The sequence below is a fragment of the Mauremys mutica genome, chromosome 6, assembly GCF_020497125.1.
Source record: "Mauremys mutica isolate MM-2020 ecotype Southern chromosome 6, ASM2049712v1, whole genome shotgun sequence".
Lineage (NCBI taxonomy): Eukaryota > Metazoa > Chordata > Testudines > Geoemydidae > Mauremys > Mauremys mutica.
The window spans coordinates 115,243,775-115,495,779 of NC_059077.1; the positions used below are offsets into that span (position 1 = coordinate 115,243,775).

The 252,005-nt window shown below is 41.9% G+C and overlaps 2 protein-coding genes across 5 annotated transcripts; both read right to left on the bottom strand.

Annotated features, from left to right (window-relative positions):
- Positions 1-15,949: 15,949 nt before the first annotated feature.
- SUSD1 (sushi domain containing 1) lies at positions 15,950-101,256 on the bottom strand. Of its 3 annotated transcripts, none has more exons than XM_045022053.1 (22): positions 101,131-101,256; positions 92,293-92,424; positions 90,489-90,644; positions 89,578-89,730; positions 87,100-87,273; positions 83,950-84,129; positions 77,732-77,911; positions 76,092-76,271; positions 71,583-71,762; positions 61,597-61,691; positions 59,783-59,969; positions 58,650-58,744; positions 58,255-58,441; positions 56,458-56,552; positions 54,404-54,593; positions 50,880-50,974; positions 47,079-47,253; positions 30,705-30,798; positions 29,262-29,517; positions 24,850-24,889; positions 20,493-20,586; positions 15,950-17,398 (listed from the first exon to the last, which is right to left on the bottom strand). In XM_045022053.1, the coding sequence occupies exons 1-22, from the start codon at positions 101,237-101,239 to the stop codon at positions 17,263-17,265; spliced, it is 3,183 nt and encodes a 1,060-aa protein (XP_044877988.1). In that variant the 5' UTR covers positions 101,240-101,256; the 3' UTR covers positions 15,950-17,262. The 3 variants fall into 3 exon arrangements, 2 of the variants coding, with proteins under 2 accessions (XP_044877988.1, XP_044877987.1); XM_045022052.1 differs by having other exon boundaries at positions 15,951-17,398; positions 47,079-47,265; XR_006580607.1 differs by lacking the exon at positions 15,950-17,398 and adding an exon at positions 28,956-29,079 and having other exon boundaries at positions 20,496-20,586; positions 47,079-47,265.
- A 14,912-nt stretch (positions 101,257-116,168) lies between these two features.
- PTBP3 (polypyrimidine tract binding protein 3) lies at positions 116,169-223,119 on the bottom strand. Of its 2 annotated transcripts, XM_045020780.1 has the most exons (15): positions 222,990-223,066; positions 214,090-214,123; positions 173,749-173,824; positions 166,532-166,701; positions 164,796-164,942; positions 150,915-151,079; positions 148,079-148,189; positions 139,109-139,283; positions 132,642-132,719; positions 130,502-130,641; positions 126,209-126,242; positions 125,360-125,452; positions 124,216-124,432; positions 122,869-122,946; positions 116,169-122,031 (listed from the first exon to the last, which is right to left on the bottom strand). In XM_045020780.1, exons 1-15 carry the CDS (start codon positions 222,995-222,997, stop codon positions 121,899-121,901), a joined length of 1,659 nt encoding a protein of 552 aa, XP_044876715.1. In that variant the 5' UTR covers positions 222,998-223,066; the 3' UTR covers positions 116,169-121,898. The 2 variants fall into 2 exon arrangements, with proteins under 2 accessions (XP_044876715.1, XP_044876716.1); XM_045020781.1 differs by lacking the exon at positions 214,090-214,123 and having other exon boundaries at positions 222,990-223,119.
- Between the last annotated feature and the right edge of the window lie 28,886 nt (positions 223,120-252,005).

Here is a 252,005-nt window from a genome sequence, read left to right on the forward strand (position 1 = left end):
ACTGTTGCCTTCAATTGAATCTGACACCCGGGCTTTACCATCTTTTTAAAGCCCACTCATGTGATTCCTTCAGATAATAGGGAGTCTTTGTTCCTCTCTGTGGCGGATGAATGTCACACAATCCTGACCACCCCTGGAGGGGATGGTTTCATGATGAAAGCGCTGGTCAGAAGAGAATGGGAACCATTACACTGAATGATGCCTCAAGATAAGGCCAGTTCCACTTGCACCAGAATATAATGCCTCATACTGACATCACTCCCCTCCACAGGAAAAACAACTCTGGGCCCAAGGCTGAAAGGAAATCATTTTTAAAAAAGCTCCTTCTCTTGGACAACAGCATCTCCCCCAGGCCAGGACATGCTTGGGTGTGATCTTTGAAGTGACAGCGTTGTGGGAGTCCCACTGGAGGAAGCTGAATGCCAGGGGGGAGGAAGCATGTTTGAGGGCACTGGAGTGAGTGAACAGCATGCTGAGTGGTTCTGTCTAAGGTAGTGAGACACCCCACCCACATTCCTGTAGCGTCTGAGCATCTCAATCTTAAATGTATTTAGTTGCACAGCACCTTCTGAGGGCAGGTCTACACTAAGGGCGGGGGTTGAACTAGGGTACGCAAACTCAGCTACGTGAATAGCGTAGCTGAATTCGAAGTACCCTAGTTCGAACTACTCACCCGTCCAGACGCCGCGGAATCGAAGTCCAAGTTCTCCAAGGTCGACTCCGCCACCGCCGTTTGCAGTGGTGGGGTACCGGAGTCGACCGGAGCGTGCGGGGAGTTCGAACTATCGCGTCTAGATTAGACGCGATAGTTCGAACTTCGAGAAGTCGAACTCACCGCGTCGACCCGGCAGGTAAGTGTAGACTAGCCCTGAGACTAAGTACCATTATCCCCATTTCACAGTAATATAACCGAGGGGCTGAGAGACTTGTCCCAGGTCTCACAAGATGTCCCTTTTCTGAAATAGTCAAACATCTCCGAAAATAGATCGGACACAACTTTTCTAATGAGCAGTGGCAACTGGTGGTGTGGGATTCTATTTTGGGTAGATATCACGCCTCTTGACAGACAGACAACTAAGGTCTGTGTCCCCTGGTCTCTCCAGATGAGCTTTCGCAGGCGCAGCCCACTCAGAACAACCTCAGGGACCAAAAGAGCTTTCTTTGCTACAACAGGATGCAGTGTGGTTACAAGTGTTTTAATTCACATCTTTATGTGGGGGCTTCTTGAGTTCCCCGTGATGCCTCTGTGGCACTCAGGAACAAACAGCATAACATCTATTTATCGACTGCCCCATCATCTCAATGGTGGATAGGCATGCTTGACGGCTGCAGATCATAGAATATCAGGGTTGGAAGGGACCTCAGGAGGTATCTAGTCCAACCCGCTGCTCAAAGCAGGACCAATCAACAGGTTTTTTGCCCCAGTTCCCCAAATGGCCCCCTCAAGGACTAAGCTCACAACCCTGGGTTTAGCAGGCCAATGCTCAAACCACTGAGCTATCCCTCCCCACAATGCTGCTGCTGTGATGGAGTGGTGACATCACTTACCTAACAGCTAATTCATCATTTGTGCGTCAGAATCCACACACCAAACGACACAAAAGGTCTGTGCCCTAGCTCCTTGAGCCACCTTCCCCCAGAGTGGGCTTGAAGGGGAAGTGAGCCAGGCACCTGCTTAGGAATGTGCCCTGCGAAAAGTTCGCCCTGATTCAGCGGCTGTACTGAGCTAATATTTATTGATATTACAGCATCATCCAAAGGCTCAGTGGCGACTTGGGACCATTGTGCTATGCAAACACAGTGAGAGACACTCCCTGCCCCATATAATCCCATTTGCTTGTGCTCCTAAATTGTTCAGGCACTTTTGAAAACCCCACAGGAAATAGTCAGTTCAGACAAAGGAAACAGGCACAGAGAGGTGAATTGAATTGCCCAAGGACACACAGCAGGCCAATGGCACAGCTGGGAATACACCTCTACCTCAATATAACGCTGTCCTTGGGAGCCAAAAAATCTTACCGTGTTAGCGGTGACACCGTGTTATATTGAACTTGCTTTGATCCACCAGAGTGCACAGCCCCGCCCCCTCAGAGCACTGCTTTACTGCGTTATATCCAAATTCGTGTTCTATCGGGTGGCGTTACATCAAGGTAGTGGTGTACTTGTCCACTGCACAGCACTGCAGTTGTGGGTTATAAACTAGAGGCATTAAAAAAACAACTTTCTGTTAAATTGAACAATAAATATAATGGAAACATTTCCAATGGTTGTAGGTTTGCATCAGCTTTCTTTTTTTTTTAACAGAACATTAATTTAGGCCTAAACGTGACTTGACAGGCTGTCTAATTGCTTCTCTTTGGAGTGTGTTAAATAACATTTATAGTTCCTAAGAACAGGGAGGATTTTTTAATATGCTCTGTTCAATTGACACTCTTTGGGTCCAATTTTCAAAAATTGATAGTCATAGTCATTGATGAGATAGTCATATTTGCCACATGTGCATTCATGAGCCCAGACCTGATGGAAAATGGTATTTCTGTGGGCAAATAACCAGCTGTGTGTGCAAACATGTTTTGTATGTACAATTGTCCCCACACGTCTTGTAGGCAAACATGAGATCCTAATTTTTGAAAATATGGCTTTTTGGTCTGTTCCTGTTTTTCTCTTCTAAGCTCTTTTCCCTGCTAATTTTTGTTTTTAAGGTCAGTGGGGTAAACTCTTGTCAGTCACTGTGAAGTTACACTACCCTTCAATATCAGCGTGACTTTCCAAACTTCTATAACATTAAAGCCTAGAAAATGGGTCACAGTATGAATTGGCAGTCGGAGAAATCATCCACTGCAATGAATTACAGTTGACAGACATTGCACCACTTGAAAAGTGACACACAAAACAAGCGCGAGGGCTTTTATTTCTTAAGGAATCCCTTCAGGAACTTTGATGAGACAAACCTAAGGGGGGCAGATGAAAGAATATTAAAGAACTTTCCCCAGCAGGAAAGATGTATAATCATGGGATGGAAAGACATTCAATTGGCTCCCTTCAAAATAACTTGAAAAAACAGCAGAGCGCAGACCTGGTCAGGTTAGTATTTCACATCAGCTGTATTGGGGAATGTTTGTGGCTGGCTCAAGAGCATCCCTCTTGTGCCTCAGGGCGCCAATCATTATCTTTTTGGGGCCACGATGCTGCGATTTGCCTACCCCCTCCAGGCTGTTAGGTTGCAGACTCCTGCAACTCATTCAGAATGGAGAGAGGTAAATAGGGGTGTTGCCCAGGGATCTGTACTGGGACCTGTGCTGTTCAGCATATTCATAAATAATCTGGAGAAAGAGGGGAAGAGACAGGTGGCAAAATTTTCAGATTATACAAAATGACTCAAGATAGTCAAGGGCAAAGCAGACTGAAGAAAGATCTCACAAAACTGGGTGACTGAGCAACAAAATGGCAGATGAAAGTCAATATTGATAAATGCAAAGAAATGCACATTGGAAAACGTAATCCCAACAAAATCCGAGGGTCTCAGTTAGCTGTTATAAATCAAGAAAGAGATCTTGGAGTCACTCAGGGCCTGGGATTCAGGGGGCCTGGGGTCCTCAGGATTCAGGGGGCCTGGGGTCCTCAGCAGCGGGGGGCCCCCGCTTCGGTGGTAATTTGGCGGCGGGGGGTCCTTCCGCTCCAGGACCCACCGCCGAAGTGCCCCGAAAACCCACGGCGGGGGCCCCCCATGGCCAAATTACCACTGAAGACCCGGCACTTCGGCGGCGGGTCCCGGAGCGTAAGGACCCCCTGCCGCCAAATTACTGCTAAAGACCCGGAGCGGAAGAAGCTCCGGGGGCCCGGGCCCCGCAAGAGTTTTTGGGGGCCCCAGAGCAAGTGAAAGACCCCGCTCCAGGGGCCCTGAAAAACTCTCGTGGGGGCCCCTGCGGGGCCAGGGGCAAATTGCCCCACTTGCCCCACCCCGTCCCCCCGGGCAGCCCTGGAGTCACTGTGGATAGTTCCCCGAAACACCCATTGAATATGCACCGTGGATCAAAAAAGCTAACAATGTTAGGAACCATTAGGAAAGGGACAGAGGCCCTAGCCTCTGACTGCCAGGTGCTGGGAATGGGACGGGGATGAATCACTTGATAATTGCCCTGTTCTGTTCCTTTCCTTTGAAGCATCTGGCATTGGCCACTGTTAGAAGAGAGGCTACTGGACTATTGTTCTGACTCAATATGGCCAGTCTTCTCTTTAGCATCAGTCCTGTTCTCCCAGGGGCAATGACAGGTTTAACCAGTGACCTGCCAACCCCCATCAAGCAAAGTATTCTTTATTCAGAACAAAAGCATTTCAGATAAAACATATCTTAAAACAATAAACAGCTTATACCAGAGGTGGGCAAATCTGGCCCGCATGACCGTCCTGCCTGGCCCCTGAGCTCCCAGCCGAGGAAGCTAGCCCCAGCCACTCCCCTGCTGTCCTCCCTAACCCGCAGCCTCACCTCGCTGCACTGCCAGCGCTCTGGTCCACCGCTCCTGCCGGGCAGCGTGGATAAGTGGTTGGATAAGGGGCAATTGAGGGTCTTCTCCAAGCCTGCGGTTTCCACCTTGGCCCATATGTGGCCCTAGTCTCTGTTTGCCAGAAGCTGGGAATGACTCTCCCTGTCCAGGAGCTCAGGGGCCGGGCAGGACGGTCCCGCAGGCTGGATGTGGCCCGCGGGTCATAGTTTGCCCACCTCTGAGTTAAAGCAACAAGAGACAATTAATATGACACTCAGAAGGAGACAGTAATGGTCTAATAATCAGTTCTTAAACCAGAGAACTGGGAGTTAAATGATTGGCATTCTACTCTCAGCTCTTTCACATTGAGTATGTTGACACTGCAGCTGGGAGCTTCCCAGCCCAGCTAGACAGACGCAAGCTAGCGGGACTCGAGCTAGCATGCTAAAAATAGCTCTGTGGATGTTGAGTCTCTGCCCAAGCCGCAGCATCCACACGGCTATTTTTAGCATGCTAGGGGTGAGCCTCGCAAGTCCAAGTCTGTCTGTCTACCTAGGGTGGCCCAGTGTAGACATACCCTCTGTGACCTCTGGCAAGTCCCTTCACCTCCTTATGCCTCCGTTTCACCACCTGTTAAATCACGATAGCAACACTTACTCCCCTTTAGTAAAGTGTTTAGAGATCCGCAGCTGAAGGGCACAACGTGAGTGTCAAGTATTTGACCTGGTCTACATTGGGGGGGAGGAGAGAATCGATCTAAGATACGCAACTTCAGCGACGAGAATAGCGTAGCTGAAGTCGACGTATCTTAGATCGACTTAGATTGACTTACTTCACATCCTCGCGGCACGGGATCGACAGCCACCGCTCCCCTGTCGACTCTGCTTCCACCTCTCGCCCTGGTGGAGTCCCGGAGTCATTCGGGGATCGATGTATCGTGTCTACCTGCTGATCTGGCGGGTAGTGTAGACCTGCCCTTAGCATTGACACGGTGTGGATGAGCCAGAGGACACTGGGAGAGATTGGCATATGTCTGGAATGTTGATGCGTTCCATGGAACATGGTCATTCTGATTGCGAAATGACAAGAAGAGACAAAGTTCATAATCACAATATGACTCTGTGTGAGATAACTAATCCCAGTTAATCATCCACGGAAACATTACAAAAGGAGGTTTTGTAGCATATGGTGGAGAAAGAACATCTGATACTGACATAGTTTTTGCTAACTACAGGGGAAAACAGTGAATGTAGAATAAGTGAATGAGTAGAAGAAACCTGACAGTGCTGACTGAAGGATCATCTTTACTTTCTTTGCTTTTTGTGGTTGTAGTTTCATCTTTAATAGCTGGGGATTCTGTCGGGTCTAATCTGGTCCAAAATGTAGGAGTTCGTACAATCAGTCATTACTGTTTGTAAAAAACGTCTGCCCTATGGAGTTGTTTCGACAAGTTCATTTTTAAAATAAATACCAATTGAAACATTCAAGACACAGCAAATCTGCAATCCAAACGTTGCAGCACTCTGCTAGTGCAGGAGATCCCAGAGATGAAACTGATCTCTGACTGAAGAAGAAATGTTGAAAATGGCTAATTTCATTGTCCAGGCTGAATCAAGTGCAAAATATAAACACACATAAATAGCAAGCAAGCAAACAAAACCCCCTTAGATTGTTATAATTATTTTGGTTTCTAATAGCCTAAGGCATTTGGTATGTGTAAGGGACATGGTGGGGAAAGAGCTTTAACTTTAAGCGCATGGAGTCGTTCCACTGAATTCAGTGCGAGTATTAACATACTTCAAGTTAAGTGTGTCCATAAGCGTTTGCTGAATCAGAGCCACTGGCTCCCGGTGTTTCCAAAACTTGCAGTTTAATCGCTAGTCTCGTGGTCTTTGATGTACTTTTAAGCCCCAGCTCCAGGAGACAGGATAATTGAAAATCTCAGCTTTCATTTTTTTAAAAAGTAGTAAGTTTCTAGCCCTCGGGCTTGCAGAAAAAGTTTGAAAATGTGACACTTAAAAACAACAACAACCCCAATTTCCTTTAATCTCATGGGTTTTAAGCTAACCTTGTGATGTTTTGGGACCTGTCTTGTGATTTTTAAACAACTGGGGTTGGTAATACGCTATTCTTTCCTGGAATTGTATGGGAAAGTGCCTGTGCTTTACACCGCAGGTCCCTCATCTGCTGGAGATAGCAGCAGCATTGTATACAATGCCTCCTCCTCACCAAAGCAAATTCCAGAGCCTTCTTGCAGATCAAGGGCCACCTGGTTTGTTCTCTGGCTAGGTCATTAGGACAGTCTGGCTGGCTGTTCAGACTATGTCTGTCACTGGCTTTTGGTGACCACATGATTGTTGGATTTTTTGCAGGTAGAAGTACATCAGAATCTTTGTCCTAATAATACATCCATACCAAAAAAGCCATTGAAACCAAACCAGTGCTGACGCAGGCAATTGCTGGGTTGGGCTACATATAGGCTTGTTTCTAATCTTGTCCTGCTACTTAATATGGAGCAGCTGACAAAGACGACAGGAATTGAAAATGACAATCCAGTGCTCTTTGGCCTTCCTCAGCTCCTGTGTGTCATTGCCGTATAATAGAGTTGGCATAACTATAGTTCTGTAGATCTGCAGCTTTGTGATAACCTTCATAACATCTCCACGGAGGCCACCGAAGGGCCCAGACCATGGCAGGGCTGTTGCTATACAAGGATCCACAGCTTTTTAACATTGTCCAGCACTCTCTATGATGCTTCCCAGGGTTTTGTCAGTTGCCCCCTGGTTAATATTGAGCTGGGTGTAATCTAGAGGTGAATGCCTGGACAGGACCAAAAAAAAAAAATGTCCTCTCCACTTTCTGGCCAGAGAGGACATGGTAACAAGTCTGAGGAAAACATTGTTAAACAAAACATGTTGGCCAAAAGTGCTCCCTTATCTATGCTAGAGAAATTTAGCAAGATTTTCCCACCACTGCTAACACCAGTTTAGTTTCACCATTGGCAACATTGTGAGCTCTAATAGATGGGCTAACGGTATTTTAACCTGCATTTCCCTTGGGGCTGCTCTGAGTAGGGTTAGTGGACTTAGTGCTTATAAAGCCAGCAGAGTGCAGGCACCAAGGCTTCCAGTGTTACCACCACCACTGGTAGCAACGTTGGGAAATTTTTGCAAGGCTACAAGCAAGGGCTGCTTTGCACGCAGTGAGGGGACCCCCCAAAGCTGAACAAACTGGCCATAAAGTCCCAGGAAAACACTTTTCTTTGTTTTCCAAGCCTCTGGAAAGGAAGACCCTAACTGTTCTGGCTGCTCAGCACCATTTCACCTGTTGCTATGGTTCATATGGTGGTTGTCGCTTTCTCTCGCCAGCAAAGAGAAACAGCCTCATACTAAATGAACTTGCTGTGGGGCTCTGAAGGAGAGGATTTTTTTTTCTTCTGCCTAGCTTCTTTTCTTTGCCTTAAATGATGACTCCTATGGTGGTGTTAGTGACCCAACCAAGCCACGCAGTGAAAGCAAACCCCCAACTACAGAAATGCTTGCAACCGCCACTAGAAAAACCAAGCATGTCTCTGTTTGCTGATGGTGCATTACCCAGGCTCCTCTCCCAAATACAATTCATTACAAACTGTGGGACTCAGCCTACACCCACCTTTACCTCCAGCCCACAGCAGTGTGCTGCACTCTGGCTTGTCCCAGGTGCTGATCCTTAGATTAAAGCCTTATTGGAAAAGCTTATCTCGAAATCCAATAGTGGGTGAAGTGCTGCCTGCCAAAATGGCTCAAACTGGATAAATGGACTGCAAAGATCATCATCCCACAGGAGGGGATTTATGGGCGACAGGTAAACTGACAAGAAAGCGCCATCGAGAAATGCCAGGATTAGGTAAAAAGTAACTTTCATTTGTCAGCTAGATTTACAAAAGATACATCCTTATCTCCAAGGTCATGTGTACGTACAGGGGCAAATGTATACACAGATCCCAAGCATGCTGGGGGGAAGGAAGATAAAGACTCAGTGCCAGGCTGGGGGAAGTGTCTCGTCTTTCTGCCTCCTGAGTTTCTTTTTTCAATGTAAAGGCTGCTTAGAGCTGAAGTTTTCATGATAATGACAGGAGATTCCTAGGTTTGAGAGAGAGAGTACACATGTATTTGCATACCCATGTCCTCGTGCAGCTGTGCATGTAAATATATGGCTCTTCTGCCACTCAATGAGTCTTATTTTAAATTCCAAAGGAGCATAGGAAAGCGCAAGGACCAGAGTATGGGCTGCCAAAGACCTCTGACTGGGAGACCTTCTGAATATGAAATGTACCAAAGTGCATGGGTTCAGGGCCGGTGCAAGGATGTTTCACGTCCTAGGCGAAACTGCCACCTTGCGCCCTCCCCCCCACCGCGTCCCCGCCCTGAGGCACCCCCCTCTCCGCCCTGAGGCCACCCCCCCCACGGCAGCTCCCCCCCTCCACTCTGAGGCGCCCCTCTTGCGGCAGCTCTCCGCCCTAAGGCACCTCCCCCACCCCAGCTCACCCCTGCTCCGCTCACGAGCACCTCGAGCACGCCATGGCTGCTTCACTTCTCCCGCCTCCCAGGCTTGTGGCACCTAAGCTGATTGGCGCCGCAAGCCTGGGAGGCGAGAGAAGTGAAGCGGCCATGGCGTGCTTGAGGAGGAGACAGGGCAGGGGAGAGCTGGAGCAGGGAGTTCCCCTGGGTGACCACCCCCCCCCACCTTACTTGCTGCAGGCGGCCCTCCCCGCGCTCTCCTGCCCCAGCTCCCTGCGCCTAAATGCCGGTGGCGGCCGAAGATCTGGCCACCGCGGTCGCTGCCGAAGAAAATGGCGCCCCCCAAATGCCAGTGCCCTATGGTTGCACCAGCCCTGCATGGGTTTAATCTATGACAGGCTAGATTCCCCACACAGCCTGCTGTCACTATAATGGATAGGAGAGTGGAGAGACACAGTAAGGAGTTACAAAGGGATGTTTACTGCATTGTTAAGGGAACAAGGGAAAGAAAAAAAGTCAGCATATAATGGACAAGCTGGATAAGAAGTGAGAATCAGAAAGTCTGAACCAATTATAGTGATTTCTGCTCTGACATGGCAGGGGGAATCGATCCTACAGTTCCCAGGACTCCCTTTATAAGGTGTGAGTCCCTACTGGTCAATAGCCAGATTTGTAACAGCTGCAACCTTTGAGGAAGGCGAACACTGAAACTGGGATTTTTCCCAGGTTACTCAGTGCTCATGAAAAGGCATCAAAGGTTTGCTGGTGACAATAATTGCAGGACTTGGAGTTTAAATTATACACAACAAAATTAATGACTAACATTGACAGCCAGGAGCTTGGTGTTTCCAAATCCAACAGAAGCTGCAGGTCTCTGATGAAGTTTCAGAGTCGGTATCTGAGGACTCAGTATTGGAAATAGAATGGTTGGCACAGATTGCCTCATTCCAAAGGTGGCATGAAGAGAGGAAAGAAAAGAGGTTCTTTGCCTTTATGACGTATAAAGAGGACCTGAAAGGTTATTCGCACACACACTTGGTTTTTTTAACCTTAGAAATACTCAGAACATCGAGCAAGTTTTGCTGGAGGTCTTTTTTGGACGCTCCAGAGACAGTGTGAAATTTTCAGAAACTCTCAGCATTGACCTAACTCTGCTCCCATTTCTGTCAAAGTTTTACCATTAATGTCAATGGGAGCAGAGCTGGGCCAACGAGAATGTCTTCGAAAATCCCACACTAAGTACTCTCTCCGGCTTGGTCTACACCCAGATTTTACATCAGCATAAACATTTCAGGTGGGATGTGATTTTTTAAACTGATTTATTTATACCAGTGTGGATGCAGTTTTATTGGTATAAAGCTGCTCATAATATATAGCTTACTGTACCTGCGTCAGCACCTCTATACAGGCATACCAGTCTACACTCCAGGGATTGTATCATTGTAACTAGAATTAGTGAAGGTGGCACAACTTGTGTGTCAACAAGCCCTGACCTTTTAAGGGACAGGGTGTTTGAATCTCTTACAAATGAGTTTTTTTTTCCAATTGTTTGTTCAGCTGTGATTAAAAAAACAAGCGAAAAGAAAGCATTTAAACAGGCTGAATAAAAATCATGTCCTCCCTCAGTTAATCAGGTTTCACTTCCATGATGTGTGATGTCATAAACCTGCCAGTTTTCCAATTGTCCATAGAATCTTCCAGGAAAAACAGAAAACAGGGTAGGACAGAGTCTGAATTCCTAATTTTAAAAAAAACAGTTGAGCTCCTCCCCCACCCCTTTAAAACAAAACAAAAAACACATTAGATCTTCTGTATATGCCACACAGAAGAAAAAAGGCACAAATTCATTTTTTTCCCCTTTCCAGGTCTCCTTTAAGAGTCCACTATAAAAGTCAAATTCTGACAGCAAGATCACATTTTGGTGTCCTGATGGTTTGTCTGAACACTATCTCCTTTTGAATTTAACATCTCTAGCCTTAGTACAGTTTCACTCTATTCTCATTTATCTGTATCCGACTGTAATGACATAACCATCGTGTTTATCCATGTGAGTTCTGAGAGATTTAGTTTTTAAATCTGGGTTGTGTGTGCTTTAATTGGAACTGCTGGAGCAAAACATCACGTTATGGTTCCTGAACTGGGGTTCACCTTGCAGCAGCGCATGCTATAGAAATGGTTTTTCCGCTGCATCTTCTGCCAGGCTGAGGCAGCAAGGCCATAGATAAACTTGTGCCTCTAGGGAAACATGGGGTCTGTCTGGATTTCTGACTTGCAGCTGAATGCGAGAACCAACCTTGGCCTCTGAACTCTGCTATTACAGCTGGGGACGCACCAGTTGGAAGTAACGGAAGAGGAGAAGGACCTCGGAGTCCTGGTTGATCGCAGGATGACTATGAGTCGGCAATGTGATGTGGCCGTTAAAAAAGCTAATGCGGTCTTGGGATGCATTAGGCGAGGTGTTTCTAGTAGAGATAAGGAGGTGCTAGTCCTGTTATACAAGGCGTTGGTGAGACCTCATTTGGAGTACTGTGTGCAGTTTTGGTCTCCCATGTTTAAGAAGGATGAATTCAAACTGGAACGGGTACAAAGAAGGGCCACTAGAATGATCCGAGGAATGGAAAGCCTGTTGTATGAAAGGAGACTTGAGGAGCTCGGTTTGTTTTCCTTAACCAAAAGAAGGTTGAGAGGAGATATGATTGCTCTCTTTAAATATATCAGAGGGATAAATACCAGGGAGGGAGAGGAATTATTTCAGCTCAGTACTAATGTGGACATGAGAACAAATGGATATAAATTGGCAGTCGGGAAGTTTAGGCTTGAAATTAGACGAAGGTTTCTAACCATCAGGGGAGTGAAATTCTGGAACAGCCTACCGAGGGAAACAGTGGGGGCGAAGGACCTCTCTGGCTTTAAGATTAAGCTTGATAAGTTTATGGAGGGAATGGTTTGATAGGATAACGTGATTTAGTCAATAGGTCAATAACGTGCGACTACTGGTAATTAGTACCGAGGGTCAATGTTGGGATATTGAAAGTCTTTTTCCTGAGTGTCTGGCTGGAGAGTCTTGCCCGCATGCTTGGGGTTCAGCTGACTGCCATATTTGGGGTCGGGAAGGAATTTTCCTCCAGGGTAGATTGGCAGTGGCCCTGGAGGTTTTTCGCCTTCCTCCGCAGCATGGGGCAGGGGTCGCTTGCTGGAGGATTATCTGCTACTTGAAGTCTTTAAATCAGGATTTGGGGACTTCAACAGCTGAGTCAAGGGAGAGAATTATTTCAGGAGTGGGTGGGTCAGCTTTTGTGGCCTGCATCTTGCGGGAGGTCCCTTCTGATCTTAAGTTCTATGATTCTATGATCCCACCAGAGGGGGAGAGCTACCGAAGCAAATCTTCAGCTGGTGCAAATTGCTGAATAGTTCAGCTGACTTCCTGCTTCTTTGTCCTAAAGACCCTCCACAGGGAACCTGTCCCTCAAGGGTGTCCATCTACAGACTCAACAAATGCACCTCTCAGCCATCGCCAGGGTACTTGAGAGAACCAAATGCTATTGCAGCCATAGAAGGATTAATGGATTACATCCAACACCTTGACTTGCCCTGTGCAGCACTAAATCCTTTCTCAATCCTCTGAGAATTGTTTAGATGTTGATGGGGTCAGATTTGAGACCTGGTGTAAGTGGGAACAATTGTATTAACAAGCTGCACCTAATTATTCAGGGCCTGAATTTAGCTCTGCAATTGGTATTTTGTTTTCTTGTTATCCTCTGAGAGGTGGATTAATAAAATGTCACTTCTCATTTCCAGAACATCACTCTCCTTTGATTCACCAGTTTTCTGATTCTGGAAAGTCATCGGTGTGTTACACATCTTTATCTATGATCGTTTTCATAAATCAATAAAACGTAACTGAAAATTAAGAGAAAAATTGTCCTCAAATAGCTTGCATCTGAATACAAAGGATGGACTGCTAAACCGCTGAAAGAGTTTCATAGTGTGAAAGTGCTAACACAGAGGGAAATATTTACACAACAGTCAGTCTGATACAAATGGACTCAAGGGACTTTGCTCTTGCAAAACCTTATGCATGTGCTTAACGTTAGCACCTCCACGAGGAAGAGTTTGCAGGACTTTAGAGAGAGATTATTTCAACTGTTTGAAATTTCAAAGATACAGGCCAATATTTTCAAAAGCAATTAGTTATTTTGGATGCCTGACAACTTAAAAAGGAGCCTTATTTGCATAGTGCAGGTGCTCGGCACTTTCTGATAATCAGTCCCCTTTAAGGTGTCAGGTTGGACACCCAAAAATGGAGGCACCCAAAATCACACGCCACTTTCTAAAATCATAGACATTAGACATATGGATAAGCAAATCCTAAACTTCCTGGATATAGAGCCTCCAACTCAATGCACAACTCAAGCTTCCCCTGACCATGCTTAAGCAGATCTGAGATGTAGGGCTGGAGCCCTGGAGTTCTTTTATAGATCCCTGGCAGGCTATTATAGCCTCTTGACAGAAGTCAACACGGCAGGCATTTCTTGAATGACGAAGAGGTAATGCACATTGTTGCTTTGGAGTAAAAAATCCCTATTTTCTATGTATACACAGGTAAACTAAACTATCAAGGCATGCCAATATGGCACAGATAATTTAAGCTTAAGCTAATGTAAGTAATATTATTTTCTGTAATATCTTACATCTTTGACCTTAAGGTTAACTGACCCATCCACAAGCATACTATAAGGTAATTAAGACATGAAAGTGAATTAGCATCCACAAGCTAATGTGGTTGCATGGTTAACATCTAACAAGATATAAGTAAATACATATGAATGCAATTAGGAGTTGCCTCTAATTCTCAAACAACACAGGTTTGCATTTCAAAGCTCTAAGTCTGTCTAACATTGCTTTGCTAGCTGTTTATAAGGAATGGCCCTAATTACCATTTATATACTTTTCTAATATGTCTTTAAAAGTTGAATTTGGGTCATTGAGCCTGCTAGTTACTTACCCCTATCCACTCAGTGTCACAGGCAGCAAATTACATTGAACCTTCTGGAAACCTTACACTGGCATCTGTTATGGTGGGGTGTTGGGTGTTACTGCAGTAGTCTAGATTTGGGGGATATTGACGTAACTCATAAGACTTTAAACCATTTTTTACTATCTCCACTAATTCTAATCACTGAGATGGTGTCTAACTTGAGTTTAGAGACAGGGCTGAATTAATCCGCCAGTGCACAAATTTGAGGGGAGTTTGAACTCTGAAATTGGATTTGAATTTTGGTGGCTCTCTCTGGAACAAAGTAATGCAAAAACTCTGCAGCTGCTTGCGGGATACCTGCAGGTGAAGTCTCCCAGGCATGCTGTCACACACGAGGACTTCTCAAACTTCCTTGGTTTGTAATTAAAAAAAAATTTTTAAAAATCAGATGACCCATCATATCACACTGTCCTTTGCTGGGGCAAAGGATTATGGGATTTTGATCATGGCAAGAAACAAGGGGTGTGTTTTGGGTGGTGGGGCTTGTGGATGCCAATGGAGGATGGTTGGGGAAGTAAGCCTAGCCTGGGGTGTTTGAGAGAGGGTGCTGGCTGCTTAGATGACGTGGGGAAGGGGAATTAATGGTTCTGGGATAGAGGGGCTGTCTGACTGCTGGAATTGGGGAGAGTTGTTGGTTGCTATGTGGAGGATTACTGGCATGTGGGTCGGGAACTTGTGCCAGAGCTCAGCTAGAGTCCACTCTATACATTATGGCATAAGGTGACAATGGAAGCCAGGAAATCTTAAGTCTGGTACATAGACAAACAGTGTCTCTTGGAAAATGCTTCCAGCTCTCCACTTGTGTAAAGCAGAGGTTAGCTGAAAACCCCTACTTCCCAAGAAGTCATAGAGCGTACTTACTTCCAAAACTTTCTCCTGATGTAAACCTCCTTTTACTCAGAGTGCAGCGTCTTTAGCCAGCAACAATATGTTTAATAGCTGCTCCCTAAATACAACTGACTTAGACCTTCCAAACTTTTCTCTATCTCTGAATTGCTGGCTCCATTACACGTATAATAAAGAAACCCAACCCACAGGCATGCCGGTGAGCGATCGCAGAAAGTATTAAACTTGCATCAATGATCTGACATTCAGTCACAATAGCTCGCATAAATGCTAAAGTTTTAAAACAGCCCACATGAGATACCTCTTGTATAAAAGAGAAGATAGAAACAAGGTAACTGATGCTTACACAGAACTGTTTATCCTAGGATAACAGCCAACTACAATTTGTTATTTGCAGCTTACAATGGATTTAAAATACTCTTGTAGTGATGCAAGCATATGCACTTAAAACATGGTAATGGAGTTTTAGAAAGAAGTGTTGGTGATCTCAATGGGCTTTAATATAATTGGGATCCAAGATTATAGCACATGGCCTTAATGTATATAAGAGTGGAGTATGCTGGGTATCAGATCAAGACATTACTGTTGCACCCAGATCCCCGCAACAAGCCCCTGCACATCCAGATCTCCCCCATACCCGGATCCCCCACTGAGCTGCCCGCACCCAGATTGCCCCACACAGAACCCTCTCACCCCACACCTGGATCCCCCCCACAGTCAACCCCTCCACGCTTGGATCCTCTCTTGCTGAGCCTGCCTGCCCACAGCTGGTGCATGTCTCAGGGCCCTGGGGTGTTTCCAGGGCAGGCCTGGTCCTTGTGCTGAGTCCGTGTCCTGGGGGGAGCTGCACAATGATTTCCCATCTCTGTGCAGCCACTGGCCTGTGCTCCTCAATGCCATGCTGGAGCCTCCACTTTTATTTGACAAATACAATTTGCAGAATTTTAAAATATTGTGTGCAAAATTTTTAATTTTTTTGGCACAGAATGCCCGCAGGAGTATCCACACCACATCTGCACCCGCACCAGTATCCACAAGAATAAAAAGGTTCCCATGTCATTTTCAACTGCAGTTTGCCTCAGCCAGTAGCAACAGACTCCTGAAGTCTGTAATACTTTAATATAACCTCTTTTAATGCTAAAAAACAGCACAACCAAAAACAGAGAGAGTGTGACTAAACCTAAAACATCCTGCAAAGAGTGGCCAGAAACATGAAAAACAAACAAAAAGATCACTGTACACCCTGATACAGAGTACGAAAGCAAACATCCATCAAAAACAATCATAACTTGAAAAAACAAGACAACACAGGGCTAAAAACTAAGATCTTTTTATTTCACTATTTAGCATGATTTTGCTATCATCCTGGAGTGACTTCTGAACAGGAACTGAAGTAAAATCAAAAGTACTTGAAACTTTCTTATACCGGAAAAATTCACTCATCCTGAATGCGTTGCAGCAAATTGGCTAATTTTATCTGTATCAGGTTATATTAACCAGATGTTACATTAAACATGTGATCTTCATGAGTTTCCACAACTGTAAATTATGACAGAAGTATAGAGATGAAATAAATTGCAATTGAAGACATGTAGCGCCTTATTAAAAAAAATCACAAACCATTAATGCTGCACAGTTGATTAGCACACTGCACTTAAGTCAATGTTATATAGGTGTATGTAGGATTTTGTAGATTATTTGCAGTAATCCTTAATATCTTCTGAACGCGTCTGTTTGGTAACACATATTTAAGTGTGATTACTCAACTCTATAACACTTTTACACGTTTTATTGAAGCTACACTTACTTTTAATTGATTGAACTTTCTATTTGGTCATGCAACAGCTGCTTTTTGGTTTTAAACTTGAGGGCGGAGGGGCTAGTGTTCTCTGACATTCTAAAACAGATTATGGACCTAATTGATTTTCAAATAGCAATTTGCTCTTTGAGTAATCCCATTGAAATCAATGGGACCATTTGTGGAGTAAAGTTTACTCATTGTAAGAGTATCAGAATACTGTCTGGCCTTAAAAGAATTTTGTTCTTTCATATGAACTATATATTACTAACAGCAACAACGTACTCCAAGGCAGCTGTTATACCGGGTACCCACATTTCTAGGCGGGTTAAAAGCCTTTCGCCTGTACACAGAGGCTTGGAAATGTCCTTGCATGTTTCCTCTGACATACACACTTTGGTGAAAGTCCTAAACTGCGCTAAAAGTAATGAAGAAAACAAGGAAGGCCTGAGTATCCCACTATCCATTTCAAACACCAACATGTAGTCATTGGTGTAGGGTGTGCAGATACAGTAAATGGTAGTGCAGTATAGATGTAACAAAGAGATTCTGGATTCTCTCTCCTTCTGTCTTCTAGGCAAATGGGGGATGAATGCATTACAGAAGAGAGACACTTTCAATCTCTAGGAAAGATGATGCAATACCCCCTCCTGCAGCATCCATGGTAGTCTCATAGGATACTCCTTTGGCCAGTGCAGCTGGAGGTATATGGACTGTGCTGTGGAGATAAGAACTGGTGAGGGAGAAAGGAAAAAAAAATCTAGGTAAACAAATATTCAAATAAGAATTCAAGCACAGAACTTACAGGAGAGCTAGTTTCTATTTATAAGATAAACAGGCAAGAGGGTTTCTATAGAGCTCTGAAGATGGAAGGCACTATATAAATGCTAAACTTTACTACTACTGTCTAGTAATAGAAGGAGAGTACTCGAAGAGTGGAAATGTCCTGTGAAGAGCACCGCCCTAGTTTAACCTTGGCACCAACAGAGCTCAGATACAAACACAGCTTACAAGAGTGCTGCAGTCTTGCCACTGAACTTCTGTGTCTGTAGGGGCATCGGCAGACAGCCCAATGTCAGGAGTGAGTAACAGATGGAGGTGAGGGAAGGACAGGACATTCTAATAATAAGCAAATTTGGGCTAATGCATATTTTAAAGTTATTTTTGAAAAAATAAGGTATATTCTCTATGGCTGTAAACACCTCAGAGTGCAAGCTCTCTTCCTGAGCCAGATTCGGAAAGCACTTACTGCCATGGGTGAGCAGTTATTCAGAGGAACAGCCCCAATGAAGTCAATAAACAGTTTTCAGAATGAATTCAAAACCTGGTCCGCTGTCATTACGACATTCGGACGCCGAAGCCACTTGGAACTTACATGATGATGCTGGCCTACATTAAAAAGGAGCTCTCTCTGGTGTTAGAAGCCACAGAAATAATAACGCAACTGCTGGGATTCCCTCTGACACCATTTGCAGAACCCCTTGTCCAGTCTGGGAGAACACTTCAGGTTCCTTTATTTGGCAGGCAGCAAAACTACGCTGAGTTGATCAGACTCAAGCGTAGGGGGCATCACACATCCAAAGTTACACCAAACTCTTCCTTTATATCTATTTAACATCAAATTGCATTTGCAATTCTTGACACCACACATTTTTGGATTGGCTTGGTTGCTTGCAGGAACCAATCCCTGTACAGCATGCTCACGTTACATTCTGCGTTTATGAGAGCTCTCCCAGCGCTGTCCGTACTCCACCTCCCTGTGGGGAATAACGTACAGCGCTGGGAGCCGCGCTCCCAGCGCTGGGGCTTTGACCACACTGGCGCTTTGCAGCGCCGCAATTTGCAGCACTGGAGAGGGTGTGTTTTCACACCCTGCTGCAGCGCTGCAAATTTGTAAGTGTAGCCAAGCCCTTTCTGTGTCTCAAGCTGACTGTTCTGTCTTAGCAGAGAGAGGAAGGACCAAGCATTCAATGGCAGTTTAACAACTACTTAATACTAACAACAATCAAACAAAGGCCCGAAGGCCTGAAGTCCAGTGGAAGAAACTGCTAGCTCTTGCCAAGCAAGAGAGGTGCTCCGACTGACCACCACGGGCGGTAAGAAGGAACTGAGAGGGCGTGGGCCAGCGGCGCCTGATATACCGTGGTGTGAGTGCGGCACGCCGGAGGGCGCCACAGCTGGCCCTATGGGTACCGCTAAGGCAAAAATCTCCGACGGTCGCGCACATGGGCACGCGCACCTAGAATGGAATTGACAGAAGCAAGTACTCGGAGTAGAAACCTTGTTATTGTTCCCATTCCCAGTGCTTCACTTTCTCCCAGGAGATAGACAATGTAGTAGATTGATACTTACAAAAAGTAGGGATACTTGTTACCCATGAACATGGGGACTGTTATACCCAGAGCTGGGGAGGGTATCCAGGACGGAGGGGATATGGGATTTCCAGTCTCTGTCCCTCTCAGACATTCCTTTGGGAAAGGGCCAGCTTCAACCTCTACCAGAGGCCCCATGAAAACAGGCTGCTCAGGGGAATGTCAGGGGATTCTCCATCTCCCTTGACCTACTCTGGTCCCCTGCCCCTGGTGAAGAGACAACTGCCAACTCCCTGTTCTGCCACAACATCCCTTGGGTTGACTTTCTGCTGCAAGTGGCCCCTCTGTCAGAAGGCAGCATAGATCCTGGAAATGATTCTAGCCCAGTTTACCTCAAAGGTTGGTTTAGGCCCAACACTCCTTTCCAAAAACATTAAAAAACCTGCAGTGCTTTGTGAAGTTCATCGTAATGCTTTGCTGCCAAGGGAACGTGGCTATCGCTTTCCTTCTGAAATATTGCCAAGAGCACAGCCAGGCTTTGCAACCTTCGCTGTGGAATTTAGATCACAAGAATCTAATTAAAATGTAGCCAACCCCAAATAATCCCTCTCCCTTCTGCTCCCCATCTCTTTATGAATGCCAAATAAGCAGCTTAATTGATCAGAGTGCTGTATCTCACCACCCAGAAATCACCGGCAACTGGCCTCTCATGTGATATGTAAGTAAGAAGAATGGCAAATTCCAAAGAGAAAAAAAAAAAAGATTTGGGCAAAGACATATTTAGAGGTACAATTACATTTTTATTAAGGAGTATTTTACCCATAAACTCCCCCCACCCCACAGGATTACAGAACAAAATAATGTGTTTTACCTTGGAAGAAGGGCAGTTTTAAAGCTACTGTCCCTGCATGAAGGATCATCTCCAGCCCATGTTCCAAGAAGCCACTTTAACAATCTCCCCAAGATTTTACCATAATTTTTGTTCAACGTTTCATTAAAGGCCCACCTCTACTAAGCAACTGAGTTTTACTATTCCTTTGGATGGCTCCTTACAACAAAATTAGGATGTTTTGAACGGTGACGACTGTAGGTGAACCAACAGGTCATAGGTATGGACATGACAGCAGTGTTGCCATTAAGAACGGCTACTTTATTCTCAGAACAGCACCAGTATAACTTCATTTATCTATCTGCCATTCAACTGAAACTGCTCTGATCTGAAGCTTTGATGAGACCTGCTTTCCCATTCTCTCTTCTAGTTAGATGAACCCCCATTTTTGCTGATGATCCACCCAAAACTTTGAGAAGAAAAGGGCTTGTAGTTTATCAGCTAGTCAGTTCAGTGCATGGATCTCTCACAGCACAGGGAAAGTGGGGAGCTCCTCATGTAGCTTCTAACCGGATAAGCCTTAAACAAAGGAGGCTGGTTGAGAAAGGCTGTTTGATAAACAAAACATGCAACCCCTTCCCTACAAAGAGAGCTACAAATTGAAGTTAATAGTTAACGTAACATACCGTGCTGCCAAGAAGGACAAGAGCAGTATAAGGCAGACAGCAGAGACTGATCCTAATCCAGCAAGAGTCGTATGTTGCAGAGTGGGTGATAAATCTGAAAGGAAAACATCCAACAGTTCAAAAACAAATACCAAAAATGGTACCATGGTGCAGCACAGTCTTGTGACTCACTGCCTAAATCAAAGTTAAACTCTTATTCTGGATTTATTGCTCCATCAAGCAGTAATTGAGCTGAACATCCAATGGCCAGCAGCCAGCTGAAGAAATGAGATTAATGGTGTATTGCTCAAAAGGGATTACATTTTCCTGTCTATTACTTTCCTGCTCTCCACCTCCCCCCTTCTTTTTACTTTTGACAGTCAAAGTAAATCAAGATCCTTTTCCTCTAACACCATCATCTGTTTCAGTCAAAGTCATAAGATAAGGGTGTCTCCGGTGCAGGGGCGGATCTATGTATTTTGTCACCCCAAGCACGGCAGTCAGGCGGCTTTCGGCAGCATGCCTGCGGGAGGTCTGCCAGTCCCGTGCCTTCGGTGTGCCCGCCGCCGAATTGCCGCCAAAACCGCGGGACCAGTGGACCTCCCACAGGCATGCCGCCGAAGGCTGCCTGACTGCCGCCCTCACGGCGACCAGCAAGCCGCCCCCCCGCAGCTTGTCTCCCCATGCACGCGCTTGGTGCGCTGGTGCCTGGAGCCGCCCCTGCTCCAGTGCTACTAACCAATCCGTCATCAAACGGCTGAACTCCTCTCCTCCAAATTCTTGCAATCTGGGTACTATTTCCTTTTTTAGGATGGTACCTACAGCAATATGAACACCACGGAATCACACCTGGGGAGAACAGACTGCTATAGCACATGAACAAATCCCTCAAATATTTGCGTTAATGAGAATTGGGCGGGGGGGGGGATAAACTAAAAATGGCATGTGCCTGAGGAGAAGAGGAATGAATAATCTGCATATAAATACATAATTGACTGGCCCCCGAAGTTTTCAATCAGGATAAGAGCAAGCCATTTCCCCATCACGGTATTTCAGAAGAAATAAGTGTGAAGGAGCTATCATTTGTTACCAAACTTTTCAGGAGTCAATTCTATCAAAATGATGCAAATCACTCTTTGCTCTGACTGCATGAGCCACTTCTTATTTTCTACACATGCACAAGAAACACATGCGCCTCATGAATTATGGCCCTGATGCTGAAAACACTTAGGTGTATGAATAATTTTATGCACGTGTACAGTTCCATTTACTCACATGTGTGACTGCAAGATCAGTGTCTGCAGTCTTAGTACTTACTTGTAGTCACGGGAAATGACTACCAGGGATAATTTCAGAATCGGGGTTTTAAGATCTTATGTGCAGTATTTGATCAGCCTCTGTACATGTTCAATTTTGGTCAGAACTTAAAAAAATACATAAACCTTTACTTCATCACAAAACCAGTTTTCATATATAAAAATCAAATATCCCTGGAACAGACTAACATGACCAAAAAAAAAAAAAAAAAAGACTTTTCACTACATTCTGATTTTATTCAGACCGCTCTTAACTATAAGGCTGGAAGCCTATTTCTATCACTACTCTAGCACTCTTTATTACAGCAATTTAACAGATTATAATCAAAGCCTCACTAGAAGGCCTCTGCCACAGAGAAATCTGGTCTAAATAGCCATGGTTCTATTGAATGTCTAGAGCTTCCTCTGTTTTGAAAGTGGAATGAAGAAGCACTCCTTAAGAAACTCAGCCTCTCAAAAATTCTCACAGCCTTTCAAGTTGTACAAGTTCCATAAGGCCATGGATACTGGTTGACTGGAAGACTGTCTCCACTTTCCCCTAAATAGGCCAGAGTGTAAAGACAAGCCCCATTTCCGCACCCATCTTCCAATTCTCCTTTGCCCCCTCCCAAAGAGAAAAATCCAGCTGCACGCCAGAGGGTTGTAGTGGTATTCTAGGGGTGGACAGAAGACAGAGATATGAGAAAGGGGTAGTTTTCTGTGGCTGAATAGTTATTTTTAGTATTGAGCAGGAACCAGATTTCCATGTCATGGGAAATTCCACAATTTCAAAATATTGTCCCCATTCTGAAATAGTAGAAAAACAAGCCATTTTGAAATTTCCAATGAAACAAAATTTTTAAAAAAATTAGTTTTGGTAGCAACATTTTGTTTTGATCAAACCAAAACATTTTTGTCTGATCTCAACCTTTTAAAAATTAATATTTTAATGTAAAAATAAATTTAGTTTCAAAAAGTGGTTTAGAAACAAAAAAAATAGAAAAATCCCATTAAAAAATGTCAAAAAACAGGACGTTTCAATGTTGCTGAAACACTTCATTTCAGGTTTTTTCCCCCTAAACAAAACCAGACATGTCTTTCTACACATTTTGATGAACGCAGCATTTTTCATCAAAAAACCTTTTTGGTGCAAAACTTTTTACTAGCTCTAGTTATTTTGCAGCTCTTACCAAAAGAAAAAATACTCCACAGTTGCCAAATCCCTGAAGCTGGCCACGTTTCTGAGAGCCAGAACTGCAGAGGCTATTGCTGGCCTGCAGAGGATCTTAAGTGTGGCAAGAAAGAATTCCTTCAATTCATGGGAAAAGAAGTAAGTGTGTCCAAGGAAAAAAACAAACAAACATGTGATGCCCCTGAAAATACAGTATTTTTAGAAATAGAATCATTGGGAAGGGGCCTGACAGAGGAAGAAAATGGAAATTTTATCCTATCTGAAAATTGGGTTTTAGCAATGTCACTCCAGCAATGAGAGAAGAGCTTTGTGTAAGCTCAAAAGCTTCTCTCTCTCTCACCAGCAGAAGTTGGTCCAATAAAAGGTATTATCTCACCCACTTTGTCTCTCTCATATCCGGGGACCAACATGGCTACAACACCACTGCATTCTCCAGCAATAATTCTGTCTTACTAGGTACTGATAGATCAAAACCACCAGTCAGAATTTTTGGGATATTTCTGACTCTTAGATTCTACTCTGCATCAGGCATAAAAGCTTTCATACTTCACAAAATATAGTTTTGCCACGGATAACGTACTCCAGAGAAGAATGAAAGTTCCAGAGCTTTAGCAACTCATTTAGTTAAATAATTTGTCTGCATAAAAATTCCCTGATTAATCTTCTACCAAAAAGGCAAGTGAGGAACTCAAATCCTCCTCCCTCAATTTCAGAGTGAGAGAAGGAAGAAACAAGTTTGCTTTGCTTTTCTGAACTCCTTTTACCCAAAGAGATTTCTCATTTGGAGAATCCAGAGACAAGTAAGTATTCTTTCATTTTCTTTGCTTTTCTCCTGTCAACACTGGCTGCTTGAGATGCAACAGACAAGAAATAGCTATATTATCAATTAGCTGGAGGAGGAGGCCTGAATCTCCTCAGGGCAGAGACTGCTTGTACAGGCACTCAAATAACAGGTGATGCCAGTCACCATCTCTCTGTAGCACTTACTACTAGCTTGCCCTTTCATTCCTGGGAGATAGCACTATGAGGATAATTTCCTTGTTTCATGCTTTAAAGCAAACTGGAGAAACAGGCCAGTTCTCCAATAACTATACTGGAGAAACAGTAATTGAAGGGTTCAGACATTTTGAAGAGCAGAAAATACACTTTTTATGTTTCTTGTTTGGTATTTTCATTGTCACCAGTTTGTTCAATGCATGAATGTTGTCCAACATAGCACACCTGTATAGCTGCTGAGAATTCCAGCAATGTTCTCCCCATCTACTGGCCTCAGTGGAATGTCAGTAGGTTGGAGGAGTACAGCAGCTGGGGCAGGCCCATTTGTAAATGCTTATGGCCTGTCGCGACCCAGTAAATAGTCTGAGGGTGAAGGCCCTGTGGTGGTTTTGGTTGGGCCCTGCCTCCCTCCCCCCCCCCCGCCCCCCAAGCTGGCTGGGGTTGGCTCTCTGCTCCAGGTGTTGCAACCTCCAGGGTTGCAGCGCCACTCATCGCCTCCCTGACTGGACCAAATTTGTGTGAGTAGAGTTGTAACCTGGTTCATGGGGTTGCAGGGCCACTCACTCAAATTTGGCCTACCTGGACTCCCATCATCAAACCCGAGTGGCGCTAGGACCCCGGGGGAGTGTGCAGTGCCTGGAGAAGGGAGGTGAGCCAAGCCAATCCTGTGGGACCGGAGCTGCCACGCGACCCTTTGAAACATTCTGGCGACCCAATTCTGGGTCCCAACCCAGAAGTGGAGAAACCCTGATCTAACCTTTATAACGCTCCACTAGACTTCATTGCTAGCAGGGAATTAAACAAAAGCCACAGACATGGTTAGTTTTATGCCAAGATATAGCCAGGCAATGCAATGACAACTTTTGTTTTCTCATAAGATGAAAAACTGCCTTACCTTCAATTTGTGCCCAAACTGCACAAGATTGTGTCCTCACCTGGAAAGTAAAACATAACCAATGTCACTATTTTCCCAGGATATGTATTTCATCAACAAGCCTACACCATCAGCAAAGGCATTCAGACAAGAAACATTAAAATGTATTACAGTGGGAATGGATTCCTAGATCACCAAGCTTTCCTGAGAAGGCTACAGGCTATAAAGATCAGATTAAAGAGAAAACTCTGAGGAAAGTCTAGCTCTCATCTTTCGGATAGAAAAGAACAGATATCTAAAAACCCTACATGACAGGGCTATAAAGCTGCATGGTTAAGCATTCAAAAAGTTAGGAAATACCAAAGTTAAGGCTGCACATGCAGTCTTAACTGTGTCCCCTATCTGCATATACAGATTCCTATACAGTGGTTAATTACATGGTCACTCACTGTGCCATGAATAATATATTACACAATGTTTTCTCCACCCTTGATTAGGAGAAAACATTGGAGATATACCAATCTCCTAAAACTGGAAGGGACCTTGAAAGGTCATTGAGTCTAGCCCGCTGCCTTCACTAGCAGGACCAATTTTTGCCCCAGAGCCCTAAGTGGCCCTCTCAAGGACTGAACTCACAACCCTGGGTTCGGCAGGCCAATGCTCAAACCACTGAGCTATCCCTCCCACCTTAGCACCTTATAATTTTTAAAGAAACTTTAATACAGTACTTAGACCTAGTTTAATTTTCATAATGATCCAAAATATTGTTAGGGACAGACTTTCTATAAATCCTTGTTTAATCAGTTTTCCCCTCTTTTTTGATGTGTTCTCTTCTCTGTTTTCTTTTTTTGTATCTCACACCCTCAAACATACACATGAATGTTAAGTACAGTACTACTCTATGGTGTATACTTAATATGAACTGTGTTATGTACTTTACATATAAATGACTTACATGGACTCTGGTATTTACATATATTTTATTGAAGGTTTTAGACAAAAAAGTACACTATTGCAGTGGATAAATGGTATGTTACCATGTAATTAAAGATTAAGGCCTGGTCTACACTGGAGGAGAGGGGAACGCGAGCTAAGTCGGTCTAAGTTACGCAACTTCAGCTACGAAAATAGCGTAGCTGAAGTCGATGTACTTAGAGCTACTTACCATGGTGTCTTCACTGCGGTAGGTTGACTGCTGATGCTCCCCCATCGACTCCGCCTATGCTTCTCGTTCCGGTGGAGTACCGGAGTCGACGGGAGAGTGCTCGGCGGTCAATTTATCGCATCTTCACTAGACGCAATAAATCGACCCCCACTGGATCGATCGCTCTGGAGGTAAGTGTAGACATGCCCTAAATCATGATGCATCTGCACAAAGGGACAATCTTCGTTTGGGGCTTTATTATGAGCTTCTATACAACCTCAATGATACTTAATATAGTTTTTGCTATGGGATTTTCTAGCTGTTTAAAAGGATAAAAGATAGGGTACAGAATGAACAAGGCCTGCAGGACTTCACTCTGTATGAGGCAACCTCCCCTAATATCACACACCTAACAAGGTCCCTAGGATTGAGCCAAGAGATCCTAATGGAGTCTTTGCTTCAGCCTACCTACTGCCATTTTCACTATGTAGACAAGTTAGTCATGCACCCATAGACAGTATAGCCTTCCACAGCAGTGCATTTTCCAAGTTTAGGAGAGAAAACACAAGCAATCTACTGCACATGTGTGCGCAACATGAATTTTTCAAGACCAGTTGTCAGAACAGTTAAAGGCATTTGCCCCTCAGTTAGGGTTCCTTATATTCCAAATTTCAACATTCTACCCTTAGCCGTTTCAATGCCTGTACTAAATACTACAAAATCCTCTAACTGGAATATCAAATTTACTTCCATCCCTTGCAGACTTACTGTTGCTTTTATTACATATTCACTCCACAAATGCTGAATGATGAAATGGGGGTTGTAGAAGGTTTTATTTATGCTAAAGAAATGAATCCCACATCATTTTAAGCTCCAAGCACTATTATTTTCTTAGTGTCTTTCATTTTGGGCCTTGGCAGGTTGAGAGGTATGGAATCCATAAAGCAATCAGTGGAGACTGAAACAGGCACCAGATGGGTTGGAGCTAATTAAATAACACCACTCTCTCACTGAGAAGGACACATCCAGAGATGGACAATTTGTTCTGCTTAATGGAGGTTTTCATGATAGTGTCAGGCAATCTGTAGCTATCTCCCAAGCCCCATCTTGCTCCAGAATTTCCACTTCTCACCTGCCAAATTTATCATTAGGAAAAATGGTACTCTTCCATTATCTCAGCTCTCCTAGCTTCTTCCCTGATGCTCTCCAAGCATTCCCTGTTAGAGAGGATCAGGTGGCATGACATTTGGCTAGCGTAAGTGGATGTTCCTCACATTTCTCTCAGTCTTTCACATTTCACTCAGCTTGGTGCATAGGTTGCAATTTTATTAAAAGCCCTTTTCATTTTCTGGTTCTCATGTACAACGCTATGGGGCTTGGGTTTCCAAAAATGTAGGAGAATATTTAAAGGTAACCTGCAAAAGGAAAAGAATGGGATTGTGCCCTTTTTGGTTACTTTATGATGTATAAAAAAGACATGAAAGTTCTGTTTTTTGAAATTTCAGGTCCTGTATTACCCGGAATACTCTATGGCCAGGTCTACACTAGAAAAATTAACCATTGCTGACATCCATTGTCAGGAACGAGTAATTTGTCTAGTGTAGACCAGGTATATGATGCTGAAATGATGACTTCACAAGAACAATAATGTGAACGTTGAGCAATTTAGGAATTTAGTCATATTATTTAAAATTCTTTGGTCTGATGTTTGCTAATAACTATTTAATATAAAGTGAGAGCTGTACTCTTTGTATTCTGTGTTGTAATTGAAATAAATATATTTGAAAATGTAGAAAAACCATCCAAGATATTTATAATAAATGTCAATTGGTATTTTATTATTGTTTAACAATGCGATTAAAACTGCAATTAATTGCAATTCATTTTTTTAATCTCGTGATTAATTTTTTTAAATCACTCGACAGCCTGTAGCGGGGTTGTTACCCGCTCCGGCCCTGACAGGGTTAAGGCCAGCCCTGGGAGAGGGCTGGGACTGCAAGGAAAAGCCCAGGCTGCTTAGGAAAGCAGACACTGCTGGGGCCACACCCCAAACAGAGCACAGCAGGTCCTTATAAAAGCACTACTAGCTTGGAGCTAGAGTCTCTGTCTCTCCAGTCTTGGAGGGAGCAGGGCCTGGCTGTCGGTAGTAAAGGTATGTGGAGTGAAGCAAGGCTGGAGAAAGGCCAGAGGAGCAGGGGAGCTCCAGGCTGGCGACTCCCCAGGCTGCAGGGCCTGGTCGTAGGCCCACCCCTGAGCCTGAGGTACTGGGTGGCAGAGGAAGACAGAAGGTCCTACCCCCCTTGCCTGTGATGACTGGCACTTAGACTGCAGTCTGCCCCAGGGAGCAGGGGCTCATTGCTGACTGGCAGTAGCCACCGGCTGAGGCAAGGTGGGATTAGGGGGTTGGGGTCCATGGGGAGGGGAGACCCTGAGAGTGAGGGGTTACTGCCAGGGGGCAGCACCCCAGATAACGGGGCACCGGGGTCCGGGAGGAACATGGGAGGCCCAGTGGCAGTGAGATGTCGGCCTGCAGAGGGCACTCCAAGACTGGAAAAAGAGCTAATTCCCAGGACGCCAGCAGGAGGTGCTGCTGGGGTGAGTCTCACACCGTTACACAGCCGTATTTAACTTCAGGGACTAAAAAGGCTTCCTTCTCCTCAAATGTTGAAAATTCAACAACCCTGCCCCTTCAATAAAGGTATTAGTGTCAATATACACCTTCCCAACAAGTCTTCCCGCAAAACTAGGGTGCCCAGAGTTGACATTCCCTGTTATTTATAAGGCTAAAATGCAAGTAAAACAAAAAACTTCATTAAAGAGAGAGTGGTCATCTTGTAGTGTCACTTGGAAGGACAGAATACCTTAGAGTAAAAGCACCTGACTCAAAAGAAAGAATCATATGTTACTGTTGAGTGACTTTCAGATACTAGCACTCCCTACAGCTAATTTATGGCGTTTGTAAATTATAGGCACCTGTAATTACCTATGAATCAGTGGGGTTTGTGCACCCATCCCTGAAGGCAGAAGTTGGCACTAAATCCCTAATCCTTTCCTTTGTTTATATTTCAGCATCCAGAATCGCTTCTGCATTACAATGGTGAAGAGATCTGCAAGCAATTAAAATGGCTACTTCAGGACATTTCAATTTAAGTTTTATATCATCAACTTCTTGTCCTTGACAATATCATCAAAACAGAACAAAAAGCTAAACATTTTCCCTGGTTTTCCAATTAAAACTTCCTTCATTCAACAAAGTCTCAGAGAAAAGTTTATTTAAAATACCCATTACCTTATTCCATTGACTTATAATTCTCAGTATCACACAGTAATCTTTCCCCTGCTTTAAGGGAGCATTATAGAATGCCCCGTAGTAATGTCTGTCTCCAAGAGAGATCAGCATGTTGTCAGCAACATCCTCGGCGAGGAATTCAGCTGCCACATACCCCTCAGCATCAGTGGCATTGCTAAAGAAAGTCACAGCAGCCAGGGAATCACAAGTAAATGTGCTTTGCAAGGCCAAGGGAAGCACAATCACTTGATAAAAGCTAGAATGAAACAGAAAAGCAACCATCAGCATTCATTTCCATGCACTAAACACCAGTGAGAAATCATGTTTGCATGTAGTCTTCCAAATATTTTGGCCCTTTGTTTAATAGTTTTCAAATCACTAACATCCCGGGTGAACTCTCTCCATGTGTGAGTGAAATATTTCTCTTTATATACGTGCTATTTATTGCCCTCTGTATAAAACAGACTATATATGCCTATTATAAGGCTAATTTTCCAAATTGCACACACAGGTTTAACATGATTGGGCATGCTAATTTAGTATTTTCGTATGAGAATCGCCAACTATGAATCACTGCAAACTCCTGTTTCCTCAATTCATCCAACATGCAACTTTCTCCTTGTAGCCAAAGCTGAGCTGAAAGACATTATCAACCTATTAAAACCTATTTGTTCCTGATTTCCCAGAAAGGTGCTGTTTCCAGTATCAAGAAGGTGACAAGAGCTCCCATCTATTAGACTTTAATTAGAAACTTGTCCCTTGAGTTCACTAAAAGTTCAGAGTGTGATGTCTTCCCACAAAAAAGAGCAACTCACAGAGTACATGCACTGTACTCTTGTTACACTGTCCTTTGGCTCCTGCACTATGTTTTCACTTCCAAATATTTCCTGCCTTACTATAAAGTGAGTTACAGTAATTGGTCTCTCTCATTTCCCAGGCACTTACCAACATACGTCAGCAGAGTTAAAACTAACTACTCCAAAGAGTATTTATCATTTTGGTACCAGTAAATGAATATGGTGTTGCTGTTTATGAGGATTTGGAGAATTGACCTTTCTTAACTTCCTCTTGGCTACTAGAGAATTTCCTGCAAGCTGTACAATGTGGTTTGCACACGACAATTATAAACTGCTGTTAGTTACACCAATGAATATCTGGGGTAGCTCCACTGAGCCAATGGAGTTACACCAGCATAAATTCAGAGTAACTGAGGACAGAATTGTGGTCCCAAGGAGAGATTAATCTGAAGCAAAACTCCAGATCTGAACAATCACAAATTACAGTGAAGATGGGACCTGGATTCAAACTTTCTGGCTTGGTCCCATCGCTACTAAAATTATCTAACTGAAGACAGTCTAAAATACTGATCATTTAGATGTGTGTGTACTTTAAAAATATATTTTGAGAGAGTTGAGAGCATGTAAAAAAAACCAACCCACAGACCTGATAGGTCCATTTCTATCTTCTGCTTTCCGTAGGCTGAGTGCTGGTGCAGAACCTTGTACTGTAACAAACTCTATTTCTGGGAATGGAGGATCTAAAAAGCAAACAGAATCAGTACTTTATAAAAGTTTGAGGAATAATCCAAGTCTGAGGGTAGTAAGCTTTTTCTCACACAGCACAGTAACTAAAATGCTAACCCTAAAAGCTAGAGCTATGCTTTAGAGTCAAATCTGAATACAAAATACCTGAAAATGTACAGACAACGTTTTTGGTTAACAAATATTGGAGATGATTTTAATTTTGATTGAACTGCATATCAGCAGGCTCAACCTGAGAAAACAAATATGTGAGATTTGAACCTTACTTCTTGTAGACCTTGAACACTTCAGTCAAATATTTTAAGCTGTCATCGGAGACTTTCAGCAAGTACTTCCCTGAACTTTCAAGAGCCCCTTCAACTCCTGGAAAACTCAAAGGTAGGAAAATAAATTCTGTTGCAGTAGCTTTCTTTGATTCCTATTTTGTACCCTCCCTTCCTTTGACATCCAGCACAGTCAAGAGAAGCTTTAATTCAATTTTCTGCCTGGAGAAAATATTAGGGATTTTTATTTTTTTTTAATCCTCGCCAAAGTGCACAAGGCCTAAAATGTCGAGCCGATTTGAGCTTTGTATTAAATTTCAGACAGGCAGTGTAAAGGGGAAAACAGCTTTAGGGCACTAACCAGTAACTAACAGGCCTAGCATGTGGCTTGAAGAGTTGCAAATCTGCGAGCAACAAGTGCCTTTAAAGTTTGGAGTCTTTGCCACTTTGGGTAACTGGTCAGAAATACAAGTTGTTAAAACTTTAAGCACATCTAAGTCTCTCCAGACTGCCCTTATAAGACGTGAAGCAGCAACAATCCAAAATTTAAAAATTGGTTTAATTCTCACCCCAGAAAACAGGAGGACTTTATGAGGAAGTTCTTCCATGTGCAGTATTTTACTACCAGGACATTAAGAAAAATGCATGTTGCCAGAACGTTAATGCGTGCCAAAAATAAGTCAAGTATCAGGCCTGCAGAACATCAAAATTTAACAATCCCCGTGGGAAAAATAAAGCCTTCAGACCACCTCCATGAAGTCAGACACAATGGCAGCACCTAATGCAGGGCAGCCATTGTGTGGGAAAATTCCTGATCAAGAGTGAAAAGCTGCAGCCCCAAATTCAGTGGCTTACCATTAACATTTACCCATCTTGGTCTTCAGGTAAATTACAACAAAAACATTCTATCAGGATTACAGGCCACCAGCTTAAAGCAGCATTCTTCAAACTTCGCAGTGACACAAACCTAAAAGTGCCAGTATCCATCCCTATCTTCAACCAAACCCCGCTCCAAATACCCCTCTCAGAATCAGTGCTGGGTAGGCCAGGAATTTGGCACTTCACCATGAGTTTCATTTTTATGGCAAGAATATTTGAGCTGGGTCACAGTGTTAGCTAGAAGCCAAAACACAGCAGAAAGCACATGTAATAGCATTGCAAGTGAAATAGGAAAACAGCACAGATCTTGAGGCTACACCTCCTGGAAATGACAAGATGAGGCACTTGTTCACATCATGTTCAATGGTTTGGAAGACTCTGCATTTGCACTGTGGTAAATCCTTGATTTTCCATTTGTGCATCAGGTGCACACATCTTCCGTGTAATGTCCTAATATGGTTGATGGTCATCTACTGTCTTTGGCAGAGCAAGAAACCAGGTTGTTTGATGGTGCGACCACGTACAAGGTGCTTGTTGTTAATGTCAGAGCCTGCCCATTTCATCCACCAGGGGTTTTCTGAGTTGAAGCTGAATGACAGAAGAGCTTCTCCAACCACCCAGAATGGCAAGCAGGACTTAAGGCAAGCGTGAGGTGGGTGAACAAAGAACTTTGGATGAGCAAGAACTTTCTTGTACTCGTGCAACATAGCCATCTCTCACCAGACGGTTGGAGAAAGGACTTTGGAGGACTGGAATCTAAGGCAGTGGCATAGTCTTCAGGGTGCCACTTACAAGTCTCAGAGCCACATTTAATTGGATGTTGATCAGGTCTGTGTGCGAGCTTCTTCCCCAAACCGGTGCGTAGAACTCGGCCATGGAAAAAACTAAAGCCAGCGTTGCCATCCATACCATTCTGAGCACCACAACCCCAGATCAAACTTGGTAGCTTTTGGATGATATTGATGTGACTCACCTGTTTGTTATCAAGCAGATGTTTCTCACAGGAATGGCCCAATTTTTTTAAAACATTAAGATTCCTAATTTGCTTGTCCCTGTTTTAAATCTCAGAGGCCTCTGACTTTTTACAGACGCAGTTTACAACTGAAGCTTTAGGACTGCACAGACTAATCACTACACATGTGATGAACAATGTCACTTTCATTATACTATCAAATCTTGATAGTAGGAATCTTTAAGGTCTTTCTGATTAGCTGATCTTCTGCACTCCACCAATACTATGTGACTAGGACAGCACTGAAATTTACTTTACTATACATACTACAGTCATAATGACTCCATTTAAAAGGATATTTTTCTTTGTGCCTCATTTTAAATATGCCTCTATTTAAGATGAACGTATGTGAGGAGAGGATAGCTCAGTGGTTTGAGCATTGGCCTACTAAACCCAGGGGTGTGAGTTCAATCCCTGAGGGGGCCATTTAGGGAACTGGGGTAAAAATATGTCTGGGGATTGGTCCTGCTTTGAGCAGGGGGTTGGACTAGATGACCTCCTGAGGTCCCTTCCAATGGGCCTTGATATACTATGATTTGGCTTATCACCCTTTTAGAAATCCTTCATTTGCACTAGAGCAGTCCTGTTTGGGTTTCTCTGCTTTTCTAGATGCCATTCTCTGTTGCTGCTAATGCTTTAAACATAGTGATGCAACTGAGTCACAAGGGTTTGCATCCAGATGGTATCTTTCCTCAAGTTCAGGGAAGTCAAATCAAGAGTTCTCATTCAGGCCCAGCTATAACTGAAAATAAGTCTCTGCTGAAATAATGCCATTTGCGTAACTGACATTTCTTGCAAACGCATTGTTTTAAGGATTTTACAGTTGTTTGCGGATTTTGATTCAAATAAAAATCTTTTATTACATTTTCACATTTAAAATAAAGAAATGGAATAAGTACTAATGATATAAGTGGGGGTTATGTAGCAGTACTGATTAAATAGCACTGGTTATGAGGAGAGACTATAAGTACAACATACATAACAACATATACGTTATGCTGAAGGGCAAAGAATTTTTAACCTGAAGAAAACCACTATCACAGAATCTTCTGAGATGACCAAAAAAGCCCACTAGAAGAGCAGAAAAAATGAACTTTAACAGGTCACTTAAGACAAATATATTGATTTTTAACAACAATATAATGGGGGAGGACCCTTATCTGTGTTTTTAACACCACCTTATGGAATGTTAATTTTTTTTTCGGGAGTGAGGGGAGTGGTGTCATTAACTATATTCTGTTCGTTTCCTTTTTGCATTTCACTCAGTTGCATCAGTGAAAGTTAAACTGCCTGGTTCCACTTGATTGTTATTACTTATTTGTACTGTAGTAGAGACCAGAGGCTAGGACTCCATTGTTATGTTTGTACAATACCTATCACACAGGCCCAAAGAGCTTACAGTCTATCCACGTGAGGCAAGAGAGAAAAAGGTGGATAGAGAGAGACAGACAGATGAGGGAGCACAAGTAACTAATGAGACATTACTGGTCAGCATGAAAAGCAGTGGCCTCAGAGCACTAGCTGCCTAACCATTTATTTGTAGGCATCATGACAGAGAAGAGTTTAAATAGGGATTTGAAGGAGAACAACAAGGTGGCTTTGCAAATGTTTATGGAGAGCTTCTCCCACGAGTGAGGGGGGAAAAACACAGTGGTTTGTTGCAAATTATTTTAAAATTGGCAATCAAGACTGGAAATCATTTGCAGAACAAATGCAGAGGTCCCATGTGTGAAAGGCTGGGTAAGACGGGGTAGGGCTGTGGAGGCCTTAAAAGTGAAGACAAGTAATTTGTGTCTGATGTGGACAAGAAGGTGAAGCTGGAGAGGTGCAAAGAGGGAATAGATGGGATCAATGTCACAAGTTAGGAAAATGTTCCTGGCAGCAGAATTTGAAACAAGATGGAATTTGTCAAGGCCAGAGAGGAGACCATTGGAGCAGTTGAGACATGAAAGATAAGGGCCTGGATGAGAGTTTTAGTTGTGCAGACAGAGAGGAAAGGCCATATCTTAAGAGATGTTATGCAGCAAGAAATGCAAAGATTTAGATGTGGCCTGGAAGTGGAGACCTAGAGAGGGCCAAGTCAAAGAAAATGCCCAGGCTATGGGCCTGGGCAAAAGGGAGGATGGTGGTGGTATCCTGGAGGACTGTGGGGGATGATTAGGAGTTCTGTTTTGGCCAGGTTGTGTTTAAGAGGAAGGTTGGTCTATGGCAGGGGTCTGCAACCCGCGGCTCCGGAGCCGCATGCGGCTCTTCAGCCTCCTTGTTGTGGCTCCCTTCGGCCTTGACAAAAGAAAAAAAAAAGAAAAAAAAAGAATAACGGTTATTTATTAATTTAATTTTTATTTATATATTATTTTATTTTTGTTTATTTTGTTGCACAGTTATCTTGGAGTTCGAGGTGATACTTTAACATTGAATTTTTAAAAAGTTTTTATAATTTGTCAATTAAAATATGTGTCACATCCACGTCTATAGCCCTCGCCTTTACCTGCAGGCAGCTTCTTGAGTGTGCAACCCCCGCGGTAAGCTAACCATGAATACATACCAAAAAAGAAAAATCTCAGAAGAAAATAGAGAGTTTAATTCTGCATGGACAGATTCCTTTGCCTTCACTGCCAACGACGCTGGCTTACCTGTGTGCTTGATATGTGGCGAGAAATTAGCAAACAACAAAAAATGTAACATTGAAAGACATTTTCAAAACAAGCACTCAGCATTTTCTGAAAAGTACCCAACTGAAGATGGGTGAAAGAGAGCGATTTCGGAACTACTACGGAAAGTTGAGCAGAGCAAACATACTTTCAAGAAGTGGATCAACTCTCCAAACTCAACTACAGCTGCTAGTTTTGTGGCAGCTCATGAGATCGTAAGGAGGGGGAAGCCGTTCACAGATGGAGAATACATGAAAGAATCGTTTATAAAAATATCAGAGCATCTATTCTCCAAATTCAAAAACAAACAGGAAATTATTCAGAAAATTAAAGAAATGCCTCTCTCTGCAAAGACCGTCAAGGACAGGACCATTAAAATGGCAACAAACATCACCAGTAAGCAAATTGATGACATCAATTCAGCTCAAGCATATTCAATTGCCTGTGATGAGTCAAGTGATGTAAACGATATTGAGCAGACAGCACTGTTATGCAGATATGTGAACTCTGATGGGCCGCAGGAAGAACTGATTGAACTCATACCGCTAAAGGGCCAAACGCAGGGACAGGACATTTGTGAGGCTGTTTTGAGTTGTCTAAAAGCCAAAGGAATAAACACCACTCACCTGGTGTCAGTGTCTACTGATGGTGCACCCAGTATGAGAGGAGCACAGAAGGGCTTTGTGAATTTACTTCAAAAGTCACTGGATCGAGAGCTGATGACGTTTCACTGCATCTTGCACCAAGAAGCACTGTGCGCTCAAACATTCCCCCCTGAACGTGTGGAAGTGATGAACCTCGTTATTAAGATAGAACAAAATAATTGCAAACGGGTTAAACCACCGACAGTTTTGTTCATGGTTAGATGAAGTCGAGAGCGCATATTTGGATCTCCTGCTGCACAACAGAGTTCGGTGGCTGTCAAGGGGAGACGTGCTGAAACGCTTCGCTGCTTGTCTGGAACATGTGAAAACCTTCTTGGAAAGCAAAGGCCTCAGCTATCCCGAACTGGGAGACCTCGATTGGCTGGAAAAGTTTTATTTCATGGTGGATATGACAAGTCATTTAAACACGCTGAATAAAAATCTCCAGGGAAAGGGAAGCACGGCCCTGCAGTTGCTGGAGGATGTTCTGGCGTTTGAGCGCAAGATGACAGTGTTTGCCAGAGATGTACAGAGAGGTACGCTCTCTCACTTCCCTTCCCTGAGAGAGTTCAACAATCACATAAATTGTGATTATTTACACCGTGCAATTATGGCAATGCAAGCTGCATTTGGAGAAAGATTCAGCGAGTTCAGAAAGGAAAAAAACACTCTGTCCTTCCCTGTCACACCGCTGGACATCGACCCATCCCTGCTGAACATATCCGCATTCACAGGGATAAGTCAGCCTGATCTTGAAATTGAACTGGCCGACATAGCGGATAAAGACTTATGGGTGTCCAAGTTCAAAAGCCTGACAGCGGATCTCGAAGAAGTCGCCCGTCAGAAGGCCAATCTCGCTAAAGAGCACAAATGGAATGATATTGAAAACCTCCCCAAACCCGACAAACTTGTTTTTGAAACATGGAGTGCCATTCCCGACATGTATATGAACATGAAAAAGTATGCATTTGCAGTCCTGTCCATCTTTGGCTCAACATACTTATGCGAGCAAGTTTTCTCGAGCATGAACTTCATAAAGTCCAAATATCGCTCCCGCCTCACAAATGAGAGCCTACAGTCCTGTGTGAAGATCAAAGTCACATCTTACAACCCCGACATAGGGAAGATCAGCATCGAGCTTCAGAAACAGAAGTCACATTAAACAGGTGAGAACACTAGCATTTAATAGGCTATTATTATTCAGAAAAAAACATTTATTTCAGACCCGGAGCTGATGTAGTTTTTTATTGTATGTTCAGGTGCTTCGGTTGATTGCTGGCCGAGAAAGAAACCCGAAGAGGATGAGAGCACACTGAAATGGACTTGTCAAAAAACATTCCTAATTTTATGTTTACTTTTTTAAAACTGCTAAGCTGCAACTATATGTTTTTTTATATTAAAGTGGGCTACGTTTTATTTTAATTTTACACAAATACGGGAAGGACTCAAAAAGGCCTGCATAGTTCAGTGTTTAATTTATTTCAAAGTAGGCCTACACATGCACACTGCACTTCTGTTTGTTGTATTCTGTTGTTGTAACAGGTAAAATTAAAAAAAGATCAAAACTTTTAAAAGTTTATAAGCAGTGTTATGTTTTGCGGCTCCAGACTATTTTTCTTTAGTGGAAGAGGGGGCAAAATGGCTCTTTTGATAGTAAAGGTTGCCGACCCCTGGTCTATGGGGAGATGTCAGAAAACTAAACTGAGATTTTGCTTTGGCCAGGAGGAGACAGATCAGGCGTGCAGAAGTAAATCTACAAGTTATCAGCATAACGATGACAGCTGGAGTCGTATTTGTCAATGTGACTGCCCAGAGACAGGATGCAGAAGGAGAAATGGCCAAAACAGAGACTTGTAGAGACCCCACAACACACTGGAAGGAGATTAAGTTTATATATGGAGGAAGGATTTCACATACAACCTCTCACAGACAATAGCATTGGGCTAGTTTATGGCACCGATCCTGTCAACAGTTTATGCATGTGCTTACATTTTATTCATTTAAGCAGTCCCATGAGCTTCAATAGGACTACTCACATATTTAAAGTTAAATATATCACAGGTTTGCAGGATTGGAGACTAAATCCCTGTCACATAAAAACACATACATTTATATTACTGGTTGTCATCAATGCCCCTGCCTGCTTCACTGAAACAGAAAATCATTTCTCTGTAATTCTTTTCTAAGGCCTTGGCTACACTTGCAAATTTGCAGCGCTGCAGCAGGGTGTGAAAACACACCCTCTCCAGTGCTGCAAATTGCGGCGCTGCAAAGCGCCAGTGTGGTCAAAGCCCCAGCGCTGGGAGGGCGGCTCCCAGCGCTGTCCGTTATTCCCCACAGGGAGGTGGAGTACGGATAGCGCTGGGAGAGCTCTCTCCCAGCGCTGGCGCTTTGACTACACTTAGCGCTTCAAAGCGCTGCCGCGGCAGCGCTTTGAAGTGCAAGTGTAGCCAAAGCCTAAGAGGTATATGTTGTAACTCATCACCCCCTGGGGTCTGTTATGATAGCACAAATAGCAGGGAATATCCACAGTAAATCTACATGTTTCCTACGGTCCCTTCCTCCCTCAGTGGAAGGCAGAAATTTTTAACATTTGAAAAAAGAAAAATAAATTAAAGATCCCCCAACCATGAGGGGAGTTGGGTGAGTTAGCCTGACTCTATTCCTACTTGCACATGAGCAGAACAATGGTAAGCTGTTTTCTTTTCCCCTAAGGTTACAGAATTCCATTTCGGGATGCAATATGTGAGAAAAACCCAGAAATGAGAGGGGCACCACAAAACTATTCATGGAGGAAACATAATGCTGTGGAATTCATTCCTTTAGGGCAAATACCTCTTTCTAGACCTTCAGTTTCATGATTATTCATTTCTGATGTAAATAATTTTTAAGAAGAAGAGTGAGGGGTCACTATATTTGTGTGCCAGAAGGGCATCTGAGAGGTCTGAGAACTCAAAAGCTCCTGCAATATCTTTATCCAACCCCTGTAACTGGTATATACAAATACCAGTAGCAAGTAACAATAAGCAGAGTGTAAAGTAGGAACATACCCTGACTCACGGCAATTTTCTATTTTTCTTTTTCTTTTTTTTAAAGAGGTTATGTGTGGGAAGAAAATACTGGAAGAGGTTACAGAACCCAATATGCATGTTTTCATTGGAGGGGAAGTTAAATGTTCCCCTTTAGTAACTCAGACACAATAACTCCACTTCCCTGTGACCAGGGATCTTCCCAACAAGCACTGTGTTCCAACACAGAGCGGTTCATTCTAAACCTTAGGAAACTGGCCAGTCTCCAAAGTGTTAAACAACTGGTGGTTAGCTAGTGGCCTCAGTGTTAAAATTTCCTCTTTTAAAAGGTCTCTTTCTGAAGAATCTATCATTTCCTTCCCCCCCAAACAAGGGCTGCAGGTGGACTAACATCTCACCACTGTTCTTGGGTGACCAGCTAGAGGTGCTGGGTTTCTTCATGTGGACAGAAGCACACATACATGTCATATTATCCCTGCACTCTGCCTGCTTGTTCCTCTTTAATGAACAGACAGAGTACTCAATTATGCACAAAATCCTACTCTTTGAAGCCAAAACAGTGGAGCAGACATGGAGCCTGCAAGTCAAAATACAGCCAGAGGGTCTGGCTTTCAGGTCTAAAAACCTTGATGGTGCTCCTTAAAAATTAACACTGGCTGCTCTCTGTTGATATGCCTGCTGTTTACCCCAACTTTACAAGAAAGATGTATTTATAAAGACGTTCTTAGGATGTTACAAGAAAATAAATGTTATCTGAGAAAAACAATTTTAAAAAACAAATTATAAAACTGAAGGTTATAAAGCACAAAGCCTGGGAGATAATGTGATGGCTGCAGCACAATGAGAGTGGAACAAACAACGAACACATTCATTTTCACACCTTCTTTCACACTCCTCCTACTGTATGTTGGGACTGCCTTCTTAATTACTGTCTCCAAATGTTCCCCATCTCTGCCTCTCAAATCTCTTCTCAAACACACTTGTTTTGCATCGCATTCCGCTAATATTTCAAGGACAACCTCCCCCTCATTTCACCATCCTTGTGCTATTGTTGCAAGAAACATACTGTAGCTCTTAAGCTTCTGTTCCAAAGTGCATCTGCCTTCTTTTTTTATTATTTGCACAGTACTTACTCTGTAGGCTCTGCAGGACAGGGACCATGTTAATTCTTTACATATCTGTACAGCTGTGGCACATTAGAAAAATAAACAACATTCAGCAAGATCATGCGCTGAGATTTCAAAAAGTAACTAGTGATACTGGTTGCCCTATTGAGACTAGTGGTGGTTGATTTTCAAGAAGTGCACCTGAAAATCAGGTCTCTTTAACGTGTATCAAGTTGAGCACCCAAAAACGGACACGCTCAAAATCACTAAGTGTTTTTGAAAATTCTGGCCATGACTTTTAAGTGTAGCTATTCTGCAGGTACAGAACATTTTTTAATCAGTCTGATATGGAGAATGTTACAAAATATACTGATTTCCAAGTATCTTCTCTCCCTTCCTTATGCTTTTTCAAGAGGCTCACAGACATAGATGTTTTATTGCCTCGGCATTTTAAAATGGACTTTTCTAAATGGCAGGAAACTGTTGTATGTTCAGATTAATAATGTTTTTACAGGGCAGTTTGCACCCTCTTTATCAGAAGGAGGCATCTATTCACTCAGCACGAACTCCCACCAACACTGCGCACAGACAATCCAGGAAGCTTTTGGAGATTGTAGGGACAATTTCCTGGGGCAAGTGCTGGAGGAACCTACTAGGGGCTGTGCTCCTCTTGACCTGCTGCTCACAAATATGGAAGAATTGTGAGGAGTAGAAGTGGGTGGCAACCTGGGCAGCAGTGACCATGAGATGGTCAAGTTCAGGATCCTGACACAAGGAAGAAAGGAGAGCAGCGGAATACAGACCCTGGACTTCGGAAAAGCAGACTTTGACTCCCTCAGGGAATTGATGGGCAGGATCCCCTGGGATGCTAATATGAGAGGGAAAGTAGTCCAGGAGAGGTGGCTGTATTTTAAAGAAGCCTTATTGAGGGTGCAGGAATAAACCATCCCGATGTGCAGAAAGAATAGTAAATATGGCAGGTGACCAGCTTGGCTTAACAGAGAAATCTTTGGTGAGTTTAACACAAAAAGGAAGCTTACAAGAAGTGGAAACTTGGACAGATGACTAGAGCGGAGTAAAAAAATATTGCTCGAGAATGCAGGGGTATAATCAGGAAGGCGAAAGCACAACTGGAGTTGCAACTAGCAAGGGATGTGAAAGGTAACAAGAAGGATTTCTATAGGTATGTTAGCAACAAGAAGGTGGTCAGGGAAAGTGTGGGACCCTTACTGAATGGGGGAGGCAACCTAGTGACGGATGATGCAGAAAAAGCTGAAGTACTCAATGCTTTTTTTGCTTCCGTCTTCACAGAGAAGGTCAGCTCCCAAACTGCTGCACTGGGCAACACAGTATGGAGAGGAGGTGAGCAACCCTCAGTGGTGAAAGAACAGGTTAAGGACTGTTTAGAAAAGCTGGACATGCACAAGTCCACGGGGCCAGATGCAATGCATCTGAGGGTGCTGAGTTGGCTAATGTGATTTCAGAGCCATTAGCCATTATCTTTGAAAACTCATGGTGATTGGGGGAGGTGCCGGATGATTGGAAAAAGGCAAATATAGTGACCATCTTTAAAAAAGGGAAGAAGGAGAATCTGGGGAACTACAGACTGGTCAGACTCACCTCAGTCCCTGAAAAAATCATAGAGCAGGTCCTCAAGGAATCCATTTTGAAGCACTTGGAGGAGAGGAAGGTGATCGGGAACAGTCAGCATGGATTCACCAAGGGCAAGTCATGCCTGACCAGCCTGATTGCCTTCTGTGATGACATAACTGGCTCTGTGGATATGGGCAAAGCGATGGATGTGATTTACCTTGACTTTAGCATAGCTTTTGATACAGTCTCCCACAGTATTCTTGCCAGCAAGTTAAAAAAGTATGGACTGGATGAATGGACTATAAGGTGAATAGAAAGCATGCTAGATTGTCGGGCTCAAAGGGTAGTGATCAACGGCTCCATGACTAGTTGGCAGCCGGTATCAAGTGGAGTGCCTCAGGGGTCGGTCCTGGGGTCAGTTTTGTTCAACATCTTCATTAATGATCTGGATGATGCGATGGACTGCATCCTCAGTAAGTTCGCGGATGACACTAAGCTAGGGGGAAAGGTAGATACACTGGAGGGTAGGGATAGGGTCCAGAGTGATCTAGACAAATTGGAGGATTGAGCCAAAATAAAGCTAATGAGGTTCAACAAGGACAAGTGCAGAGTCCTTAGTGATGGAAGAATCCCATGCACTGCTACAGGCTAGGGACCAACTGGCTAAGCAGCAGTTCTGCAGAAAAGGAACTGGGGATTAGTGGATGAGAAGCTGGATATGAGTCAGTAGTGTGCCCTTGTGCCAAGAAGGCTAATGACATATTGGGCTGCATTAGTAGGAGCACTGCCAGCAGATTGAGGGAAGTGATTATTCCCTTCTATTTTCAACTGGTGAGGCCACATCTGGAGTATTGTGTCCAGTTTTGGGCCCCCCACTACAGAAAGGATGTGGACAAACTGAAGGGAGTCCAGTGGAGGGCAACGACAATGATCACGGGGCCAGGGCACATGACTTATGAGGAGAGGCTGAGGGGACTGGGATTATTTAGTCTGCAGAAGAGAAGAGTGAGGTGGGATTTGATAGCAGCCTTCAACTACCTGAAGGGAGATTCCAAAGAGGATGGAGCTAGGCTGTTCTCAGTGATGGCAGATAACAGAACAAGGAGCAGTGGTCTCAAGTTGCAATGGGGGAGGTCTTGGTTGGATATTAGGAAAAACTATTTCACTAGGAGGTTTTTACGGTCAGGCTTGACAAAGCCCTGGCTGGGATGATTTAGTTGGGTTTGGCCCTGCTTTGAGCAGGGGGTTGGACTAGATGACCTCCTGAGGTCCCTTCCAACCCTGATATTCTATGATTCTATGAAGCACTGGAATGGGTTACCTAGGGAGGTGGTGGAATCTTCATTCTTAGAGGTTTTTAAGGCCCGGCTTGATAAAGCCCTGGCTGGGATGATTTAGTTGGGGATTGGTCCTGCTTTGAGCAGGTGGTGGAACTATATGACCTCCTGAGGTCTCTTCCAACCCTAACCATGTATGATTCTATGACACATATCCTTGCTGTGGCTTATTCATTTAAGACCAGTATTTCTTAAATTCTCCCTAGCCATTTTTCAAATGGCAGTGAGTGTTATAAAAATACATTTCTTAAATTCAGAAATAGTCAGCGACAATGTTTTACCTAGGATATCTTCTTCACGAATGATCTATAAAAGGGAAAAGCACACTTGAGACTACACACAATCAGTAACCCCAATAGAGAAATAATGAATCAGAGACAGTACAACCTTAACAGCCTTTTTTTTTTTTGGAGGGGATGTGATGGAAGGGAGCAGGAGAGAAAGACACAAACTGTCCTTCCTGCCAAAACACAGAAAGCTCACATCTCCAGTCTTTTAACAGCGATTGGGCAATGACTGCCCAACCAGTTTTCATGACTCGAGCTCCCATCTCACGTGAGCACATGGTAAAAACTCTTATGCAAGCCGGGAGGGCAGAGAAGGCAGCCTAAGAAGGATACTGCTGGGAATATGAAAGGAACAGAATTTCAGTGCTCTATGAAGCACTCTATAGAGAATCTTTATGGCCAGGAGACGAGAACAACAACATGCTCATCACAGACTTATTTTAAAAGGAATCTGCTTGCCAGGCTGCCTACACATCCCATTATGGGCATAATGAATCATCTCATTCAGGATATCTGAAGCCAAGGTAGGTTTCCTGACAGACATTTATCAACGCTGTAGATTCTCTCTCTTTTTTCTGTCTTAGCACAAGACAACCTTTCACTAACATGTAACTGTACGGCACATGTTGACACTAAATACACTCTCCAACCTTATTAATTTCCTCCATAGAGGAATATGGTCACCATGCAATGATGTGTCTCTATAAGAGGGCCTCTAGCATTACAGAATCTATGGGCCTGGTCCTCAACTGCAGTAAACTGGAGTAGCTCTATTGAAGTTAATGAGGTATGGGAATTTACACCAGCTAAAGATGTGATCCTATGTTCTAAAACGTAAATCCATGACTCACTAGAAACATTTGTTAACTGTGGGTAAATTGAGGGCCATACCTCCTTATGCTTCCCCCAAAGAAATCAGCATGAAACCACCAGCAGCTACATCACCCGATAACAAAGGTTAGGCCAGTTACAGTACATCCAAAGTAAAACATTTGTTTCAGTCTTTCAACTTCCTTACGACATTAGATCTTCTGAGGTATCTTATATTTACATAGGACTTTTGATCCCAAAGGGCCACAAAGCACTTTAACAAGCTTAAACTGGCATACAAATTAGGATAACTCCACTACCACAAAAGTACAGCCATCTGAGGGCTTATCTACACTACCGTCCGGATCGACAGGCAGCGACTGATCCAGCAGGGGTCGATTTATTGTGTCTAGTATAGACGCGCTAAATCGACCGCCGATCACTCTAGTGTCAACTCCAGTACTCCGCCTCAACGAAAAGCGCAAGGGAAATTGACGGGAGAGCATCTTCTGTCAACACACCACAGTAAGTAGATCTAAGTACATCGACTTCAGCTACGTTATTCACGTAGCTGAAGTTGCATAACCTGGATCAATCCCTGCCCCATAGTGTAGACCAGCCCTGATTCAGCAGCTCACAGCTGTGCAAGACAGGAAGTAAAGAATACTATATCCTAAATAAACCGCAAGAGGGATTTAGGTAGGAAGAATATAATTTCAGAGACATGGCACAGAAGTTAAACGGACATTGTTAGACGAGTTACTTTAAATGCTTCTTCACTGGTACTACAGCAGCTAAAATTATTAACATGGAAAGAATGTTAAAAATCTAATTTAGTTTTCATCATTAATCATCTTGGTTTTCTTTTTGCATTTCACTCCCCGGGATTACAAAACAGACTGGTCAGTTTCACTTACTAGCAGTCATTAACAAGCACAATGTTGCAACATTTGGGTTGCAAACACTGCTGGAGAAAGCTGAAATCCATACCAAACACTGTTTTCTTGGAATTTTAAAAAAAATAATGGAAAGTTTTATTAATCCTAATATGCAATGTATAATTTTGTGTAATTTTATAAAATTTAATGTGGGAGCTAAATCAAAAGTGACTCAAACCCCATTACTCTTATAAAAAAGTAAAATGGGCCTTTTAATGAGATCTTACTTGATAAGCAGACATGACCAAATTTTTATGCCTCTCCACCAAATACCTACAGCCCTGTGTGGATATAAATATATATCTGCATCCAAGGATATAAATTTGTATTCACGGAGGGCTCTACAGATACCTCACCCAGGACTATGCTGGTGTGTTTATTCTGTACTAACTCAGCTCAAAGAGAAACATGCCAGGTGCCAAATCATCAACACCACTTCATGCAGCACCTGCTAGAAAGTATTCTGTACAGGTCATCTGAACAAGTAATGAACTACTCTTGCATAGCTTGTGAACTCTTACAGGATGACAATATAAAGTGTAATGCCTACAGGTTATAACTGTGGATATTCAAAAGAATCTCAATCAATAAAATTCTGGGACATGCTTTGTTCTAACAAAACACATGAACAGATACAACAATTCACTACTTTTGAACGACAACTAGGCAATTTTCAAGCAAAAATCATCCAATAATTGCTGTTCATCACTAAAGTGATCCAGAACACTGTGTGCCCTACACAATAACTTTTGCACACAAGGAAGAGATTTTTTTCCCCCTCTATGACGTCTTAATAGCTAAAAGCTATTAAAAAAGTACTGAAGTATTCATGATTTGGAGAATATCAGATAAACAGCTCCCTAGTTCTTCATTGGGTATCCAGTAGATAAACAGCTGCACCTAGTGGCTGAACATAGCTACAGAATTCAAAGCACTTGCTAGGTTTCATCTGTCCCACCTGTCTGCTGCCAACACCAAAGCTAGTGTTTCACTGTGTTGTTGTTTTTTTTAATCTAACCCAGAAGCTTTTCAGCATAGGAATGGTACAAAAAGGTCCTAATTTAAACCAGTTTAACTGGAATCAAAATAAGCTCAAAGGCTGCAGATTTTTATTAGTGCAGTTTTCTTTATGGAAAAAAAATTCTGGAAGCAAATTACAATTAAAACACGAAGCATAACATGCTCTTTCTCCTCCTCTGCCAACAGTGCCTTTTTGCTGGAATACCTTTTAATATCACCATCGGTAGCAATATCAGTCTATGGTACTCATAGTATCTGAGTACCTCACAATCTTTCAACCCCTGTGAGGTAGGGCAGTGCCATTATCCTCGTGGTACAGATGGTGGAGTGAGGCACACAGAGACTAAGTGACTTGCCCAAGGTCATACAGGAAGTCTTTGGCACAGCAGGGGATTGAACTAGATCTCCAGAGTTCCAGGCTAGCATCCCAATCACTGGCCCATCCTTCCTCTCCAGTTACCCTGTGATGCTGAAATAACATTTAAAAACACATGACAGCCATTGTCCCAGTGCTTTGGGATTTGCTGACAACAAGAAACAGCATGAAATCTGTAACAATTAGATTACAATTTTTGGGCACAAGGCAGGAGTTTTTCAACAATCCACACTGAGACATTAAGTTCAAGTCAGTTGTCAATACTGCCATTTAGGCTATGCACTCACACTCAAGTGGTCATCTTGTTAAAAAAAAAAAAAGTAGGACGTACCAATAATTGGAGTTGTCATGGAAACTAGCACAGAAAGATCCAAAGCTGCCATGGAAATATTCACAGTGTAATTGGTGCCTGGGCGCAAATCAAGACACACCTCTGGAGTCTGTCCGTAAGTGGTGAGGTTAAAGGCCATTTCATGAAAGAACTCCTTCTGATACCAGCGTCGACCCTGTATGTGAAACTGTAATGAAACAGTCACAGTGCTGAAAATGGAAGGCTTTGACACTTCACGTGAGTTCAATTTGTGGGATAGTCTAAACCATTTATCATAAACTTTATGAAAAAGTAATTTACCATATCCTTGTTGAAAATCTACATGTCCATACAAACGTAGCGCATTAAATTTCTTGAGCGTTACTATAATCAGAACATTTCCAGGTTTTATGAAGACACAGCATGCTTGTGGATAAACTGTAATGGCACTATACTAAAGCTAGTTCTTGCACTTCATCCCTCCCTCCCTTTTCTTTTTTTTGGTAAACAAACCCCAGCCCCAAAACTGCTAGTTTGCCAGCTAACAGGAACCAGCAGCCTACTCATGTATCTTCATTGCGGAAACAGGACATTTACAAAGTGGACCCACTTGCATGCTGTGCAGTTATCACTTGATCCTGAAAGGTGTTGAAGCCAACATAAGAACAGCCTTACTGGGTCAGACCAATGGTCCATCTAGCCCACTATCCTGTCTTCTGACAGTGGCCAATGCCAGGTGCTTTAGAGTGAATGAACAGAACAGGCAATTGTCAAGTGATCAATCCCACTGTCCCCTCCCAGCTTTTGACAATCAGAGGCTAGGGACACTCAGATGATTGCACCCCTGACGACCTTGGCTAATAGCCATTGACTGACCTATCTTTGAGGAACTAATCTAATTTTCTTTTGAACTCTGTGCCTTCACAACATCCCCTGGCAACAAGTTCCACAGCTTGACTTGTGCATTCTGTGAAGAAGTTCTTCCTTTTGTTTGTTTTAAACCTGTTGCCTGTTAATTTCATTGGGCAACGCCTGGTTCTTGTGTTATGAGAAGGAGTAAATAACACTTCCTTATTCACTTTCTCCACACCAGTCAAGATTTTATAGACCTCCATCATATCCTAAGCGGAAAAGTCCCAGTCTTTTTAATATCAGAGGGGTAGCCGTGTTAGTCTGGTTCTGTAGAAGCAGCAAAGAATCCTGTGGCACCTTATAGACTAACAGAAGTTTTGCAGCATGAGCTTTCGTGGGTGAATACCCACTTCTTCGGATGCAAGCAGTGGAAATTTCCAGGGACAGGTGTGTATATATAAGCAAGCAAGAAGCAAGCTAGAGATAACGAGGTTAGATCAATCAGGGAGGATGGGGCCCTGTTCCAGCAGCTGAGGTGTGAAAACCAAGGGAAGAGAAACTGGTTCTGTAATTGGCAAGCCATTCACAGTCTTTGTTTAGTCCTAAACTGATGGTGTTAAATTTGCAGATGAACTGGAGCTCAGCCGTTTCTCTTTGAAGTCTGGTCCTAAAGTTTTTTTGCTGTAGGATGGCCACCTTAAAATCTGCTATTGTGTGGCCAGGGAGGTTGAAGTGTTCTCCTACAGGTTTTTGTATATTGCCATTCCTAATGTCTGATTTGTGTCCATTTATCCTTTTCCTTAGAGACTTTCCAGTTTGGCCGATGTACATAGCAGAGGGGCACTGCTGGCATATGATGGCATATATTACATTGGTGGACGTGCAGGTGAATGAACCGGTGATGGTGTGGCTGATCTGGTTAGGTCCTGTGATGGTGTTGCTGGTGTAGATATGTGGGCAGAGTTGGCATCGAGGTTTGTTGCATGGGTTGGTTCCTGAGCTAGAGTTACTATGGTGCGGTGTGCAGTTGTTGGTGAGAATATGCTTCAGGTTGGCAGGTTGTCTGTGGGCGAGGACTGGCCTGCCACCCAAGGCCTGTGAAAGTGTGGGATCATTGTCCAGGATGGGTTGTAGATCCCTGATGATGCGTTGGAGGGGTTTGAGCTGGGGACTGTATGTGATGGCCAGTGGAGTCATAATGTCTCCTCATACGGAAGCTGTTCCATACCCCTAATCATGTTTGTTGCCCTTCTCTGTACCTTTTCCAGTTCTAATATACCCTTGTTTAGATGGGGTGATCAGAACTGCATGCAGTATTCAAGGTGTGGGCATACCATGTATTTATATAGAAACATTATGATATTTTGTTGTATTATCTATCCCGTTCCTAATGGTTCCTAAAATGGTTTGCTTTTTTGACTGCGGGTGCATATTGAATGGATTTTTTCAGAGAACTATCCACAATGATTCCAAGATCTCTTTCCTGAGTGGTAATAGCCAATTTGAACACACTTTTTTTGGATGTGTAGTTGGGATTATGTTTTCCAATTGGCATTACTTTGTATTTATCAACATCGAATTTCATCTGCGATTTTGTTGCCCGGTCACCCAGTTTTGCGAAATCCCTTTTTAATTCTTCGCAGTTTGCTTTGGACTGAACTATCTTGAGTAGTTTAGTATCATCAGCAAATTTTTCCACTTCACTCTTTTTCCAGATCATTTATGAATATATTGTACAGCACTGGTCCCAGTACAGACCCCTGGGGAACACTGCTATTTACCTCTCTCTCTTCTGAAAAATGGCCGTTTATTACTACCCTTTGTTTCCTGTCTTTTAACCAGTTACTGATCCATGAGAGGACCTTCCCTCTTATCTCATGCCTGTCTAGCTTGCTTAAGAGCCTTTGGTTAGGGACCTCGTCAAAGGCTTTCTGAAAGTCCAAGTGTGCTATATCCACATGAAATGAAAATGCCCAGTCCCTCTCAGGACCAAGTTATAGACAGCTGGGCTTGTATGTACACTTGTAGTCATGCATATTTTCCACTGCTCTGGTGCCAAATAGTCACAATGTTAGTAACTCAAAACAAACAATTTCACAGTTCTATCTATTCTCAGTTTTTTTAGTAAGAAAAAAAATAGACCACATGCTCTGTTTAAATCTTACAGGCTGTCCCTCAGCTAGAGGGATGCAATAAACTCTAGATAATCTCTAACTGTGGAAACTTTAGATAAGAGCAGCCAGTCTCGGGCCCACCACAGACAGCCTCAGTGGAGGGTCCACAGCAGGGTGAGAGGATCATTGAGACTACATGGAAAGGCACATTGGCCTGTTTGAGTTTGTGTAAAGAACGAGGAATAGCTGAAGGCTGGAGACGAACAGAGCAGCAGAAAGGAAGAAATAAACAACAAGCAGAAAACAGAGGTGAGCAAGAAACAACAAAAAGCATGGTTGTGTGTAGTCTTTTTCAAACGATGATCCACTGGCCTGTTTAGTTTTCTTACGATGCTGCATGCCAGGTTCCCCTGTCACTGTGACTCAATGCCATGCAAGAAGAGTGGAGACAGGGGAGGCTCTATGTATTTTGCTGCCCCAGGCACGGCAGTCAGGGTGGCTTTTGGCAGCATGCCTGCGGGAGGTCTGCTGGTAACGCGGATTTGGCGGCTTGTCTGCGGGAGGTCCGCCAGTCCCGCGCCTTCGACGTACCCACCGCTGAATTGCCGCCGAAACCGCGGGACCGGTGGACCTCCTGCAGGCATGCTACCAAAGGCTGCCTGACTGCTGCCCTCACGGCGACTGGCAGGCCGCCCCCTGCGGCTTGCCGCCCCAGGCATACGCTTGGAGAGCTGGTGCCTGGAGCCGCCCCTGAGTGGAGATCCGAAAAGCAACAACGTATGAAGACTCTGGTTTGCCAATATTTGCTTGATTTTGATTTTTTTTAAATAAAACATTCAAAATATGTATCACTTACTGAATAGATTTCCTTCCTACCAGCTCTCCTTAGGCTTTGCCTCCATTTCAAGCAGGTGTCGTTAAGTATCACCATATTACTGAAGGCTTCCTTTACTGCAGAGAGAGTGAGAAAGGGGGAAGCCTCATAACTAAAAACATTTTTAAAACCTTCCTGTAACATTATTGATCACGACTGGCTTAAAATGACACGGTCTGAGTCTGTTTTTACTTTAGAGGATCCAGCGTTGTTAGGAGGGAGTGGAACCTCATTCCTTTCTGAGTGCCCAAATATTGTAAATCGGGTATAATATTTTAAAATGAAATTATGGTTTCAAAAAAACCCAAATGTAGTATTAAAGGAATTTTAAAGCCTCCCCACAAATTAAGGTAAACATCAGTTGCCTAAGTCTAGGGGAGGGTGTAGTTTTAGAAGGGTGACTTGGCTTTCTCCTTTTACAATCAAAGTAATAGTGGTAAGCGACAGCTTTGGGGAAACAGCATATACCACAAGTCAAATATTTCTGTTTCAAAACCTGCTCCCTGCTACGTATGGGCCAAAACGACACAGACAATAGAAGCAGTTCTCATCGAACCAGTAGGAGGGAAGGATGGGCACCTGGCTTCTTGTCAAATTACACCAGGGCTTTTGCGGCATTTCCAAAAGGAATCGCTATTGACAGTGGTAAATTCTACGTGTGTTACTGCAGAGCTGAAAGTGCCAATTGGCTGTTGCTGTGGTACAAGGGCACTGGTTGCTGGAGATACCTTCCCAGAGGAGCAATTCGGTAGGTACTGGAGTAAAATGGGAATTTTGCTTTCAGCCCATCTCAACTCTTTGCACCACTAATGCAGATGACAAACATTATGAGCCAGATTTTCAAGACTGCTCATCAACCACAAGTAGGGTCATATTTTCAAAAGTGCTCAGTACCCAGCTATACCCAAGTATTCCCACATCTTGAAAACCTGGCCACTTGTGTAAGTGCCTAAGTGAGAGCTGATGGGTGATAAGCAATTTTGAAAATCTGGCTTGACCCCCATTTTTACTAATATGTGGGGTTAGGGGCAGGGATTCCTTGAACTACTTATATTCCAAAAAAGCCTCTTCCTTCAGTGAATAAACAAAATATTAAACATCAAATGTTTCAGGCTTTGATGATCCAAACACAACATGCACAACAGTTTTGTTTAGGAACTAAGACCTACTTTTCCACTGAAAGAACAGTACTATTCATATAGGTTACATTCCTCAAAACAATATCTCAATAACACTTAGCACATGGAGTACCAGCTTATCTGTAAGGTTATTTTAAAATATTCATTACTTCCCAGTCACACTCAAAAAAACTTAGATTTCTGAGGGTATCATTTGGACAAACAAGGGCTAAAAAATTCTGATACAGTATCCTTAGTGTATAGAGTTATTCTTAGCCATTGCAGCACATACACTATGAAAAAAAAATGCGCTGTTGCAATTCTTAAGCATAAAGATGTGAGTTAAGGGAACAATGTCAGTTACAGTAGAACCTCAGAGTTATGAACACCTCAGAAATAGAGGTGGTTCATAACTCTGAACAAAATGCTATGGTGGTTCTTTCCAAAGTTTACAGCTGAACACTGACTTAATACAGCTTTGAAACTTTATTATGCAGAAGAAAATAGCTGCTTTTAACCATTTTAATATAAATGAAACAAGCACAGAAACAGTTTCCTTACCTTGTCAACCACCTGTCCCAGACCTGAGAAAATGTGCAGGAGGGAAAATACATGAGGCCCCTCCCTCCACCACGCTGCTAAAGAGAACTGTGATCAATTGCTCTCCACGTCCACTGAATGTAGGGCAAGAAGTAATGGGCTTATTCGTCAGCAAGGGAGACTTAGGTTAGATATTAGGAAAAACTTTTGAACTATAAGGGTAGTTAAGCACTGGATAGGTTACCGAGGGAGGCTGTAGAATCCCCGTCATCGGAGGTTTTTAGGAACAGGTTGGACAGACACCTGTTAGGGACGGTCTAGGTTTACTTGGTCCTGCCTCAGTGCAGGGGGCTGGATTTGATCACCTCTCAAGGTCTCTTCCAGCCCTACGCTTCCCTTTCAAGACAGATGCCTTGTACTCCTTTCCTTTGGGGCTTATCTTATTTCATTAATGAAATTAAGGCCTTTTTCACCAATTTAAACACTAACACTCAAGTCTGTCCTCACTGACATCTGTCTCCAGCAGCAAGACAAAACATGATGTTCAAACAGCTGTTTTTAAAAGGCTTCAGCTCTCTCCAGAGCAGCTTCAAAAGGACTGCTGATGGGGAGAGAAAGATGTGAAATTCAGCTAAAAATAACAAAAAATGTTCAACATTTTACCCTGACTTCTTTTTTTGCCCTCTGATCGGTATAGTCATATGATGGAGGCTGACATGGCAAACAAGTTCCAAGCTCTGAGCTACAAGGTCATGGCCAGAAAGCTTTGGTACATCTACACAGGGATAAAAGACCCGTGGCATGGCCCATGTCAGCTGACTCAGGCTCATGGGCTCAGGCACTGGCACTGGGCCTAAAAATTGCTCTGTGGAAATTCAGGCTTGGGATGGAACTCAAGCTCTGGGACCCTCCACCCTCACCACCCTGAGTCAGCTGACCCGGGCCAGCCATGGGTTTGATTGCTGTGTAGACATGGCCTTTGTAACACAGTTGGCAGGTTTAAATCTTTCCACCTTATTTTCTCTTTTCTAAAGATCAAGTGGAGGCACAAGGTATGTTTCTTTATGGGCTTGTCTATGTTGTGCATTAGTCCACAACAGAGAGGTATAAATTCTCATGTGCACTAGCATGTCCTGCACTAACTGGCCTGTGTGTTTGCGCACACCAAAAAGTTCCTGAGTGTGCGCTGATCTAGTTCATAGGGAACTCTTAGTGCTCACCAACAGAGTCCACAGGCAGTTAGTGTGCAGAACACTAGTGCGTGCTGTAATTTATTCTCCTCTGGTCTGGACTATTGTATCACGTAGACGAGCTCCACATCTGCAGAAAGTCTTGGAAGCTTACAAATACTAAAGCCTTCTGGGTTTGCACTATCCTCCCCACGAATAGTTCTCCAAGAGTCAGGTGTGTTAATGCAACAGGCTAAATTTTCCTGTCTCAGTCTCTTGGTGAGAAGGAATGATACTGTGATTAAAACACAAAGCTAGGAGTTAGGAGATCTGTTCATTATTTGTTATTTGTTTTGATGCCCCTGGTTACAGGGTGTTTTATGATCAATAGTAATTATTTATATCAGAAGCACAAGGTTGTAAAGAGTGTGATTTTTGTTAATGGATTTAATCTCATTTAAATTTAAGCTTCCTGGACCATTCGCATTTCATTTTAATTTTTAGTCTTCGTCCAACATTTGCATCTCACATTTGGACCTCAAGAGGTTGAGAGGTACAAAGTATGTGAAAGCAAGAGAAAATGTTTTCGGATCCACCTTCTGGGCTCCAAAAAATGAAATGAGACTCACACACTGACTTATCTCTATGAGTTATAAATGTTTCAAAGCGTCATACCTACCCTCTGTCTTAACTGCTATAGTAATTAGGGCCGAGGTCCCCTTAGAGGATGCTGTAGTGATGTTCACCATGTAGTTAGCATCAGAGTTCAGCTCTAAACACACCTCTGGAGTCTCTTCACCTGTTGTGAAGTTAAATATCATTTCACGAGAGAATTCCTTCTGGTACCGTCTTCGTCCCAATACATGAAACTGTTGTGGGATTTAAAAAAAGATGATTATATTAGCAGTGGAGCTCCAAAATTCAGAATGCTGGTTCATTAAAGTAACAGCAGCCTACTTATCCTTGCTTTAAAGGGACTGAAGAGCTGATGAGCTTTGCTGAGCAGAGATGGTCGGCTCAATCAGAGCCTTAATTTGTTCCCACCTACTAAAACAATTATTAAAATAATTAGCACTTGTCCTAGGCACTACCGCAATACAAATCAGAATAAGCCACTCTCTCCCAATGTTAACGCTACTATATCTGCTGTTAATTTTCCTGTACTTTTGCATATTTTTCTCCCTGGTCCACAGAAGCATCAACAGTTGATGAAAAACAGGGAACTCCAAGCTTCCATCTCATCTGACCTGGCTGGTGCAGTGAAATGAATGGCCAGGGTTGGTTTGAGATTCGGGCATGGATGAGGGTGATCTGATGGAGACTCAACATAGACACTGTTACACTTAACTATTCCTTTATCACCTCCAGACTAAACTGCTAGGAAGTGCTCTAAATGAAGCTGTTTGGAAGCTGAATTTAGTGCAAAATGGAACTGCTCAGTTAAGTGCAGGAAGCACATTATCCCAGCGGTCTTTAGTTTGTATTCACTGCCTATTACCTGTTCGGTACAGGTTTAAGGAATTGGTTTTGAACTGTAAAACCCTAATAATTTCAGGCAAGACTACTTTGTACACTGCCTCTTTCCCACCTCAGTTGTGAGCAACAAATGTACTCAAGCTAATGGTTCTTGTGGTGTATAAGAGAGGAGGATAGTGGCAGGTCATTTTCCAGGAATGGTCCCCAACTTTGGAACCTGTTCCCACCCTGGTCTGTTAGAGATGGGAATTTTTAACCACCTGAACATGCTGTAAAAGTCAACTTTTTCTCTGGGCTTTTCACTGGGATATCACCATTGCCTGAATGTGGGGATTTACATCATCAGATTATTAGTTTAAGTTATCCCGGTTGGGCAATTCATTTCTATGCCTTTATATTTCCCATTCTATTGTTATTTTTGCATATTTAAATATTACAGAAGTACCTAGAGCCAAAGACAGGCCCTTTCAAAAAGTCTCACACATAAAATGCATCACACTAAAACAGGTTCTTTAGATGAATCTACTGAACTGGATGTGAGGTTTCAGTATATTCCTTCATTGCTCAAAACAAATGTTCCCAACATCCACGTGTGGCAGGAAATATGATCTGGTGCTTAGCGCCGGGGACTGGGAGTTAGAAGACATGGGTTCTGTTCCTGGCTCTGACACAGATTTGTTGCGTGACCTTGGACAAGCCACTTTGCCCCTCAGTGACTTCAATGGGATTTAAGCATGTGTCTAAGTGCTCTGCTGAATATGGACAATTTCCTCAATCAGAGCCTTAATTTCTTCCCACTTACTAAAATGATTAAAATTATTCCCATATGTTTGTACAGCTCCTAGCAGAATGGGACCCTGGTCCATGACTGGGTCCTCTAGGCACTTCTGCAACACAAAATATATAACGAATGACTCTCTCCCAGTGTTACAGTATCTAACAGTACTGTATTTGCTGTTAATGTCCCTGTAGCTTTTCTATTTGAACAGAGGTGGGCTCAAGCTTTAGGGCCTCAGTCAAAGTTTGGTGAACCCTTTACCCAACCTGATGACGGGGATGTATTTTTTTACCCCTCAATCATTCACCCAGCCTCACTGAAAGTGCTATATGGTTCTTACTGGAAAGAAAGAGAAAACAATTTACCCTTCATTCAACACTGTAGTAGACCCAGCTAAATAAATCTTCAAAGCTGTTCAGCTGCCCAGATTGGTTCCAAAATTCCCCCTCAGACACACACAGAAATTGTGTCTCACTTACTGTGTATGTTTCCTTTGTCCCAGCTCTTGCAACTTTTCTCTGCCACTTCACGCAGGTTTCATTAAATATGGACACATTGCTGAGCAATTCCTCTTCTGCACACAGGAAAATAAACACTGAAGGGAAACTTGTGCTGTTATCTTTACAATAAACTAAAAGTACCATTCATCTCACTCTCTCTAATGTGCTCTGTGATGTGCCTCTTACAAGGGATAAAATAGGGCATGCAAAAATAGAAGGGATGTTTTAATTCCACTCTGTAGACTCCTGAAGTTATGAATATGAGATCAAAGTGAAGGAGCAAGTACAGCTCTAGAGATTATTTCACTGAGTACCAATCTGGCACAGAATGCCATGAATAATGAGAACAAAAACAAACAGGTTTTGGTTTTTAGTGTATGATAGTTTCACTTCCATTGGCTGGAAAGTCCTGAAAGAGGACATTACAGTCTATTCATTTCAGAAGAAGACACTACTGCTATCTAGGCATTTACCATCTAGATAAGCATGGTGTATCTTGTTTTAGGATTCTCCATACAGACTTGATCCTTCTTATGTTGGAGGCCAATCCAGTCTGAACAGACGTTGGGAAGCAGTCTAGCTCTGCCTTGAGCATTCCTACTAGTGCGGTATGTATGCAATTTGCATACTGTGCTCTGTATTCAGGGTAATGCCCTTCACTAACGTGAGTGTACATGTAACAATACTGTCCTCTAGAAGCTGGAAAGCAAGAACGTGTCTGATCTATAACTACTGACACCCACTAGAGAGATGCTCCCTGATCTCAAGCTGCAGAGTGACTGTTTCTGGATCTCACAAGACTGAGTGGTTTATAGATCTTTAAATTGGTGTATGAAGCAGCTCTACAATATGAGGACTGCATCGGTTAACACAAATTATATGGCAATAAAAAAGGAAGACTGGATTAGGAAATGGTGCATTCCCAGGAACATTTGCAAAAAGGAAAAAGAGACTTATGAAACCTTAAAGAAAACAACCTTTATGAAATCACTTTAGGAAGGGGGGATGTCTAGACTTAAAACAGCGCTTGCGGTCTGGGTTCATTCATTCATTCTTGTTTGTTTTATAAAGCATCCTTTTCATCCTTCTTCCCACAAGGCTATACACTTAGTGATGCGTTGTTATTAACAGTCACGCTTCTACAGCACTGTAAATTCACAGGATATTTTGCATATCATGTAAAAAGATGTTCTATAGCCCAAAGAAAATGCAAATCAAAAAGAACAAATTTTCCAGTACTTTGTCAAGCAAATCTCTCATGGCAGTCAATGGGCATTTTGCCTGAATACAGACCGTACAGTATTTATCCCTAATTTAGACAAGACAATCAGATATCCTCTTCATGCCCCTGCACATCTTCCGGTAACTCTGATGGGTTTTGAGAAGGAGCAACAAGAGAGGAACTTACCCCCTTAATGTGACAATGTAAGACTGATTGCTTCATAGATTTGTCCCTCTACTTATCTTCTTCGAACCTCAAATGTCTCTCATTGGAATAGTCAGAATTCAAAACATAGTAAGCCTGTTATTATGCACAGTCACTGCACTAGGAACTTAACCTACTCCTCTTATTATTATCATCTATTTGTATGATTATGGCACCTAGGAGCCCCAGGACCAGGACACCACTGTGCTAGGTGCTGTACAAACAAAACAAAAGATGGTCTCTGCCCCCCAAAGAGTTTACAACTGAAGTATAAGAAACACCAGATGGACACCGACCGATGGAAGAGTACAAGGAAACAATGAGACAATGTCCAGGAGAACAGCACTTACCAGTTGTTGGGAGCATTATGGGGATTTGTAAAACAAGCTTGGTAGATGCCTCAGTGATAGACACAGTATAGTTTACGCCCAGTTGTAGAGGCAGGCACACCTCTGGGTTCGCTTCCTCTGTGGTGAAGTTAATCATCATTCCATGGGAGGATTTCACCAAGTATCCATGTTGTTCCTGCATGTGAAACTGTCACAGAAATAAACCAAACAAACTTTTAATAAGATCTTCAGGAAAACTCAGGAGCTTCACACAGCTGTTTAAAAATCACGTCAAATTACTAACTTTTTTCACAGCATTTTTTTTTTTAAGGATTGTTAAAACTTCCACTAAAATCTTTAATCCCAAACCTTACTTTTCTCTTCAGCTATTAATAAAAATTACATGTCTCACTCACTTGGTAGGTTTCCTTCACCCCAATTCTTCCAGAATGTCTCTTCCATTTCAAACAGGTATCATTAAATACTGAAACATTGCGGAATCCTTCCTCTTCTACAGAACAGAAGAAAAGGAAAAGTCATAGCCTCTCAAAAACCATTGCCCTGCACCGAGATAAATTTCCTCCTTATTGCATTTAAAAGCTAACCCGATGTTCTTGTCATTTACAATGGATTATTTGCAGTAACGGTTAGAAGCTCCGCTGTGCTCTGCACAGTACTAACACAGAATACGAGAGCGCTCTGGCACTGAAGAAATGACAATCCAAACAGACAAGACAGATGAAGAGCTGGAGGCAAAATCGAGGCACTCAGAAGCAAAGTAACACGATCACACAGCAGCTCAATGGCAGGGCTGGGCACAGAACCTAACCTGTGCTCTCTCCAGTGGGCCACACTGCCTCGGTAGTCTCTAAATGTTCCCCTCAGACCTGTATGGTGGATTTCAACTCTGATATTTTGCTCTGGTTTTATGCACTTATGTCTCACTATTAACAACAGGACTGCCAAGCACGCAGAGAGAGAACAAACTACACCCTGCTATTCTAAGTTATTTTTTTCACTTAAATGAATTGCATTTATCATATTTTTAAAAATATTAAAAAAGAACAAATGTTTATACCAGAAAATATTTTCCAGTAGTATCATCCTCTGCATACGTATTTACATTGAACGTACGGTTGCCAATACAAAAACATGGCAAGTTTCATTTAAGCAATAAAACACACTACAGACAATGCATTTCTGTACCCCTCAGAGAGTGCCAAACAGTGAAAAACTGAAGTCCTGACCATATATCTCCTGGTCCCTCCCACACAGCTTCCCTTCAGCAACTAATTGGCCTGACCATATCTCATGGTCTTTCCTTTCAAGGCCTATTTGGCCTGATCATACATTATGGCCCTTCATGCAGCTTCTCTCCAGCAACCACCTCATCTAGAGCTTTGAATCCAGTAAATGCATTACTCCTCACATTGGCAATCCCTCACCCAGTTGACTAGAGTCAGAATGAATCAGCCACATGAGCATATTTACTGTGAGCTGCCTTCCCTTAACGCTAACAGCTAAGTAACTCAAACAGCATAACACTTACCAACTGTATTGATTGTTACAGTGACTGGTCTCGAGGGCTCAGGAGACAATACAGCGATGTTCACAGTGTAGTTACTGCCTTCTTTTAGGTCTAGACACAGCTCTGGAGTTTCTTTCTCTGCCGTGAAGTTAAACTTTGCTTCATGAAAAAATGCCGTTTGATGCCATCTTCGCCCTTGTACATGAAACTTTAGAAGGAAAAGAAACTCAAAATTTGAGTTCTATAGCCCTTGCTGTGTATTTTATGAATGCGAGTATTGCAGTCAGCATGTGGGTTTTCAGTAACTCCATGCAACCACCAGCATATTCTCTCATTTTATCATCTTTCGCCATCCTATCACCTTACTCTATGCAATGCAAATCTCTACTCTATCAACAAGTCCCCATTTCTACTCATGGATTCAATTCTGTATTTGCACCTATATTCGTCTTGGCATATTGATTGCTTTTTTTTTTTTACTATATTAATGAATTTGCTCCTTATTTTCTTTTGCATTAACCACTGTGCTGCCCTGTTAACAGATTCACTGCTATTTTAATTAAGTTGTTGCTATATTCTCTATCATTTTCATACTGAAATGAACATACTGGCCTATTACTGGATACTGTGTTGACATGCAGGGCAACATTCAGCCGTCAGAACTCTGAAGAAAGGGAGCCAGAGTCTATTTGGGAGCAGGAGCTAGAGGCAACAGCCTGGAGCTAACTGTGGAGAGAAGGCCAAGCAGTTTAGGAACTGACAGGTTGACAGCCGGCCTCAGAAGCAACCGGTCACTGGTAAGGGGCCACCAGGGGTAGCAGTGGATGTGGATAACCAGGAGTGGCCTGTGGGGATGGATCTGAGCAAGATTATAGGAGCTGGATAAAAGGATTGAACTCTGGCTGGGGGGCTCTGCAGGCCAGTGCATGATTATCTCTGGCAGAGAGGCAACCTGGGGTGAATTTTCCTGGGCTAGGCTTGAGGAGCACCAACATGATGCTCCTGTACTGCACTGCCCTTAGGGGCTTGACTGGGACCTGCTGTGTCTTACATTTGTCATCTTTTATTTGTATCTTAAAGCCAGGAGTAACTGCACTGTTTATTTATGGGGGGAGAAGGGGAAAGCACATATAAGGCAAAAAATAAAGTGATCCTTTGTGATACACCACAGTCTGCAAGTGTTTACTGAAACCCCACCAAAGGCTAATATCTGAAGTGCTTGGCGCACCTACGGCTCTTGTGTGGTATACCCAGAACACTACCAAACACCTCAGGGACTGGTGTGTCACAGCACTGAGGTATACCCAGAACACTACCAAACACCTCAGGGACTGGTGTGTCACAGCACTGAGGTATACCCAGAACACTACCAAACACCTCAGGGACTGGTGTGTCACAGCACTGAGAATGACTCCCTACGTTGGTGTCCATTACAGTATGTTTGTTGCCATATTAATTGATTTGCTGCTGCTTCGCAGGAGTCCTCCTGCTGCAAACATTTCAGTAACTTCACCAAATAATTACTGCCATAACTCCCATCAAATAATTACGGACTTTGAAGGCCACACTTTCAAGGGGCCCTCCCCCTGGGCTCTAACACTGGAGCCACTCGTTCTCTGCCTGTGGAGTTTCCGCCCATCTGATCTCCTTTCATCAATGCACTCAAATGAGCACAAAAAGGACATTTTCTGGAAGGAGGAAATGACGCAGACTGGGGACTAAGTGGGAGGAAGTCAGCACAAAGCAGTGTGGAAAATACCATTTTCAGCCAAAGTGCCAATGTACCAAGGGACAGTCCTGCAATGGAGAAACCACGAACATCCTGTCTTGCTTACCAAATACACCACCTTCAAGTTGGTTTCTCTAGTGCTCCTTCTCCACTTCACACAGGTTTGATTAAATACAGACACATTTCCAATGGCTGCCTTCACTGTAGGGGGAGGAGGGAAAATGAAAGTCACGCTAGATAAACTGAAAAGATATAGAAATAACAAATAACCAAAGTTAACATACACCTACATTTGAAATCTCACCACATTAATTACCAATAGTGTGTACTGAGGACGTGGGGAACTAGCTCAGAAATATAAGTATTTGGGTAAAGAAAATCTCATCAAGAGCTGCAAGCACTGGGGGAAAAAGCAGATTAGAAAAAGAGAAAGATAAGTGAAATCAGTCTATGATAATCTACGTAGAGAACCGAGGGATAAAAAGAACCATTAATAAAATTCACATTAAACAAGACATGTATTTAGGGCTAAGATGTTCTTCCCCCATCCCTAGTGATGCATAGCCCTGAAACTGAGAGGTTGAGGGAGAAAAAGGTCCCATCCTAAACTGAAGATTAGATCTTTGCATGGGGATGCTGTGAAGCCCAAAAGGAGAACCAGGTCAAAAAAAAAAAAAAAGTTCATGGAGGCTAGGTCCATCAATGGCTATTAGTCAAGATGGTCAGGGAAACAATCCCATGCACTGAATGTCCCTAAGCCTCTGACTGACAGATGCTGGGACTGGATTAAAGGGAATGGATCACTCAAATTGCCCGTTTCTGTTCATTCCCTCTGAAACATCTGGAATCAGCCACTGTCAGAAGGCAGCATAGTGAGCTAGACAGACCACTGGTCTGACCCAGTATGGTCATTCTTAAGTTATGTTGTAATTGAACCACACTTCACTTAGATCATCCAGCACTGAGTTCCACAGGTTAGTTATCCACTGTGTATCAAAGTGTTTCCTTTTAATTGTTTGCTGCCATTTCACAAAAATTAATTATTCTATTTAGAAAACTGAAATTACTTACATTTTAAAGATGTCAGGATGACAGCCCAGGAACCAGTAGTCCTCTCTTTAAGCCACAGACTGGCCTGAGCATAGGAAAGCATGAGCAGCAATAATGCAAGTTTCCCCACCAGTATACTCTTCCCCCCAATAACTGTGACGAAGATGGAACAGCGACAGTCTCCAGGTCTATTCAAGCTTTGGCCTCTCTGCTAAATTGCAGACAAACTTGCCATTCCATGCACTGCAAGAAGGATACTTATCCAAGCAGCAAATCTTGGTCACTACCACCCTCGGCCAGGCTCAAACCAGTGACTTAGAACTGAAAGATTCTGCATCCCATTACTACAGATGGTCCAGAATTGGACCCACTTATTTGAACATTCATTGTCCAACTCCTATCCTCAGATTTAGAGGTTCAGATAGACGGGTACTGAGATCCTAATTCCATACCTGGTTTTTGTTTTAACCAAGCAGTTCCCTGAGCTGTGCAATACCCCCAATACAATATTTTATAATTTTGTACATCCCCTTGTTTCTCTCTTGTGCAAGAGCATAAACACAAGTGTCTGAATAGCCTTCATTATCCCAGTTTGTTATTTTTATATTCCGCTACTAAAGTTCGTCATCCATTTCTCCTTTTCAGACTACATAATCCCTTCTTTTAAAATCTCTCCTTGTATAGAAGTTACCGCTTTTGTCTGCTCTAAAAATACCCAACCCACTAGTCATGGTAATTTCTCTTTGTTGAGTGGTTTTCTATTTGTGATGTCTTTTTTAGATAAGGTGACTGAAATTCTCTGAAAAACTAACCAAACATTAGGCACAAAACCTTTTTATGCAGCTGTATTCAAGTATAATGTATCCAAAAGATCACAATAATCCATAGAAAATCCAAGCCCTATTCTTATTCAGCAACAAATAACCAAATTGTATATGCTTTCAAAAGATAGTACTTTTCATCTCTTTCTCTTGTATACTGCAGGTGTTCTCTTCATGGCCACCTTGTTTCCGTGCAACTGTACAGGAACTGATGTTTAATTAGTATAAGAAATATGCTATCCAGTACCATGCGATACTAAGACATAGTATACATTAGACAAGAGAGTATATGTATGTACTATGATTAATAAACATAGCAGGCTATAGCATGTAAGTAAGGACTGAACATGCTTAATATCCACGTCAATTCAGACTCCCATGTGAAATAGAAAAAGCTGAAAGGAATTATTTCCCTTAGTTTAAGAAAAGAAACTTGAACTTGTCCTTAATATAGAAAGCCACTGGATGACACTGTTGTTCCATAAAATTAAAGTTCAAAAGCAAAGCTAGTACTGTAAACCTCTTCCTATCCATTGCATCCAGCCCAACATCCACCTCAAGTGGAAGATTTCGGAAAACAGGAGGGACAGGGATGGGGACCAGGGCCCGGGCATGGAGGGAAGTACTGGGGGAGTCAGAGGTCATGGGAGAATACAGGAAGAGGGCAAAGACGGGCCGTGTCACAAAGGCTGGTAAAAGCCGGGGAAGGGAGCTGGTGGGAAGAGATAAGAGGGAGAAAAACAAAAAGAAAGAGAAAAATGACCTGAAGATGAAATTGGGAGCTGGAAGAAAATAAATGGGCTGAGAACAAGAGAAACAAAGAAGGAAATGACTCTAAGGCTAGGATCTTATCTATTCATTTTCCAGCACTTTTTAAATTCTCTGGCAGAAAGCAGAGAGCTCACTTTAAACCAGCGTACAGGGAGGAACTTTCATGCCAAATACTGTCAACCCAGGGATAGGTGCTGGAACTAGGGGTGCTGCTGCATCCATGGGTGACGGATGGAGCCTCCAGCTCCGCCCCTTCTGCCCATGCCCTCCTCATAGCTGGAGCCACAAGACCCCCTGCGTCCCCTGCTCCGAGCCCCAAGCCTCCTGCCCCTGCCACCGAAGCCCCGAGCCTCCCCTGCCCGGGGGAACCCGGGGCTGGCTGCAGCCATGCCTGTCTCCCGTCCCTGGACCCAACCCACCCACTGCCCAGGGGAAAAGCATCTGTAGAAGACAGTTTTTTTATATGCCCCATGCAAGTTCTGGGGCAGCTGAAGAGGCAGTATGTGCTACTCAGCCGCCCCGGAACTCGTATGGGGCATAATAAAGCAAAAACTTCACTGCCAAACCCTGCAACCAGGGGTCTGGTGGCTGCGGCAGCACCAGGGGAGGCAGAGCCTCCTCTGGTCTATTATACCCCCGCCCATGGCCACACACCCTGGCTTGAAGTGGTTTCCATCATATACAGGGTTTACAGTTTGGTTCAATGGCACTGAGCACCCCCACTATACGAACTGTTCCAGCTCCCCTGAACCCAGTGGAAAGGCTGAATCTTCAGACAGATAACAGTCCATCGTGTTCTCTCCACTCGCCTGCTTTCCATTCAAACACTGCTGCCACCTACAGGGCAAGTATAGTGCCAGTGTACGCACCTCGGCTGCCATGCTCTAAGGCAGAGGTTCTCAGACTGTGAGTTGGGACCCCAAAGTGGGTTGTGACCCTATTTTAATGAGGTCACCAAGGCTGGTGTTAGCCCTGGGCCCCAGCAAGTCATCCAGGGCTTTGGCCCACCTGCCTAGGGTGGCAGGGCTCAGGTGGGCTCAGTCTTCGGTCCCCCTTCCTGGAGTTGTGTAATAATTTTTGTTGTCAGAAGGGGGTCACACTGCAATGAAGTTTGAGAACCGCTGCTCTAAGGGGACTGCTTTTATAGCTCAGGGTAGTTCAATTTCCCTGATCAACGCAATCCTTGATTTCTCTGCCTGCTGAGACCATCAACAACACTTCCGACTAGTGCCATTCAAAGTGACGGATGGTTTTGTGATGCAGAGAACGGTCTACCAGGCACATGCCTAAAGACCACCAGCTCCTTTACGTGTCACCAATCAGCCCCCAGACGGTAGCAACTTGGGGCCATGACTGACCTGAGCCAGACCGGAATCTGTGGCTTATCGGTAGAAGATTCTGTAGCCCATTCCAGTCAGAAACACCTGCATAAAACAAACTCCACTTCCATTACATTCCCTTCTAAAAGTAGCTAAAAGAACATCCATACACTAAATTCAGGCATAAAAACAGCTTTCCATCAGCCACTTCCACATCTTCACAGGATTTAGGACAGAGAGGAAAAACAAATACTTTCTTCCCCTTTTCTTCTGTTTTGCTTTTTTCATTGCAGCAACATCTGCAAATGATACGCAACAGATGCAATCTGCTACTACCCTGTAGTACACACACTTTCAAGGAAGATAATCAGAATTACAGAAAACAGTGGTTCAATGATAACGTCTATCCAAGCTTTTCTAGTGCACCTATTACCATAGAACCAAGACACTTTCTTCTCCATATTTCTCTCCACTTTTTGGGGGCTAGGGGTGTTTATGGACAGGATTTATTTGACAAGGATACATCATATCTATTCTCCATAACTTTTTATAGTGTATTATGAGAAGTGCTTATGAGCCTTTCATGTTTAATTATTATTATAAAGTTTCAACAGAACCCTAACTATGAAGCTGCCAGGGGACTTCCACAATTCAGCTGAACTTTCCCCTCCACAAACTAAATGTGCAGACAGCTCACAGAAAAATTGCAAAGTTATACGCAGAGACAGTCATGCAGGAAGGAACAGAAGGAGAGCTAATGATTTACTACTCCCTTTGGTCTAAAAATGTTACCAGGATACAATAGGGGCAAAGTAATTCATATGTTGGAGCAAATGTTCACAATGGAAAGATATATTAATCAGACAAAAAATAATGGCGTTAGAATGGACTGGGTTAGATGGGCTGGAACTGCATGGCCTACCATGCATGGCCGCCCCTCATCTGAAAGAGATTTCTGACATTAAGAATTGATATCTGCAATCAGAAATTCCTTAATTATTAACTTGGCTTCAAATATAAAAAGCTAAGGTAGCCTGCTGAATAAAAATATAGACGGTTTTGTTTTTTGTTGTAGTTGGATCCTATCTCTTTGATCTAAGAAACAATGGCTCCCATAAACACAGATTCCACCTGTGATTTCCAGGCCACTAAAAAAGTTATCAGGATTTAACGTTTCACATAAGCCCTTTATGAGAACTTGGACCAATCAGATCCTTTTAATCTCTCACTATTATTATTCTAATTGTTTGACTCCTGAGAAAGCTGGGGCTGTGGAATCAGTGCCCTCAGATCTGAGCGACACCTTTTCTAATTTGATTCCGTACTGATGAGGATGAATTATTTATACACAGCTGGGAATAAAAATTAGGTGTGTAGCAAGAGGCTCACGGAGGAATCTGAATATGAATATGGAAAACTAACCCCTTCGTTGTGGGTTAGAAACCACTGACAACAGCCTTGCAAAATTGTCATGAAAATAGACCACGTTTACACATCAGCCCTTTGCTATAATGTTAGATGCAAACATACAAGTAGTGATATTTTACTCAGTCTTTAAAACGTAACTCACCCTGTGACCTGGAATAGACATCGCAGATGTTTAAGGATTCCAGCTGTCAGGCAAACCCGCAGGTGAGAATGGGGAGAGTAGCTGGGCTGGTAGGGTGCGGGGTGGGGGAGGGGGAGGGGAAGAACACCTATCTGCAGTTTAAGAGGGTGTAGGCTTAAAGCTAGGACCAAAGACTTTGCCTGGCTACCAGGGAGCATGTGAGGCCCCCAAAAGTGAGTACACAGGTGGAAACTATCATGGAAGGAAAGCCTGGTTCAGGGATCAAAGAGGATTCTGATGGAATCCTATTGCGGGAAGTGACACAGTTAGTGAAGCTATCTCTGTTGGGAGGGAAAATCCAAGATAAAATGCTGATTAAGTTTGACAGATTCCAAAATGGACGACTCAGAGGTGATACACAGGCATGGCCACATGGACAAGACAAAGTGCTCTTGTCAAATCATAGCAGCCCCTTATTCTGGCAGGGACAAAGGCTTTTATCTAAGAAACAACCCATACGCATGAAATGCTTTGTCTCTCCGTTTGAATTCTCACTATTGATAACGCTGGTTAACGTTTTTCCCATATAAAGTTTTCCCATTAAAAAACAGGGTAAAATGTTCACAGGGAAATATCATTTTTATCAACGTGTTTCAATTTCACTTTGTGAAATTTCATAACAAAACAAAAATTTCTGTTCACTTTGAGATTTTTTTTTAGTTTTCAAAAACAAACGTTTCTGAAATTTCAAAATTTTGTTTTTCCACTTTCTCCCCTTTTTTTGTCACTGAATAGACTAGAAGGAATTATGTCTAGGATTGATTTTATCTAACCTTTTCCTTTTATATCCTTTTTCCTTTTCTTACTTTGTAACTTTTCTAAACTTCCTCAAGTCTGATCATGCTTTTCGCCCTCTGTGTGGATACGAGTGGCTTTTTCCACGGCAATGTATTTGTTCCCTTCTGGCACAGCATTTTATCATATACACAATACAGATAGCATGAAGTGTCTTCCCTGAACAGATCCATCAGACAACTACCCTCTTTCCTCCAAATCCTTCAAAACACATTTTTGTTTCAATGCTTACAAGAAATGGCATTATTATGTGGCATTTGGTTGCAGCTCATATTTATTTATGTAATAAAAACGCTTTAAAAAAGAAAAAATATATTTGTTCATAATAATCCCTATATTCTGAGAAATATGCCCTTCCACTCCTCCCTTTGTATATTGGCTTAGATTGCAAGTTCTCTGTGGCCAGGCCCAAATCCATCTCTGTGCTTGTACAGTGCCTTGCACAACAATCCTGAGGCAGGAGTCTATGGGTGCAATACCAACATCTATTTATCTCTCGTGTATCTATTTAACCCCCATTCCTGTAATATCTGAGCTCCTCATAAGCTTTAGTGTGTTCATCATCACTGCTTCCCTGCAAGGTAGGGCAGTGCTATGATCCCATTTTACAGATTGGAAACTGAGGCACTGAGAGGCCAAGTTTTGTGTCCAAGATTATAAAGGGAATCTCTGGCCAAGCAAGGTACTGATCGCAGGTCTCTAAAGTTCCAGGCTAGCACCCTAACCGCTGGGCCATCTTTTCTTTCAACATTCCAGACACAAAAGGCCCATGACCCGCTTATGGTCCTATGTGACTGTGTCACTATTTTGAAAAGTTTTGTCACAAAGTTGCAGTGAAACAATCTGAGATGCACCTTAAGAGAGACAGTTAAAAGGACAGTCAGCTCAAAACTCACATCACTATTATTACTATTAACACCCTAGAGCTCTAAAAATCACAAGAGCAAAGAACAAACTGTATTTCCTCTAGGTTTTCAGTTCACTGTCTGCATTCCGCAGTGCTTTGCATACGGGTGCTTTGCATACGGCGATTTTCTCTTCTGTGTTACTAGTCAGATTTACTTCCTAGTAGCAGAACCTCAGCCTTTTTATGCACTGCTCTGGGAGCCCCTCCCCCCCCCCACTTTTCCCTGTACAGTAACGATGAATGTAACAACGCAGCCAGTGATTCATAGATTTTCATAGATTCTGTCTCAGAGTTTGCTTGCTTTACTCCTAAGCAATTACTTCTCATTTTATAGACACGTGTTTAATTTATTAATTTCTAAGTAATATAACGTTAATCGTTTTCAAATGAAATGTCTAGCATTTTGAGATCTACTGATGAAAAGCACCTATGTAAAAAGCTAACTATTATTATTATTATTATTAACATTCTGATAAGATCTTATTTTTAGTGGAAACGTCACTTAGATTTTGTTTTCTCTGGATAAAGACAAGTAAATTGATTAGATAGGCGGAATCCATAATTTTTGGATTTATCCAAATATCAAATAGTAATTATCAGTACCAGCCTACGTCCCCTCTAAGCAGGCTATCAAGGGCCGCGCAGACAGGGAGAGGCGCCCCTCCCCTGGCCCAGCCCAGCCGGAGCTGCCGCAGCCGGGGAGAGGCACCCCTCCCTCGGCCCGACACAGCCCAGCCCTGCCGTGGCTGTGGAGAGGCGCCCCTCCCCCGAGCTTCTGCGGCGAGAGAGAGCTGGAGGGAATCCTCTCTCCCCACCGCAGCCCCGGGGCGGCCTGCACCCCAAACCCCTCATCCCGAACCCCACCCCAGAGCCCTCATCCCCCCACACTCTAACCCTCTGCCCCAGCCCTGAACCCCCTCCCACACCCCACACCCCTCATCACATCACCTCCATATTGGTGCACAAACAAAATTCATTCTGCAAATGGATGTAAAAAATTAGAGGGAACACTGGTACCAGCAGATACCAAATATGGTCTCTGGATACTGATAACAACTGTCTAGGAGAGAGACGCAGGAGTTCTCTGGGACCAGGGTGAAGGGAGACAGCCAGAGCAGAAGGCATTATGGGGGAGTGTGTTGGGGGTGTCTTGGTATTGTGACCAGGGTTGCAGAAAGGATAAGGTATCATACCAGGTCTCGGGTGAGCAAGTGACAGGAAGCAAAGGTGAAAGTAGAACTGTGAAGCCCAGCTGAAAGTCAGAGCCATGCAAAGAGCAGGGTGAATGTGTAACAGGAGAGGATGTCCAGGGAGACTGGAAATAAAGTATACTGTATGACTTAAACATGGTGGTACATTTCTAACACACATACACATTGTGAATGAAAATGCTTTTTACTCTGTTGTTCCTTTTTGCCCTTTTACTTTGTAATATTTGACATCATTCAATGAAAGAGAAAAACAAAGCATTTTAAGTTTTCATTTATAATATCCAATGGGCCCTTTCCCCACCCTTCACAAAAGATACATTTTTAGGGCTCTTCGTTTTCAGTTTTTATTTTATTTAATTTTTCCTGGGAATTTATCAGTGTTTATTACCACAACAACAAAAACAAGTGAAAATCAGTGCAAAAAACTATTAATAATTTTTCTGGCTAAATATCAGGGTTTATTTTGGTGAACAGAAAGACAGGAGAAAAAAGTATTCAGTAGATGAATGCTTTGAATTCCGTGCATCAATGTGGTTTGCTGCAGAACTAAAACAGAACTCAAAGCACAATACCACCTCTGAGTTTAAGAAAACAATAGATCTCTAATCCCCAAATAAAACTTTTCATTTGAATAAAGAGTTTACTGTTGTAGACTTAGAACTATTAGCCTTTAAATATTTACATTTAATAATTGGGCCACACCATTTGCAGCGCATACACTCAACTTCATCCTTTTCTCCTGTTTATGCTTTTTTAAAATTTTCAAATACTTCCTCATGTTCTGAAACGTATTCTGATAAAGATTTTCATTTTCTTCCCATTTTAGTGTGTCAAATCTTTAAACCATTATCTGCTAACAGCTTGAAATGTGTATGTGGTGGGTGTGAGATTCATCAGTACATTCAGATGCACACGCACTTCACCGCTTGTGTGCCTGTTTGTTTACTGTGTGTATCTTCTAGACTAATACATAGCCTGACTTCAACAGGCAGCTTTGCATATACACACAGACTAATGTATTATTGTCATACACGTATCTCATGCAATGTACTGTATTTTCCTAATAAAACAAGTTATTTTTTATATATTTGAATGATACCAAAGTAGAGTGAAAATCAGAAAAAACAGAATAATAGTTTTTGTAAAACCTGGGAATTTTTTGGCAAAAAAGGTTGAAACTGAAAACGAAGGGGCTTATACATTTTATAGTGTCAATAACACTACTTGATATGCATTATTATACTGTACCATTTTCTTGTATGGTTCAAAGTAATGCATCTGAGGTATGCAAATTTGGCTCAATACACTTTCTGTCCTAACTTATAGCAGCTAGAGTGCCACAAAAGAATCTGTGGAACCCTCTCAGCAAGAAGGAAACAGATTTGGGAGGGTGTTATTTCACTCTTTTCCACCTTGTTAAAAATAAACCTTTGTAAGTCTTTCCAAACTACTGTATGTCATATTCTGGGCCCACAAACAGTAATTTAGATCTGAGGAAAGGCGGAAGAGAGATTTTCAAAGACTAAAGCTCAGGTTTGATACTTTCTTCTCCTTCTTTTGCTACTAAATAAAAATAAAGTTTTGGTTCTTAGAGTAGCTCACACTCTACCTGTGCATGTTAAAGTGCTTTTTACCCAAACACTTTCTTCTGTGCAAACTGAAATATTGTTTCCACCAGCATATTCAAATCCCTTCTGACATGAATACTGCACCACACTTCCAAGACTCGAACTGGAATTCCACACTAGCTCAGCATGTTGTATTGGTGGAGGAATGCCACAGTCTACTTCTGCAGTGAAAAACAACAGGAAGTTAACATGTTCATATTGCTTGGGAAAGAAGCCATTTTCAAATAAGTTACTCTACACTAACTTGTGACAAATGTACATTTAATTAAGGGTGATGCTCTTTTTAAAAAAGGAGACCTAAGGTCCAAGCGCAATTGTGTGCTTACATTTGCATAGGCAGCATGACATAATACACATGCAAATGACTGATTTGTCATCTGCCCTCTGCCAGTGGAATTGTGCATGTATATAGAAATACAAGAATGGAATGATTATACCCAGTGAAAAAGGAGACAGGCCAAAGGACCATACCTTCATAGTCAATATAAAGCCAGCTATCGGCAGAAGTTTCTTGCTCTGGCCTAATCCTGAGAGATGCTTAGCACCAATGACTCCGAATAATGTCAATTATTCTAACAGAGTTTTTGTATTTAATTACATCTCTCATTCAATTTAAAATTTTTGGTACCAGGGATTTCAACAGACTGACAATGCAAATTAAGGGAGTTTCACTGCAATTGCAACAAGAAAAATGGGGGAACATGGTTATTTATCTAAGAGCATAGTCTCAAAGGTTATTTCTTAACCACCCTCTCAGTTTTAATTAGGTTATTCATTCCATGAAGTCCACTTCCCCTCAAGGCAGTTGAAAATGGAAAGAAATAATAGAAATTTTGAAGCTGTGCATGGATTTTTCCTCATTTTAATGGGAATTATTAATTACATGGAACCTTAAGATCATATTAATCTGAAAGGCATCATTACTGAAGCAGACATTTCATTTCCTCTGAAAGTCATCAGTAACCTCAAAGGAATGTTGAAATATTTTTAAGCTTTGCATTGCCTTTTTCCCCCCTAGCTCAGCCAAAGCTATCAGAGCTGTTCCTTTAAAATTTCTCCATTATTCAACTTATCCTTGTGCATTCAAGAGAAAGGCTTTTTTATTTTAAACTCTCTGGAACAACTACTAGGGCTAAATTCTGCACTTGTGTCTCCCATTGAAAACTCTCACTGGCCATCTTGCCTGAGAGTGGACTACAGATTCAACCCCCTTTGTTGTGGATGAACACAGTTAAGATCTTGAACCTGCAAACATGTATACAGCTTGTTAACTTTACACACTGTGAGTAGTCGTATTTGTGACGTTGCACTCCACAGGATTTTATGAAAATATGCTAATGAGTGTGAATATAATGTAACTGGAATATGCTTCATGCAAAAGGTCTTTTGTAAGGTATCATTACAAAGCTTATAATCTACTGAGTGTGGTCATCCTATTTGTATAAATGTATCCTTCTTGTATCTGGAACTAGAAATATGAAATATAACTCTGAGGGCCTATTGTAATTATGCAAAGTGTGGGCCATTAATGGTGGTTTGGAATCTTGTTGGCTCCCATTAACCAGAACAATTGACTGTAGATGGCTCTGTTTACTTGCAAGCCTTCCTGTGAGTCAGGCCGGGAAGAATGAAGGCTTGTGGTCTCACAGGACATGTGACCATGTCACATGATGCTGGAATCCATCTTAAACCTGGTGCTTTTCCATTTAGGAGGAGGGGTGGGGACCCAGAGAGACAAAAGATTCCCGCCTTGTGCCAAAGCTATAAAAGGGGGTGGAACAGAACAAAGGGGGCTGTAGTCATGAGAAATCCCCTAGCTACCACCTGAGCTGGAACAAGGACTGTACCAGGGGAAAGGATTGGGCCCAAACTAGGAAGGAGTCTAGTCTGTGAAAGAAGTTTATTGGAACATCTCTGAGGATGATATATTACCTGTAATCAGTTTCTTAATGTATTAGGCTTAGACTTGCATGTTTTTGTTTTATTTTGCATGGTAATTTACTTTGTTCTGTGTGTTATTACTTGGAACCACTTAAATCCTACTTTTTATATTTAATAAAATCACTTTTTATTTATTAATTAACCCAAAGCAAGTAATGAATACCCAGGGGAGCAAACAGCTGTGCATCTCTCTCTATCAGTATTATAGAGGTTGAACCATTTATGAGTTTACCCTGTATAAGCTTTATACAGAGTAAAACAGATTTGGACCCTATTGGGAACTGGGTGTCTGGGTGCTAGAGATGGGAGCATTTTCTAAGCCGTTTTGTGTTAAGTCTGCAGCTTGTGGGGGACATGGTTCAGAGCTGGGTCTGTGTTTGCAGCAGGCTAGTGTGTATGGCTCAACAAGACAGGGTACTGAAGTCCCAAGCTGGAAGAGAAAACTGGCTCAGAGGTAGTCTCAGTGCCATCAGGACAGTCCCAAGGGGGTCTTTGTGACCCAACCCATCACAGTATTGACTTCAATGCAACTACCCGAAGAGTGCAAAATTAAGCAAGTATGTACATCTCTGCAGGATGTAGGCCTATGAAGCTGTAGCAGTCCCAGGCACGTTTCCGGTCTTTAGGGAAAACATGCTGACATATAAGGTAGACGAACATCATCTGCAACAGACAGCAAATAATGATGTACAATCTGAGAGAGGATTTGTGACAACTCTACCCCAATGGCACAAACGAGTGCAATGTTCAATACAAAAACTGAAGTCTAAAACATCTGTTAATCTTGCACTATATTACTACAAAGGCAGTCTCTAAATCTAGATGATGACGTTGATTATAAGCATCTCTTTTTGAGGCTAATTCTTTGATAGAGAAAATCCCTTCAGGCTGAAACTTGGCACAAAGGGTCCAGAAGTCTGTTGTGGCTTTTAGTTACTAGTGTACAAAACAGGTTGTGATTCTACTGCCCTTATTCCTCTGGGAGTAAAGGTGGCAGGATCAGGCCCATACAAAAGGTTTCTTTCTGATCTTCTATATGCTAAAAAAAAAATGCCTTGGCTTTTAAAATAAATTTTTGCAGATCATAAATTCACTATGCAGACTTGGTAGTTATGCCAATTTCTTTTTAAAATGAAAAATGAAACAAACATGAAGGTAAAGAAAGAATGTGGCCATAACATCTTGCTGCAAGTTGCCTGGTGCTTACATTTTTTAGAACTGCCATGTGTGCATCATGTAAGCCTGACATCCCAACATGTTGTGGATTAACCCCTACAAAGTAAACAAAAACAGGGGTTTTTTTTGGCTTTCCACCTATCCTAGTTTCAGGACACAAGTTTTACTCCTGAGGGCATTCTGCACCAAAAAAATTAAAATTCTGCACACAATATTTTAAAATTCTGCAAAATTCTGCACATTTTGTCAAACAAATGTGGAGGCTCCAGCATGGCACTGCGGAGCACAGACCACTGGCTGCACAGAGGTGGGAGATCACCGGGCTCAGACTCGGCAGTGAGGCTGCACCCAACCCTGACACAGCACAATGACCATGCCTGCCTCCAAAACACCCCAGAGCCCTGCCCCTCCATACTGGGTGCACCAGGTAGCAGGCAGACTCAGCAAGGAAGGATCCAGGTGTGGAGGGGATCCAAGTGTGGGTTGAGAGAGTTCTGTGTGGGGGAATCTGGGTGTGGGCAGCTGTGTGGGGGATCCGGATGGGGGAGATCCAGATGCACAGGCACTTGTTGGGGGGTGGGACTGGGTGCAATGGTAATGGGATTCTACAAGAGGGTCCAGGTGAAGGTGGTTGGGGTTCAGCGGGGAGGGGGGTCTGAGTGTAAGGGGGATAGGGCTCAGGTGGTGGGAGAGTGGGACTCAGCGGGGTGGGGAGGCAGGTGGCTCGTTGGGGTGGCCCAGATGCACGGGCAGTGGGGCTCATCGGAGGGGGGCGGGTTTGAGTGTGTGTGGGGGGGAGGTGAGGCTCAGCAGGAGATTCTGGGTATGAAGGGGTCTGGATGCATGAGGGTTGCGTGGACAGGGGTGCAGCTCCCTTTACAGAGATCCTTCCCATTGCAGCTGAGGAGCGATGGGTGCAGGAATCGAGGGTGGGGAGGGGTGGAGAGAGAGAGTTTGCAGAACTTCCTGCAGCCGGAGGAGAAATCTGGGGGTGGGTCTGACCCAGTCCCAGATGTCGTGCAGGGGAAGAGGAAGTCCCGTCCTCCCCAATCCAGCCCAGACTACCAGCTGAGCCCAGCACAAGGTAGGAACCACAAGCTAGGTCTTCCCCAGTCCCGCCTCCCAACTCACAGTGATTTACTTCTCTGCCAGCTGCCCTGGGCACCTGAAACATACTGCTGGGGAGAGTCGCATGACCTCTCTTGTGGCTTCCCCGTCAGAAAGTCATTTTTCGGCGGGGAAGCAAAAAAATATGCGGGGAACATAAATTCTGCACATGCGCAGAGGTGCAGAATTCCCCCAAGAGTAAAGTTTGAAGCTGAATTTAAAACACATCTACAATTAAAAGGCAGAGGATTTCATTACACTCCTACCTTTACATATTAGAGCTGGAATTTCCCAGGATCCATTATAAGTACAACGTGACGTATTCCTCCCATTTATGCTGTGGAATCCCTTTTTACATTGGTAGTGCACTGCACTCCCCAGCTGGGAAATGTTGTTCCAAATCATGTCTGTGTTGGGGATTGAAGGAGGTCTGCCACAGTCTGTTACTGAAAAAGATCAAAAACAATTTTCATGAAAAAATGTTTACTAGTCAGTGTTAAGGAATTAGTTAATGTAGTCACTGAAAGTGAAGCATTAGGAGCATGTGAAATGTAAATCCATTAGGAAAGACAAAACCTAACTGTAAAAATGACATTATGGGATTCTTCTCAAGGACTCCTTTTAATCAAAAAACATCTTTTTACTTCTAGCCCAAGCAACTAACTGCCAGCTTTGCACATTCAGCTTTGGATCTGAAAGTCAACCTGGGTTCTTTCCTTCTGGTTCATCACCACAAACAGTACAAATTCTGCATGTCTGCAATTGAAACCTCATGAACAAGTCTGTTGATATGTGAGCCAAAAAAGAACCCAGTTCCTTGTCCCACAGCTGTTTTGGTTCTTGAGTCATACCCAGAGCAAAAAGTAGTAAAACAAAAATTTATTTAATGTCAGCAGTTACAGACTTGGGGATATTCAGGAGAAAGATCTGTTTAGGAATAAAATTCAATTATTAGTAGGGTTGGAAGGATTAGATTTGTACTGGTAAATGTCAGTAAACATCAATTTCATGGTACACACACAACCAAAAGAAAAATATTTCCATCAATAATAACTGAAATTCAAAGATAGACAAAGTAAGAAAAATGCCACTTGAGAACTTCTTAAGAGTTAAAATCCTGGGATTCAGACTTTTGAATTAGATTTGTTACAAATAGACTAGAGCAGTGACTCTCAGCCTTTCCAGACTACTGTACTCCTTTCAGGAGTCTGATTTGTCTTGTGTACCCCAAGTTTCACCTCACTTAAAAACTACTTGCTTACAAAATCAGATATAGAAATACAAAAGTGTTCACAGCACAATATTACTGAAAAATTGCTGACTTTCTCATTTTTATCATGTAATTATAAAATAAATCAACTGGAATGTAAATATTGTACTTACATTTATATACAGTATACAGATCATTATAAGCAAGCCATTGTCTATATGAAATTTTAGTTTGTACTAACTTTGCTAGTGCTTTTTATGTAGCCTGTTGTAAAACTAGGCAATTATCTAGATGAGTTGATGTACCCCTGGGGTACATATAGCCTTGATTGGACTAGAGAACAAATAGTAAGAACAGATATGATTTGTTGATTTAAGGATATTTACTTTGTATACTTTGACATGTGATATTAATAATTTATGTTTTAACAGTGTACAAATCTTTAACTTTTTGAATCTCAACATCTGTCATTAAATAATTGTCTGGCCCTCCCATAATTTCCCACAGTCATGAACATTTAAATCAATTAAAATCTAAAAAAAACCCCAAAATACTTAAAAATCAGCATTGACATTATCTGTCAATATTAACTGAATTCTGCCAAGCCTAATTATTAGTCACTTTTCAGAATAAAATCAAACTTTAAGACACTCTTGTTTGAATTTCATATGGTCTTTAAATCTGAAACATATTTACCTTCACATACACCAGTGATATTTTCCCATTTCTGAATTACTGTGCATTGTGAAAAATTCTTCTCTCCACTAAAATGAAACCCTTCACTACATTTATAGTACACCATGCTTCCTAGAGTTGTGGAGTTGTCCCAGATCATTTCTGCGTGTGGAATCCACAAAGGTCTGCCACAGTCTATTTCTGGGGGGGGGAAAAAGAGAGAAGTAAAATTGACAATGGAAACAAACCGAGACACGTCACAGGGTTTAACGAAGAGATACTAAAGGTTATCATTATTACTAGGGCTATCGATTAATCACACTTAACTCACATGATTAAGTCAATAAAATGTATCGCAATTAATCACACTGTTAAACAACAGAATACCAGTTGAAGCTTATTAAATATTTTTAGATATTTTTCTACATTTTAAAATATATTGATTTCTTTTATAACACAGAATACAAAGTGTACAGTGCTCACTTTATATTATTATTTTTATTACAAATATTTGCACTGTAAAAATGATAAACAAAAGAAATAGTATTTTTCAGTTCACTTCACACAAGTACTGTAGTGCAATCTCTTTATTATGGAAGCGCAACTTACAAAAGTAGATTTTTTTTTGGTTACATAACTGCACTCAAATCCAAAGCAATGTAAAACTTTAGAGCTGACAAGTCCACTCAGTCCTACTTGTTCAGTCAATCGCTAAGACAAACAAGTTTGTTTACATTTACGGAAGATACTGCTGCCTGCTTCTTATTTACAATGTCACCTGAAAGTGAGAACAGGCGTTCGCATGGCACTTTTGTAGCTGGCGCTGCAAGGTATTTACATACCAGATAGGCTAAACATTTCTATGCCCTTTCATGCTTCGGCCACCATCCCAGAGGACGTGCTTCCATGCTGATGATGCTTGTTAAAAAAAAAGAATGCGTTAATTAAATTTGTGACTGAACTCCTTGGGGGAGAATTGTATGTCTCCTATTCTGTTTTACCTGCATTTCATGTTATAGCAGTCTCAGATGATGACCCAGCACATGTTTGTTTTAAGAACACTTTCGCAGCCATAGGCACCGACTCCATGGGTGCTCTGGGGCTGGAGCACCACAGGGAAAAATTAGTGGGTGCTCTGCACCCACCGTCAGCCAAGCTCCCCTCACCCCCCCTCCCGCCCCACCTCCTCCTCCTCCTCCCCTGAGCACATCACATCCCCGCTCCTCCGCCTACCTCTCAGGGTTTCCTTCCCAGCTGCCGCCAAACAGCTGTTTGGCAGCGTTAGCATGCTCTGGGAGGAAGGGGGAGGAGCGGGAACGTGGCGTGCTCAGGGGAGGAGGCGGGGAAGAGGTGGGGATGGGGCGGGACCTCGTGGGAGAGGTGGAGTGGGGGCGGGGCCAGGGGCAGAGGCGGGGCGTCGAGCACGCACTGGAAAGAGGGGAAGTCAGCGCCTATGTTCACAGCAGATTTGACAAAACACAAAGAAGGTCCCAATGCAAGATTTCTAAAAACACCTACAGCACTCGACCCAAGGTTTAAGAATCTGAAGTGTCGTCCAAAATCTGAGAGGGACGAGGTGTGGAGCATGATTTCAGAAGTCTTAAAAGAGCAACACTCTGATGCAGAAACTACAGAACGCAAACCAAGAAAAAAGAAAATCAACCTTCTGCTGATGTCTTTTAACTCAGATGATGAAAATGAACATGCGTCGGTCCGTGCTGCTTTGGATCGTTATCAAGCAGAACCCGTCATTGGCATAAACGCATGTCCTCTGGAATGGTCGTCGAAGCATGAAGGGACATATGAATCTTTAGCGCATGTGACATTTAAATATCTTGTGACGGCGGCTACAACAGTGCAATGCGAACACCAGTTCTCACTTTCAGGTGACATTGTAAACAAGAAGCGGGCAGCATTATCTCCTGCAAATTGTAACCAAACTTCTTTGTCTAAGTGACTGGCTGACCAAGAAGTAGGAATGAGTGGACGTGTAGGCTCTAAAGTTTTACATTGTTTTATTTTGAATGCAGTTATTTTTTGTACATAATTCTACATTTATAAATTCAGCTTTCATGATAAAGAGATTGCACTACAGTACTTGTATTAGGTGAACTGAAAAATACTATTTCTTTTGTTTTTTACAGTGCAAATATTTGTAATAAAAATAAATATAAAATGAGCACTGTACACTTTGTATTCTGAACTGCAATTGAAAATCAATATATTTGAAAATGTAGAAAACACAAAAACATTTAAATAAATAGTATTCTATTATTGTTTAACAGCACAATCAATCACAATTCATATTTTTAATCACTTGACAACCCTAATTATCATTATTTGTTTGTATTACCATAGCGCTTAAGAGTCCCAGGACCAGGAACTCTCTGTGCTTGGTGCTGTACAGATAGAGACAAATAACAGCATCAGCATTTGGGATGCAGGAATTTAGTTTGTATTGTTCCGAGCACACTGGGCCCTAATCCTCAGTTAGGGCTCCTAGGTGCTATTGCAATACACATAATAAGTAGCAATACAGTACTCCATAATGGACTAGAAATGACAGGACATAGGTGTTGTAATGATGCTCATTTTGTAAAACAACACCTTGTTAAAGAGAGAGAGAGAGCTGATGTGATGACTATATTCCTGTGTAATGTCTCTCGAAAGAAAAGCTCACTGTTGTAATGGTTACTGTTTTGTTTCTGATATTTACCTGGGCAAGGATTTGTAAACCTGTTGATACCTCCTAAATAAATAGATAGGTTTTTTTTCTTTACTATCCCATGATGGAATAACGGGAAGGTGAGACGCACAGCATAACCCATTAACAAGTAAGGATCTCCAAGTAACATTTAACAGTTGGATCTATCACTAATGTCTTCCAATAAGATTCTCAGGTGTCCCACAAGGTCTCCGTTCCTTTAGATATTTCTGTTGTCAGCAACAGCACAGAGACTCTCTGCCCCGGCCCCAGTGTGGGTTAGAGAAACCCAGTGGCTAATCTACAAAAGCTGGTAATGATGCTCAGAGTGTTTGTTCCTTCCATGCCTCCTCCACCAGAGACTGCCAGTGGTGCAGGAGCCAGCTATGATAGCTCCACATCAGGGGAACCTTTAGCTAAGGAGATGTGGGTAGTTTCTGCTCCCTTTGTACCACCTGAACAGCACAAAGGCAGTGGGGACAGGACTGAGAATCTAGTCCTTGGGATAGACAATTACTTTTATTCCAGATTGAGGAGAGATTTTCCATCCCAGTAGACATGTTTTGATGATTCCAACATCTGAAAAATTATAAAAGCATCCAGAGGTTTGCTTTCCACTGCCAGCACATTTCATTCAAGCTTTGAAAAGAAAGAATTGCTTTAGACCAGGACAAGAAAAAATCATGGAGGAAAATTTCTATGGGTTATTCAAGTCTCTGTGGAGATCATTAGAAAATAAATGTGGTAATAGCTTGAAATTGGTTCACTTACTCCGCAATTTTGTGGCGCTTCATAATAAAATTATGGAATTAAAATAATAAAAGAGAAAAGATCAAGTGACTGGAAGAATATAATTTGAAGCTACAGTACGATGTGAAATCCAGAGTGAATCCAACACTATTATTCAGGATTATCCTTTATTTTGTTAAAAAATGAACAATGGGATGCTATATTAAGAATTAAACCATATTTTTCCTCAGGCTCACAGATGGAGGCAAGGAGAAAACTTAAATTATTCATTGAAAAATGGGTTTAAAGTAAAAATTAGATAAAGTTTACAGAAATCATGACCAAAACAACTTACAGTATAAAACCTTTAAGTGAAACTTTTAAAAAAAATATGTAGCAATGGAAAACAATCCCACTATGATAGTTATCTTTCTGTCTCTACCTTGGTAAGCATGTATATGCTGTGAAACAGTAAAATAAGCTTCTCTTCCAGAACTACTGAATTATAAGCAAATGTTCAACCTCAGAGCCTTCAGTTTGAGACTACGTTATTGAAGCAGAGTGATATGTGACACTGACTTTTTTTAAAAGACTAAGTGAGGTTTTGGACAGGAGGAACTATCAGAAAGCCTTGCCTCAAGCCACCCCCCTTACCCAAGTTATCCGCCATCTCCAGCAAGACTGAAATGTAGAGGTGAGAGCGGTGTTTTCTGTCTATGTAATCAACCAAATGCTTTTTAGGGATCTGAACCCTGAATTAAAACAAAGATATTGAGGCAGATTCCCAAAATAGAGGCACTTTTAGACAGTCAGACTGAAATACTGGCTAAGTACATTCATGCATAGACTAAACGTGATACCAAAGAACAGAAGAATTAGCCATGCAGAATCAGTTCCATGAGATATCAATATTGTAGTGATTAGGAGAGTGCAACTGTGCCAAATTAAAGATTGAGTAAAGATGATAATTAAGCATAAGGGAATATCAGTTAATAATAAGAGTTAATAAAGCCCTTCTGAGTGGCTCTAAACTGGAATTCTTTTTTACTTACACTTGTTTTTCGCCTTAATATGAACTTGACAGGCCACATCCCTCCATTCACAAAAAACAAAGGGTTTTATGGTTTATGTCAAATAATGAATAATAAAATGCTCATGAGTTACTGTTAGCAGCTGACAACAGTCTAGACCTGTGGCTTTTAAAAGGATCATAAGCGATAGTAACGCTTTAATTTCTAAACAGTATCAGCATCAGTGTCAGGTTGTGGGGATGGTCCAGAAGAGTGAGCAATAACCCCAGGCTGGAGTTGCAAAACCTTCCACTTGGCAGCCTACTTAGGAGGGCTGCTATTGGTCAATTTTAGAGCCTCTAAGGATGTGTCTACACAGCAATTAAACATCCACAGCTAGCCAGGATCAGCTGACTTGGGCTTCCTGGCAACAGGGCTGTAAAACTGCTGCATAGACATGAGAGGAAGGACCCAGAGCCCAGACTCTGGCCCGAGGCTGAACGTCTACATAGCAATTTTTAGTCTTTTATTCCAATGCAGATGTACCCTAAGGCTACATCTCAAATGGCAAAGAGGTGTATTCTTACACTGAACGACTCGTCGCAATGTAAAATTCTAGTGGTGACAAAGCACAGTTTTATCTTGATGCAGCTACTCAAGTTCATGACCTCAGCTAGCTACACCAAGTTAAAACTATGTGCCTTGTCTACCTCCAGTAGGGTTTAACATCGAGATAGCTATCGAGAGGGGGGATGGGGAGAGGGTGTTAACAGTGAAGACATAGCGTAAGGGGAGCCAGGATTGGCTAGAGAGAGGCAGGGTGCTTCCCATTAACAGAGTGGTGGGTGGAGGTGATAGGATACCAAAGTAATTCCTGGTTTACAACAAGATCTTGCAAATTCTTAGACATGAACATAGCTTCACTCACATGAACAGACTTATATAAGTCAATGGGACTACTCACATGAGTAACTTTACTCACATACATAAGCAGTTGCAAGGTCTGGCTCTAAGCCACATCAGATCCTTAGTTTGTATTAAGCCACAAAAATATTCTCCTGCATCTTCCACTAAAATAGAGTTTATTTTAAATATTTAACTTTAGCAAATCCAAACAAAAACAACAATGTTTAGGTGCCAAAGAATCAGAAAGTGAAACAGACTAACCTAGTTTCATTACCAAGCAAACAAAATACAAAAAAAAGGAAACAAAGCACAGTAGCAAAAGTAGATTTAGGCCCAGATTTTAATGGTATTTAGGCACTGCTGTGCTCAGCTTTGCAAAACTTAACCTATTTGGGAGCCTATATCTCATTTTCAAAAAGGACCTAGAAACTTAGGAGTCTAAATTACATTGATAGTAGATTTAGACCCTTAAGTACCTAAATCCTTTTGATAGAGATGTAGGCTCCTAATTCCATTAGCAGTTGTGACACTGAGCGCAACACCTAAATACCTTTAAAAAAACTGGGCCATAGTGCCAGATCCTAAAATGGTGTAAATCAGTGTAGCTTTATGGAGCTACAGAGATTTACACCAGTTGAGAAAGTGACAGTTTTTAAAGTCATTTAGTTTTTATATTTTATGGTCTTATTAACAATACACATAAGAAAACTATTTAACTTATGGCTTTTATGTTGTGAGTGTCCTGTAAATGCTGCTAGAGCCTGTAGGTGAAATTCTCTACCAGGCAATGGGGAATTCTCATTGATCGCCTCTAAGTGGCGACCGCTATTGCTGGTTATTTCTGAAATAATTTTCATCATCCAGAAATCTGTATCTATAATTTCCTTTACCTTTGCACACCAGATCAGCACCTTCCCATTGTCCTTTGGCATTACAAACTGCAGTCTGGTTACCACTTTCAACAACATAACCATGCCGGCAATTATAAGCAACTTCATTTCCATAGGTGGTCCTCCTTACAGGATCTGAATATGCATTCAAGACAGAAGGTGGGACTCCACAATCCACAGCTACAAGCAAGATAGACAAGGGGGTGGGGAGATGGGAGAAAAAACACATGAGGACATTAGAAATGTGAGAACATAAGAGGTTCATGGCTACAGCATGAGGACTTTCCATTTAAAACAAGAATCTAAATGAGTTCACATTTATAAAAACATGCTCTGCTACACATTGTTTGAAGTGTAAAACAACTCCATTGTACTGAATCTGCATTACACAAAGGCATAAAATACAGCAGAAGGTGGCACAAAAGAGTCCATCTCTTTGATCCAATGCCCAGCACTCATTTGTTTTTAGTGTAAGCCTTAAAAAAAAAAAAGGGGCGGGGGAGGGTGCACTACCATATTTAGGTTTCCATCTGTTAGAGTGTAAGAGACTGTCCTCACTTATTCCTGGACACTACCATCATGCACAAAAATGCCCCCTACCCTCACAGAACTATGCTGTAATTTCAAATCAATCCTGATCATTAAATCCAAAAGGAAGTTATAGGCTTCCAAGACAAATTACATTCTCATCCACCTGTTTAAATCAGAAAAGAACAAAGGACCTGTGCCATTTAAAATATCCTGATGTGAAACTTGGTTCTGTATTTGTACAGCACCTTGCACAACAGAGTACTGGTCCATGACTAGGGCTCCTAGACATTACAATAATACAAATAATTAATAATAAAATAATAACAGCAGGCAGCAGCATGAGATCACAGCCTGGTGTGAGATCTGGCAAAGTTGAACTAACACCCACTGTGAAGTCATCATATGAAAATACTTTGAAATCCAGTTTTGGAATAAAATGTGTGTATTGTTGGTCTTCCTGAGCAGGAACAGATTGCAAACAGTTGGGGAAACATTTTATACTTGATATGGTAAAAGAGTCACCAGTGGAGTTTTAAAGGCCTAAAGAATGTTTTAAATGGCTCCATTGCTAATAAGGAAGAAGCCAGGGCTGCTATTCACAGACTTGCTGATTTGTCTAAGAAAAAAATTCTTACTGGCAGCTCAGGAAGGGATAATTGCAATAAAAAGGGGAAATAGTTCATCTTTTCAGATTTTGAACAATTATGTCTGGAGAAGGCAGCTCTTGCTAGTGAAACTAGCTTTTATCAAGAAATGGACACCACATGTTTGTATTCCATGGATAGACGAAACGGAAAACAATTTATTTTGGAGAGGGCAGGAGACATGTCAGAAATGTACTGGATAAAACCATATTCTGAGGAAGCGAGAAGGAGCTCAGCTGGGATATGTTAATAGGAGTAATAAGTACATTTTGCAGAGAGTTACATTTATTTATTTACATTTACTATTTATTCCTTTAGGCTCCAACCTGGCTATGAGCACTTTGTGGGTGGCAGGAGAGCACCAGCGCAGAGCTTCATTGCAGGATCGGGGCCTTAAAATATATCCTGAAGATATTCAATTTTATCTCTTATTCAGGTTCTCAGAGGTTAGCTCTCAGTTGCTGTAGCGCTAATCTCATTTCAATTGATCATCAGGTGTTAACCCCAACCCTGAGCTGGACTTCTGTTAGACTCAAGCAACTGGAAAAAAAAACACTTGAGACTGGAAGCAAGATACCAGATGGGTCAAAAACACAGTTCAACTGTGTTAAAAATGCCAAATGCACTGGCTTTTCACTAGAGCTGCCTCCCATAAATGGGGATTTCTTTGAGTAGATTGTAATACAGGACCAGTGTATGCCATGCTTTTCTTTTCTTTGAAAAAAAATTCTGACCGTGATTACAGATTTCCCATGTGATACCATTGCCTCACATTTTGTTACTTATAACAATCAAGAACAATTTTATCTTCAGTTTCCTGGAGTTCTTTTTCTGTCCCTTAAATTACCTTCGGTGCTTATATACCTAACCTTTTCTAGCCACATTACAAAGCATCTTTATTCCTAAAACACCAACAAGTTGTCCGAGAAAACAAAACACAGATCAGAAATTGAAATCTGCTGTTGTGAGGTAAAAATCTCACCTACATTAACTGACTTTTTAGGAACTGAGCCTTCTGCTTTCTCCTACCTGCTGCCAATGAGCACTTCAAGTTTCACATACCCAATGAAAGGATGCCCAAGTTATCCCAGGAAATACAGAATTCTGCATTAGTAAGTAATGATGTTTTAGTGTGAAATCTGATGGAGCTGGTTATTCTGTCACCAATGCCAAATGGAAAGGTTAGTGAGCTACATGAAATGCCATTTGTTAACAGGATCTGATGACAGCCTAGTCCCAACAGAAATCTTTTGTAGGAGGTTGCTCATAGTTTTTTCCCGTCCTGGAGACGGTGGAGCTATGGGGGGAGATCACAGATGGCCTGACACTCTATTAAGAGCTCCAGGGATGCCTAGAAGAAGCCCTCACATATCTTAAGAAAAACTGATGGCTTCCCATTAAGTCAATGACACCTTCTCAATTGATGTTCTTGTCTGTGGAAAAGACTATTTGCGATGCATGTATGCAAAATGCCACAGAAACCCTGAATACTTTCTGAGCTATAGACCACAGAAGCACAGTGCTCAATGTGTTAAAATGTGAATGCAGGGCCAGCTTCCTTGCTCAATATCACTGTACGTTAACGGCCGTGATGGCCCTTTTATTTCCATAATTGCAGTTAAATAAACATGCCACTGATACAGACCCACAAATGTGAGCCACAAGAATACGCTAGCATGAGCTGCTCCTCAAACATCTAGACAATAATTCACAGCTGCATTGCATATTACATGTTACAGGTGGGAGCTAACTTCATAACTTCTTAGGCTAGCCTTGTCAACAGTTTCAAGTTCAGAAATAGTCACATACAGATCAGGAAAAGGAATAATTGATCATGCTTTTTCAAGACCAGCCAACTCTTGAGGAGGAAAACATTTTGTCATTCTAGGTGGTGCATTGCTCTGTTGTCATTCACATACAGTATTTTTTTTTCTTTAGTCAAGGAAGGATTGCAAACCTGTGGAGTCCATCTCACCTTTACAGCTTAAGACAGAGGGTTCCCAGACTTCATCTTTGGTGCAAACAGATACATTTCCCCCTTCGCTGTAAAACCCGTCTTCACACTCATAATGAACTTCACTCCCCAGCACAGAGGTGTAGTTCCCTACGATGTGTCCATGCGTGATCTCTAGAGGGTCACAGCTAATTTCTGCAGGCAAACGAAAGAACACAATTGCTGCAAAAGCATAGATTTAAAAAAGAATCTGCCTGGGGCCATGTATTGTCATTTTAAGCTGGTTTCACTCTATTTTCCAAGTTATTCCACTTATGAAGCCGGAAATCTTTAGTCTCTTACTATTTTGTTAGATCAGAATGTGGTATCTGAGTACTAAGGAATGCATGTTATATTACACAATTACAACTACCACAGTAACTAAACAGGGTGGGTCAATGAACCTTGAATTTCCTCTGATGGTCATGCTTCCGTTTCCTGAAATGAGCCCTAGTTAGTTATCACTTTTCAGGGAAAAGTTGGTGGAAGGAATCTGATGCGCACAGTCTCAAGAGGAGATCAAGGTCCTCTTGGGCACCTGGAGTGAAGAGAGCATTCAGAATGACATAAATTTGGCCAGAGGTCATCAGATTTATCAGTAGGTCCCTTCATTGCCTTGCAAACTTCAGAATCAAGGTACAAATTAACGGGTGCCGCAGAAGAAGTGAAGAACTCAATCAACATCTCTGTCCCTTTTCTGAGGAGCTGAAGCGGACACCACCACCACAGAACCAGTGAATCTTGAGGATGGTGTGGAACCGGAGGTATCAGTAGAGGAGGAAAAGGAAGCTGGGGCTAACAGGATGGGTGGGCCACAGAATGGGAAAGCTCTGATTCAGTTATCGAGATGTGTCTTTATGAATGCAGGTTTTGGGCCATCAACTATGCCACGGGTGAGGTACTGGTGAGGTACTGGGTGGTACACAGACTCTAAGGTCAGAAGTGACCACCGCCATCATAGAGTCTGACCTCCCATATAACGGTGGCCATAGAACTTGCCTGAAATAATTCCTGTTTGAACTACATCACAGCTTTTAGATAAAACATCCAACCCCAATTTATAAGTTTCCAGCAATGGAGAATCCACCACAACCCTTGGTAAATGGTTTCAATAGTTAGCTACCCTCACTGTTAAAAACTGCACCTTGTTTCTAGTCTCAATTTGCCCAGCTTCAACTTCCAGTCATTGGATCTTGTCTGGAGGTTGGTTTTGTTGTAGAGATAACAGAACTATCCTTGGGGGTGGGGGGTGGGTGTAGAAATTTCAGGTCCACAATATACCTGGCTGATTTATGTTTTTAATATTGCCAGAGCAAGTATTAAACATCCACCAAGGAATAATCAACCACAAAAATAAAAGTACTGAGTGGCTGTGGTTTCCCAGGCATGTGACAAAGGAAGCAGCATTTGTTAAGAGTGGAAGCTTTATTGTAGAAAGGCTGAGGTTAAATGACATGCCCTTCAATGAAAGCTCATTGGCTCAACTTTCCTGTAGTGGCTATATTTCTTTGTTACAGTCTTCTGAGTGACCCTGCTTTCCTGTGAGACAGTCTACTATTAGAATATGAGGAATATAAGTACTGCTTTAAAAAAACCATATATAGTCAATTAATTTATTTAAGTTATTCAGACAGGGTGCCAGTGAAGTCAATGAGATATGCAGGTGATCAGCACTTCTGAAAATTAGGCGACTTATTGAGGTGCCTAACTTGAAACACTCAAGTAGGAAATTTCAGCCTAACTCAATATATTACAAGTGTACCACCCTTAACTGCCAAATTTTTGCAGTACTATGTAAACGAGAGAACCATAATCACTAGCTGTTCACTCCACCTTGGATACATGTGTGCATGACAGCTATCTTGAGGATTGCTAGTGTTGTCTCTCTCTCAGATATGGAGCTGCAATTTTAATTGATACTGGAGGAAAAAAGAATAGGGAAGACAAAGAAGCATTTATTTCAAGTTCAGATTAATTTCTTTTTATGGCCAAAAAAACCCAAATAAACCCAGAGTAGTTTATTCTTGCATACAGCACAATATGTTATCAAATGGCTAATGTATTATTTTATTCCACTTTCCTAGGCTTATTTTATTCACTTGATCTTATTTACCAGCTATTTATCCCGCTCTTCCTTTCCCCTTGAGGCAATCTGATTATGCAAATAGGATGGGGCAGATTTCTTCTTTACTCAGAAACTAACTATATCACCTTCCTGGCATATTTCACTTCACCGACCTTGCACTCTCAAACCACTGCTGAGAGCCTATAGCGATCTATAGCCATCGTCAACCTTATCATCCAAGCATCATGAGACATGCTAAATTTGCAAAAACAAAAAGGTAACACATAGAGGGCTACAACCCAGGAAATTCAGAACTGTAGGTCAGTGCAGGAACCGTGATATCATGATGGATCTGATTGTATCTGTTAGCATGAATAACATCCATAGGCTCTCACCTTTGCATGAAACAGTGTTCCCAGCTGGATGAAAAAATTCTGTTCCATTTTCTGGTCTATATCCTTCCATGCAGTAGCATTTGTAGCTTCCAACAGTGTTCACACATCGTCCCCCGACACCACACAGACCTGGGAGCTGGCACTCATCTATATCTAGAAACCCAGATGTTACAATCTTTAAGTGGTTTTATTTTTAGGGCCCAATCTTGCAATGTACCAAGCATATCCTAGAAGGTGTAACGCGCCCTCAACTCCCGCTAGCCTCACGGGGAGATGCAGGGGCTTATTAACTTCCAGGAGGTGCTCACCACCATAGAAGATTGGGTCCTTACACACAAAAATCTATAACTTTACTGTCAGTTTTTAGTTACTACATGGCAAACAGACATTATCGTCTCCAGTCTACTTCATGCTACTGACCAGGAAATACCCAGTAGTATCCGTATTTTTGATCAATTATACCTGAACAGTCATTGTGCCATGGAAGTCCACCCTTCAGCTGAAGGAGAATATTCCACAGTAAACAAAAAAATAATAAACTGACATGCAAGTCAAAATAGGGAAGTGGAAAGAAGGAATATCATCCTCTTGTCTTAATTTCTGGTGTCATTTTGCCAGTACAGCTGTTGTACAAACCGAGCTTTATACCAATAATTCACATGAACAGAACAAGAATGAGTGGAAGACAGCAGAAAACATAATAGGACTAACTCGCAGTAATGAGAGCTAGATATGGTTGCAAGTTTTTGCAAGTTTGGGATGTACATTAGGTGCAGGTGTCCAATAATTGCTTTTATGTACTTTCAAAAATAAAATCTTAATGTGATTGCAAAGAAACAGCCATGTTTGTCACAGAAAATAGATTATGAAGTCCCAGATCCCTAGCATGTGATCCTACTTGTTGTATGTACCTGTACAATACGTGCCATCATTGGGAATAAATATCTTGTTGTTGTTAGAGGGATGGTATCCTTGAAGACAAATGCAGTAAAAACTTCCATGTGTATTGTGACATGATGTATGCTCGCCACAGATCTTGCTCGCTCCAATCTGGCATTCATCTTTATCTGTTGGTATATTCAAAACACGTCAGAGATTAAAAATCAAATCAAATCTGTCACTGTCAACCAGTCACACTTCTCCTTACCATGTTTTTTTCTAATTTGTTAACTCTGTAAATAATCACCCATCAGCTACAGTACTTTGCATCTGTTGTTCTAATACAGGCTATTGTCATTGGACATCACCGGTTCACTTACTGCTCCATCCACGTGTGATACACAATATTAAAAGGGAGCCAAGGTGGGCAAGGTAATATCTTTTATTGGCCCAACTTCTGTTGTGAAGGGCTTTCGAGCTGCACAGCTTCAGGTCTGTACAGGTCTGTACAGATCAAAAGCTTGTCTCCTTCACCAACAGAAGTTGGTCCAATAAAATATATTATCCTACCAACCTTGTCTCTCTAACATCCTGAGACCAACACAGCTACAACACTGCAAATATTAAAGAGACAGTGCCAACTTAATAATTATATATTGGAAACAAATAACATAAGTTATTAACACTACCTATGAATATTAGAACTGGAAGAATTTTAAAAATTATCATCCAAGATGAGAGAACTGGAAAATCAGTAAACTCCATCTCAATTTTGTTTATAGTCAGTTTCATTTTCCGGTTCTCAGTGAAGTAATGATTGGGATGCTAATGATGAATGGGAGTATTTGTTTTTAAATTTCCACCGAAATTATATTTTTTAAAAACAATAATGTAAACATTTATAATGTCATTAGGTTTTGTGATTCCCCCCCTCCCCCAAAAACAGATTTTGGATCAAGTTTAAGTTGACAGTCTGAAAGTCAAACATCTTAGAATTTAAAAAACGAGGTAAACACACTATCACCAGTATTTGTTTTGATAGTTTACTGGCTACAAATCATCACTTCTTTTAAATGCAATTGATGAAATCCAACCCAACATTCCCCACCCCTGCCATTGTTAACAGATTTGAAAAAAGAATCTGTCGGCATTCTTGGTTTTGGAGCGACTGTCTGGTATGAACATAAGTCTTATTCTAAGAACTTGGTGTCATCATCCAGGACCAAATATTTTGGTAAGGACTTGTCTACACTGTCTGTTCATGTTTGGCAACCCAGAGTTTAAACCTATAGCGCTTTAGCCTGCTGCACATTAACTGGCCTTGTAGACCATGCTGCCACACACAGAAAGTTCCCCAGTGCACTCTGACTGCACAGCAGTATGCCAAAGTACACTGCAGAACATTAGTGCCTTGTAGCAGAGTCCACTCAGCCACTTAGGGCATATCTACATTACCCATTGGATCAATGAGCAGCGATCGATCCAGCAGGGGTTGATTTATCGCGTCTAGTCTAGACACAATAAATCAACTGCTGAGTGCTCTCCTGTCGACTCCGCTACTCCACTGGAGCGAGAGGTGCAGGCGGAGTCGACGGGAGAGCGTCAGCCGTCAACTTACCACATTGAAGACACTGCGGTAAGTAGATCTAAGTATGTCGACTTCAGCTACGTTATTCATGTAGCTGAAGTTGTGTAACTTAGATCGATCCCCCCCGCCGCAGTGTAGACCAGGCCTTAGTGTGGGGCAAGCTAGAGCATTGTAGATTTACACCCTTGCTGCGCAGTAACAGACCGTAGATTGTTAGCAACTGCACACATTCATAAATCATAGCCTACCTTGACAATGGGTCCTCCCATTACCCACAAATCCATAGTTACAGATGCAGACGTTTTTGCCTTCTTTTTGCTGACACGTGGCATTAGCATGGCAAGTGGCACAGACATCTGGGACTGAACTATTTGTTGCAGCTTAAAGAAAATAAATACAAAAAAATGCCAAAAATTTAGTTTGTGGATCATCTCAGTGCACGCGGAAGGCAGCATTTAGAGTTTAATAAATAGATGAAACTTTAAATTGATTCCTTTGAATTGAAATCAAGTCCCATATCATACCTTGGTTTGAAGCAAAACTTTGGCCAATTATAAACAGCCCAGACTAAGAAAACTGGGAGAAATGGGAATGAACTGAACATCACAGCACAAGGAACATGGCATTATGTAGACATTGCTAAATGAGACTAGTTGGCACAAATCCAGTTAATAATGTTTTTGAGTTTCACATTTAAATCAAATTGTGCAAACCAGTCATGTTACACAATTAATCCATAGAGTTGTATTACTTTTTGTTTCAGAAGGTGGAGGAGGTAACCAGGGGCACAGACATTTTAGACTTAATTCTGACTAACAAGGAAGGATTGGTTACCAATCTGAAGACTGACGGCAATCTGGGTTAAAGAGACCATAAAACAATAGATTTAATGAATTAAGGAAAGAAAGGAGTGAGAACAGCAGAATAAGAACAAGAACTTCAAAAAAACTGACTTTAACAAACTCAGAGAACTGGTAGGTAAGATAGAAGTTCAAGAGAGCTGTCAGAATGGGCAGTGTCACCAGAGACTGTGGGGAAAGGAGCCCCTTTCTCTCCGAAGCAGGGTGAATAAAAATCAGTGATTTTAAAAAAATAAATTTAAATCGGATTTTTTTATTTAAATCAGTTTTTTTGATAAAATGCTTTTTGAGGAAAAAATCCTATCTAAAGATAGTTTTAATTAAGACACTTTATAGCTCAAAGATATCTCATCATGAATAGGGATTATAAATTCTATTTCTATCATATGAGACAATATAGTCATATAATGTTTAAGAAAAGTTTTGTAAATGAGCTCCAATAGCTCATGGATTAGGGACCCAATCCTTTGGGGCTCCAGGGGCTTCTGTATAGATTATTTAGGATAATCTTTCTATCTACCCAATGGAACTCAGTACTCAGTCTAGAAGATACCATCAGAGATGCTTAGTTTTGCAGTTTTCAAACTGTGGATTTGTGTCTCCAGAGATGCTTGTTAACAGCAAAAATGTTTTTAAATAAATAAATAAATAATATATAGAGGTGAGAAATAACAGACCTCAACCCTATTGTCCCTCTGCAAATTTGTGTACACAGAGTCAATCCCTTAACTCTCTCTAAAAGTGCAAAGTTTCAAAAAGTTCAGTGAATAGAAGATTGTTGGGGGCAGAATAGATCTGGACAAGGAGAAGAAGTCTGGAGATAAATGTAATGTTTAAGAAAAGTTTTGTAAATGTCTGCCACTGGATGTTCACTAAACCTGTAGTACCACTAAAGCAAGCTTCTCATGTCCACTACCTCCTAGCTAGCTGAGTTAATTTGCCCGAACACACAGACACTTCTTTGACCATAGAGAGAAAATATGAACTCAGAAAAATACTCCAAATAGTCTCTCTTAGACCCCTCTAGCTGCACGGTGGCTTAAGCTTCTTCTGAAGATCCAGAGTGTTTTATTAATTATTTATTAATTAATGTATTGTGTGTATTACAGAAGCACCTCATAATATTACTGTTTATACTATCTGGTATAAGTGGCTAGTATTCGAAAATTCTCCTGGGCTACTTGCCCAGGACAAGTAATTTTCTTTTGACAGGTCAATAAACTATTTTTTCCCCACTATCATCATGGTACAGAATAGAGGAGTAATTTTTTCCAGGGTTAGTAAATTTCTATTTCAGTTTTGCAAGGGTAAACTAAATCATGGCATTTGTATTCTGCGTGATGTTCTGAACAATACCATAATGAAGACTTTTATACAGCTTCAGCATGAGTTTGACTTGCCTGAACATCAGACTGACATAAGCTTCTTTATTACAGTAAAGCAAAAATGTAAAACAGCTCCCGAAAACCATCCAGTCTGTTCTATACTAAATCAATTAGGCAAACCTCTAGGGCATCACACAACTCCCTAGAACCCAACACAAGTCTGAAGGGTCTTTCTGACAATGATTGAGTATGACTATATCATATGCAGATGGGTAATTTTAAAAATACATTTTCTATGATAACTTGATGAACCATCATACTAGGGCACTTCAGTTTAATATTATCCACCATATACACTGGGATCTGACTGAGTCTCCTGTACATGCTGTCATGAAAACCTACTGCCCAGGATTAGCTGGGGAACGCAAAAGAATTATCTCTGCTCACAACTGTGACAAACCCCTTTGAATTCTAGTTGTGTTCTAATCTAGGCAATACCTCCCAACTTTCTGGGCTTTCCATTACGGCACTTCAATGGTCACTTAGTGCCATTTTGACAGGCAACAGATTATACGGACTACATGAAAGGCCCAGATCATAGCAAGTACTGATTCCCTTACAGCAGAGGTTCTCAAACTGGGAGTCGGGACCCCTCAGGGGGTCGCAAGGTTATTACATGGGGTTGCAAGCTGTCAGCCTCCAACCTAAACCCTGCTTTGCCTTCAGCATTTATAATGGTGTTAAATATAAATTAAAACCACTTTTTTAATATAAGGGGGGTCGCACACAGAGACCTGCTATGTGAAAGGGGTCACCAGTACAAAAGTTTGAGAACCACTGCCTTACAGAGTTAACAACATTTGCAAAATATACCTGTGATGGATTTGGTCACAGAGACCCCCTTGGGACTGTCACCTGATGTACTGAAATTACCTCTGAGCCCATTTTCCCTGCCAGCCTGGGAATCCAGAACCCTGCCTTATTGAGCCAGACACGCTAGCTTGCTGCAACACAGACTCAGGTTCTGGGCCATGCCCCCAAAGCAACAGACTTTAACCAAAAATAGCTCATCAGGTTACCTCTCCAGCATCCAGACATTCAGTTCCCAATGGGATCCAAACCCCAAATAAATCCGTTTTACTCTGTATAAAGCTTATACAGGGTAAACTCATAAATTGTCCACCCTTTATAACACTGATAGAGAGACATGCACAGCTGTTTGCTCCCACAGGTATAAATCACTTTCTCTGGGTTTATTAATAAACAGAAGTGATTTTATTAAGTATAAAAAGTAGGATTTAAGTGGTTTCAAGTAATAACAGACAGAATAAAGTACGTTACAAAGCAAAATAAAACAAAACATGCAAGTCTAAGCCTAATCATTAAGAAACTGATTACAGATAAAATCTCACCCTCAGAGATGTTCCAATAAGCTTCTTTCACAGACTAGACTCCTTCCTACTCTGGGCCCAATCCCTTCCCCTGGTACAGTCCTTGTTAGTTCCAGCCGACATCTCAGGTGGTAAGCAGGGGCTGTCTCATGACTGGCAGCCCCTTTGTCCTGCTCCACCCCCTTTATAGCTTTGGCACAAGGCGGGAATCTTTTGTCTCTCTGGCTCCCCACCCCTCCTTCTAAATGGAAAAGTACCAGATTTAAGATGGATTCCAGCATCATGTGACTTAGTCACATGTCCTGTGAGACCACAGCCTCCATTCTTCCTGGGCTGGCCCACATATACCAAGGAAGGTTTGCAAGTAAACAGAGCCATTTACAGCTAACTGATTCTGAAGCACCCTTAATGGCTTCCACTTAGTATGTTTACATCAGTAATACAAGTTTATATCTTATTCTCCTAACTCCAGATACAGAAACAATACTTGCAAAGAAACAGGATGAACACACTCAATAGATTGTAAGTTTTGTAATGATACCTTACAAGAGACCTTTTGCATAAAGCATATTCCAGTTACATCATATTCACATTTATAAGCATATGGAGTGCAACGTCACAATACCTTTCTGAGAGCCAGTAAACTGCACAACTATGAGTAGATCTAATAGCTCATATATGCGGACCAACAGCAGAAAACTTTCCATAGGGCTAACCATCACCAGCCATTAGTACTTCACCAGCTCGCATATAAACCTGCAGTACTTTGTGGTGCTGATCAACTCTGAATGGACTAGTAGATTAGCTCTATCTAATAATATTTCCTTTTTTGTGATTATTTTCTTATCTTCTTTTCTACATTCTGCCTATTTATTTTTTCTTTCTCAGGCATGCCCATACATACCTTCAAAAGGGTGTTCTAACAACAAAACATATACATTCTGATATTCTTACATCTTCATTTGAATGTGATTGGCTGGAATGTTTGTTAAACTATATATTTCTGTAAACTGAATATGTAAATATTTATTATAAATGTTGTTCATAAAAATAACTTTAAGAATACTGCCCTTAGGAAAATGGCTTGTAATAAAACCATTTAAAAAATGTGGTCATAACTTCTGAATCATCTAGACGGCTCAGAGGCACAGGACATTTATCATAATTCAGTATGAACTTTATATATATTAGAATCTAGAATTGTGTAATTCGTTCCCGTACCTTTTCTTTTATTTATAACAATTTTGCTTTACGTTTCTCTTTTTTGCATGACTTTTTATATATATATATATATATATATATATATATATATATATATATAATTGGTTTTCTAGTCGATTAAAATCATAACAAACAGGTTGCACTTACACATATAGTTCATATATACAAACATGTTTAACGTTTTAAAAATAACTCCTGAGGAGTGCAGAAGTTGACATTTTCTCAAGATACTGTTAATACACTGAAAGCTTAATTGTATTTGCTTATTAAGATAAATGAGATTAACTTTGCTGTTAGGGGTGGTATAGTTCTTATGAAAGGATGAACTGAATGCGTAGTTAAGTAATTTTCAAACATCTCTTATTAAGTTTTCTGTGTATTTCTGAGTATAGTTTCTAAACATATAAAGATAGCCTCAGGAGGAAGGAGGATGAAAAATGTAACCAGTTTTTCACCTGTTTTCTACACTGCCATATCATGCTATACAAAAAGTGCCTGTTCAGCTGTAGTGTTTTATTCTTTACTCAGTGCATTTCAAAAACATTTAAAATTCTTTTGAAATACCACAAAATTCCTACTTCTAAGATGCTGCCTTTATAAAATATTTAGTTGGGTTTTTTTTAAACCAAATGAGCATGGGAGGCAAAAACATATTAATGTGCATTTGCAACCAATGTGCATTAGAAAACTAAATTAAGTTAGAAACAGCTATAGCAAAAACGAACCCACAATATCTCAATCTGCTGATAAGAAACAGGGAGTTTTTTCATCAGTTTTCTGTCATATTAGATAAAACTGCTTATTTTCTCATTCTCTGTATCAGATGATAAAATTTTATCACTTGCTCACCCCTTACAATGTCCATATACACTCTCAGAAAAAAAACACACCTTTCCACTTCAATCTAGTCAATGACCTCCATTGAAAGCAGCTAGATACAGAACTTAATCCAGTCCCTACTGAAGTCAATAAGAAGATTCCCATTGGCTTAAGCAGGAGCTAGATCAGAACCATAAAGATCTGGAACACAATGAGATCAATAAAATACATTTTAACATCATTAGGAGACCACCTCCCATGAACATATATAATTAGCTGTCCTTAGGTGAAACATATACCGTTCACTATATATATTTTTAAAAAAAAATCAAGGCAGTACTATTCTGAAACAAACACATATCTGCTGATGTTCATTTATTGCCCACCTCTGAAAAGAGGCATACTTCACTATATGGCATGAAGAACCTCACAAGGACTGGGAAGATGGTTTTAAAGTAATGGAAATCAGTAACACAGCTCTCTTCACACTTTAAAAACCACCGAGGCTTTTCAACAGTCTGTACTGAAACCCCAGAATCCAGTCTGTTCAAAAGTCATAGATCAGGCAAACTGAAAAACTGGAACAGCCACTACACTCTGAAAAATGTAAAAATGAGCCAAGTATAGACAGATGAAAGGACATGCTCTTGAAAGAATTAGGAATATTTACACCAGGCCTGATTTTGGTCCTATATTGTAATACATGATTACACATAGCAGATGGCCAATATGTAGATTTTCATTGTCTTGAAATAAATCCTTTACTTTATTGTCAATGTCACAACTCCTCCAATTCAAATATCCCTAGGTTAATTTGTCTAAGACCATTTTCTTCTGGAAGGGGAAATCTGGCCTCCCCGCTGTACATTTCTTAACTGTATCACGTGAACTGTGTAGCACAGGTTTTTTTGTTTTATCTTCAGTAGAACCATCATTCCATTAAAAGCTTGGTATTAGTATTACAGTCAATGCTGAGAAATTGCTCATACAAATGACATAACATTTTTGTTTAGAAATCCTAGTAACCTCAGCTGTCCTTCATGCAGGAGTAAGTTCCAAAAAGAACAAATGGAAAAAAATCAATACAGAAAAACGTTAGCACACAGCTATTATTTTTCTTCTAAAACAAAGAAAAAGACAATGGAATCAGAAGTACGTAGTGGCGGCACAACCAATTCAAAATTATAAACATCAAATCAGAAAGTAACCTACATGCTTTCACAGCTGAGAGTTAAAGTCCTATAAAGGAGCCAACAGAAAGAAAATTACTTGGAAACAAAGAGTGAAGGAGAAAAATCTCCCTAAATAAATATCTGTAGCTTTGTTTTAAAAAACAACATCCTTTTACTTGTAGGGAAACCACCTGAAAACTGTTGCCTGCAGCTTTTTGTGGAAGTGGGGAGATAATATTAATAGGTACTGCCATACTAAATCAAAGCAGTGGTCCATCTCATCTAGCATCCTGTCTCCAGCAGTGCCAAGATGTAAGAAACCCTAAAGTGAGCAATTATAGAATTATTATGGGCGGGGGGAGGGAGGGTTAGGGGAGGAATTTCTTCCTAACTTCCTTGGCTTGAAGCTGTCTTAGGCCATGAAGCGTGAAGGTTTAGATGCCTGCCAAACTTTGGGGGTTATTTATTTTGACAACCCTATGTAATATATAGGCAGAGGTTCTCATAATCCATATAAATATACAGTCTTTTAAAAATATTGCTAAGCTATTTCAGAAGATTCCTTCATCCCACTCCCTCTCCCCAAAAAAATAATTAAAAGGGAATTATGTTTTTTTAAAAATAAGTAACTGAAATGAAGTTTTGCCTGACAGTGAAAAAATATTTTGGTACAAAAACAGAATTACTTTTATCCTGATTATGACTGTTGTCTATTACTGAAGTGCATTAAGATCTATGGTTGAAGACAGCAGCTGAGTATTATTATTACAATACCACCAGCCTGTATCTTCACTAGCTTGGAGGGGGTTCTATTATCGGACCTCATCCTCTCCACCACTTAAACTCTCACAGATAACCACAGCAAGTTGAACAAGCAATGTGCACATTAGAAATGCTCTGGAGGCAGAGGAGTAATTATAGTTAAGAGTCGTGATCAAAAGTTTGGAAGTAGTTTCATTTCTTATGACCACAACTTTGTGTAAAGGAGGCACTACCAGAAATGAATGCCTGACAAATACGGGAGGGAGAGTCTCTTCTATACTTTGCCAACATTTGTATAAGTTATCATGACCATATAGAGTATTATGCAAATTAAACCGAGTCGTGCGGTGTGTATACAAGTGTATAGTTGTTTGGTTTACGAGGAGCATGAAGAACAAGCATCTATGTGGAGCATATATATTTGGAGCATGTATACAACAACCTATGCAGTGTGTCAGGAGGTTGGGGGGGGGGGGGACGGGGACACACATGACTGAATAGAGGTGTGTATGAGGTTGTATATCAAGGGAGGTGGTGTATCAGGGTTGAGTTTCTATAGGGTTGAGTTTGGGCTATGTATAGGGTGTGAGGAAGGATTTTTACGAAGGGGAAGTGTCTATGGTTGAGTAGGAGGTATATATAAGAGGGGCTGGAAGAGTATGTATTTTGAGGGAAGAATCTATAGGGTACATATGAAGGGGTAGGAATGTTCAGGAGACCCCAGAGGGGATAAGTATAGGAGGAATGGGTGTGTACAGAGGATCCTGAAAGGGTAGGTATAAGAGAGGTGGGTGTGCATTGGAGAGTTCAGAGGAGGTGTGTTTAGAGGGGCCAAGAGGACATGGGTATAAGGAGGGGTAGGTGTGCAAAGGAGGTAGGCACAAGACAATGGGTGTGCATAGCGGAGCCCAGAGACAGTGGGTGTGCGTAGGGGAGCCCCATGGGGGTAGGTACAGCAGAGCCCGGAGGCAGTGGGTACAAGACAGTGGGTGTGCATAGGGGAGCCCCATATGTGATAGGTACAAGACAGTGGGTGTGGGTAGGGAAGCCCCATAGGGGGTGGGTACAAGACAGTGGGTGTGCGCAGGGGAGCCCCATAGGGGGTGGGTACAAGAGAGTGGGGGTGCGCAGGGGAGCCCCACAGGGGGTGGGTACAAGAGAGTGGGGGTGCGTAGGGGAGCCCCACAGGGGGTGGGTACAAGAGAGTGGGGGTGCGCAGGGGAGCCCCACAGGGGGTGGGTACAAGGCAGTGGGGGTGCGCAGGGGAGCCCCATAGGGGGTGGGTACAAGGCAGTGGGGGTGCGCAGGGGAGCCCCATAGGGCTGGGTACCGGGGAGCCCCATAGGGGGTGGGTACAAGGCAGTGGGGGTGCGCAGGGGAGCCCCATAGGGCTGGGTACCGGGGAGCCCCACACGGGGTGGGTACAAGGCAGTGGGGGTGCGCAGGGGAGCCCCATAGGGGGTGGGTACAAGGCAGTGGGGGTGCGCAGGGGAGCCCCATAGAGCTTGGTACCGGGGAGCCCGGAGCCCCACTTACCCCGCTGCCCCTGCGCAGGGCGGGCGGCCTGGAGCAAGAGCAGCAGGAGCAGCCGCCGGGCTGCGAGGCCGCTGCCGCCGCCGCCCGGAGCGGTGCCCGGCGGGCTCATGTCCCTCCCGGCCGCTCCCCGCGTGCCCCACGGGGTGGCGGGAACCCTGCCGCGCCCGGCCCCGCTCTCCCGGGCGGCCGCCACGCCGGCCCATATAAGGCGGCCCCGCCCGGGGCCCGCCCCACCCCCGGCCCCACAGCGTCTGTGCCCGACCCCCGGCCCTCACATCGCCTCCCCCCGCCTCAGCCCTCACCTGTGCACCGCCAGGGCTGCTGTGCCACCTCTCACACCCCACCGCCCTAAGGCTGCTGTGCCCCCCCGCAGCCCTCCCATCCCCACCCCTCTGGGGTTCTGTGCCCCCCCCCCCGCAGCCCTCCCATCCCCACCCCTCTGGGGTTCTGTGCCCCCCTCCCCCGCAGCCCTCCCATCCCCACCCCTCTGGGGTTCTGTGCCCCCCTCCCCCGCAGCCCTCCCATCCCCACCCCTCTAGGGCTGCTGTGCTACCCCACAGCCCTCACATGCCAACCCCTAGGGCTCCTCTGCAGCCCCCCTATGGGCCTCTCTCCTCCCTGCCCCCCTCCCCCTTTCCCACTTCATTGCCTGTGTCCCACTGTCGCACAAGTGGCCAGGCTGATAAGGGCTATATTTGGCCTGACGGGTGCAGTTTCAAAGGGATTATTTGTTACTGGCACAGGCAGTGGGGGTTGAGAATAATGCTTGTTTTATGCACAATTGTAGACAGCAGGTCATCGCATCAGTTAGACGGTCTGGCTTTGGCTTCTCACAACCCTTCTGCAAATGAGACTGAAAACCGCATACATATTCAGTGACATTCTGTGTTTAGTGAATTTTGTGGGTACAGTTAACTTATTTGTGGAATTGTCAGAGACAGAAGTCACTACCTCCACCCCTTTTACCCCTCTTCTTCAGCATGAATCCACAGGTCTTAAGGACATTGTCTAAAAATTTCCCACTGGTGTTAATATAAAATTGTGGGATTTTTTTAGTATCCTTACTTACTGGGATTTACTATTAGCCCTGCTTAGGCTACAAGGCAGCTGTTTTATAGTCATTTGCCCTTGAATACTGACTAAAACATACCTAAAACTTGTTTTGCATCTCTACAAAAGGCTTTCCAATGCTACTTACTATCAGCAATGCTGAAGAAAGGGCAGCCTGAGTTGGGAAGTTATATAAATGTTGTAGGAATTCTGATTTTTGTCTAGTAACTTTCTTAAAGGAATTGCTCAAGTTCTAAATACTTTAGAATTAAATCAGCTGAAAATAAAGCCAATGTCATCAAATCTATCATCACTTTTCAGTTCAAATGTTATAACCTAGCCCGTAGTGTCTGCTCTGCCCTTACAACCAGATTTTTTTTTAATAGTGAAGACTGCATTTCAATTGAACACAGATTGTCCAAAGAAAATCCAGTTTTCCAAAACAAACAGGCTGTTTATTGGTTTGATTTACTGCTGAATGTCTGTAAATATAGTAGTAATACAAAATTGTGTAACATGACTTAATTATTGAAGCTGTTGCTATTCCATTGCATAGGATCACATTCTGCTGCCCTTACTCACCTTGAATAATACCTTACCTCACTAGGACTATTTGCAGAATAAGGTGCTATTCAAATTGTGGGTCTGACAATCAGGCCCTTCATTATGTTTTTAACATAAGCTTCATGAGAGGGGACAATGTTTTCTGCATTTTGTACAGTGCTGAGCAATATATCAGCATAATAAATACTGAAAACCAATAAAATACTATAGTCTTTAGTTTAATGTTTTCAACAGAACTGTTCTGCCTAATTAGATTAAAGTGATACTTGCACGTTGTCCCCCCACTCTTTGTATTTATGCAGGATGCAAGCCTATCTATTGTACCAATAAGTCTCCACCTTTTCCTTCTTAAAAAAAATGATAGATATATTATGAAAGTGAAATTAGAAACAGTCTAGCAAACGGGAAAATATTGTTCACCAGAAAATCAGCAAAACTATGAGCATATTTGCTGTCATCACACATTTTCCTCTTTAGTTTCTGCAAATAGTCTCTAAAGAAATTCAGTGAAACAATTTAGTAAACAGCCAAGCCAGGAATAAGGATCAGTGGGGATTGAATAAGTGGTCCTTAGGACATAATTTGTTTGAGGATAATCAAACTAGGTGGGGAGAACCTACTTTAGATTAGATACGTGATCCAACCATGGGCAAACTGAAAGCAGAAACTTCACAACTGGGGCCCAGTTTGGCATCAGAGTGCACAGGTAATTCCTACAGACTAGGTTTACTTGGTTCTGGCTCAGTGCAGATGGCTGGACTAAATGGCTTCTCAAGGTCCCTTCCAGTCTTACATTTCTGTGTTCTATGTCTCAGGACTCTTACCTCACTCCCACTCCTAGCTGGGGGAACCTCAAAATTCAGGTTGATTCAGGTCCTGTATAGTTTAAAATCCATCTCTATAGCTACTGAATAACAGTTCAGAAAAACATCTGCATGGATTTTCTGATCTGAACAGGATAAGGATTTTATCTTTTCACTATCATATTTAAAAGGATCCAATTTGTAAATACATTTCCCTTTGTTCCTAATAGCATTAAATCCCACTACTCAGAAGGCATCTGCACTGCTTGCCTTGTATTTCTCTTCCCTGTGATCAGAAAACAGTTAAGATGGTCAGAGTAATTAAATTCATTCTGAGACACTCCTGGAACTTCTCCGTTCAGCCTCCTTGCAGCTTTCTAAATGGAGATAATTGAAACTCAAAAAGGCAGGCAGGAGTAAACACATCCTAAGCAGTTTATGTTCACTCTTCATTTCCTTCCCAGAGGGAAATGGTCATATAATATATAAATCACATTTTCTGTAAGAATGCCTTGCACAGATTATACTATCTATTTTGACATTTGAGGACCTAAAATATTAAATGGATTCTGATGACTATTGCAGCAATTTTTTTGTAATACATGGCAAATATTTGAATAAATGTAAGTCACCTCTGAGAATGGATCATTCACCCATTCATGATGCTGTCAAATCATTGCTTTCCGAGTGGCTGAGAAGAGAATAACTAACCCAATGGCCAGCACGCTGCACATCTGACATGGAGACCAAATGGTGCCCTTCTGGTCTATTCAAAATCAGCTTAATTAAGAATTGGCTTCTGGCTCTCCCTTTAGTTACCAGGGTAAGCAATAATGTGTGTTGAACCAGAAGTAACAACTGAAAAACGGCTGGCCCCCTTCAGCTTCTAATCAAAATGCTTCAATGATTATTGTGAAGTGGAAAGTGGTTTTCTTGTCATAACTTTCCCTATGGAGGAAATATCACCACTTACATTTGCTTTTGCAGTGTTTCTGTTCCGCGCTCTGAGATGCAATTTTCTGTAGTTATCTGTATCCCCCCTGCCTGTCAGCTACTGACAAATGAATTCATGATGGAAAAAAATGAAACACCTCTGCAGAGAGAGTAGGAGTGAATTAGAAAATTATAAATCTGATTAACCCCCTTGGCTTCTCAATTCTTCTGCAACATATTCCTAAAGATAAAGAGGACATTAGAATATGCCTGGAACATACACCCCACTCCAAAAGCATTCTGGGTGATCATGCTTGGTAATGGTTGCTGTTAATCAGGGGAAATGGTTCCACAAAGCAAGAAAGAACTGCTATCTACTGGTTGTAGCACAGGATGAGGTGACTGAATGCCTGCTCTGCCAATGATCCACTGTGACAGATAAAATAATCTCTGTGCCTCAGTTTACCCAGTTGTGAAATGAGGAGCATTTAGGTCTCATATGGGTGTTTTCATGCCTAATGTTTGCAGAATAATGCAGCACGATTAAAACAAAATATTTTAAATAAAGTTCAAGTGTCAGTGTAAACTGTAACTTAAGGAAGTCCCTTTTTTAAAGCATATAAGTGAAGGGCCTAAGTCTTGACATCAATTGTTTCTGTGCGGGCAACACGCAGAAATTGTCAGGTCTTAGAATAGTTTAAGAGAACCGCTTCAACACTGTCACTTTCAACTGTTTCTTGTTATTCCCAATTTATGTAAATATCCTTAATGCTACACTGCTGTCTCATCACACTCTGCTGTTGGTGCCATTGCACTTCTATAACTAGGACAAAAATGAGCATTGTTGGACGTTTACAAACTCTGATCATGACTGCGATACCATATTCACACTTCCTTGAACACCGTCCTTCATGCCAGTCCATAAGGCCAGTAACCTCTTCTCCCCAAGCCTTGCTATATCATGGTGCCCACAAAAAACTGCCAACTAATAGCAGCCAGGACAAGAGCCAGCTGGTGATAATTGGATATATACGGGGTTGGAGGGAATGTCCATTGCATCTCTTATCCCTCTCCTACATTTGTATTCTGTTTTCTTTAGGAGTTCTTTGGGGTGGGGCCTTAAACTATGAGTGGAGACCCCTGGCACATCTAGGCACCCCTTTGCAAGTGATAAAATCATTAAAAAGAGAGGAAGATGTGATTTCTGTGTCACTGGAACTTCGCAACTGTGTTGCCTGTGCAGATCCAAAGCTGCACGAGCAATTAAAAGCAAAATGATCAATATCAAGACTGAACAGCTTGTACCTGTATCTTGGGCTGTTTAGCTAACAAGGAGCCTTTATCCCATCCAGTTCCCTTCCTTACGGGACAGTAAGGTTGTCATCACTGGGGTAACTCATTTTTTAAATGTAAAGCAAATAACAAAACAGTGGTAGAATCCCAGTCTCTAGTTCCTATTCGGTTCTGAAACACAACATCAAGAAAAGTAACAGTAGTTATGAGAGGAAGAGGGAACCAACAGAGGACTTGAGACTCCTGGGCTCATTTCCCTGCTCTGCCACAAACTTCCTGTGTGATCTTCAGCAAGTCATTAGCTTCTCTGTCCCTCAGTTCCCCACCTCACAGGGATGTTGTGACGATAAATACATTAAAAGATTGTGAACTGCTTTGAGGTCTACTGAAGAAAAACGCTATATAGACAATGGGTATTATTGTTATTAGGGGGAGGAAACACCTACTGACTTTCTGGGAACGGGGGAGAAGAGAAGGAAGCCAGATAAGGAGGGAGGGAAAGTGTTTTACATTAACTCTGTAATACTCATATCCTGAAATGATAAAACTGACCTTTGGCTGCAGAGTTTATGTGCTGCATAAACAGCTCAGCCTTCACCCTCAGTTTATTCAGCCCAGGATAGAGTTATTACCTCTCAAAGAGAAAGCACCCTTTACTTGTTATTCTGTTAGACTGATTCTGCACACAGTGTTCGCCAGAAGGCTGAGAAGAGGGCTCAGCTTCCCAAGATTATGCGTTCGTTTTTTGTAGAGAGACAGCTGCCTTCGTTTGGCTAGATGATTACAAATAAAGCACATGCTCTGCGGAGTATGCGCTTTGGTCTTTTCAAATTCAATTACATATAACTATATTATCTATACATTTACTGGTAATCAGGAGAAGAAGATTGTGGGTGATGACATTCATACCCAGTAATAAGTTACAAGACACAAGACTGATGTTTCCAGCCAAAGAAAAGGTCAGCCGGTCTTCTTTTGATATTATTTGCAATGCTGACAACAGTGTTTATCTTCAAATAGTTTACAGCATTCCCACAAGACTCTGCGCTTCTATCAACAGTGGGTCTATCTATAATGGCAGGGGGAGAAAAAGCAGAGTGGCAGTGAGAGTGTTCCACACTCAGATTTAAAGGATTTCTAGTATTGAACAATTGCTTTCTCGCTGAGCGGATACATGGAATCATAGAAGATTAGGGTTGGAAGAGACCTCAGGAGGTCATCTAGGCCAGCCCCCTGCTCAAAGCAGGATCAACCCCAACTAAATCATCCCAGCCAGGGCTGTGTCAAGCTGGGCCTTAAAAACCTCTAAGGAAGGAGATTCCACCACTTCCCTAGGTAACCCATTCCAGTGCTTCACCACCCTCCTAGTGAAATAGTGTTTCCTAATATCCAGCCGAGACCTCCCCCACTACAACTTGAGACCATTGCTCCTTGTTCTGTCATTTGCCACCACTGAGAACAGCCGAGCTCCATCCTCTCTGGAACCCCTCCTCAGGTAGTGGAAGGCTGCTATCAAATCCCCCCTCACTCTTCTCTTCTGCAGACTAAATAACCCCAGTTCCCTCAGCCTCTCCTCATAAGCCATGTGCCCCAACCCCCTCATCATTTTCATTGCCCTCTGCTTGACTCTCTCCAGTTTGTCCACATCCCTTCTGTAGTAGTGGAGGGGTGGGGTAAAACTGGATGCAATACTCCATATGTGTCCTCACCAGTGCCGAATAAAGGGGAATAATCACTTCCCTCAATCTGCTGGCAATGCTCCTACTAATGCAGCCCAATATGCTGTTAGCCTTCTTGGCAACAAGGACACACTGCTGACTCTCATCCAGCTTTTCATCCACTGTAATCCCCAGTTCCTTTTCTGCACAACTGTTGCTTAGCCAGTTGGTTCCCAGCCTGTAGCAGTGCATGGGATTCTTCCTACGTCCATATAAGCTCGAAATCGTGTCTCTCTTACCAATAGAAGTTGGTCCAATAAAACATCTCACCTACCTTGTCTCTCTTTTATTAGGCATGTTCTATACATAGGTTCAGTTATAGACACATCCACAAAAGTGGGACTCTCCCTCAAATTGTGGAATTTCACTTGTCAAGGTAAATTTCTATTTGGTTCTGAAAAAGCTGAAGAACCACCAGCAAAAACCCTAGAAAACTGCCACTCTATGGCACCTTCCAACAAGATGAACATGCTAGAAAATATGCTAAAGACAGTCTCATAGCGCTGCTCGTTCCTAATGGGCCCTGCCTTTGGTGAAAGGTGCTACCACACACTGAGGAGGGGTGATGTGGTTGGATGCAAGAAGAAAGAATGATGTGAAAATGATTTTGCTGTGACTGACAGTCCATAGTGAAACAACTCATTCAGAGACAAACACTCTGGGGGTGGGGAGGGGAGTTTAGAGTTGGCTAACTACTAGATGCATGGAAGGATTTCCAGGCAATATTAACTTCATCATATGACCAAGGAGAATTACAGGGGTCCTTGGATGCATAAGATGGAGCTGAGGCACTGATTCGTACCCTTCTTGTGCAACTACTTGTTGAATGCCATTCTTTAAAAAGATACATTTTCAGAGAGAGGGAAAAAAATAGGACAGATGAGTTTTGCTTTTTCTGAAGATCTTTAAATTACGCATTGACTTGAACCAAAACTATAGACCAGAATCTCTTCCAGGCTTGGAAGCTCAGGCCTACTTTTACTTACATGGACCTGATTCTCATTTGTACTAACACTGCTTTACAGTATCACCCTCACATCACTATACAAACATGATTGAATCCTCAAAACTCCTGAAGAGGTATTAGAGAGGGAAACAGAGATTAAGCACCTTGTGCAAGAAAAATTGACTTTAGGCCAGAAAAAAATGCCAGGCTAATTAAGAAAAGTAGAGACCCATCTTGGTGAGGTAGGGCCAGCCAGGTAGCTGAACCTGTGAAGGTCAACGGATCAAATAATAGACAAGTGAAGCCAGGGCCTGCTCCAGCTTTTTTGCCGCTCCAAGCCGCAAAGAGAACCCCTCCACGCCCCCCGCGATCGGCGGCTGCTTTACCGTGCCGCTTCATTCTTCGGCAGCAATTCGGTGGCCGGTACTTCCCTCCGAGAGGGACTGAGGGACCTGCCACCAAAGACCCGGACATGCCGCCCTCTTCCATGGGCCGCCCCAAGCACCAGCTTGCTGCGCTGGTGCCTGGAGCCAGCCCTGAGTGAAGCCTAGATGCTTTAACTGGTCATTAAGCAAAGATGTAACTAGACTGAGCAATGCAAGCAGTAGTAGTACTAGACAGAGCCGCAGCAGCAAACAATAGTCATCTACTATCCAAGCCTTTACATCCTTGAGCTACCTCATTAAGACAACCTGTATCTCAGCAGTGCACAATCACTCTGCATTGCTGCCGAACAGACATCTATTTGATAACCTTGTGATCTTCTTGAAACAAGGAGAGCTGTCCTCACTTTCATTATGCCAACTCATGCTTTCATAGCTTTGTATAGGCCTGAGACACTGCTGGTGTAAATGGGTGCAAGTCCATTGAGACAATGGATCTGCTCCCACTTTCACCAATGGTAGATCTGGGACACCCCTTCACTCCTCGCTAAATCCTGCTGCATGTCATATTGTCACAATGGCGGTTTCTTTTTTATTACATATTTTAAGTGATACTTGTCACAATTAAGACTCTTTAAAAGTGATTAGCTTTTTGTAGTCTGATGTGGATGTATAAGGTAAATTATATCACACTCCAGATTTCTTTTAAAGGAGAAACTAGAAGAATCTCTATAGCAAAATTAGGCTGAAGAGCAACATGCAGTGTGCTGGACATGGAGTCATTTAAACAGGGATCTCGGTACATTTAGGTTTAGCAACACAGTTATCCAGACTTGGGGGGCCCAGATCCTGCAAGATGCTCCCATCTAACTCAGTGGGAGTCAAAATTACTCAACGCCTTTCAGAACCAGGCCCATTACTTCTAGAGTATTCAACAAATCTCATAGAAACTCATTAGCTATTTTTCAGTTTGTCTATAAAGGAAGTTAAGTGGTTGAAATATCCCAGGGCAAAACAGGATGTTCATTGCTAAATACCCGATGCTGGTGCCAAACTTTTCAGAAATAATTTACTGTGTAGTCATTGTTGCATCATATTGAAAACATAAGTGGAAGGCCTTTCACACTACTTGTTTTGTTCTCTCTCTAATTCTACCACTATCAGAGCTATATTTAATAACTGTACAAGCAGCATTAACAATTAATAAAGGTGAGATGGTGTAATCCCAGTCAATACTTAAAAATTAGAATAAATGCATATAGGAACTTTTGTTTGTATGTGTGTTCTCCCTAATGCTTTTATCCCGAGAATAAATATTTTGCTTTGTGAAGGCTGGTTGATGTACACTGTTGTACCCCGGGAGGAAGATTAACCACAGGTGTTGGACTCTGGTCAGACCTGCTGAGGAAATCACAGGTCCAGAGGGAGTGCAAGTCTATAGCCTGGTCTGGAGGGAGACACACACAGGTCTCTCCCATGAGAGTGGTGATGACTGGGAGTGTGAAAACTTAAGTGGATGCCTTTGAGGAAGACAATGGGTAGGGGTCAAAAGAGCAGTTAATCCTGAAACTGAGACAATGTGCAAAGTAGCTGGCTGCATTTTGTCTGCTAAACAACAAATGAAGTGCAGCAGCTTCTGCTTCCTAGAATTTCTCCCGTTGTCTATTTTTATCCTTCTGAGGTGGGCACTGAATACTCAAGACTGAGACAGGAGCTTGGGTGAACTTGCAGGAACTAGGAAATAAGTCAGAGCAGTTCTGGACATGGAAGGGGAGATTTCTGATGCACAAACGGGAATTAGGTGCCCAGTTGCTCTTCGTTCTTTTTACAGTCTTTCAGGGGCTTGGGCGAGAGTAGTTGGAACCCAAGACTTCAGTGCAAACGGACTGTCGCAGAAGATGGATTAAAACCACCTACTCGCATTGAGAAAAACACAAATACAGGAAACATTTCCCCACAGATACATAATGGCACCAGGCTTTGACCACAAGGATGCCAATTTCCATTACTTCCTTAATATTCCTGCCTTAATACATCGGTAAGATAACTGGCATACTGGGAAAAGCACTTCAAGGGAGAGTATTTTAAAATCCGCTGCACAAACAGCAAAGCTGCTTTCACAATTTACAAGTTAAATGAGGAACCTTAGTTGCATCATTTAGAAAGTGTTTCCAAATGAGACATTTACAGGGGAAGCAGCTGAGTACAACTTTGCATAGTTGGGATGACATTTTGCTAGTGGCCTCAGATACTCAAACTCCTGTTAAGGGCTTGACCGTAAATGGGAGTCTGCTGATAAAAGGAAAGCTAGTTAGAAATGCTGAGAACCAGCAAGTGATGTAAATATGGGTTCTTTGATAAGATCCTATCTTCCCCACTTAGGGCTTGTTGTTACCATTTTTCCCTACACACCCTAAACTGATCCTTAAGTAAAAAAATGTGTTACCGAAAGGCTCACAGTGATCATGTTTAAGGTGGCTAAAAAAGTTTAGGGAGATTCTTATCTACAAGCTAAATGTGGAGTAATGTGCTCCACAAAGGTGTGATTTCTAAAGTGCACAAATGTGTTGCACATTGTTTTGTGTAGAGCCTATTGGTGTGCACTAAATGTTCCCAAGTGAGCTGTAACAGTGCTTTTTTTAAACAGCACAACATTAAACAGCACCAGCACAGTCTACACTGACCAACTAACGTGCATAATATTAGTGCACTTTAGAAATACGCACCCCCATAGCGCACATTACCCCACTGTTTAAACAAGCCTTACATTAGATGCTGTAGGATTGCTTTTCTCAGATCTTGCACGTGGTATTTACAGCTCTTGCTAGAGGGAAATGTTAAAAAAACCCTCTAGGTTAGTTCCAAGACAAGTGTAATTCCAAGACTATGTGCTAGCTAGGCTAAGGGTAGTCTTGGAAGGATTTGATTTTTATTGATAAGTGTTGGTAAACATCCATTTCACTGTACACATAGATTAAAAATATTTCCATCAATGACAACAGAAATTTAGACAGGCAAAGAAAAATGCTGCTTGAAAATAAAGTTGATTTAAGGATATTGACTGTATATCTTGACACGTGATGTTGACAATTTGTATTTTAATGGTTATAAAGCTTTAACTTTCTGAATCTCAACATTACACGGTCATTAAATAATTGTCCGACACTCCCATAATTTCACACAATTGTGAAAATTTAAACAGATGAAATACAAAAAAAAGCTTAAAAATAAACATTGATATAATCTGACAAAATTATTTAAAAACTCATCAAATTCTGCCACGCCTAACTAAACCAGCTCGGGTTTGCCTACTCATACTATCATCACACCTTCACTTGCCGTGTAGACACACTCCTAAGGGCCGGGATTTTTTGTGTGCGCGCACGCACAGTGGAGCCTCAATCTTGATTGGGGCCTGTGGGGATATTACTTTACGATACATAATGCACTTCCAATCTTACTTCCCCATTCCTTATAGATAATTTAGGGTTTAACGAATAACAGAAGGTATTTGACAATTCACTTTCACCATCAAACTCAATTCAGTGGCTCTAATAAATGTACACATACTATAATGGAGCGGAATATTGTCTCAGACACTGGTCTTTAAGTTGTCTGATCATTGAATAGGTCAGAGCAAAGAAGAGCACATCCATTACCACACATGCCTTACAAACCAGCAGTGGGAAAAGAAATACAGAAAGCCATTGACCAATTATGGCAGTGCCCACTGAAGACAGATCTCCCTTCTAGGATGAGGTGGGTCTCTTAGTTTTCTAATTTCCCTTTAGAAATCCTTACATTTAATGCCCTTGTTGCCACAATTCAGCCACTGCTGCCTTTCACCAATGAAAGCTTTGTGATGGTAGGAAAGCATTACAATACTAAGAGAAACAAGGATTTATTGATTTATTTGGTCCCACGGTAGCTATATAAGCAGGGCCTGTATCCAAACACTGGCTGACCGTTAAATCCTTAAACCAATTGCCCCACCAAATATTCTGCTGCATGGCCAATACCCCTCCACACTCTATGTCCTGTCCCAATTCCAACTCAGGTAAATTACACTCTGCTGACCTAAATTCCTCCTCAGTTTCAGCAGGATATAGTGTTCAATTTCCATCCTCCATCCTAACAAGGTCCATGACATTGCTCTGGCGCAATGGCGCAGTTGTGCAATTGTGGTGGACATGAGTGCTTTACAGCTGGGGCCGGGGAAGGTAACAATTGTTTTGCAGGATGTTGAAGAGGCTGGCTCTTATGCAAAACTCTCAAATACTAACAGAATAAACCACAAATTAGTTTAATGATTAGGAGCTGACATAGCGGCTGTGAAAGTCTTGCTGAAGTGATGCAGGCTACACTGTCCTCACTGGAAGATCTTAATTTGATTGGGAAGAATGGATTTCAATAAGTTTACCCACCCCACCGCATTGTACTGCACACTCTCAAAACTCCCTTCACTGCAGTAGCTCCTACAGCATATAGTTATCTGAAAAATTTCAATAAAGAACTAGTGAGATCTCCAATGATGAGGCACTCAGGGCTTGCAAGCACATCAGGAGAACAAAAACAGTCAAAAAGCCCTAGCTACAACTAATGAATTTGTATGCAAAAGATCCCGAGTAGCTGCAAATGTTCACAATAGTTTAATAGTCAGACACTATTTATGTTTGAAAGTAAAGATGAGTTACATGTAATGATAATAAAAGTTACATGAGATTAGTTAAGTCTATCAGCTGGTCAAGACGCAATTACCTCCAGGGAAGTGAAACACACCCCTAGAAACTTCAAGGTGAAATTTCTCAGAGGGAGTTGCTAGGTCATAATTTTAATGAGAGCTGGGGAGGTGTGCACAGGAAGTCTGGTAGCTTCGGGAAGGGACAGAAAAGAGGCTGCTCACTCCTCTTCTGTATACTTTAAGCCTTCTCACTTTCTTTCACCCCCACTCTTTGCCACACTTGTTTACTCGATTACATAAACTTTCAGTCCTTGCTCCCCTGTGGTGTGTAGGAAGTGGCTTGTACCCACACTTCTGGTCCTCAGCCTGGGTCAGTAGCTGCCGGTAGATGGTGGTGCAATCGAGCTACTGGTAGGCTTACCACATGCAGCACAGTTCAGTCTCCAGCTCCTGTAGATCTGTGTTGGAGAGGGGTGACTAAGGGGTGGTGCTCACTGGGGCACTTCGCGGAGAGCAGTGCGGTAACATTGCATTATGACAATCCTTGGGGGGGTCCCTGAGGTACATATGTTTACACACCAGCCACTGCACAAGCAGTGATTGCCCAGTTTGCTGTTATTTAGAAAACCCACTAAAAAAAAAAATCAGTGATACCAAGGACAGGCTTTCCTGTTAATCAGTACAGATATTCCTGATTTTCAGGAACACATTGCTACCCTATAACGCAAGGAAAGAGTGTATTCCTTCCCGTGACTATATTGTGGGGAGTGCAATCACGATGGACGTGCTATCTTGGTGATCAAGGTTTTTCTGGGGGGGAGTAGGAATGGGAGCAGAATGTCTTGCAGCCCTAGCAAAAAAATGCAAAGGCTGGCTGCTGGTCTTCCAGAATCAGTACTTTTTCCAGATGACTGTAGCATCTAAGGGCTGTGTACAAAATTAAGAGTTACATGAGATTAGTTAAGTCTACCCAGTGGTCAAGCAGCATTTTACTCTAGGGAAGTGCAATACGCCTCAAGCTGGGGGACAGCATACAATGTATCAGGAATCACTGTTAGCATTACTCACATTAGACCTCACTACTACTGCTGTATGTCCTCTTAGCACTAGATGTCGGATATTTGTAGTGTTTTTTTAGTGACACTTTATAATTTATTTAAAATTAGATTACAACACTTGCTTGCTTAGACTCAGTGGTTAAAATAGACAAACAGGCTGAGCACTCACCACACTAGAGCAGTGTTGCTTTTAGCACAGAAAAGGGAAATGCATTCCCCTCAACTTCCCCCTACTTTGGTGTCTGCTTAAATTCATGCCCAATTACCAACGTGTAATTTAGGGCTTGCCCACAGAGGGAAAAAGTCCAGAATAGCTAGCTCGGAATAGCAATTGATGAATAGCTATTTTGCACTAATACTCTGTTTCGACACTTATTCTGCACTAAGAGTGTTTTTTTTTTCTTATGGTTAAGGATTAACAAACTGCACAAAGCCCCCTTTAGTGTGGAATAAGAGTGTCCATGTGGGATGTTATTTCACAATAGCTTTAAGTTCACACCCTAACTATTTGACACTAACTTCCCTGTGTAGACAAACCCTTACACATCACCTCTGAATTCAGCCTCATGTGTTAGAGTGAGTCTAATGCAAGTGTAACACACATTGAGGGGCTAGCAGGGAGAAGCACAGTGAGAAAAAGAACTAACAGGAGGATTTAGAAAGGTACAAGCTAAAGTAGGCCCCCCAATACAATATCTAAAGTTACACAATTTGGAACCTGGCCATGTAAGTTACACCAACTTGGTCACTCCAATCACTAAGTGGATGAAAGTAGGTATAAGGGAGTCCCAGGCCTGGTCTACCCTTAACAGATAAGGGTGTAGCTATGCCGACCTAAGTGTGAGAAAAATTCACACCCCTGAGAACTGTTGCTATGTGGACCTACCCCAGGCGAAGATATGGCTAGATCAATGGAAGAATGCTTCCACTGATGTGGCTACCACCGCTGGCAGACATGGATTACCAACAACGAAAAAACCCCTTCTGTTGGTGTAGGAAACATCTACACTGTGGTGCTACAGCAGCATAGCTATGGAACTGTACCTGTGCCACTTGGGCCATGTCTAAGCTATAGGCGCTAAGACACCACCAAGCATTTCCTCTCAAGGTGCCCTTATGGTTGATTTTCTCTCTCTCGTATAATGAAGCAGTCCCCAAATACTGTACCCATTCTGAGTTACAACATGCCTTTCCAGTCTATTGGAAACAAGGTGCTTCACCCCTCTTCTGTGTAAATTTCATGATGTTCCTATAGAATAAGTATGTTCTCTTTGAAAACGCGCACTGATCCCGTTAAATACTTTAAAACAAAGAGGTTAAGTTTAGATGGCCAAAATAGGCTATGGAAAAAAAGAAAAAATGAAAGTAAGACATCATTAGCTTTACAATTAAAAGACAAGGGGAAACCCAAAGCAATAGACAAGAACGCAGAAAAATTTAAGAGAGCACAGATGTAATGACATTTATTAAAAGGCATGCTACAACAACTAGAGTTGTTAGGAAAAGAGTTAAGTATAGATACTCAAGTAATAATCAGCAAATACACAAACTTAAAAGAAATGGAATATATTGTATGTACACAAGTTCAAATTAATCATGCACTACGCAGTTAGAAAATAGGTTTTTTAATATTTCATCTTCTTTGCATTTATAACATAAGTCATCTCAACAGACATGGAATCCTTTTCCTCCAATGCCACAAGCTGCTTTACAAATGAAAGCTGGTACTGTTGCATATCAAAATATACAAGACAATTGATGTTTATATAAAAACCATTTTTATACTTTAACTTGTTCCCAAAAACCTTTTTTGCCAGGTAAAAAAAGTTGTTACAAATATTTACAGCATTTTCTTGTGTTAGATGAACATTCTTACAAGCTGAAAAAGGGATCTTTTTGAACAGATCATGTAAAATGAGCGAATGAGTGTGACTCCGAGCTATTTTTTCTTGAATACAGTACTAAAAATAGTCCATTAACCCCTTGCCTTATCCCACACCATTTGGTTCACATTAAAATCCCATTTTCCACTAAGTGGTCCATTCACCAATAGTAGATTCAAATAAAAGGTCACTTTGCACTGGGTCTTGTTTCAGAGAGGAGCTTGAAAGAAAAGACAAGTTTTCACAAAATGTCTCAGTAAAACCAGAACAGACAGTCTTTGGTCAGAGCAATGAGGTGACATTCTGATGCAAGAATTTGCTTGGTCAGCAACTTTTATGACTTGTGCTGTTGTGGGTCTGGGATGAACTTCTGCAGAAACTGAGTAACATACCAAAAAGAATTTGAATGTGGTTGAAAAGACTAATCATTAATATGTAGGTGATTAGACTTCCACTAATACCACACATACTGTGCAGAGATCCAAGAACTGAAAAACTGTTTACGGTGCTGATATTAGCTTGCTAAGGTACAAGCTTTCCTTTACCTATGATATTATCAAGGGCTTTCAACTACACAAGCATCCCCATTTCTCAGGGGCTTCTCTGGGTACAAGTTGTCATCACCACCACAAGCAGATTATTTTTGGATTCCTGCATACAATGAATATTGCAATGGTAAAGGGAGAGGGATAACTGAAACCTTATTGAAACAGTTGCAATTAATTGTCCATACATGCAATCAGTGGGACAACATTCATTTTTAACTATATAAATACACATTTTCCTGAAAACAAGAGTATTGATTCCACTTAAGACGGAAATAGATAAGAAAAAAAACTTCAATTAAGACTATTGAAGGCACATAAACTTTGGTCCCATTTTGGTTTTTTCCTCCGTAAAACCCTGAAATTAAGTATTTTAGAAATTTTCAATTATTCTGAAATAATTCACAATTCCTAATGGTTACAATTTGCTCTGAAAAAAGATTGAGAACAGTCTTGTATATAACACACAGATCTTTAGACTACAATAGGAGTTAAAGTTCATTTAAAGAAAAAGCCCTGTGCAATCTCAAATGCTTTGTTTCAGCACAATAATAAAATATTTTAAGTCTGGCAGTTTTGCTCTCGTTAACAGACCAAGACAAAAGGTAAAGGCAAACAAAAATGGCTTTAAATGCAGTTGCACTTTCTTTCTTTCTAGTTTAAAAAATAGCAGTACATGTTAGTAGGAATACCAGAAGATAAAACAGCAAGTCTCAGAGACTCTTAGAAGAAAGCTCCACACATCCTTCTGTCTAATTAAATGTGTAGCAGAAGGAATGGACTTATTGATCATACAAACTCCAAACTGGTATATTTTTTCCAAGTGCAGCAAGTATTTACTTTTTCACATAAACAGATGTTTTCAATCTGAAGAATAGGAAATGCCAGGTAGGCAACTCTCCTTAGAAGGTGACCTTTTCAACATGTAGGCAAAGAATGGGACTCAGTGCACAAGGAATAGTGCTACCAAGGGGGCAAATGTACAAGATAAAGTCAAATTAAGAAAAAGCATAACAATTTTAAAACTTTAAAAGTTTCAGAAGTTTCTGTGAGGTTCAGCTAATTTACAAAATATTCGGACTGGCAGAAAACATACTCTAAGCACTCTGAACACAACACCATAGGTGGAGAAGTTTTGTTCTGGTTAGTTCCTGCAGTATGGCCTTTACTTATTAAAATTTCTTTGTGTTTAAACAAAAATGGAAAAACAAAATTCTGCTTCTGAATGTTTTTGGTACGTGTATTCAGGATCTGACCAATAAAAATAAATTTGAATATTCTGCATTAGAACTTTTGGATTTAAAAGAGTCTATATTTCAAAGATCACAATCTCTCGTAAGCCTTGATCATGCAGGGAACTCTGCATCTATGCCAGCGGTCTGCCTACACAGAGCTACTTAGGGTTGCCAACCTTTCAGGATTGTCCTGGAGTCTCCAGGAATTCAAGATTGATCTTTAATTAAAAAGTATATCATGTGATGAAACCTCCAGGAATATGTCCAACCAAAATTGGCAACCCTAGATCTGCTCCTTGTCAAATTAAGGACTTAGGTTTGTAGATAAATTTCTCAATTTTGGCCTGATCTCTCCCTAAAGAAATATCTTACTAAACGAGAGACTATTTTTGTTTGTTTGGAAATATACAAGGAAACAAAATAAATTTGATAGAGCTTTAACCAGAACTCTGAATTTAAAAGCAAACAAATTAAAATGTACTGCTATTTTTTAAATTTGTGATATGTCTGCACCTTATGTAAAAGAGTCCTCCCACAGAGACATAATCTTTAACAAGTACACAAACCTAAAAATAAGTTGATAGGGATAACACTACAGATCAACAGCAAAAACGAATGACTGAAAATACAGGATAAATGTATGACAAAACAAAAGCACACTGAATATAGAAATATCCACCCTCCAGATTTTTTCTTTTAAAGAAACAAAACATCAGAAATCTGTGCCAACATGTAAGCTGTAGGCCTCTACAATTCAAACTGCAAATAGTCCAGAACTGACTTTATCCATATACTAAGCGTAGCTACATTTTTAAAGTTAAACATGTTCTTCCATTTTTAATACCACACCAAAAATCCCTCATCTTTTCAGATTAGTTCAAGCATTCCCACCTTCTGTTATAGGGTCAATAAATTAAAACGCATGTCATGTGCATATTTGTATACACACACAGCATATTATACACACAGTATACTCACTCACGCCACTCATTATTATACATGCCAATACTAGTACTCAAACTTAAAAGGTTGCTTTTCCTGGCTTCAATTACATTCATCTCCAGTATAATTCCTTTCCCTGGTAGCAGCAATTCTTAAAAAAAAAAAAAAAAAATCACCAGTGTTGGCCAAGTTACATGGGCAATGTTTTAATAAATTATGTAGATGTCATCAACAAGTGCAATAAGGAGCATATTCATTATGGCCCAATTCATCAAGGTACACGTGTCTGAAAGCCCTAAGAATAGTCCCACTGACATCAGTGAAACTACTTGTGATGCAAAATGTGTTAAAATACCTTGCTGAAGCAGGGCCTACCTGAAAATGAAGGGTGCTAGGTTCTACTAGAAAAATCAACCTAATGCAGTGTTTTATTTTAAGATAATGTTGTGGAACCAAGGAATCCCACACATTTTTGTGAATTATGAAGAAACTAGCTTGAAGTTTTCCCACATGGGATCAGCTACTTGAAGGTGGCCAGAGAGATGATCACAAATGCCAAAAATTACTCCTCATACTTCTCCCTTGTCTCTTTACATCTTTCAGTAAATAAATATATTTGAAAATATTTACTCATTGTGTGCACACCTCCTACGCAATATACACATCTATCTCGATAGACATACCTGCTGTCAAACAATGTTTATATTACAATAAAATGTATAGAGTTTTGCCAACTTCATCATTCTGATCAGCCTACTGTACTACATAAAAAGCAATATAACGTAGGAAGCCAAGTCAATAACCTGCTCCTAATCCTATCATTCTACAGAAATTTTTGAAACAATGTATCTTACTTCTGTGTCAGGATGGTTACTCAGTTTTTGCTACAGAGACCATCATCCTCCTATAAGTGTGGATCTATAAATTTGCAGAATTGTCCCTGTCTGACAATCCTCAACTGGGATTAGGGAAAGAAAATATAGATTTAATGAAAAACCAAGATGAATGAGTGCCACAGACCATTACAGCAGAAAAACTTTACATCTTTTCTACTTTCATAGCAGTTACAAAAGCAGAAATAAACAACCATTTATGTTTGAGAGGAACAGTTCTTTAAAAACTCGATCAAATTTCTGCGGACATAACTTCTAAAAAGGATATTTCTTTTTATAAAAAAATTAATATTGTTTAATACAATCATAGAAATAACTTTAAAATTTATACCTACATTCAACAAAAATAGTAAGAATTGCATCTCAACTTGCTCTCCAAACAGAAGTGGACATTCAGTATTGAAGTTATGATATTTATGAAGGAAAGCAAGTCAACCTTTTAGTACTGTAAACTCAGTACTGAGGGGAAAAAAGGAATCCTGAGACAAAATATTATGAAACATTAGATAAGATCCAGAAACTGGAATTAATTTTTTACAGCCAAATATTGGTGTCAGCCAACTGTAACCAGGTAAATTTGAAGAGGCCTACAGGATGTGCACTGAGTTATCCTTCTTCCCACCTCCCCATCTCTACACCAAAGCACCAAAAATTTGAATTCAGACTATTACTTATTGAAAAAACATTTTTAAAATCACAATGAAAACACTTAAAAACTAATCGATCAAGAAAAAAATCTCTCACCAAGCCCACAATACAGTTTTCAAGATACTTTAGATAAAACTCTAAGCTATTGTATCATAAGCACATAATAAGGCACATAATAAGAAATTAAGTAAATACACAGTAATTCTGATTTAAGTATTAGAGATTATAGTGGTACAAAAAACCCTTGAGGTTAATTTTTTTTTTCTAAAGACGACCTTACCAAAAATAACTTTTTAAAAATTTGTCAAACCATATGATAGACCTGAATATTTTCCTTAAGACTGTAAACATTTTTTTTCTGAAAAGAAATGTTAAAAACTGTGTGAAATCAGGACTATTTTCTCCTTGCAATTGCTCCAAAGTTATATTACACAACATCATTTCATGGTAAAAAACTCAAAAATCTGAAGCTTTCATTCCATAATTCTATTCCTAGCTACAAGTGTCAATGATACCACATTTCAAAAGATCTCATTTATTTTGATTTTACTTTACTCCAGGGAGAGACAAGGCACTGCCTTTCCTCCAATAATTTCACCTCCACAAACAATTGCAGATTTTTAAAAAATGCATAAGCTATTCAGAAAGATCAGCCAAAATATGGATATACCATTCAATAAAATAAATATTGTTCAATAGATATTCATTGTATAAGCTTGCTTTTCATTGAGAAACTCAAGCACTCTTTCACATTTAAATTAGTGTTTAATCCGTACAGAGGAGTAGATTTAGTATTTCATCTGAAGCATTCTTTCAATGGTATATTTTAAAGAGGCTTGGAAATGTTGTGTAAGGCTAATTTGGAACAAAAACTAAAAGGGTGTTCCTGAAATATAATTCAAAGGAGGGAATTTGACTATAAATATTGTTGCTAAAGATTAATTCCATAGAAGAAACTGTTTCTGGAGGAATATTAAACCTATGACCACATTACTGGCAGAAAACAAATGAAAAGATCATCCCTTGATTCTTTACTGTGTACACGAATACACATGAACATAAAACTCAGCATGAGTTTTTCTTTTCTTTTTTCTTTTTTTAAGAGGCAAGAGTTGGTCTTAGCTGTTTCAGTCTCTGTCTGAAGGTTTTACTGAAAGTGTGGTGCAGTCTTAATAGGAAAGTTCACAGAAAAGTCAGATTGTAGATTTGGAGAAAGAAACTCTGAGGTGATGGTTTTCCCCAAGGTCATGATTATGAAGCTCAATGAGAGCCTGGATTGCTTCTTCCACAGTGCCCAACTGGATGAGAGCCATTTTCCGATCTTTCCTGAAGTTCAACAGAAGAACAAAATTAATTCTAACCAATTCCTGATTACACCAACACCTCCCAAAAAACTGATAGTGTTTTTCAGCCACTGTATTATCTGCTGAGACTTCTGTATAATAAAAGAATCAGAACAAGAGATGTACCTACTAAAACAAAAATAGAAGCAGACAGAACTATATAAATCTTCAAGCAGATGGCCTGCTGTGGTCCCACTTCGTTCCAGGATCCTGTTGCATATCAAAAGCTAAAAAGGATAAATATTTATGGCTGGAAGGCCTCTAAGGAGAGTTTAAGTGTTGGCCATTTGAAAGGAGTCATTCTTGCCTATGAATCGATATTCAATCGATGCTCCAAAATAGTGCTACAGGACACTGTACTGCTGCAACTGATACCTTTCAGATGAGATTTTAGACCCCATAGTTCTTTAAAATGAACAGGGGAGTTATTTCTAGTGCTCTGTCTAAATTTCAATTTGTGCATCTACATCCTGTCATAAAAGAGTCCCGTGTAATACTAGTTGGATACTATATTATACTTCATTTTCTGTCAGTACTGTACAGTGTTAGGATCCATGGTTTAACAAAGCCCTGGCTGGGATGGTTTACCTGGGGATGGTCCTGCTTTGAGCCGAGGGTTGAACATTCCTGAGGTCTCTTCCAACCCTAATCTTCTATGATTTAACAGTTTGCTAAAACTCCCTGCAAAGGTAGTTATATCTTTGTCCATAAAATTTCTTCACATACACAGTTTCTATACATAAAAACAGTTCACTATCCTTCAGGATTAAAGTTTCTATAATAAAATTATTAAATGCTCTAATCTGCTCTGACAACTTACTGGAAGAATTTGAAGGCTTTCACAGTACATCCAGTATCTGCAAAAAGGTTCTTCAGGTCATCAACAGTAACTGAAGGTCTAAAACAAAAAAAATGTTCCAATTAATTATAATCCTGTTATAGATTTTATACTCTCTCTGTTCTTTTGAACTTCCATTTCAGGCTTCCTATGAAAAGTTTGACAGTCCAAGGTCCAAATTTTGCTTTGATCAATTTAAGTCAGTACAAAGTCTGGCCCCATGTGTCAAGACTTTTATATTGTGACTTAACATTTCAGTGTTCTACAGATTCCCAAGACAACACTCAGGCTTTCCCCCTGCATTGTTCACAAATGCAACTGCATGGAATTCATTCAGAACTCTGATTTCTAATCTAAGAAAAATCTATTTTAGAATTATAAATTAAGCTGATTTGGACATTTTTACTTTTCAAAGTATGTTTTATTTAAAATGTGGTCCTTTGAATATAGCTTTGGTAAGGTGTCCCTCCACCCACCTCCCTTTCTGAAACAATGTTCCTTTAAAATAATGTTATGTACAACCACAGTTGCAGTGTTAAGGAAGCTTGTCTAAGAATTGATGGCATTAACTAGCTCAGTTTTTCTTTTTCTTGCTCACTTTCTGGTTCTGATGTTCTAGCACAATGCTGCAATATTAGAGGTTACTAATTCTCCAGAAAGATAACAAGCTAGTTTGGATTCCATCTCCTAATGTTCAGTCTAAATTCTGTCAGATGCCCTTTAAAATGGTAGAGAGAAAAAAGAAAAAGAAACAGTGGCTTAAAACAATCATATGTGTATTCACCATTCCTACATGCACAGTCATTACATAGAAATAATGTTCATTGTATAATATGACTATTGTATGTTGTTATTTAGCAAAGTCTAGTAACAGGTCTTCAAGAACTTTGCCTTCAGCACAGATCTACAATGTTGGATATGCAAAAAATATCTGTACAGCAGACTAACAGAGAAAAACAGGTTGCAGCCACGTAGTTATTGCTGAGTGCATTATAAGGACTCGATCTTCTTAAAACTGAATTTGTCCCTTTCAGGAGTTACAGAAGTAACTGTCACAGGACTTTGTCACTGTTAAAGCTATATTTGGAAATGAATGCACTGAAAATGCTTTGGTTAAAAAGCAATACAGACACTGCAACCTATTCTTATGGTTTCCGAACACAGGGAACAGAATCACTAAATCTTAGCAAACAGAAAAAGGCAAAGGAAAATATTCAGACCTGTGTCAAGCTACAGATGTTTTAAAAAAATAAAAAAAATAAAAAAAACCCTCATTTTTTAACAGACAAGTTCCTTTTCAAACTGAGTTGTACGTATTTGGATACTTACGGAATGTTGGAGAGATGCAGAGTAGCAGATGGAGGGAAGATATTTAGGAAGTTTTTAGATCCAGGCTTCTTAAAGCGATGTAAAGGGCTATTGCTATAGTCCTTAGTCAGACCTTGGTCCTCTTGTCCCTCACGAGGAAGCTGAACAGTTTGATGCTTTGAAAGAGTTGCACGGAGCACCTTTCCATAAAGTCTCTGCCCATTTAAGTGGCTCATGGCTAGAACATAAGTGTTGACAGTAATATCTGAACAGGAAAACAGACTAACAAAAAATCCCCACACCGTTTGAATGACTAAAATTTCAAGCTTATCCAATGGTGCCATTTATAGCTGGACATCAGATTCTCAAGTATAACAGCAACTACTAACTACATTAAATAAACCAAAAAATTCTAAAGATAATCCTAATGGATGTAATACAACCTCAAATCTTAATTTAATGATAATACAAAGATTTTTCTAATCCAATTTTTCAGTTTTATTTTTGATTGAACATTTGAATATTTAAAATAAAGAAAAAATACTTTCAAAATCTTTAACTTAGTTTGGCACAGTATTCCTAGTATCACACCAAAGTAGCTTTTCCTCTGAGTATTACAAAAGACTCGCTTCTTACTTTAGAACAAAAAGCTTAGTAACATGTTGAATTAGGTATTTTGATATTCCTGTGCCGGTCATTGAGACAGTGCATGCACTAAAATTACTAATGTCTACAACTCACTATTGTCAACAGAAATTCAAATATACTCATCCCATTATTAAGCTATACTGTAGATAACTCTGCATTCTTATTGCTTTGGCAAAATCCTGAGCAAACAAATTAGTTTTAAACAATTTTTGTACTGATGAGAGGCTGAGTTTTGCTAGTGGGTTACACTACTGTTTTGGTTTGTTTGTTTTTTTTTAAGTTATGTCAGAAGTGCCTGAAGTAACGGAACATTTTATAGAAAAAAGTTATGATCTGTAGCCATTTAGCATGTTTAAGGCAGTAATTGAACAGTAATTCTGAATAGCCAATTGTGGAGTGGCAGACACCTAGAGCTCTTCTGAAACTCCAAATCAGCTGTTAATTTTGTTAACTGCTGTAATGGAAACTGCAGATATCGGTACAACAAACATGCCAATGAAAATCTGGTTATCAGTACCTAGTTGAGCCTGGGTTGCATCTGCCATCTGAACCAAAGCATTTTCTTTTTTGTTAAACATGATCTTTACTCGATGTACATCACCATAGACACCTGTGGAAATCCAAAAAAGGTACTTTCAATGTATTAACTTGTCTGGAGCATCTGATTATCTATAGTGCAAAACACTCAAGTGTCAAGTTTATATCACTGAAGTTCATCAGCAAAAATGGAGAATAATCAATCTATTTAAAACAGCTGGGCAAGGATCTTTGTATGAAGAGCTTTCAAGGTTATGTCTCTGTCTGCATTCTTCTGAAGAAGTGAGGAATTGTGAATAAATGTGGCATCTCTTTCAGTGCTAATTTAACACCGAAAGACCCCAGATCATCCACGGGCAAGATCGAACCCAGGACCTCTAGAGCTAAATGCATGAGCCTCCACTGAATGAGCTAAAAGACGCATGACCCTTAGCTAAAGCTGTAGCAGGCTCATTAATCTCTAAGTGGTTTCGGTGCCACTGGAGGGGACAGAACACCACACCTAGGGTTACACTAACATCATAGACAGTTATTTTTAACTGCTAAATTTGACAACAATAAAAAAGAAAGGATCATTCAAGATACCAACAAAACATGAACAAAGAATCTGTGTATCGACAAAGCCCTCACTTTATTTCTTCTGACGTCGTCTTCCCACCCAACTCTGGTGACACAAAGGAAGGGGAGGCAAACATGAAAGGGATCACATACTCAGAATCCACTAAGGCATCATATCAGTTCATCAGATGAACAACAATGCTGATCCTGTGATTTCTCACAGTACATTTGAAATAATGTTCTGTAGTAGCAGAGGCAATAAAAAGCTTACCAAATAGGATAAAGAGCCCATGAGGTGTGATAGCCTGTATAAATGACAAGACAAAACAAAACAAATTTTAACATCATTTGAATATATAAAAGGAATCCATGCCGTAAGTAATTATAGCCAACTATTTTGGTTACCAAGTACTACTGCAAACTGGTAAAAACATCATGCTTGGGTTGTTTGTTTTTTAAAAAGACATTCTTTTCATATTTTCCCCAATAATTTCATCCGCTTACCCCAATGGATGCAGCATAATGCGTTTTAACACGCAAAATGTTTTCAACAGACAAATATAAAATTTGCAATAGTTCACAACCCTATATGCTCCATTCTTCATCTTTTGCAATAGTATGAACTTGCCTACTACAGAGCAGCAGGTCTCAAACTGTAGGTCGTGTCCCCAAAGTGGGTCGCGACCCCTTTTTAATGGGGTTGCCAGGGCTGGTGTCAGACTTGCAAGGGCCCAGGCCGAAAGCCCAAGCCCCACTGCTTAAGGCCAAAGCCCAAGGGCTTCAGCCCTGTGTGGCAGGACTCAGGCTTGGGCTTCAGATTACAGGTCCCCTCCCCAGGTGGAAGCCCTTGGGGTTCAGCTTTGGCCCCCTGGCTTGGGGCATCGGGGCTTGGGTGGGCTCAGGCTTCATTCCTCCCTTCCTGGGGTGGTCTTGTAATTTTTGTGGTCAGAAGAGGGTCATGGTGCAGTGAAGTTTGAGAACCCCTGCTAGAGAGCAGTGTAAGTAGCTGCTAAATGAAAATAATCTGCATGAACCAATTCTTGTTTTCAAACAAGTTCTCAATCACTAAAGCACTCAAGCTTATGCTTTAATGTAAAGCACATGCTTCAGTGTTTTATGAACAGGGGTGGTTTGTTGAATCAGAATCTAGAGCAGGGGTCTCAAACTCAAATGACCCCGAGGGCCGCATGAGGACTAGTGCATTGGCCCGAGGGCCACATCACTGACACGCCCCCTTGCTGCCCCTGGCCCCACCCCCAATCCACCCCTTCCATGAGGCCCCGCCCCTGCCCTGTCTCTTCTCCACCTCCTCCCCTAATCGCGCGGCTCCCTGCTCCTCCCCCCTCCCTCCTGGAAAGTGCTAAGCGCCACCAACAGCTGTTTGGTGGCTTGGCGGCGGGGCACTTAGGCAGCGGGTCCTGGAACAGAAGGGGCCCCCCACCGCCGAAGACCGGGCTGCGCTTCGGCGGCGGCGGGTCCCTCTTTTCCCCACCCCGGCCGGTCCCGCTTCCCACCCCGGCCCCGGCCGGTCCCGCTTCCCTCCCCCACCCCCCGGCGCGGTGCGGCGCAGCCCCGGCGGGTCTCGCTTCCCTCCCCCACCCCCACCGCCCAGCCCGGCGGGTCTCGCTTCCCTCCCCCACCGCCCGGCCCGGCGGGTCTCGCTTCCCTTCCCCCCCCCCCCCACGGCCCGGCCCCGGCGGGTCCCACTTCCCACCCAGGCCCCGGCGGCTCCCGCTTTCCCCCCCCTTACCCGAGCGCGTCTCCGGCGAGGCCTGAGCTTCGTCCCGCTCAGAGCCGCGTGGTGAGGGGGCGGGGCTGTGAGCTCCACGCCGAGCGCAGCGCTCAGCCCAGAGCTCCCAGCCCCGCCCCCTCCCCACGCGGCTCGGATCGGGGCTCAGGCGCTCGGACGGAGGCTCGGCGCTCTATGCGCCGAGGCTCCAGGAGAGGGGCGGAGGCAGGAGCCTCCGCTTTTCTCTTGGGGGCCCCTGCGGAGCCCGGGGCAAATTGCCCCCTTTGCCCCCCCCTCTGGGCGGCCCTGGGGAGCTCCGCGGGCCGCAGGGAAGAGCTCCGCGGGCCGCATGTTTGAGACCCCTGATCTAGAGGAACATAAAAACGAGGAGTCCGGTGGCACCTTAAAGACTAACAGATTTATTAGGGCATAAGCTTTTGTGGGTAAAAAAAACCCATTCAAAAGAACCTATGAACAGTAATAACAGACCACCATAGGAAATGAAGCCCTTTTCCTTAAAAATTTCATGAAGCAAGCTCCAAGTTCAGCTATGCCGGCTTGCCATTTGTGAGTAAAAAATAAATACATATGTAGTGTGAGAGGGCAAGGTGAGCATCCTAAATTCAGGCATCATGCAGGAGTTGCTTCTGTTGCTGGAGCTCCTGCTGCAGGCTCAACAGCATAGCTAGGAGCTACATGCAGGAAGGGGATGAAGTTGAATCGTATGCATGCAGCTATGAGAAGAATTTGTCCCAAACAGAGTAACTATTGAAGCACAAATGGTACCCTTATAACAAAGTCACCAACGGGGGTACTCTCCATGTAGCACATGTCCAGCGTTCTGAGTTTTAAATGACCTTTTCAAAAGGGTTGGCATTATCTGTTTAGCTTACACTGTAGCATGCATTCAAAGTTCTTGGCATTGCCTTTTTAGAATTGCAATGAGTAGTGAACAAAACAGCAGTGCTACAAATAGCTTTGATCTATGTTTCACATGTGCATATGGTTTAGCAGTATATGTTCACTTAGGAATGAGAGAGTCGTCATCTTTGGTTGTCAGCAGCAAGAGGCACTCCCAGCCTTCTACTACAGTAATCAGGGTACAACCCAACATTTGTTTTAAAAAGTTAGGTCTTAGGTTATCTTTCTATCTCCTTTCTTCCCTGTTCCCACTCAGTGGGGTTGTGTACAATGGATGTATTAACTTCTGTGGTTTCCAATGCAAGGAGGATTAGCGTAGGACTAACCATGCAGAAGGTTTAAATGTGTGAGAAAAGAAAGCTCATTTTCATAACCTTGCCCTTTCCCTACTCAAAGAGCTCTGCAAGCTCCTCTGTGGAAATCCTGGTAGGAGGAATTTTGTTTGGCCTTGTTGAACAGACTGATTTTTTTCCAAGAATAAGATAATCCACTTTGAAGCCAGTATTTGTGGCCAGCCCACAAGGCTTGTGTATAAATTGTTCTGGATACAATGCAGCACAAAAAAAAATTCAAACTGAGACTTTTTTTAAAACTACTGCAACATTGTTCACAATCTGTGTTTCCTAATGCTTTGCACGAAGACAAAGTAACTAGTTGGAGATTATGAAGAGAATATATACAGTACTGTTTTTTCTTTGCTTTGTCACATTTGTAGCATTGTGTCATTTCAGGTATTTAAAAGGCATGTGTACAATCAGAATTTTGCAAATAAAGATTTTTAAATATTGGTAACATGAAGAAGAGTGCTTCTATTTCAGTGACAGCCATCAGAGAATTCTGGAGATACGATGAGTTAGGTAAACCTGAAAGAACTGTATGAAATAGCAAGCAGCTATTTTACATTTCTATGATACATTTATTTGTTCACAGACTAACTGTACAGTATATCAAAACAGACTCAATGAAGAAACTTGAAAATAAGAGCTGACATCTTTTTAATACATATTTTACACTTTTATATGTATGCTAAGTTTCCAAAGAACAGGGATAAGTTAGTGAGAAACTCTACCTATGCCACCATCAGCTAAAACAAATACTGAAATCCTATAGCTATATAATATTTTGGTCTGATAATTTTACTGCAAATTTATAAAACAAATCACAAGGTAGGTATATTTAAAAATACACGACAAATCTACATGTTCACGTTTATCAATTAGTTTCAAAAAAGTGGTTTCTGGAAATGTCAGTATGTCAAAGGACACTCACAAGCCTGTATGTTACTTGTGGATTCTAAACCACCTGCGATTTTTTCCCCCCACCCAGGAAAAATGGGAAAGCTTGAAAAGAACCCACAAGAGTTTAGAAGGATATTCATGGTCACCCTTCTATCTCATCCTTAACTACCTGTTCTCACCCATCTCTTCTTTGTGGAGAATACTCTGCCCTCTGTAAGGGTGAGAGTGGCACAAGGAGGATCCTCATTCCCTACAGAGACCACACCTGCCTTTGCTTTGTGTTTCAGTGTATTTGATTATGTAAGATGTGCATTCTCTTCACTTCAGAGGTCTACTGACTGCAAGAGAGGCAGACTCTCAATAGATGCTTCTTCCAATTAGTATGTCCATTGTTATACCCCCATGTTATATTTGTTTCTAATGAGGATGTCCATGTTCTTCTGAGATTCTATGAAGCTAGCATATGGTTTTAATCTTTGCCAATATTGCAAATTACTTAAAGCAAGTGATGTGGCTGCAGTGCCATTTCTGACGTGAACAAAGTAAAAAGATATTTGTTATCCTCCTTTGTCTAATTTCCAATTTAGATTTTAGGACAAATATTTTAACATATATTCTATGCCAGTATCAAACTACCAGCTACTTGCATTGTTTGATTCCACCCATTCAAACTTACATCAGGATTGAGGTTGCTGACAAGCAAAACAGAATTTCCTGGAACACCAGCAACTCCAGGAATAGCCATCCGTCCAGTCACTGCAGAGGTGGTGATTGCGAGAGGACCAAGTGCTCCAGGAAGAGATGGGACTGAAAGACCTGAAAAACGATACTCAACTTATGGGCCAAAGGAAGTGGAAAAACTATTTCAGAAGACTAAAAAAAAACCGCTCAAATTATGTAACCTTGATTTATTTAAAAATAAATTCAACACCCAATAATAAAAGGCTCCATAGGCATATTTTAATCCACCCACATTTTCTTGGCTCAGTCCCTTCTGTCATACGACTGTGCCTAGCAAAAACCACACCCCCACCCCCACCCCCCTCTGGGTTGGGGGCTAGGGGGACATGCATGGGCAGGTAAGCTATTTTGGGAGCTGAATGAGTGCTACTGGAGCTTGCTTTTTAATTGTAGGCTTTTGGGTGTTGCACTTCTCATGATGGTCACTCCAAAATACAAACCCACTCCCTTAAAATAAAGCGACAGTGACATTGCAAGGAGATATTGAGTAATAAAGTAGTTAGCATGTATATCAAAAAGTTAAGCAAAAAAGCCATAGTAATCTATCATTTTTACAATCAGACTTCTAGTTTTGTCACTTTCAAATAGCCCTTTTTACTATGTGTAATTTCTTAGTAGAATTCGAAGCCAGAGCACAAATGACGGAGTGTAGACCATGACTAAGGTTAAGGTTTTGTCACTGATATTTTTAGAAAAAGTCAGGGATAGATCAAGGACAATAAAGATAAATTCACGGAAGCCTCTGACCTGTCCCTGACTTTTACTAAAAATATCCCACAAAATGGGGAGCCCAGTGGCAGGGTCCCCACACAGCTTGCAGAGGTTGGGCAGCTGTGGGGGCTGCTCCCAGCTCTGGGGGCCTGTAGCGGGGTGGTCACCTGCTCCTGCCTTAAAAGGCTTAACACAGCCCGGGAAGAGGGCTGTGGCAGGGAAGGAAAAGCTAGGCTGATTGAGGAAAGCAGCCTCAGCTGGGGCCATGCCTCATTCAGGCCAAGGCTGGCTGAATGAGGGCCCTTATAAGAGGGCTGGGGCCAGTGAGCCAGCAGCTGGAAGAATCTCCCTCTAGCTGAGGAGGGAGATGGACCTAGCTGTCTGAGTCCAAAAGATACTGGAGCGAAGCGGGGCTGGGGAAAGGCCAGAGGAGCAGGGGAGCTCCAGGCTGGCAACTCCCCAGGCTGCAGAGCCTGGTCCTAGGAGGTACTGGGTGGCAGAGGAAGGCAGCAGGTCCGAACCCCCTCGCCTATGATGAGTGGCTTTTATACTGCAGTCTGTCCCAGGAACCAGGGGCTTGGTGATGACTGGCAGTAGCCCAGACTGAAGCAAGATGGGGGTTAGAGGGTTGGGGTTTCCCAGAGGGGGGAGACCCTGAGACTGTGGGGGTATTGCCAAGGAGCAGCAGCCCAGCCTGAAAGGGCAGCAGGGGGAGTCAGGAGGGACTCAGGCCCAGTGGCAAGTGGGACACTGGCGTGAAGAGGGTGCTCCGGAAGCTGGAAGAGCTAATTCCCTGAGACAACCAGCAGGTGGTGCCGCAGGGGTGAGTCCCGCCACATCTACAGCCCCCCCCCCCCCATACACCTGTGAGGGCTTGGAGCTCCAGGGTCCCCTGACGTGGAGCCGCGATGACCCTCCCCACGGTGGCCAGGAGCTGCGGGGGGGGGGGGGGAGGGCACTGCCCAAGGCGGCTGGGAGCTGCAGCCTTGGGCAGCTCTGGGGGCCCCCGGTGCCTGCATCCACTGGGAGCTATGGCCCTGCCCACCTGGAAACTCTGGGGGGACCCCACAGCTCCCTGCCGACAAGGCTGAATTCACGGTGGTCGCTGGAAGTCACGAATTCTGTGACTTCTGCGACCTCCGTGAATAAAAACGTAGCCTTAATCACGACAACCAATAGTACACGTAATTGTATTTAAATAGTAATATTTTGGGTAGTATGCTATGCAAACAGAGGTAGACTGACTGCTTTTTATGAATACTTCTAGATCTTGATATTGCTGCATTATCATTCTGTTTAACTAGCTGGATTTCAACAATTTAAGGCAGTCTTCAAATTTACCAAACAAAAAATAAAAGACTTACCTGCAGCTTGATGAAAGCCAATGGCTGGGGCAAATCCAGCAGCCCCGGCATATGGTGAAGAGATTATTCCTGGGGTGCCTAGAATTCAAACACATCTAATTAAAATCTATTCCAACACATTTAGCAAATAGAAAAATGATAAGTAGAGACACATTTCATATCACTGACATTTCAGAATAACACTTTTCCAAAGGTTTTACTGTATTTTACAGAACTCAGGTTCAACAACCAAAGCTGATGTTTGAAAAAAAATATTTACAAGGTTAAAAGATACAATTAGAATTTATACTGTTTGGTCTGCAATAAAAACCTGCAGATGTTGTGAACACTAAATATCAAAAGAATAGAGAGAAAATGCTAGCACAGTGAAACAAAAGTAAGTAGTGGATGGATTGTACCGTCCCACACCAAACCCCCATTCAATACCCTTACATTTGGGTTAAATCTCTAGGTGGAGTTTCTTTAGTTACCTTTAAAATTTAGAATTTAGTTTAGATCATTTTCTCTGCATCAGCCTTGATGTCTCTTCCTAAATTAGGCTGGGACAAAGGTTACTCTGCTGGCAAGCTACAGCAGCAAAAAGCAGACTGGTAGAGCAGTGTCCAGCTCAGTTCTGACACTGTAACACATCAAAAGTTTCTCCTCATGTCTAAGAATTCAACTGGAGGGGAGAAGGAATAAGGGTAAGAAGAGAAGTCTGAGCCACAGCTAACTTGAGAGCTTTTGCAGAGTGAGGCTGCGGACAGGGGATTTTGAATCCTATGTGATACCAGGTATCAACAAGATTTGCCAGGAGCTGGCTCCTTCCTCTGACTGTGTCAAAATGCTATCCTATTCTCCATAAGCACATCTGATAGATGCCACCATCAATGTCCTGATATACTCGGATAAATTGAAGGTTACAGACTGCTATGAGGATGTTAATATGTACAGCCTCAGATATCTATTTGAGAATGGAGAAAGATAAGAAATGTGGTAATTGTTCCCTTATTTGTGAAGAGTGTAAACACTTAGGAAGGAAAGGAATGTATATTAACAAAAGGGATATAACTAGAAATAACCAAATAAAATTAAAAGGTAAGATTTAAGATGAACATGGGAAAAGCCCTCACAGCAAAATATTAAACAATAGAATGCTGTCCCCAAGGAAAACAATGAATGCCCAATCGTGAAACATACAAGATTAGAAAACCTCACAAAACAAATGTGAATGCAAATAGATGGACTAGATATTTTATTGGATCTTTTTCATTTCTAACTTCTAAGGGTATGTCTATGTGAACCTTTATAGTTTATGGTAAGCTGGGGCGTAAATCTAACCTGCACTACCTTGCTGCAGACTAAGTGTTCTCGTGGACCCTGTTAATGTCCTCTTTGAAACAGGACTAGATCAACGCGCATTAACTGTTTAAATGTATCAGCAGGGTTCACACGGTCAATTAGTCTACAGCAGGCTAGTATGGGACAGAGTCACACCCCACCTTGCCAGGAACAAAATGTTTGCATAGACAGCCCTTAAGATACTGATTAAACACTTATGGGAACAATCTGGATACATTCAAAAGTAGACTCTTCCAGGAAAGGATCTCAGCCATTGCCCTCACATATGACCACTTGAAATCACATTTTGGGAAGACTTAAGGAAACAAAGAACAAATTAAGAAATAAAATCAACACAACAGAGTACAGTCACCTACTCTGCTATTCAACTGAATTAATTTTACATGTCCCAAATTTTTAGTTTTCAATATGCCACCCATCTTTTACTTACAAAATGGAACTGTATTCTAGAAATTTTCAGGGGGAAACATTAATTGAACAAACTGATACGGCCTGAAACAATATACCAGAGGGACATGAACGGCCTCATTGATCTCAATGGCTTAACTCTGAAACCTCAATGTCAGTTTAAATGTTAGTGTTAACTATCTCATGGCTAATGAATTTAGAAGAAATATCTAGCAAATGCGCTTTATTCTACAATCACAAACTGCCTCCCATGCTTTCCCAAGTGCTCAAATCCCCACCTGCAAAGCTTCTCTTTGCAATGATGAAGGCTACAAACTGGGAATCAAGAAACATGTGGGGCCCTGTCTATAACAAAGATTGCTTTCTTAACTGCTTTTGTTTTAATCTAGTTTTAAATTCACCCAATTACCCTGAGCAGCACATAGGCTGGTGTTGTATATGTATATGTACGTGTACACACACACACCCCTCCCTTTCAAAATGAAATGTTAAGCAAATAAAAGAATCGGTTTACACATTCAATTACATTTTAGTCCACCACTTCTGAGAAATGTATTCTACACATAGGGCCCTTCGTTTTCAGTTTTTATTTAATTTAATTTACCCCAGGAATGTATCAGTGTTTATTACTACAACTACAACAAGAAAAACAGGTGAAAAACGGTGGAAAAATATTAATATTTTTCTAGGTAAATATCAGGGTTTATTTTGGTGGACAGAAGCACAGGGGGGGAAGTATTCAGTAGATTAATGCTTTGATTAATGGAATTCAATGTGGTTTGATGCAGAACTAAAACAGAACTCAAAACAAATGCCACCTTTGAGTTTAAGAAAACAATACATCTCTAATCCCCAAATAAAACTTTTCATTTGAACCAACAGCTTACTGTTGTAGACTTGAACTATTAGCCTATAAATATTTACATTTAATAATGGGGCCACACCATTTGCACTGCATATACTCAACTTCATCCTTTTCTCCTGTTTTTGTTAGTTTTAAGCTTGGACACTCTTCATTGTGTTCTGATACAGATTTTTGTTTTCTTTCCATTTTAGAGTGTCAGATCTTTAAATTGTTATCTGTTAACAGCTTGAAATATGTACGTTGTTGGGCGTGAGATTCATCAGTACGTTCATATGCACATGCACTTCCGAACTTGCGTGCAGGCCTGTTTGTTGTGTGCATCTTCTAGACTAATATATAACCTTACTTCAACAGGCAGCTTTGCATATGCACACAGACTAGTGTATCATCATAATACATGTTTCTCATGCAACATATTGTATTTTCTTAATAAAACAAGTTATTTTTATATATTTGAATTATACAAAAGTAGGGTGAAAATTGGGGGGGGCGGGGGGAATGAATACTTTTTGTAAAACCCAAGATTTTTTTCAATAAAAATCAGTTTAAACTGAAAACGAAGGGACTTATCTACACATTATGTAAATAAGTAACATGATCATATGTTCATTTTTAAAATACTTAAGTCCCAAAGACAGAAATGATCAATTGCATTAGATACATTTCCTAAAATAACATGGATATTAGTGGGTATAGTGCAATACTGTAGGAATTACCACATTAACAACAAGCAGACACGTAAGCTCTGACAAATTATTTTGGCAGCCTACTCCCCTCTTATCTGTAGTCACAAAGTGTCCCTTATACAAACAATGCAAAGCATTAATCACATCACATTTTATGCTTGTAATACATGCACTGGTGCATTATACTGACAAGTTTTGGCAATATGGGTACTAATCATTCATTCACAGTTCTAGTTTCCATTATCATTCATTACTGAAGAAGCAATGACAGAGGGCTTTTATTCTGCCAGATGGGACCTGTATGCTGGACACCGATACCAGACAGACACGTAAGAATAGAATACAGCTAAAATAGGAAGATCAGGAATTCTAGCATATGTACAAAATCCTCTGCTATCTAGTTGACTGCAGATTCTAAGCAAACTCTCAGAAAATCTATTATGCCTTATGGGAAAAAAAGCTTTTTCAAATCAAATTTATTCCAAAATGCATCAGAAGTTTTTAACATGAAATCTATAAAAATGTTTAACATTCAAAGAGTTTCAAATATAGCAGTGTTTTTAATAATTACTTAAACTGCAATATCCAAATCCTGAAATAAGGGCTAAAATTGCTAAACGTACATACTGATAATTATCCACCATTGCTGCTTGCTTTATCTGAATTCTTTATCATTGCAGCCTCCACTTGCTATAACAAAGACAAAGCCCAGGGTTCCAGCTTCTTCACTATCATGTCATTTTATCCTCAGACACTTGAGCCCTGTCTGTACTATCACTTCCACTCATGCTACCACTGTTGGAAAATCTGGACCCCTATTTCTCCAGACAGTGACACCTCACCTCTGTCACTTCATATGCACACGTATCCAATTCTCACCATTCTTTTCAAATAAAGGTCTCTGTGACAGATGCTAGAAAACTGATAGTTTTAATCTTTTACTGCCTGCAGTTGTAAGGCTTCTTGTGATTGTGGACATCTTAAACCCTTAGGGTTAGATGACAGTGGTAAAGATGCTCGAATTCTATCTGTACCAGCAGTTCCACACCTTTTGGTGCAGCTGCACTGGTGGAGAATTATGGGTTATTTGTTAAAGTAGACAGGCCCTGGTGGAGTAGGTAGGTGGTGTTTGTATCAGTCTCAGCACACAAATGTGTACTGTAAACCCTGCATCATATCCAAGTCTTTTCTTAATCTACTGTACCATAATCACTCTTCCCCCTCTCGCTGAAGTTTCAGGCAAATTAGTTAAGCCCGAGTCAACACAACTTACCAGGTTTGTAACAGGCACAATCTTAAGCACTGAGAGAGCCCAATGCTTTCATGATACAATCATTTTTTTTAAAACAGAAATAGTTCTTATTTTATTACAGAGAAATATTCAATGGCTTCATTTTTGCTTACTTTAAAAACAGTGCGACTGCCAAACAAGTACAGCTAACTTCATTATGTGCATACTTCCTAACAAAACCCCTACAACCAAACAGCAAAGAGCGTCATCTCTCTGGACTACATCAGAAAGTTATACGGTGCTAGAGGAAAATAAGATTTTCTTATCCATTTGTAGCACTTTGACCAGTTGAACTACATTATAGAAATATGTTTTATTATTGTACATAACAAGGGAAGCATTTGGCCCTTAATGAAGACCCATCCAACAGCCAAGAGCTACAAATCTCACTTGTCAGCGGTAGCTGCTGATTGCCAAGAGAGCTGGAAATAGTTGTCAAAATAGCACAGATGGCTACACCGTCTTCAGCAAGTCAAATGCCTTTTTCAGAATTTCCATTACCATTAAGGTTGTTTAAATAAAATTGCCAAAGCCACAATACCAACACCACAGCCAATATATTGGAACTTTGGGTCTCTTCTGCTGCAATAACTGCAGTGCATTAACTGTTAAGCAGCCCTGTGGAATACAAGTGTATATGGCTACAACATGTCTCAAAATATGGTCAATGCATCTTCCTTTAAATCCTTAGTATCCCTCAATTAATAGCTTTACCCACAATAAATTGTTACAACTACTTAATACAGTTCCAGTTTTTAAATTTTACAAAAGCAGATCAATGAGCATAGCACCTCATAGTCCAATACTTCATTTAAACTAGTCTTTCACACACACACACACACTCACTTCCTTCCCCCAAACCGTACCTACTTAGAAATTTTTACTTCCATACCTCATTTCTGAGGGAACATAAAAATGAAATTAAAATATGGCAAATTCAAAACCAGCAAAAGGAAATACTTTTCCACACAATGCATAGTTAAACAGTGGAACTCACTGCCACCAGAAGTTGTTGAGGCTGAGAACATAGCAAGTTCCAAACACCACCACCACATTTATAGGTATACCAAAAATATTGAGAAATATCTATTAATGGTAAATGCTGGAAGGAATATTAAACGTCATGCTCTCAAGGCAATCTTTAACTAAGAGATCAGGATAAGATCTTACTGGGGGCAGAAAATACCACATACACCTAACATGGGGTTCTTACACCACTCTCTACAGCATCTGGCAATAATCTCTGAATTTTCATCTTCTGAAAGTCTGAATCAGACCTTTAGTAATGTACATTTTGTGGTTTAGTTTTTGGGCGGGTTGTTTTTTAAAGCACAGCTTTCCAACAAATCATGAGACTCTCTAAAATATTTAAATTCTCAAGCAGCCTAATGGAACCAACGTATCGGCTGTAGACTATTGTGTAATTAGACCTTCTGATGCACAGTATTTATCATGTATGAAGTACAGTTGTAGCTGTGCTGGCCCCAGGATATTAGAGAGACAAGATGGCTGAGGTAATATCATTTATTGGACCAACTTCTGATAGTTTGGAATACTACTGAGGAAATTTTGCCCTGTGGTGAGTAAATAGTTATGTTCACAGAATACTTTGAAACAAAAGCTTTTGGCATTAAAAGTCTGAAGAACTTTTGGTTGGGCAAATTCAGTTTAAGATGTTCACTTATTTTTCAGGAGTAGATTTTTTTTCTTTAACTTTCATATACACTTTACTGGCACCGAGTACTTTGGACTCACTAGAGTCACTCTCCTTTAAGAACCTTGGAAAATGAAGGTGGAAATTCCTAAAGGGCAGTACACATAAAAAGCAGAGTGTTACTTGCCCCGTTATATTTATCTAGAAGGGAGGTTTCCTTACCAAAAGCAGCAGCCATGTTGGGGTCAAGGGAGGGCTGGCCATCGCCAGAAGGAAGGTCAAGGCGAGTGAAGTCTCTGCTTTTGTCATTGTTGTATTTTACATTAAGGCTTGTTAACTTGGAGAAGTCAATACGCAGAGTGCAGCATGCATTGTAGATATTCTGGCCATCCAAAGCCTACGGAAAAAAAGTGGTTGTAAAGTTTAAAAAGACAAAACATTTACCATTCACTTTTTTTTTTTTTAAACAGCTTATTACCCAAATACAAATACACACTAACAGCAACCTTTAAGAAGTTGTTGGCCCATTCCAGATTAGCCATCACCTTCAGCCAAAGATCCTTACTTTCTAGAATATTACTGTAACCTACTGGGTCAGTATGTGTTGTGTATCTCTCTCTCTGCCAATCCACAGGGAATGGGGCCTTGTACGGCCCCCTGCTACAGAGCTTGGTCTCCTTAAGTGATTCATCAGACTCATGCTTTTAAGCCTTGGACATCTTCCACATTTAAACTGCACTATAAAATAGTGGCAGTGATATTAGTTTGGGGTTTTTTTGGAACAACAGACCACAGGAATTTGTGGATGTTGGCTCAAGAGCAGTAAATTAAATTTACTCATAACAGAACTATCCTCACACCACTAGAAAAGAATAAATGAACCGACTTTGTCTTGTTCATCAAAATCTTTTCTGCACAAACACACCTGAATATTCTCCTAGCACCTCATCACAAAAAACAAAGGGAAAAAAAAATCAGAGGCTAAACATTTTCTACAGATTACCAGTTATGATTTCAGATTCTGTTATACAGAAATAGGAATAATGATCTGCAAATCCCTAGGTAACTTGAATTAAATGTCTTAACCAGTCAGCCACCTTAACACCAAATAAAACATTCTCTTGGGATTGAAAACTTCTTTCACTCAACAGTTTACAAGTTATATGAAAACAGAAGAAAGGCCACCACAAAATGGCTACCAGGCTAGAAAATGGAATGATCAGGTGATCATTAATCCCTCAGGTCAGATTCTCATTTAATGTGTGGCCATTTGGCGCTGCCAAAGCATGGTAAAGAGGTCTTAAATTAGTGTAAGGTCCCTTTATGCTGGCAGAGCAGTGCAAGGTGGCCTTAACGTAAATAAATATCAGACTTAGTACAGAATGTGAAGATTTATCACATTACCGAAAAATAAAATGCATGTGCAATGCCTGAACTCTGGTCTCAAAATAAACATAAGAACATGATTCAATTTGTTTGTAAATTTGCCTGAAATTAAGTCTACACATTTAGTTATTCATTTGGGACTTTTTTCTCTTTCAGCTATGCAATTACCTGAAAAAATTAACATGAACCACCACAAAAGTAACATGCTCTGCATAAGGAAAGGTACAATAAAAAAATTGTGTAGCAAGAGAAATTTCTTCCCTATATCAATGCTAAACATTCTAAGAAACCAAAGAAAGAAACTGAAGTGGCATGCCTGAGGTTCATTTTCAAGAATTCGTTACGTGATACATAGTAAGGCCTGGTCCACACAAATTTTGTACTGGCATAACATTTGGTTAAGGGTGTGAATTTCTTTTTATTTAAAGTCATACAAGTACAACACACTGCTTATACACCAGTACAGCTTATTCCTTGTCCTGTACAGCACAAGAAGAGTTGTATCGCCTAATTAGTATGACTTGTAGCATACTCTCATAGTTAAAGCTGTACAACTTTTGTATGTACACGTGGGCTTAGCGTAAATGAGTCAGGCCAACAAAATAAGACAGAACTGTTGAAAGTAAAAGCAAGATACACTATCCAAAAACTTCAAAATTGTTATTTATAGATAAGCAATTCATGTTATGCAATATTGTTAGCCCAAAGTCAAAACAAGTAAAATGATTTTTAAAAGCTTTTTAAAAAAGAGTGACTATATCATGAAGATTTCTTATCTAAGAAAAGTTGAGCTAAACAAACTTTGTAGGGTATAGGCTACTATGCAATTTTAATGAATTAAGTTCACCACTAGTGAGTAATAAGTTCAAGGTAAGTTTCTCAGCCATTTTATTGAAAAGTTAGGGGCTTCTCAGCAGACAGCCCTAATCTCTGGAACTGCACACCAGAAGGAGATCCAACATGACTCTTTCCAGCTTTAGGGCATTCTGCAAACCTCATCTTGTCCAGGAAAAACCATGTATCAACACAAAACAGAAAGACTCCAAAGAAGGGACCGAGTGGCTAGGCAGCAGTTCTGCAGAAAAGGACCTAGGAGTCACAGTGGACGAGAAGCTGGATATGAGTCGACCGTGTGCCCTTTTTGCCAAGAAGGCTAACAGCATTTTGGGCTGTATAAGTAGGGTCATTGCCAGCAGATTGAGGGATGTGATCATTCCCCTCTATTCGACATTGGTGAGGCCTCATCTGGAGTACTGTGTCCAGTTTTGGGCCCCACACTACAAGAAGGATGTGGAAAAATTGGGAAGAGTCCAGCAGAGGTCAACAAAAATTATTAGGGGGCTGGAGCACATGACTTATGAGGAGAGGCTGAAGGAAGTAGGATTGTTTAGTCTGCAGAAGAGAAGAATGAGGGGGGGATTTGAGAGCTTCCATCAACTACCTGAACGGGGGTTTCAAAGAGGATGGATCTAGACTGTTTTCAGTGGTACCAGATGACAGAACAAGGAGTAACGGTCTCAAATTGCAGTGTGGAAGGTTTAGGTTGGATATTAGGAAAAACTTTTTCACCAGGAGGGTGGTGAAGCACTGGAATGGGTTATCTAGGGAGGTGGTGGAATCTCCTTCCTTAAGAGGTTTTTAAGGTCAGACTTGACAAAGCCCTGGCTGTGATGATTTAGTTGGGAATTGGTCCTGCTTTGAGCAGGGGGTTGACCTGCAAGAGATGACCTCCTGAGGTCCCTTCCAACCCTGATATTCTATGATTCTATGAACACATCTCGAGGAACAGTTACGAAAGGTAGGTAACCATTTGCTCATGTTGATTCCAGTCTAAGTGACTCACAAGCAGTATCTATGGAGGTGGGCACACAGTTCACTGCTTGGAGGCTTGCAGTATTGCTCTACCGAAGCCAGTATTGTCCCAGGCCTGCTGCAAAAACACATGGTGGGATGTGAAGGTATGGACTGACAACCAGGTGGCCGCCTACAGATGTCCTGGATATGCACATGGGCCAAAGAGGCTGCCGAAGAGGTCTGTGCCCTGGTCAAGAGGGTGGGGACGATCGCCGTGGGCAGCACCTTTCATTGATTATAGCAAAAGCAAATGCAGGCCATGATCCAGGAGGAAATCCTCTGGACGGAAACAGGTTGACCTTTCAGCCTAAGGCCACAAGGACAAATAATCGTGTCGTCTCACGGAAAGGCTTGCTCCTTTCAGTGTTGAAGGCCAGAGCCCTCCTGACGTCCAGGGTATGTAGCCTGCGCTCCTCCTCCAACTTATGCGGCTTCGGAAAGAAGACTGGTAATTAAATGTCTTCATCTATGAGAGTGGCGAACTCTCGCGCCCCATCCTGTGGGAGGACTCTCTTTGAAATTGCCGACGGAGTCCCACAGGTTGAAATTGTACGTGCCAAGTAGGGCCTGATGGTTAGAGACCCTAAATTGGAGTTTCACTGTAGAATAAATCTTTCTGCCAAATAAGCCTAGTATCTTGGCATCTTTAGTTTTGGGGTTGCCACTCGCCTGGCCCTGTCTGGCCCTTTAATTGATGGCAGACATGACCAGGATCCCTGCAGGAGGGTACGTGTAAAGGTATTCAAACCCCTTGCAGGGGGACACTGTACTTCTTTTCTGCCTTCTTGGATGTGGGAGGAATGGAAGATGGGGTCTGCCACATTGACTTGGCGATCTTCAGGACCCCTGGGTGAATGCAACCCAGGCTGGGGCAGAGGAGGGAATGACACTGAAGAGGTCATCAGGTTCCTCAGCTAGCTCCTCGACCTCTAACTTCAGGCTGGCCGCCACCCCTTTTAAGGAGGGCTTGGTGCTCCCTGAAGTTATCAGGGGTGGGGGTGTTACTAGTTTGTGAGGGCACCGCCACCGCCTCATCCGGGGATGATGAGGATGACTGCACCGCCAAAGGTTGGGGGGCATCCCCTTGCTGCACCGAGGACCGTTCCACGGTTGCTGAGGCCTCCCTCAAGGTCACCATCTCAGATTTGGCCTCTTGCTCCAATGCTGGTGCTTGCTGTGTTGGGAGCAGCTTGTGCGATGCTGTCTGGAAGGAACAATGCGAGTTCAGTGCCGGCATTACAGGCAGCCCCCAGAAGTTGCAGTATTGTCACTGGGCAGGCCATTGCCTCTGAACCCATGCCGGTGCCTTGGTGGGCTCCTCGCGGGGAGAGGATTCTCCCCAGACAGGGAAAGGGCTAACAGTCCCTCCAACCCAGACCACTGTCCTTCTGGGAACCAGGGCAGGGCCGTGGAAGCCTGAGACTGACTCTCAGCGGCAACTGGTACGGGGAAGGCGAGGGCCGGTTCCTTGCCCAAAGAATGGTACCATAGCCCTGGCAACCGGTGCTGCGACCAGGAACCGTCTTGCATCTGAGGAGACAGATGCCTAGGCGACCTGCAAGATTATGGCAACCGGCGCCTTGGTGATCTCTGGCAGAAGGACCATCAGTACCAAGAATATGGGGATTGGTGTCGTGACTCTGGAGTCCCGTGTCTGGTCAGCTGAGACCGTGGCGTCGGAGATCTGGAGACCAGGGTTGCAGTACCAGGGTCTTCGAACGTGGCGAAGGGAAACAATGCCTGTGGTCCGGGAAGTTCCCATCACCGGCATGGTCATTTGATCTGGTGTCTTGGCCAGGTGTTTGCAGTGCCGGTCGGCCTAAATGTTCTTTGCCCGCTGGGCCCACCTCAGGTGCAGATGGCCCTGCGATGGGCCAGGACTCCCTACTGCTCCCCGGATTCAGGGGTGGGTCTGTGGCTGGGCTAAGGAGTTTGGGGGCTTGACCACAGTGGTACCCTCAAGAGCTTCCATTGTGGGCACGAGGCCTAGCTCGTGTCCTTTGCCCGAAGCTCCCTTGCACGGTGCCTGCAGACCAGACGACTTAGGCCGCTTCTTCAGTACTGGCGAGTGCTGGCAGTGCACTGTGTGCAGATGCTGAAGTACCATGCATGAATCCCAGTGAGAGGGTTGCGATGCTGGGTGCAGAGCAGCCTCCTTGAGGAGGGCTCTAAATCAAATGTCCTGCTCTTCTGGAGTTCGGGGATGAAAATCTTTGCAGATCTGGCACTTGTCTTTTCGATGGGACTCTCCCAGGCACTTCAGACAACTCTCGTGAGGGTCGTGATGGGCATCGGCTGGCTGCACTTAAAGTCTGGGGAGTGGGGCATGCCCCCCCCTCCAGGACAAAGTCCCAGATGGGACTCTAACTACTAAATTACTACTAAAACACTTAACAGCTAACTAATCACTGACTAAATAATAAAGGAGAACGATCTGAACAGTGAAGAATCAGTAATGCTCTTGCTAAGCAATACCAAGCATGCCAATCAACTGTCACAGGCAGTAAGAAGGACCAGAGGGCGTAGGGCCGGCAGCGCCTGATATACCGCCGCATGAAACTACCACTCCACAGGGTGCCACAGCAGGCCCTACAGATACCACTAAGGCAAAAGTCTCCAACAACTGTGCATGTGGGCACGCACACACTAGAATGGAATCAACAAGAGCAAGCACTCGAAAAAGAATAAAGGCCTCCTGAGCCCAGGCTAGGGCTACCAAAAGAACTGCCATATTCAGAAAGACTCTGTAGGAATGACATACTAGGTTGAAATTCCAAGGGTGAATGTGTCACTCCTAGGAACTGATTAAAAAAAACCTGCTATCTACTTTCCTTTTTTACTCAACTGGGGAGTTACAAATTTGTGGCAAATTAAAAGGAACACTGATGTAATTCTGTTCCCCGACAGGATCTGGATTTTGCTCAGCCAATCTACTGTGGAATTCAGAACTCTGGTACGAACTGTTTACCAAGACATGTAATTATCCTCTGCCCACAAAAGAATTGAGCAGTGTTTGGGTTCTGATGACCCAGCAGATTGACTTAGGCAGGACACTGGAATAATTATTGTGAAGGTAAAGAGTCTGCAATAGCAGGAAAAGGAATACAGAAAAATACTGGACTAGGTACATTTCTTGTAGCAGATTCAAATTTAACAGCTCACCATATCAAGTCTTATAAAAACAGAATTAAACAGAAAAAATATTGCACATTAAGAAATTTGACCTTGCTGTCATCATTCAGAATCCAGCAAGCTACAAAATGACTATATGCTTACTGACAAAAACTATTTTACCTAGCAAATAAATAAAATGAGGGCAAGGACTTAAGTTCCATGCTAGATACGGTATTATATTGCCCACTCTACCAAATTATGAATATTTGGTCACCTACTCTCTCACTCATCACCCCCTTAAAGAAATTATCCATTCCTTCAAAATAAAAGCCACAGAATATTTTATTTTGGATGCTTGTTTCTTTGTTTACATATTAATTTTCTTTAACATGGTGCCTGAGTAGTCAAATCCACTCTACATGCTAGAAATTAAATAGATATATAGAGGGAATTATTAGCTGTGTCCAGGAGAAAGCTAGTGGTGTCTGTTCTTATAAAAGACTATCACTATGGTATCCATTACTATTTTGTCTGCTCCTTAGTTTATTGCACATCTTGTTTGTGCACCTTGTATCTAAGCAATGACGGTCAACATGAAGGAAATACAGTGAAGTAAGGCTCACATTATGAGAAAGAAAATCACTCAATGTTTTATAATGGCAACCCAAAGAAGGATCCATCTTAGAGAAGTATTTTGAAGGTTTATATCTCCACCCCAAATTAAGACAATGACTGTTTTTTTCCCCACCTTCACAGGCCATTTATTTGCAAAACTGAACATGCCCAGGGTTTTGTTCCCTTGTTTAGTGATGTAATATTAAAACGAGGAGGTAAGTGTAGGGTTGTACATGTTTAGAAGCCAAATAGGTAGCTTTGGAAAAAAATAGGAAAGCATATACATGATTCATCAGTTTTGTGCTATTTTCCATAAAATGAAAGTACCAGATTGTATTTCTAAACAACATTTAAATCATTTTGTTTCAATTTAACAAAAATCTTTCTATGATCATGAAAACTGGCAACTTACGTATCTAGTATTATTCAGCAAAGCCAACATGACGTATACAGAAACTAAATGTATTTTTCCCTTACTCCTTCTCTTTCTACTCATTAAAATGCTGGGGTTAATTACAGGTAAGAAAAGTTTGACAGATTTTGGAATCAGCAGGCAGTATATGGACTGGGGATCAGTTATAAAAAAAATTAAAATATTCAAGTAATTGCAAATTATTTCTTTTTGTATCAAAAAAATTAATGCAGGCTTTTGGCACTCATTAGGTTGCAGGTGCTTATCAAACTGATGAGAGATTGGGGAAGGAAATCCACAAGTTCTTCACCTAGGATGCCAGATTATTTATTAATTATTATTATTCTTCAGGCCCCACCAAGAACCTGTGCTTGAACCACATGCAGTTTATTAGCCTGTCATTTTTGCCTGTATTATATTCTACTAAAAGGAATTAGGAGCCAGATTTACAGGTCTTTGAGCCAACATTTATAAGGAACACGAAATTTCACTGAAATTACTTATTTTTGTAGAAGAACAGTACTGATTTGTAATTACAAGGACGATGGTTTTAAAGGTTTTTGAAAAAAAACTATATACCTACAGTAAGCAGATATTTGTCCTCCTTTTTAAACCCGAGATAGCAAGTGAAAAATTTAAATTACCCCACCACCAGCATCTATTTCCTGTAACTAGAAGGAATACTAGCAGTGTACAGTAACTCCTCACTTAAAGTCATCCTGGTTAATCTTGTTTCGTTGTTACATTGCTGATCAATTAGGGAACATGCTCGTTTAAAGTTGTGTAATGTTCCCTTATAACGTTGTTTAGCGGTCACCTGCTTTCTCCACTGCTTGACGGAAGAGCAGCCCGTTGCAGCTAGCTCGTGGGGGCTTAGAACCAGGGTGGACCCGCAGCCCCCACATCAGCTCCCCACTCCCCTAAGTTCCCTGGTGCAGCAGCCACCCAGCAGGCTACCAGTTGCCAGCAGTTCATCTCTCTCTCTCCCCACTGCCCTCTGCTGCTCCTGCCCTCTGCCTTGGAGCTGCTCCCAGGAGCCCCCTTGCTTGCTGTGCAGGGGGGGACAGGGGGCTAATGTCAGGGTGTCCCCCTCCCCCCTACTCCTGCCTCCTGCTTACCCTTTCTCCATATAGGGCAGGATGGGGACAGGACAGGGCTCAGGACGGAGAGAGCTTTCTGGCTGCAGCAACTTCCTGATTTTTTTTTTTTTTAAGGCAATCTACTTAGAGTGGGGTCAGCATACTTAAAAGGGGCAATGTGCATCTCTCCCTCTCTCCTACACACAGGGTGTGTGTTTCTGTCTGCCGTGCTGTCTCCCCTCCCTCCATTCATGCTGCCTTGTAGAGTGTGAGGCTACATTAACAATGTGTTAACCCTTACGGGCTCAGCCGAATGCTAGTTCATCATTTAGCAGTAAGGCATTCCCTGGGAAATATCCCACCCTCTAACTTCACCACCTCAACCAAGCTTCACAATTCGCTTAAAAAGTCACATTTTTTCAAGAAAAAAACTACAGCGTTAAGCGAGGAGTTACTGTACTAGCCTTAACCTGCAACCAGGTAGACAGGTGGAATTATTCAAGACCAGTAATGCATAATTAGTAGTAAAAGTACTAAGGTTCATCAAATCATTCTCTATAATTACAAGACACCAAAGCTACTTTGAGCAGCAAGAGAATTTAATTACTACTAGAGTGTCAAGAAACCCTAACACTGGTGGCAGCTCATAGCAAAACCATTTACACGTAAAGAATGTTTTTGTAATTTATTTTATATTGACTAAATAGGTCAGATGTAGACCTTTATGCTTACCATTTTGGCATAATGTGCATTCATTGGATCAGCATACTGAAGCAAGGCCTGAAACTGATTGTTCTTTGTGAAGGTGATAATCTTCAAGACAGTTCCAAACTTGGAGAAAATCTTAAATAAAAATAATAATAATAATAATTAATCATTCAGCTACAGTACACAATTTTAGCTCTTGAGATACTGTTTTTCAATAATAATTTTATATTAGAAATTAACAAAATACTTCTCAGTTCTATCAGAATACATGTTCTGGGGGCAAGTTCATAAAATATATTTTCTACTAGTCACTAACTTCCTCCCCATCCGCCAAAAAAAATCAAAAGTTAATTCTCTCCAAGAGCAAGAGTCACTGTTTGTCAAGCTATATGCCACAGATCTTGCTCAGAACTGGCATCAAGAGAAAGGGCCTTTGTTCTAGACCTCCAGAGATGCTGGAATACATGGGAGTTTTGGTTTGAGAAGTGGAGTTTCACAAAGCAGTTGAGAGCAGGGATTCACAAGCTGTCTTTGAGGATGATGGGATGGACTGCACCCTCAGCAAGTTCGCAGATGACACTAAGCTGGGGGAGAGGTCTCTTCCAACCTTAATCTTCTATGATTCTATGACAGCTTGAAGTACTAGGTGCAAAGCTGGATGGATTCTATGGGTTCAGTAACTGAAGATCTCTTCTAAACATCTCATGTAGCCATGTTTTTTTTTGAAACCACAAAAATAACTGTCCATGAGATCTGAAGCTCAAAATGCTACATAATTTATTTGTCAAGAGTAATCAGTGTACACAAGACGATATCCCTGCCTCAGATAGCTTACACAGAAAGACAGAAGATCCACTGAAAGACTCAGTAGAAGGAGAAACTGAACACAAGTTTTCCCCTCTCTCCACTTCACTCTTTGTCATCTCTTGTCTTATACTTATGTTGTAAGCTCCTCGGGGCAGGGACCATCTTTTTGTTGTGTGTTTGTACAGAGCTTAGTATAATGGGGTCCTGGTTGTTGACTGGTCCTCCTTGGTGCTACAGTAACCAAAAAAAAATAAAAAAAATAAAGGATCTGAATAAGAAGAATGTGGGGAACACATTGGAATTGGAGAATATCCATGCATACGACACTGCATGTGAGACAGCAGAAAGGGGAGTGGAAGAAAGAAAAGGAATGTTGTTGGAAGAACATGAACAGCAAGGAGGAATGCAACAAAACACTAGATCCAAGTGTGAGCACAGTTGTGCAGGGCATGGACAGTAAATTTAAACATATACATTGGATGTGAAGAAACCCACAAAGCTAGTTAGAAGGAAGAACAATGATCTGGTCAACAGATGAGGAAAATAACATGGCTGCTGATCTCTGGACCAACTGGGGGTCAGCAATATGGGTAACGATGTATATAGGTGGTTACAGTAATCAAGAATGGAGGCAAGAACATGGACTAGTTTTTTAAACATTAGAATGAAAAGGAAGGGCTGAATGTATCCCCATCCACTGTCAATATGGTCAACCACAAACCTATGGCTAAAGCTGTGAGTCTGTCATATCACAGAAGTCAGATTCCGTGACTTTCTGTGACTTCTGCAGTGTCTGGTGCTGGCTCAGGGGCTGCCTGAGCTGGGCAGCCCCTGGGTCAGCAGCAGCAGTTTGGGTTTGTGGGAGGGGGCTCAGGGCTGTGGGCAGGGAGTTGAGGAATTCAGGGGAGGGGTGGTGGTGTGTACCTGGGGGGGGCCTCCCCAGCTCGCACTGGCATGGCCCCGTACAGCTCTTAGGCAATGGAGGGTCTCCACGCTACCTGCAGGCCCCACCCCCGCAGCTCCCATTGGCTGCGGTTTCCTGCCAATGGGAGCTGCGGCAGCTGGTGCTTGTGGCAGGATGAGCAAAGCCCCTGCCCCCGCCGCCTAGGAGCTCTAATGACATGGAGCCAGGTAGGAAGCCCCTGCCAGCCCAGCCACATCCCCTTTTCTCCCCCAGTACCAGCTGTGGTCCCGGGCCACCTTCCCAAGATTGCCCACAGGCCCCAGCCCCCACCCCACCCCAAGTTTTAGTCGGGGCAGGTATTTTTAGTACCAGTCATGGACAGGTCACGGGCAATGAATTTTTGTTTAGGGCCCGTGATCTGTCAGTGACTTACTAAAAGTATTTGTAACTAACACATAGCCTTACCTATGACTGATCAGCCTAACCACTCGCCTAGTTTTTAGGCCTCCCAAGCTTACGGTTCCTACACTACAGCCATCATCTCTTTGGTAAAGGACAGAACAGGAATCTCTATTAGTCTTTTCATCATGCATCTTAACATTAACCAGGGGGTTGCTGCTGATAAAGCACTTCCCCTTACCCAGGGGCTAAGTATACAGTTTCTAGAACATACACTTCCTTCAAATCCATATAAATTAGGTTATTTATAGGTAAATATTACAACTAAAATAAAATTATGTCAGTCTGACAGTCGAAAAAATGATGACACCGAATATTTACATAAAGTCTTAGGAGCAACTGTATGCCCAGGTATGAACTATCAAAAAATTGGCAGAAAAAGTAACAATAAAGCATTCCAGTTTTGCTGTTTCTTCCTCAAAATGCTGTTTAGAAGTCCATATCCAAAGAAGCAGGAGGATCAAAAGAAGGCATGGAAGAGTGTCACTAGTAAGAATAAATTTGCCATTTTGAATTAAATCCATTCAAACATGTTTCTATAATAACTGACTACAGTTCGTCTTGAAGTGGCAATCCTCATACAAGTTAAACACCCAAAGTACAATGCTGGGACAAAGCATTACTGGATTTACACTAGAATTATAGATATTATTTAATAACCATTTGTTTCCTCTCCCCACACCTGGTTACCTGATACAGCACTTCCAAAGTGACAGGGTAGAAAAGGTTTTCAACAATAATTCGGAGAACAGAACTTTGACCTGGAAGGAGTCCACCCTCAGTAGCAGGAGCACCTGTAAGGGCTAGGGCTCCAGACTGCACAGCATTCACTGCTTGCAACGCAGCTTGGGTTCTCTGAGAAAGAGGAGGAAGACAAGAGTTAATGTACATAAACAATTCTCACACAAATAAAGTACATAAAAATGATGTTTATCAGTTTAAGTTCTAGAGACTTATACTGTACTTGTATTTAGAAAATATTCACACAGGACTCCAATATGTAACTTTAGGTAAGGAGTACAATCAAGTTATTTGGAGGAAGAACGCCATACAGTACTTGCACACACAATCTGCAGCAACAAAAAAATGGCAGACTACCTTCAATATTCATTGTGTTCCTCACTTTATTTATGATGATGTGTTGGACTAATAAAGCCTCATTTTTACAACTCTATTTTTAAATGAGCGGAAAGCTCCAAAGACCTAGGATAAGACTTTCAACACACCACAGAAGCCAAGCTGTGTCAGTCCTGTCCCAACAAGCAAATAGTGCACTGGACTGGGACTCACTGCACTACCACTCACCTGCTGTATGACCAACTCATTTCACCTCTCTGCCTTAGTTCCACTATCTGTAAAATGGTAATAAGGATACTTACCTTCCTTTGTAAAGCTATTTGAGATCTAAGGATGAGAAGCACTAAATAAAAGCTTATTATGAATATACTATGTTACCGCTACCATTCAGAACCAATAAAGGATAGAACTGGTCTACTGTTGAGCAGTGGGACTCCCCCCACTGCATTTTACTATAATGGTGTATTTTGCAAAAATCATGCATCGTGCAAACACAAATCTAAAACTGTATAAAATTATGTATTTTGATTGTTTTTCCCTTTATTAACGTCTCACATACGGAGGGGAAGTAAGTCTTCTGAAGACAGAACTGTCAGCCAGATTGCTTTAGGTTTGGTTAGAACCATGTGTTCTATTCACAATCACATGTACTTTGGATATACCTGGCCTCAGCCTGCTATTCTGTACCCTTTCACGTTCCTGAGGTATGCTGCAACACGCTCTGTGAGGCAACTTTAAGTAGACTGCAAGCCAGTGGGCCAACTCACCAGCCAGTGCATCAAAATTACTTCCAACAGGATTTCAATCCCTGTTCTTCAGGAATTGATTTATAGTTTGAACTTTTTCAAAAATAAAACTCACGCCCTTTCTCCTGACCTGGAGTCTCCTACAGGAGTGTATCTACTCCCTCTTGGCTTCCCAGGTCATCTGCCTTTCTACTCCCTTCCGCTGGAGCCTTCCTCCACCATACTGACTTCCAGACCTCTCAGCCTGCTCCCTGCAGGGTTGCATACTCAGGCTGTCTGCTTGGAGGCTAAGGAGAGCCCCACTTCTTCCTTACCTCAGTTTGCCCTTTATATCCCACCAGGCCTACTCTCAACTTTCTACCATGTGACTTCTAAGACCCGAAAATGTGAGCTAAGCCCAGCACAGGGCGAAGCTGAGCAACAATTCCCTTAAAAGCCTCATCCTGGGACACTGATACTATGAACTGTGAATGCAGGCATAAGCAGAACTAGTTACTACCAACCCCTCTACCAGATCCTCTAAATTGAAATTCAAAGGCAAGAGATAAGAAACATGAGTGCAGAAAAATTAAATGGCAAAAAGGTTCATTAATGCAGAGTTAAGGATGCCCAGTGATAGTGGGCAAGTTTGGCAAAATTCAAATGTCTGAAAACCAGGAAATACAGAATTAAGGTAAACGTCCACACAATTTTAACAATCTTAATCTAACAATCTTAAAAGCTGGGAACAGCTACTGGAAATTATCTGCATGTGCTCCAGCTGTATTCACTGTGTTAGGTGAGCATGTTAAATGGTGGAGGAGTAAGTTGGAACAGCTTGGAAGAGCTGTGATTGTGAGATGAAGAGGCCTGGGAATTTGTTTAAAGCACATTACAGAGCTGTGACTGTGCTATGAAGAAATCTGGGTCTGAGTCCCCACCATGTGTGTTGTCAAAGGAAAGAGATGTATCTGTACCTACAGGTTCTCAGTCTGCATCATTTCAACACAGAGTTGTGTATGTTGTGTCATAGCAGGACACTGGGGTTTTCTTGCCATGGGTACTGTCAGTAGTAAGGTGGGATATAAAAGCAGACTGTGGATTTAATAGCGATATGGGAAAGGCGAGGTTACTTACGTCATACAGTAAGTGGAGTTCAAGTTATTTGTCCCTATGGCACTTTATTTCAGGTGCATATTTATCCCATGCACCTTTGATAGCAGATTTTTGGCAGCAGTGCCTTTTTGGCCCATTCATGTGCTCTAGGCATCCTCATACCCCAGACTGAGGAGACAGACAGACATGTGGATGAATCACACCTCAGGTCCTACTCCAAAACAGAGAGAATGGAAAGCAGGTAGTGGAGCAGCACCCATAGGGTCAAACATCTCAAAGAACTCCAGTTACTGTACAAGATAAACAACCTCTCCTTTTTCAAATCATGTCCCTTTGGGTGTGCCACTCCAGGTGACTCCCAAGCAGTATTTCCTGAAGAAGGCAGAAGTGTCCGAGAAGATTCTAAGACTGATGGCAGAACTGCAGTGCTGAGAGGCACATCTGCTCTAGAGGCGTATACTGCTACCCCGATAGAACATGGTCCTCAAGAGCCAAAAATCCCTACTGCGTTATAGGTGAAACCCCATTATGTCAGAGTAGCGGCGGCAGGGCTCCAGCAGTGATTTAAACAGCTCCGGGTTCTGGCCGCTTCAGGGAGCCTGGGTCCTTTAAATTGCTGGCCAAGCCCCGCTGCTGCAGCTCTGGGGTAGCGGTGGCAGGACTCCAGCGGTGATTTAAAGGGCCTGGGGCTCCCCACAGCAGCCAGAGCCCTGGGCCCTTTAAAGCGCCACCCGAACCCTGCTGCCAGAGCCCCGGGGTTACCGCGCTATATGCGAACCCATGTTACATCGGGTAGAGGTGTATAATGTTTGGAAACCGTATGAATGGAAGCCTAAATGGCAGCTCTGCAAATTTCTGCAACTGCTACATGTTTTTAACAGTGCCATGAAAGTAGCTTGAGATCCGATAGAATCTGAAGTTGGGGTTGTTCCAAGATCCTCAACCAAAAACATCAAAATTGATGATCAGCAGAGGAAGGCTGGGTAGTAGTGATCAATACAGAAGACGGATTACTTTTCTGATATTTAGATCTCTTCTTGGGTAGCTCAGTAGATCGATGGAAGGTACGGAATTAGACTGGTCAGGATCTCTGAGCCATCTGTGACCTGCTAACTCTTTTGCACAGATGTGTAGATCCCAAGTGAGCAGTGTGGACCTTGAACCCTGAGGGTATGCCAAGGATTAATCAGTAGACAAACTGAAAAGCTTACATATGTCAAAGGGAACGTCCTCTACAGTGGTCTGAACAGTAGCCAAGACCCCTGATGCATGGCAATCGCTATAGAAACAGAGCAAGCTGCAATAACAGCTGCATCCAGCAAAGCCTGTAACAAGGTCCTTGTTAGGAGCTGATCCTTAGTGATGATCGCGTTCCACTGGTCGGTTTTTGATGTTCCAAGCGGACAGATATTCAATAAATTACATTTGCTGTAGTTGATGTGATTACATTTTATTATTAAAGCTTGGTAATTTGCAATCTTGTACTGTAGCATCGTGAAAGAATAGCTCTTGCAATCAAAGACATCTGGGCATTCTTGGTCCTCCATCATAAAATGTTGCCTTGGAATGATATCTGCTGTGCTTGTTGAGAGCATCAACCACCAAAAAGTTAGGAAGAAGGTGTGTAAACAAAAATTTGGAATTTTTCACTGAAACATTTTTTTGTCAGCTTGTTTACATGCAGGTGAGATGGTTACATGAGGTCTCTAAAACAGTTGGCCCTTGAGAAGACCTAGGCTTTTTTGGAAGCAGGTTCTGTCTGAAGAGATCTGGTTCTCCCTTTCCTAGAAGCCCTACTGTGTTCTTGTCCTGCAAAGATCTTCTGGTGAGAGGGTCAACAGGGCAATATGTTCACTTGGAATCCATTGCATGGCGGGAAAGGGGAGTATCTGGCCCAGATCAGAGCCTGTTATGGGTGTTGTATAAGCCAATCTGTCTAAGGGGTCTGGGCCTGGAAAGTGGAAAATCCCCACACAGGGGAACAAAAGCGAGGTGTTAATTTTGAGTCTTAAAAGCCACAGATCTTGAGAGGCTCAGGGAGAACTCAAAATTTAACATCCACTCTTACTGTTCCCACACACACAAGCTTGGGCAGAAGAGAGAGGGGCATGCTTTCATAGCAAAGGGTCTTTTGAACCGCAGGACCAGCTGAGGAAATAACTAGAGTAAAGTGTGATTGGTCTGTGTGACCTTGAAGAAGTGAACTGTAAACCCAGAGCTCTCAACATCTGAATGCTGGGAAAGCGTGTGCTTAAGGTACTGGGGGAGAGGGGAGTCCGCACTAGTCCTGGGGGACCTACAGCAGCTCTCTGTCAGGTCTCATTCCTGTGAAGGATAACAGAAAGCCTGTGCCTAGAAAGCGTGCCAGAAAGACCAAGGAAAGAGGGAGTACTGCAACCGACTCAGACCAACGGAAGCTAAGACCAACGGAAGCTTAAGAACACACAGTTTAAAGTGCCCCACTGTGGTGGTCACAAACATAGCAGCCTGGTGAGTCTCCAGCAGAGGGAGCTTTACCAAGGCTATATGACAGCTACAGGCAGTGAAGAGAGAATCTGAACTAAAATGCCAAGACCTACATCCCTGGACAGGGGAAAAAACAGAACAAATACAAAATGAGACGGAGAGACAAGAGGAGAGAAAAAAAGAATAAACCAAGTGTCTTATCTACCACAATGAAGTGAGTTTATTGTCATCTCATCTCCTAATTCTGTTGCAAATATTAGTGTCATCTGACCAGGCATCATATTTGCCACAGAAAAAGGGTGGAATTGGGACTGAGAAAGACTCTACAACAAAATGTGGTCCATAAGAGAATGTGCCACAGAAGCAATCGCCAGTATGACAATGAGAGAACCACTGGTGTAAATGAAAATTTTTAATTCTGATACTGAACTGTAAGTGTGCCACACAATACGCTTTTCAATTTTCACTTTGATCATCATGAATACACAGCACAACCAGCTGTCTCTAGATGCCACGCAGGAATCATACGAAAGTCTCACAGACATGTACTGCTACCGATCTGTTTACTTTCATACAACTGTAGATTTTCTACTAAATAGGTATACAAGAACACAAGAAAATTCTTCAACATGCTGTGCTCCAGAATGCACAAGCATATGAATTAAAAGATTAATATCTTTGATCCCAATGCTTCTAAAGATACTTTCCATGTAAACCAAGCTTCAATAACTCCTTGACACAGGCAGTTTTGGTATTTTTACTTTTATCAATGCAGTACTCAACATGGAGAATCTGATTCTTATTTTCTGCTAGGAAGTCTATGAGTCCACAATGGAGATGACAATTAGGGAGTTATTAATCCTTAGACCAATATCCTGGGAGAAAGTTCCTGAATTATGACTTCCAAAGTTAATATTAACAGCACAATTAACAGAATTGTGAGAAAGAGGCAATGAGCATCTGAAGTAAAAAATAAACATTGCTTTAAAAATATAAGGAATCTGGAAGATAGTTATTCCACAATGACTGGAGTTTCTGGTTGCCTAATTATGCTGAGGGCATCATGAGGGCAGCTTCATAATCTTGATTAGAATCAGATGCAAGGCTCTGAGATTGCCTTACAATCCTCTGTTGTCCATTTTTTCTCTGATTATCTCATATGCTTACCATGGTGGCAACTTGAAATTCAGTGGAACTGAGGCCTGTGGGTGAGCATGCAACTCCAATCCCATCTTCCTCCATATGATGTTAAGATGTATACATTCAACTTCTTAGTTCAAGACCAGCTCTAGGTCCTCATTCTCACACAGAAGGAGAAAAGTAGTATGGTTTGAAAAAGATTCTTTTAGCAGGCATAGTTATCACCTGTGCTTTTGCCTATTGTGTCAACTGAAAATTTATAATATTAATAGTATGCCATTTAAAAAGTCACGTGCCACTTTAGATTTTAGGGAAGCCATGAACTATCACGCCTTTTGCAAGTTCTTTCATTGCTGTGATGAGGCTAAGACAGAGGGACCTGAGTTCCTAGCATCTGCCCTAGTAGAAGAATGGTAGGAATGTGTAATAAGATCTAATTTTGATGTGAAGGTAAATATTTAATAGACCTATGTCATAAAGTCACCAGAATCCAGGGCTAGCAAGGAAAACTTCAAATAGCTCTATGCAGAACCCACACCCTCACATCTGCTGAGCTGTTTAAGCTGCATTGTCTTCAAATGGCTGTCCTTTGGTAACAAGTTAATACATTAAAGCTTGCAGAATTGGATTTCATGCTGTAAATTGCTAGACAACCCCAATATACTAGATAGGCGAATGATCTCTTGAGGCATGCCTTGGTGATTAAGGGAGCTGGAGGACACAGGCAAAGGTAGAACCCTCTCCCTTTGCAAGGTTTAATTTGTGCAAGAGCATCGGTCCCTGAAAGTCTCCAGAACCCTTCACTTTGCCACTGTATGAGTACAAAGGTCCCAGAAATAGAGATATTAATCCCTAATACTGATCTGAAAGTCCATCACAGAGGCTCAGAGAGCAGATGAATCTCCTAACTGGTCTATCCCTTACATTGTCCCAAAACAGAAATCTATTCCCCGGTCACACTGCCAAACATCTAATGAAGTCTCCAGAAACCTCCCTCCTGGAGAACTATTTTGCCCTCTTTTCCCTCTCAAAGCTGCTGTATCAAAAGTTCTTCCAAAATGAACACAAGAAAATTAGAGCGGAGTTTTTACCTGGTCATTTTTCCAGGTTTTTAAACAAAGTTGCTACCTGATCTGTGGTCACCAGTTTGGTGGTGAAGTTCATGGCACACATTAATGTATCAAATACAGAAAGCTGCATGGGAGCATTTACATGGGATTGATTTGATCCTGTCATTCTAAACTGACTCACTGTGATAGCCTATCCAGGCAGGGAGAAAGCAGAGACAGGTATCTGAAAGGCCATACAAAAGTCTTTCAAAGAGAGCAGCCACAGTCTATCGGGTCTTTATGTAAAAAGAAGTTCAAGGGGGGTGAATGTCTTGGCAAGAGACTCTATTCCTACATTGGAGAGCTTCATGAGATCCTTTGGAAAAAATGCTAGAGTTAAAGAATTGTTTGCTGAGGAGCTGTAAAAGAATAGTACAGGAGAAGCCTGCCCTGAAACATTTCAAAGGTTCCCATGTACAGTTTACAGCTTCTTTTCTCAGACTGGGAAAAACTAGCACACAATTAGCTGACAGAGCTAGCCATCGCCTTTTCTGCTGGCTCCTCTATACAAGCAGGGTAAACTGCTGTTACAGCAGCCTCTGACACTACCCAACTCCGCGTGAGAAGCCACTGCAGAATTTGTCAGCCCCATAGTAAACCATTAATCTACCTTCTAACAGTGGCCAGCGTCAGATGCTTCAGAGGGAACGAACAGCACAGAGCAATTTCAAGTGATCCAACCATTGATGAACCTATCTTCCAGGAACTATCTAATTCTTTTTTAACCCAGTTCTATTTTTGGCCTTCACAACATCCCATGACAACAAATTCCACAGGTTGACTGTGTGTTGTGTGAAGTACGTCCTTTTGCTTGTTTTAAACCTGCCGCCTATTAATTTCATCAAGTGATCCCTAGTTCTTGTGTTAGGTGAAAGGGGTAAAATAACATTTCCCTATTCACTCTCTCCATCCCATCCATGATTTTATAGACTTCTATCATCTCTTCCCTTAGTTGTCTCTTTTCTAAGCTGAATAAACCCATTAAGTTGCAGCGCTGGAAAGCCTCCACCAGTGCTGCAACTCAAGTGTAGCCATACCCCCAGTCTTTTAAATCTTTCCTCATATGGAAGCTGTTCTATACCTCTAAGCATTTTTGTTGCCCTTCTCTGTACCTTTTCCAATTGTAAAAAGCTTTTTTTTAGATGGGGTGACCAGAACTCCATACAGTATTCAAGGTTTGGGAATATTGTGGCTTTATATAGTGGCATTATATTTTCTATTTTATTATCTCTTTCCTAATGGTTCCTAACTTTAACAACATTTTTTTTCTTTTTTTTCCTACTGCTGCACACTGAGTGGATGTTTTCAGGGAACTATCCACAAAGACTACAAGATCTCTTTCTTGAGTGGTAACAGTTCATATAGACCCCAGACTTCTGTATGTACAGTTAAGAACTTTTTTCAATGTACATTCCTTTGCACTGAATTTCATCTGCCATTTTGTTGGCCAGTCATCCAGTTTAATTAGATTCCTTTGTAACTTTTCAAAGTCAGCTCTGGACTTAATTAGTAATTTTGTATCATCTGCAAATTTTGCCACCTCACTGAACATCTCTTTTCCCAGATAATTTATGAATATGTTGACCAGCACTGGTCCCAGTACAGATACTTGGGGGACCCTGCTACTTAACTCTCTTGATTGTGAGCACTGACCATTTATTCCTATGTTCTGTTTCCTATCGTTTACACAGTTACTGATCCAGGAGAGGACCTTCGCTCTTATCCCATGATTGCTTCGTTTCAGGGTGGATTAAAAAAATTGTTTTTAAAAACCCAAACAAACCAAAAAAAAAGTTTTTATTTAAATTAAGATGTTTTTGATAAAATGCTTTTTGAGGGAAAAACCTATCTAAAGATAATGTATCTTAATGAAAACTATAGCTCAAAGATATCTCATCATGGAATAGGGATTATAAATTCTAATTCTATAGTATGACACAATATAGTCATGTAATGTTTAAGAAAAGTTTTGTAAATGAGTTCCAATAGTTCACGGATTAGGGACCCATTCTTATGGGGCTCCAGGGGCTTCTGTATAGATTATTTAGGTTAATCTTAGAAGATACCAGAGATGCTTAGTTTTGCAGTTCTCAAACTGTGGATGTGTGTCACCAGAGGTAACATGCTTGTTAACAGCAAAAATGTTTTTAAATAAACAAACAGACCTCAACCCTATCATCCCTCTGCAAATTTGTGTACATAGAGTCAATCCCCTACCTCTCTCTGAAAGTGCAAAGTTTCAAAAAGTTCAATGAATAGAAGATTGTTGGGGGCGGAATAGATCTGGACAAGGAGAAGAAGTCTGGAGATAAATGTAAGAACGGAGGGACAGGCAGTAGAAACAAAAGTGAAACTGTTTGAGCAGCATATTTCAGAAGTCTTGAAGTCTTTCTGAGTGTAGCCTTCATTGATTTGAAATCTACCATACCATTCTCTCACTAGAAGGGAAAACCTATAATGGCAGCACACCGGAAAAAGAGACCCAGTTTTGGAATATTTTAATGAAGTTCCTTTACCTGTGGGTAAGACAGGCATGTGTGCAAAATGCAAACAGTGCAACAAAGAAATGCAAGGCCGGGTTGCCCAAATGAAACATCATGAGAAGTACCCACCTGCTGAAGTGAAAAAACAGATTGACAGAGCCAGAAGAGTACCCAGAAGCCACCTACTACAGGACAGGCCTAAAAAAGAAAATAACAGAACACCACTAGCCATCATCTACAGCCCCCAACTAAAACCTCTCCAGCGCATCATCAAAGATTTACAACCTATCCTTAAAGATGATCCCTCACTCTCACAGATCTTGGGAGACAGGCCAGTCCTTGCTTATAGACAGCCTCCCAACCTGAAGCAAATACTCACCAGCAACCGCACACCATACAACATAAACACTAACCCAGGAACCTATCCTTGCAATAAAGCCCGATGCCAGCTCTGTCCACATATCCATTCAAGTGACACCATCACAGGACCTAATCACATCAGACACACCATCAGGGGCTCGTACACCTGCACATCTACCAACGTGATATATGCCATCATGTGCCAGCAATGCCCCTCTGCCGTGTACATTGGCCAAACCGGACAGTCTCTACGCAAAAGAATAAATGGACACAAATCTGACATCAGGAATCATAACATTCAAAAACCAGTGGGAGAACACTTCAACCTTCCTAACCACTCAGTGACAGACTTGAAGGTGGCAATTTTGCAACAAAAAAACTTCAAAAACAGACTCCAAAGAGAGACTGCTGAACTTGAATTAATATGCAAACTAGATACCATTAACTGTGGTCTAAATAAAGACTGGGAATGGTTGGGTCATTACACCAATTGAATCTATTTCCCTATGTTAAGTTCTCCTCACACCTTCTATGGGCCATCTTAATTATCACTTCAAAAAGTTTTTTTTCCTCCTGCTAACGATAGCTCATCTCAATTGATTAGACTCTGCCTGTTGGTATGCATACTTCCACCTTTTCATGTTCTCTGTATGTATAAATATCTCCTGTCTGTGTGTTCCATTCTATGCATCCGAAGAAGTGAGCTTTAGCTCACGAAAGCTCATGCTACAATAAATTTGTTAGTCTTTAAGGTGCCACAAGTACTCCTGTTTTTTTTTTTGCGGATACAGACTAACACGGCTGCTACTCTGAAACCTATCATGAGAAGTGTTCCTTCTCAGGAGGAAACTGCCTTGAAGATAATGAAAAGAACATGTCTGAACATGCAGGATCTTCAGATTGGTAAACTTTTTTATTTCATACTTCTTTCTTAAGGACCGCCTGTCTTCCTTCTGGACTATTCTTGAATTCTCATGTTTGCACAAAACATATAGCTGTTACTCTATGGTACTATCGCTTTAGATGCAGTTGTGATAAAAAATAAATAGCTGAAATAGGCAGATCTTCCTTTTACTATTTCACCTTTAAAGTAGTACTGAGTGTCAGTGAATGCAATGAGTAATACTAAATGAGTAGTATGGTAATAATTAAATAACTGCATTGACTTATTTTGTTTAGGAGAATCCATCCTTAACGTATAGGATTCTGAAGGCTCTCCACCTTCAAGATCACCATCATTTACTATAGTTTCAGAGTTATCTCCCAATGATAGTGTTTCAGTCACATCATGTATGTCACATAGCCACAATGTATCACCTGTAGCAAAAATGAAAAAAAAAACCTCCATCATCCAGAAACAACCATAGATAAGTTCGTGATAAAGAACCAGCAGATTACAAAAAGAGGTAATTGATGAAAAAAATGCCCAGTTTGTTTATGCAACAAACTCTCCTTTCGGTATGATTGAGAACCCACACTTCATTAACATGGTTCAGTCATTAAGACCAGGATACAGTCCACACAACAGAGCAGATGTTGCAGGCAAATTGCTGGATAAAGTGTTTGAAAGAGAAATTGACCAGTGTGCAAAAGGTCTAGAGAGTAAAATTGTTAACCTGAGTCTTGATAGGTGGAGTAAAGTCCACAATGATCCTGTTGTATGTGCTTGTGTGACAACAGAAGAAGGGAATGTCTTCCTTATAGAAACAATTGATACATCAGGAAATGCGCACACAGCAGAATACTTCATATGGCCTCTATATTTTTATGGCCTCCATATTTTTGTGCCCTCCATGCAGAAAAACACAAAAGAAATTGGGGGCAAGGGACACGCGTCTCTTTCCTGGCTGCCTAGGCTGTTCCAGTTTGGGGGAGGGGGACTGGGTGGGCGTGCCTGCGGGGGAGACATCGATTGCCATCAGGGGGCAGGGCTGGCCAACAAGTGAGAGAAACTCTGTCCCTCTCGTGTCATATTGTGGCTTGAGGGGCGTGGACGAGGATAGGTCTTTTTGTTATGCAGCGGGAAGGCTCTGTCCCTGAGGCAGAAATGTAGAAGTCTGCCTTCCTAGTAAAATGTCTAACTTCTTGAGAATTGAAAACACACTTACCATACTTACTCGTTCATAAGCCGAATATTTTTGGTTAAAAAGTGACGCATCAAAGAGTGAGGGTTGGCTTATAAATGGGTCTACACCAAAATTTGATGATTTTAAACTCTATGGAATCATTGAATTGAATATCTAATACAGGATTGGCAACCTTTGGCACACGGCCCTGGTGGGCCGAGCCAGTTTGTTTACCTGCCACGTCCACAGGTTCGGCCGATCGCGGCTCCCAGTGGCCGCAGTTCGCCGCTCCAGGCCAACGAGGATGGCGGAAAGCAGCACGGGCCGAGGGATGTGCTGGCCACCACTTCCCGCTGTCCCCATTGGCCTGGAGCGGCGAAATGCGGCCAGAGGGAGCCGCGATCGGCCGAACCTGTGGACGAGGCAGGTAAACATACCGGCCTGGCCCACGAGGATGCTTACCCTAGCAGACCGTGTGCCAAAGGTTGCCGATCCCTGATCTAATACATTGTCATTTTGTTTACCTGGAGCATCTGCAGGCATGGAGCCCCTCAGCTCCCTGTGGCTGCGGTTCACTGTTCCCAGCCAATGGGAACTGCGGGAAGGGGCACATTGGCTGGGAACGGCGAACCACAGCCACAGGGAGCTGAGGGGCTCCATGCCTGCTGATGCTGCAAGTAAACGAAACGTCCCAACCCACCAGCGGCTTACCCTGACGGTCTGGAAGCCAAAGTTTTTCAACCTCTGAAATATAGGGTCGGCTTATGAAAGGGTCATACAGTTTTTGCTATTTTTACCTATCCATTTTGGGGGGGTGGGCTTATAAATGAACTGGATAATGAACAAGTATATAGGGTAAATAAATTAGTATCATGTTACTGAACATTAATTGTTTTTAAGTTAAAGAAAATAGATTTTGTTAAAAAAACACCCACATTTTGTTAATGTTGCTGGTTAATTGATCTCATTCTCTGGAGACAAATGTAGTAGCTTGTCTGCATAGTAACATTGTTAATGACATATTACTAGTTAACTGTTCCCATTCTCAGTCAATTCACCCAGGAACATTAAATCTGTAAAGTGTGAAGGCCCCTACATTGCTGGAGTGATGTAAAGCATTATAAATGACACTAAGGGAATCAGCTAAGAAGATCTATGTGTTTTCTCACTTTTTTCCTGTGCTAAAGTGGCACAAGTCTTTGTGGGCAAATAAAACAATTACCAAGCAGTCGATAAAATGTCAAGACAATCAGAACCAATCACTTCTCAAAGTACCCAGCCCAGGTCTAGGACAATGATTAGCAAAACTGTATGACTCTTGTGAAATTCCACTTTTTTTTTTTTTTGCGCGCGCTGTTCAGTGTTCTGTAATGTAATTTAAATGAAAATCCAGGATTGTAACTGGAATGCAGGGTATTAGTTACCAAGTATTTGTAATTTAACTTTCATGTGTTTAGGAAATGCTGAATAGTTAGTGACTTTTTTCTGTTTTGTAGTTTAAACAACTTACCAAAACAATTGAAACTGATGTGATTATATTGCATTATTTTAACACAAAATTTGCAGAATTTTAAAAATGTTGGCACAGAATTTAATTGTTTGGCACAGAATACCCCCAGGAGTATCTTGTCCACATACTTGTTGACTCAGCCATAGAATTGTAATAATTTGTGAGGCATGATTTCCCTTTACAAAAGCTGTGTTGACTCTTCAAACATTTTATCTATGTGTCTATAAATTTTGTTCTTTACTACAGTTTCACCCAGTTTCCCTGGTCCTGAAGTTAAGCTCGCTGGCCTGTAATTGCCTTTTTGTATATAAAGAGCTTTTAATGTGCAGTACCAATGTACAGACATGGAAGATGACAAGCCCCTGCCTAAGAGAGCTTACACTCTAATTTATTATTGGATGGAGTAATATCCTATCAAAGCTGACTACTCATTTTACACTGACAGAAAGCAGTTAATTAATTTAATGTTCACGAATGTACACTTGTATTCATTTTTTAAAATGGAAGTATTATACTTACAGCCTGATTAGGCAGATTGTCAGTCTTCAGTTCTCTGTGATTGGAATACTGAATATAAACAGGCTGACTGCGGAGGTGAGGTGTAACAGGAGTGTAGTAGTTCACCATTGTAACAGCAGCTTCTTCGGAAGCCATTTCCAAGAAAGCCTAAAATCAACAGAAATATTGCAATTTTCAATTTTTTTTGTTTGCATAACCGACTGAAGAAATCATTTATCCAACAAATCCACCTTATCTGAAAAACTGATGTGAACTAAAAGTACAGATGTGATTTGCTCAATATTTAAAAACAAAATACTATTTACAATTTATATTTTTCAAAATACTTTTGAGACTTGCAATTACTTTAGAGTTAACCTCAAATCCTTTTAAAATCTGTACTACAGTAATAGAGCCCACAACCAGATCAGGTTTCCATAGAGGCACTAAAAATATGACGTATGGAATGCTCTCAACACACAATGGAAGACATAAAATTTCCACTATCACTTTTTAGGTCCAAAATTCAGAATTGCTGTCCATTTCACATTTAGGGTTTTTTGTTTTGTTTTGACTTAACATAATGCTCTATGTTCACTATGCTAATGTCTTCATACCTACCGCAGAACTTCATTAGGACCTGTCCTTGTGCCTTTTGTCAGTCTACAAGTACATTTCTGTATCACTATTTTGCAAGAATTTGTTAGTTATTTTGTATATAATATTAAACTTTGTAAAATCAAGTATGTTGAAAAAACAGTCTTACTTTACCCACTTAGTAAATCTGTAGGCTCCACATCATGGTGGTTGTGACATAAAATGGATGCATCACATCAACCAAGAGAGTAATACACTGATGGTTGGGGACACCTATATTCCCACTGTCTTGCAAGCACAAACATGTGGCAGGGATAGTTATATTGAACTTTAGTGACTACAGCATCCTGGTAACGAGTTTGATACATTCCTGGAACCCGGTGCCGTTCCCAACTACCCAATCATCCAAACATGAGAATATACACCTCTACCCCGATAGAACGCTGTCCTCCGGAGCAAAAAAAAAAAATCTTACCACGTTATAGGTGAAACTGTTATATTGAACTTGCTTTGATCCGCCGGATTGCGCAGCCCCACCCGTACGGAGCACTGCTTTACCGAACTGTATCCGAATTTGTGTTATATCGGGTTGCGTTATATCAGAGTAGAGGTGTATGTACTCAGTTAACCAGTACTGATGGTGCACAAACTGGAAGCTGGTTAGTGTCAAATGACAACACCAAAACAAATGCCTAAACCACTGGGCTTTATTTAAAAAAATAAAATAAAGATTTCACTGTTTATTCAGGGTAAAGCTTATGTTTACTTAAGTTTTTCTTTAAATAAAAAATAAAATATAGGTAACCATAGTTCTCTGTCCTCAGCAGGATGTCTGAGAATAGCTGTCAGCATCAGTACTCTTGTACAAGACAGACAAAAAGCTTTACTCAGCATGCTGAACAGTAAGTAATAGGATTATTCTATTTCATCTCTTCCAATAATATAAAGAATGGCATATTATGTTGGGTATTTACACAGATTTTATGATCAATACCATTGCATCATTTAAAAATGTTTTACAACTCATGTGCTAAAGTCTTGAATAATCTATAAAATAATAATTGGCTCTACAATATTTCAGCCAAATTGCAATATCTAAGAGGTAAACTTGTATAGAAGTAGCGTTCTCTTGTATTTTACTCATGCAAATAACTACATACCTGGCTTTTTCCTTTTAACATCAAGAGATTGGTTACTTTGCCAAAAGGGAGACCTAATGAAATGACCTCTGCTTCAGTGACATCATTTGGAATTTTACGAAGATGAAGGACACGAGAAGGGGAGCAGGGAGATCTGTCTCCTTTAAATTTCTTGTTGTCATTCCCATTAGCTAGAATATTCGAGAAAGAACAATTACTACAAAATGCATAATTCTGAAAAAGTAGTCAGATGGTTTCCTTTACTAGTATTAAAGGTGATCATCAATAGTTATCAATATTAAAAGAGACTCAATCTATAATCTACTCAATTAAAAACATCAAAAGTACTTAAAAATACAACATCTGCTCACGATTTCCTCTGCAAACTTCTGTGGTTTTAGAGCCACAGGCCATGGACCCTCTCCCCCAAGTCCCTCTTCAAGGTCCATGTGTACCATGTCATGTACAAGAAGTTAACCAACTAATCATACATTGAAAGGCAGTTGGAGATGATAAATAAAAATTTACTCTGTGTTCTACTCTTATCCATCACCTTTTTTCTGTTGCTTATATTCCTTGATTGTAAAATCATTATGGTAGGGAGGGGGTCTAGTGTGACTAAAGCAACTAGTTAAACTGTGGGTACGAATATAAACAAACAAATTCTCACCCATATTCTTGGTTAAAAAAACAGGAAACTGACTATACAGAAAGTGTGGTCAAATGCACCTATAAATAAGAAACACTTTATTATCTAATCTTGTGTTACAAGTAGATAAAATTTCAGAAGAGTGATTTGTAAGTTGGCAGTTTCCATCTAAGTGACACACAGGTTAGAAAGCTCTTATCAGAAACCTCAGGATGTCTGTTGTGAATAGCTGGCAAAGTGCATTTTTTGTGCTTTTAATTCTATCCTGTTGCATAATAAGGAACCAGACTCTACCACATTGTAATCTGAAGGAAGAAGCTGTAACTACAAAACTTTTTTTCCCCATATTGTCACTGTCACAGTTGAGGGCAACTGTACCTATATTCCTTTCCATGGTCTAACAAGGGCACCTACTTTTAGGCTTTTGGTTCCCAGCTGTCCCCTCTCTTGAGCAGAGATTCTCCAGGCAAATCACCTGACACAGGTTGTCCCAAAAGTTCATTCTTGTTTGGCACACTGCTCAATACAGTCCCTCTGAAGCTGATAACATTTCCCAGGGTTCACATTATATTCCCCCCCTAGAGAGGTTACATACAATCACAGCCTACAGTAATACATAACCTTAGTATTTAGTACAATGGACTCCAAAAATATTTAAATTTAATTCAGTAAGGTTTTTCAAGGTTATGGTAACTGGAGTTCAAGATGTTTTGTCCACAAGGATCCCACTGCAGGTGTGCACAAGCCTGAAATATTTTAACCACCAGTATCTGTTGGAGCTGTGTATGCACCTTGCACACTTCTGCGCCCTCCTCCCCATCAAGGCTATTAAGGGCGAAGCAGACACCATTCAGTTCTTTTACCAATACAGAAATTCAGGTAAGAACTCCATGTCAATGAATAAGGAACGAGAGTCATGGGATCCACATGAACAAAGGCATTTTGAAAAAATTTGTTACTGTAAAGGAAGTAGACTCTGAGAAATCATCCAGAGGGATCCAATTGTAGGTGTATAACTAGCAATTACCTCCCAAGTAGGTGGGTGATAGGACTCCCATCTAAATAACTACTGTAGGACAGTCCTTCCAAACTGGGATTATGATATAGAAATTGACACAATAGAGTAGGGATTGGTAAATATAAGAACTGAACTTCAAGTGGCCATACTACAGAACTCAGAAATAGGGATCCCCCTCAAAAGCAAGCTACAAATGTCAAAGTCCTAGTACAGCGTACCCTAACTTGAGGGGGAAAGACGGTTATTTAATGAGCAAGAAATCTTAATGTAGTTTAACTCATTTAGACTCTGAGGAAACAGCCTGCTCTTTAGACTTACCCAAAGCCACAAAGTTTGGATGATAGGTTAAATAGCTTTGCTGTAGCAAGATAAAAGGACATAGTCTTAAGAAAGTCTAGAGTGTGGAGTTTAGCCTCCACAGGAGATTTAAAAGCTTTAGAGGGTGGAAAACAGTAAGTATATAAATTGAATCATATGAAAATACAAAACCATTTTTGGTAACCATTTTGGATATGGCTTGAATGCAACCCTGTCCTTATGAAAAACATAGTACAGAAGGCTTGCCATCAACGTCTGAATTTCACTGACCCTGTGAGCCAAGGGAATAGCTACCAAAAATGCTATTTTAACGAAGGGGTGATATAGTGAACATATCATGGGTTCAAACAGAGGGTCCATTAAAGATAGGAGTACAACAATCAAGTCCCAGGCAGGGAATGGTTCTAAATAGTGGAAATGTATGAATCATGGCCCTTTAAAAATCTAAATACTGTTGTGTGGAAAAATATAGTATGACCTCAGGATCAACTGAGGCAAAGCATTCTCACCTCTACTCAATCCATACAATGTAAAGGGGCATTATTGGACTCCATATACCACAAAAAAGTTCTCAATGAACCACTGATTTCTCACATGTAAGTTCATCCAAAAACCTAACAGAGTTTGCCTCAGTCCATTGGGCAGCTTGTAGTTACATGACATATGCAAAATTACATCTTTGGCTTCTTTAGGACAGGTAAGTTTATCAACCAAATACAGTCTGAACTTACTGGTAGAAATTCTTCAGAGAATGCTGTTCTCTCCACTTTGGTGTACAGATCCTCAGAATGGGGTCCACCTCCAACTGGCCATCTGTAGCCACTATCTTAAATTCATTTTTGGTCTCTGTAGAAGCTTGTCCCATTGCAAGCCAACAAGGATTGATAGATGGCAATATTAACCTGCAAACTGACAGAGGAGTAAACTTTCCTTAATGGAAGATCTATCTTCTTCATCTCCTTATGTATGGGTGTAGATTTAGGGAGTCCAGGCATCTTAGACTTCATGAGTTGCAGTCACAATCAAAAGATCCAAAGACCAGGTGGGTAAAAAAAGTACTCAACCTCTTGGGGTTGGGTGGGGGGGTTACTCAGTACCTGCAATTTGCCAATATAGATGTTTGAGACCTATGCAGTGGTCTGCCACAGGACCATGACAGGCTCAAGAATGCCCTCAATAGGCATGGCTAAATGAACCTGGGATATAGGTGTCTGAACTGTCATTTATTAGACTTCTTCCGCATGACCTCTCGGGGAAGCTAAAGTGTCCACCACTCTTTTAAGGTGGTCCTGGAAGGCCCTGAAATAGTCGATTGTAGATTTATTAAAATGGAGTCACAGCTTCCACTGTCCATATCATTGTCAACATCAGTTGAATAGATTAAGTCCACAAATTCTTCCACAAGGCCATCTTTCTCACTCTTCACTCCGAAGGTGCTCTGAATGGGATGGCTGAGCATCCCTAGAAAATTCTTTAAGAGGAGGCAACTTTAGTCTATATCTTGATGCAGCTGAATAAGGAGCAGAGAAAAGATGTTGACGGTTCCACAGAGACCAAGGGGGTCAGGACTGTGCCCCATATCAGAAGTGCACATGGTACCACAAAGGCAGAAACGGTTCAAGTCTTGCAGGTCCAGGATAGGTCGCAAACCGCCCTTGGCCTTTGGGATTAAAAAAGTAGCTGGAATAGACCCTTGTTCTCGTACTCTGGAGAAACGACCTCCACCGCACCTAGCTGCAGTAAACCCTCTACCTCCTGAGTGAGGAAACTTCCAAGAGAAGGGTCCCTGAAGAGGGACGGGGAGGGGTAGTGGGAAGGAGGAGTAGAAAGTAACTGAAGGGTATGACCCCGTGCCACCGTACTGAGGACCCATCGGTCCGATGTTACAGATGCCCACGCAGGGAGGAAAGGAGAAAGGTGGTTGGCGAAAATAGGGGATGGAGGATTTGGGAACAGTCCAGTAGGTCACCCTTGGGCATACCCTCAAAGTGAGAAATTGCCCGCCTGCTTATTGCGGGTCAAGCTCGACTGACAGGCCTGTGAAGGCTGTTGGCTAGGATGCCGCTTGTAGTTCCTGGATTTCTTATGGGGAGGCTCCTGGTGAGGGTGGCTCCTCTGGTCCTGACGCTGCTGTGGCTTGAACCGCTTACACAGCACTAGTGCATGTGGTGAGTGCACGTGGTGAGTGCACACACCTAAGTTGAATGGACATGCGCAAGCACTCAAAGAACTACTAGTTCTAACATCTTGAAGGACAGTGACCAGAAACAATCAGTTCAGTTCACTAACTACAGATAATACTTCCTTTGTTTAATGAGTCTTAAATGCAAAACATGTTTTGATAACTTTTTTCCTTCATGAATCCAGCACATTCAAGGTAGTTTTATTTAACTAATAAACATTTTTAAAATGCTGGTTTTGTGCATTTTTAATTGATTTCCACTTTCAATTGCAGCTTGATACATGACAAGTGAAAAATTAATCTAGGTAAATAAGAAATGTGTCATTCACTATTTTCTAATGTAATAAAAAGTAAAAAAATTAAGAATCTAAGTGTATGTTACAATTTATTTAAGCTATTACATAGTATATCCTCCAACCAGAATCTCCACCAAATTAAGTGTAAATGCTACATAGAGTTGCCTATCAAATTATTTTAATGGTTACTAACCAATAAGAATAAACCATTTTTTTAGGAAAATAACTAAAAACTACATATGAAAAACAAGATTAAAATGATTATTTAAATGAAGGTTTCCTGCTTGCTGATAGAAATCAGTACACCCTACAAAGGAAGCGACATCCAGAAAAAGAGACACTTGTTCTGAAGTGATAATCAGGTCGGCAGGAAATGTAAAAGTAGCCTCACTGGATTAAAAAGATGGTATCTTTGTCAACTATATTATGACCAATGGTGCCTGTTATCCAATATATGTTAGGTTTAATATACACTACATCAATAGACATTATGTGCATAATAAGTGTTGGGAAGTTATGTTAACTGAATGCATTATGCCTGTCCCACAGTTCTGTTTATCCACGTCAAGCATCTCACAACACTTTGCAAAGATGAAGTCAGCTTTGGCATTAGAAAATAGGAAACTCGTCAAAGCAAAGACTCATGAAAACCATTGTACAGAGTACAGTTAGGGAGCACTGTCACGGCTCATCAGCACTTCAAATGTAGTACTCAGAACAAAATATGGGAAAGAACAGGACAAAGCCAGGACAAAACTGGTAAAAAACTAGTGGGTTAAGCAGTTTTGTAACTTGTAAAAATCATATTACTAGGCAGGGCCAGCTCCAGGGTTTTTGCCGCCCCAAGCAGCAAAAAGGGGAGGGTGGGGGGGAGGAAGAAGGGGAGAGCCGCGATCGGTGGCAGCTCCACCACGCCGCTTTCTTCTTCGGTGGCAATTCGGTGGCAGGTCCTTCTCTCCGAGAGAGGCTGAGGGACCCGCCGCCAAATTGCCGAAGAGCCCGACTTGCCGCCCCTGCCCCTTGACCGCCCCAAGCACCTGCTTGCTGAGCTGGTGCCTGGAGCTGGCCCTGCTACTAGGTGAAATGCATACTGTCGAAGCATACCTTCTGTGAAAGGTGAACATGCTGCAAGAATTCACTTCACTGAAGAGAGTTATGTACATCTCCTTTTCATATTGTACTGATTTGTCTTTAGACAATATATTAGGTTAAGTTTGGTTATTTGATCATTTGACATTCATTCTTAAAAATGTTCAAGAGGAGTCAAACAATTGGTACTGGTATATTAACTAAAAGGCGTAGCCAAAGTCTTAGAGGTCTTATCAGGGTGCAATACTGATGATTGTGTGGTACATGGCACTCATGCTAATTGTGCAGATCAATCGATGTTGGTTACCAAAGATAGAGGATGCAGTACTGCAGCTGAAGAACGTGATTCTGGGAGTCTATTAAGACTCATGGTACCAATGTGATTTCAAAGAAGCCTGCTTAGACAAGTCAGCACTTTTAGCCTTCTCACTCATTATCAGCAATGGTACCAGTGTTAAGCCTCATCTGGAGATCTTTGCTTCCTCCTGCCTGGGGCAGCAGGAGTCAGACTGACTGACAACTAAGGAAGACTGATGGAAAGCTCATTGTGCTTGATAGAAGCATGAGATCACAGAGTCAGACAATCTCTTAGAGCCCCAGAGTCAGAGACATATGCATTGTCTTTTACACCAAATATTACTTCAAAGGGACATCACGAGCCCTGTGTGTGCACTGTGCTTACAAAAAGAATCACAACTGGCACTTAGTAGGTATACAAGACTTCCCTATACAAAATGCATATTTTGTATGTGCAACATTGGCAGGCATAGCTCTCTCCTAGAAAACAGCAGATTTTAAAGCCTGGAGACCTGCTCACCACTATTGGATCTTATTCCTTGGTACTGAGGAAAGACTCAAAGAAAAAAAATAATCGAAAAAAGTCTTCTCTAATAAAGGAAACAGACTTCAGTAAAACTTCAAAAACTACACTACATACTATATATGTATATAAAAACATACTAACTAAACTAAGCAACCCGTACAACCACATTTTGAAGCGAAAGCTGAAGAGATGAATGCACAGTGAAGCAGGTGGTCTCAAAGAACCAGGCCTCTTCGGCTAGCATTGCCTCATCAGAATTGTTCTGGTTTTCATCTTTCTCAATCTTCTGATTCACTCTTAACAATGGAATGGGAGGAAAGCATAAAGAAAGGGTACTTGAGAATTTCTACAGAGATTACTGGTTTGATCATGCCTCCTCAGAGGAGGTAATCCTTTGTCCATTATTATATCAATGAAACTGAGTGACTTCACCAGTGCTGAACAAAATAATTTCTGGTGTTTTTTAATTTAGTTCTATATCTCTTTTTGATTATTTGTAGGTCCCACTGCTCTGTAGTACATCTTTGTCCAGGTTTCAAGGAAGCAGGAAATATGTCCACCAATCAGAATGGGTTCCTCAGGTTCTAATGGGTGGGTTAATGTAGATTAGTTCTAGAATCCAACACCACTCATTAAACAGCCAGATTGGTCCACTACAGAGTGAATCTAGGCACTTTTGCTCCCCAAGGGCCTGAATTTGCTGTCTCTGAGAGAGTCTAAGACTCTGGCGGGGGGGGGGTGCTCATAAAAAGGTTACATGAGAGTATGAAGGAAAAAAAAGAAAATCAGATTTCCTGAAACTGTGCTAACACTGATAAGCTGTAAAACCATGGTAAACATTACAATTATTTTCTTAAATATACCTGTAGCTGGAGTAGAATTGCTCATGGTAAAAGGCCCGTTAGTGATACCAGAAGAAAGAAGCTCGTCAGATCCACGCTGAAAGATAAAATGCAAGATCATCAGCAAAGGCACTTCTGGGCAACAGCCAATCTTTTAATATAACTAATGAATGACTTTAATCACTGACTTTCCTATTTTTACATTTCACAATTGTTTTTAAAAGCTGCCCACCACACATTTTTGTGAGATATTGAAGAATGTGCATTTCAACAACGAAGAGAACAAATGCAAATGTCAGCCAGCCACGTCACTCTAGTTGGCCATTATACTTCAAGGTGCTAATGTTTTCTGAAAATGAACTTAGCTATATTAAACTGAAGACTGACTAATCTACTACTTATTCTACTATAATACAGTTTATATTTAATATCTCAAGATAAGCAGCATTTAACCATATCCAGATTTGATCAGACCTACCATAAAACAAGTCTACCAAGAGATATACAAGGATTCAATATCAATTTAAGCAACACAAAAATGAACAATTTTGAAAAGATACAGTATTTAGTTGTAAACAGGTCACTAGTCATTCAAGGCATCATGCCTGTTGTACATTACAACAGCAATATAGTATTTGAAAAAGTTCATTATGAAGAATGTTACTGTATTTCCAATAGTCACTTTAAAAAGTTGACTCCAACTGTTAATATTAGCTGATGACATATCTGGGTTTAGTCCATTTTGTGACCAAGACCTGCAAAAGTTGTATTTTTTAAAAAAAAAATTTGGAGGGAAGTATGGTGGGGTGTTCAGCCAACACTAGACTGGAAAGGTTAATGAGGCCGAGAAGGGGCCAATTAAGTGAACAGATCATAGCTGATGAGAATTAGGTAGCCTAAGTAACCACAGATTGATGAAGGAACCCAGCTGAGAAGGAACAGGCAGGGCTAGTATAAAGCCAGGAGGTTGGTAGCAGAAAAGGACTGCAAGGCAGGAGCCTGTAGTCACACTCTGGTTTTTAGAGAGGGCAGGAAGGAAACCCAGGTGTGAGTTTAGAAACCCAGGGACTGCAGGCCCTGAAAGAAGGGTTTAAAGAATGAAAGTCTAAGATGGAGGTGGAGTAGCAAAAGTCTCAGGGAAAGGGCAGCAAAGTGGGACTTCACAGATCAGGACCCTAAGCTGGAATCCGGAGTAGAGGGCAGGCCCAGGTTTCCCAACCAGCCACTGGGGAAGTGGCATAGTCAGGGCAGAGAGGGAGAAAGTGGCCATTTTGGATAACTCCTGGAAGAGGGAAAGCACAGTGACCTGGCCGGAGGGCAAAGCCACGAAGAGAGCACCTTGAGTCACAGAGGGAGAGGTGGCAGGGTGAGAATGAGCAACAGAAAGGGGTGTGGAGGGGTGTCGTAGCTGGAAGGAGCTAATCCACATAAGAGTGAGGTGGCACCGTAGCAGGGAGAGAATTCAGTTATAGAAGAATACAGACAAAGGAATGTTTTAGTTGAAAATTTAAATCCAAAGCCAGTTAAGACACTTTTTAAAAAGGATGCTTCTAAATCAGAAGATAAGGCCAAAGAGACATCAAATCATCTTGTCTGACCTCCTGTATGTCACCGGACACCAACACTTTCTGAGCACCTGCACACTAAACCCAACAACTGAAAAGTATTACAGTTCACAGGAGACTAAAGTATTATGTTCCATGTGCAGAGAATAGGAGGGACCAATGGGGCACCGTTGCCCAAGGCTTCTGCAATGGCAGGGAAACAATTATATAAGATATACCCAGATGATATTGGCAAGTGACCTGCACCCACACCTTAAAAAAAAAGTCGTAAATATTCCCCCTCTCCCAGTTCACTGCCATTCTGATCTGAAGAAAATTTCTTCCCAACCCTACATATGGTAATCAATTAGACCTTGAGTATATGAGCAAAAACCAACCAGCCAAGCACTTGGGAGAAAGAATGTTTGGTGCTACCCAGAGCCCCATCCCTCTCCATCCAAAGTCCTATCTCCAGCTGTGGCCATCCCTGGTGCTTCAGAAGATTAAAAACAAACACACACACTCTTGGGGGGAGAGGGGAGAATCCCCTCCTGGCCCATACATGTGGTTGTCTGAAATCCTGAAGTATGAGCTTTTAAGGACATAAGAGAAATAGGAAGTGAACCCCAAGGCTGATGAACCTGCCCCTTACTCTCACAAGCAAACCCATCATACAATCACATCCATAAATTTGTCCTGTTATTAAAACTAATTAAGTTGCTATTAACTATCTCCTAATGGGTGGCTGTTCCAGAAATTCACCCCCCATGGTTAGAACCCTTTTAATTTCCAGCCTGAATTTGTTCATTGACACTTTATATCCATTTTTTTTCTTGTGCCAATATTGCCATTTATCTTAAAAGAGCTTCACCTTCCCCAGTATCTACTCCCCAATATATTTATAAATTTTATAAATATATTAAATACAATAGCCACCTTGAAGATAATTTTTTCAGTTTATAAATTGAAATGATTTTGCAATGGCATTTTTTAAAAGGAGGTAATTTCTCAAAAAAAGTTTCACATTATAAAACTTTTTCCTCTAACAAATGTTTATTACCTATTTCACTTTAAGCAAACATTTAAGTTCCATTCAAGTCAATGGGACTTAAACACATGCTTCTTCACATTTTCAGAATCAGTTCCTGTTCCGCAAAGCTTCCAGAATCTTATGGAGAACAGTGTCTCTGAATTACGATGAACTTTTAAACACGATTAATATTACGTATATCCTTAATTGCCTTGCTGAACTAAGGCCTGGAACATTAGGGGAAATGTGTTCAAGAGACAAGGACCCTTCATCGAAAGTACTCTGCCACAAACTCTCTGATATTTAAGTGTAGATCAGAATATCATTTTATCCATTCCAGCTGATCTCAATTGCTGCCATAGCACATGCTAAAAAAGGCAGTCTCCAAACAAGCCAAGAAAAAGCCATTCAAGTCTTTCTAGATCAAAGATGACACTTCGAACTATACCTGGAAGGGAAAAATAGGCCAGTGCAGTTTCTGAACAGCAGGTAAAAGATTTCACAAAACCAATACTGTTCAACAGGCTAAATCACTCTGAACAAGCTGAACCTTCTGAATGCTCCTCAGGAGAAGTCCCAACTAGAAACCATTGCAATAATCTAGTATAGAACAGTGGTTCTCAACCCGGGGTCCGCAGCCGCCTTGGGGGCTGCGAGCAGGTTTCAGGGGGTCCACCAAGCAGGGCCAGCATTAGACTCACTGGGTCTCTGGGTAGAAAGCCAAAGCTCCACCGCACTGAAGCTCAGGGCGCTGACACCCACCACCTGGGGCTGAAGCCAAAGCCCGAGCAATGTAACTTTGCGGGGGCTCCTATGGCATGGGGCCCCAGGCAATTGCCCTACTTGCTCCCCCTAGCGCCAGCCCTGGCTTTTGTATGCAGAAAACCAGTTATTGTGGCACATGTGAGCCGTGAAGTTTTTATAACATGTTGCAGGGGTCTCAGAAAGAAAAGGTTGAGAACGCCTGGTATAGAAGACACAAAGGTATGGATTACTGTGGAGAGATTCACTTCCAAAAGAAAAGGTTACCATCACCCAGCCAGATATAAATGAGTCAAGGTGAGTAACCACTGTCACCTGAGACTTTTAAGGGCAAATACAAATACATGGAAATGCTCCAAGCTGCAAACCTTTGTGTGATATAAATAAGTCTCCTTATGGCAAAAGCCATTCCTACCTTACCCACCCAGAATTCCTCCTCCCTCCCTAACAACTCTGTCTCAGCCAGAATGAGTATCAGCCAGTTCACTGTCACCCTAGTCCCATTCTTGGCCAGGCACTGGGATAGTACAGACACTGTATCTTCTGGGCCGTATAGTGTGACACTGGTGTGTCATTTGAATACCAGTACCACAGACTGAAACTGTCTCATCTCCCTAGAGGCTCACACACAATGAACAGGACGGGTATAAAACAAAGCCTTGCACAAGCTTGCAACAGATCTCTCCAAGCAGAAGAACAACTGCTCCTGGCAAAGAACTGATATGACAAGGTTCAAAAGTAAGTTTCAATGTTGTCTCAGATATAACCGATTGAGAGGTCACTATTACAATAAGGGAACGTTACTCAAATGCATTTTATACCAACAGAAAAATGGGCTGTTCTTTAGAAATAGATTCAGGCCAGCCACTCAGAAGAGAGACCAGTAGTGACAGTTTTGCTAATGTATATATCTGCAGCTTCAGTAAGCGGTTATGAAAATTTGTACTGGCAGGATCTTGAAAGTTCGCATAAAATGTTGTTCCAGTGTAAATCTTAGCATGAAAAAACTAAATGTCAGCATTAATGAGTTATTCATGGCAGAACATTGTTGCCTGATTTTAAGGTGATTAATATTATTGTTTATATAATAAAGGTTATAGTCTAGCCAATTGATCTGATGAGAAGATAAGGTTCTTGTCACAGAATCAGGCTACACAGAGTCTTGCAAGGTCCCTGGGGATGTATGACAAGAACACTCATGCTGAGAACAAAATACAGCCTTAAAGACTTTTATTGATATAAATAGACTAGTAATCAAATGAAAAAGTAATCAACCAGAATTAAAAAGGAAATAGTACTATTCTAGAGGTTCATGTATCACATGAAATAGGAGGGAGCGTGGGCTATAATGGCAGAGAGAAAGGAGGGTCAGGGCAAAACTGGGAGGCAAAGTCAAATCAGTATCTTAGATGCCTATATACAAATGTGAGAAGTATGGGTAATAAACAGGAAGAACTGGAAGTGCTAATAAATAAATACAACTATGACATTTAGTTATTAATGGTTCCCAATCCTGCTTGAAAGGTATAACAAGTGGGGTTCCGCAGGGGTCTGTTTTGGGACCGGCTCTGTTCAATATCTTCATCAACGACTTAGATATTGGCATGGAAAGTACGCTTATTAAGTCTGCAGATGATATCGAACTGGGAGGGACTGCAACTGCTTTGGAGGATAAGGTCATAATTCAAAATGATCTGGGACAAATTGGAGAAATGGTCTGAGATAACCAGGATGAAGTTTAAGAAAGACAAATGCAAAGTGCTCCACTTAGGAAGGAACAATCAGTTTCATACATACAGAATGGGAAGAGACTGTCTAGGAAGGAGTATGGCAGAAAGGGATCTAGGGGTTTTAGTGGACCACAAGCTAAATATGAGTCAACAGTGTGATGCTGTTACAAAAAAAGCAAATGTGATTCTGGGATGCAACAACAGGTGTGTTGTGAGCAAGACACGAGAATCATTCTTCCGCTCTACTCTGCGCTGATTAGGCCTCAGCAGAAGTAGTGTGTCCAGTTCTGGGCACCGCACTTCAAGAAAGATGTGCAGAAATTGGAGAGGGTCCAGAGAAGTGCAACAAGGATGATTAAAGGTCTAGAGAACATGACCTATGAAGGAAGACAAAGAATTGGGTTTGTTTAGTTTGGAAAAGAGAAGACTGAGAGGGGACATGATAGCGGTTTTCAGGTATCTAAAATGGTGTCATAAGGAGGAGAGAGAAAAAACTTATTCATCTTACCCTCTAATGATAGAACAAGAAGCAATGGTCTTAAACTGCAGCAAGGGAGGTTTAGGTTGGACATTGGGAAAAAGTTCCTGTCAGGGTGGTTAAACACTGGAATAAACTGCCTAGGGAGGTTGTGGAATCTCCATCTCTGGAGATATTTAAGAGTAGGTTAGATAAATGTCTGTCAGGGATGGTCTAGACAGTATTTGGTCCAGCCATGAGGGCAGGGGACTGGACTCGATGACCTCTTGAGGTCCCTTCCAGACCTAGAATCTATGAATTTACTATAAAACTTCCTAGATAAACAATCACACTCTTCCTTGAGACCCTGGTGGTAAGAGACAAAGAACCAGCCTTGTCTCTGGCATGCCAAACAAGAGTCTGATGGTTCCTCAGTGTTCGACTGGAAGACGAAAAACTTAGGAGATGCTTTAAAGTCAGAAACAAAGCCAAGAAAGACCCAAGAAAAAACTAAACAAACATGGTGGTTGCCCCTCTTATAGAGCCTGAGCACCACATTCCCAACCTTCCATGTCCAAACTTAATTTCCTCACCCACATAATATCAGGGTGTGCTTACTCTATAGGCTGGCATATTCATACACATTAATGACAATCAGCTCATTCTCACGTCTGCTTTTTCTGGCCTGAACTGGTTTCGTGGTGGTGATTTCCAGGTTTTATGTAGTGTAGCTGTTAAGTTTATAGAGAGCAAATCAGTAGGTCACAGTATGCTAAAGATCACAAACATGTATGGTAACGTGCTTTAGATCATCATACAGTATGTGGCCTGTAGGTTTTTTTGCATTACTGACAAAAATATTCCAATACAAAGCTATAAATCTATTATAATAAACAACACACACATAAGAAAGGATATAATAAAGCAAGCAACCAGGCTACCTAGCTCTATGGGCTACAACATATATTTGCTTGCCTTACAATCATAAACTGGCCATCTTTACTTAAAAAGTTAAGAGTAGCAATTCATCTTGAAAGAAAACAACAAAACAGGCAGACATTACTCCTGAGGGAATTCTGCACCACTGCACATGTGGAGAATTTATGACGTCTGCAGAAAAATGAGACTCTGACAGGGAAGCCACAAGAGCAGTCATGCAACCCTCCCCAGCAATGTTTCGGGTGCCCAGGGAGACGACTCTTTAGTTGTCTCATAGGCCAACCCAGAGGCCCAAGATATTCTTAATGTCATGCTGACAAAGTACTACTTTTCAAGATCACTAGTGGAAAAAAGTGTAATTTTACAGCACTCAAAACCATGCTAGGCATCTCACTGAACTGAGATTACACATAAGCCCCACTCTGAAGAGCTCACAATTTATTGTCATCCCCCAAATCAGTCATTATAGAACTAGATATCAATATTTGTACTGTCAGAGGAAATACTTTCTGGAAAGTTACTTTCCAAAAGAATGAGTCACAAGCCAATGCCCGGACATTTGGACTGCTCTCTCCACATCTTTAGAGCTCTTTCAGCTTTCACACTGAGGCCTGGACTATACCACAAAACTAGATAGACATAAGTCACCTTATGTTCACCTATTCGTTCATGCATCCTCACTCAAATGTGTCTTTGGTTAACAGGAGCACTCTGTTAAGGTGACGCACTAAAACCACTTCTTCAAATAGCGCTGAGCCATGGTCAACATACTGAGGTTGACGTGGTGCAAATGTAGACCTATGTTGACCTTAATGGTCCCCCAGCAACTCTCTCATAATGCCTTATTCCCTCTCAAACTCCACTGCCCAGGGTAATGGAAACCAGAAACCCCCGTCTTTTAAAAACCTGTGTATTTTTAAATGTCCCCCCCCCGATTACCCATCTTGGAGAGCACACCCAGGAGCGGCGACCGGACACTGTTACACTCCCACTGAGGTGTAGGTCTAATAATCAGTGTGAAGGTCCTGATCAAGCCCCTTATAAATTGACCAGAAGCTGGGTGAGTAAAGATCAAACATCCTTCTACCGGAAGGAGGAAGGCACTAATCACTGTTAAGTGTGCCCATAGGAAACGAAGGGCTAAACCTGAAGTCTTTGAGAGAAAATAGTCTAGGATAACTGGAATGCTCTAGTGAATGTCAGTGGAGACATGCCCAGATCAAAAACCATCTCTATTTAGTTAGGTAGCAGGCTCCAGTAGAATCCTTTCTACTTTGGTTAAGGATCTCCTGAACAGGGGCAGAGCACGAGCATTCTATTTCCAATGCCCATATAAACACTAGACCGTGAGATGGAGTGAGCCCGGGTTGGGATGCTTGATTTTCCTCCTGTCCCGGATTAGGAGATCTGGAAATGGGCTGATCCTGATTAATGGTGTATGGACATTATCAGAAGTCCCATGAGCCAGAAATGACTGGGCCAGTAGAGTGCTAGGAGGATGGTGGCTCTGCTGTGACAGATCTTCCCTATAACTTGTGATAGTAGGGAGGAAGGTGTATCTGACATTATATATCAAGGACCCATGGTTCCCCTGGAACAATACAGGAGACATTTTCTGTTCACTTGGGATGTAAAGAGGTCACATAATGGTCAGGCTTTTTTTTCCTCCCGCTGTCGCTCAGGCATCGGCCAGGCGCCTGCACAGAACCGCCCCCTCGGCTGTCTGCGGGCACCACCGGTGTTTGCCGCATCTGTGCGGAATGGCTGGGGCGGCAGAGGGGCAAGAGTACCTCATGTATAAATATCCTGGTTAGGATTATGTCGTGAATCTCCCATTCATGGTCTGCAGAGAAGCTTCTACTTAATCTGTTTGCCAGGGAAGTACGCAGTCATGCAGTCCCTGTATGGCCAGTAAGTTGAGTAGAGCCAAGCTTGCAGATACTGCAAGTGGAGTCTGGTGAATGGCCTCACATAGGTGCTTGTGTCCATGTGGCCTAACAGCGAGACACACTGGTGCACCATAGTTTGTAGCTGATGCGGAAGAAGTTATTCACCTGGTGCAGTAACAATGGTTTTTTGAGATGTCCCCCTCTATGGGTGCGCCACTGTACGTGTGCCTGCCCTGCTGATCAGAGAACTTCGTTAGCAGTGTCCATTAGGTCCATGCATGTGTGGTCTCTCCTCATGGCGCAACATGAGGCTGGTTAGCGTGCACAGGCTAACCCCCAGAGTTCCTTCTCTACCGCAGAGTCAGACAAGAACTCCAAAGTAGAGGTGCGTTGTGGGGCACCCATAGGGAGACATCTCAAAGAATCATCGTTACTGCACAAGGTAAGTAGCTTCTTAGAGCAGTGTCCCATGGGTGCACCACTATAGGTGACTCCCAATGGGTGCCCGGGACTTTGAAGATGGGTCAGTTACAGAAGACAGCACTGTGGGGCCGAATATGGCATTGGAGGCAGAGTCCACAGTGACCACATAGTGTTCTGCAAAAGTGGCAGGACACGTTCTATTGCCCCCTCTCCCTTCCCCCACCCGATGTAATAAAAGATTCCACTTCATGTTGAAGCATTAGTTGGTGGGAGTGGTCTCTGAAGAGGTATTGGGAAGGAGAGAAACTCTATGGAGTATCCCTGATTGATAATCTCCACGACCCAACTGTTCGTCTTGATCTTATTCCAGCTGTGGGCAAAGAGTAAAACGGCCCCCAAAGGTGACAGGGAGAAGAAGCAGGTGGCATCAATGGTGGTACACAGGTCTCAACCCATATGTCCAAAAATGGCCTTTGAGCTGCTGTTGGGAATAAGTGGAGGCTGTGGCAGTAGAGGGAGCCGAGAATCAGGATTTCTGAATCCTTTGGCTTTTGCCTACAGATTCAGGTGGATGCTGGTAACAGGGAGCATGTGGAGGGGGTGGTCTTGGTCTGGTATTTGCTTCTGGGGGCTGCAGTGTAAAGTCCCAAGGACCGCAGAGTAGATCTCAAGTCCTTTAGTGAATGAAGGAGGACACAATTATGACTCAGGCCACAAGGCTTTTTATGCCCTGGGTCGGAAGCAGGAGGGGAGCTACAGGTCAACAAACACTGCTTTGAAGAATTTCTGGACTTGGGCTCATGGTACGCATGCATACCCATATGTGGAATACACAGAGGGGCCATCACTCAAAGAACTACCACGCTTCACATATAAAATTAGTGGGGCTGTCAAGTGATTAAAAAAATTAATCGCATGATTAAAAAAATAATCACGATTAATCACAACGTTAAATAACAGAATACCATTTATTTAAATATTTTGGATGTTTTCTACATTTTCAAATCTATTGATTTCAATTACAACACAGGATACAAAGTATACAGTACTCACTATATATTTATTTTTTATTACAAGTATTTGCACTGTAAAAAAAGAAATAGTATTTTTCAATTCACCTAATACAAGTACTGTAGTGCAATCTCTATCATGAAAGTTGAACTTACAAATGTAGAATTATGTACAAAAAACTGCATTCAAAAATAAAACAAATGTAAAATTTTAGAGCCTGCAAGTCCATTAACTCCTACTTCTTGTTCAGCCAATCACTAAGAAACAAGTTTGTTTACGTTTGCAGGAGATAATGCTGCCAGCTTCTTGTTTACAATGTCACCTGAAAGTGAGAACACACATTCTCATGGCATTGTTGTAGCCAGAGAGTCGCAGATATTTACATGCCAGAAGTACTAAAGATTCATATATCCCTTAGTGTTTCAACCACCATCCCAAGGGACATTCGTCCATGCTGATGACTGGTTCCGCTCAATAACGATCCAAAGCAGCGTAGACCAATGCATGTTCATGTTCATTATCTCAGTCAGATGCTACCAGCAGAAGGTTGATTTTCTTTTTTGGTGGTTCGGGTTCTGTAGTTTCCGCATCAGAGTGTTGCTCTTTTAAGACTTCTGAAATCATGCTCCACACCTCGTCCCTCTCAGATTTTGGAAGGCACTTCAGATTCTTAAACCTTGGGTCAAGTGCTGTAGCTATCTTTAGAAATCACACATTGGTACGTTCTTTGTGTTTTGTCAGATCTGCTGTGAAAGTGTTCTTTAAAATGAACAACATGTGCTAGGTCATCACCTAAGACTGCTATAACATGAAATATAAGGCAGAATGCAGGTAAAACAGAGGAGAGGACATACAATTCTCCCCCAAGGAGTTCAGTCACAAATTTAATTAACCCATTTTTTTTTTTAAATGAGCATCATCAGCATAGAAGCATGTCCTCTGGAATGGTGGGGCATACGAATGTTTAGCATATCTGGCACATGAATACCTTGCAATGGCAGCTACAAAAGTGCCAGGCAAATACCTGTTCTCACTTTCTGGTGACATTATAAATAAGAAGAGGGCAGCATTATCTCCTGTAAATGTAAACAAACTTGTTTGGCTTAGCTATTGGCTGTACAAGAAGTAGGACTGAGTGGGCTTGTAGGCTCTCAAGTTTTACATTGTTTTGTTTTTGCGTGCAGTTATGTAACAAAAAAATCTACATTTGTAAGTTGCACTTTCACGACAAAGATTGCACTACAGTACTTGTATACAAAAAATACTATTTCTTTATCATATTTACACTGCAAATATTTGTAATAAAAATATATACTTTGATTTCACTTACAACACAATGCAATATTATATATATATTATGAATGTAGAAAAACATCCAAATTATTTAATAAATTTCAATTGGGATTCTACTGTTTAACAGTCTGACTAAAATTGCGATTGATCGCGATTAATTTTTTTAATCAATTAATTTGAGTCAGTCGTGTGAGTTAACTGTGATTAATCGACAGCCCTATAAATTAGTGATGCTCATCATTTTGTACTGCATCAATAAAAAAGCCTAAAGCAGAATGAGACCCGAAGTACATAGTGTAGAAGTTTTGCCTTATCTTCAGAAATCTACATATCCACTGGCCCCAAATCAGGCTTTGAGACAATATTTCTCCCTGAAACATCCAGAGCAAGAACGTTTTGCAGAAGGCACTTAATGCCAAATAATATTTCAGCCAAAAAATATTGAAGAAAGGAGTAGTTTCCAACAAGTGTGGTCCCAAATCTTAAAAAAGAAATATGCAAGTTCTTGGCTGGCCTATCAAGAGTGCTATGCAGTCTCTTATTGGTAAGGCTATAATTACATTCACAGTAATCGTAAATTTGAATAAAGTCCATTATCCCACAACATTGGCTCTTGACCCACGGGGCTGGGCCCGGCTCCCCACTCTATGTGTTGTGACCTGGGCCCACTTGGTCACGGATCCGCTTAGGTTTGGTGCACCTGCTGCTCCAAAGATGGAGACAGACTTTAAAAATATGAACCAATCATAACTGATGCAGTGCTGTCTTAATGAGTCCAAAGACAGCTTGAAATGGAAACTACCTAAATCATCTCATTGAGGTTGACTAAAACATCCATCAAATATTTCTCACTGTCCTAAACGACTTCCTACAGTTCCCCAAATGTCAGCTATGCAACTGCCAAAGCTTCCAGCTTCCCCATAGAACTTCTACAACCAAGGTATACATTGTTAGTATAAAACTTTGCAGCATATCAAAAGCGGAAGCTATAAGGACAAAGTAAAATGCACTGTTTAATATAAAACAAACAGGGAACAGTATATAGACAGATTTTCATATATAAAAACATTTTTAGAGGAAATTAAATAAATCTGCCACAGAATTAAGAGTGTCACTGACTAGGGACCTTACTGAAGTATTTAAGCCCAGCTTCCTGGAGACAACACGGGCCTTTATTATAGTGCTTGTAAATACTTGTATGCTCTGCTGATCCTATTTTGTAAGTTTTATAGAAATATTAAATCAGATATCCATAGTCTTAGAGTAACTACACTATGGTGACTAGTTTTTCTTTTAGCCAGCAGTAACAACAACTGTATTAATGTAGCTTAAGGGCAGGCCTACACTACAAATTTACATCAGCACAGTTGCACCAATGCAGCTGCGCTACTGGAGCATGTCTGGTGAAGATACTCTAAGCCGACAGGAAAGAGCTCTCCCGTTGGCTTACTAACTCCACCTCCATGAGAGGCAATAGCTATGTCGACAGGAGAAGCTCTCTTGCCAACATAGTGCTGTCTACATGGGGGGTTAAGGTTAGTATAACTGTCGCTCATGAGTGTGGATTCTTCACACTCCTGAGTAACATAGTTATACCAAAGTAAGTATGCAGTGTAGACCAAGCCTAATTGAGAAGACCCCCACAAGCCTACTAACTACTTAATTCTGAAAATGGAAAGCTACTGGAAAAATGTAGTCTGGTAACATGGTCCAGTAAATTAGTTGCTAATAGATCTGAAAAAGACCTCTGTCTGGATTTAAACTATGGGGAATAATAAAGGCAACCTACATTGTGCTGAGTAAGGCTGCATCAAGAAGAACGTATCTAATGAATCTTTTCCCTGCAAAATCAAGGTTTAGCAAGACAGCTAAACAGATCCCCAAGAAAATCCTGTTTATAAAACTGTCTTTAGTGATCATGACCAAAATGTAATCCTTGAATGTGAAGAAAATTATACAAAAGCACCCAGAACTTTCCAGGAGCAAATCAACCTTACAGCAATCCAGCTGTAAAAAGCCTGTCACTGTCTCAAAGAAAAAAATCAAGCTGAGAAAAATGTTAGAAGAACCTGAGAGTGAGTGCAGACCTTTGTGCTAGATTTCCTAGTGTTATAACACAGATGTATTGAAGAGTCTCTGCATACACCAAGAGGAGAATCTCCTGCTTTACACCATAATATACTGAACATAAATATGATGCCCATAATAGAATTCGCAATGAAAAAAATTGAATGTTGTGCACCTGAAACATAAGTTATAAACAGAGGAAGGACTCAACTCACAGGAACATGAAGTAGAAATAACAGAACTGCCCCATTGCAAAGAGGTTGAACTTCCTCAAATATCAAAAGGAGGTGGAGGAGGAACAAACATTTTGTTCTATGATGCTACTGGAATAAACCCAAATACTACCCTCGATACAAACATGATCAAGCAGTGGAACTCCAGGAACAAAACAAAAACACAGAAGAGGAAAATAAAATAGTACAAATTAGATATACACAATTAAGTTCCTTCGAAAATACCTGCCTTTCCTGAACTTTGGAAATAGCCTGCAAATTCCTCCATTGCTAAGCCATCTACAACACTTGAGAAGAAACTAGGCATCTAAAAACTATATAGGTAAATAGGATGTAACAGCTTTTAAAAATGGAAACCAGGAGTCTGTTCTCTCAGAAGTTAAACAGCAAAGCAAAAATTGTAACTTATTTTGCTTTCAATAGTGAGTATAATAAAAAAAATTGCCTGGTTTTGAGGAAGGGAAGTTCTCTCCTTTTATAAAGTGTCTCTTTCCCAGGTAGACCATCTAAATATTGGATAATTGTTCTACAAGGCTTTTATTAAAAAATATAAGACCTACTGTACCAAAAAGTACATTATTTACCTTTTTTTCCTTTTAAGGAATACTGAACACATTACTATTAAATATTCAAAAAACACAAACTGGGGAAAAAAGACAGACAGTAATTCTCAGAATTTCACTCAGGAAATAAGAATGGGAGCAGAGTAGAGGGTGAGGAGTCAGTTTGTTAGCATACTTTTCTTTTCTGAAACTAACACTAAATACCTGTTACACTTTACTCTTTCCTCCAGCAGGCACATCTACAAATGCAGAGATGCAAATCCTATTTCCGTAAATGAGAATTATATACACAATAGAGAATGAAGCCATTTAGAACAAAATGAAAGAAATCTTCAAAAAGGGTGGAGGTAAAACAGACAAGATGAATCCATAAAAGTCTGGCATTGTAGATAAACAAAATTAACCTTACACAAAGAAGGCTGTCATGTCAACATGCCACCAAACCACCCAAATGAATTGAAGGCAAGCATCATAAACAAGCAGAGAAAACACACACAGTGGCTTAACAGGTTGATCAGCAATCTCCCTAGAAACACGCCTGTTGGTTTAACAGAGAGCAGCTGTCCAGTAAGCCTGCTTGCTCATTGGCTCAGTTTGCATGCAGGCAGCTCTATTGTCTCATGTATCAATTATTGAAGCTCTCTGCTAGATCAGTAACAAGATACTATAGGCCTAACAAAAGCCACACAACATTGTAATTAAAGAACCATAGAAAAGGGAAGGGAAATGATTTTTATATTCAAGTTTTTTTTTAATTTAGCATCTATGCAAAAATTAGAAACAAATGGAACTAACAAGCTTAAAACCCTCAGCGATATTACCTCAGACTTTTTCAAGACAGTGCCTTTAAATAGCATCTTTTCATTAAGTTGAAGAAAGGATACTTGTACATGAATTACAGCATCTTTTCACTCTCACTCAGGGGGAAAAGGAATGGGCTGTGCTCAAAAATAAAGCCTCTATAAATCCAAAAAGTACCTTAAATATGTTTTGTAACTGTGTACAGTTCCATACTGAAACAAGAAATATGAATTGCTTGATAAGGGCTCTAAAAACCAGCATCAGTCTGAAATCCAGTTATTTCAATGAGCTCAAAGTAGTTTTAGCTACTACTCTTACTCAGTCCCCTTTGTCAATTTATTTGGTTTTACAATTTTAAAATTGATATTCTCACTTTTTTCTATGTAATATAAGGGAAAGGGTAAAACTGACTATCTAGAGTATTATCCAAGGCACAAGATAAACAAAACAGGAAAACATTTTTCCCAACATTGTTGTAACTGAAATAGTATTAGGTATAATCTGCAAAAGAAAGAAGTTAAAAATTCAGACAGAAGTGTGATTTCCCCCACTGCCCTAAATTAACTACATCCATCTTAAAGGAGTAATCATATAGTCCAAGAGCCAGTCTTACAATGTCACATATTACTCACATTGGGCCAAACTATTGCCCAGTTAGTGTCACAGAGACGCAAGGAGACACAAAGTGCCCCCTTTAGCCCATCTCATGAGTAGCAGTACAGGAAGGAAGGCAGCAGCTCTGCAAAGCCCATGTTTCCCCCTCATTCACATGGATAGAAGAGGACAAACAGGACAGGGACTGTTCAGAGCCTTAGCTCCCCCCTCAAAATGCCACTCAGTGCAGATGTGCCCAGGAAAATATGCTACACTGGATGTAGACTTGATGCTGTTTACTTCCTCTGCAGAGTAGTGGGGGATTCACAGGTTCTCTGATGCTGCTCCCAGGGCCTTTACTTTAGACTCATGGCAAACCTTTAATTTAGCCCACTATTGGAAGTAATTAGGAGAATATGCTGTTTTTAAACTAAGAAAAACTTTGCCTTCCATAAAATATTTACAGTAATGATCGTAAACTCATGACATTGCTAACGGGGGAGATCAAGAATATAAGTTTTATTTCCAGGCATTAAATAAGCTTGATTTTCTACTGCAATGGTTTTGTTTTCTACTGGTTGGAAGCTTGGAAAAGGGAGCGATTCCTTATGGTAATCACATGCTTAACTTTAAGCACATGAGTAGCGCTGAACTGGGGCCTTATTGTTGGAGGGGCCAGAACTTAAATGAGATGGAAGAAGTCACAAATTTTAAAAGGGTAAAATCCCTTTTGACATATGCATAACTCCCCATTACCTAATTTAGAAGATTTTAGAGAAAAGTTCTCTTTTCCCTATGAATGCTGTTACTGCAAGCATTTATTATAATAGAAGCAAAAAAACTATTTAGCCTTAAGTCAAGCTATAAAATACTTTAGATTTAAAACTAAACACTGTATATATATATAAATTAAGGGGGGAAAAAACCACATTTGTTTGCAAAGTCAACCACTTAAGTTGGAAATGCAAGAATTAAGGTTCCCAGTGCTGCCTTAGTTCAGCCTACGTGCATATACATTATGATACAGTCTAAGGATAGGATAACTTTTTTCCAACAGGACCCCAGCATCTGATTTCCAACACTAGTTCTTCCTGACACTACTGAACTCAAATACTGATCTTCTTAGCTATGTCAAACAATGTTTAGGACTCACATCACCAAGACTGAATGAGGCAATCAACAGTAGGTTGCTGTAAATCATCTTCTCATAGGAAAATTTCTAGGCAGAAACAGGTTGGCTGCTACATTTTCTGGGTCATTAGACAAAGATTTTTTGCTAATTGATATGTTGGATGACTTTTCTGAATTAATCCATTTCATTCTTATATTTTATCAGCAGTAATTCCTTTGAAGTTAGGATGTATTGGGGAAGCCAGCACCTCGTGTTATCAGGCATGCCAGGAGTGAGGCTGGTCCTTCACCTCCCATTACTGGGTCCTCAAGGAAGGGTGTGAGTACGTTGGGTTAAGGTACTTAGAATAAAAATGTTACCACCAGAAGTTTTGGAATTTTTAGTGTTTTGCAGTTATAAATTTCATACCATTTATTATTCTTTTGTTAATCGCAACAAAGTTATCATAAATTTGGTATTGTCCTCAGTGTAAGTGTTTTTACCAAGCACCCTGAGAGTTCTCTCCCGATATAGAAATCTGAGTTCTTGAACCCTGTAGTCTGAATTGGACAAGAACCTAAAAATCTTCTGGTCGGATGCGATCAGTAGCAAGCCATAACTAACCCATCAAATTCAGGTCAACAATGCAGAGAGAACCAAAACAGTTTCAGCACCAGAAACAAAGAGTTGGTTCACACAAATAGCATAGGTATAGCTGAAGTAACTGCAGTGATTTATTGGAAGACAACGAGACCATGGTGTACAACCAAGAATACCTCGATAAAGACAGAGTGGTCGCTATTCTGAAAGGAAGTACTCAATACTGAAAGTGATCAGAGTCACTGTTGAAGGATGTGTTCCATTGCTCCTTGCTGCAGTAAGGAGTTCACCTCGTATTTGAGAATGCTCTCTTGACAGTGGCCCAGGGTTCTGGAGGATGTAGGGATGCAAACTGTCGTATAGCCAGAGTGGATGACATTCAGCACCCACTTGTTTGTTAGACAACCCCCAAGTGGCATGTGGGGGTTGGCAGACATTGGGCATAGTGTTTTGTGGTTCTCAAGCTCCCGTCAAAAATAACGCTGAGCTAGAGGCTGAGCCTGGGATGTAGAGCCTGTTGCAGATGGTGTGGGGAAGTGGGACTTTTCAACCCTGTCTTTTACATGGTGGTTCATAGAACCCATAATGGGGGGAAAAAAACCGCTGAGCCATTTGTCAGATCTGACCAATGAGAAGTGAAACTTCCTCTTAGGAACAGATGTGTATCCCCAGCAAGCAGAAGATAGCCCTGGAGTTCCTCAGGGTGTGGAGGGACTCATGTGTCTTCTGGTTGAAGAGTCTGATTCATTGAAGGAGAGGTCCTCAGTGGTATTTTAGACTTCCCTAGGGATCCCTGACACATGAAACCATGATTCCCTGCACTTGACAATGGCAGCAGCCATAGCTCTAGAGGAGGCATCAACTGCATATCAGAGAGCAATCCTGGCTATCAGTTTGCCTTCGTCTATCAGAGCTTGAAAATGAGCTCTGTCCTGATATAGAAGGCTGTCAGTAAACTCCACAAACTTAGCATAGCTCAAGAAATCATATTTAGCCATCAGCGCCTGGTAATTGGCTATCCTGAAATGAAAGTCCGATGATGAGAAGATTTTTCTCCCCATCAGACTCAGGTTTTGCCCTCTTTATCAGAAGGCACAGACCTGGGATATTGCTGTCTAGCCGTTTCGGATGCAGCATGGACCACCAGTGAATTGGGAGCAGGATGAGAAAACAGAAATTTTGCTCCTTCGGCTGCCATGTAATAGTGCGCTTCTACCCCCAAAAAGGGCAGAGAAGTTGGTGGCAGAGGTTTGCCAAACCATCCTAGCTGGCTCCAGTATGGCTTCATTAACGGGAAGAGCAATTCTGTTGGGTCCAGATGCATGGAGGATGTCTAGAAATTTGTACTGGGAGTTATGGATCTCCTCAAGAGGTATCTGAAGCTCTCCAGCAATTGTGCAGAGAAGGTCCTGGAACTCCCTGAAGTCATGGGGTGGGGAGTGGAAGAGACATAGCAGTCACCAGGGATGATGACGACAGTCTTGTTGGTTCCAGCAGAACCACTGGATCTGGAGAGCAACGTTCCTTCTCCTGCTCTGCCAGATTGGGGGTAGGGGGACAGATCTGAGTGTCCCCTTAGAGGGGAGGCAAGGGGTGACTCCCTAGCAAATCAGATCTACTCTGCAGGAGGGTACTGGTCCCAAGGTCTCCAATATAACCAGTAGGAGGGGTCAAGAGGTGGTCATGTGAGGCCCCCATGGCATAGGGTACCACTGGCTCAGAGATAACATATGTGGAGATCGATCCCAAACTGGTATGGGTCTTTTGGGTGGTGGACGACTCATAGGGCAGGGGAAGAAAAGGTACATTAAGTGCTTCAGAATCTCCCGACACAGAGAAGGCTGATTCCAGTTCCAATGGTGATACCGTCTGAGCTGTTGAAGGGGAGATGTATTCCGCTTATGGGACGGGTGATAAATTCCTTCCAATGGTCGACTCTCTTGGAGGTGATATGTCCCTGGAGATGAAGGGGTCCAATGGAAGACGCTATTCCAGATCTGGGAGAGCAAAAATGTACTGTGGGGGTGGCAACAGATTCAGATCTCCCCAGTGTGAGAGGAGTTCTGCTTGTTCAAGTCGCTGGAGCCAGCAAGGAGGGTAGTATCTGAAGTTGAGAGTGATTGGATTTTGTCAGTGCCAACGGATCCCAGGGTTTTGGGAGGAGCTGGGGATGACAGCACTGACAAAACACAGTCTCGAACCGATGAAGTCCAATGCTTATGGGCTTTCTTGTCTTGCCTCTGGGACTTAGTATTAGCAGAATTAAAAATGTAAAACACCTCTGCAATCAACAAACAGTTCCTTGCTTGAGTAGTCTTAAGTATAAAGTAACCGTAAATGTACATCTTAAAACTATTCAGGAGGAAGGAAAGCTAATCCCTTTCCCAGATGAAGGTACCCTTCAACATGATTCCACCTGGTAGCCATCTTTTACTGTTTTCCAATTTGCTTTGCATGTTTTATTATAAAACAAGACATTCCCAGTAGATTTTTTTTTAAACTGAAGCCTTAAAACAGATATGATCTTTACCAATAAATAAATAAATAAATAAATAAATTTTAAAAAAAGATTGCTGTATCAAAACATTTTTCTGTAATGCTACAAATCCATCTATACATTAAATTATTACCAACTCAATTTACATCACAAGTCTCTTGATATTTGGTGTTTTATTTTGGTGAGCTAGCTAATTTGTGATTTTTCATAGTTTGGGGTTGGCTATACTGCACCTACCTACAACTTTCTAACCACTACACTACTCAGACCCAGATCTCAACTACACTTGCACTTATTTACTTATACAGACACTCACCAACCACTGAAGTCAGGACTGAGCCCAGTGGTGATCGCTATTTTTACTTTGACAATTTACCCATTTCACGTCAATAAAAAACTGTATTTTTACATCAGGATTATAAACATTAAGTGTCAGATAAATTTTGCAAACTGATGCTTAAATTAACAATACAGGTGACCTTTTTAAAGAAACCATATGTTTATTAACTGAATTTATAATTTATTTATTTTTACATTCTGCAGTCCAAACCCCATCCACTGCAAAGATTTTCAATCTATGGGTCATGAACAGGTTTCAGTGACAGACTGTAACAACACTCCACTTTTCTCCTTTTCATTTAAAAAACAGCATTTCTATCCCTTTTGGCAGCAGAGATAACTTTAAAACAGTGAAGCAAGTATTAACAGATGCAGTAATGTCCAGGTGAAATCTGTAGCACAGCCTGAAAACAATAAGTCTAAAGGGTATGAACCACAACATTCATCTAAATCAAGGGGGGAGGGATAGCTCAGTGGTTTGAGCACTGGCCTGGTAAACCCAGGGTTGCGAGTTCAATCCTTGAGGGGGCAATTTGGGGCAAAAATCTGGCTGGGGATTTGTCGTGCTTTGAGCAGAGGGTTGGACTAGATGACCTCCTAAGATCCCTTCCAACCCTGGTATTCTAAGATCCTGTGGGACTCTGCAATTATGGAATTCAGCATTTTTCACATAACTTCATGAAAAGGAGAATTTTTGCCATGGAGGTCCTCTTTCAGTTCTAATCTCTTTGTAGCTCTATGAGTTTTATTATAATTAAGAAGGAAAGCATACTTCCATGTAACCATCACCCCATTCCAATTTTGCCAAACTGCCTGACATTTCACTTATGTGCTTTTGTACCCAAGTAGGCATTTTCTAGAAAGTTTCCTTGTTGGCTCCATGTAATATATGCAAGTTGCATGCCCATTACAGGAGGAATTGCAGCCCCATGGCAAGACAGGTGTACTGGGAGAGGACAGAGAAGGAACAGCACAGAGCCATTTGGATATGGGAAGTTTCTCTGGGGATGAAGCAAGCTACATGATAAAGGTATGTCAAGGCAGAAAGAGGCCTCTCCAGTAGTTCAAGCACTGCTCCCTAAAACACTTTACAGGAATCCATTCTAGTTGAAAAGCAAGGAGGCAGATCACAAGTGGCAATCTAGGAAATGGGGAGGAAGTCACAAAGTGAGACCATTAGGAACAAGGAATACTATTCTTACATCACTTGCAGTCTGCAAGCTCCACAAGTACTCCTTTCCCAGAACAATTTTTAAAAAAAAATGTTTCTTCTAGCAAAAATTGTACATAACTAAGATCTCAAAATGTGCTTTTACTCTGAAAAGTGACTGTGTAAAAAAATAAAATGTCTTTTTATACAACAGATGGTGTTCCACATGTGTATCCCAGGTCATACATACTGACTTTAGAAGATGTTTTTCTGCCTTTTTCTTGTAATTCCTATTGTCTCTTCAGAGCCAACACACATAAGAGGGAGCTGGAAACACTTAAATGCACACTTAAGGTTGTCCAAGGTTAACTCTACTGTTGTATCATTTTTACAAAAATGAATAGCAGGAGACAATCCTAATTTCAAACATCCACATATCTTCATATCAGTGACTGAAAATTAAGTGATCTGGAGCTCCTTTATTTCTTTTAGAGTACAATACTCTAGCATTTACACTTAAGCGAACCTGTCTTCAGAAGACTACAGTAAACTACTCACGCAATAGATCTCAGAGCCAATAAAATTGTGTGGATTCTGTTGTCCTTTAATGTAAGTTATATATTAATAAAATAGGTGGAACTAGCAGCATCACCTACTATTAAGGTTGCCCAACACTTCCTATTTTAAGACTGCTTTCAGCTACTTATAACTTTGCCAAACTTAACTGTTTGGGGTGAGATTTCCCATGCCATTTGTCTGCCTCATGCTGTTTTGTTCTGAAAGTTTCAGTTTCCGAGAGTGAGGCTTCGGCAAGAGCAAAAATAAGTTTTGCCACTTACAAATTTTCTGGTGACTTTTTGTTTGAGAAGCTCTAGCACCGCAATGCTTTACAGTGAGGAACTGAAATTTGGCAGGGGGCAGCCTTTGTGTTAAGGATCTGCCTTTTTGTTGTTCCTGTGAAAATGCGCCCAAGTTATAAACCTTTGGGAAAAAAATCTTGTTTCTCCATACTCAGAGTTCTTAAAGTTTAGCAGCTAATACATCTAAAGATTCTGTCATCACTGAGGACATTCTAGCAACTGCCACCTCCTACACTTAACCAGATTCTGCATGCGCCACTCCACAAAACAAATGAGCATGCTCCATCCCAAGGACTTTCCCTGTGACTCCTGCTCCCAGCTTTTCTGGAGTGGGGTGGAGCAGAGCTCGCACCATAACTGAGAACAGGATGCCTGACAAGCCCCCTCCCCCCATCAGCACCCAGGCAGTGTTGAAGGACAATGCTGCTTGACAAAGACACAAGGGAAAAGAGCTAGACTGGGGGCAGGGAAGGGGAGATTGGGAGAAGGAGCTGTGAGAGATGGAGGAGAAACTGACTAGGAGCCAATAAGGGAGGCACTGGGGGCAGGGGGAGATCTGACAAGGAGCACGGAGGGGAGGAGAACTGGGATATGAAGCCAGGGTGGAAAGGGGAAGAGACATATTGGATGAGAAGCCCAGGGTGGGAGGAATTAAGACTGGCTAGGCAAGGAGACTGGGATCAAATAGGCTGGTGGTGGAGTGGGACTGGGATTCAGATGGGGAGCCCCAAAAGGATCTGTGACCTTCATGACAAACTTGCAGCCTTAACTATGAGACTGCCTTTCTCTACCTGTTATCCCCTGCCTCATTCACTACACACCTTCTAACTTCTGCAAAAAAATGACACTGGGGTCTTACAGACCAGGGGGTTCTCAACCTTTTTCTTTGTAGGCCCTTCCGCTCCACAACAGGCTATAAAATTCTATGTCCCACTTGCGCCACAACAACTGTTTTTCTGCATAGAAAAGCCAGAGCTGACATTGGGGGTAGCAAGCAGGACAATTGCCCGGGGGGGCCCACGTCACAAGGGCCCCATGAAGCCAAGTTGCTCACGCTTCAGCCCTAGATGGCAGGGCTCGGGGCCCTGGGCTTCAGCCCCATGTGCGGGGGGAGGGGGCTTCAGCTTTCTGCCCTGGGCCCCAGCAATTCTAACGCTGGCCCTGCTTGACAGACCCCCTGAAACCTACTCGTGGCCTCCCAGGGGGCCCCCCGACCCCAGGTTCAGAACCACGGTTACAGACAACAGCCTCCTTCACTACACAATCTGACCCATCACCAGAGCATCCTGTGCGCTGAGTGATGCAGTGGTCCTATGGAACAAGTAGTATGGGTGATCATACAATTAAAAGACAATCACAATGCATACACAACAAGGGGGTCGAATTAAAGTTGCACGGCAATCTTAATTCAGGCATTTCCTAACTTCTGAGGGCTTGATTTTCTAATCTTATTCTTTTAATGGCATTGTGTGTGTAATATGTATGTAAATAACTTGAGCAGTTAACAGATCATAACTATAGTACACATCCTGGGTTAGCAGCAAAGAGTCCTGTGGCACCTTGTAGACTAACAGACGTATTGGAGCATGAGCTTTCGTGGGTGAATATCCACTTCGTCAGATGCAAGGCTACCAACACGGCTACCCCCTGATACTTGACATCCTTGGTTAGATTTATTCATTCAGATTATGTTTCACAAGCTTACTTTTCCTCTGACAATTTAATACAAACTAATAAACAGGAAACTTCATAAATAATTCCTTTTACTTAAAATGGTCTGAGGAGACATTTGTATAAAATGTGGGAAGAAGCTATCTGGAGAGGTGGGTTTGTTAACTGGATTCAGCCCTTATATATTTGTAATTTCTACAGATCTCACTGCAATCACATTCTATTCTTCTAATTTATCTTCTTATAGCCATTATCATCATCACTTCTGACTATCTTTCAGCAGTGCATTAAGTAATGTAACATAATTAACAGTCAAGTATGTTTCATTCACTTCTTCATCCCCTGCCCAGGAGAATTGTGCATGCACTGCAGCATGTTTTGGCAGGGTTTTATTTTTGTTTTAAATGTACACATTGTTACTTGTTTATCTTTGAGATAACATGCGGAAGAAGCATGCCTTGGACTTGGAGCAGAAGATGATGAGGTTTGTGATGGTCCTTAGTTCCCGAAGAATTCGTGCCACAGTCTCTGACCAGCCTCCAAGGAAACTCTGTCTACTTCACAGGTGAACTCAAACATAAGACATATGCTCATGAAGCACTAAGCAAGAGAAGAGGGCACGCTGCACCAACACCACTTTCAGTTTTCCAATTCAGAAAAGATCTAATGTGAATTCTGCATTTTCTTTTGTTGCTGGAATGACTGTATAAAAAGGTGTGTGTGGCTGATAAACGAAGGACAGAACATAGAACTTCTGATTGGTTATTTGTAGCAATGACTAAATGTAAGAACTCTGGAAGATGGGATTTTTCATAGATCATGCTAAATGGTATAAATCAGAGCCTGACTCTACAGAAACATGTTGAACTCACTGTAGCTGTGCAGAATCAGGCTGTAAACTTTTTAGTATTTTTATCATTCATCTTCAGACTGCCCCATACACATGGAAAAAGGTCCCCAACAGAATTTGTAAAATCACCATCTTATTCTCCTTTAATACTCACCTCTGCTGTAATGCCTACAGAACATTGCTTTTGATAACGGTTATGTAAGTGGGGATTTGTAACTGATTCTACTAATTGTTTTATCACGTCTAAGAAATCTTCATTCTACGCTAAAACATGTTTGTTGCTTTACTGTTCTCTCCCACTATTGCTGGTTTGACAATTTTCATCTCATCTTGACTAAGCCATTAGAGGACAGGGACTGTGATTATATGTGCGCGCAGCATCGAACATAATGAAGTCCAGATTTGTTTACAGCCTCAAGACACTACTATAATACAAATGCCACCCTTTTAAGATTTTAGATATCGATAAAACATAAGAGGGTACCCTAACTGTCCACATTGGACTCAGCAACACTGAAGTTAATCAAATATGGTTAACAGTCTGTCTTCCACTCAGCTACTTTTTCATCCCTATGAAGCTCTGGATGCATTTCTAGACAGAATGTAAATCGTAATCCCACTTCATCAACATTCTTAAATGATCATCATAGAGGTAGACATTCATAGAGTTGGAAGGGACCTCAGGAGGTCATCTAGTCCAGCCCCCTGCTCAAAGCAGGACCAATCCCCAGATTTTTACCCCAGTTCCCCAAATGGCCCCCTCAAGGATTGAACTCACAACCCTGGATTTAGCAGGCCAATGCTCAAACCACTGAGCTATCCTTCCCCTTCTCTCTCTTACAGGAAATTATGTTCTAGTTTATTCCTGTGCCTCATACTCGACAGTCTAGAAAGGAATGGATATTCCTTCAAACCTGTTTGTGAATTAAAGCAGTCACTTATCCCAAGATTTTCAGATCACTGTTTTAAGAACAGCTTTTCAAACAAAGCTAGAAATGAACATATCTTTCATCACTTTTTAAAAGCATACAGAACTTTATTTGCCCTTTTTTAGCAAGCTCATAAGACAGACTACTACGAGTCAAGCCTAAACCAAAAGGGCTTTATGTCCAATCCCCAAAACGATCAGATTTAAATGGCACAGATTTACCTACATAACAGAATCAGAAAACCCAAGCGCTATAATATTCTGTATGTCTGGCTTGCATGTGGCCCCTAGCAGGATCAACATTATTCTTTCTTAGCATACTTTCTTCAAGAGTCAATCACACAAACCAAACATGCAAATAAATCAGAGCATGCACTGGTGAACCAGTAGCTACACCAAATTATCCAACACCAAAGAGAACCCGGAGGGGCAAGAAGGTGGAGAGGAGGACTGGCTGCTATTCCGACTAATTACACAAGATCTTAAGTGGCTACTCACTCTAGGACTACTTGATTACCCTGAAAACAGATGAGGATTCAGAGAATACTTAAAACTAGCATGAAATATTTTCAAAATGACAACATTCATTACATAGAATCATAGAATCCAAGATCAGAAGGGACCAATATGATCATCTAGTCTGACCTCCTGCAAGATGCAGGCCACATTAGCCGATCCCCCCACTCCTTTAGCAAGTGACCCGTGCCCCATGCTTCGGAGGAAGGCGAAAAACCTCTATCCATAATTACCTATCAAAGTAGGTCTTGATATTCCCATTTTAAATTGTGGGGGAAATATATTTAAGGAATGCTCACCTAGTTACCTAGTAGGACTTTAAAAATACCACAACACAGTTTAATCAATGCAGTATATTTGATTTGCCATAGAATGTCCTATTAATAAGATCAGAAAAGCAAAAACACTTAAGACTGGCTGGGTTTTATTTCTTTAGATTAAAGAAATAAAAAACAATTAAAAGGGACATCAAATTGATAATCACAAATGCTTGAAACCTGTGTACCTACCAGTTACAATATCTAGTTTTTATATAGGGCTTTTCATCAGTAAATCTCAGAGTGCTTTACAAAAGGTGGTCAGTATCATTAGGCTCATTTTTACATTGGGGAAACAGGCAGAATGGTGAACAGTCACCCACCCACCCTAGGTCACTTAACAGGCCAGTAAACCGAGATGGGAACAGAACCAGATCTACTGAAAAAAAATTCTTTATGTATTTGACAGCACTTTGTGTATAGTTACTTTGGTTGTTTCCCCTGAAGCAGCAGCTTCCCTGCTGAACAGATCCTTTTACCCATCCAGAAGAGTATTAAATTCAGGGCATGCTATTAGAAGGATTCCCTATACCAAATATTTTTTAAGTTACTCAGTTTTTAAAAATCCAAGCTGACAATGCCACTTTACATTCAGTGTAGTCACCAACTACTGCAAGAGAAAACTGAAGGGATCTTCTGGAAGAGACCTGTTTCATGTTTAAAATGTAATTTGAACATTCCTTCCCCATTCTGGAAAGAGATTTTCATTTCAATACACAAATGTGATGCACTCATTTTACAATATAGAGAAAAAGACAATTAGATGTATACCAGTCAAAAAGCTAGTAGCAGTTATGAATAAGCAAGCAGCTAAAGAATGATGTAAATGTCATTTCTCCTGCTGATTGAATACTTTACCATCACAAAATCTCTGACCAGCAGTATCCTACGAATCAGTGATATAAGAGTAAGGCCATATCTACACTACTAACTTTGGTTGAAGCAAGTTATGTCAGAGTACAGCCATCAAAGTTTATATGTTGCTCAGGCGCATGCATACTTGGCTGCTTGCACTGGAACTGCAGGTACTCACCAGGAGTGTCTCTGTTGATGCAAAGGCCAGGGCACCACGAATAGGTATCCCAGTGTGCCATGCACTGCTGTCCAGTGCAAATGACTTTTGAGACATTTTCACAACCTGTTGTGGGGTAGAAATTACTTGTGCAGCAACCTCTGGGAGCTGGGGTCAAGTTCACAGCATGTGGCTTTCTCCATCCCATAATGCCATCCATATCCCATAAATTTTCACATTTTTTAAAATCCCACAAACTCGCATGGCACATAATGGTCTCCGCTGTCTGACAGAAGCATAGATCTCGCAGACGTCTGTGCTAGTCTGATGAAAGTTGCAAATACAGAACATGATTCTCCTGTATTAACAGGCCCACCAGAAGTACAGCAACAATAGGGGACATTAGGATTTCTTTGAGGACAGTTTTCTAAGAAACAGCGAAAAAACAATTCAAAGTTCTTGGTGGCATTCATGAAGCAGTAGCAGTTGATGAAGCCCCTCTTCTGGGCCCAAGAAATGAGCACTGACTGGTGGGATTGCATCGTAATGCAGCTTTGGGATGATTAGCTGTGGCTGCAGAACTTGCATAGGTGGAAGGCCACTTTCCTGGATCTGCGTGCTGGGCTCACCAGAATGGAAGCTGCATTGAAGTGAAGAAACAGCCACACTCTGGAAACTTGCAACACAAAAATGCCACTGGCCAATGGGAAATCACTTTGGAATTCGAAAATCCACACAGTGGGAGCCAGTGTCATCCAAGTATGTATGGCCACTAATTTTCTCCTGCTACTCAGGACTGACTCTTGGCAATGTGCAGGGCACAGTGCATGGATTTGCAGCAATGGGGTTCCTAAACTGTGGGGGGGGGTGGTACAGGCCACACATATTCCTATCTTAGCACAAGCATGCCTTGCCAGAGATTACATCAACAGAAAGGACTACTTTTCTACAGTTATGAAGCACTGGGGATGCTTCACTGGTATCAATGTGGGCTACTGAGGGAAAGTGCAGGACGCTCGCTTCTTTGAGAAGATAAGACTGCTCAAAAAGCTGCAATCAGGGACATTTTTTCCTGACCAGCAGATTACCATTGGCGATGCTGAAATGTCAAAAGTGATTCTGGGGACCCAGCCTACCTCTTGCTTTCCTGGCTCATGAAGCCACATACTGGCCACCTATACAGCGCTAAGGAAAGAGTCAACTACAAGCTCAGCAGGTGTAGAACTACTGTTAAATATGCTTTTAGTAGACTGAAGGAATGCTGGCAGAGTTTACTCACTAGATTGGAGCTCAATGAGAAAAATATCCCAGGGGTTACAGCTGTCTGTTGTGTCCTGCATATCATCTGTGAGGCAAAGGGGGCAAAACTGCCACCAGGGTGGAGGGAGGAAGAACAGTCAAACACAAAAGCCATTACAAGAGCCCAGCATAGAAGTAGGAGGAAGGGAGACTTTGAAAAAAGCCCTTAATGTATAGGCGCAGCAGTGTTCTGTGCTTCCTGTTGTGTCTTTCCCCCCACCCCCAACTTTCATTCTCTGCGCTGCTCATGGCAGCGATCTCTGTTTCAGCCTCCTCCAAGGTATCCCGGGTGATTTGTAGGGATCAGATAGGGGCCTTCGCCAAGTATGGCATGCAGCTCTTTGTAAAAGCAGCAGGCATGTGGCTCAACACCAGATTGATTGTTGGTGCCTCTGGCCTTATGGTCTGCCTGGCGAAGTTCCTTGGCTTTCACATGGCACTGCTGCTGATCCTTTTTATACCACTTTCCATGCATCCCCGATGCAATCTGCCCATAGATGTCCAAGGTTCTACAGCTGTGCTTGCACAGCCTCCTCTCCCCACAGGCCCAGGAGATCCAATACCTAGTGTCTCCTCCAGGCAGGAGTTCATCCAGCGTGTGGAACCAGCATAGATATTTGGGCAGCTGCACACAAGGGCTAGTTCCTAAGCATGGAACAGGCATTTCAAAAAAACACAGAGGGACTGAAAGGGGAGACTGGCTTCTGTTCTGTTACCCCTGGGGAGTGGGATTTAAAGCATTCTGGAGCAGCTGCTGGAGTCAATACAGATCACACAGTGGCTACACATGTATTACATTGACCCTAGTAGGTCAACCATGGCTCCATGACATTCAGGCCTGGTCTACACTAGGTGGGGGGGGGGGGTCGATCTAAGGTACGCAACTTCAGCTACATGAATAGCATAGCTGAAGTCGAAGTACCTTAGCTCGAATTACTTACCCGTCCTCACGGCGTGGGATCGACGTCCGCAGCTCCCCCGTCGACTCCGCTACTTCTACTCGCTCCGGTGGAGTTCCGGAGTCGACGGGAGCGCGTTCGGGGTTCGATATATCGCGTCTAGATGAGACGCAATATATCAAACTCCGAGAAATCGATTGCTACCCGCCGGATCGGCGGGTAGTGAAGACGTACCCTCAGGGAGATGGTTTTACTATGTTGCTGTAACAGGACACTTACGTTAACCAGAGACAAATTTGAGTGTGGACACATGTACAAATAGGTTGATGCAAAGCGACTTACATAGGCCTAACTTTGTAGTGTAGACCAGGCCTACGATAGAAACTATATTCTTATTTATAACAAACTTGTGTGCACAACAAAATCAGTTTACAATATATTTGTGTGTTCTCCATTTCATGTTTCTGTTATAATGTACCAGTATGCTGCCTCCTTTTATGTTTGGGGTACCCAAGTAGGAATACGGAATAAAACAGACTGTTAACTCAATAGCTGGTAATTCTTTAAGAGTCCTTTCCCCCATCCAGTGACGATATAGTAGTCTGATAAAAACTGCATTGCAAGAGATGCTTTTTTAATAGTGTGAGAATGTGCAATTTGGTTGATTAAACAATCCAAGGTGCTTTAACACGTTTCCAACATGTACCATCTATACCAGTTGATGGATACGTAAACAGGCATTGTAAAGGAAAACCAGATTCCAATAAGCTTTAATACCAGTTTAATTATCTGAAAGAGACTCAATATTTTAAAAAGTTTTTAAATAAAAGCCATTTCACACTTTAATCCATTGGGTCAGACTCAAAACATGCAGTTAAGTAAAATTATCGTTATATATTATTTGCAGTTTTTAATATGGTGAGCTGTATTGTTATGTACACAAAGAACGCACATACCAACCTTCTTTAGCTTTTCTTAAAGGTGCATGGTTGGCACTCTGGGTGCTTTGACCAAGTTCAACCACAAATTAATAGATAGCTGATTATATGGCATAACAAAAACAGAGAGCACTAACGATGACTATAGAGCCAGAGCATAAACTAGGGCAGTGGCTTTCAACCAAGAGTCTGGGGCCACCTGGGGGGGGCAGGAGGGGGGGAGGCTGCAAGCAGGTTTCAAGGGGTCCCCCAAGCAGGGCCAGCATTAGACTCGCTGGGGCTCAGGGCAGAAAGCCAAAGCCCCATCACATGAGGCTGGAGCCCTGGGCCCTGAGCCCCGCCACACAGGGCTGAAGCCAAAGCCTGAGCAACGTAGCTTCGTGGGGGCCCCTGTGGCCCCAGGCAATTCCCCTGCTTGCTATCCCTTAACGCCGGCCCTGGCTTTTATATGCAGAAAACCAGTTGTTATGGCACAGGTGGGCCATGGAGATTTTATAGCATATTGGGGTAGGCCTCAGCAAGAAAGGTTGAGAACCCCTGAACTAGGGGAAGCACGTGGTAGTGTTTTTGCTTGATTTTCTCTGTTTGATGCAACCAACTCTGAAAGTTTAAAGTTTTAATTTAATGCAAACTCATTTTTAAATTCTTTACTGAAAAGGCTCTATTTTGTTCACATTTTCCAGTTGCAATGGCATTAATAGTTCTATAGCCACCCACTTGTTTAATAATGTCAATTTAAAAATTAGTATTATAGACCACACAAGTGAGACAAGTGTTCAACAAGTTGCACGATGACTTTTGTTCATGGATGAAATGTACTAAGTTTAAACAGCATGTGTTTTACCTGTTGCAATATAAAATATTTCTTTTACAAACCAAACCAAGGAAAGAAATTTAGAGGGGAAAAAAATTAAAACTAGTTTGAACAGTTGATGTCATTTGCATTATAAACTTACATTTATTTGCAAGTCTGATTTTTTTTTACCTGGGAAAAATCAGTGACAAATTGATTATATTGAAAAGGTTAATAGGGACACAAATTTCTAACTCAAAGAAATTAAAGTTTTACTTTAACATCTTTGCAATGTACCAAATAATCCTGTGACAAAGTGCAGCCCTCTCCTCCTGTTGTCTTGTACAAATGGCTCTAACAAGACCAGTTTGTAGACACAGACACATAGTTAATTTGTGACCAACATATAGTTTACTTGTGTTATCTCAACCACCACCCCTTGCCAGTCCTGTGTAGCAACTCCACTTACAGTGATATACAATCATCCCCCCATTTTGCCACAGGGAAGAGATCTCTCCACACAGATGTCCCTTTATCCCAGTGGTTTTCAAACTGCGGGTCATGACCTAGTACTGGATTGTGGAATGTAAGGCACTGGGTTGCAGCGGCTCCGGTCAGCACCACCAACCGGGCCATTAAAAGTCCCGTCAGTGGTGCTGCCAGGCTAGTCCCTACTTGTTCTGAAACCGTGCTGCGCCCTGGAAGCAGCCACAAGCAGGTCCAGCTCCTAGGCAGGAGGGCAACAAGGCTCCGCGCTCCACCCCTGCCCCAAGCACTGGCTCCGCAGTCCCATGGTCCAGGAACCAACCAATGGGAGGGGGCAGAAAGAGCCAGTGCCTCCAAGCAAGAGTTGTGCGAAGCCACTTGCGTGCTTCCGCCTAGGAGCTGGACCTACTGCTGGCTGCTACCTGGGCGCAGCGCAGTCTGCAGTGCTAGGACAGGCAGGAAGCCTGCCTTAGCACCCCCGTTGCGCTGCTGACCAGGAGCCACCCGAGGTATGCCCGTGTCTCAATCCCCTGCCCCAGCCCTGAGCCCCCCCAACCCAGCCCAGAGCCTGCACCCCCAGCCCAAAGCCAGGCCTGACCCCCTCCTGCACCCCAACTTGTCCCAGCCCAGAACCTCCTCCCTGAACTCCTCATTCCTGGCCCCACCCTGTTGCCCTCACCCCAACCCTCTGCTCCAGCCCTGAGCCCCTCTCACACCCAAAACCTCTCATCCCCAGCTCCACTGGGTCAAGTGCATCAATCATTTTCTTCAACTGGGTCACCAGAAAAAGAGTTTGAAAACCACTGATCCTAATTTCTAATTCCCTATGCCTCTGCAGGCAGACTTAAGACTCAGGCTATATTTACACTACCACTTCTACCGATCTAACTTATGTTGCTCAAGGTATAAATAAACCACCCCCCCCGAGCGACATAAGTGACACTGACCTAAGGGACAGTGTAGACAGCACTATGTCAGCGGGAGAGCTTCTCCCATCAGTATAACTACCGCTGACTGTTGGGGGTGGATTAATTAAGTCGATGGGAGAGCTCTTTCCTGTCGGCTTAGAGTGGCTACACTAGAGAGCTTACAGCAGTGCAGCTGTAAGCTCTCTAGTGTAGCCATAGCCATAGTTCCTTATTTCCCCATCCAGGGAATGATCAAAGAGCCCAAAAGCTCTAGTGTATTTCTCCATAAACATGCAGGGAATAAGGCAGAACCCCCAGTCCCTCTGGATAGTAAAGAGTGTGATACTAAAAGGGAGCATTCAAGAAGCTAGGTCAGGCAACAGGGGAACAGATGATGAACGACTCTGGTTTTGAAGTGCTTCTGCTGAGATGTAATGGATTTGGTGGGAAAGGGAAGATAACTGATGTTTTAGACATGAAAGGTGAGTAAATAGAGGGGGTATCTGTGTCAACAATACAAATGGGTCTTGTCAGAGTGTCACTGACTTGATCAGATTGAAGAGGATAAGAAAGAGGCACATAGTGTGTGTGTCCAGATGAATGTTTGCACACTTAATATGTGCATGATTTTATAGAGTAGGGATTGTCATTTTCATATGCAAGTAAAGGTGAATTAGATTTCTCCCCATGCTGATAAGCTCCCTTGACAGTTCTGCAAGACTGATGGAAGTATTATACAATTTTAAAGAGGAAAAAAAAACGTAGATATTTCCTATATTTTATTATGGTGAATCAAAAACGCACTGTATTTATTTGGTTGTCTTTGGTTCCAAAAACCATGGAAACCTACATTTCAGCAGTTATTTCCTCTCTCTCCACAAACTAAATAGCTTTTCTCGATATTCTGCAAATTTCCAATTGTTTGCCAGTCTCCAATGTTGGCTTTTTTCCTAGTAAATCCATATAAATTCATTACCCTACTGTATGTGATACAAGAAATACCCACATATTAAACAAAACAAAAACAAACAAAAAAGGTGTCATCTGTAAAAAGTTATGTTTTCCTCTCTTCTTCCCCCATGACTTTCTGCAACATAGTCCAAGGTTAGCATACTGGGAGAAAACAAAAGCAGAGAGGCCTGGATTCTGCAGTTGTTTCTTTAATGTAGTAAGGAAATTAAATAGTTTCTCCAAGACTGAACTGACCAAAACTGGGACAAAAATTGAAAGAAAAATTTTATTTGAGAGAACAGCCCCACATTCTTTTCAGTAAGAGTCTCCCACTCACTACTACAGAGGCAAATTTAAAATTGAGGGAGTACTAAAGTTATCTTCCATATCTAGTTCTTTGGAGCTGTCAAGGAGGCTTCCCACTTTGGGGAGATTAACTCCAGTAGCATGGGCCTGTAAAGAGCTAGTTGAAAATTGACAGACTATTCTCCCAAACTGGATGCATATCTAGTTGCCAAGTCTAGAGAATAATGCTGCATAAATGCTCAAACTGACTCCAAGTAACAACCTTGCATACCTCTGAGATAGACACATTCCTCAAACATTGTTTTTGGCCTGGTGGAACATGTTTCAGGACTATGAGATAAGAGACACCCACAAGGTCATAAATTGTTTGTATATAAGGTTGTATCCACTTACACAAGATGAGCAGAATTTATCTGAAAATATTTTTTTTCCCATAAATTACAGTCTAGAAACAGTAATTAAGAGTCCTCAATCCACAGAACCTAGCTTCCCATGGTAGGAAATGTGGCTTAGGAGAAAAATAGCCATCAGGGCCTGGATCTTTAATTCTTCATATTCAAAATGATTACCAACAATACATTTCTAAGAGATAAAGGCTCAAATGATACCTAAGAGAATGATCACTGTAATTCCAGCTTCTTAAATACTAAGTCCACAATCCTACAGTGATTCATGAATAGATTGGTAAGACATTACATAGTTCATTTAAGAATCATAAGTTATTCAAACTACTTCTACTTAAAAATAGGAAGCCAATATCAAACAATATAAAAACAGAAAATATTCTGAGCAGCTAATCTAAACAAAGCAAGAGAAATCTGCATAGCTAGAAAAAAACTGAACTTGAACAAAAAGTCTGTGTCATAACTTACTGGTTGGCAGACAGTGGGATGCCACCAACAGAAAAAAAAAAGTCAAAAGGCAAAGAAGCAGACCTTTTCTTATTTCACTACCATGATAGTGGTTATATTTATTGGAGAGTGGCTGTTTGGCCTCCTGAACCTGCAGGTGTAATGTTGAGTAATACTCTTTCCTATATGTTGAAGGGGTTGGGTTTGTAAGTAGACCTGAGCTCTAGCAGTGAGGCTCAGTGGGTTGCTCATCCAGAAGCCTTTTTCAGGCTGCATGCCTTCATTAGGTCTTGGAATATCATTCACAGATTGTAATTACAAATGAATGAAGGTCCATAAACTCTTACACCCATACAGATAAAGTCTCTTTAACTAAACTCTTTTTCCACACATCCTCCTTCTAGGCAAAATACTAGATAATTTCAAAAGTGATTTGTAGTCACATAATAGGAATCCTAAATTATTCTTACACTGGTTAAATCATTGAACATAAATCCTGAATGTATTTTTTAGCTTCCAAATGAATCAGACCAAACCACCAGTTTTGAATGATCTACTTTTGGGGGGGGGGAGGCGGATAACATGCAGCGTCTAAAATGGTAAGAGATTAAATTTACAATGTCTTGAAGCAAATTTTGCCTCATTGAAAGAGCATAGGTGGAAGAGAGGGCAGAACTGGACAAGCCAGGCAGCATCGCAGAAAAGGATCTGGGGGTTATAGCGGATCACAAATTGACGATGAGTCAACCATGTGATGCAACTGTAAAAAAGGCTAATATTCTGGGTTCTATTAACAGGATTACCATATGTAAAATATGGGATGTAGTTGTCCCACTCTACTCAGCAGTGGTGAGGCTTCAACTGGAATGATTAGTCCAGTTTTGGGCACCACACATTAAGATGTCGATAAACTGAAGAGATTCCAGAGGAGAGCAACAAGAACGATAAAAGGTTTAGAAAGCCTGACCTATGAGGAAAGATTTAAAAATTGGGCACGTTTAGTCTTGAGAAAAGTTGACTGCATTGGAATGCAAGTCTTCAATATGTTAAGGGCTGTTATAAAGAGGATGGAGATCAACTGTTCTCTGTGTTCACTGAAGTTAGATTGTGCACACACACACACTTCACTGTAGGTGACATCAGCAGTTCATTCACAGACAGAGGGACTTCGGATCATCTGAGGACAGACGGCAACACCAACTTGCCAGAACTGGCATCATCAAGAGAGGACTGAGTGATGGTATAAGGAGTAGAGAAGGTACACACAGATGACTGTTGTTTCCTTGCATATATCCACTGTTGGAACATTGCTCAGGAAAGTTGAAGTGGTGCACTAAGTTCTGGTGGAGTGAGCTGTTTTTCCTTGATAGAAGAGACACTTCAGAAAGCTCGTGGCAGAATTTGAGAGAGTCAGAAGCCCAGTGAGATTTGCTGAGATGACATTGGTTGACCCTTAGCTCTTTCAGCATAAGACACAAGGTTTGGGGAAAGATCTAAAGGGTTTTGTATGGTCCAAGTAAAACACCAGGGCTCTATGAACATCCAAAATATGGAGGTGATTCTTACATATATGGGGCTTTGGGGAAAACATCAGAAAGTTAATGGTTTGGTTTAGAAGAAAGGCAACATCCTAAGTTTATGCCTAAGGTAGTGTGAGCCTAGGGCAGGGGTTCTCAACCAGGGGTACGCATACCCAGAGGTCTTCCAAGTGGTACATCAACTCATCTAGATATTTGCTTAGTTTTACAACAAAAAGCACTAGTGAAGACAGTACAAATTAAAATGTCACACGATGACTTAATACTGCTCTATACTATACAGTGAATTGTTTTTATTTTATAATTGATTTTATAATGGTATGGTAAAAATGAGAAAAGTAAGTAATCCTGTGACACACTATTGCATTTTTATGTCTGATTTTGTAAGCAAGCAGTTTTTAAGTGAGGAGAAATTTGAAGTATGCAAGACAAATCAGACTCCTGAAAGGGATACAGTAAGCTGGAAGGTTGAGAGCCACTAGCCTAACACCTTGTCCTTATGAAAGGCCATGGAAGGAGGGATGGCTAGGAGAGCCTGAAGCTCTGAAACCCTCCTTCCATAAGTAATTGCCACCAAAAACGCCACCTTAGAGCTGGCCAAGAAGTTAACAATTATATTTAGATAAAAGAACCTGATAAGTGGCAACTCTCATTTTAAGCATGGCAGTGAAATAAGCCTTACACCCATACAGATAAAGTCTCTTTAATTACTTATCTTTGGGATGGTCTTAGCTTGGGATTGGCAAAATCATTTGTTAGTGGTTGCAACCACCAAGGAATCAGGAGCTGGGAGAGTGAAGAAATAACCGAAGTCTTGTTGAGGGACTTGGTACCTTCTGTCTACCCTAGCTAGAGGAGGTAGAGAGGCCGAAGTCTGCCTGAGCCTTCACCGAGTCTAGTAAAGGTTCACTGATAGGAAGGGCAACCCATTCCTGGAACAGGTATCTGTAAGACGTCCAGGAAAGCATGCAGTTCTTCTGCACAATCTCCACCTGGACACCTAAAATAAGATAACCATCTTCACTAGGATCTGAAAAAACTCTGGAGTCCTCTGGGACTCCTCTGAGACGCAGCCTACTCTGGAGTTACCACTTTATCCAGCAAAGTGGCAGAGACTTGAAGAGGAACGTCCTTCCTCCATAGAATCCATGACATCAGGTTGCAGGATGGCAGGAAGATGCTGAGAAACTTCTGTAGTGCAGGAGTTAAATCTAGAATCTCTCAGGGTAGCCCAAGACCAATAAGGCCATGGAGGAAAAGAATCTGAGACATCGATGGTGGGTGACTCAAGTTGAAAATTCCTGTAGGGAACCAATCTTGGTCTTTAAGCTTGGTATTTGAAGACGACCTGTAGGGTGATCTAAAGGAACTGGAAGGAGAAACAGGCTACTCTCTGAGTTCGAAGAAAAAACAAACATCCTCAGAATAGGGAGGAGCAGTTCCCACTGGGGTTCCAGAATGTTTGGACACAAGACACAGACAAGAATCAAAGCAGGCAATGTTTGGGATGATCAAAAGGCAGACAAAGTCATCAGCACTAGTGGTGCGAGTAAGCCCACAGACTGTATCAACAGTGCCATGTACATTATTGATGCTGGAAGAATCAGGATAGCAGCAGAACATGTGAAAAGTTACGGCCTCAGGTGCGTTACACTCATGGATTATGTTGGATTAGCAGAGCTGGCAGTGCTGGTGTGACTAAAGAGTGTATCGATGGAGCCACAATGGCCACAGAGTGTTAATGGCACCAGTTGTGTTGATGGGGCAAGCAGAGGAATCAACTGCACCAGGGAAAGTCAGGTAAGGAAAACAAAGGAGATTCCGTCTAACAAAGAAGCTGAGAGGCTTCGACTGCTCAGGTTAAGAGTATCTGTGCCAACAGTGCCAAAACAGACTGAGGAGAAAAAGAAGAATCCAGCACAAATCTTGGATCTTTGAAAATCGTGCATAAGCCTAAAAATATTTACATGCCAAAATGTCAAATCTTGCGTACACCACCATGACTTTAAATGTTTAGAGTCTGTGAGGCAGTCTTAATTTTAATCACGAATCTGTCTACCTATAAATTAGGGCTGTCAAGCGATTAAAAAAATTATTACAATTAATCGCACTGTTAAACAGAATACCATTTATTTAAATATTTTTGGATGTTTTCTACATTTTCAAATATATTGATTTCAATTACAACACAGGATACAAAGTATACAGTACTCACTATATATTTATTTTTTATTACAAATATTTGCATTGTAAAAAACACAAGAAATAGTATTTTTCAATTCACCTAATACAAGTACTGTAGTACAATATCTATCATGAAAGTTGAACTTGCAAATGTAGAACTATGTACAAAAAAACTGCATTCAAAAATAAAAACTTGATAGCCTACAGGATCACTCAATGCTACTTCAGCCAATCGCTCAGGCAAACAAATTTGGTAAAAATTGGCAGGAGATAATTCTGCCCGCTCTTGTTTACAATATCACCTGAAAGTGAGATCAGGCACTCTCATGGCACTGTTATAGCCAGCGTTGCAAGATATTTTCATGCCAGATGCGCTGAAGATTCATATGTCCCTTCATGCTTCAACCACCATTCCAGGGGATATGCATCCATGCTGATGAGTTTTGATTGATAACGATCCAAAGCAGAGCAGACCAACACATGCTCATACAGGTGTTCATAATCTAAGTCAGATGCCACCAGTGGAAGGTTGATTTTCTTTTTTGGTGGTTCGGGTTCTGTAGTTTCCGCATCTGAGTGTTGCTCTTTTAAGACTTCTGAAAGCATGCTCCACACCTCTCGTCCCTCTCAGATTTTGGAAGGCACTTCAGATTCTTAAACCTTGGGTCGAGTGCTGTAGCTATTTTTAGAAATCTCACATTGGTACCTTCTTTGCGTTTTGTCAAATCTGCTGTGAAAAAGTGTTCTTAAAATGAACATGTGCTGGGTCATCATCCGAGATTGCTATAACATTAAATATATCGCAGAACACAGGTAAAACAGACATACAATTCTCCCCCAAGGAGTTCAGTCACAAATTTAATTAATGCATTTTTTTTTAAAATGATCATCATCAGCATGTCCTCTGGAATGGTGGCGGAAGCACGAAGGGGCACACAATGTTTAGCATATCTGGCATGTAAATACCTTGCAACACCGGCTACAAAAGTGCCATGTGAACGCCTGTTCTTACTTTCCGGTGACATTGTAAATAAGAAGCAGACAGCAGTATCTCCTCTAAACGTAAACAAACTTGTTTGTCTTAGCAACTGACTGAACAAGAAGTAGGACTGAGTGGACTTGTAGGCTCTAAAGTTTTACATTGCTTTGTTTTTGAGTGCAGTTATATAACCAAAAAAAAATCTACATTTGTAAGTGCACTGTACACTTTGTATTCTGTGTTGTAGCAGAAATATATTTGCAAATGTAGAAAAACATCCCAAAATATTTAATAAAAATAGAATACCAATTGAAATTTAACAGTGTGATTAATCGCGATTAATTTGAATTAATCACATGAGTTAACTGCAATTAATCAACCACCCTAATATGAATCTTGATAAATGTATAATAAGCCAACAACGATAAATATTTACGGGCAAGTCTACCAGATGTATAGCCCAAAGAGGCTGAGACCACTAGGTACTACCACAATAAAAATAAGTAATGTTAATAATACATTTGGCATTTTTAAATACAATTGTAAGACTCCAGTTTCTTACTACAGTGTGCCCAAAATCTGAATGTAAAGTGGGCTTGAGAACTAGATTCTCAGACAGAAAACGTACGTAATGGACCTTAACAGAAGCAAAACAATTGACACCAAATGTCCCTGTCCCCGTTATATTTTGTTAGAGTGGCATTTCTATGTCCCTGGTCCTGACTGCAGAGTACATGCTATTAGTGCCCTTCATAAACAATATCTATTTGTAACACTAAATTCAATTTCCAGTCAATAAATTTCTTAAAGTTCGGTCAGAAAAACTCATGTGGACTTGTAAAGGACAGGAGATTGACTGCTGAACACTCAGTTTTTTAAAAAATATTAAAGGCTGAAATAAAGGTACAGTAACATTGCTAAGACATAAATAGCACAATAATACATGATTGATATGAACATCAATATGGTATCAACAAGAAATAAAAGTGCTATAAATAAAAAGGATAACAAGTGCATATGAAAGGACAGAAAAAGATTCCTACCTTTAAACCGACTGCTATAAGATCTGTAACAACACTGTATGAAAAAAAATGAAGAGAGAAAATGGAAAAAGTTAGAGAGCAAGTTATTTCAAAAGCAGTGATAAATAAGGTTAAAGAAAGAAAGAAAAACATTGTTATAAATTATAAAGGAAAGAATGTGATGAGTTGTGGATTTTTGTTTTGTTTTATTTTGTTTTTTTGCAAAGGAAACTGGATAATCTAGTAATGCACAGTATGAAATAAAGCAAAGTTTTAGCTGGTAGAAGCAACAAGTGATAGCAATTCCGCTCAGTCACTGTAAAAGGGGCATATACAATTATGTACTTTATCATTTTGACAGAATTCTCACACACACACACACACACACACAGTAAAAGGAACACTGGACAGTAACATTTCTCTCTCCCCTGCCCCTGGAACTACAGGTATGTACCAAGTCTATTTTTGTAGCCCCAATTTCCACAGTTCTTCAAAATTGAGCTTGTGCGTATGGATTTTACAGAAATGAGAAAGTTACATTTTAAAAGATCATTTCCTCCCACACATCCATAAAAATGTCATGAAAGTATGTCAAACTATCAAAAGCATCTCAATTAAATCTGTCCTATCTACCCTTAACTGCTTCACCAGACACTAGGTTAGGGGTATCAAACTCATTCGGTAGAAAGAATTCAACTTTTTAACTATGATTTCAGCATTGTCAACACCAAGTGGCCAAAAATGTTAAATGAGGCCCGCAAAATCATGAAGATTATAAAAAATGGGGAGGGAGTATATGCCTTCTGATTTTGAGTCTTTAGGGTTCACATTTTTAAGCTTTTCCTCTGCAATACAAGGGCCAGGAATGAACTTTTATAAACAAAAGCTTAGATTTTCACCTAACCACATGACTTCAGGATCTGAGTCTTTTAAGAAGATACCAAATGTTGCAAGAGTGGCAATAAAATCATGAGAGTTCACAACACTTTGGACTGGGGTATAAATTTAGGACTATATGCTACTTTCAGTCCCACTGATGTCAATGAAAAACCTGCATAAAGATGGATGGTAGAATATGAGACCTTTATATATTGGATAAAAGTTCAGTTACTATTTCTTCAGTGCTATCTTACATCCAGCTTCACTCAGTGGGGAAAATATGCTTACATTTAAGACACTTCAATTCTTGCCCTGTCTTCCCTTTGGTTCTCCTTTCTCCATTTTTCAACCACTTCCCTGACTTTCCCTCTGTTCCTTCTCCTGTATTTCCTTTCCTGCAGCAACTTCCAATTCCCATTCCCAGTGGGAAACGCTTCCATACTCTACCCCATTCCACCCATTTAAATGAACAGCAATAAAAATACTTATGGATATGTCTAAACTACAGCAGCTCAGCAACACTACTGCAACTGTCCTGCTGTAACACTGTAGTTTAGATGCTTCCTCCATTGACGGAAGGGCTTCTTCCCATCAATGTAGGTAACCCACCTCTCTGAGAGGCTGTAACTAGATCAATAGAATAATATTTCCATTGACCTACTGTGCCTAAAGTGGTGATTTGGTAAATCTATCTACTGTACATCGCACAGGGGAGTAAATTTTTTACACCCTGGACTATGTAGGTAGGTCAAGCTAAGTTTTAGGTGTAGACCTGGCCTTAATATTGGTATTAGTAGCAACTCTAAGCTTTAGAGTTCTCAACATCCCAGTGAAATGAATGGAGGACAAAGGTGTCACCACCTCTACAATTCATTGTTTCAAGCTACTTGGAGTCTCAAGAAGAGTATATTGATTCACTATTATCTGTTTATATTTAAGTTTTCCTCGCAACCATAAAGCCTAGAATCTTACTATTTTATTTAAATGAATGCTTTCAGTCTGCAGATTCTGCAGCCCAGCTTTTCTTCCAAAATGCATTTTCCCATTTTTTTTTTTTTGGACATGCTCACCCCGCTCCTCCCCAAAAGGCACTAATGTTTTAGTAGACTGAGTAGAAAGTTTTAAGTTTTGGTAACTGTATGAAGATAAGTACTATCTAGTATTATTTTAATAAGGTACCTTTAACCTAAACAGAGTTATTAAAATAATGTTTTAATATACATAAAAGCTAATATTAAAAAGTCTCAGTTTTCTAAAAGAAAAAAGGGATCTAGTGCCTATGTATGCACATGGAACTTTGGATGAAACTAAAAACTTTTAAACCTTTTTATCCAGGTAGGTATTAAATAAATCCTGCCCACTTCTGTATTTGCTTAAGATGCATATTGAAACATACCAATTTCTGCAGAAACCCTTGCCATAATAAGTGTATATTGTGTGTATGACAGCATTATAAAGTGGTCTTGCAACTAGTTCTACATTTACAAAATTCTGCAGAAAATAGAAATTTGTAAAGAGGCAGTTGCAAAAAAAAACAAAACACAAGTTTGAATGCTTTACTTTGCAACCTTAACATACTCAAGAAACCATAACTTTCCTTCTTGGTGAATATACATTGAGAACAATCTAATCATATAATTATCATCTAGTCCTTCCACAGGTCCCCAGCCTCACTTGGTGAACATGTCCGTCACTGTGCAGTGAATGAAGTAGGCAACTGACCAAGGGAAGGATTCTACAGATCCATGCCAAATTCTCATCTAAATGCTGTCTGCAATTATAAGACTAAAATTGGAGTAAAGCTATTGACTTAAAACTATTTAAATCTTAATTTTGACACTGATAGAACAATTGGACCATTAGCACACCGGATGATGTGTCACGTGGGGATCCACAGTACCCTAGCACATTCAACCTGCAGCTGAGAGGATTATATATCACTGGACTGTGGGATATTCTAATGTGGGTGTCTCAATCTCTCTTGTTGAAGCTGTTGCAGTTTGTATAAATGATATCATTAAATTGTGCCAGAGAAAGAGACTGACTCTTTAGTTCCATGGGTAGGGCAGACACACCTGAGGTGACAAATACCTGTCCAAATATCAAAGAGAAGAGTGAACTGAACCAGGTTCTCCCACATCCTGGGTGTTGTTAAGATATTCAAACAAGGGTTTAGAGGGAAACTCTGCCCCAGATATTTTTGAGAAGCAGAACAGCTCCGTATAGCTCTCTCCTACAGCCTAAGGGGAAGAGCTGTATTTCATTCCTTCACAAGACCATCCTGCAAGTGACCACCAATGATATGCACATTCGCCATCTAAAGACAATGAAGTGGTTACCAATCAATGATCCCTTAGAAAGAATCCTGCTTTGGGAATAGACTTGAAAGTCCAACAACTTTGCTGCTCCTATCTGAATATTATACTAGTTTTGGATCACTCTTGTGACTGTGTACACTACACACATAAAAAATTAGTAATGCTTTGGTTAAATTGTGGGGTCTTAGTAGGAATTGACAATACCATAGACTTGGGCAATTGCGTGAACACTTTTTTTTTTAAATACATTAAAGCTGTGTTCTTTTGATCCAGTTGTCCTCCCTAATCAGTCTAAATTCCATTGTGCATGCATCATGTCTTTGAATGAATAAGCATGGCAGAAAGTTGAAGTGACATGAAGTGATATGACTAAGAAAATTAATCTCAGAGCAGTCAGATAGATCAATGGTTACACCACTGACTTATAGATGAGTGTTCAGTCCACCAGCTTTTGGGATGGAAGTTTGGGGAAAACTGGATTAACAGTAGTAACCAAGAAAACTGTTCTTTTCCCCTTCATCCTGATGTCCTGGCTACTATACCACTTCTGTTGAAAATTATTTTATTTGCATGCTCATTAAAATGCGGACTCTTATTTTCACATGTTCAGGATTTTAAAAAAATAAGTTTCTTCAGGTGTTGTGAAAAATGACATTTGTGGAACACAAGAGCACCCAAAACAGAATAAAGAACATTTAAACAATGTTTTATTAGTTCTCAATGACCCATGCTCTAAAAACATTCAGCTGTGATGTGTGTCAGAGGGGACCTTTCATAGCATGGGGAAAAAAAGAGTATTGAGGGACACTTCTGCATCTACAGCCACACCTTTTAAGACTGAAAGAGACCATTATGAACATTACGTTGTACAGAATCAATTTCCTGAGCTATATTTTTCAAATACTCAAGAGTTAAACTATTAGCTTCTTTCCTCCTCAGTACAAGCTGAAGGCTCTAAGAGACTGTTCACCTGTAATTAACAAGCTATCCCTGCAAAGTTTTAAATTCCAGCACACTCAAATCAATCATGCACCAACAACTGTGTTCAAATGCCTGATCCTTTATCATGAATTTGCTGAGAAAAAATTATCAATCTTTTACTTCAGTCACACAGACAAAATGAAATCAAGGATACATATATTGTGCAATTGTTGAATCATCCAGCGTACACTGTAAGAAAATTACAAGTACTGTGCTCTAGCCATATTTTCATTACACAATTAAATCCAACTCTATCATATCCTGATGTAATTATGGCATAGACTTACTTTAAAAAGGAGAATCTGGTTCAAAAACAAACACACAGAAGACCACTACATTATTTTATATGGTTATAATCATTTGCAATCACTGGAGGTGCCTGAGCTACAGCTCAAACTGTGTAAGAGATCAAGGGAGACTGTTGGCAGAGCAATGTGTTAGAGTCCATCCCACACAGGTTCATAACAGCCACAGTTTGTTAACCTTTATGGAATGTTGCATGGCCCACCGGGAGCTGGAAGATGGCTGAGGAAATACTAGTGGTGGTTTATTAATTTTCTGTTTTATGCATGTTGTTGCTTGTGTGTTGTTAGTAAGCGACAAAGTTTATGTATTAAAAATATTTAACAGTTTGTCAAGAACATCCAGAGCTTGGGATAAGTGCTCTTTTACATAGTAGGACTTGTTTACACACTTTTTCGCACTATTTAAGCATACTGGTTTAGAAATGCAGTTAAATTGGTACAAAAACTGTTTAAATAAAGATGAAGTGCATTATAAATCTAAACAAAAGTTGTGGCCTATGAAGCCTTAAGAATTATGGTGAGCAGGGCCGACTCTAGGTTTTTTGCCACACCAAGCAAAAAAACAAAAAGAAAACTAACCTCGGAGAGCACAGCTGCTGAAGCAGACAAAAAAAAACAAACACAAAAAAACCCCCACAACCCGGAATGCCACCTCTGGAATTCTGCTGCCCCAAGCACGTGCTTGGTTTGTTGGTGCCTAGAGCCGCCCCTGATGGTAAGCAAAAGATTACTGCACCTTTAAGGCTAGAACATTCTGTGTGGCAGAGTTCAATAACCTTTTCAGCTGGAAGCAGTTGCAGCTAGAGACTGAACCCAGTAACAAACTGGCTGGATGTATCTTGTAAATGAATACCTAATAACTGTGCTTACTCGGTTCATTTTTATTGTTCCAGTATTGTTCCAATGTTTTTAAATAAGCTCAATTACTTTAGTTGAAACAACTGAGCTTATTTAAAAATATGTATTTTCCTATTGTGTTTGGTAGACCAAAAAAATCACAATCATGGCTGAAGTGATTTATATTTTTCTTTTAATCTCACCACTGGATCTAAAGTAATTAAAATGCAATTTCCCCTTCACTACATTCCACTGAGACAATGAAAGAGGGAATCTGGTACTCCTTCAGGCTGTCATGCATAAGAACAATGTTGCAAAAATCAAGTTCCAAACTCCTTAGAGGAACACATGAATCCTCTCTGATTTAGTATAACCTTGCATTCACTAACCATTGGTTTTAGGTATAAATTAACCTTAGTATGCCATAAAAATGAAGTTCCTCCTGTATGTATAGTTTGCATAACAACTTCAATATATAACATGCAACTTCTTTCTCAACAAACAATGTTTAAAATATTTTAATCATTTTGAAGATTTATATAATTAAGATTTTTTTTGTTATGAAATACGTTCTCAAGAATTTAAGACTAAAACCAGGCTAGCACTGGATTTATTTAAATTTTTAAGTTTTTATTATGCCTTTCTTGAAGGCTTAAGTTTTCAAAAGTAACTACCAATTTTGGGGTTTCAACCTGAGAAACCCAAAAGGGGCCCAATTTTCAGAGTGCTTGTAGGTGCCCACTAAATATAAAACTTCCTTCAAGTTTCAAATGGGCACCCAGAAACTGGAAACAAAGTCATCTAAGTTTTGAAAATCTAAGCAGATATTAACAACCCTAAGATCCTTTACCAAAGATAAATGAGGTTATCAAAAGCAGGAACTGATGTGCAAAAAAAGTAATTCACCTTTAACTAGCCCAGCTGTACTTAGCTACTGAAACTATGCTGTGTGTCACACACTATTCTAAAGGCTGTAATAAAAGACTATCATCTGCAAAACAAAATCTTTTCACTTTATTAGAGGCTTCAAATACAGTTACACAAATATAATTAAGAATTATTCAAACCTATACAATTTGTATACTGTTCACTATTTATATACAGGAAAGGATGCTGTTCAACTTGAAATCTAGTCACTTAAAACTGAATTAAAAGTATTTTCAGATATTTACATCTACTATCTAGTAGTACTTCCATTCCCCCACCCCCTTTCCTGTTGCAGACTTAAAATCTAAACTAACAGGAAGAAATGATTATATAGAGAAAACACTAACTATACAAAGTGGGGAAAAAAAAAAAGACAGAAAATGCCTAGACCTAGGTGGGAACCCAGAATTTTTGTTCATATGAAATTCTGTGATGGGGGTGGGATCTGTTTTGGAACAGAACAAAAAAAAAACCCAACCCTAAGTTTCCTTTTAAAACAAAATAAAAAAAATCATTCTGATCAGAACAGAATATCTGTTTTACTTTTCTAATTTTTATAATTTTGAAAATGTTTTTTCAAAAAAGAAAATCATAACTTCTGTACCAATAAGGTTAAAACCTTCAGTTCCATTTAACAGTATGTTGTCAAAACCCACACATTTCTGCAAAACATGTAGCTTTAGATGAATCAGCATTTTCCAAAAGAACATTATTCTGGAAGACTGCCAACTCTATTATTATCATTTATGTAGCACTAGAAGACTATGACCAATTTAGGCTTCATTGTGTTAGGTGCTGTACAGATATAGTATGTCCATAATTTGTTTCAGTATTCTTAGGTCACCTGTAAGTACTTGAAGTTAAAAAAAATCAGATTGGATTTTAAATTGACAGAGGAATGAGACTGGGTTTTGAAGTAACACCATGTACTTAAAGTCAGACTTCCACAGCATTTTTCTTCCTACTGTTGTTACAACATACATATATGATTATGGAAACTCAATATAATCATACAAAATATTTCTCCAGTTTTTAATCATTTTTTTGGTTTAAAAAACAATATTGTCAAGGAAACTCACAAGTAATTTAAATTTTATTTTTGAAACAAACTGGGTTTTGAATAGCCTCCCTTTAAAATTTGTTGTAAACATGTACATATTAATACTCCAATTCTGTGAACATACAGTATATGCATGTGCTTAATTAGGCATGTGAGTAGTCCAACTGAAGACAAAAGGACTACTCACTGCATAAAGTGTTAAGTACACCTTAAGTGTTTGCAGGAGCAAGGCCTTCAAGTTATTTTAAATGGTATTTAAAGTATATAACTAAGATTCATAAGGTTAGAGAGCAATTTGTAATAATATGGTGAACCAGTCATGCTTCATTCAAACACAGAACTTAGATGACTTTCAACAGCAATACTCCTACTGTGCTCCAGTAATATAGTGATTGTAGTTCAACATTCCAGAATCCAGAAGTTTCGTGCTTCATACAAATAAATTGCTAACATGAAGGTATAGACTTAAATTGCAGCTTTGAATTACAGTCTTCAAGAATTTTATTAAATTGTCACTTCACAATTCAGAATTGTGAATTCAAAATAGCACGTGTCTGTTTCATTATGTTTAACCTGAAGTGGCAAGAAGGTACTTAGAGGTCCATCTCTGTGATATATCCAGCAAGAGTCCAAATTAATTGTTGTGAACGTTTAAAACATTCGTATAATCTACCATGAAATCTTATTCGACAGGGGAAAAAAACATTATATAAAGTCACTCCGCTCACCACTGCAAATCAGGAGTAACTATGCTCAAGTCAATGGAACTACACCAGCATAAAAACAAAACGATAGCTTTGACAGATTTAGGTCTCCTCCACGGTTGTTTACATCAACATACGGTGCAGTCTCCTCCACCAGAGAAAACTCAAAATCACAAACCCTGCCCTGAAATTCAGACTATATTCAACGCTTTAACCTAAGGCCAGGCAGGGACGCCGCCTGAGCCATACTCGGTGAAACGACCATGGGCTCCGACCATAACCCGCCGCCTGGGAGGCTCCGCTCCGCTCCGCGCCACACACCGCCCCTCCCTCCCAGCGCCCCGTTCAGCCTGTCCGGGGCGGCGGGCTCCCCTAGCGCGGCGCACGCTTCCTTCCCCTTCGCCTTGTTTTCCGCCCCGCCGCTGAGCGAGGGGACCCGCCACCCCACAGAGCCGGAGCTTCCCGTGCGCGGCACTTCCCCTTGCCGACCACAGCGGCCGCCGCGCCCGCGGCCAACCGAAACTCACTCCCCCCCACCCCCGCCCGCCCCGCGCCCGGGGCAGGAGGGGCCGCGGCGGCGGCGGCCGGGTGACAGGCCGAGTTCAAGCCTCACCCGATGTCAGCAAAGAGGAAAGTTGGACCCTCCCCTCCCCCGCCGCCGCCGGCGCTCGAGGGCCTGGTTCGCCCCCCTCCGGGAACCCCCAGGGCCCGACCCTCCTCAGACACCGGGCGGGCCCCCCCCCCCAGCCCGGGGGCGGCGAGTCAGCCCGCCCGCCCGCCGGCCCCAAGGGGAGCCCTCCGCTCCCCGGCCACATCCCCACAGGCGCCGCGGCTGGAAGCGGCGGGCGGGCGGGCGCCGGCAGGAGCGGGGCGCGCCCCGGGGGGCGGGGGGGGGCAGGCAGGTACTCACCCATCCATGGCACAGACAGGAGGCAGCGGCGAGGGACCGGGGGAGGGGGGAGAGCGGCGCGGCGGCGGGTGGCACGGGAGGGGAACGCGAGAAGGATGGGAGAGGAGCCGAGGGACGGAGGGAGGGAGGGCTGAAGGCGGGGCTGCCTCTTCTGCGCATGCGTCACGGTGAGAAACGGGGGGGCCCTCCGCGGGCGACACACCCAGGCCCAACCTCACCGAGAGGGAGCGCGCGCGCGCGCGGCGGGACCCATCGCCCGACGTCGCCGGCGCAAGGCGTGCACCCCGGCGCGCGCCTGCCTCGCCCCGCCCCCGACGTGCCTTGCGGGGCCGCTCAGCGCGCGCCACACAGGCTGGCAACATTTCCGCGTCATGTGGGCGCGAAGCCGCCCCCTCCGCGCCTCTCCCCGCCCCCTCGGCGCAGGCGCACTGCGCGCTCCCGGTGCTGGGGGCGCGCGCTCCCGGCTCTGCTCCCGTAGCTGGTTCCTGTCCTGGGCTGGCGCGTAGCCGAGCCGGGCCTGAGGGAACAGCCTCGTGCGGAGCAAGGGGCCGGGCACCTGTCCCAGGGACGAGGGTGTGACCCCCCCACCCCCGTGAGGGAGCGCGGGGGCCCTGGAGACGGGCCGGGGGGTGTCACCGTGGGGCTGACAGGCGCCTGTGAAGAAATGGAAACCTGGGGCCCCGCCCATTACTTAGACCACGTTTTGGTGGCGCCCCCTGAGCTCCAGGCCTGCAATTGCCCCCCATGCCCGTCAGCCCTGTTTGCAGCTCCCTGGGGCCTCATGGCCCCAGCTCCGCCCTGGGCCAGGCACGGTGATGCCCCTGCCTTTCAGGGGCAGAGAGACGGGGGTGGGGGTCCTCACCCCGCTCAGGACCAGGCTCTGCCTTTGTTGCGCCCAGAGGTGCTCTGCGGTGAAGCGGCCACCGGTTCTGCGATACACGCCTGAGCGCTTGTGCGACGACTGCAAAGGATTCAGATGAGCAGGGGGAATTTATCTGCCTCCTTGGGTATGGCCAAGTGTGTTACTCGCCCCACCGCTGTCATCGATAGCACTGAGTGTTGGCTCAAGTGAAAAGTTTATAAATTGGAAAAGTAACAAAATACCAGAATGAACTATAGATATATAAAGGTGTATTTCAGTGTTCCCTTCTTTCTCATATGCACTCCTCTTAAGAATCCTAGACACCAATCCCTTACACCTGTGAAAATCCTATTGCATCACCGCACTGGGGCAAAGAGCTGTCCATGTGGATTCAGCTGCAGCTTGGGGGTCTCAGAACGTACGTTCTTTGCATAAAGGACAATGGTCCCATCTGTATTTGTACAACATGCAGCTTAATGGCACCCCAACCCTGACTGAGTTATCTGGGAGCTACCACTGTACAAATAATAACAATGGTGGCTGTTGCAGAGGACAGCTGGATTCACTATACCACATGCTGACTCAAAGGGTTATATGACCTCAAGTCTTCTAAAGCTGAGCAAGCCTTGTAAAGTCAGTCTGCATTCACAAACTTGTGCTGAGTTAAGGTCTCACATGGAAAAGGTGAAAGTCTGGTTTCAGATGGTTTCCACCCTATGCCAGGTTATGGTTAGATGCTTCAGAATGAAAGCAAAATTGAGGGTGGGTAAAGCATGCAATGGAACAAAAAGACAAGACATTTGGTTGAACCCCATACAAACCAAAACCAACAAGCATCCCAGTACTCTGATCTCACCCTGCTGCCTAGACTCGAAATAGAAGACATGATAACATTTTTACTGCAGGAAGATTAAAATGAGCTGAGGTCAGGATTACAAATACTTCCTATAAGTTCAGTTTTTTTTTAAATTCATGTAAGTATTCTAGAATAGTTGGAAGTGAAATGACAGCAAGTTCATGCAGATCCGAGAGAAATATGGGTTTTAAAAATGAGGGTCACCCTTCAAAATGAAGAGGATGGGTGAGGGCTTAATTTGAATCTAAATGGTAAATTCCCAAGAGTAAGAGTCAAGATTTTGTTAATGATACAGGAGAATTTGTAAAATTACTTTTATATTGTTCCCCGAAAATAGAGAAGCAAAACAAACATCTGATCAAAAAGCCACATTATGGGCCATTGAAATAGAATCCACAGATACTTGGCAGAAAACGTGAATTTGAAAGTGCATCTCCTCCTGAACCTTAATCAGGGCCTCTCACTCAAAATTTATGATAATGAAAACACCATCACTAGAGAGAGGGAAATATTAATAACTCATTTCAGAGTCCTTAAAAAGTCTTTTCCTTAGAGGTTATGTTAAGAAAAAAGTCCCAGCATTTTATGGCAGAATACAGATGTTTCTTATTACAAGCTAAATTTGATGTCTGATTTTAAAATACTATGGAGGATATTTTTATAATTGGTACAAAAATAGAAGTAGGTCAGTCTCATCAACAAATTCTAGACTTCACTGCCATTCAAAAAACCTAAGTTCACTTCCATTCCCTGTTGATACCCCAGGCCAGTAGAGATTTGGAACAAACATTAATTACCTTGTTTTATTTGCTGCAATGGAAGAGAAAAGCAAACGTATTGTGAAGGTCCTCTCAGGGTTAGAAGAATTTAATTTTGATAGGAAGCAAACTTCTGCTTTGAGAGTAGATTTCCCAATCTCTATGCCATGTTTTCATTGTTTCGCTTTCAGTAGCTTCTCTATTTTTCTCTCTTTCTCTGTTGGTTGCCTCTTTTGACCTTTGTCTGTCCTTCCAACTCCAACAAGGCAACTTCTGTAAAAGGCAACAAGGCATTTCTGTAGAAGTTGGGTGGCACATTAATCCCTGGTGTAACTCCATTGAGGTCAGTGAGATATAAATTATATATATATGTATTCCACTCAACTATTTTATAAAGGTACTGGAAGATTATATGGTTGCTTAAAAGGGGTATATGGTATACTTAAATGGAGTTCAAGCAAGCCCAAAGGTCTTTGTGCACAGATCTAATTACATGATCAGGGTCTATGTATATAATTAGCCTATTCAACAAACAAAAGATGGTTAAACAATCATGATTAGTCAACATGCTCTGTTATAGACAAACTATTGTTTCCTTGTTTCAGAAGCCGAATATTTTCTTTGTAATTTAGTTATGAGAAAGAAGAATTTTACACTAAAAGACTTTTCTTTAGCTTACTTACATAACGTTTAAATGAACTAACATTCATATATTCTCATCAGATATATAGTCCATATGCTAATAATCTATACACTAACATACTCCTTTACACTATAAATATCTGTCCCATCTTATTTTGCTTTTGATCCCAACATAGTCACCTGCCACACATAGGCATAAGGTCATTAAAGAACCTGTAGCAGTCATGTTATCACAAAGTTCTTTCCAGTTTCTCATCACCATAAAGCTGTCCTCTTTTCCTAAGCAAACAGTTGCCATGTTATGTTGCAGACTATATGGATGTTAAACTTTTTTAAAAAGAATAATCTAGTATTGTTCTGATTAAAGCCCAAATGGATCGGCCATAATGTTTAGGATTTTTAAAACGTGTTCTCCAACAATTTCAAGATATACATTTTAGGAGATCAGTTTTGTATTTGTTTGACATGTAATTAATATGTTCTTTTCAAGTCAAATTGTAGTCACAAATAATTCCCAAGAAAATAACATTCTGTGTACATGCAGAAAGGCAACAGAGTCCATTGGTTGAGTACAGTGCTGGGACTCAGGAATCCTCATATTCCTAATCTGGCTGTTTTAATTGACTCAAAGTGGCCTTGTACAAATGACTAATCTCTCTGGGGTGTTGCAGTGCTTCATGTTGCAACACCTAACTTTTAGGCACCTAGAAAATGACAAGAACAACCCTGTGATCCACAAAGCTTGAGTAGGGAATACCCTCTCCTGGAATCCAGTGGCTTAGGTGCCTAAATTGTTTCTTATGAGAATTAATTAAGCTCCTGCCTCACTGCACAAAATGGCCAGAAGATGATCTTATTATATAACTTTTAGCCTACTGGTTAAAGCACTCAGCTGGGTTGTGGGAGACCCAGGTTCAACCCACCCATCAGGCTAAGAAAGGATTTGAACAGGGATCTCCAGGAGAGAGCTTTAACCACTGAGCCACTGGATCATCTGATGTAGGGATCCCTCAGTTTCTCCTGTTGAAGCTGTTCCACTATGTATAAATACTTGAGTCACTGGGTGAGAGAGAGAGAGAAAATTACTGTATAGCCTTGTGGGTAGGGTACCCACCTAGGAGGTGTGAGACTCAGGGTCCCATCCCCCTGCTCCAATGACTAAATATTTATATACAGAAGAACAGCTTCAACAGGAGAGACTGAAGAAAGCCCATATCAGAATATTTCATAGCTCAGTAGTTAGAGCACCCCTGAGAGGTGGGAGATGCTTGTTAATGTCCTTTCTTCCCCTTTGCTTGAAGGGAATTGAACCTGCATCTCCCTCATCCCAGATGAGTACAAATCACGGGGCTAAGAGTTATTCATTTGACTGGGGCCCAATCTGGTATGTGGCCTCTAAGCACATCTACCAGATCTGGTCCCACACATGAGATATGCGGACGAATGCCTGTCTTCCCTCTATTTGTGGATCTCTCTGGAGCTTAGGCAGGAGACAGGTGTCTGGACACCCAGCATGCGTGCTCAGAGGGAGAAACTTAGGTGCTGAGGGAACTTTTAACCTGAAAATTTAGGCACCAAGTAAGTTTAGGCACCCACAGGATTCAGTGGGAGTTTTGTAGACCACAGTTGAGCCTGGGACTGGGACACAGACTTAAACCCAAACTAAACCCTGCATTTATACCTCTAAGTTCCTTTGTGGATCTGGGCCTCAGTGTTTTAGTTTGCCCATCTGTAAAATGGAGATGATATTCCTTATTCAATTCACATGGGTGTTGTGAGGATTTCTTTGAAGATGAAAGAAGTTATTTAATCTCTTCCATCAATGTTCAATTTAACATCATCTTTGTTCTTTTCTAGTCATTTTTATCTAATGAGATCTGAAGAGTTGGCAAGGTAATGAAGTGTTCTTTCAGCATTAAAGAGTCCAGTTCAAACTAGCTAATTACTGTCAAGTCCCAAATTTCAACTCCTCATCCAAATTACACTGTCAGCCTAGTGAATGATTAAGAGCTGTAGGTATGATGCATTTGTTTCTCGCTCTTGGTGACTAGACGATTTGTGGGATTGGCATATCATATGTAATCACAGAGTCACTGTCACATAATTTAAGGCCAGAAGGGACCACCAGATCACCTAGTCCTGTGGTTCTCAACCTATTTATCATTGTGGGCCACAGGTTGAGAACCACAGCGCCCTGCCCGCCCCCCGACCCCTATGCCCAGCGCCTTCTACCCAGACACCTCCACAAAGTGGGGCCAAGAGTGGAGCCCTGGGAGGGAGGCCTGGCGGCAGGGCCCCCAGGCCCTGCTGTGCAGGGCCGGGCGGCATCCCCGACACCGGACCCAGCCACTCGGGCCAGGTCGCAGGGCAGCCGGGCAGCAGCCCAGAACCCAAACCTGGGGCTGTCTCACAGCCCTGATGCCAACCTCAGACCCTCTGCATGGCCAGCCAGATTCTGCAGGGCTGGCCAGGCAGTAGCACCGGACCCCACCACATAGGGCGTGCTGGGCCAGCAGCTCCAGACCCTGTGGGGCCGGCTTGGCAGCAGCCCCGGACCCCACCACATGGGGCCAGCCAGTGACCCCAATCTTGCTGTGCCATGCCGCACCCTGCCCGGCCGGGCAGCCCGGACCCCGAGGCGCTGGATGGCCAGGCAGCCAGTAACCTGGACCCCCAGAGCCTGCGGCCTTTAGCACACAGCTGGGCTGCATCTGTGTGCTAATTGGGCCGCATGTGGCCCATGGCCCACGGGTTGAGAACCGCTGGCCTAGTCTGATCTCCTGTATAACACAGGCCACCAACATCACCCAGCAACTGCACACTAAACCCAACAACCAAAATAAACCCAAAGTATTACAGCCAAATAGAGAGTAGACTATTATGTACTACAGGCAGAGAATAGGAAGGACTGAGATCCCTGCAATGGCAGGGAAATGATTAAGTGAGAGAAACCCAGATAATCCTGGCAACTGACCCGCATCCCATGCTGCAGAGAAAGTCAAGAAATCCCCAAGATTACTACCAATCTGACCTGAGGGAAAATTCTTGCTGGACCCCACAGATGGTGATCAATTAGACTCATGAGCATGTAAGCAAGAACCAGCCAGCCAAGCACTTGAGAGAGAGAATGCTTGGTGCCACCTCAGAGCCCTGGCCCACCCCATCCAATGTCCCATCTCCAGCTGTTGACATCCCTAATCCTTCAGAGGAAGAAGATTTAAAAACAAAAACCCACACAATACATCGGGGGGAGGAATCACTTCCTGACTCCTGCAGATGGCCTGTGGAAATCCTGAAGCATGACCTTCAGGAACAAAAGACATACACTGGAAGTGAACCCCAGGGCTGCTGAACCCAGCCCCCCACCACCATAAGCAATCCTGTCATGCAATCCCATTCATAAATTTATCCAGCTCTCTTAAGTTGTCTGGCCCCACACAACTCTTATTTGGAGGCTGTTCCAGAATCTCATCCCTCTGATGGTTAGAACCCATCTTCTAATTTCTAGTCTGAATTTATTTATGACCAGTGTATAGCTGTTTGTTCTTGTGCCAATGTTGCCTTTTGGTTAAGTGGCTCTTTACCCTCCCTGGTATTACCCCCTAATGTATTTATAGAGAGCAATCAGATCCCCTCTCAGCCTTCTTTTTGTGATATTAAACTAGCCAAGCTCTTCCAGTCTCCTCTCATAAGACAAGTCTTCCATCCCTCTGATCAGCCTAGTAGCTCTTCTCTGTACCTGTTCCAGTTTGAATTCATCTTTTTTGGTACCCAGAATTCCAAATGGGGTCTTACTAATGCCATGTACAATGGCATTAATTCTTCAATATCTCTACGGGAAATGCTTCTCCTGATATATCCTAGGATCACATTTGTTTTTTTTCACAACTGCATCGCATTGCTGGCTCATAGTCATCCTGTAATTGGCCCGAACACCTTGCTCGCTCTCCTCCTCGTCACTCCCAACTGATGAGCCCCAAGCTGGTAGTAGAAATTCTTATTGTTAGACCACAAGTTGGTGACCTTGCACTTTGTGCTATTAAATTTCATCCCATTTATGTCTCTCCAGTCTTCGAGATCATCTAGATGTTCCTGTGTAACGTTCCAATTCTCCTCTTTATTGACTATGCCTCCTAACTTTGTATCATCAGCAAATTTCATTGTGACACTCCTACTTTTTGTGCCAAGATCATTATTGAAAATATTGAATAAGATTGGTCCCAAGTCCAATCCTTGAGGAACTCCAGTAGTAACCTCCACAGTGCTTCCCATACATTGCAAGGCTCCTTCTCTGTATTTTCTAAATGACTAGATTTTTAAAATGTAAAAATCATTGCTTCAAATCCAGTACAGGTTGGTGCTAAGTAAAAATTGTTTCCGTCTAGTAATTGTTGGCAGCCAAAGATCCATCAAAGTTGCTTTCCATTTAATGGGAATAACTTCTGTTCACTGTATGTCATTTTACTTAATTCTAGAAAATGTGATATACTGTTCTCTTTTGTATGGCTGAACATGTAACACCACATTTAATCTAAATCTGTCCCAGAAGGCTAAACTCTCCTATTGAATTTTTCAGTCCTCTTAAGAACATTACTGTGAATATTAACGCAATTAATCCATGACCAAATATCAAAAATTGTTGGATATTTATTACCAAATGATGGTTTGGTAATCCTCCTGGGGCTTCTTACTGGAAATGGTCACCCAAAAAGAAATGAATTAATCTCTTGTCTGCTGGTAGCTGCTTGTCTATTGGTAACCTCACATTGGAAAAAAAGAAAAAAAAGCCCAACTATTGAGGAATGGTACAAAAAAATATGGGAGATTGTGGTTACGGAGAAATGAATACACCAATTATATACCCAGGAAAATAGAAAGAGGACAGCTGGATAGTTAGATCATAGAATCATAGAATCATAGAATTCAAGATCAGAAGGGACCATTATGATCATCTAGTCTGACCTCCTGCAAGATGCAGGCCACATAAGCCGATCCACCCACTCCTTTAGCAAGTGACCCCTGCCCCATGCTTCGGAGGAAGGCGAAAAACCTCCAGGGCCACTGCCAATCTACCCTGGAGGAAAATTCCTTCCCGACCCCAAATATGGCGGTCAGCTGAACCCCGAGCATGCGGGCAAGACTCTCCAGCCATACCCCCTGTAAAAAGGTTAAGAATATCATATCATTGACCCATTGTACTATTTACCAGTGTGGCACTTAATTGACCTATTGACTAAGCCCGTTATCCTATCATACCATCTCCTCCATAAACTTATCTAGCTTAATCTTAAAGTCATGGAGGTCCTTCGCCCCCACTATTTCCCTCGGTAGGCTGTTCCAGTATTGCACTCCCCTGATGGTTAGAAACCTTCGTCTAATTTCAAGCCTAAATTTCCTGACTGACAATTTATATCCGTTTGTCCTCGTGTCCACATTAGCACTGAGCTGAAATAATTCCTCTCCTTCCCTGGTATTTATCCCTCTGATATATTTAAAGAGTGCAATCATATCTCCTCTTATCCTTCTTTTGGTTAAGGAAAACAAACCGAGCTCCTCAAGTCTCCTTTCATACGACAGGCCTTCCATTCCTCGGATCATTCTAGTGGCCCTTCTTTGTACCCGTTCCAGTTTGAATTCATCCTTCTTAAACATGGGAGACCAAAACTGCACACAATACTCCAAATGAGGTCTCACCAACGCCTTATATAACGGGACTAGCACCTCCTTATCCCTACTAGAAATACCTCGCCTAATGCATCCCAAGACCGCATTAGCTTTTTTAACGGCCACATCACATTGCCTACTCATAGTCATCCTACGATCAACCAGGACTCCTAGGTCCTTCTCCTCCTCCGTTACTTCCAACTGGTGCGTCCCTAGCTTATAACTAAAATTCTTATTAGTCATCCCTAAATGCATAACCTTACACTTCTCACTATTGAATTTCATCCTGTTACTAATACTCCAGTTTACAAGGTCGTCCAAATCTCCCTGGAGGATATCCCGATCCTTTTCCGAGTTGGCAATACCTCCCAACTTGGTGTCATCCGCAAACTTTATCAGCCCACTCCTACTCTTGGTTCCCAGGTCAGCAATAAATAGATTGAATAAAATCGGACCCAAAACCGAACCTTGAGGAACTCCACTGGTAACCCCCCTCCAACCCGACAGTTCCCCCTTCAATACTACCCTCTGCAGTCTCCCCTTTAACCAGCTCCTTATCCACCTCTGGATTTTCATTTCGATCCCCATCTTTTCCAATTTAACCAGTAATTCCTCATGCGGTACCGTATCAAACGCCTTACTGAAATCCAGATATATTAGATCCACCGCATTTCCCTTGTCTAAAAAATCTGTTACTTTCTCAAAGAAGGATATCAGGTTGGTTTGGCACGATCTACCTTTCGTAAATCCATGCTGTAATCTATCCCAGTTGCCATCGGCCTCATGCTCCGTAACCACTCTCTCTTTTAAAAATTTTTCCATGACTTTGCATACTACAGATGTTAAACTAACTGGCCTGTAGTTACCCGGGTCACTTTTTTTCCCCTTCTTGAATATAGGAACTACATTAGCTAATCTCCAGTCAAACGGTACAATCCCCGAATTTAGAGATTTATTAAAAATCATCGCTAACGGGCTAGCAATATCACTCGCCAATTCCCTTAATATTCTAGGATGAAGATTATCCGGGCCCCCTGATTTACTTCCGTTAAGATGTTCAAGTTTGGCTTCTACCTCAGATACCGTAATGTCTACCCCCATATCTTCATTCCCAGCGGTCCCTCTATCACTATTCCTTAGCCCTTCATTAGCCTCATTAAAGACCGAGGCAAAATATTCGTTCAGATATTGTGCCATTCCAAGATTATCCCTAATCTCCACTCCGTTTAAAGTTTTAAGCGGTCCCACTTCTTCTTTCTTGGTTTTCTTCCTATTTATATGGCTAAAAAACCTTTTGCTATTGGTTTTAATCCCCTTTGCTAGGTCCATCTCCACCCGTCGCTTTGCCTTTCTCACTGCTTCCCTACACCCTCTGACCTCAATAAGGTAGGTTTCTTTGCTGATCCCTCCCATTTTCCACTCCTGGTACGCTTTCTGTTTTTTCTTAATGACCCCTCTAAGACGCTTGCTCATCCAGCTCGGTCTAAAACTGCTACCTACGAGCCGTTTTCCCTTTCTCGGGATACATGCCTCTGACAACTCCTGCAACTTCAACCTGAAGTAACCCCAGGCGTCATCTGCCTTTAGATCCCTAAATATGTTAGTCCAGTCCACTTCCCTAACTAGTCGCCTTAATTTAGTAAAGTTAGCCCTTTTGAAATCGTAAACCCTAGTCTCAGATGCAATATTGATTATCCTCTCATTTATTTTGAAACGAATTAGCTCATGATCACTCGAGCCAAGGTTGTCCCCTACAACTATTTCCTCAACAAGGTCCTCGTTACTCACCAAAATCAGATCTAAAATGGCATCCCCCCTCGTCGGTTCAGCAACCACTTGATGAAGGAATTCATCAGCTATCACGTCTAGGAAAAGCTGAGCCCTATTATTATTACTAGCATTTGTTTCCCAATCTATATCCGGGAAGTTAAAGTCCCCCATGATCAAGCAGTTCCTATTAGTATTTACCTCCTTAAAAACATTAAAGAGCTCTCTATCCGTCTCCAAGCTAGATCCCGGCGGTCTATAGCACACCCCAATCACTATCCCAGGTGAGGCTCTGGTAGTTTTCTTCCCCAATGTGACCATTGCCCAGACAGACTCCGTATTATCCATTGCATTGCTAGTTATTTCATTACATTTCACCTCATTATTGATATACAATGCTACTCCCCCACCTTTACCTTTGCATCGGTCTTTCCTAAACAGCACATACCCTTCCATACCTGTACTCCAGTCATGGCTACCGTTCCACCATGTTTCGGTTATTCCTACGATATCCGGTTTCAATTCTCGGACCAGGAGCTCCAGTTCCTCCATTTTATTACCTAAGCTTCTCACATTGGTGAACAAACAGCCTAATTTTTGCTGATGGGCTCCTCTCACTCTTTTCACCCAACTCAGTAGGGACACAGTACTACCAGTATGACCTGTAGATCTAGTATCCGTCCCCCCCCTCTTCCTTACACCTAACCGTCCCCCTCTGTCTATATCTGTTGTTATCTTGTTGTTCTCACTCCCAATGTATAAATTTGGCGTGGAGAGCACCAGGACCTCTCCCAACCGGCTCCCCCCAAAGATATTTGGTTACCTTTTATTCAGTAGTCAAAATACATTCACCTGTGAAAACAAACAAAAAACAGTACACCTGTCCAATTTTTTTTAATATTAACATTTGATAGACATACCTGGTCTTTTAAATATGTGTGTATAGAGATTTCACTCAATTTAATAAAATCACTAGAAATTACATAGGTGTTGTGGTGATGCTGACTCTGTAATATGGTAACACCCTGTTAAATAGAAAGATCTGATCACTATCTTCCTGAATAATGTCTCTTTAAACAAAAGCTAACTGTAGTAATGATTGTTTTGTTTATTATATTTATATGGCAAGGATTTGTAAAATTCTTAAAACTTCCTAAATAAATAGTTAAAAAATTAAGACAATTATTCATACCATTTTCTTCAGGAATATTCATATAACCTTTGAGTATGTAAGTTCTGGATATAATTTTTGTCTCTGTTCAGTTGAAAATGTTACTACCAATGGGTGGCAATGTGGCTAGTGATTAGAGCGTAAGACATGAATTGCAGTGTGACCTTGGGACATTCACTTAGCATCTGACTTTCAAATATGTTGTACACCTAGAATTCTCATTGCCTTTGGTTTTGGGTACCCAGTAGAGTCCTGCAAATCTGCAGATATCTGCTTTATATCCGCGGACCATTGATTGGATGCGGATACAAATTTTGTATCAGTGCAGGGCTCTAGTACTCAGCACTTCTTATAAACTTTACTTCTATAGCCTTATTTACAGTAGGGAAATGTTTGAAAAGTTCCCTACCATTGTAAATATTAGTTCAGCTGAATTGACCGTGGCAATGTTGGGAGCCAGTGACCTCCTCTCGCCTGTCCCCATTGTGGTCTTCCATGACAGCTTGTATAGGACTAGGATAGACACACTTTCTGCAGTTTGTAGGAAGTGTGCTGGCATCCCAGTAGATAAAGCACTGAGTGAGACTTGAGCGACCTTCATTCTGTTCCCAGCTCTGGCACCGGCCTGCTGTGTGATCCTGGGCAAGTCACTTCCTTCTCTGTGCCCTAGTTTCTCCATTTGTAAAATGGAGATAATTATACTTGTATTGTAAGTGTTTTGAGCTCTAGGGATGAAAAACACTACATACGTATTATTATTATTATTATCCCTGCCTGGCGTTTCCCCGGCAGTTCCTCAACACTGCTCCATATGGGGTTTCAATGGGCCTTGCACTGGAACAGGGGAAAATTTCAGCCTAAATGAAGAAAAGAGGAAGAAATTTATATATAACCTCCATGTGTTTGTTGGACTGTTAAAAGCCGAGTTTATTATATTTCTGAGATTAGATCAAGCTGCAGCTACTGTGCTTGACCACAGTCCAAAAGCAATTTTTGTATATACATTTAACAAACTTTGGTTCAGCTGTTTGTATGTGGAGAATATAGTAAAAATATATTAGAGGGCACAGGAGCTACCTATACATGTGCCCTGAAGAGTTAGGTGGCAGAAATCTGCACTAACTGTAGTATGAGAGTGGTCACCCTATGGGAGAAATGCCCTCATACTTAAAACACTGGACTGGCATTCCAGTTAGCTGGCTTCAAGTCCTGACTGCCACAGTTGCCTTGTGAAGGCTGTGCCCCATTTGTACAATGAGGATACAGGAGAACCTCCAAGTTATGAACACTGTGGGAATGGACGTTGTGCGTAACTCTGAACAAAACATGATGGTTGTTCTTTCAAAAGTTTACAACTGAACCTTGACTCAATACAGCTTTGAAACTTTACTATGCAGAAGAAAAATGCTGCTTTTAACCATCTTAATTTAAATGAAACAAGCACAGAAACAGTTTCCTTACCTTATCAAATCTTTTTTTTAAACTTTCCCTTTATTGTGTGTAGTAGTTTACATTTAACACAGTACTGCATTGTATTTGATTTTTTTTCCCTTTTTTTTTTTTGGTCTCTTCTGCTGCCTGATTGTGTACTTCCGATTCTAAATAAGGTATGTGGTTCACCAGTCAGTTTGGAACTCTGGTCATAACTCTGAGGTTCTGCTGCAATGGTATAATACTGCTCTACCTCACAGGGTTGTTGTAAGAGTAAATTCATTAACATTTGTGAGGCACTCAGCTACAATGGTGATGGAATAATATAACTAGACAGTTAGCTGTAGCCCTAAATAGAAAGCATTACAATATCTTTATCCAGGGGTGACAAAGATATTTATACCTGTTCAGAGATCTGTATCAGAGAGGAAAGTTGCATTGTCCTGGCCAGGCAAAGTTGGTAAATTTCTATCTTCAGTGTTCCAGCAGAGTCCAAATGTAATAATTTTTAGGATACAGTGCAAGATATTTGTTTACTCTCTCATTCTTAATTTGGAACCACAGCCAGACAGTATTTATCCCAGCAGTGGGAGAGGCTCATAGAGGCAGGGATGAGTTTGATTTGTGCCTACTGTTAGCAACATTTCATTTTAATATCCAAGGTCAAAATTTATAAACCTGGATATTGGATATTGTTTGTTTCTACTATGTTCATGGAACAAGGACTTTGTGTATATTCCTTGTAAATAAATGGGATTGTATCAAAGAAATACCTGACTGGCGTCCTTAATTTCTCCTAACAAACAACCCAGAAAGCCCTCAGTATTGGCTAACCTTTGGGCCTAAAAGCGGCAGCAATACTTAATCTACATTTTTCCTGATATAGCTTAAATCTATAACTTCATTTTTTATCCTGATTGACTAATGAAAAATATTTCCTTTGTCTTTCTTATCTATTTAAACTGTAAGCTCTAAAGGGCGGGGACTGACTCTTACTATATGTAGCACAATGGGTCCTGGATCTCCATTAGGGCCTGTACACGAGTAATACAAATCATAAAACTGTCTCTTGTTCATGTAATTCATTTACCAATCTGAAGACAGTTTGCATTTTTCCCTGAGTCTTTTCTTTGGAATGAACATCCCCAGTTCTTTCCACCTTTCCTCATATGTCTAATTTTCCAGGTCTTTCATCTTGCCATTTTATGCCCTCTCTCCATTTTTTCTTTTCTTCGTAAATATGGTGCAAAGAACTGAACTTTCTAGTCTAGCCTGTTCAATACAGGTTTTTATACCACACTCATCACCGTAGTATTTGAGTACCTTCCAATAGTACACTAAGTAATGTGACTACACATCTGTCATCTGTGGGTTGTTTTCTGATTCTCTCCCCAGAGGCTACATGTGCAGTGGAGTGTCTTGTTTTGGTAAACTGTTTTTTAGTAGTGTTATTTTTATTTATTAAATAGTTATACCTGTTGCTGTGTGTTTATATTAGAGAAGGACAGGTCAAAGAATGTGCCTTGCACTTGGAGAGGAAGGTTGTGAGGTTTGTGATGGTTCTTTGTTCGTGGAGGAGTCTGCACCACAGTTTCCAACCACCCCCAGAAAAAGTTCTGCCTCCCGTACAAATGTGCTCTTATTGTTGAGAGTTCCATTGTGCCAGAGGAGCATAGGTGTTGACTGTGGTCTTCACCCTGGAGCTTTAGACAGTCTTTTAGGTATTCTGCGCACCGGCAATGGAGCACTTAGAAAATAAGGACTTCTGCAGCAGAGGCCTAGCTAGTGCTGAGTAACATGGAATAATTATCTCACTTGTTTCACGTGACTTTTTTTTTCTTTTGCAACAGTGCCTCATTGTTATCAGTTTCTATTACAGTTTGAAATTATAGTACCATCTAGTGGTCATCTCTGGATTTTTATATGGATGGGAGTATGAGAGAGGGAGTAGAATTGTCAAGATGGCCACTTAGTTAGGCAACAGTTTGTTGTAATGAAATATACTGCTGATCTTACTTCCTGATTCTTGTCCGTTTCATACTCTGCCAGTCTACAGCACTGCAGCTCTGTGGGACTACTGCTTAGCTAGAGTTCCCTTATTTTATATTTCTACATTTAATCATTCTTTCCTTCTTGAACTACTTTACATTTTTCTTAATTTATTCTAATTTAATTTCAGACCATTTTTCTCATCTATCGAGCTCATGTTGTGTTTTATTTCTATCCTCTAATATTTCTGCATAGCATACCTCCAATGCTGAATAATATTGTACCCAGACCATCATTTAGTAGTGGTCCAACTTTCCCTCTAGTATTTTCTTATCTTCTGATTACATTTAAACTAATCTTTCTTATCTAAACACTTTAGATAACATTAACTAATTTTGCTTTTTATGTTGCCTTTTTCTTTTAACTGTGTATATGTATACAATGTATTATACACAAACACACACACACACACACTCTCAACTTACCTTCCACGTCATCATTCCCCTTATAAAGTTCTTTTTTACCCAAAGATATTTGATTAACTCTGTGTGATGTCATACTGACTTTTTGTCCTTCTATTTTCCTTTTTCAATTTAATTTGTCTGTCTCTAAATTATGGTGTCTTTCAGGATACTCCAGCTTTTTGCCCATACTCATGAATTGTAATATTTTCTCTCATTGCTGCTCCATACACACTAATACTGTATTCCTAATTCCTCAAAATTTATTTTCCTGTAACCTAATGCAGTTATACTGCAGTGTCTTCAGTCCTCAGTCTGGTGAGCATTCAAGTACTTCAAAATTAATAGCACCAGATCTGGTATAGTTTACTTATAAAATGTCTCCTGAAGGAGGAGGGACCTGATATTCCTTAAAACATTCAGAAACATTATCTGAAGTGATATTTTTAAGTAATTAATATATAGCAACATCCTCCTCAATGTCTAAGTAGTCTTAGTGGCAGAAGCATTTGTCGTACGTCATTTCTGGATGCCTGGAATAAATATCACCAAGAGTACATTTGCTTTTTCTTATCTGAAAGATCTGTGTGTCATCTTCGCCAACACTTAATAGCACAATCTGCGGATATCTGGAAGCAATCTGTGGACAGTTTGGTAACTATTGCAGAGTTCTCATTGATTAACTTAGACCAAGATGTAGAAAGACCAAGACTAGACCATTTTTTTCATTTTTCACTATACTTTATGTTCATCTTGTTCAACCAGCAGCATGCTCAGTAAGATTGTTGTTAGGACTACCATTATACCCCATACTAAAAACATTGCTCTCTACTGTTAACTACATATTTCTAGAGAAATGAAGAGGATGTGTCAGCTTTTATGTGATTGGCCATCCAGATAGTTTTAAATCACATTGCTTTAACCAAATGATTTAATTGGGGTTGGTCCTGCTTTGAGCAGGGGGTTGGACTAGATGACCTCCTGAGGTCTCTTCCAACCTAATCTTCTATGATTCTAAATCAGGATCCTGCAGGACATTGCCTCATTCCATGTGCACCTTAGAAGATACATATATTCACTGTGCATCTAAATTAAAAACACATACATATACAATGGAGCCTTCCTTCATTTAGAATCTTGGTAAAGTAACTAAGGCCTCAATCCAGCAAAGCACTTAAGCACATGCTTAAAGTTAAGCATATGTATGTGGAGATTAATGGAAGGAGGAGGCACACATCAGAGCCCTAGGGGGGCTCTGGGTGTTCGCTACTTCCCACCACCCAACACAGATGTAATGAGGTTGAGTAGCGTCCGCAAAAGAGAAACTAACAACTAATTATTCCTCAAGAAAGGCTTTTAATGACTTATGACTATAAAGGCAACACAGACAGAATGTGCCTAATGACAATGTGCCTAATGACTTTAATTGTAGTAGCCTTAACCTATTTATAACGTTATCTAATCAATTTATAAACTTTTATTGACTTTTATGATAACTTGATGGTAACTTATACTGAAGACAGGCACAGTGGCTTGATTTATGACCTACTAACTTTACCAACAGTGTACCTGTTTCCAGCAAGGCACAAAACATATACAGTTACTATATATTGATTAAACCTATAGTATTAATACAGACTTAAGATTAACCAGCTCGAGCATTACCAGACCGTTTTAATTCATACCTCACCCTGCTTTCGTTCAAAGATACATTACCTTTCAGTTGACCATTTCCTGCACTGGCCAGGCACAGATAGTCAGTGAAGCACAAGTTCCTTTGGTTCAGGGGGTGTATGTGAGCCTGACAAAGAGCAATCTCTTTTAAGTCAACAACACACACACACGCTTGCGCCTCTGCATCTTATTTATACGATATTTGCTGGCCGTGCTTCAAAACAAGTCAACCAATCAAGGTGGCCAAATATTCCAGGGTGGCATTTGTGGTTGTTTTGAACTTATGAACTGTGCACCTGTGCCCAGCTCATCTCTTCTGTATGTAGCTAGTTGTGGTCAATTTGCTAGACTTAAAAAACCCTAAATCAGCTTAAAGAAGTGTCTGGTTGCAGAGCATAGTAACCACAAGTCTGTATCAACCTTTACAGAAAAAAAACAGGAGTACTTGTGGCACCTTAAAGACTAACAAATTTATTTAAGCATGAGCTTTCGTGAGCTACAGCTCACTTCTTCGGATGCATAGAATGGAACACACAGACAGGGGATATTTATACATACAGAGAACATGAAAAGGTGGACGTATGCATACCAACAGGCAGAGTCTAATCAACTGAGATGAGCTATCGTTAGCAGGAGGAAAAAAACTTTTTGAAGTGATAATTAAGATAATTAGACTCTGCCTGTTGGTATGCATACTTCCACCTTTTCATGTTCTCTGTATGTATAAATATCCCCTGTCTGTGTGTTCCAGTCTATGCATCCGAAGAAGTGAGCTGTAGCTCACGAAAGCTCATGCTTAAATAAATTTGTTAGTCTTTAAGGTGCCACAAGTACTCCTGTTTTTTTTGCGGATACAGACTAACACGGCTGCTACTCTGAAACCTTTACAGAGTTTCCTTCTTAATCTATAAAGTTTCCTAGATAGATTATGCTTATGCTTGCAGGATTCTACTATACTCGCTTCTTACAACTTCCGGAAGTTTGAGGCCTAACAGTACTTAGCCTGACACTACTTGACAAGGCTTATGCACATTAAGCACAATGTATAGTCCCGTTGTCTTCAGGGAGATGAGCATTGGTGTCAGTGGGACTATTCACATGCTTAAAATTGTGCACGTTATAGTACTTTGCTGGATCAGTGCCTAAATCAATCAATGATACCCAGAGTGCTGTGATTTTTCTAAACCCTAATAATTCCACAAAAATAGAATTAAATTTCCACTGAAATGCTTAAAAGCCCTCCCCATTAGTGAAGGCTATTTCCCTGTCAAATTTCAACTTTCTAAATAGACAAGGTGAGTGAAGTAATATTTTTTATTGGACCAACTTTTGTTCGTGAGGGAGATAAGCTTTCTGTGTGGCTCAAAAGCTCGTCTCTCTCACCAAAAGAAGTTGGTCCAATAAAAGATATTACCACACCCACCTTGTCTCTCTAATAGACCAGGACCAACCCAGCTACAACACGGCATACAACTTTCTAAACAGTCATTTTAGTCCTAGTGATGCTCAAAAGCAGTATATATAATAATGAAAGTCTTCCCCACCCCCACTTTCCTCATTTTCTAAAATGACTGAATCATTTTTTGCTTTCTAAATACATAAACTGTTGGGCAGACACCAGGACTGGAAAATATAAGCCGAATAGGTAAAAAAATTCAGAAAAGTATGTGAGACTGTAAACAAGGGGTTATAATGGAAATGCTTATTCAGTCTTAACTAAGCTCTTGCTAGCACTTTAACTATAATACATAGGAATTCCCATTTATTTTTTAAAATCAACTTATAGAGCCAAACTCCATACACAACTTCCACTGACTTCATGGACATGAGAGTTTTGTAAGGTGAGCAGGATTTTGTCTATAGTTAGTACCCAGAGTGCTAGCGACAATAGCTTACTTCACTTACCGGGCATTATTAAATAGGGTGTGCTGGATACCATTAACATTTTTAGGAGCACAACTTTATGGTAATAGCAGATGTTGCTGGATGTGGTGGTCTTAGGCTTATCTTCCCATACTATGGAAGCGTGTAATAGTGTACTCTTGCTGGCAGTCAGGCCCACTGAGAGAAATCTGGGGCCCCAGTACATCTTGTTCACGGGGGACCCATCCCTCCCATTTCATTTTATTTACACAGACATTACAGACATTTGAGGGGGCCCTGAACTTGGGGCTCCAGTCCTGTTGTCCCCCTCCTCCCCTCCCTCACGTCAGCCCTGTTGACAATATTTGTCAGATCTGAACCAAAAAACAAAAAACAAATCCCTGCTATGAATTTTACCACTGCTACCTGGACAGTTTCTTCTGGCTAAGGATCTCTTAGTTCCCTTATCTAGCATGCAGAGATGATATGACTATGTGAACAGACTCAGTCCTCCCATTGCTCTAGCACAGAACCCACACACACTGGTATAGTGCCCGAATTCATCTCTCTTCCCAGAGTTCTGCTTTTATAGCCAGTTCACATCGCTTGGGCTGAAGTAGTGTTGCCAGTTTTCTACTCGCACAAAACTGAACAGTGCAGCGTGTCCACAATATGCAGCCTGTTTTGAAAACATGACACAAGTGCACCCTAAAGGTTCAGAAACCAGAAAGCAAATCTAAAGCATCTAAAATTTATTAGTTTTTAAAAAATCTTATTTTCTGAGGCTTCACTTAGGATTTCTGGACTCTTCAGGCTAGTAATAATGAGCTTTGTCATTCTGCTCCCTCGCTTGCCCATCATAGATGCCAGGCCAGAGCTCCATCAGCACAGACTGGCAGGAGCAGCTGACCAAAGAGTGGCCATTCCTCTGGGCTCCCTCAGCCCCATCTCATCTGTCCTCCACTCCCCTACCTACTGCAGCGGAGCTCCTCGGGGGCACTGAACAAGTGCTGGTGATGGAGGTACGTGTAACTTTGAACTAATGTCCCTTTCGCCATGTTCTCGTTTTCATGACTCAGGAGCGTAGGAGATGCTGTTGTGGCAACCCCAGCAGAGTATGGTACATACGCTCTGTATGCACCAAGCCACTGACTAAAAAGTCTTGTTTTGTTTTTTGCTTTTTTGAACGAGAAACCTCCTGGGAATAAATAAAGAAAATAGCTCCCGGTTTTATAAATATGAACCAAGCTGTATTTGATGTCTTCTACTTGTGCCCTTCCTTTCCTGGGGACTGGGAAGAGCTGAGGAATGCTCAGAATTGTTAGAGCCGTCACTGAAGAAGGGTGCAGAGATGCATTCTGGGATTGCACTGAGCGGGCCAGTTGTACTGGTGCTGTGACTAGGCCGGCACTCATCACCTATGCTGGCAGTACATCAGCAAAAATGAATACAGATTCATGCAGCAATAGATCCTCTCTGACCCCATCTTTTATATATTCATGCACAGAGAAGCTCTGCAGAGTCAGTGTTTGTAAAGCAGCCCCCCCAATCCAGCCCCATCACATTGCCCCTGCACGGTGGAACTGCACCAGGTTCTTTTGCCAGGGACACTGCTGCAGAGGCTGGGCCTGGTTTGGCCTCAAGAATGTTTTATTTCACAGAGGAAAAGATCACTGTAGCAGCGCTTAACAAGAGATGGCCTACCTGGAAAATAGCCACTGCTAACTGCAGCTGGTGTCTTTTTTGTTTGTTCTTGGGACAGTGGGAATGGGAAGGGTAATGAGTCTGGATAGCCATATATTCCCTCCAAGCCCCGAGCTATTATTGCCAGACGGAGCCAAGGATTTTTCCTTAATTTTGTGGCAATAGCATCTTCTATTTTCTTTACTCCCACCTCCTTTGCAAAGCCGGAGAATAGGAGGGGGAGATAATTGCCTCGGAATGCAGCACTTAACCCCTCTGAAAAGTGATAATTGCTGCATTCCAAAGGGATTAGCATAGTGGGATCCACTTAAACCTTCTGGGCACTAGGGAAAATTTGCAGAGGTTTCCCTCAGTTGCTAAGAGACCAGCTCAATTCCACCAATGTTAGCAACAGTGTGTGAGCCCTAGTGTTCCAGCCACTGGAGTTTTATGCACCAGAGCCCCAGCCATGTGAGCTGTGTGTGGAGCCCCATTGATTTCAGTCCTTCAGTGCTGGAGTCTACCTACATTTCAGGACTGGGGACTATGTCATCTCGGAGCCCTTCTCAGAGCAGGTCTAAATGACACTGAGCATGACCATCCTACATGAGGACTTCCAACATTGCAACAGTGAACATTTTTTTTGCAACATTTTTTTGTCTCTAGTGTAGACAAGGCTTAAGTGGATTTTCATTAGAACCAACTTCACTGTAAGGGAATTGCCCTGTATTTGATTATTGTAAATGTGCCCAGGAAATGTTTGGCATGTTTTGAAAACATCTATAAACAAAAGAGCCCTGTGATTGTATTCATGTAGGGGAGATGGATATGACAGATGGGCTACCTTAATTTTAGTGTGCAGTAGAGGGAACTTATGGTAGACATTTGATATTATTTCAGCTGGTTTCCCAGGTACCTGATCTTTTACTGTCAATATGATTTCTGCGATTTATCTGATACATAGCTATTGCTGTAAAATCTGAATAATGAGGAAAGAAAGCCCTAGACCTTACCAAAAAAAGTGTTTTTCTCTGCCTTACTGACTGTACCAGTTTCAGCAGAATAGGTCCCGCTAATATGCCTTTTAGATTGCACGGAAAACAAATCTTATACCATTCTCACTCAGATAGTGCTACACAGAATTATAGTATTTGATTAGATCCATCTGCTATGATGAAGGCTAATTTGCATTTGTTTTAATCATTTGAAACTGACATAAAAATGCCAGTTTTCAAAAGGATAATGTGAAGAAAAGGCTTTTGAAGATTTCCTGTCAGAACTAATTGGGTGGAACTATAACAGCCTGCCTTAAATGGAAATACCGGTTTTGAAGTAGAATATTAACTATACATGTATGTTTTTAAAAGAATCCCTGCTCTCTCCCGTTGGCTTAGAGCAGCTACATTAGAGAGCTTACAGCAGCGCAGCTGTATTGGTGTGGGTTCACCTCTGTAAGTTCTCTAGTGTAGCCAGAGCCTGAGTCACTTATCTCCTGCTGTCCCTCAGGCCTCAAATGCACATCTTTCCCTTACAGAATATAGTTTTCAGAGTTTGTTGTGCTGTTCACAGTATCTTCTTGGGACTGAACCATGCTTTTTTCTACTCACACTGGGGCCTTGTCTACACTACAAAACTATTTCGAATCAACTTAGTTCGAATTTGTGGATTCGACCTTATGAAGTCGAATTTGTGTATCCATACTAAATACACTAATTCGAATTTCTGAGTCCACATTCACGGGGCCAGCGTCGACTTTGGAAGCGGTGCACTGTGGGAAGCTATCCCACAGTTCCCGCAGTCCCCGCTGCCCATTGGAATGCTGGGTAGAGCCCCCAATGCCTGCTGGAGGGAAAAATGTGCCGAGGGTGGTTTTGGGTAACTGTCATTATTGAACCGTCACTCCCGCCCTCTCTCCCTGAAAGCGCCGGCGGGAAATCTGTTCGCGCCCTTCTCTTGTCAGTTACAGCGCGTACGCCACAGCACTGCGAGCATGGAGCCCGCTGCGATCATCGCTGCACTTATGGCCGTTGTCAACTCCTCGCACCTTATTGTCCACCTCTTCCACAGTCAGCTGCTGAGAAATCGGGCGAGGAGGCTCCGGCAGCGCGGTGAGGACAGGAATTCACAGAGTGGCGCAGACCTCTCACAAAGCAGGGTACGCCGCGCCGTGGAGATCATGGTGGCAATGGGTCAAGTTCATGGTGTGGAACGGTGATTCTGGGCCCGGGAAACCAGCACGGACTGGTGGGACCGCATAGTGCTGCAGGTCTGGGATGAATCACAGTGGCTGCGAAACTTCAGGATGCGTAAGGGCACTTTCCTTGAACTCTGTGACTTGCTGGCCCCTGCCCTGAAGCGCCAGGACACACGGATGCGAGCAGCCCTGAGTGTGCAGAAGCGAGTGACCATAGCCCTCTGGAAACTTGCAACGCCAGACAGCTACCGGTCAGTAGCGAACCACTTTGGCGTGGGCAAATCTACCGTGGGGGTTGCTGTGATGCAAGTAGCCCACGCAATCGTTGAGCAACTGCTCTCAAAGGTAGTGACTCTCGGAAACGTCCAGGACATCATAGATGGCTTCGCCGCGATGGGATTCCCAAACTGCGGTGGGGCTATAGATGGGACTCACATCCCTATCCTGGCACCAGCCCACCAGGCCAGCGAGTACATTAACCGAAAGGGCTACTTTTCAATGGTGCTGCAAGCACTGGTGGACCATAGGGGACGTTTTACCAACATCTTCGTTGGGTGGGCGGGCAAGGTTCATGACGCGCGTGTGTTCAGGAACTCTGGTCTGTTTAGACGACTCCAGGCAGGAACTTTCTTCCCGGACCACAAAATAACGGTTGGGGATGTGCAGATGCCTACAGTGATCCTCGGGGACCCAGCCTACCCGTTAATGCCCTGGCTCATGAAGCCCTATACAGGCGCCTTGGACAGTGAGAAGGAACTCTTCAACTACCGGCTGAGCAAGTGCAGAATGGTGGTGGAGTGTGCTTTCGGACGTCTTAAGGGGAGGTGGCGGCAGAGCTTACTGACTCGCTCTGACATCAGCGAAAAGAATATCCCCGTAGTTATTGCTGCTTGCTGTGTGCTCCACAATGTCTGTGAGAGCAAGGGCGAGACCTTTTTGGCCGGATGGGAGGTTGAGGCAAATCGCCTGGCTGCTGTTTACGCTCAGCCAGACACCCGTGCCGAAAAACTATCCCAGCGGGAAGCGCTGTGTATCCGGGAGGCTTTGAAAGCAAGTTTCCTCGGAGAGCAGGGTAACCTATGACTCTACACTTGATTTTAAGAGAAGCTGATCCTGGGCCTGTGTCTCTATGTGTTGAGTGAGATCTGCGGTTACATACCCCGTTCTCCAAGTTTCCCCCACTTCCAAAACACGTTTTTAAACAAATTAAATGGAACAGTTATTTTTAATAAATCTTTCCTTTACTTTGCATTTCTGTTCAGGGTTTGAAACATGGACGCATACTGTGCTGGGTACGGTGTGCACTGATGTACAGACCGCTTGTACAATACAGTACGGACAGCCTCCTGCTCCTACATAGGTCTCTGGGGTGGGGGACGGTTTCAAGTGGTTGTGCATGTAGGGGTGGGTTTGCAGGAAGGGGCGAGTGGTGCCGTCTTTGCATAGGGATTTGGATGCAGGCTCTGGGCTGTGGGTTTGGGCATAGGAAGGGGTGTGGGGGAAGGGTGAGTATCTGTCCGTGGATGAGGGCTCTTGTTGGGGCTCAGGGCAGCGGAGAGGATCGCGCCTACGGTGGAAGTGCATGGTAAGGGCAGCATGCCTTAACATTAGGGGGTGGCAGGCGCTAGGACCGTGGACAAGCGTACACATCACAGAATGACACGGGGCAGCATACACCACACAGAGGGACCCTGGTGACTACTGAATGCAGTCTGTGTGTGACCTGCAGTTGATCCTGCCCCCGATAGTCTGTACCCTGCTAATGTAGGCTATCCCGTGCAATTATAAATCCCCTGCCCCCCCCCCCTACATACACAGTCTTCTGACACGAAAGACGTGACGGAAAGAGTGAACAACAGCAAACAGCTTTTATTAATCTACTACATAGTGGGGTGATGAAACTTGGATTTGGGACTGGGTGATCCTGTAAGGGAAGCGCTTCTAAACAGTTATAGCGTCAGAGGTGTGTGGAACATTAGCGCTCAGCTGTGGTGCAGTGACAGTTCTCATGGCCCCTACCGCCCCTCCGTCTTGTAATTTTCGGTGAGGGGGGGACAGGACTTCTTGCCGTTGGAGGGTGGTTGCAGATACAGTGCAGGGGGGCTCTCACCTCCTGCCTGTGGTCCTGCAGAACATCAACAAGGCGCCGGAGCGTGTCCGTTTGCTCCCTCATTAGCCCAAGCAGCGTTTGAGTCGCCTGATGGTCTTCCTGCCGCCACCTATCCTCCCGTTCGATGTGTGTGCGATGCTGTTGACATAGGCTCTCCCTCCACTGTCTCTGCTCTGCCGCCTCGGCTCTGGAACAGGCCATCAGTTCCACGAACATCTCTTCCCGAGTCTTTTTCTTTCGCCGCCTAATCTGAGCCAGCCTCTGCGAGGGGGATGCCGGGGCAGTCCGGGAAAGAGCAGAAGCTGTGTGATGGGAAACAGTAAATGATTTCCTTGAACAGATTCATGTTTGCGAACAGTGAACACAGTCTAGTCAGTTTCTCTGAACAAGACCATACAGGGCACCAAGTCTCACGAGATCTCAGGAAAAGTTCGAGATTTCGGAATACGCTCTCATTGGCGGCGCCATTGCACAGGAGAGCGGACAAGCGGGGAGAGACAGCATAATCCGTCTTGCAGACAGTCCTGGTAAGCCTTAAAGTAGATCATGCTTATCAGTTAGTGGATAGCTGTGCTCTCCTGCTAAAGGCAATCTGGAAAGCAGAAAGGCTGAGCCTTTTCCAGCCCCTCCCGCCAGTGCACGGGAAAGATCAATGTCTGCTTGTTCTCTGTGGCCTCCAGCACGTGGCTGTTAAGCGAGGGTCGTTGTTATGCAACCTAATTGTAAACCGTTAACAATAGTAACAATACACTAATTGCCCGACTTAGATGCAGCCTGTCCAGACCGACATCGCCCTGAGGCGGGTCACTCGCAGTCAGAGAGAGCGGATGCTACTGGAAGCCCTGCACAGACCAGGACCATATGCAGCAATGCTGGTGGAGGCGATGATTCCTCTCTACATTAGGATCTCCTGGCGCGGAAGAGTGTGCTTCCATGGAGCACAGAATAAGGCACCTCTCCCCAGGAACCTCCTGCGGAGGCTTTTCGAGCTGCTCTCTGAGAGCTTTCTTGAACTGTCCCAAGAGGATTATTGTTCAATCCCTATATGTGTGGACCTACTATTTATATAGTTTGACATGTAAAATTTTGTATATAGTATTTCTATTTTTTCTATACCCGTTTTTTAAAAAATAAAAGTTTCCATGTTTATAGCACTTACCGCCTGATCCTTCCCCTGATTCTGAGTCCGGGTTAACGGGCGGGGAGGGTTGGTAGGGGATCTCTGTGAGGGTGATGAAGAGATCCTGGCTGTCAGGGCAAGCGGTATTGTGTTCGCTGTCGCCTGCGCCGTCCTCCACAAACCCTTCCTCATCTTCCCCATCGGCGAACATCGCCGAGGAACTGTCCAGGTACACTATGCCATCCTCAGAGTCCACGGTCACTGGTGGGGCAGTGGTGGCAGACCCACCGAGAATGGCATGCAGTGCCTCGTAGAAGCGGCATGTCTGGGGCTGTGCTCCGGAGCGTCCGTTTGCCGCTCTGACTTTTTGGTAACCTTGTCTCAGGTCCTTGACTTTCACGCGGCACTGCATCGCATCCCGGCTGTATCCTTTCTCTATCATTGCTTTAGAGACCTTCTCGAAGGTCTTTGCATTCCGCTTGTTGGAGCGCAGCTCCGAGAGCACAGACTCCTCGCCCCACACACCGATCAGATCCAGGACTTCCCGGTCTGTCCATGCTGGGGACCTCTTTCTATTCTTGGATTGGCCGGACTCCTCTGCTGGAGAGCTCTGCATCGTTGCAGGTGCTGCGGAGCTCGCCCCGATGTCCAGCCAGGACGTCAGATTCAAAGTGCCCAGACAGGAAAAGGAATTCAAATTTTCCTGGGTCATTTCCTGTGTGGCTGGTCAGAGAATCCAAGCTTGGACTGCTGTCCAGAGTGTCAACAGAGTGGTGCACTGTGGGATAGCTCCCGGAGCTACTAAGTTCGATTAGCATCCACACCTAGCCTAATTCGAGCTAGCCATGTCGAATTTAGCGCTACTCCACCTGTCGAGGTGGAGTACCAAATTCGAACTAAAGAGCCCTCTAGTTCGAATTAAATGGCTTCCTGGTGTGGACGGTTGAGCGGTTAGTTCGAATTAACGCTGCTAAATTCGAATTAAAGTCCTAGTGTAGACCAGGCCTGGGACCACTCATAGAAGTTAGGTGAGTAGGATTTGGCCTTTGGTTGTCCCTTTACGCAGACACCTATTACAATTACTGATAATCATCTGATCCCTAAATGCCGATTTTACTAAACCAATGAAAAAATATTTCCATCAATAATAATCTAAGTGGACATATAGGCAAAGTAAGAAAAATGCTGCTTGAGTACTTTGATTTAAGGATATTTACTTTGTATATTTGACATGTGATGCTGGCAATTTGTGTTTTAACCATTATAAAGATGTAACTTTTTCAATCACAGCATCTACTCTCATTAAATAATTGTGTGACTCCCCCCATGATTTAAAGAGGAAAAAAATAATGCTTAAAAATATCAACATTAGCCATCTAAATTATAAAAAAAAATAAAAATTGAATTCTGCCACGCCTAACTATAGTAAAGTTAATGGGAGTTATGCCAACCCAGAGAAACAAGGATAGACCCCACAGAGTTCAGTTATTTCTATGAGCAACTCTAAAGATATAACAGCATGTTACTCATGTCAGCAGTTACTTGAAGGGTGTGAATTGGGCCACTAGAACTAAAATGTGCTTCCATGTGTTCTATATTTAACACTGGATTGCATACTACTGTATGGTGCCACGCAGAACACCAATCCTACCAATTTAGCTCTGCAGCTAGAATTTACTATGGGACAAGGGAATGAAAAATTGAAAAAGGTGGAGTGGGGGAGACCTCCACCCCCCATGAGCCCAGCTGCTCTTCAGGCAGGAGTATATAGCCTTATGGCCAGTCCCACTCACTTTCTAAATTCTAACATACAAATGAAGACCTCAGTCCTGCAAACACCTGCATGGAGTCACTTTTACTACAAGAAGCAACAGAGAGTCCTGTGGCACCTTTAAGACTAACAGAAGTATTGGAGCATAAGCTTTCATGGGTGAATACCCACTTCGTCAGACACGTGCTCCAATACATCTGTCTTAAAAGTGCCACAGGACTCTCTGTTGCTTTTTACAGATCCAGACTAACACGGCTACCCCTCTGATACTTTTATTACAAATAGATTATACACAGTGTGGGTGTAAGGGCCTGCCTAGATAGATGGATGGATCCCTTTGCAGGATCAAGACCTAAACTGGGTTCCTAACTGATTTGTTTTGACGTATAAAAGAAGAATTAAAAGTAGATATTGGAATAAAAGCTGTTGCTGAAGGTGCAGAGGAGCGTATGGAAGGAGGAAGGGTCTGAATAGATCAAGCAATCTAAAAAAAAGTGCTTGATATTATTTAACAATAAAAGTTCTTTATAGTGGAGAAAGGGGCATATACTTAATATCGGGCACTATACTTTATGGTGGAAGGGTATGTTATAAACACTCCCTTTCCCCCCTTAATAAATCTGTGAATTATAAAAAGGTTATTGAGAATGAAAGAAGATGCCTCTGTCTGGTAGCAGTAAGTCCCAGCAGGGGATGTATTGTTAGACTGCTGGAGCACTTCTCAGAGGGTTGAAGACCTATTCAGTCTCCAGCCTACTTCCTAACAATGCACTGAGGCGTGCACCAGTAGCCATCTAATGCATATCCTGCTGGGGCTTACTGCTGTAATCAATTGTGTGTAGCAGCAGGTATGAGAAAGTAATGGCATCCCTGCTGGCGTTTATTAAGTATTTTTCTAAATGATTCATTTTACTTTGAAGTTACACACCTTCTTTTAACGCGTGTACAAGTGTTATTACATTATATACTACCTTGATTGCTTGTTTTCCTAAATTTCCTG

Bases quoted from the DNA above. Each gene is read 5' to 3' on its own strand.
- SUSD1 (XM_045022052.1), bottom strand. From the start codon at position 101,239: ATGAGCCCGCCGGGCACCGCTCCGGGCGGCGGCGGCAGCGGCCTCGCA. The intron at 59,970-61,596 runs GTAAGCAAGACA...TTCCTTCTAAAG, and splicing joins ACTTGAAGGTGGTGTATTTG to TTTCATGTACAAGGGCGAAG. The intron at 56,553-58,254 runs GTAAGTGCTGTT...TCCTGTGTGCAG, and splicing joins CATAATGCTCCCAACAACTG to AAGAGGAATTGCTCAGCAAT.
- PTBP3 (XM_045020780.1), bottom strand. The intron at 173,825-214,089 runs GTAGGAATCTTT...TTTATCTTTCAG, and splicing joins TTATAGCAGTCGGTTTAAAG to CGTGGATCTGACGAGCTTCT. The intron at 139,284-148,078 runs GTAAGCATAAAG...TTTTTTCCGTAG, and splicing joins ATGCACATTATGCCAAAATG to GCTTTGGATGGCCAGAATAT.